At 47.3% G+C, this 287,115-nt stretch overlaps 5 protein-coding genes across 7 annotated transcripts in view; 3 read left to right on the plus strand and 2 right to left on the minus strand.

The window, feature by feature from the left end:
* Positions 1-21,405: 21,405 nt before the first annotated feature.
* Scn8a (sodium voltage-gated channel alpha subunit 8) lies at positions 21,406-195,522 on the plus strand. Of its 2 annotated transcripts, none has more exons than XM_057791984.1 (27): positions 21,406-21,478; positions 84,373-84,702; positions 102,545-102,662; positions 104,285-104,375; positions 104,889-105,017; positions 106,942-107,033; positions 114,927-115,148; positions 116,434-116,497; positions 118,348-118,489; positions 119,566-119,772; positions 120,918-121,211; positions 131,111-131,467; positions 143,016-143,148; positions 148,614-148,852; positions 153,109-153,282; positions 155,114-155,470; positions 156,631-157,101; positions 157,711-157,828; positions 158,197-158,351; positions 165,042-165,215; positions 171,493-171,615; positions 176,641-176,925; positions 178,667-178,720; positions 179,140-179,277; positions 180,062-180,166; positions 181,765-182,035; positions 189,406-195,522. In XM_057791984.1, exons 2-27 carry the CDS (start codon positions 84,427-84,429, stop codon positions 190,551-190,553), a joined length of 5,937 nt encoding a protein of 1,978 aa, XP_057647967.1. In that variant the 5' UTR covers positions 21,406-21,478; positions 84,373-84,426; the 3' UTR covers positions 190,554-195,522. The 2 variants fall into 2 exon arrangements, with proteins under 2 accessions (XP_057647967.1, XP_057647966.1); XM_057791983.1 differs by lacking the exon at positions 21,406-21,478 and adding an exon at positions 21,664-21,799.
* A 435-nt stretch (positions 195,523-195,957) lies between these two features.
* Positions 195,958-196,830, minus strand: Tmdd1 (transmembrane and death domain 1). Its single transcript, XM_057791325.1, has one exon. It carries the CDS (start codon positions 196,828-196,830, stop codon positions 195,958-195,960), a length of 873 nt encoding a protein of 290 aa, XP_057647308.1.
* Positions 196,831-199,540: 2,710 nt separating this feature from the next.
* Positions 199,541-226,331, minus strand: Fignl2 (fidgetin like 2). Its single transcript, XM_057792727.1, has 2 exons — positions 226,176-226,331; positions 199,541-203,216 (listed from the first exon to the last, which is right to left on the minus strand). Exon 2 carries the CDS (start codon positions 203,203-203,205, stop codon positions 201,256-201,258), a length of 1,950 nt encoding a protein of 649 aa, XP_057648710.1. The 5' UTR covers positions 203,206-203,216; positions 226,176-226,331; the 3' UTR covers positions 199,541-201,255.
* Positions 226,332-265,700: 39,369 nt separating this feature from the next.
* On the plus strand, positions 265,701-267,980 carry Ankrd33 (ankyrin repeat domain 33). Its single transcript, XM_057791326.1, has 4 exons — positions 265,701-265,865; positions 266,104-266,233; positions 266,406-266,546; positions 267,292-267,980. The coding sequence occupies exons 1-4, from the start codon at positions 265,701-265,703 to the stop codon at positions 267,978-267,980; spliced, it is 1,125 nt and encodes a 374-aa protein (XP_057647309.1).
* Positions 267,981-280,110: 12,130 nt separating this feature from the next.
* Positions 280,111-287,115, plus strand: part of Acvrl1 (activin A receptor like type 1) — a 15,707-nt gene continuing 8,702 nt past the window's right edge. The window contains exons 1-4 of one of the 2 annotated variants that reach the window (XM_057791824.1): positions 280,111-280,172; positions 285,832-285,930; positions 286,686-286,937; positions 287,067-287,115. The exon at positions 287,067-287,115 is cut by the window's right edge and continues 160 nt beyond it. In XM_057791824.1, coding sequence (XP_057647807.1) covers positions 285,867-285,930; positions 286,686-286,937; positions 287,067-287,115 — 365 coding nt within the window. In that variant the 5' untranslated portion in view covers positions 280,111-280,172; positions 285,832-285,866. Of the gene's footprint in view, positions 280,173-280,521; positions 280,652-285,831; positions 285,931-286,685; positions 286,938-287,066 lie in introns of those variants that run through there. The other variant, XM_057791823.1, reaches the window with a different exon arrangement.

Genomic DNA, 287,115 nt, shown 5'->3' on the forward strand with positions numbered 1-287,115 from the left:
ATCTGCTCTCCAGCCTTGCTTCTCCCTTCTGCCAGGCTCAGGTTCACCATCTTCCACAGGTGACGTTGCTCTCTGTCCCAGCTTTGGATGGAGGACCAGGTCCTGACTGTTGTCAGAAATGATCACAATCCCCAGCTTGACTCTTTAAAGAGAAGGGTGACCACTTCCACCCCCACTTCATCCCACTACATACTGTAGTGGTATATTATTTGTATTTTGATAAATAAATCTTGCCTGAAGACCAGAGGCAAAGCTAAAGCCACTAGAGGTCAGGCAATAGTGACACACACCTTTAATCCCAGGATTTGGGAGACAGAGGCAGATGAATCTCTGTGAGTTCAAAGCCACCCTGGGCTACACAAGATCAAAGCAGAAACAAATCCAGGTGGTGGAGGCTCACACCTTTAATCCCAGTCCTAGGGAGTCACGCCTTTAATCCCAGCACTAGAGGGAATATAAAATGGGAGGAGAGAAAGACTTAGTCTGCTTAGTTTACGGTCACCCAGCCTTGGTAGAGGTAAGAGTTAGTGGCTGGCTGTTTTGTTTTTCTGAACTTCAGGTTGAACCCCAATTTCTGTCTCTGGGTTTTTATTAATTGTACTATAACATACAAAAGAGATGTTAGCATAGCATCTTGTGACATGAAAATCAAGAGACACCTGGGGAGACAGCAGCAAGACGGAGGAAGACTGCCCATCCCTGATGTCCCCACAACCACCACCAGCAGCCCTACCTCATCGATGCCAAGATTGAAGACTGAAGCTCTTTCCTGGGGGCCACTGTGACGGTGAGGAATACGGGGCCCATTCTCAAAACAACGAATGGCCTGCTGGTGCTGAGAAGCAGGAATGGGGGCCCACTTACTGTACAGGAGGCAGGGCAGGGGGCCTTTGAGAGAGAATGCATAAGGCCAGATAAACATCTTCTCTAGTTTTACCCACTGAGGAAGTGGAGGTCAGAATGAGACAATCCCAGTCTGTAAGAGAAGGGTGAAGGACTTTGAGAAGGGCATCATTACCCCTTTCAAGCCATCAGTTCACTGCATGCGTGGATCAAGCTCCGTTTGTTTGTTAAATGTAGAATTGGAAGCCTCAGGAATGGCCCTGTGCCTTTGAAAACTGCAGTGCGCTGTTGGTGCGGTCTAGGGGAGAGCCCTCAACTGGGAAAGACCCCGAGTTCCATCCCAGCACTGAAAACAAAACAACAGAACAGTGAAGTGGCTTTACTAAATTTTTTTTTTTGCATATTCTCCTATGGCCTCTTAGAAGATCTAGTATTCTTTCACACACATTTCGATTTTTCTTTTAAAGATGTGTTATTGGCACAGGCACGTGCATTTGCACGTACGTGTGTGTGTGTGTGTGTGTGTGTGTGAGAGAGAGAGAGAGAGAGAGAGAGAGAGAGAGAGAGAGAGAGAGAGAGAGAAATGTGTGGTTCACACTGTACTTTCAGAGGTCAGAGAACACCTTTGTGGAGTAGCTCCCTCTGCTTTTATTTGGGATCCAGGGGCAGAGCCCAAGCTGCCAGAGCGTGGGAAGCATTCACGCACCATCTTGCTGGCCTGTGCATGAAATTCACCTGGAACTGACTTCTGTGTGTGAATGTGGTAAGGACAAAGATTTTTAAAAGTTCTTTCCCTCAACCCAGCACTCGGGAGGCAGAGGCAGGTGGATCTCTGTGAGTTCCAGGCCTGCCTGGTCTAGAAGAGCTACTTCCGGTACTGGGTTCAAAGCAACACAGAGGAACCCTATCTTGGAAAACCGAAAAAAAAAAAATTCTTTCCCTCTTGTTCACCTGTGGCGCCTTTGCTATATATCAAAGGCCCGTGGCAGTGGGGACGGAATTTGAAACGGTCTCAGTGGCGCACGAAAGCCTAATACATGCCAGTCAGAAATGCATTCACACTGGCCCCAAGGACATGCTAGAGCGAATATTGCAGCAGTGTTAAAACAGCTCCAAATGGGGGTGCCTAGCAGGGACAGATGAGACACGGGAAGCGAGGTTTGTTAGCTACAGCTTGATCAAGATTACCACCCCAAGACTCGGTCACCAGCTAGGAGCTACCACAGTGGGCCTAGGAGGGCTCACTCAGTGTAACAATGGTGGGAATTGTGGAAGCCCCTCTTCCTTCAGCACGCAGTCTTGGGGTGAGTTTTCTTATCATGCGCTCAGCTGTGATGTACTGTAATGTCATAGGCCCAAAGGGACAGGGTCAATTGTTTATAGACTGATGCCTCTAAAACCGTAAGCCAAAACAAACCTTTCTTCTTTATTATAGGTGATAATCTCAGATAGTTTGTTACAGTTACAAGACTGATGCAATCAAATAATACAGAACAATGAAAACAAGTTAGATTAAAACACACAGAATAACTTTTATAAATTTCACAGTATTTTGAACAAAAGAAGCCAAAGTTTAAAAAACCCATTTCATTTGTATGTAGTTTTAAAATGGGCAAGACTAATCTGTAGAGTGAGAAGTTAGGGAGCAAAGTAGAGTTGGTGGCTAAGAAGGGCCCACACAGGCTTCTAAGATAACATTTTTTTTTTATGTGATGAATTTCACTCCATGGCAATTCATTAAAAATACATTTACAATATTTGCATTTTCTCAGGTACAGGATTTCCATCAGCCTCAAAGTTATTTGTAAAAGTTTAGGTGAGGCATGGTATATCGTATGCCTGTACCCGCAGTGCTTGGGAGGCTGAGGCAGGAGAACCAAGAGTTTGAAGCCAGGGGCATTCTGTCTCAAACAACACCAAATACGATCTTACATTGTATTCTTTTCCACTTGTTTGTTTTTGAGACAGGCTCCCCCTATTTAGCCCAGTCTGTCCTTGTATTTGCCATGTTATCCAGGCTGGTCTTGAACTCTTCTGTGTGATGCTCACAGCCTCTTCTGTGTTGGGATTATAGACGTGAACTACCACACTTAGCTATATGTTTTTGTTTTCTTTTTTAATGATTTATTTCTTTTTATTTTATGTGCCTTGGTGTTTGCCTGCATATATGTCTCTGTGAGGGTGCTGGATCCCCTGGAGGTAGAATTATAGGTAGTTGCAAGCTGCCATGTGGGTGCTGGGAATTGAACTCAGGTCCTCTTGAAGAGCAGCCAGTGCTCTTAACTGCTGAGTCATCTCTCCAGCCCCACTATGTTGTATTATTAATGACATAAATACACAGGCATGATGGAGTTAGAAGCATGTCTGCAAGCTTCAGTTTCAAAGTTACTATTGGCTTTCTCAAGTGAAAAGTATCAAGTACCAAAACATACAAGGCATTTGATATGCTGCAAACAGTGCATGGTGTTTGATGGGAAGCATTTGGGTAGAAGAGGAAAATAAAACTAGCTATCGGGCTGGCATCTTAGAATCGATGAATCAGTGTATTGAAGGGAAAAGCAAAATCAGAAAATTACTATTTATGGAGATAGAGGAATCTTATATATGTGTAGAACTAGGGATTAAAATAGGTGGTGATGTATTCATCCCAGACCTAGAGGAGAACTGAGGAACGGGTCAAATGAAGCGAACTGACTGTGCTTGTTGGTGGTTGATGTTGGCTAAAGTGATACGAAGAAATGGGGTTCACTCCCTCCCACTGAGTGAAGTGGTCCTTTGCACGTTTCCCAGAGATCCAGGTGTTAGTTTTATTGCAGACTTCTTCCTGAGGACCACTTTAACACGTGCTTATTATCCATTTTGTTGGTATAAATCTGTGAGGATCTGCAAGATGCCTCAGTTTAGGAGCCCTTACTGTCAAGCCTGAGTTCCATCCCCACAGTCCACATGGTAGAGGGAGAGAATCAACTCCCACAAGTTGTTCTCAGACTTCCACATGCATGCAATGTTTCACGTGTGCATGCACGTGCATGTGCACACACACACAAACCCACGCACAATACATTCATGTAATTAAAATTTGAAAATATATGAATGGGGTGGGCTTTGGAGATACAGCTGTCTTCGAGTCATTTCTATTTCTGTAAGTGACCCCTCACCCATGTTCCCGTAAGTGACCCCTCCTCACCCGTGTTCTCATAAGTGACCCCTCACCTGTGTTCCTGTAAGCAACCCCAGGAAAACTCACTGGTCATCCAGTTAGACTTTGGTGGTAGCCACACTTGAGTCTGTCATCAGCTCCCTATCTGGGTGAGTAGCTATTTGCTCCGATCTCCCCTGGAACAGTGCTATACAACACACGTGCAACAGATGATTTACACATAGTATAATATTCTGGCATAAGTGAGTTGTCAGTTGATTATTGCAACACATTTTTGTTTGTTTGTTTTGTTTTTCAAGACAGGGTTTTTCTTTAGCTTTGGAAACTGTCCTGGAACTAGCTCTTATAGACCAGGCTGGCCTTGAACTCACAGAGATCAACCTGCCTCTGCCTCCTTAGTGCTGGGATTAAAGGCGTGCGCCACCACCGCCTGATAGCAACACTTTTTAAAAATTTTTTCTGAGCTCTTTGCCCTTCACCAATCCACGCTGCAAAGGACAAGTTAGTACACTTCTTGACATGAAGATTGACTGATACTTTATTTACTCTCATGAAGAAGAGCAGTGTGGAAAACGAAGACAGTGGAGCAATATTATTTCCTCGGTGCTGGGGGTGATGCTTTTGTACACTGTTAAGATTTGTCACTTGTATTAATTTAATAAAACACTGATTGACCAGTGGCCAGGTAGGACGTATAGGTGGAGCAACCAGACTAGGAGAATTCTGGGAAGAGGAAAGGCAGAGATGCAGTCACCAGGCAGACTCAGAGGAAGCAAAATGAGAATGCCTTACTGAGAAAAGGTACCAGCCACGTGGCTAAACATAGGCAAGAACTATGGGTGATTTAAGTCATAAGAGCTAGTTAGTAATATCTGCGGGACTGGGTGGGACAGAAACGTCCATTTACAAAGGACATCCAAACTATTGGCAAGAATCTCCACATAAAGCCTGAGAATTCTAGACAGACAAGAACAGAGTCAAGCACAGCTTCTCAGTAGCCATCTTTTCTCCAGTAGGCTCTGTTTATGGCTTCTTTAAAAGAGGCTTCCTGACTCAGCCTTAGTGGCAAAAACCTTGCAGCTCTTTTTAAGAGGCCCTGCCATTAAACACTTAAATGGTGTTTATGAGCAGCCAGCATCAGGCTTCTTGGTGGAGGCATGGACCTAGAGTTGTGGCAATAAATGTGGCTCCTGCCAGTACCTCCTCCATGAAGCTAGACTCTTAAAAAGTTAAGGAATGGGGTGGAGTCAGTCACCAAAGCCGCGGCTTTAATCCAAGCCATATCACCGAGCAGATTAAAGACTCATGTGGTTAGGAAAAGATAGAGATATATAGTAAAAACAGATTCAGATGAAAAAGACCTTTAATTGTTTATAGTGTGTTTAAAAATATATGTAGGCTTGGGAAAGAAAAGAAAAAGAATAGAGACAGCCCTTTAAAAAAAAAGTTATTGGGTGTGGTGGCACACACCTTTAATTCCAGTACTTGGGAGGAAAAGGCAGGTGGATCTCTGTGAGTTCAAGGCCAACCTGGTCTATAAAGTGAGTTCCAGGACAGTCAAAGATATACAGAGAAACCCTATCTCCAAAAGCCAAAAATTAAAAAATAAAATAAAAGAAATAGAGTTTTAAAAAGATGGGAAATATAGAAGACTCTGGATACTGAACATTATTGTGTTGTCTTTGAATAGTTTCACTGCTGAGGAAGGAGCAACAGCTGCTGAAAGATATTTGATTATAAATGCTGCTGAATTAATCCAACCTACATATTTTGAAAATGCCTTGACTTCAAAATTTAGGTCAAAAGATATATTACTTTGGAGAAGAGGTTTTGCTTTTGTTTCCATAGGAAATGAGAGACTGTGGATTCATTCTGGGTTAAGAAAAATAAAGTTTGATCAAGGAAGACCCCCTGAAAAATCTCCAATAGGAGCAAATGGACCAGATGATCCAACATTTCAGAGCACCTCTGTTGGAGTTTCTTCTGAGTTCTGCATCCAGAACAGCTTCAAGACTGCTGGCTGAGATGATCCAGCCTCACAGAATACTCCAGTTAGGATTTGACCATTATCCTAAATTTTCTTTGGGTCCCCATAAGATTATATCCCCTCCAATCAGCAGGAAGTAGCCTAGAAAACTACACCCACATTTTCCCAAAAATGGATTATGGATGTTTGTTTGTGTTCATTGTGTTGGTTATAAGTTGTTATGGAAAATGGTCAGGAAAAAAGCTAAACAAAGGAGATTAGATTCAGGGTCTTGTTTTGAAGAGGAAAAAGGGGAAATGCTGTGGGATAATGCTTTTTTTACCCTGTAAAGATTTGTCACTTGTATTGGGTTAGTAAAATGCTGATTGGTCAGTATCCATGCAGGAAGTATAGGTGGAGCAACAAAGGAGAATTGTTAAATCACAAGGCACAACGGCTTTTGTAGAAACCTTTTGGATAAAACCTCAGAGATGGTTAAGATATTTTTTTGCCTGTAATTTTATTTGTGTTATTTATAGGTCTTATTTAAAAGACCTAGTCTTTATCATTATGAAACTTTTAGTATGAACATGAACAATAATAAATTCTAAAAGCTGGGGATATTAAATTTTTTCTCAGTATGTGTCAGGCCTTGGGTTTAGTTCTCAGGCAACACATACACATGCTCATATACACATACATGAACACAAATATACACGTGTACATGCATATACCCATATGTACAAACATGGAAACATACATATGTCCATATATGCACATATACACATATGAAGATACATACAAGCATTAACACATATGAATGCACCCATATATACAAACATAACACACACCCATGCATTCACACATGTATGCACACATTTATATGCACATATTCACATACATGTACATATCCACATGCATGCACACACACACAAGCAGATGAACACACATACATACATGCACACAGTGTTGTAATCACTGGAAACTTGACTTTGAAAATAACATGTATGGAAACCATTGTGGCAGAGAAGGAAAAGGTAGCTGTTGCAGGAGACATGTGCTTATTATAGCACACAGGAAGTAGTTTCTCAGAGGAGGATGTCTTCCAGCTGTCTTCACATCTTCTAGCCAATGGAATGCAGGCATCATTGATGAGGACCCTCCCATTTGCTGGCTATGTGTCAGTCAACGCCCAGCACGCTCCGGAATGGCGCTGTGGAACAGGGCCACTTTGCGCACTTCACCCAGTCACCACGCGTTTAAAATGATGTCATAGGTTTCTGTTGCTGTGATAAAAGGATTTATTTGGCCCACACTTCCTGTTCATAGTCAGTCATGAAGGGAAGTCAGCCCAGGAACCTGGAGGAAGTAGCTGAAGCAGGAGCCACGGAGGACCTAGCTTGCTCTCCATGGCTTGATCAACTTGCTTTTAATACAACCTGGGACCAGGCTGGGCTCTTCCATATCAATCATTAATTAAGAAAATGCCGCACAGACTTGCCTACCAGCAATATGGTGGAGGCATTCTCTCAACTGAAGTTTCCTCTTCCTAGATGAAGCTAGCTTGTGTCAAGTTGACCAGAAACTAAGCAACACACACGAGAAGCGGGATCCTGTGTTGGGCCGCAGGGATGACGGGGTTTCTCTGTTACTACAGTTGGTATTGCTTTCATTATACATCTCTGGAGCATATACTTTTCCTTTTAGAGTAAAATTTTAGGTGACTCTTTTAGACTCTTAATAATTTATCTCACTTGATAAGCATTTTTTTATAGTGTCTGGAATTCTTGCCAAAACAGTTCTACAAATTCATTTTTCCCATTTGTACCTAGCACCATGGTAGGTTCATCCTACATACAAAGCTCCGCTGAGAGCAGCTGTGACGCCTTTCTCTAAATGATCCCAAACCTCCATTTCAATGCAGGAACTGTATATTTTTTAGACCCTTTAGCTTCTGTCAGTAGCATTAGCTGCCGCTGGCTTTCCTCTCCCCTCTTTTGCCAGTTTTATTTCTTCCTGGATGCACATTTAGTGCACGAAGCAGACAGAACAGCGTGGTCAGGGAAGGTGTCACTGAAGAGACACACTAGTGATAAAATCTGAAGAGTGTGCGGGCCACCCTGTGGAGGTAGCTCTGGGAGGAAGTATCCTGAGGCACAAAAGCCAAGAGGGTGGATCGTGTTGTCTGTGTGAGGAACAGCCGGTGGGCATGCACAGGGAGAAAAATTACCACCAATCAATCATGCTGGCCTCTCAGTCTCAGCACAGCCGTTGACTTTCTATGTCAAAAGAGGATTTAAGTAGAATAGCTTTGTCCGACCTCTATTGTAGAGGATCTCTGTGTGTATCCAGTGGAGAGAAGACTGAAGGGCCCAGGCAAAGACTTCAACCAAGTAGCCTTTGAGACAAGTCAGGTGAAAAATGCTGGCCACTTGTGGGAGGAGAGCTGGGGAGGGTTGGAAGCCTGGATTTGCTGAGAGACGCCGTGAGAGGGCTGAGAGCAGTCATCCACAATCATAGCTCCAGGGTTTCTCTCGGAGACATTTTCCACAAATGGGCAAAGTTTTTATTATTTGATAAGCTTCATTATCCATAGAATGCTGACAACAGAGATACAGGTGCCCCTGGGGTGCAGGTGCTAGGCCAGCATGTCTGCACCCCTCTACCCCATCTGAGAAAGCCAGATATTTTGAGGGACACTGAACCTCTGCTCATCTCTTTGAAGCATAAACCTGAGTTTTCCAGATGGTCCTGGGCGTCCAATGGGAAAAGGTCTGGACAGGAGACACAACGTGGGGAGATATTCCCAAACCTCAGTTTCCTGAACCCTTAATGTCTTGGCGACTTTTGAATGGTATCCCTGGGAACCATCTCATTATTGGCTAATTCAGCCCAACAGCTCAATACGCAGCTATGTCTCCACAGCTAAGTTGCTTTTTTAATTTGAAATCAAGCAGGAACTTTACTGATAAATCAGCGATAGTTTACGTGAGCAGGCGGACACTGATCATCACAGAGGTTCCCTGTCTGACATTAGGGCCAGATCAGATCCATCAGGACTTCCTCTTCTGTGGATTGCCACATAGTCTTTCTTTGTGGAGACTGCTGAAAATCCGGCGTATAGACTTGATAGCATGTGAAAGAAAGTTTGTCATGCGATGCTGAGATTGTGGACACCTTCAAGCTAAAGGTTGCACAGTATATGACAGACAGCGAATGTTGGCATTTCTCTCAAAAAGCCAAACTATCTTCCAAAGCCCCTGGCAATTTCATGACCTGGGATGCATAGTTAGGGAGCTAAAGGCTTTGGACATTTGAAGGAACTAGAAGCAATCCAGGGCTAGGAAATCACATTCTGTACTGTGGCCAGTGAACGGAAAGATGGATATCAGGCAGGGGCACTGGTGATGGTTTGTTGGTCACACTTTCTCTAGGCTGATGGAACAGTGGGCACACATAGTCTCAGCCTTCGGAACTGCATGTGATGGGTGCATAATAACAATAGGCAGACAGACAGACAAACAGGCATGTGTATCCACATGCACACATGAACAGCTGTAACACATCGTGAGGACTTCATCCCAGGGTCCTTCATGGTGGAAGGGCAGAACTGACTTCTGCTAGCTGTCCTCTGACCACCATATGCACAAAATAAATAAAATGTTTGAAATTTTAACTATATATTACTGATTTTTGACTTGGGAGGAAGTTAGAGAAGGTTTATAAAACATGGGATGGACGTTAGACCTCGAGCTGCAACGGGCAGTTGACCAGGCCAGGCATGACGCAATGGAGAGTCTGAGGCAAAAGGACTGCAAGTTTGAGGCCAGCCTGGGTTACATAGCAAAAGAAAAAAATCAAGGCAAGAAAGGGTGAATTGTGTAAGCAACTGTGCAGACGTGACACCGCATAGCATGTCAGGAGTAACACGGGACCGTGTGCCTGGGGCATGGATTAAAGGCACAGGTGAAGAGTGGAAAGGTAGTCGGTGTGGGGAGTGGTGCTCAGTGCTAACTTAGCTACTTTCTGTTGCGGTGACAATGTGCCATGGCCAGGAGGGACGTACAGCTCCAGGAGAGTCCATACTGGTGGGGAAGGCATGGCAGCAGGTGACCACAGCAGGATGCTGGGAGATCACATCACCAACTGCAAACACAAAGCACAAAAAGAGAAGGGTGAAAACCAGACCTAGAAGTGGCATGAGGCTCAGTGACACACTTCCTCCAGCAAGGCTCCACTTCCTGAAGACCCTCTCCAGATAGAGCCATCATCTGGGAGCTGAGTGTTCAAATACATGAGCTCATTCAAACTACCAGTGGATAAAGCACCTTGTGTGAGTCTCAGGACAAGAGTTTGGACCTGTAGAACCCACATAAAAGCCAGGTGGGTGTGTGGCAGCCTGCCTATAATTCCAGCAAGTGGGGAAGGGGGTAAGAGGAGCAGAGATAGGGAACTCTTGTGGCAAGCTGGATAGCCAGACAGCCAGAATAGTGTCCTCTGGGTTCCTCAGAAGACCCTGACTTAATGTATAAGGTGGAGAGTCATCTAGGAAGATGCTTGAGGCCAACCTCCACATGAACACACACATACGTGCATGCTGACTCACTTACATGTGCCCATGCATATACACAAAGGGGAGGGAAGTGACTCAGGGCCTAACTATGAATAGATTGGAATGAAGTAGTATGGAGTTTAAATTTTATTATGTCAACTCCAGAGAGCTGTTACAGATTTCTATGGCGACTGATTCGATCAATATCAGAAAGACAGATATGGTAGCATGGAGACAGGCAGGAACGGGGAGCAGTTAGTGGTACAGGGACTAAAGGGGTGGCCATATGAGTCAGCTATCGCTGCATTATGCTGTGTAACAATGTGTTTTTCACTCTAGGTTTTTCCTCAGTAATGAACCTACAGGATGGCCTAGGTTTTTCCTCAAACAGGTTGGCCGAGGAGACTGGATCCAGGCTGGTTCTAGGCAGCTCCCCGTCTTTTCCATGACCTCCACAGAGTACTGTCCAGGACTAATCAGGGCACGTTGCTCTCAGAGTTGACCCCTGTGCCGGAGACTTAGCCCAGCGGTGTGAAGGCACATGTAAGGCCTTTGCTGTTACCACCTCTGCTGATGCTCAGTGAGCTAAGTCACATAAGGCTCCTCGGCAGATGAATGTGTTCCTCCCTCTCTAGGACCCTGCGGAGGGAGAGAAAGGATTACTCCGCTAAAAGTTCTCTTGTCACCGTAGCAGTCTAGCAGTCGCAAGAGCTAATTAGCAAGAGCTAATTAGGGCACTGGCAGTGGAAATCGGGGCATAAGGAATTAAGGAACTTTGATATTAAGGGTCTTGAAGTGAGGTCTCTCTTGGCCGTATGAATAATATGCTAGAACCTGTTAGGTGTTTAGGAGGGGATAAAGAGCATACTAAGTGTTTTTGTACACAGACCAATGTGATCTTGTCAAACCTCCTGGAGACAAGAACAAACATTTTCTCCACTTCAGAGACAAGGAAACCAAAGCTTCGTGGTTATATAACTGAGCAAGATTCAAAGGCTGTGGTGAATCTGTTGTGCCTGTCTCTATGGCCCACATATGGGATCACAGCAAACATTTTCTCTCCACCATGCCCATTGTAGAGCGAAGCCTGCGGAAAATCCTCCACAGAACCGTCGGTGGGGTCTGGATGCTGAGTTTCAGGCAGATGCAAGTTAGTTGAGAACTTAAAAGAATTTTAGAAATGTGTGTGTGTGCGTGTGTGTATGCACATGTGTGTTGGTGTGTGCACGTGTGTGTCTAGCACATGCACAGTGGGCATGTGGAGATTAGAGGGTAATTTGTGGGAGTTGACTCATTCCTTCCACCATGTAGGTCTGGGGGATTGACTCAGGGGGTCAGGCTTGGCAGCAGGTGCCTTTACCTGCTTAGTCATCTTGGCAGCCTGGGAAAGTTTTCTTTCTTTCTTTCTTTCTTTCTTTCTTTCTTTCTTTCTTTCTTTCTTTCTTTCTTTCTTTCTTCCTTCCTTCCTTCCTTCCTTCCTTCCTTTTTTTTTTTGTTTTTTTTTTGTTTTTTTTGTTTTTCGAGACAGGGTTTCTCTGTGGCTTTGGAGCCTGTCCTGGAACTAGCTCTTGTAGACCAGGCTGGTCTCGAACTCACAGAGATCCGCCTACCTCTGCCTCCCAAGTGCTGGGATTAAAGGCGTGCGCCACCACTGCCTGGCTCCTTTCTTTCTTTCTTTCTTTCTTTCTTTCTTTCTTTCTTTCTTTCTTTCTTTCTTTCCCAAAGCAACAACCAAAAGTAGGATAAACCAAGGAAAAGCCTTGCAGATAACATAGGAAGCATAGCGTTGTAGGAATTCACACGGGTTGCAGCGGAAAGGAAGGCTAGACAGAGCAGTATCATTCCCATTGCCAGTGTTCTGCAAAACCTGCCTTTGCAGGAGGAGATTAGGGGTAATCTCAGAGATAAAATCTTCAGACTGGAGTCTGCTGGCATCACAGAGAGCTGGGGTATTAAAATCTATCTCTGTGGCAGAGAACAGTAAATTTAGAGGAAGCAATAGTGTCTGGAATGAGGAAAGAAGGTTAACTAAATTATTATTGAGTAGAATGGAAAAAAGCGAGTCAGAACAGCCCAAGAAGGAAATCACTTCTGCTGATGGATTTTCAGGACACATTGGGTGACCTCTAAGGGCGGCTGTGAGGACAGGGACAGAAATGGAGACTCAGAGGTGTTTTGTGGTGGAAGGTTCCTAGTCCCATCACACACCTAGGGCATTTGGATGCACCACGAGTTGCTAACCTATAGTTCAAGGATATGCTCCACAATCCATGCAAAACTGTATGTTTGTGAGTGTGTCTGTGTACATATACACACAGCTATGCACACATGGCATGGGTCATTATTTTCTGGAACAAAAGAGGAGTCTCTGGTTTTCATCAGATTTTTCTAAACTTATCTTCTGAACAGCTGATCTTACAGCTTTTTCTTGGGCAAACATTCCAGATACCTTCCCTTGTGGGGGGCGGTGGTAGCTTGTTTCGGACGCTCCCACCCCTGCTCCTGCTCACGCCCACTGGAACAGGATTGGCTAAGTTTCACTCCTTCATCTTCCTAAAAAGAACTCATTCTCATCCAGCGTGGCCCTTCAGATGGACTTGGTTGATCATGGAGATCCTCCACGGTCCCGATGTCTTGAAGGTCATCCCCCGAGTCAGCAAATAGTCTTTTATTTAGAAAAGTCTGTAAGTCTGTAAGTCTGGTAACCCGGAACCACAGGGTAGAGTTTCCATATGTGTTAAAATACTGGAGAAGGGATTTAGCATGCTGTCTCTGCTCACTGTTTGGGAGTGGCCACAGAGTGGGTAAGGAGGATATGCAAGTTTTAACAATTATATGGTTTATTTAGCCAAAGGTTTAGTGCAAAATTGTACGTGGCTCACTTTAAGTCATAGTAGGACGAGCCTTTTGGGGTGGAAAGAAGCTGAATGTCCCTACTCAATGGTCATTATTGGAGCTCAATGCATGTTTTCCATATCCTGACCACTACAGTTTGTTCTGCTGCTCACTGCCATGTCTATAATGTGTCTGCCACCATTTACTTTTAATGACAACTTGCTGTCTACACTGTTGTTTTCCAGTTTGGGATTGTGAGCTTTGTTTATGGTATTTACTTGACAGGCTCAGAACTGCTCCAAATGGAATTATTTATGAAGAGTTTATCGTGGGACTTAAGCTTTCAAACTGACTGTATTTTCTCTGACTGCTTTATGCATGGACTCTCATAACCACACCACATAAAACCTTTTGCTTCACGTTAGCCATTACTCTTCTTCCCTCTCTTCTGTTCACAGTCACCAGGGTTTAGTTACCCTGTTGGAGTGTCTTCACCACTGTCTGCTTATGCAAGAGAAGAGCTGTCCATTCACTCATCCATCTGCTCATCCACCCATGCATCCACCCATCCACTCATCTATCCACCCATCCACCCACCCATCCATCCACTCATCTATCCACTCATCCATCTATCTGTCCATCCATCCACCCACTCACCCACTCATCCACCCATCCATCTGCCCATCCACCCACCCACTCATCCATCCATTCATCCATCCATCCACTCATCCACCCACCCACCCATCCATCCATCTGTCTACCCACCTACACATCCATTCATCCACCTGCCCACTCATCCATCCATCCACTCATCCATCCGTCCATCTGTCTGCCCATCCATTCACCTACCCATCCATCCGTCTACCCACCTACACATCCATTCATCCACTCGCCCACTCATCCATCCATCCACTCATCCATCCATTCATCCATTCATCCATCCATCCATCCATCCATCCATCCACGCATCCATCCATCCATCCATCCACCTACCCATCCATCCACCCGTCTACCCACCTACACATCCATTCATCCACTCGCCCACTCATTCATCCATCCATCCATCCATCCACTCGTCCATCCATCCATCCATCCATCCATCCATCCATCCATCCATCCATCCACTCATCCATCCACTCATCCATTCATCCATCCATCCATCCATCCACTCATCCATCCATCCATCCATCCATCCATCCACTCATCCATCCATCCATCCATCCACTCATCCATCCATCCACTCATCCATCCGTCCATCTGTCTGCCCATCCATCCACCTACCCATCCAGTGATTAGACACTGAAAGCCATCTGCACATGAAACGCACCAAAGCCAAAGAGTCATTTTAATTTAGTGACCAAATTACTGCAAACCTTTAAGTTTAGAGTTAATAAGCCAACAACATAGATAAAAGAAATAATAAAATGTATTCCAGTTAATTGAAATAATGCAGATTAAAAGAGAAAAAGCAGGATAGTTGGTAACAAACAGAAAACAGCTCAATTTTAGATTTAACCCCAATCATATTAATAATTAAATATAACTTGCTTACCTATCCACTTGAAAACATCAGTAATGAAGCGTGACTTGTCTACTCATCCATTTGAAAACTAGAAATTATTAGATTGTGAATTATGTTGGATCTGGGTAATTGACATATATATTCCTCATTTTTGTGGCAAGAATATTTAGGTAAAAGCTAACAGTCTTCAAGTATATAATGTGTTGCTATTAAGCTACAGTTGCTGTAATGTATAAGATATCGTGAGGTGATTCTTTCTAATACGCTGTATCCTTCAACTAACAAATCCCTTCTTCCCTTACCAAGTGTCTAATGAGCCCCATTCTCTCTTTGCGTGCCTGATCTCAATTTACCAGATACAACACGTACGTGAGATCCAACAGCATTTGTCTTTCTGGGCTTGGTTTATCTGACTTTCAGGTTAATCCTGTGTCATAACTGAAAGGATCCCCTTTGGGTAGCATTCCACCATGTGGCTACATGACATTCCCTTTATCCAGTCCTCCACTGATGGGCATTTGGACTGGTTGCATAGCTAGGCTGTTATGAACAATGATGCTCAGAATGTAAGCTTGCAGGTATCTAATTGGCATACTCTTTTGTGTCCATTGGTTATATTTTATTTATTCATTCATTATTTATTGTGGGAGGCCAGCACTTGTATTGGTATTAGAGATCAGGGGAAAACTTGTAGGAGTAATTGCTTTTCTTTTGTATAGGTCCTGGGAATTGAACTCTAATTGTGCCTTCCCCACTCAGACACCTCAGTCTCCTTTCACTGATCATATACTTAGAACTGTTTTTGCAGAATCATATGGTAGCTCTATTCAGATTTTGGATTTCTGAGCGACTTTCATACTATTTTCCATCAAGACTGTATAAGTTTACATTCTGAGCAATAGTAAGTCAGGGTCTACTCTTCTGTACATGATTGCCAATACCTATTTTTTTTTTTTTCGAGACAGGGTTTCTTCGTAGCTTTTGGTTCCTGTCCTGGAACTAGCTCTTGTAGACCAGGCTGGCCTCGAACTCAAAGAGATCTGCCTGTCTCTGCCTCCTGAGTGCTGGGATTAAAGGCGTGTGCCACCACCGCCCGGCTGTCAATACCTATTTTTAAAATATTTTTTTAAATCATTCTAATAGGTGTGAGATGACAGGTCATCATGGTTTAATTTGCATTTCTTTGACCATTGATGGTGAATATTTTTTCATATCTCTCTTGGCCTCTGTCCATATTCTTTTGGAAAGTGTTCATTCAGGGCCAGGTGTGGTGGTGGTGCACACCTCAAATCCCAGTACTCGGGAGACAGAGGCAGGTAGATCTGAGTTTGAAGCCAACCTGGGCCTCAAGTTTCAGGACAGCCAGGACCACACAGAGGAACTGTGTCTCAAAAAAACTAAACCAAACCAAATCAAACCAAAACAAAGAACAACTCCTCCCAAAACCAAACAACAATAAACAAAACAAAACAAAACCCAACAAGATAAGTTTATTCAGGCCCTCTGTTTGCCCAGTGATCAGGTCAGTTGGTTTCTTGCTGTAGAGGGCTTTGAGTGCCTTCTACACTTTAGATGCTGGCCACTTACTGGATGAATCTTTTTGCAAATATTTTCTCCCATTCTATTTGTTTTCTCTTTATTCTGTTGATTAGTACAAAGTACAAAGTCCATTTTAAATACAGAGGCATGAAAAGGCTAAGTCAATAGGACAATATTGAGTCATACAGTGGTGGCGCACACCTTTAATACCAGTCCTCGGGAGGCAGAGATGGGCAGATCTCTGTGAGTTCAAAGCCAGCCTGGTCTACAGAGTGAGTTCCAGGACAGCCAATGCCACACAGAGAAAACCCTGTCTCAAAAGAAAAAAAAGAAGAAAAAGAAGAATATAGAAAAACGATGCCATAACCACACCAGATATTTCAATATACATTTCTCAATAAATAATTATGCTGGCGAAGGGACCCAGCAAGGACACAGAATACCAGAGTGGCATTACCCATTGCTTTGCCCTGAGTTATGTTCATAGAGTGAGTATCCACAGCAGTAGAGGACACACTCTGCTAAGAACTCACAGCACATTTGCTTAGATGGATTATTTCTCAAAAATTGTAAAGCTTTGAAGCCATACAAATCATGTTCACAGAGAACAGTGCAATGGAATTAGCGACAGACAATAGATAGTTATGCGAGAAGTCCCTGAATATTTGAAAACTAGATGACACATTTCTAAATAGCGTAAGAGTGAAATGAAATTATAAAGTAATTTAAATGGAATTTAAATGAAAATCTAACATATCAAAATTTACGGCTAAGGCAGATACATGAGGAGAAAACTATAGCAGTAAAAACCTAACTTAGAAAAGAATGACTGAGCTGGCGGTGGCGGTGCACACCTTTAATCCCAGTCCTTGGGAGGCAAAGATGGGCAGATCTTTGTGAGTTTGAGGCCAGCCTGTTCTACAGAGCAAGTTCCAGGATAGGCTCCAAAGCTGCAAAGAGATCCTGTCTCGAAAAACAAACAAGCAAAAAAGAAAAGGACAGAGAGAGAGAGAGAGAGAGAGAGAGAGAGAGAGAGAGAAGAATGGACTGAGATCAATGACCTCAAAAAATGGGGGGAAGTGGAGGTTGAGCAAATAAATTCTAAATAAGCAAAAGAAGCAAAGTCAGAGTGGGAGTCAATGCAGACTGTAAAAGGCCCTTAGTCAGGGTTCTATTGCTGTGATGGAGCACCATGACCAAAGAGCAAGTGGGGGAGGAAAGGGTCTATTTGGCTTACACTTCCAGATCATAGTCCCTCACTGGAGGAAGTCAGGACAGGAACTCACACAGGGCAGGAACCTGGAGGCAGGAGCTGAAACAGAGGCCATGGAAGGGTGGCTTGCGTCCCACAGCTGTTTAGCCTGCTTTCTTATAAAAGCAACCCAGGGATATCCTCACTCACATGGGTTGAGCCCCGTCTCATTGATCACTAATTGAGAAAGTGCCTTACAGCTGGATCTCATGGAGGTATTTCCTCAGCTGAGGCTCCTTCCTCTCTGATGACTCTAGCTTGTGTCAAGTTGTTGACACACAAAACCAGCCAGTACATCTCGAAAGAAAAGTCAACAAATACAGGAAAGTGTTTATGAGAGAGAGAGAGAGAGAGAGAGAGAGAGAGAGAGAGAGAGAGAGAGAGAGAAAGAAAGAAAAAGAGAGAGAGAGAGAGAGAGAGAGAGAGAGGAATGACCAATAACCACCAGGAATGAGAGATAATATCACTGCAAATTCTACAGACAGTAAAAGAATAACACAAAATGATATGAACAATTTTATGCTCATAAATTTAACAATTTAGATAAAATAGATAAATACCTACACCATGACCAAGGCAACTTACAGAAGAGTTTATTGTGACTTAGCATTTTAGAGGGTTAGTTTAGTTCCTGACCATCATGGCAGGGAGCATGGCAGCAAGCAGCAGATGGCAGGCAGGCAGGCAGGCATAGCGCTGCAGCAGTAGCTGAGAGCTTACCTTGTCTGCCAGGAGAAAAAGCTAACTGGGAGGGCTTTTAAACCCCAAAGTCCACCCCAGTGACACTCCTTCTCTAACAATCCTTGCCAAACAGCTACATCAGCTGGGGACCAAATATTTAAACATCTGAGCCCATTTTCATTCAAACCATCACAAACCCATACATGTTAAATATATAATAAAAACACTTTGTTTAAAAAGCAGAAACAACACTGTGTTCATTTGTAAATGACACATGCTTTGGGGCTTTTCCTGGGGAGTCTATTTTTATTTATCCCAGACAGAGAGCTGATTTCTCCCAATAGGTGAACCAGAAAGCTTAATGGGAGTTACTTACAGGAGCTTGGGCAACTTTCAGGCAGTTAAACTACTGAAGAAAAGTTGTGTACCTGTCCCAGTAACCTACCTCACCTCAGCAACCCACTTCACCCCACCCCTGCAACTCATCCCACCTCAGCAATCCATTCCATCAACCCACCCCACCTCAGTAATCAACCCCACCCCAGCAACCCACCCCATCTCAGCAACCCACCTTACCCCACCCCTGCAACCCCTCCCACCTCAGCAACCTTTCCACCAACCCACCCCACCTCACCCCTGCAACCCACTCCACCTCAGCAACCCACCTCACCCCACCCCACCAACTCACCCTACCTCAGAACCCACCCCACCTCAGCAACCCACCTCACCCCACCCCACCAATTCACCCTACCTCAGAACCCACCCCACCTCAGCAATCCACCCAACCCCAGCAACCTAACCCACCCCATCCCAACAGTTGTTAACCGTGTATACGCTCAGGGCGGGAGGGGCTCCTGTACCTCTTGAGCCCTCTGCCCCTTCTGGAAGGTTGGAGGTGCTAATGGATCCAATCTTGTAGTGTTTCCTGTGGAGAATCTGATATCAGGTTAGCAATCTTGTAAAATACAGAAGAATGAACTGTTCTTCTATATATTTCCAAGGAATAATGAGAAACTGAAATTAAAAATTGTTAAGTGTCACTGCACACACGTAAATACAAGATATTTAGGAAGGAATCCTAGAAAGGCGAGTAAGACTTGTGTCCTGAAAAAAGTCACAGGACACCGGAGCTCTCAGAAGCCCACAATAATGCTGAAATGGAAAAGTTGGTTCTTCTGTCATGCAAGTTTCTACAAAGTTGAGTGCTATAAATTAGTGCAATTTTGATCAAAATTCCACACTGCTTGCTTATGAAAGACATACTGTGCTTATGAAATCCAGAGCCTCATCATGCTCTATGTATGCTACGCCCCTGCACATGTATGCTACACCCTACACAAGATCTTCAGCCTGGAAAAAGGTATGGAAACAATATTTGCCAATCATGTACCTGTTAGAAGATTTGTATCCGTAATATACAAAGAGCTCTCAAAATTCAATAGGAAAACATCCTCTAAAGCATGAAAGACTTGAGTAGACGACTTCAACTGGGAGAATTTGCTGAGCCAAGACATTTAGCAGTTTGGTCATTCGTGAAATAGAAGCTGACACCACAGTGGGTTAATCAATCCATCACACTATTACAAAGCTAAAAGACTGGTCACGCCAGATGCTGATGACAATATGGTGCGCTGATGCCCTACTGGGCTGCTGGCTGGAAAGTAAAATGGCATACACACTTTGAAAAGCAGTTCAGAACTTCCTTTTCTTTATTTATTATTTTAGTTTTGAAAGGCATAGCCTCCTGTAGCTGGAAATTCATTATCCAGGTGAGAATGACCTTGAACAGTCTATGTGGCAGGTATTGGGGATTCTACCCAGGGCTTTGTGCCTGTCGGGCAAGCACGCTGCCAACCGAGCACACCTGCAGCCCTGGACTCTCCTTAACTTGTCAAGTACAACCCAGGAGAATTCAGTCAGTTCATTCCTAGGCATTTATTTATACCCAGAGAAATAAGGCTTTGCTTCCACAAAAAGATGCACAGTATTCATAGCAGCTTAATTTGTAGCAGGCAAAAATCTAGCACTACCCTAAATGTCACCAATAAGTGCATTAAAATTGTGGTATGTCCTTCCATAATGATTACTGCCCAGTGTTAAGAAGAAATGAACACTTCACAGGCAACAACAAATTAACCTCAAAATTATCATGCTGAGGGAGAAAGTACACCCCCAAAAGTTCATACTATATGATCCCATTAGTTCTGGAAAATGCAAACGAATGTTCAGTGATAGATCAGTGGTTGCTTCGGTGTGTGGTGGGTAGTGCGGGGGAGAGATTGCAAAGAAACATCAGGAAGCCTTGGGTGTGACCATGACCTTATTAAGGAGCTCCTGCACGCATACACACGTCAAAACTCATATTCTAAACATGCAACTTATTGTGTGCCAAATATAATCTCAAGAAAGCTACTGTAAAATGCATGCACTGGGCACATTATGTGACAGTCTGTTCTGGGCTGCGTTAGAAGTGTAAATGCTTTCTTTCCCCCTTTAGTCTCTACAATAAAGCTATCAGTTTGATGCTGTGATGGATTGCTCCCTCCTAGTGACAGAACACCGAGGTTTGGACAGGTTGTCACCTGCCACTGCTTAGTTAAGAGGTGCTATTCCGTCTCCATTGTATTTGCATTAGAGACACATCGCTGGGAGTTCTCGTCTTCACAGTGTAGATCCTTAGATATGTGGCGGAAGCAGTTCAGAGGCTCATGCCAACTTCACAGAGCGACCCACGGAGTTTGGAGAGGGTAAGGTGACCTCTAAGCTTTCAAACCCGAGGGCTGTCAGGGAGCAGCGTCTCTGCCACTCAGAACAGGGCCCTCTGTAACACCGGCTGTCTTTTGCTTGCAGTGTTAACAACTATCAGTTGACCAAAGATCAAGTCGTTCAGTCAGAAACTTCAGCTGTTGTGGCACGATGACATCCAGGAGCAAGGAGAGACTTGTCATTGACCAGGGCCGCAGAGCACCCGTTGGGGGCGTCGCGGGGGCGGGCCCGGGGACGCTGGCAGGCGCTCGGGCGCGGCGCCCCCTGCCGGCTGGGCTCTGGCGCGCATGCCGTCCGGAGCGCGGGGACGCAGGCCGGCGAGCCGGTAGCGAGAGGGCAGGCGGGCAGGCGCGCCCGGCAGGGTAAGTGGCCGCGGGTCGGGCGGGCGGGCGGGAGGGCGCGGGGCGCGGGCGGGCGGGCGCGGGGGCCGCGGGCGGGGGGCGCGCGCAGAGGGTCGCGCGGGGGCCCGGCGGCGGGGGCGCGCGGCGGCGGGGGCGCGCGCGGCGCGAGTCATCAATTATGCAAGGGCTCGCGCGGCGCGGGGGGCGGGCGCGGGGAGCGCTCCAAGATGGCGCCCACCGCAGTCCCGCCCGCCGCAGCCTCGGCGCCTCTGCAGTCCGGCCGCGCCTCCCGGGCCCCGCGCTAGGGCCGCCGCCGCCTCGCCCGCAGCCGCCGCCGCCGCCGTAAGTCGCCCCGGAGCCCCTGGCCCGGCGCCGCTCCTCGGCCTGGGCTCCCCTCTCGCCCCGGGACCCTGGAGCGGGCTCGCCCCTCTCAGCCCGGGGCTTTGCCGCAGAGCGCGCGGCGCGGTTCGCGGGCCACGGGGCTCACGGGGGCTCGCGTGGCCGTGGAGCGGGGTTTTGCCCTTCGTGTTTTGGACGGGTGTTTTAGAAGTCTACGGTGTTTGGCGGGGTTCCCGAGGAGCATGGGGGACCACCAGCTCCCACCCTTGGACACCCTAACCTCCAGGGCTCCGGGTCGCGCCGGGGAGGCGGGCTTACCACGGGCCCCCTCAACGCTGCAGCCGGCACCCAGCCCCCATTGCCAAGCGAACCGGGGGTCTCGGGCTGCTCTGCAGTCCCTCAGCTCTGCCCCCTCCCCCAGTCCTGACTGAATCCTCCCTCGTTCGGTTCCACATTGCTACCAACTGCAGAAGCCGGGGGACTCCGGGGTTCGTGGGGCAGTCAGGACACCTTCTGTCCTTTACTCCTTTACTCGGCTGTGTCAGTGACCCTCTCATCAGGGTGCTCAGGGGCTGTGTGGGAGCCCCCCGCGACCTTCCTTGGCAGGCTAGGATTCCTGCATCAGAGTACATCACTTTCAGAATATCCCCTTCCCCCACCCCCACCCCTACGCCACCCTTTGCAGAGCTTGTTCCTCTCCTTGCTCCCTTCCCTCCCCCACCTTACCACGGGCAGCAGCACCCCGGGCGTCTCGTTAGCGTTGGGATACAGAACTGTTTGCCCAGCTCCACAGCTTGGACCCTTCCTCTCTACTTCACTCTTGGTACCCTGGGGACCGCAAACCCTCTGCATTTCTCCCGAGAGCTCCGCTCCCTGCTCTCCATTGCCGGCAGCAACCACCGGTGGAGACTTGGCAGTTAACTTTCCGGGCGGTACTGGGGGCTGTCAGACCCCTTCAGCGTCCTTAGTTTCGAGTTCGGATGGCGTGGGAATCATTTTTCAGCCTGATAAATAGGAATTCTCCAAACTGTGCATTCCTTCCAGCTACTCCACCCTATGCCCTCTCCCTCACTCACACTGCAGTTTTTTAAGCACGGGGGAATACATTTTATAACTGGAGGTTCCAAGATTCGCATCGGTGTTCATAATCAATGTCATCTGATGGGGTGGAGGGGCATACAAGAAACTTTGCATTGCATCTGGCCAAACTCAGGGGCAGGGAGAAATAATCACGCTGTAAGCTCTGCCACACAGGGGGAACTGCTTTTAATGCACAGTGGGCACCCAGAAGGGCAGCAATCAGAAGCAGGAAGTGTCGGTAAGGGCCTTTAGGGCAAAGGGGGAGTGCTTTTCCTAACTGTTTTCTCGAGTTTAAACCTAGAGATTCTTTGGAGAGGGGTATGTGTGCCACGACTGGGGGATCTTTTAGCTTCCCAAGCAGATTTCGGGTGTGGTAGATTTTTCACCGTCTCACAGGCTCTCTTCCCTTTTCTCCGTGTGCATTAGGAGATATGGGGGAGGGAGCCTTTTTTTTCTTTCCTCAAAAAAATTGTTTTTTGATGTGTAATGCAAATGGCTGGACGGCATTACTACCAAGTACCAGGATGGCAGGACTGGGGATTCAGACTTAAAATGCTGACAGCTTTTAGCATATTGTCAGTAACCTAGCTCTTGAAATAATGCAGCATTTTCCTTTGGAACTCATGACCCATCAGGCCTTCGGTTCTCCCTGAAAGAGGATTTGATTGCTGTGTGTGGGGGTAGCGACGGTTTGGTGTTCTGTGAGCATTCTGTCTGTCCTAGAAATGGAAGCTCTTTGGAGAGGGCTGCAAGCGTGTTCTGTGTTCTTAGAACATCTGATGTGTGTGGATGTGATGTCTCTTACTGGGTTGTGGTGGGTTTTGTAAAGCAATTCGTGATGATGCAGGCCACTTAGTTACTGGTTTGTTGGGGTCAGTTTGGGAGGCTGACTTTATATGCTTTTGGTTTTCATCTGAGGTTTTGTCAACTTTCATACAAAAAATTGGAATATTTTCTTTTAAATTAAAAAAGGATAATAGCTTGGGATATACTAGAGGGGACCTGCTGTGGTGCTGAACGGACAGCTCCCAGGCCTGTGTGGCTGGAGTCGCAGACTGGAAGGGACTGGGTTTGATGTAAGAGCAGCAGGCTTTCCTGTGGCTGTGATCTGCCTGGGCATGCGCAGCTGGGTTGTACTTGAGGTTGAAGGTCTAGTTATCACATTTTTCTTACTCCCATATAAGTACTCATTTTGGTTTGCCCCTCAAGGAGGCAATGCTTTATAGACTGCAACAGAGCCATAGGTACATTCTGCTGACTGTATGATTTCAGCACATTTTTTTTTGTCATTTTAAATAGTAAGAAACTGTTAATATTGCAGTAATTTGGTCTTCGCCAGAAGTAATTAGATAACGTACCAAGTTAAGCTGAATGTGAAGGGCATCTTTGCTAGGGTTGGTCTGAACAGTGAGCTGGGAGGGGGACTCAGCAGGCTAGCTTGTGATCCATTGTGTCACTAGGGTATGCTAGTCAAAAAAGTGTTTAAAAATCATAGCGTAAGAATGGTGGGCATGGAATCCAGTATGTTCAGCCTTCTGTCTCACCCGGGAACCCTTCTTATAAAAGAAAGCTATGCTTTGAATATTTTGACTACTCACTACCAACATGGATGAAACTAGTTCATCCACTGTGGTTAAAATGCTTTAATCTCTCTTGGAAGTTAGCATGTGTAACATTGAAGGACATATATTGGAACTATGTAAGAGGCAAATGTCTTTCACGTGCTCGCTACCAAGAAAACAGACAACATTTTGTAGAGAACTGATAAGATGCTCCATGTATTTGGAAAGAATGCAAAGAAACATGGCTGCCTAAAGTAAGAAGAGGGTTCCGTGAATGGAAAGAAAGCTGTCGTTCATGTGCTGGGTTATGTAACAAGTTCTGGGCAGCACTTGCTTTACTTAATGATTGTTTAACCCCGGAAGGCTGTCCTGAGATGGGCAGAAAATCCATCCTGTAAAGAAAGTGTTAACAGCCCATTCAGTGTGGAGGCAGTTACCACGGTTATAACAATATCACACACTGGCTGCAGAAACAGCTGGAAGAAAGTCCTCCTGACTTTTATCTGCTCAGCAAAAGTACTGACCATGTTTGAGTGCACTTTTTCAATTTCAAGGTGCACTTGCAGAAGTTACGCGAGTCATGCTTGCTTTCAAACTGTCTTCCAGGTCCTTAAACTCATACTCTATCAGACTCAGGGACTCAGACATTAAGTTGTATTTCTGTTTACTTTCCCCCTTAATCCTTTAAAACAATTTTCAGAAAACGGTCTTTAATGTGGGCAAATTCACTCACAAAGTAAACCCTTCTTTTAAAGTCTCTTGGCTAAAATGTAGCAAGTTAACTAGACAAATAAAGACAATGTTTCTGAATCAGTGGCTTGATGACTTAGTGTCACCCAGTGAGTCTCAGATGTAAGGCACTGTGTTGGACATGGATACAGTTGCTAAATGGCACCAACTCAGAAATGATGCCATACTCAAAAACTGTGCCTGTGAAGAGCAAAAAGGAGGAAACAGGATGCAGGCCTGTGGGCTTATTGGTTGGGGAAATGTTGTGTGTTAGGTTGAGCTCAGTGATTTTTTTTTTAAAACCTAAAAAAACCCTTGTAAAAAGGTAGAAAATAAATATAGGAAAAGAAAGGAAAAGGGGGTAGGCCTCTGAAATTTTTTCTGTCTCTTTGTGAAGTTACAGAAACACAGCTAGGATTAAATGGTATGCCATGGATTGAGGAAAAATGACCCATTCATTTGCCATAGTTACTTTTCTTTTCCCGTGTGTGTGTGTGTGTGTGTGTATGTGTGTGTGTGTGCGTGCGCGCACGCTTTTGAGACAGGGTTTCTCTGTAGCTTTGGAGCCTGTCCTAGAACTCGCTCTGTAGACCAGGCTGGCCTTGAACTCACAGATATCCACCTGCCTCTGCCTCCCGAGTGCTGGGATTTAAGGCTTGCGCCACCACCACCTGGCTATAGTTACTTTTCTTACATAGGGAAGAAAAGACAAGAGGTCTTTGGGCCATGGAGTCAGACAAAACTAAGTTCAAATCCTGACTTGGCTAATTACTTGCCCTTTAACCTTGGGCAAACTATCTAATTTCTCTGGGTTTCAATTGCCCTTATCTATAAAAATAGGAATAATAATGTCTATATTGCAATGTTTGTGGGGATTGAATAAAATCTGTTTCCGAGGTTTAGCAGGCTAGATGGTATTTACATGTGTGTCTGATTTAGTTGTATGTACTGTATTAAGTTTCAGTGGTCAGAAAAGCAGACAGCTCCTGAATTTAATCTGGTTTAGGAGGTGGGGCTTGTAAGTGGCTTAACCTGAATGGACAGTCTTGGTCTCAAAGGAGGAAAAACAAACCACACCACGATTGCATTGCCAAAGTAACGCTTCTCCTGTTCCCTCCTGAACTAAGGTATGGTGGCTCCTGTCCACAAAGGAGTGTTTTAGCTACAGATCTAAAGACGAACTAGGCCTAGAAGTTGAGGCACCGTTGTTCTCATATAAGCTAGGTCTTATCAATGTGGTAGAGTTTGAAAGAGGTTCTATCTTTATTTTAGTTTTCTTTGTATGTGAGATTGGAATGGCTGTGTCTGAATGGCTATCATCTTAGGACTCACAGGTGACCTCCCACTTTTGGTCACTATTACCAAAATTCAAAGTATCCTTCTTTCTGGTGGTTTTTAGAGCTAGGTAAGGCAGGCTATTGTTTTGTTGCAGTTCAGGAGGCAGTGTGCCCAGAAGGAATGAGGACCACGTAAGAGGTCTTTTTTTCCCCGTGAAATGGTGTTACATTCTGATGTTCATAGAACCAAGTAAAATGAACAGTTTTAGTTTATTTTAAGAAATTATCATTATCCTAGGTAGCTAAACATATCTTAGTGAGTGGGCACAGTGAAAGATTCTGAGATAGGCAGAAGGAAGGCAGAAGGACCTCTGAAGGAGCATTTTGGAAGAGGAAGAATGAGGAAAAATGACCTGAAGTGTCAAGAAGTGGTTGAAGTAGCATGCCTCTTCGTTCTGTACTTGCCCTACCCTTCTGTGGTGACCCGGAAATGCGCTCACACTGCCAACCTGTATAAGAACGAGGACAGTAGGGAAGTTTGACTCCTGGAGTGTCTTTGCCCATGTAAGGTTGAAGCTGGTGCAGGATTTAGAGGGCAGAGCACACTGGGGACTGGTGCTGGAAGGGTGAGATCTAGAGCATGGGCAGTTCTTGGAAGCCTTTAGGCTAGGAGGGCACAGGAGGAAGGGGATAATGGCCAAGATTTTACTCGGGCATAGAGATGTATTACACAGAGAGAAAACTGCTGAGGGGCTAAGACAGTGGTTCTCAAACTGTGCATCTCAACCCTTTGGGGGTTGTACATCAGATATCCTGTTTGTTATATTTACAGTAGGATTCATAACAGTGGCAAAATTACAGTTATGAAGTAGCAATGAAATAATTTAATGGTTGGGGGTCACCACAAAATGAGGAACTGTATTAAAGGGTCATAGCGTTAGGAAAGTTGAGAACCCCTGGTCTAAGAGATACTCTTAGTTTGAGACTGAAGCTCTGCTGGGCCTGGCAGTTGATTTGGGGTCATGTGTGTGTGTGCATGCGTGCATGTACGTGTGACTGACATGTTATGTGGAGAGGTTTGGAGCATCTTTATAGCCTTATAGTGGTAAGGAGAGGCTTCCTGTGTCACTGGGGCTTGTCCAGGCGTTTAGGAATAGAGAACATGGAATCCCACAAACGTCCTGTTAACCGGCTCCTTCCTTGCCCTCTTGGTCGGTGCTGTTCAGATACTGTTAAAGGCTCTGAAGTCCCAGGCATTGCAGACAGACAGAAAAGTTCTGAATTACAGTTACTTGTTTTCCTCCGTGTTGATTCTTAACTGATTATTAGCATTTCCATCAGAGTGAACTTGGGGAGTAAGGAAGAGATCAAGACTGCTCCATCCGTAATAAACGGTCCCTTTCATGTATTATTTCTCCGTTTCAATTGTAAAGACAGTGAAGTACTGGCCTCCAGAAGCTTAGAGTCCATGCAAACGGGTGTGAAATCGCAGTTGTCGTCTTCTGTGGAGCAGCGGCCCCTTGAGTGAATGCGGCTGTCTGCTGAATGGCTAGCTCATTCTTCAGTTCTTTAATTAAGGATAATGTTGTGAGCTCTGCTGCCACAGCCACTACTGTCTTTTTGCCTTGGCAATAAGCTGAATTAAAACGATTTTAAATGAAAACAAATTAATACATTTTTATTGAACTGCAGAGGAATATTAAGCAGGTTGGATGTGAGCCTGGCAGAACTTTCTCAGAGATCAGAGCACCTCATTGGCTACAGAATTCTCGACTGGATTTCCTAAGACTTGGTGTAGAGGTGTGAACCATTGTTTTTTTTGGGAAAATACCTCGAGTATAATAGGCATGCTTTAAAGATTGGTGTTGGGCTGGGGAGGAAAGTGTTGGGATTATTCCTTAAAGGGTGGGGAGGTACAGCGGACAAGGCGGTAGTGCGAGAAAGTTCACACCTGTGACAAGGGGTGTACTCTCCTGAAGACTCCGTGGGTCCTGATCCGGACACAGCACAGAGCCTGAGGAAGGTGGGATTCTCCTTAGTTTTGTTTACGTTTGATCTTAACTTTATGGCACATGTTTTCTTTACCTGATTTCCGCGTTAGGAAAACTGGAGAGCATTTTCTTGCTTTATGGAAGACAGGACAACTTTTTAAATTTATTTTATTTTTATTTTTTTCTCTGTGTAACAGCTCTGGCTGTCCTGGAACTTCCTCTCTAGACCAGGCTGGCCTCAAACCCAGCCGTTCACTGCTTCTGCCTCTGAAGAGGTGGGATTAAAGGCGTGCACCGCCACTCCCTGCTGGGGTAGGGTAGCATTGTAACCCCTCATTTTCAGTCAATATTCCAACAACTTTCCCACAAAGACATTCTTGGTGTTCTCTCTTCCATTCTACTTTAAACACCCACCTTTTGGATTTCCTTATTTGAATAGTTGCTAGAGGCAGAGGGTTCAAAAATAAAAAAGTTGAGTTGTCTTTTACTGTCTGTCTTCTAGCCATCCAGTATGCGTTCTGTAAGTACAGCCATGAGTACTAGTTGTACACATACACACAGTAGCCCCTTCTGTCCCCCCAACTATTTCTATCATCTTTTAGAAAGGCTGTTTTTTTTTTTAAATTGTTTTTTGTTTGTATGGGAGTTCTGTGTGCGTGTATTCTGTACCATGGACTTGCATGGTGCCTATGGAGGCATTGGATCCCCTGCTACTAGAATTACAGACTATTGTGAGCAGCCATGTGGGTGCTGGAAATTGAACCTGGGTCTACTGGAAGAACAGCCAGGCTGTTCTTAATGGCTGAGCCATCTCTCTAGCTCACTTAGAAGGATTTTAAATAATTTGACAATTTGATCATTTATTCTAGACTATCTTAGATCAATCCTTTCTTTATGATATACATATTTCTTCTATATTTTCCTTTTATTGATGAAATTTATATTCTACTGTTTTGGGTTATTTAATGTAAAAAGTTAGTGTTTCCATTAGAGACTTCTTTAAAAAAGTGAGTGTAGAGGAAGTCGTGGTGTTGAAAAGTCATGAAATGACTAAGGGAGGAGAGTGTAACAGGTGCTGAGAAATGCATGAACAATCTCTCACATTCTAGAATCTTCTCTGGTTAAATAAGGAGCAAACAAAATATTAAATAAGAATAGGTTTGCATTGGAAAGGGTTTAATTGCCAGCTGAGTGGTGTGGTTGGCAATTAGATAATAAGTTGAACTCCGCCCTGCCCTGCCCCGACACAGTCTCAGTCTGAAGCCACTGTTTTAAAACTCACCATCTAGTCCAAGCTCACCTGAAGCTCGTGGCAGTCCTTCTGCCTCATTGTTATGAGGGCCACCAGGCCTGTCTAGAAAGTTAAATTTTCAGAAAACTTGAAGGCGGTTTGATGAGAAGCAGCTGTTGGAAGATGTGTGCTCTGGGCTTGCTGTGGTGCACCTGAGAAGGTGAGGCTGTAGAGTGTTTGGGGAGCTGCGCGTAGTCCAGGTGGCCTGGTAGAACCCCCAGCTGCAATTAAGCCTGCAAAAATAGTAATGAGTTGGGCAACATGAGCACAGGCGATTTAGAGGAGTACCAAGTGACTCACGACAAAAGCCATGGCGCCATGTAGCAGTGTTTACAGGATGGCAAGAGCAAGATGTGAGCAGCCAAGTGGTTGACAGTTTGAGTTGGCCTCATTGTATATTGGTGAAAGGGCAGACTCGTAATTATGTGAGCAGGACAGACAGGAAAGAAAGTAAACAAAACTTTGAATATGTGTGCTACATGGATTTTTTTATATTTATTTATTATGTATACAATATTCTGTTTGTGTGTATGCCTGAAGGCCAGAAGAGGGCACCAGACCCCATTACAGATGGTTGTGAGCCACCATGTGGTTGCTGGGAATTGAACTCAGGACCTTTGGAAGAGCAGGCAGTGCTCTTAACCTCTGAGCCGTCTCTCTGACCCCCCCATGGATGTTTTTGTATAGGAATTGTTTTCTGATTTTTAAATTGCTTTTCTAAAGGGGTTTCTCCCCGTGAGCTTCTGAGGGTTTTTGTTTTGTTTTCTTTTGTTCTTTTTGTTTGTTTGTTTTCTCTTGGGAAAAACCTGTCTCTGAACTTGTTTAATTCTTGGACTCTCCCTGGTGAAGACCGTCTGATCTTTTCTGGCAGGGCTCTGCTTTATGTCAGAGTTCCTCTCCATTTTTCAATTATTGTTTTAGTTAAAATTTTCAAGTTGCACTTTATTTCGTGTTTGTATTTGTACGTGTGGGAGTGCATGTGCCACGGTGCCCTTGTGACAGCCCGAGGACACTTGAGGGCATGGTTCTCTCCTTCCACCGTGTGGGGTCTAGTCTCCAGACCTAGTGGCCTTCACCACTGCTCCATCTCCTCAGCTCCCCCTTTATATCCTCTCCCCTCTCTTTAGTTATGATTGTTGCGTACCTATAACTTGTTGAGTCCTTTTCATGTTCCCCTATGTTTTTTTGGTCTGAGTGCTTGGTATTGGATAACCAGTTAGGGGCCAATCATTGATGGTTCTTCTCCCAGCAGTCATTAGTTGTCTGCAGCTCCTCATCTGAGAGTGGGGCCCCCATCTACACTGGCATGTCCACTGGTGGTGTCAATTGTTCAGGTTTGTTTAGGCAGCCGTGTGTTCAGATTTCAGCTTCTGTCTCTGGCTCATATGATCTTTCTGCCCCCTGTTCTGTTCAAATACTTTTAACCTATTTTTGTTGTTGTTTGGAGGATAAGGACTAAGAGTCATGCACATTTCCTTAGGCTGGCGACTGATGGAGAGCTTTGTCTTTGCTGAAACGGTGGATTTCTTTCTTTCTTTCTTTTTTTTTTTTTTATTGTTTCCTTCTATTCCAGATAGAAGTGAATAAAGGCCACTGGAAGTTTTTTTTGTAGGTTAGAACGAGGGAAGAGGCAGAGATCTTCTTCATGCTGGTTCTTTCCATTCACGTGTTGAGTCTCGAGCTGTGGATGTCAGGAGTCAGACCTGGACTCGAGTGTAATTAGCAGCACAGGCACTGGGGAACTCGGCCTTGCTCTTGCCTCTCCTCGGTGATCTTCAAATAAGAAAAGGAAAAAGGAAAGAGTATTTGGAATATCAGAATGTGTATACCAAAATAATAAAATACATTTAGAGAAAAAGCACACCAAAAATTTGCTTCATTAAAAAATAATCTCATTTGTTAAAGTTTCTTTCTTTTTGGACACTTGAATTGTTTGAATCACTTGAGCCCCTGCAGATTCCTTTACATCTACCTTTTTGTGCTCAGACAGTTGACAGTGGCCCCCGAGGCTTGCTGTGAAGCCGGGAGGACAAGCCAGGTTCATGAGCATGATGTAGAGGGATTTAGCGCTCTGGGTAGCGGTGCACAGCATCCTTGCAGCTCTTCCATAAGGAGTGACTGTGCTTACGTGGTGTGCTTCCGCCTGCCTCCTAGTTAGGATGCGCAGCCTACGACAGCTAAACAGTAGCACCCTGTGAAGATGCTCTGGAACGCATTGCACAGGGCAGGTCTGCCTGCGGGGAGGAGAGGGCAATCTGTTGGGTAAATCTGTGTGTTCTGGTGCAAGGAATGAATATTGAGCTGGAGGTGTCTTCCAGACCTCTTGTTTGGGGGAAGAGGGTTGTGACGTGCACTGTTTCTTGTAATGACAGCGCAGTGTAGCTTTCACTTACCTACTGGAAGATTCCCTAATCAGTGACCAAAGAGTATGATTTAAAACTTTTTTTTTTTTTTTTTTTTTTTTTTGTAGATCCTTAGCATCAAAAAGTCTTCTAAAGCTTTACAGGGCAAAGCAAAGCCCTTTTTGTTCCTGCATGCTGAATAGATACTAAAGCCTTGCTGTTGGTCAGCCTCAGTGGTCCCTGTACCCATCTTAACCAGGGTTTACTTAGTCTGACTCTTGAAGGCTGATGTGCTTTGTATTGCTGGTAAGTGGTGAGTTACCTTCATCCTTGTAGCATCCAGGGCTTGCATGTACGGTTTATCTCCCTTTCATTGGCAGCCTGCTTCCTGGTGTCTGGTTAAGGTGTGAGTCGGAAAAGCCCAGAGTGGTGCAGGAAGACCTGTGTGGGGATTTGTAAGACCAGTTCATTCATCCCTTGGTTGTGACCTGTTCCAAAAGTTTCATCAACGAAGTAAACTCCTCGTGACACAGGGAAGTATCTGTGTCACTTTCCAGCCGGACTCAAGTCCAACAGCAGCTCCAGTAGGTGCTTCTGTTGAGGAGTGTGGTATCGTAGGGCCTTCCCTGAGTGTTTGGAATTCTTTTATAGACTCTGGTGTATAATTATGAAAACCAATGGTGAATCTGTGGAATCCAAGGCATGATGGATGGTAGTCTAAATTTTGGGCAAGAAAATAATGTTTTTATGACAAAAATTGAGGGATTAGATCCTTGCACTGTAGTTCAGTCTTCAGGCCAACAGTGTACCCAGGACAACAGGAACTCTTTACAGTCCATGATCCTTCCTGTTAGGGTTTTGTCCCCAGAGAAAGTGGTTACCTTCTCAGGAATGGATTCAGTGTGACTTGTGTTTGGGAAGCCTCTGACTTAGACACAGTGAATTCGTAGTTTTCACTTATGCCACATGGCTTTGGTTTTCAACAGCAGCAACGAGAAGGACATTGTTTCTGAGTTGATAAATGTATTGATTTATGTAAGTGCAACTACAGTCAGGACAGAGTGTTGGAGGAAGGCCACTCGTTCATTTCCTGGCCTCCCAGCAGCTCGGGCCCAAAATGATCACACAGAAACTATAATATTTAAATCACTGCTTGGCCCATTAGCTCCAGCTTCTTACCGGCTAACTCTCCTATGTTAATCTAACCCATTTCTAGTCATCTGTGCATTCCCGAGGTCGTGGCCTGCCAGCAAAGTGTCAGGGCGTCTGTCTCCAGTGGCAGCTCCCTGGCTTCTCTCTGACTCCGCCTCTTTTCTCCCAGCATTCAGCCTAGCTTTCCCCACTGGCGGTAATCATAGCACACAGAGAGGATCCCACATCAGCAGAGAAGGGCTCTGCTACCCTCAGAAGCCCCTCTTGTCGTCCTTTGGCAGTGTCCCCAGTCCATAACTTTTGCAAGCCCTGCTTGGTTCCCCATTCCTATAAGCCTGCCTTTCTCAAATGCGGTAGAGGTAGACTCGTACCATTGCATCTAACTTCTTGAGCCTGGTCTCTTGTTCAGTTTAATGTCTTGGTTATTTTTGTTGTACCAATCAGGTCTTTATTATTGGTGAATAGTATCTTACTGTATATAATTGAATTGTTTGCTCCATTGTATCTAACATTGTCTTTAACAGTTTGCTTATTCATCCATGGAAGGACATTTGGAATGTAGGATGTTTCCGGCTGTTGTGAATAATGGCTGCTGTACAGGTCTTTGTATAAGCCTAAATTCATATGACTCAGAGGTAGATCCTAAGACTAGGACTGCTGACTTGGGTGTGGTGGCACACTCCTTTATCCCAGACTCGGGAGGCAGAGGCAGGCAATCTCTGAGTTAGAGCATAGCCTGGTCTACAGAGCCAGTTCCTTGACAGTCAGGGCTACACAGAGAAACCCTGTCTTGAAAAGCATACAGTGGTACTGCTGGGAACTATAGTAAGTGTATGTGTGTCTTTTGGGCTATATAGTGTATATAGGGTGTGCGTGTGTGTGCACACACCAGTTTGTGCACATGTGAAGGCCAGGGATCAACATCAAGTGTCCTCTATCACGCTCCACCTTATTTCCTGAGATGGCCCCCCTCACTGGACCTGGAGCTCATGACTAACTAGACTGGCTGATCAGCCAGCTCCTGTTTCTGCCGGCAGTGCTGGGCTCGCAGGTGCATGCTGCTGTGCCCAGCTTTTTATGTGGATGCTGCAGGTCTGTCTCATGCTTGCATAGCAAGTACCTTAAGCCACCAAGACATTAAGGATAAAGCTAGTAAGCTGCCTTCCAGTGTGTACAGCGTTGTGTGTTCACAAGAGCTCTGTATCCACGTTGGTCACATTGTCAGGCTTGGTTTGGTCGTTGTTCTCGGTCTGTGCCCCTCCCCTGCCATCTTAATAACGAGTAAGTGGCATTTCATTGTGGTTTCAGTTTGCAGTTCTCTAGTGGCTAATGCTATTAAATATCTTTTTACATGCTCGTTTGCTGTCTGTATATATGTGTTGAAGTGTCTCTTCTGATATTTTGCTCATTAAAAATATATTGGATTTCCTATTGTGAGTTTTATTTTTATGGCTTAAAAAAAGTCTTTCCTTAGCTTGATCATTTGGACCTATTTTCTCCTAGTGCCAGCATTTCTTTTTCTTCTCTTTTATAATGACAAATTTAAAATTTTTTGATTAAGTACAGCTTGCCCATTTTTCTCTTTTATAGATTGTGTCTTTAATGACATTTGTAAGCCCTTTTTGTCTACCCCATGGTGGTCGTCTTACAGTGTTACACCTAGACCTGCACCATGTAGGTTTTCTTTGCTGTATTGTTCTCAGAGTTGCTCACCAGAGTGGGGGTGATTACCCTTTCTCTATGGAGTTGGTTCTGCACCTTTTTCAAGTCAGCTGGCTCTGTGTGGTTTTTCTGGGCTGTTCTGTCCTGTTGTTGTTGTTGTGTGTGTGTGTCTTCACATGCTGCTCTTGGTAACCATACTTTACAGTAAGACTTTAAGTCAGGTTGTACAAATTTTCCAGCTCTGTTCTAATATTAAAATTGTTGTGGAAATCAGAATTAGTTTGTATATATCTGCAAAAAGTCCTACAGGAATTTTGATCTGAACTGTATTAAATCTATAGATCAGTTTGAGAATTGATTTGTTAAACGTATCCAGCTTTCTCATCAATTTGTGTGACATATTTCTTCATTTATTTGGGTACCATTTGACATTAGAATTTTGTTGGCTTAAATTTTTTTCTTATTATGTTTTATTTATTGGCATGTTTGTGCACATGTATGCATGTGTGAATGTGTGCATGCGTGTGCGTGCACACCATGGTGCATTTGTGGAAGACACAGACAACTTGTGGAAATCAGTTCTCTCCCTCTCTAATGTGGGGCTCAGGTCTTTAGATTTGGTTGTAGTTGCTTTTACTTATTGAGCCATCTCACCGGCTCTCATTTTGTGGTTTAAGCATGTAGATTGTGCACATTTTTAAGTTTATTTTTTAACTAATATAAATGTTTTTATTTTAGGTTTCAGTTTCCAATTCATTTCTTGAATGTGGAAACAATGGATTTTTTTTAAAAGGAGAACTTGTGCCTTACAGCTTACAAACTCGTTGATTCTAGAAACTGCTGTATGAGTTTCTTGATAATCGAATAGTCTGTGAGAAGTGACAGTTTAATTTCTTCCATTTGGATTTATATATCTTTTTTTCTCTTTTGTTGCAAGCATCTTGTAAGATGGGGATGCAGGCCTTCTTTCTGCTCTTAGGAAAAAAAAGTGCCCAGTTTTTTACCATTACGCTAGCTCCTATAGATGCACTGATGAGGTCAACTTCCATGTCTTGATCATGTGTCAAGAGTAGACATTCAGTTCTGTCAAGTGTTTTTAACTTCCATGTCTTGATCATCTGTCAAGTGTTTTCTTTTCACACAACCGTGTGTTTCTTTTCTTTGCTAATACATGATCTGCACTGCTTTTCAGACATTGAAGTCTTTGTATTCCTGGATGAATGGCACTTGTTTGCAGAGTGCTAATCTCATTTTGTTGTACCAATTTGTTAAGATTTTGTTGAGCAGTGTGTGGTAGCACATTCCTTTAATCTCAGCACTTGGGAGGCAGAGGCAGGCAGATCTCTGTGAGTCTGAGGCCAGACTAGTCTATATATTAAGTTCCAGAATGGTCAGGACTACACAGAGAAGCCTTGTCTCAACAACTAAAAATAAAATAAAGTATTTTGTTGAGTTTTGCATCTACTTGAGAAAATTAGTCTGTACTTTTTATGTTTTTTTTCTCTTTGAATTATCTTTGTCAAGTTCTGGTGCTGAAAATATTAGCCTTTGGAAATACTCCATCAGATTCCTTCACTGACTATTGGGTAGAGGGCAAGAAGATGACTCAGCAGGGGCAGGACATGCCAAATAAACCCGAGGACTGAGTTCAGATGCCAGCCCTAGTGTGGACTCTGCCCTGCGTGACTGTAGCTGTAGAAGGCAGGTGTGACTCTGTGTACTGCGTGACTGTAGCTGCAGAAGGCCAGTGTGACTCTGTGCACTGTGTGACTGTAGCTGTAGAAGGCAGGTGTGACTCTGTGCACTGTGTGACTGTAGCTGCAGAAGCCAGGTGTGACTCTGTGCACTGTGTGACTGTAGCTGCAGAAGCCAAGTGTGACTCTGCACTGTGTGACTGTAACTGCAGAAGCCAGGTGTGACTCGTGCACTGTGTGACTGTAACTGCACTGGCTTGTAGCTGCAGAGGTGGCTCTGTAGGTAACAGTGCTTGCTATGTTACCTGAGTTCAAATCCCCAGCCCCCATGTAAAACCTGAACTGGGGAATGTACACCTGTAACCCCAGCATTGTGAAGGGTGGAGGCTGCAGCTTGCTGGCAATAGCCTAGCTCCAGATTCAGTCAGAGACTCTAGCTTAAGGGGATAGGGCAGAAGGTGATAGAGCAGTACATGTGATTTCCTCTTCTGCCCTTCAATGCACATATGTGTCTGTGCATACATGTATGGGTCTACCACACACATATTCACACACACAAAATGAAAAAAACTTTAAAAATATTAAAAACTTGGTAGATTGTGTTAGAGGAAGACATCCAGTATAGAGTACCATCCCATCCGAGGTCCATGTACATGCATGCACACAAATGCACATAGACATGTGTTTAAGTCCCCCATCTCACACATACTAATAAGTCAGAAAAAGAAAAATGTAGTTGGTAGATTTTTTTTCCAGTAAAACCATCTGTTTTAGTCACTGTTATATTGCTGTGAAGAGACATCATGACCACGATAACTCTTATGAAAGAAAGCATCTATTTGGGGCTTGCTTGCAGTTTCCGAGATTTTTAGTCCATTATCATTGCTTCAGGGAGCATGGTGGCATGCAGGCAAGCGCTGGCTGGAGTAGAGCTATGTCCTGATCCATAGGCAGAGAGAGACACTTTGGCTAGGCATGGACTTTTGAAACCTCAGTTTCACCACCACCCCTAGTGTCACACTTCTTTCAACATGGCCACACCTCCTAATCCTTCTAATCCTTTCAAATAGTGCCACTCCTGGTGGTAAATCATTCAAATATATGAGCCTAAGGAGGACCATTCTCTTCCAAACTACCACACTATCTGAGCTTCAGGCTTTTTTTTTTAATGAAGGTTTTCAATTACAAATTAGATTTAAATAACAATATAAGATACTTAGGTCTTTGGAGTGGATATTTTGTTGCTTTCAAGGAAGTGGTTCACTTAATCTAAGTTGACCAGTTTACATGTATACACTTTGTTGTTGATAGTTATGAGGTCTATAGTGATGTCTCTTTAATAGAAATTTCTCATATTTCTAATATGTAAATTTGTTCTTTCTCAACTGGAAGAAACTTATATTGTTGATTTGGATCTGTCCATCCTCTTTCCATTTCTCCTTCCACCTCTCTCCTTCTTCTCTTTCCTCTCCTTCCTCTCCCTCTCCTTCTTTTGTGAATTTTTGTTTTCCTTGAGACTTTCTCTGTGACCTTAAATTTAGGTGTGTGGTTTGGAATTTGGGTTATTTTCCAGTCTTTCTTCCTTCCTTCCCATCCTTCCCCTTTCTTTTTCTTTTCCTTTCCCTTTCTTTCTTTCTTTCTTTCTTTCTTTCTTTCTTTCTTTCTTTCTTTCTTTCTTTCTTTCTTTCTTTCTGAGACAGGATCTCTCTATAAAGCTCTGGCTGGCTGGCTGGCCTCAAACTCACAGATCCACCAACCTCTGCCTCCCAGAGTGTACCACCATTGTACGGTCTAATTTTATTCCATCATACATTTTATATGAATTCAGTGCTTTATAATAAGTATTGTGTTTTGAGCCAAAATAAGGCCTGTTTTCTTGACTGTCCCATATGTACTTGGAAAGAATATGTGTTCTGTTGTCAGGAGATTTATCTGTGGATATTAGTTATACCCAATTGGTTGATGGCATTTTTCAATTTCTTTGTATCCTTGGTTATTTTCTGTCTGCTTATTTTTAAAGATGTTTTGTTTTTTAAAGATTTATTGTGTATATGATGTTCTGCAGAAGAAGACACCAGATCTCATTTATAGATGGTTGTGAGTCACAATGTGTTTACTAGGAATTGAACACAGGACCTCTGGAAGAACAGCCAGTGCTATTAACCTCTGAGCCATCTCTCCAAACCCCTGTCTGCTTATTTTAATGATTGTGGAGAAAGGAAAATTAAAATCTTTAACTATAATCACACGTTTGTGTACTATTTTCCTCAATTTTATCAGTTTGTTATATTAAGGCTCTTTTGATATATATATATATGTATATATATACACATATATACATACATTTTAGATTTTTTTTGTCTTTTTATGGATTGACCCTTTGTTCTTATAATGTCTCTTTGTAGCCCTGATAATTTTCCTTGCTTTGAAATCTGTAATCTGATACTATTATATAGGTGCTACAGCTTTCTGATGATTCATACTTTCATAATATTTATTTTATCCCCTTTTTACTAAAAATGCCTTTTTATTTTAAAGTAATTTCACACTTTAGTTAGTTCCTCGAGGGTCTTTACCTTGTGTCTATGTCTTACATATTTCTGTTGAAAAGCCCATAATGTTGGACTTTATACTTTGAGTCCTCATTCATATTTTTAAGAACTTAAGTAAAATAGACTCTATTCACACAGACAGCTTTCATTTCTAGATTCCTATCCTGAAGTTCTGTTTCCTTGTCATTTCATTTTCTTTTCACATGAAGTATTTTTTCTTTTTAAAGCCAAAATGTGGATGAGGAAAAGCAAAGCAGTGTCATTTGAAACCACTGATAAAGAGCTTAATTATATGATAGTATGTGAAACAACTGCATTTAATTTTTAATATATGAAATTTTCTTTATTCTTGAGGATATCATACATATATGCAGTGAAACATGATTATGTCCACCCCTTGTTTTCCCCCTCCAACCCTTCCCAAATCTTCCCCATTATGGCCCCCTCCAAATTGTGTGTGTGTGTCCTGTTTCTCTGTCTTTTCCTCTCTGATAACCTGTGTGTGTGTGTGTGTGTGTGTGTGGCCATCCACTGGAACACGGAGAATCTACTAGTGACCATACATTTAAAAAGTAATAATTCCCCTCCCCCACAGCAGCTATCAGGGGCCAGTAGCTCGTCAGTAAGGGATGGAGTCTGTTGGGACTTTGGCTGGGTTAATCTATAACAGATCTTACACAGGTGCTTCAGGTGTGGTGAGTGCCAGAGGTAGTTAACAGCACTCCTTCATGGTCTTGGCATCGGTTCCTGCCTCTGGGTACCTGCTTTGAGTTTTTGCACTTATTTCCCTGGACAATGACTACAGTCTATAGGATGAAATAAAACTACTCTCTCCAAAGTTGCTTTTGATCACTGTTTTATCATAGCAATAGAAGCTATCACCAAGACAGAAATTGGTAGCAGGTCACGGGTTTTTGCTGTGACAGACCTGACCATGTATTTTTGGCAGGAATGTGGTAGTATTTGAACTTTGGGCTGGAGAAGCCACTGAGTGCTCTGACCCAATTGGACTGTCTTGTGGGAGAATGGAAGATAAGAATGTTAAGAGTAGTGCAGACAGTGGGGCTTGTGGTTCCCAAGGGAAGCGAACACTCTACCGGGACTATTTATGTGATATACTGAACTAAACCACTGAAGTGAACCCTTTGCTTTTCTGGACAGTTGATACTAGTCCGCAGGGGCTAAAGATTCCGCTCTGATTAAAAGATCAGCATCGCTGAGGCAGTCTTCTAGAAAGCGCTTTCTCAGAGCTGCAATCCAGAGGGAGTCAGCCAATTCTGGACCTTGTGCTGGCTGCCATATTTGATAATGTGTCAAAGTCTCCCTTGTGGGGTTCTGAAGACATGGCAGGGTCATGGGGAGCAGGTAAGGTTTGGCACTGTGAGAGGCCATTGGTAAATGTGCAGCCTCAATTGCATTGAAGCCCCAGGACTGAAGAGGTCATGGGGAAAAGCTGAGGCTTGGCACTATGTGGCAGGGTCAGACTCCCTGAGTGAGCCGGGGATATGTAACATGAAGGGGCCTGCTTGTTGGGGTTTATGTCCTGCCCAGTTCCCCACAGCTGGCAAGCCCCAAAGAAAATCACACAGAGATCTCCATAAGTTATAAAACTGATTGGCCCATTAGCTCAGGCTACTTATTGGCTCTTGTAGCTTATATTAACCCATTACTCTTATCTATGTTAGTCACATGGCTCGGTACCTTTTTTGGTGGTACAGATCACAACCTGCTTCTTTGGTGGTCTGCACAGGACTGGTGAGAAATAGGCTTCCTCCTTCCCAGCATTCTCCTGTTCTACTTCCTGTCTGGTTTACTCACCTATACTTCCTGCCTGGCCAATCAGCGTTTATTTAAAACGTGATTGACAGAATGCAGACAATTCTCCTGCACCACTTCCCCCTCTCTTTTTTTTTTTTTTTAAACAAAGGAAAATATCCATAGTCCATTTTTTGGGAATGTGGGCGTAGTATTCCAGGCTACTTCCGGCTGGTTGGGGGCGCCAATAATCTTATAGGGACCTAAAGAAAATTTAGAATTATGATCAAGTCCTGACTGTAGTATCCTGTGAATCTTGATCATCTCAAGCAGCATCTTGAATCTGTTCTGGATGTAGAACTCTGACATCTGGGCCATCTGTTCCTACTGGAGATTTCTCAGGTAGTCTTCCTTGATCAAACCTGATTTTTCTTAATTCAGAATGAATCCACAGCTTCTCATTTCCTATGGAAACAAAAACAAAATCTCTTCTCCAAAGTAATATACCTTTTGGCTTCAATTTTGAAGTCAAGGTATTTTCAAAATACCTATCTTGGATTAGTTCAGCAGCATTTATAAACAAAAGTCTTTTAGCAGCTGTTGCTCCTTCCTCAGCATTCAAACAATTCAAAGAGAGCATAATAGCATACAGTATCAAGATTCTCTGTATATTTTTCATCTTTATGCGGCTTTACTTTAACCTCTATTTCTTTTATTTTTACTTTTACTGTTTGAGACAGGTTCTCTGCAAATCCTTGGCTGTCTTGGAATTCCCTCTGTAGACCAGGCTGTCCTTGAATTTACAGAGATCCTCTGTCTCTGCCTCCCAAGTGCTGGGATTAAAGCTGTGTGCTACCACACCTTGAAGTCACAGAGGTCTGTCTACCTCTGTCTCCCAGGCATTGGGATTAAAGGTGTGTGCTACCACACCTTGAAGTCACAGAGGTCAGTCTACCTCTGCCTCCCAAGTGTTGGGATTAAAGGTGTGTACCACCACACCCAACTACTCTCTTCTTTCTTTCTTTCTTTCTTTCTTTCTTTCTTTCTTTCCTTTTCTTTTTTTTTTTTTTTGTTTGTTTGTTTAGGACTTCAACCTCTTTTAAGCCTGCATATATTTTTAACACACTGTAAACCATTTAGAGGTTTTCTTCGGCTTTGAATCTTTCTTTTACTGTATATCTCTCTTTTTGTGACCACATGAGTCTTTAATTTACCAAGCAATATGGGTAGGATTAAAGCTGTGGCTTTGACAGCTATATCCAGCCCATTCCTTAGCTTTCTGTGATTCCAGCCTTGTGGTGGAGGTCCCAGCTGTAGCCATGTTTATCGCCACCACTCTATGGCGTTTCAAGGTCCCTGCCAGCAAGCAAGCTGCAGCATTCTGCTCACAGACCTCATTCAAATGTTCCGTAGTCAGACTGCCTGCCTGAAGGAGTCAGAGTTCGCCCTGGCAGGACAGACCAGAAAGCCAGCATTTTAAAACAGTGCAGCTTTTTTCCTGCTACGGCTGAAAACTGAAAAGCATGCGGTCAGCTTTACATCAACGCCATTTAAGTGTTTCGTGGCAGGACCTCTTAAAGAGCTGCAGGGTTTTGCAGCTAAAGCTGTCAGGAAGCTTCTCTTAGATGAGAGTGCTTGCTTGCCTGTAGCAAACAGAGCAGACCCGAGAAATTGCTGCTACCAAGAAAACATGCTTTACTCTATTCTTTCTCAAGCTTTCTCAGGGCTTTCAGTGGATGCAGTTATCCACGTTGGGCACCATTCTGTAACATGAGGGCCAGCTTGTTGCGGTTTCTGTCCCACCCGGTCTCCCAGACGTTTAGTCCCAGAGAAAATCACACAGAGTCTGCATTACTTATAACCTGATTGGCCCATTAGCTCAGGCTTCTTATTAGCTCTTGTAGCTTATATTAACCCATTGTTCTTATCTATGGTAGCCACAGGGATAGGCTACCAGGGAAGGTGCAGCTCAGCTTCCCTGCAGACCAGAGCATTTGGGAGATACCAGGACCATGGGATGATCACTAAGGACAATGGCAGCTGTGTTGTAGTGGGGCTGGCTTGGGCCTGTGGGTCACTGTGGCATGCCCCTTGGAACCCAGGCAGTCTTGACCCTGAACTCCACAGTGTGACTTGAGTGTGACTGTGCCCTGGTTCTTCCCTCTTTTGTAAGGAAGCATGTAGCTTGTTTATGATTTTATGGGAGCTACAGTTAACTCTGGAGCTTTAGAGAGAATTTGAACTTTGAAAGAGATTGTGACTGTTTTAAAGAAACTGAACCTTCTTATTTATTTATTTTGTTTTTTTCGAGACAGTGCCCCTCTGTGTAGCCCTGGTTTTCTTGCAACTCACTCTATAGACCAGGCACTTCAACCATTTGTCCCAGGTTATGCCAGTTTTATGGCTTATGCTGCGCTGCTTGGCAGTCAGAGGACTACTTGCAGGAGTTGGTCTCTCCTTCTGCCTTGTGTGCTACAGGGGTCTCTCAGATCAGCAGGATTGGCAACAAGCACCTTTATCCACTAAGCTTTCTCACTGACACCTTAGCCTTTTAAAAATGGTTTTTAAAAATTATCTGTTATTCTTTGACAATCTCATACATGTATTTTGGTAATTTTAATCCCCATTACCTCCCTTGTCCGCTCACACTCCTGTGTGAATCCCCTCCTATTTTGATGTCTCTTCTTGTTTTGTTTTTATGTGACCGACTGATTTGATTAGGGTTGCTTGTATGGGCATGGATGGGGGTTACTTATTGGAGCACAGACAAGTTACCAGCGTTGTTACCACTGAGGAAAGTCTCCATCCCATCCCCAACAATCATTAACATCCAGTCTCTCCTCAGGGAGGGTGGGGCTGCCCGAACCCCATTTGTGCAGGTATCCACAGCTGCTGTGTCGTGGCTGCATGGAACCTAGCAGGCAGTATTTGTTGAATATTTCATTGGGCAGCTAGTCAAGTTAGACTTCAGCGTCCCTTTTGCATCCATGGGCTAGAGTTGGCCTTGCTTAGTTTTTAAGACCTTAATACCTGTCAGTGCCAGATTGGCTAGCAGTGCACTCGGAGCTCAGCTGGCAAACCTCTGACATACTCTTTGGGGGAGGCTGAATGGGATACAGCTGCAGTACCAGAGTTGACAGTTTTGCTGAGTTCCTTCCTTTCCGTGTCCAGTGGTTTCCCCTTGCAGCTCCTTTGCCTGGAAATCCTGGGATTTTGTCCTCCAGTTCTGTCTTTCTTTTCCTGAGGCCATACATGAACCACATGACAAGAGGATGGGAGAGAAAGTACAGGGCTCTCCCTGTGCCATGGGGATGTAGTTCTCCTGTCAGAGAATCCAAGAAAGAAAGTACGGGGTCTCCCTGTGCCATGGGGATGTAGTTCTCCTGTCAGAGAATCCGTTCTGGCCTGACTGTGTTGTGGCAGGAAGAAGTGCCTAGTGGGATGTCCCCCCACCACCATGTATGGGCACTCTTTCCTGCTGCTTGAATCACAAATGAAGGTCTGTGAGCGGAACTTTCTGTCTGCATCTGGTGTGTAGTTTATCTTTGGGTTGACTTTTGAGTCCAGCCTAGGAGATACTAGCAATGCAAAACAAGCCAAGGAACAATAACAAAAAACCCCAAAGTAACAGACAAGAAATCTACATCTTAGCAATGCTTTGAGATATTGATTCTCTTTCTAAACTACTTACTTTCAGTCACTTTTCAGTCTCAGGTCATCCTCTGTCCTGGTTGTACTTGGATTCTCAATGGTATCTAGAACCAGACACTGACTCTTTATTGAATATGCTGTCACAAGAACTAGGCTGCCAGTGAGAAGGGCAGTGGCTTTGAGGCTGCTTAACCCTGAGAGACTAAAGGACTGGACAGCTGGCCCTGCAGTCCCTGGTGGAGGACACATCTCGATAATCACCCAAAATCCTTTGTGTTTGTTTTGGAGCTAGGGTCTTTATATGTAGTCCTGGCCGTCCTGGAGCTTGCTCTGTAGACCAGCCTGGTCTCTGAAAGAGATCCACCCGCCTCTGCCTCCTGATTGCTGAGTTGAAAGGCGTGCGCCACCATGCCCACCTTCACTACTTTTTAGCTTTTTGGTGTAGATTTAAAGTTCTTAGAATAGATAAACCTGCACTTGGTACTGAATTAGAAGGATAAACATGGTTTCAGTCCCTCTCCTTTAGGCAGCTGCTTTCTAGCTCTTCCTGTGTTTATAGAGTTTCTCTACATCACATGAAGAAGGTAGGGGGTGAGGGTATCAAGCATAGGACAGCAGGAAAGGTGATGTCTCTGACTCTGCCTTACTTACAAGCCTGGGAGTCTTTCCAAATTGGTGTCTGTGGAAGCTCTCATTGCTGTAGCAGCTTGCCTGTTGGTGACCATGCATTCCATCAGTATATGTGTTTACTTAGTAAATACTTATTCTAAATATCATCTTTCATTATTATGGGACATTGTGTAGACTATCCTTGTACATGTAGTTTGCATATGTGATGCTGTACGTGTGGATATGTGTGTATGTGAGATATGTGTATATGTGGATATAAGGTCATTAGACTAAAGATGTATGTCCTTTTAAATTTACCCATGTTAATATATTTCATCTGATTTCAAATAATGTATCATTTTAAGCCTTGGTAGAGTAAGGACTTTTAGAATGGGTACTAAAAACCTTTTTATAATCTTCAGGCTCCTAACTCTGGTTCTAGCAAATCTTTTACCAGGAGTGTTTGGAAAATGAAACATGGATTAATGAATTTCCCCTCTCTTCTGGGAAGAGACATGCCAGCAGCTGTGAAGGAAACACAGCACAGTCACCACCGAGAGCAGACAGGAGAGAAGGCTGTGGGGAACCACCGAGAGCAGACAGACAGGATTGAACAGTTAGTGCCTAATCCTCAGACACTGGCTCTGACTCATTCTTCTCAGGAACTGTCTGTCATATGCTCTTGTTTCTACAGCCATGTCTGTCTCTGTCATTTACTATACTGACCATAGAATAAGAAGTCCTGAAAAGTAAAGATCCCCTTTCCCAACCCCTCACTTTCCTGATGTAACGGTTTTGTCCAAGAAGCTGCCTTGAAGAAGCGTGATACAGAGACCAGAGCGGCACCATTCAGGACATTGCTGCTTATGGTGCTATTAGGACTCAGGTCTTGCTTGAAAAATCTGAAATACAAATTTTCCTGATAAGAACCCTCTGACACTATTCATAGTACCCCCTCCCCCTCAAGCCTGATGTGAACCCTCTGACACTATCCATGGGACCCCTCACAAGCCTGATGAGAACCCTCTGACACTATCCATGGGACTCCCCCCCCCCAAACCTAATGAGAACCCTCTGACACTATTCATGGCACACCCCCTCCCCCCCCACACACACAAGCCAACAGCGAATACTTATAGCCTTGTTCAAAGTCAGTGCTATATTCTTTCAAGTGCTCCATACTTGGGTATACTTTTAAATAAAACTGGTTTATTGGCTCTTAAATTTTTCATCTTGTTTTAATATTTTGTTTATAGGTGCCTTTATACCATTTGAAAAATTTTGATGATCATTTATTTTGTGGAAAAAATATAAAAAATACAAAAGGAAGGAAGCCTGATGCCCTGGAGGACTGTGCACAAAGTAATTGTACAAAACATACTTGGACTTCCTTCCTTAAATCTGCTCCTTGGACCTGTTCCATGTCAGTCCATAAGATCAGGTGCCACCATGGTGCAGATGGAGAAGGAAAAATGGGACAATTCATAAAACAGTGCGGGCTTACCAAAGGGACCAGTGTCTTTGGTCTACCCCTTGGACAGTAGCTGTCTAGAGAAACTCTGTAGTGCAAACACATTTGAATGCTCGAGGCTGTATTCATCCTTTATCCATTTCCTGTCTTCAGTGGGTAATTTGTAAAGGAAAAGGTTTTATTGTTCACAGTGGAGTATGGTGCTGGTTTCTGTTTGGTTCTGGTGAGTACCTCATGGCAAGCACATGGAGAAGACAGCACATGGCATGGTAAGAAGGCAGGAAGACTGAGTGCCAGGCTTCCTCTTTTTCTTTTCTAAAATTTTTTATTTAGTCTTTTCTCATAAAATGAATCTTGACCTCAGCTTCCCCTCCCTTGACTCTTCCCGTCCCCCCCCCTTCCCTCTCCTCCAGATTTACTCCTCCAGCCCCCTGTTTTCTCCTAGAAAAGAGTAGTCCTCTTAGGGACATCAACAGAACAAGATACGATAAGACCAGGCACAAACCCTCACATCCGAGCTGGGCAGGGCAGGCTCCGTGGTTGTGGCTTCAGTCTCTGTGAGCCCCAGTGAGCCCTGCTTTTTAATTCTGCCAGCTGTACTCTTCCCTGTTCTCTAATGGTCTACTTTCCTAGGTGCTCACTCACTCCAAGAGACTGGCATTAAAGTCTTTTAGATGGAGTGCCTCTACTGATCTGATTGCCTGCGGGAGGCTCCACTTCTTAGTGATAACACCACAGTGGCTACCATGTTGATGACCAAGCTTCTTCTTATTCTTTTTTTAAAATTTTTATTGATTCTTTATGGATTTTCATGTCCCAATCCCTGTCCCCTCGCATCTGCCCTCTGAGCTTGCATCCTCCCTGCAAAACTAAACCAAATATAAAACAAAACGGAAAACCAACCAAACAAACAAACAAAGGAAAAATCTTGTTGTGGAAGCTGTAGTGTAGCCTGTTCATACACAGTTCACCCTCTAGTCCGTTCATCTTTACTTGAAGTGTTCATTACCATGAGGCATTGGTCTGGCTCGAGGCCTCTGGTTTTTGCTACATCACTGATAATGGTCTCTCACTAGAGCTCCTCTTGGATATTCTGTTGTTGTCCTGTGTCATGGAGATCCTGCTGTCTTGGATCTGTAGATCCAGACCCTTCACACGCTCCAACACTTCATAGATTCAGTGGATGTTGGGGTGGGCCCACTCATAGCCCCTGTTCTGGGCCTGGGTAGCATTTGAGTTGGTGACCAAGCTTCTAACACACAGATGTATGCGGCCACACTCAAACTAGACCTCAGCCATAACAGGTGCTCCAGTTTTTACTGTTGAACCTCACAAAGTCAGTAGCCTTCTTTGCTTAGCATATGAAAAGGGTGAGCAGGCAGGGCCAGCACAACTTTAAACTTACTGTGTTGCTTTGAGTCTAGAAATTGAATGTTATTTCTTGAATTTGGATTTAACTGTCAGAATTTATGTTTAGTATATATCTTTTCCAGTGGATAGCCAGTGATTTCTAGAATTTTAAACCATTATCTAAACAAATAATGTGGATTTTCATTTAGCATATAAAGGACACTGTACTAGTAACCCCCCTTAAATAATGCACTATCAAAAGGCTTGTAGTGGAGGTTAGAGAGATGGCTCAGAGGCTGAGAGCACTGGCTGCTCTTGCAGAGGACCTGGGTTCAGTACCCAGCACCCACATGGCGGCTCACAGCCTCCTGGAACACACATGTGCTCACCTGGGTTCAGGACCCAGCACCCACATGGCAGCTCACAGCCTGCTGTAACACGCATGTGCTCACCTGGGTTCAGTACCCAGCACCTCACGGTGACTCACAGCCTCCTGTAACACGCATGTGCTCACCTGGGCTCAGTACCCAGCACCTCATGGTGGCTCACAGCCTCCTGCAACATGCATGTGCTCACGTGATTTCCCTCTAATTTTAGCTTAGCAGTAGGGTTGGGTGCCTAGTGTTACCCACTCTGGGACATTTTTGTTATACTATCTGTCTGTGTACAGTAGTGATTCCAAGAACACTTTAGTCTGGATATAGGAGGTTGAGGCAGTCCAGATTCTTGGTCCTGTGTCAGAAGCAGAAAGAAGAAGGGAGGGTCAGATACTCCTGGTACAGACCTCTGTCAGGTAAGGTCACCTAGCAGAAAGGCAACAGGTTCAAGGGAGGCCAGAGGCTCTGTTACACAGGTAGAAAGGCCAGAAGACCCTGGGGTCCTCATCTGGAGATGTGGGGGCGTTGTTCCATCTGGAAAAGAAGCAGCTGACATTGAGTATACTCTGGAAAACAGTTCTCTTCCACAGTAGAAATGTTACAATGAATTCAGATCATGAAAAGAAGTCAACCGTTCTCTTCCATGATAGAGGCACCATTTTGTAGATTCAGATCACATGACCAGTGTCAGGTGGACCTTATATATTGTTTCTGAAAAGATGTGTCTAATAGCAGGGTTCTGAAGGTTGTCACAAATGAATTTGCAAATGCAGTTTATTTGGGTTACGTTTTCTTGCTGACTCAGCAGCTTTTTCCAGACTTGAGGATGAAACCCAGGGCTTTGCACATCTTCCTCAAGATGATCCACACTGTTGACACTCTTGGGCTTTTTTTTTTTAATCTTCTTTCTTTCCTTTTTTATTTTATTTTATTTATTTATTTAGAGACAGAGTTTCTGTGTAGCTTTGGAGCCTGTCCTGAAACTCCCTCTGTAGACCAGACTGGCCTTGAATTCACAGAGATTTGCCTGTCTCTGCCTCCTGAATGCTGAGATTAAAGGTGTGCGCCACCACCACTACCACCCCGCCCCGTTACTGTTGGACTTTTATTGCCACGCTCCTCAAGAGCTGTGTCATGTGGATCCACACTGTTGGGCTTCATGCCAGCTTTTTAATTTGAAATAATTATAGGCTTATAGACAAGTTACAAAGATAATCAAGATTTTTCAGAGAACAACATGCATACATTCCTGCTAACCAAATTCTGTCTCTTAGGTTTGCCAGTTCTCACACTGCTGTCCCATTTCTTCCCAGGATTTACTCATGTGCTACATTCAGACTGCCATTTCCTTAGTCTCTCTTCCTGTGATGGTTTCTCAGCGGCTTGTGGGGTGCTCATTAATGAATTTTTCTTGTGTTTAGACTGTAGTCGGGGGCATGGAGAAGAAAACCTCGGAGGCGAAGTACACACCAGGCGCAATGTAATATGGTAACAGCGCTTAGGAGGTGATGCTTGATGCTCCCTCTGTCATGACCCAAGGCGGTTGCCAGTTTCTCCACTGTGAAGTCATTGCTTTTCCTCTTCCCATGCTGTGTTCTTTGGAAATGAGTCACTAAATCTAGTTTATCCTTGGGATTAGTCTCCTCTTCCCCCATTCATGTTGTTTCGAACTCTTCTGGAGACGGAGACTTCTCCTACTTGTGTGTTATGAAATCATTGGCTTCAGTGAGCACAGTGTGTGTTTATATCGTACTTTGGATCACAACACTACACTGTTACTATTGTGTTGCCCACACTACTCTGCTTTGGCTGCCTCACCAAGACTTTCTGTGTCCTGTTGACATGCCTTGTTTTTTCACTGCTTGGACACCTCCTCACTCTCCAGAGCTGGAGAGCTTTCCAGGCTTGCCCTAGACCAGCTCTTAGAGGCCTGGTTCATTTTGCTGGACAAATTAAGATCTGAATATTGGATTGAATGTTGCTAATCAACCTCAGTGGATAGAGGAAGGAAGATACTTGCCAGGTTTAATATCCCTTGGAAATGCCTGGGGCCAGGTGTTATAAATTTTGAATATTAATTTGGAATATTTGCATATGATTAATAATGTATGTCTTAATTACTTGTCTGTTGCTGTGAAGAGGCACCATGGTCAAGTCAGGTGAAAGAGTAGAAAGAGTATATTGGGGCTTACAGCTCCAGAGGATTAGAGCTCCTGACCGTGGTTGCAAGGAGCCTGGCCACAGGCAGGAAGGCATGACTCTGGAGCAGTCACTGAGAGCTCACATCTTTTGTCACAGCCACGAGACAGAGAGAGTTAACTAGGAATGACACAAGTCTTCTGAAATCTCAAAGCCCACTCCAGTGGTACAGCTCCTCTAACAAGGCCGTACTCCTAACCCTTCCCAAATCGTTTCATCAGCCTCTGGGGGCCATTCTTATTCAAATCAGCACAATATATCTTGGAGATGGAATCTAAGTCTAAACCCAAAATTGCATGTGTTTTATGTACACATTTTACATGTAGCCTGAAAACAATTTTGAACCAGGTTTTTAGTGCACTTATGTCTTGACTATGGCAGGTCTCATGTTGGATTTCCCATGTATAATATCATGTTGACACTTGTAAAGTTTCAGATTTTGGAGCATTTTAGATTTTCAGATCAGAGACACAGCTGTGTGTGTTAATCCTGGAATACTTATTTATAGTTCTCTCTACCTCTTTTGAGATATATTGAGCTATGCATGGGTTTATGATATAAATCCACTCCATGTTACAGACTTCACACTGTCCTTCCCTCTTTGCTTGTTTGACAGTGAGAAACCTGCTCCTTCCCTTCCACTATGGGCAGTGGAACTTTATTTGGTATTCACATACATATATGTATAAAGCTGGTTCTAGACCCCTGTGAGCAACAAGTTTACCAGCCACAGTGCAGCCTGTATGAAGTCTAAGCCTCTAATTGTGGGGTAGAGCAGCGTCGCCCAGTGTTACTTAGTAATCTTCAATTCCTCTCTCCCTGTTACTAAAGTTAGATCATACATTTATAAAGCCGCATCTCACTATGTTACCCAGCCTGGTCTTTGCTACAGATATGTCCACTGTGCCTGGCTAATATGTTAGATCACTTTTTTACATTTTTATTTCCAGACAGCATCTCACTGTATTACCCAGCCTGGTCTTGTGCTACAGCTGTGCCCACCGTGCCTGGCTAATATATTAGATTACCTTTTTTACATTTTTATGGGTTTTTTGAGAATTTAATACAATGCAATTTGATTATAGTCACACTGCCAACCAGTCTTCCCAGCCACACCACCTTCTCTACCTGTGCTTCTACCTCCCCTCCCTCCTCCTCATTCTTCTTTTTTAAAAAACTGATCAAGTCCGGTTTGTTCTGCCCACTCACCAGAACCTAATCCATCCAACAGGAGTCACATCCTTAAAGCACATTGACTCTCCCTCTCCCAGAACCAGTTGCCAATAGCTCCTCGGCTAGGAGTGGGACTGCATGCCTACCTCCCCGCTTGGTGCAGGCCTTGCAAATGTTGTCACACCACTGTGAATATCTATGTGTAGCTGCCCTGCTGTGTCTGGAAAGCACTATTTCCTCACAGGCATCTAGCACCCCGATTCTTAAAATCTTTCCCCCCTTCTTTCACAGTGATTGGGAAAGGTGGTGTGACTAGATGTCCCGTTTAGAGCTGAGCAGTTCCCAGTCTCTCATTCTCTACACCTTGGCCAGTGTAGGTCTTGGCTTTAATCACCATCTACTGCAAAAAGAAGCTTCTCTGATGAGGGTTGAGAGATGAAATAATCTGTGGTATAATGAGTCATCAGTACTTAATGTTATGTCCATTTAACAGACTAATAGTGGTAGGTTCTCCTGTGGTCTGTCTAGCCACAGGTTCTTTCTTGGTCCCAATAAAAGGAGTAGGCATGGGTTTCATCTCATGAAGTGGGCCTTAAATCCAATCAGAAAGTAGTTGGTTACTCTGAGGACGTTTGTGCCACATTGCACCAGTAGGCATGTCTTACCAAAGCAGGTCATTTTTATAGCTCACAAGATAACAGCTGGATGAGACTGACCATGACTTTTCTCCTCTAGTGCGTGTGTGACACCTTCCAACACTATGAAGCCAGCAAATAGGGGTGATGCTTCCATGTCCACTACCACCTTGATTTCTCCATATTCTGTAACTCAAGTGTATGGTGTCTTTATCAATAGGATCTTACTATCACATTCTTGAGATCAACCAAGAGCATTGCCAATAGCCTATAATGTTTGGGGTTTATGGTCAAGAATCCAAACGTAGTCACCCATTCCTGGCACTGGGTTCTATTAGACTCTTTTGTCACATTCTATCCTCAGATGCCCCGACATTCTGGTGAACTTTTACAAAACTTGTATGTGTGTAAGGTTCACTCTTTGTGAACTACAGTTTTCTGGGTTTTGCTATATCTCTCTAGTAATATATATCCCACCACCCTAAAGTTTTTCCTGTGTATCCCTTTGTAGCCAACCATTTCCCACCAAAAATCCTGGTAACCACTTACTTGCTTTTTTGTTTTGGTTTCTGTTTTTTTTGAGACAGAGTTTCTCTATGTAGCCCAGGCTGTCCTGAAACTGGCTCTGTAGACCAGGCTGGCCTTGAACTCACAGAGATTTGCCTGCTTCTGTCTCCCAAGAACTGGGATTAAAGGTGTGCGCCACAGCTGCTCAGCCTCCCCCCCCCCCACCTGATTTTTACATGCTTATATCTTTTCCAGAATGTTACACGAATGGAGTTCCACAATGTGTGTTCTTCCATCTAGCATTATAAAGCTCAGACATGTCGTGTAAGCAGGCTTCAGCAGCATGTACCTATAATCCCAGTGCTAGGGCAGCGGAGACGGATGGGTCTTGGAGCTTTCTAGCCAGCCAGTTTAGCCCAGTCAGTGACTGTTAGGTTCAGTGGGAAACCTGTCTTAAAAATAAGGTGGAGAGGGGTTGAGGGAGACACCCAAATTGATTTTTTTGCCTCTACACACATTTACACTTACACACATGTGCATGCATATTCCTTCATGTGCCTTATGTGTACACTCTCACAGACACAAGACTCATTCATATTTTTGAAGGAATCAATATCTTATTCCTTTTAGTTGTTAAATAATATTCCTTTCTAGGAGTATACCAGAGTTTATTTATTCATTCACCCATTGAAAGACATCTTGCTTTCAGTTTTGAATACTTCTAAGTTAAATCTTTATAAGCATGTGTACAGTTTTCTATATGAACATAGTTTTCCACTTGATTGGTTAAATATGTAGTGAAAACTGTGATTGCTGCGTCATATTGCAAGTTTCTTTTTAGTTTGATGGAAACTACCAAGCTATGGAGCCTTAGAGTTTTTAATGGTTGAGTCTTGTCTATCTGGCTTAATCTAGAATCACTCACCCGGAAGAATGTCATATTGGGGGATTGATTTTCTTGATTAGAGGGAAGACCTGCCCACTGAGGCAGCACCATCCCTGGGCAGAGATCCAAATGGTGTAAGAGTGGAGAAAGCCAGCTGAGCACTGTCAGGTGTGCGCGCGTTGGTTCATTGCCTTTACTCTGGACTGTGGCTGGCGTGTGAGCAGCTATGATTTCCAGGCCATGATGGAGTCTGACCTGGCTGTGACTGAAGAAGCCCCTTCTCCTTTAAATTCCTTTATCAGAGTACTTTTTCACAAGAGCAGGAAAATTGATTAAAATGTCAAATTTTAAAGGCAGAATAGCTAATTAGTTGATCAGAGTATAAAATGTCAACCAATGTTTACTTGCCTGTGTAAAATTTGACTTTTGAAGTGATTGCTCTGTGTGTGGCATTAAGTTTGGCCAGTAGTGTATCCAAAGAGAAAGAAGGCCCTGGGTAAGTTTTCAAAGGGCTTTGCCATGGCTTTCTAAGGGTGGCATGAGACAGCACTGAGGGTTAAGCTGGGTTGTATTCTGGCTCTTGGGTAACAAAGTGATCTGTTTTGGGGCCTAATTTACAAAGGTGTCTGACTGACAGCATAGCACGGTCAGATTTCCCAGTTTCTCCGGGCCACATAGGGATACCCCATGTTGTCAGAGGAAGGAGATTGGAAGGGAAAGCATGGTCTCTTTGGACAAGGTAAGGCAGCCCTGGGAAACAGCATGGGATTGGTTAGTTTGGAGGATTTCCGTGGGCTCTGGGGCACAGGGTTTGTCCCTACTGATCTGGTATGCTCAGTACTGACTGGATCTCAAGTAGGTGCACTATTGGACATTGCACTGACCTTGTCATCGGTGATGCCCAATGGATACATACAGAATCCAAGAAAGCACAGGATGCCAGCATAATCTTCCTTCACCCCGTGAAGCGTTCTCATCTACTAGCTGAATAATTCAGTGTGCTATTGACTGAGTACGTGAAAACAACGATCCAAAGATACAGGAAGAGAGGACTTTGCCCTCAAGGGGCTCATGATATTCAGGAAAAACGGATTCACTCCTCCACTGAGCAAACATTTATTAAACATCTGCCATATTTTAGGCACTTGCCAATCTCTGAAGATACATTTTAGTCACCCAGATGAGAAGTTCATAACTGAATAGAGTTAAATCTCTCTCCGCTTCGTTTTCCTCTCTTCTGCACTCCTCTCCCATCTTGCCACATGCTCTCTTTGCTTTGGGTTCAAGGGAGTTAGAGTCAAGGCTTTCCACGTTCATGAAAAACCTGAATGAGGGCATCTGCAGATTTTCTCTGAAGGATCTTTGACAAATATTTTTAAAAACGCAGAAAACCTTCCATCAGTTAGTTGATGAGGTTTTCACTGTTGCTTCTCACAGCGTTGCCAGGAGTGGCTGAGAAGTGGGGAGATGGGAAGAGGCTGTTGTTGCAGGGAGAGGCTGCTTGTTACCTCCTACACCAGGCTCTGAGGACAGCTGTTGGTGGGTTAGGTTTGCTGTTAACATGCACCTTCACTGGACGTCCTCCCTTCTTCCAAAGTCCCAGTTTTCTCATTTAGAGAACTGACCTTGTGATTGATTTGTTCAATCTACCGTCATTGTTTTTTTACAGCTTATAGTGCGACACCTGTGCCCGATCACTTCCTACTAGGCCCATCTTACAAAAGTCTTGCTTCTTCTTAACAAGCTTCTTACAGTAGACTTTTGGGGGTACACTCAAATCCAGGCTGCAGCAGTGGGCTTTCACCTCTTTATGCCAACTTAGTTAAACATTAATCACCACTACTCCATATCCAGCATTAGTCAGTGAGCCAGACAACAAGTAGGCTTGTTCCCTGCCCTTGAATTTCAGGCCTGAACTACATGAACATAGACACATGTGTAGCCTTGTCTGAACGAGCAGTTAGAATGCATGGCTGTGATAGGTGTCTTCTGAACACTCAACTCTGAGGTGTGGGAGAGGTATTTTGCAGGGTACTCTTTGACCTCAAAATTAGCATTAGCAACGATTGCTTCAAGCTTACAGAGGCAAATCCTGAATGACATTGAGGGGTTTGTATTGTTTTCTGTTTTGTTTTCTTTGCTTGGTGGCAGGAGAAATGGGCTGCCTCAGCAGGTGCCATGGTCTGCCTGTCATAGCTGCTATGGCAATTTATACAGGGATACATGCTGAATCTCCTGTCCTGAAGATCTGAAGTCTCAAATGCCCCCAAAGTGTTAACATGGAACTCAAAAATTTGTCTATCCCAGAATATTTTTTTTAATTTTTTTTAATATTTATTTATTTATTATGTATACAATATTTTGTCTGTGTGTATGTCTACAGGTCAGAAGAAGGCACCAGACCTCATTACAGATGGTTTTGAGCCACCATGTGGTTGCCGGGAATTGAACTCAGGACTTTTGGAAGAGCAGGCAATGCTCTTAACCACTGAGCCATATCTCCAGCCCCCCCAGAATATTTTGTATTGCAAGTTTTTGGATCAAGGGTGCTTGAACAATAGAGCCCGGTGAAAGCACCCAAAGCCTGAAAACCCCCTGGAGTCTGGACTGCTTTGGCTCCAAGTGTTCCAGATGTGGGATACTCACCGGTACATCAGATGAGGGATACTCACTGGTACATCAGATGAGGGGTACTCACCGGTACATCAGATGAGGGATACTCGGTACATCAGGCGTCGGGTGAGAGGTGGACATGGAAGAGATTTTATTCTCTGCACTATTGACATTTTTAACATGGTGATTTGGTGATGGGGACATGCTGTGCATTTTAATATATTTAGCACCCTCTTTTGCCTCTTGATACTAGTGACTCTCCTCTGCTGCCCCATTCCACAGCATCTCCAGATGGCACTGATAAGCTTGAGAGACTAGACTCACTGGATTTAGGAACCTTACAACTGTGGAAATGTACTTTTGTTTTGATGGAGGTGCACCGTGTGGCATAGATTTTATTAACATATGACAATAGATCGCAGGACCTGGGTAATTGGTGGGATGGTTTTCTGTTAAATTCCAATTTAGGGACTTTTGGGGACTCTCAAGATTTTCAGAATCTTTTGAGTAATATTGGTAAACATGAAAAATGTAGGCTGTTCCTTGTGACCTTGACCTAGGAGAGGCCAACAGTGCAGCAAGGGACTCAGACAAGCTCAGAAGAGTGACATTTCACTGCAGGTGAGGAGCAGGCGATAGTCTGGTCAGGCTGCGACCAGGGCAGACCCTCTGTTCTGTTCCCTCAGAGCCGCCCTTGTGCTTCTGAGGATGCTGTAACTTCATCATGGTTTGCATTCTGCCGCCTTTGTTTCCAAGGTGCAATTGGCTAAGTCTCTTCACTATGCATGTTTTGTTTGTTTTAATTTTTAAATGATTCCAGGGCTAGGGGATGTCTCAGTCGGCAAAGTCCCGGTGGACCAGAGTCCACCCCCGGAACCTCTGAAAAAAAGCTGGGTGTGGTGTGTATGCTTGTGATCCTGGTGCCAGGGGATTGTTTCCCCATAGCCCTGGCTGTTCTAGAACTCATCTGTCGATCAGGCATCTGCCTCTGCCTCCTGCTATTAAAGTTGTGCACCACCATGCTCTCCAGCCAGCCTGTGAAAGATCCTGTCTGAAAAGTCAGAGGAAATAGCCTTGTGGAACAGCGCCTGAAGTTATCGTCTGCCCTCCACACTCACACAGATGCACCCACACACATGTGCACTTGCACATGCACGAAATTTCATTAAACTATAACATGGGTTGACTGTTTCACTTAAAGTATATTTATCACCAGCATTCATCTCCGAAACAGTTTCTTCTTCCTCATCTGAAACCCTGTATCCATTGGCCACTCCCCATTGTCTCCCCACCCCCTCCACTGGCCACTCCCCATTGTCTCCCCACCCCCTCCACTGGCCACTCCCCATTGTCTTCCCACCCCCTCCATTGGCCACTCCCCATTGTCTCCCCACCCCTCCTCCACCATCCTATTTGTGTCTTCATAAAAACGACTTTTCTAGGAACCTCATATAAGAGGAATTATAAAGCATTATGTTTTTAGGGTTCATCCATGTTGTTAATGTGTCAGGCTATTCTTTCTGTTTTAAGCATATGCCATGTTATTTGTCCCTAGACACTTTGAGATGCTTCTACTTTGTGTGATTGTCGGTGACATTGCTATAGTTTTTGGATAGTTGGGTTCTGCTTATGTTTTTTAAGACAGCTCTCACTTCGTAGCTTGGGCTGGGTTCAGACTCTCGGAAGCCCAGGCTTGCTACCTCAGCCTCCTAGTAGTAGGTGGATACGACTAAACCTAGCAATGGGTGTTCATGGTTTCTGTCTCCATACCAACTTTCTGATGGTGCCGGAGACCGAATCCAAATGCACAGAACTTGTACATTTGTTTCATTTGAAGTGAAATGAGAAAAATAAGGCTTCTTCCATTTGGGTTCCGGCGGTGCTTGCTGAGTGCCAGGCACCGGCTTGTGCTAAGCGTTTCTCTTGCCTTTCCTTCTGTTACATCCCTCTCTTGATGGCTAATCAAAACCAAGCGATGACTAAAGGATTTTTTTTTTAATTTCTACCAGTTCAAGTCCATTCCCAGGACTGACATTTTCTGTTCAATGTTCTTGACACTGTGTGTTATTTCCACAGCTAGAAAATCTCTAGAAACTCGAGTTTATTCTCTCAGCCCTGCCTTGTTACTGGTCTCTGAAATGCCCTTCGCTAAGGCTCACTGTCAACACTTTTCTCTATGATCATTTGTTCTAAAATTCTGCTAACGGCAGCTTGTTCCACACAGACTCCTGAGGTCCGCCAACCAAGATCTTGTGATTCATCTGTCATTCAAAAGACTACTGGTAGCCTGAGGGCAAGATTTAGATACACTTGGTGAATTTCATTGCTTTGTTCCTTTGACTATGCTTAAACACCCAGTCTTCCTCCCTCTGTGGAAAGGCATATTTTTGGTCAGCCCCTTTCTCTTTGTGCTATGCCATCTGTCACAGGGGTCATTGCTTAGAGGCTGGCTTCTTCCCTGCTGGGAGCAGGTGGTCACGGCCAGTGGCTATTGACAGACCTGGAGTGGGGGAGCTTCCGTATGCCCCCCATGCTGGATGTGCAGTTGTTACCCTTCAGACAGAGAAAAGAAAGCCTTTCTTGGAAAAAAGAGAAGATGCAGAGGTGATCTTGAATTGTTGGTGTTTCAGCTACTTGACTGTCTGTCTGTCACTCCATTAGATCCAGACCCTCTGACTGCTAATTGAAAGAGCCCACAGAACACAAAGACAGTGGTGACTTTGGCTGTTATGGATAACATAATACCACAGAGGGCACTTGGCTTTGCTGGAAGGAAAGAAAATGTTCCGAAAGCCTTGGATGATCTTGCTGGAAGGACCCTGGTTTCAAAGTCTTCTTTAAATTTTGTGTTTTCCAGCTAGTCAAGGTTCTGGCCTTGACTCAGCCCAGTGCTGAGTCACTGAGCCAGCTTCATTCATCGATCATGTGCTTGCACACAGCTTGGTGGCAAGGGGGAGAGAATTACTATTTTCAAATGTTCCTTCCTGAGGTAGCATGGTCCAGAAGTGAGCTGAGAGACAGGATGCTGGAGTTCTATTCTGGGCCCAGCTATGCACCTTCAGCAAGATACAGCCCCGCCTCCCACCATGTTTAATATGGAAGGATGGGAACCTAAGTAAACCAGCAGGACAGAAAAGAACAGAAGAGGTTTTAAAATGTTTTTCTTGGACAGATTCTGAGGAATAGGCTCCCAAACTCCTGTCTCCCTGGTTGGTGGTGTTTGTTGCCACTGATTGCTCAAGAAACTTGCTGCAGTGAAATAGGAAGACCCTGTGTACGGACGGATTCAGTGAAATAGGAAGACCCTGTGTACGGACGGATTCAGTGAAATAGGAAGACCCTGTGTACGGACGGATTCAGTGAAATAGGAAGACCCTGTGTACGGACGGATTCAGTGAAATAGGAAGACCCTGTGTACGGACGGATTCAGTGAAATAGGAAGACCCTGTGTACGGACGGATTCAGTGAAATAGGAAGACCCTGTGTACGGACGGATTCAGTGAAATAGGAAGACCCTGTGTACGGACGGATTCAGTGAAATAGGAAGACCCTGTGTACAGACGGATTCAGCAACCTCAAACCTTGTTCTTTTCCAACCACTAATGCTATCCCATAGTCGTCACTGTGTGTGTTCTTATGTTTTCAAAAGAGCACCAATGGGGACCTGAGTAAATAAGGGTGCTTGCTGCTAAGCTTGATGACCTGAGTTCCTCTCCTCCGGAATCTGCATGGTGGAAGACAGGTTCCCACAGTTGTTCTCTGACCTCCGCTCCTGTATCATGACATGTGCTTGGGCATGCACACACACACTCACACTGTCAGAGCAGTGACTCACAGGGTACGTTAGTAGAGGATATACTGTCTAGGTTACTGAGACCAGCCTGACCCAGAGCCAGGTTTCTGGTTTCTTTGGGCCTCCCTAGCTGTCTAGTAGTGTTTACATGCTCTGCCTTCCCTTGCTGGTCTGACTCATATGTCTAACCTCAGCACTAGACATAATTGTACCTTCCACCACTCCTATTCCTGACAGAGGGGAACTCATGGCTGCTGAGGCTGTGGAGTCCCTCGGTTCATGACACTTCTTTCCCTGACACCTGAATCTCAGTACGGCACTAAGAACTTGCTTACAGAGTTCTTTCATTTTTGTTATAAAATATTTTAAGCATGGAGATAAGTATAGAAAGTAATTTATGTGCTCATCATTTTGAGAAATTAGTAATTATAGGTACAGTTAGCACACACACACACCCCCAAGCACCATGTCTGCTCAAACAAATTTTTTTTTTTTTAAATTTGATTCCTTGTAGCAAGTGTACCTTCCATGTCTTATACATATTGTCTGGTTTCCTCAAGTGTTTTAACAGCTACCCTTCCTGCCCCTAGTTTGTTTCACTTCCCTGCAGTCCCTGTCTATTTGGTTACTTTACAAACAATGTGGTGTAGTAATATTTTTATTTATGTTTTAATAAATAAAGCTTGCCTAAAAATCAGAAGGGCAAAACTAAGCCACTAGCGGTCAGGCAGTGGTGGCACACACCTTCAATCCAAGAATTTTGGAGACAGAGGCAGATGGATCTCTGTGAGTCCAAGGCCACCCTGGCTATACAAGATCAATGCAGAACAAATCCAGGTGGTGGTGCCTACACCTTTAATCCAAGTACTAGGGAGTCATATACCTTTAATCCCAGCACTAGAGGGAATATAAAATGGGAGGAGAGAGAGGCTCAGGCTGCTTAGTCTGTGGTGGCCCAGTCTTGGTAGAAGTAAGACTTCTCTAGTGTTTTGGCTGCTTTGCTTTTCGGGTTTTTGAGTTGAACCCCAATGTCTGTCTCTGGGTTTATTGTTCGTGCTACAGTGTTGTAATGTATGTGGTACTTTGTAAGGCCTGTGTTATGCACTGAGTCTATCCTCTACACAAACAGCTCGCATCAGGTCTCCAGGCTATGGGGGATTGCAGGAAGTGATGCTCTGAGTCTTAGCACTTTCTTAGCCTGCTGCATGCCTACTTGTGCTGTGTGTGTATGTGTGTGTGTGTGTGTTATACACATACAGTTACACATGGAGTGATCAGAAATGCTGAACTTTGAAGGAGACCAAGAAGAGCCATCTCTATCTACTTGGATTTCCTCCCATCATCTTATTTTCTTTTAAGATTAAAAACTAAAATTGTGCCTGTGAACTTCATGCATGGATAGAAGTCAGAAGAGGGTGTCAGATCCCCTGGCACTGGAGGCACAGATGTGTGAGCCACCATGTGGGTGCTGGGAACAGAACCTTGTTCCTCTGTAAGAGCAACAAGTGCTTTTAGTCCTGGAGTCTTCTTGAGCCTTCTTCCTTCATTTTCAAGGTTCTGTGTTATTGACTGACCTAGTCTATGTCACTTGTGGTTTTATATTAGAATTACCCTTTTAAAAAAAATTCTAAAAAAAAATATAATAAAAAATTCTTTCCTGTCTGTTCACAGTTCAAAATTTAAATTCTTATTATTCTTAAATTGTCATCAGCCATTTGGCTAAAAGAGTTTACTTTCACCAATATGCTTTGCAAAACTCTCACTAGTGATTCTTTCTTAGCTTAAAATATGTCTTTTTCTCCTGCCTCTTCTACTGTATGTGGTCTGAAGAAGGTCCGTAAGCTGTTTTAGTACCTCTTCATGTTCTGTAATACATCAGTCCCAGTACAGTCAGAGGTACTGTTTATCATGTTATAGAAGAACCTCTTTGATTCTTCTTTGTGTGTAAGTGTGTTTATGTGTGTTTTGTGTGTATGTGTGTGTGCGTGTGTAGGAGGACGAGTCCAAAGATGTCTGTTGTTTCTTACCATCCACCTTAAGTTGTTTTGTTTTGAGACAGGGTCTCTTATTGGTCTGGAACTTACTAACTAGGGTAGACTAGCTGCCAGTGAGACTTAGGGATTTGCCCTGGCATCATCAACACTTACAACTATGCCTGGAGTTTTTGTTACTTATTGCTGCTATTTGTTTTAGTACGGGTTCTGGGGACTCTCAGGAGCTCGTCTTCTCGTGCTTGCAAGGCAGGCACTTTATGAACTAAGTTATCAGCCCAGCCAGCCCTTGCTGTTTCCTCACTTGGGCCGAGGAAGACATTATTCAGGACTGCGCAGTGGCAGCTTGTAGCTGGGCAAGGAGGTTGGGGTCAGTTACAAACACAGTCTAGGCGAGAGGAGTGGCATGGGGACCAGTGGGTAGAGAAGTACTAGGAGGTGCAGCCAGAGCAGTGGAGATGCTTGCTAAGGGGACCAGTGGGTAGAGAAGTACTAGGAGGTGCAGCCGGAGCAGTGGAGATGCTTGCTAAGGGGACCAGTGGGTAGAGAAGTACTAGGAGGTGCAGCCGGAGCAGTGGAGATGCTTGCTAAGCGACCTGACAGGATTCCAGTTGAAACCAGCCATGGTGACATAACCTGGCAGATGGTAGAGCTTGAGGAGCCTGGTCACATCAAGGATGATCAAGATGAAGACGGGGAAGTTGTCTGAGCAGCTTATCTTGCTGAAACTGGTTATACAGGGAAATGCAAAAATGAATTTAGCAGAAAATCTGAAGTTTAAAGTTTGGTTGGGCCAAGAATTTTTGTTGGCATGCTTGTACAAGATCTAAGAGGAGGGCTGGAGAGATGGCTCAGCAGTTAAGAGTGCAGGCAGCTCTTTCAGAGGACCTGAGTTCAATTCCCAGCAACCACTTGGTGGCTCACAACCATCTGTAATGAGATCTGGTGCCCTCTTTTGGCCTGCAGGTGTACATGCCAATAGAACACTCATACATAAAATACATTAATAAGTCTTTAAGAAAAAGATCTAAGAGGAACTTTTTTAGAGTCAAAAGTAGAATGTGAATATATTATTAGCTGGATGTAATGAGTCACACATATAATTCCAAAGAAATATAATTCCGAGAAATTGAGGCTTGCAGAAGGACAGGAAATTTAAGAGCAGCCTGAACTACATAAGGAGACCTTGTCTCAAAGCAAAACTGAAAACCAAAGCCACACCAAACCAGACAACAGGAGAGAATAACACATATAAAACCCCAGAGATGCTAATTATATTTTAGGAATAAGAACTTCTGGATATCCACACAAGAGAAATTTCCTTGAGTGGGCGCAAGACAGTCTAGACAGTATTTGTGGTCAGCTGGGCCGTGGTGGCACACGCCTTTAATCCCAGCCCTCAAAAGACAGAGGCAGGTGGGTCTCTATGAGTTCAAGACCAGCGTGGTCTACATAGGGAATTCCAGGACAGGCTCCAAAGTTATATGGAGAAACCCCATCTCGAAAAACAAACAAAACTATTTGTGATCACATTGTTGATGACAGCGCACAGCTCTTGGAACAGAAGTTTACCAGGAGGGTTGATAAATTATGGTGCCGCTACTGTGCAAGAGCACATCAGTTTGATGTAAATGTGTCAAGAATTAAATGTCAACCAGGATGTGGAACAGGAAAGTGCAAACTTTAGACAGGCAGTGGTGGTGGCGCACGTCTTTAATCTCAGCACTCAGGAGGCAGAGGTGGGCTGTCTCTGAGTTTGAGGCCAGCCTGGCCTACAGAGTGAGTTCCAGGACAGCCAGGGCCACACTGAGAAACACTGTCTCAAAAAACAAAAAGGTACAAACTTGAGAATATGATCAGTAATATATATCTGTCTATACAGACCCAGCTCAGGGTAGTGACCCCTGCCCGTAGCCCCAACTTCTTCAGAGACTGAGGAGGACTGGATTGGGGTGGCCTGGTAAGAGCAAAAACATGCAGAACAATTCTCACACTGCATTTGGATTCACCGTTTCTATGGTGATAATTGAAAACTAAGAGAATGAGAAGCACAGGATTTGGAAGGTGGGGATGGGCTCCCATGGAGGAGGCAGGGCGCAGGGCTGCAATTGGAGCCGGGACTTTCTGCCACTGCTTGTGCTTTCTTGGCTCTTGAACTGTTTTATAAAACAAATTAGCTGCAAGAAAATACTCAAAATACGTGTGGAAGGGAATCCTGTTTTTGTTGTTGTTTGTGGTCGTGGGGAGAGAACTCACAGCTGTGCAGTGTACCAGGCGTGTCCTCTACCACAGATTATATCACCTATAATCACATTTTTTAAGCTAGTGGCAAATAGAGAACATGGAATAAGTTAACAGTTCTGTAACTTATTAGGCTCATAAGTGATTTTTAAAATTTTATAGTCTAATGAGATATGTTATGTCAGGAAACATGGCAATGTCTTTTTAAGATCCAGAAAACACCAAATTAGATAGGTTTTTCCTCCAGCCTGGAGATAAGAAATAATCCTCATTTAGCAATAATTTTCCAATTTTAATAAGCACTTTATAGTCATATTGCATTGATTGTCTTTAAAAGCTAAAATTTTAATTTTAACTAACTAAAAAAATAGCAAGACTTAGAGGGGAAATTGCTGGAATTTCTAAACATAAAAAGTATTGTTTGGGATTATATTAAAAATCATGTTAAGACTGATAACTTCTAAGACTCACAGCACTAGCTGCTCCCGAGTTCAGACGCTCACAGTGCTTAGAGCTGCTCTCTTCCTGAGCTCCCCTTCCGACCCCTGCCCTAAGACCAATGTCTGATCTGCACTGCTGCTGTCTGCATTGCTGCTAATCCATCTGCCTCCCCTAGAATTTGAGCTCCACATGGGCAGGGTACAGGTGTTTTATACTACCCTCCACGGCTCCTCTTATTTACCATATGTTTGTCATGTAGATGGAAATGATTCTCGGATGAATGAATACCTGAATGAATGAAGAAGTCACAGCTTAAGGGGACATTCTGGAAACTGAGTCATTTGATGGGAATGTTAAAGTAGGTTTTCTACTCATTCATACAATAAAGGTAATTAAGTTGAGTAATAAGATGTGAGTAATTCTCTTTGGAAGTCTTAGATGAGGGAGTGAAACACTGAGCTCTAACTGCCAGCGCCTTGCTAGAAACAGTATGAGAGAGTGAGGAGATGGGAAGGCACTAGGGATCGAGGGGAGAGTGATTTTGACATTGGTTCTCCTTCATTTATCTGATTTTAAGTGTTGTTTTAAAAACCTTACCTTAAATGATGCAATTCACTTTTTCCCTTCCCTTCCTCTTTCTTCTTTTCCTCCCTCCTTCCTTCCCTTACCCCCCCCCATCCCTCCCACTTTCCTCTCCTTCTCTCCTCCCGTCCTTCTCTTTTTTGTCCTTGGGGATTGCACCCAGACCTTCTTGCATCCTAAACTTTTCAATATGCAAGCCACTGAGCGACATTCCTAGCTGCCCCCCCCCCACAAGAGAGGGAGGAAGGGAGAGAGAGAGAGAGAGAGAGAGAGAGAGAGAGAGAGAGAGCGCACACACACATGTGGGAGGTATGTGTATGCAGACCTAGGGTCAATGTCAGATGTCCTCCTCAGTTGCTCTCTGCCTTACGTTTTGAGTTAAGGTCTCTTACTAAATCTGGAGCTCACGGATTGGCCAACAAACCCTGGGTACCCCCTCCTGTTCTCACCTCCCTGGCTCAGGGACAAGTCCGCACTGTTGTTTCTGGGTTTTACATCAAGTCATCTCCCTAGCGCTGGCTTCTTTGGACTCAGAAGGCTCTGGTCTCTAATTACTGACTCCTTTTCTCTAGGTAAACTCCCTGGATATTGTTTAATAGTCCAGTTTTTGTAGAATGCCTCATACTATACTGTTGTTTATGGTGGGATAAGTTAGCCTGCTGGGCTCAGCTCAGTTGTTACCGTCTATAGCCCTCTGGATGAAGGATGGCAGCTCCAGTTTGTACGCCATACTCCCAAGTCTGCTTTCATCCTAGGGACGTTAGACTGTGGTCGTGTGCAAAGCCGAGGGACAGAAGTGCCTGCCTACTGAGCCCTTATTATGTTGGAAGTGGAAGATCTCAAAATTGTGGATGTGTCATTTACGAGACAACAGAGTCATTTTGCTGCCTTATAAGACCATTGTCTTAATAGCTGGATACTGTTCTTCACTTCCTATCACAAGTGATTGTCTGTGGTCCACTAGGGTCTGTGAGTGCAAAGCCCTGTAGAAGGCAAGACATGGGCGCAGGCATTGGTGAGCTCACTGTGCCTCGAGCTGAGGGGCAGGTCTGAACACGTAGACATAGAGTCACATTTCAGAAGTCATGTGAAATTTTTTTTTTATTTATTTATTTTTTTTTTTGGTTTTTCGAGACAGGGTTTCTCTGTGGCTTTGGAGCCTGTCCTGGAACTAGCTCTGTAGACCAGGCTGGTCTCGAACTCACAGAGATCCACCTGCCTCTGCCTCCCAAGTGCTGGGATTAAAGGCGTGCGCCACTATCGCCCAGCAGTCATGTGAAATATTAAAGTAGGAGGAAACTTGTTATTGACTGGGGAGAATGGAAACAGTTACCCCAAGCGAAGATAGGCAAAGTATTGTAGGATAAAGGATTGGCAGTGCTGGAGTGCAGGAGTGGGGTAGGGGGGTGGGAGAGAGCAGGGGTGAGGAGGGCAGGGATAGGAGAGACTTTGTGAAGCACAAGATGGAAGCAGAGACTGCTGATCAAAGACTGAAAAGGCCCTGAGTTCTCATTTACTCAACAAGCAATGAGAGTCTGGAGGATTCAGCAGCAGGGAACAGTGGCAGCAAACTTCACTTTGATAGCTGTTTCCATTGTGTCCTCCAGTAATGGCTGATGTGCTGCCCCTGAGGTTTGCAGGGTTGACAGCTCTGAGGATTAGTCAATGTCATCAGTCACCTGTAATGTGGTCACAAGTTAAGGCACACAGCTTCTGCTTTTCTCAGTGATCACCTTCCAGTCTCTCCCTGGCTTTGCTTGCCTGTGCCAGCTGCATTTCCTCTTTCTCCTTCCTGGTCACTTTATCATTAGCACCTTGGTTTAGTTCTCCACCATCTCTTCTTGTCTGTGTCACTACCATCTGGTCTCCCCCCTTAGAAAACAAACAGGGAGCCCTGCCCTACCCCCGACTTTGTCTCTGGCTGCTTGATGCAAGGCAAGTCAGTCCACATCTTAAACCCAGGTATGTTCTGTGAAGTTGGATCTAGCGTTATTTGCTCCTTTAAACTTCTAAATGAGGATGAGATGAGGTAAAGGATAAGAAAGAGCTCTGTAAATGTTAAAGCGCTGTGCAAATATGAGGTTGCATTAATTTGTAGCCCCAGCCGCTGTTCGCAGTTTGTCACTCTGTTAGCTCAATTCTAAGATACCAGCTAGACCAAAATCTTACTCAGAAAAATTCTACCCTGGTTTTATTTTTAATTTATTTATGGTGGTGATGATGTATATTACATGGGGGTGGGCACACATGTGGAGGTCAGAGAACAACTTTGTGGACTTGATTTTCTTCTTCCTTTACATGGGTTGTGGGGATCGAACTCAGGTTTGTGTGGCAAGCGCCTTAACTTGCTTGCTGATCCATCTTTGCCAGACCTATCCTGGTTTGCTTGCTGCCGTAACTCTGGAAATGAATGGCCAGGCTCTTGCGTCTTTTTTTTTTTTTTTTTTTTTGTATTTCTAGACAGGGTTTCTCTGAAGCTTTGGAGCCTGTCCTGGAACTAGCTCTTGTGTATTTTTCTAATTATATTTGTCCGACACTTTGCACAGCTCCTGACGGGCGCTCTGTCATCTGTTCATGATAACCATGAGGAGGAGGACCATTTTCTTACCTGTGGTTAAGTCTTTCTTATCATTGTTATCTTTCCTTGTTAGTTTCCTTGAGTACCACAGCAACTACTTGGGTGACCCTTGCAAGTTTCCCCTGTTCAACCTCAGAAGGATTGGCATGGCTTCAGACCTTGGGCAGAGGGACATCCTTCAGTCGCCTACTTGTGGGTCCATGTGCAATCTGGAGATTGTTTGGCAAGTGTCCAAACTGAAGTGACCTTACAGGGTCTGAGTCTGGACCTCCTGCCTGCCACACTGAAGGCCTGGTGGCCTGTAGATTTGTATTTGAAACTAAGTGCTGCTTAATGCCCTGTGGTTTGGACCCAGGCTCTTTTTGTGCCAAAGAAACAATGCGTGTGTGACTTGAGTAGCAAAACGGTGTTATCTATTCTCCTGTGGTTATAAAAGTCTTGGCCCTGCATCTAGAGCTCCTCTGGAGTACAAGCTCCTGACTTTGGCCTTTTCTAGATCCTCCATGGAACGGGAAAGGCCTATGGGCTTTCAGAGAGGCTGTTTCTACTGGAACCAGTGTGTGTGTGTGTGTGTGTGTGCATGCGTGGGTGTGCATGGGGTCACAGTGTTTCTTTTCTTTAAATACAGTGAAACTGCCAGTACCTAGTGTACTATGTTGTGAGAATTTCTGGTGGTGGTTCCAAAGTGCCTGACACCTTTGTAGATACCAACTGGCTTTGCAGACTGTACTGAGTGACATCGATGCTCCTGCATGTCCATCTCAAGAGAACCTTAACAGCAGTCAGCCATGTGAACATTTCCCATTGAATTCTGGATGGACAGGCTGAACATTTGAACCATTTTGTTAATTAGTGTTGCTGTATGAAAGATTTCCACGGTAGCCCACAATGGAATATAATACTTATTTATTAGGGGGTAAACTCACAGAATTTAGTAGTGATCCATAGTCCTCTGCATGCACAGGGAACTGGAACCGAAACGATCAGCCAAGGGGCCAGCTCACGCTTTTTGTCTGCGTATATAGTACATGAGACCATGCCCGAATTGGGCCAGTATCTTAAAGGCTATTGGCTGAAGGAATTCCCACAACACCTCCCCCTTTTGTCTAAATAAGAGAGTTTTAAACCTAATACAAAAATGTATACAATAAGAATAAATATCAAGTATTAAAATTAGAATTACAACCAGCATGAACAACATCAAGCAAGAAACATGCTAAATGTTTCAATAGTTATCCTATCCTAAGGAGTCCAAGTCTTATATTAGAAATGACTTGGCTAAGTCATGAGAGGAAACTAACTATGACTATATAATCTTCGACCCCATTGAAGACCTAAGAAGGGAAATAATATTACTTGAGTAAACAGGAAGTGCAATCAAGCAATTTCCAAAATGTGCAATAAATGACAGAGACAACCGGCTACCTGGGCAATCACCCAAAGTCTCATTTGCAACATTGGAGCAGCCAACTTTGGCTAAGGCCTAGAGTAACTGAGAAACCATTTTCAGAGTCAAGAAAAATTTTAAAACCATCTTACCCTGTTTGTCAGAGCTTGGCAGTCTTTTTTCTTGTATTCTACTTGTCCAGCTCAGACACTATGTATTTTGTCAGTGGTTGAGGCATGGGAAGTTCCTTGCCCAATGGCCAGTTTTGTCAAGAAGAAAACAAGCTCCAAGTCTTTGGTGCCCAACATTTTCTCAGGAATAGGTCGGTGCTGCCAGGAGCAATCGTGTCTCATGTCAACAGAACCCTAACTTATTTAAATGCCATATTCTACAGTTTTTTGAAGTGGTTGAAGGTTACTTATCTATGTGGAATACAATTTCTATGTATCTAAAGAACCTGATTAGTTTAACTATAAGTATGACAAACATAGATGACTATTGGCCTATAATTCTTAATGCCTATATAGCTTAAAGACTTTATATTGAAATAAAGTAATCTTTAAATAACTGTGCAGCACATGAGGACAATGACCTAAAAATATAAACAATGTATAGCACAATGGGATGAATATATTCTAAAGTTGTATCAATATACATAATGTCTTAAACAGAGGTAGAAACATGCATGCATACAAATAACTTTGCATAGGTACATAAGTATTGTAAACAGAAATAGGAGAATATTCAATATAACAAATATAATTTGAATTTTTATCAATATACAGTAATCTATACCAATGTAAGTTGTCTATAAATAATGACTCACAAGTATTCTCACTATTACTCAGTATTATTATTAGTGTGAATAAGCTCACACTAATCTACCTATTGTCCCATCCAATCCCCCACTTCTTTTTTTTTTTTTAAAGAGAGATCCCTGAACCCATTTAATTTCTACCCCAATCCTATACCATTTATAACCAATCCCTAATCCTGGTACTTTAAAGACGGTCTTCAGGGTATTCCAAGAGGCATGACATAGATATCAGACTTAGGCCTTGCTTCAGGCAGAGAGAAATACTCTTGTCTGTTTTCTGTTTTCTTATTTTGTGTAAGGAGACCACTGACTGAGAACCACAGTTCCACTTTTTACCCATCTAGTGCAGAAGTCTCCATAGCATGACCAACAGGTCATGATTTAGAAAATGTGCCTGATGTCTGCATCTGAATTCTGTTTTTCAGTGTTGGTCATGATACACACTAAACCAGCTAGTTAAAGGTATGAATTCTCAGACTTGTCTTTGATAAGGACCAGCTTGATAGTACCAGACCAATGCTGTATCCTCCATGTGTGCATATTCAGGCTTTTATTCAACTCATGATTCTTTTATAGTAGGTTTTGAGTCAAGACATTGCTTATTCTTACTTAGGCTGCTGTGTGTTTTAGAGTTGGTAATCACACAGCAGCTAATTGTGTTGATGTGTCAGTACTAGACAACTACTTAGTGTCCTTGACTCAGAAAGGGAATTTGAAGGAGTGCTAATGGTAGGTAGCATAGTAGAGGGTTAGGAGCACAGATTCTGGAATCAGACATGTAGGCTGACATATCATTGTGTGATCTTGAACAAATTATTGAGCCTCTTTGGAGTTCAGTTTTCTCATCAGGAATATGGGTTATTGGTAACGTCTACCTTAGTGGGTGTTGGAAGGATGGAAAGAATTGGACAGCGAGACTGGCTCTGTGGATAAGAGCACTTGGGCCAGGGTGGGTGGGCACACCTTTAATTCCAGCACTGAGAAGGCAGAGGGACATGAATCATGTTTGAGGACATTAGGACAGCCTGGTGTACAGAGTAAGTTCCAGGACAGCCAGAGCTATGGAGAAAGAGACTCTGTCTCAACAAAAACAAAACAAACAAATGAGTGCTTGCTGCAAAAGCTTGAGTACCTGAGGTCAGATCCCAGCACCCATACAAGAAGTCAGGTGTGTTACAACTCCTAACCCTAGCTCTGTGGGCTCAGATGCAGGAGGATCCCAGGGACTCCTTGCTCAACAGCCTAGCCCCAGGTTCAGTGAGAGACCCTGTCTTGTGGGGGTAAGACAGAAAAAGAAGGGGAAAGTCCTACACAGGAGGAGGCGGCTCCGTTTTATGGTCGGTGGTTCTCTACTTTATTTTGCTTCTACTCCAGCTTGCACCTTAGACTAGTGACAGTTATTGTGTGCAGTTCTTTCTTAGGAGTGTTGAGACCCTTCCCCATTTTGGTCCTGTCCTCTCATCCTGTGTAAATGGCAGCAGAGGGAACTGTACCAGGTTACTGTAGGCTTTCCATTGACTACTGCCGTGGGTATACCTGAGTGCCCATGGTGTATAGAAAGCTGCAGTTTATCCTTTCTAACAAGATGGATGCCTCTTGAACCAGAGTGAGGACCTCTTGTGTTATGTGCCCTTTCATAACCACCTGTGGCCACCGTGGGGCTAGGACAGATCACTGTGATGGACTGTGGAGGGAGGAAGTAGTTGAACACACCAAAACAACGATAATCTTAGTTATCATAGTTAACTAGGGGAAGCCACACACGTCATAATTCCCACTCTTTTCCTTTGCAGCTGGTCAGCTTGAGTCCTCTGAATGTGTATTTGGGTTAGAGATCCACTCTTCTCACCGGAGTCCAAAGGGTCAAGGTTTGCTTCTGCTGTAAAAAGACTTAGACGGCAAAAAGAGGACAGAGCTCCGCGCAGCGTGAGCATGCAGAGGTACTACCTGCAGTCATGCTCTTAGCACCACGGTGCCGCCAGCCTCACTTCTGTCGTGTCACTTAAGCTGTGCACATGCACACAGGCTTAGAGGCCAAGGGTCATCATTGGGGCTTTTCTCAATGTTTTCTACCTTTTAAATTTCAAATTCTAAAAAATTACTTTGTGGGTGTGTATGTGTGTATGTTCGTGTGTTGCAGCATGTGTGTGAAGGTCAAAGGACAACTTGGAGGGAATCCTCTCTAGCCTTCCAACGTGTGAGTCCCTGTTAATTGAACTCAGGTGGTTAGGCTTGGTTGCAGGTGCCCTTGCTCACTGAGCTATGTCTCTGGCCCCACCTTAATTTCTGAGACAGGTTCTCTCACTGAACCTGGAGCTCACTCATTGGTTAGACTGGTTGCCAAGTGACTTCCCAGCCCTGGGACCTTAGTCATGGCTACTGTGCTCAGGAGTAGGGTAATGAATCCTTTCAAGAATCTTGACATTTTTAGGTCCCAGCGTCTAAGTACTAAAGGTACTTATGTTGGATGCGTAGGTGCTTTCGAAGTGTCTCCTGAAGTTACAGGTCATGGGTGTGCATTCACATCTGTATTAGGATTCTTTCAAAGAACTCCATGAACAGAAACTCCTAGGCTTCTCGGAAGCTGTGTATTTTAAGTTACCCCAGAGTAACTATCCTTTTAAGGCTCAAACAGACCAGCTGTTGGGAATCAGGGGCAACTTGATGAGCTCTGGGAAACATGGTAGGTGTGAGGCTGAGGAGCACTGACTCTGGTAGTGGTCTTGTAGGTGGGAAGCCAGTGCACACAGTGCTTCTGGTGAAGATGGGCCTCAAGCCTGGGAAGAGGAGCTTCACCTTGCCGTTATTAACAGACGGTTAAGATTATAATTTCTTAATGTTTAAAATGATTAAAATTAAGTTCCAACAAAATTGTTTCGTTTCAATTCTAGAATTGTTAAAGAGCTCCTAAAATGGAATCTGTAGGACAGAGAAAATTGGCACGCGCACATCTTGCTGTCACTGAAAGGAGGAGGAGCCTGGGGAGCGGGATTTCTGTCTCCTGTACTAGGAGCCACCCACCTTCCTCCTCGCACAGTGCTGCTCCTCCAGCTGATTCTGTGAGCTTACAGCAGATGCCCAGAGCTGGCCCACAGGTCCGACTCCGGCTTTAGGTCTGCGGCAGCCACTTACCTTCTTTGGTTCTATTACACCTCTCTTGAGCTTCAGAACCACGTAGTCTGCTGTCTGTCTAGTATCCCCATTTGGATGCACCAAAATGCCTTAGACTAGGTCTCTTCTAAGTGAAGTCATCTTCATTCCAGAACTATATGTCGCATTATATTCAATGTGTCACCAAGTTTCACTACCTCCGCCCATTTTCCCGTGACTGAAAATGGGCCTTTGTTCCTGGTTTTCCTGCCTCCATACCTTCAGTCAACTGTCCTGCTCAACATGTCATCTGCCTGCTGCCTGGTCCAGGCTCTCACCATCCACAAGCTTCTGCCTGGCTTACCTCCGACCTTGTTCCTCCTCCTCTCAGGTATTATTACTGGAAACTAAGACACTGTATGACCAAAGCCTCTTAAACTATAGGCCACAACCTCACTTGTAGGTGAATGTGGAGGCTGTGAAAGGCATTTGTCCTTATACCCACAGGTAACTGTACTTCTCACCCCCATCAAAGAAACGTCTCTTTGCAGCAGATGGAGACTAGTACAGAAAACCACATCAGTCAAAAGGCAGAGTTGTGGAGCTGAGTTTCAATTGACATACAGCAGCGCTCCTATACCTAAGGCTCAGGGATGCAGAAGAGGGGTATAAGACGTGTAAGTAGGAGCCAGAGGATCATGCAGTTTACTGTGTGATTTTGTCTCCTGGAATGTCAGGAGCTGCACCCATCGGTCTCACGGGCATGGCTACCTAAACATGAGTTTAACAAGGACAGCTATACACTGCTGAAGTGAATGGGGAGAGCTCATGAGGCCTCAACCTTGCACAATGAAGTACAGGAGCATTGAGAAATAGTCTTCCCCAGGGCAGGGCACCCCAGTTGACCTTCCAGTACCAAATGCTCAGCCCTGAAAACATACATGCAAGTAACACTATACAGACTGAGCAGGTTAGAGTGGGGATCTCTCTCTCTCTCTCTCTCTCTCTCTCTGTGCGTGCATGCATATAACAGCAACTAATAAAAAGGAGGCCATGAATTTGAATGAGCAGGGAGGGTGAATGGGAGGTTTGGAGGGAAGGGAAAATGATGCAATGAAAGGTTTCTGAACTCACAGCGATCAAAATCTAGTTCAAAACAAAACCTAAAGAGTCCAAAGTGTTTCCGGCAGCACTCACCTGTGTTGCATGGCATGATGTCACTGCAGCCTTAGTTCTGAGCGCCACACTTCACTGCATGCACCGTCATGCTATGCAGCACCAATGGAGGGCTCCTGAAATGCCTACACTCAGATTCAAGACCGTGTTAGAAGCTGCAGGGTTTCTGTGTGTGCGGCTCTCTGCTCTCACAGAAAATAGTTCTAATAGTTTCCTCTGGCTTTCTCCAGCCGTAGCAAGACAGTGTCCCGTTAGATTGTATTGTGTTAGGCAAGCACCTCTTTCTTGGTAATATATAAACTGGCTTTCATCATCAATAAACAGTAGATATATGCACACCACTGTATCATTTCTTTACGATTTAATAACGAAAGTTTAATTGATTGATATGCCTATTTTATCTACCTGTACCTGGGGTCCCATAAAAAATTTCTTAAGAAAAAACCTCATGAGTAGAGAAAGTTTAAAAACTTTCTGAAAGTTTTTAAGGTCATCATTCCCTTCTTAAAGCCTTCAGTACCTGCTTGCTTTCGGGATAAAATAGGATTGGCTTCTTGTGCTTGAAGGACTCTGCCTTCCTGGACTGTCAGGGGCTTCACTAACTGGGGCTCCAACTCTACACTGCAGTGTAGTGTCGCAGTACCCTGTGGCTTGACCCCCCTGCTCTGCACTCTGCAGAGCTCTGCCTGTCCTCTTGCTGTGTCCCATGCCAGCAGCCTGTCCTTCAACTTCAGCAGATGCTGCCTTTTCCAGGAAGCTTCCCCTGATCCCTCCCTAGGTGTTCTGCTTCTGCGCATCAGTAAGCCTGTTTTACTCATTTCAGGGTTTAGTAAGCTGTGATTTGCTATTTATCCATCTTTTATCACAGATTATCAGGTCTCTTAGGGCAGTAGTGAACAATCTTGTTCATCAGAGTGTAGTTAGACTTTTATAGTATTTACTCTTTGTTTCTTCACTTGTGAAGCACACGTTAGCATTTCTCTTATTTTTAAGGTTGCAGAGTATTTCATTGTATGTACACCACATTTTATCTAATTCATGGTCGTTTGGGCTACTTGGCAATTGTGAATAATGAACACTGCTGGGAACATCTTTTCAAGTTACTACTCAGTTCTTTTGGGCATATGCTAAACAGTGGAATTGGTAGTCTATAGTAATGTAAGGTAACATGGGAATTCTGGTCTTAACTTGGGGGAACCTGCCATGCTCTACTGTAACCGCAGTCCAGCTTTATGTTCCAGTCATGGTTGTGCCAGATTTTAAGTTTATTTCTTTTGTGTATGTGGGAGGGGGAGAACAAATGTTTTATGGATGATGTGTGTGTATGTATGTATGTATGTATGTATGTACAGAGCAAGCATAGGTGTGCCACGGCATGGGTGTGGGTGTCAGATGGCCGCTATGGGGAGTCAGTTCTTTTCTGCTAGCTTATGGGTTTGTGGATCAGAGTCAGGTGGTGAGATGTAGATGGACTTTTATGTCCTGTCAGCCAGTTCCCAAATAACCACACAGAGAGTCGTTATTAATTATAAATGCTCGGCCAATAGCTCAGGCATGTTACTAGCTAACTCTTGCATTTTAAATTAACCAATATTTCTTATCTGCACTCTGTCACATGCCTCGGTACCTTTTCTTAGCACAGCAGGTTCATCACCTGCTTCCTCTGCATCTCTTCATGACTCCTGAGACCCCTCTTTTTCCTTTTTCTTCAGACCCCTCTTCTTCTTCAAGCTCTTTTTATCTGCAAGTCCTGCCTAACCTCTACCCCTCCAGCTATTGGCCAGTCAGCGTCTTTATTCAACCAATTACGCAGTGACATTTATTCACATAGTATAAAGAAATATTCCACAGTGAAGCCTGTGTCTCCTTTCTCAGTAGTCTTTTTCTAGTTTCTTGATACCCTCACGAACCCATAGCTCTTTGGCTCCCCGTTGCTTGCTGTATTGCTGTGTTAGCCATCCTGCCAGTCATCTCCTTCGGGTGTGTGTTTGTAAACATGTCCTGCTCTGCAAATTGCCCTCTTTGCATTCTTTTGATACTTTAATGTAAAGCACAAGAATTATTAATCTAATTAGTTATATTTTGCATGCATCTCCATGTGGCATGCATTTGTGTGTGAATGCCTGTTCACATGTGTATGGGCATATGTGTGTGCAGGTACACATGTAATATATGGATATGAAGGCCTGAGGCTGATGGCTAAGTCTCTCTATTACTCCTCACCTTACTCATGGAGATGGGATCTCTTGCTGACACAGAGTTCCTTATGGCTAGTCTACCCACTTGGCTTGCTCTGGGGAGCCTTTATCTCTGCTTTCCTAACACTGGACTTAAAAGGCAGATGTCCATGCCCGCCTGGCATTTGTGTGAGTGTTGGAAATCTGAACTCTGGTCCTTTGGACCTCACATCTCACAAATAACCCCCTGGCCATGTTTTCTACCATTTCATAGTTTTATTTTGTTTATTTAGACGTTTATTCAATTTTGAGTTAATATTGCATGTGTTAGAAAGTAAAGCCTTACTTCATCTTTTGCCTTTGTCTGTGTGTGGCATGCATTCATGTGTGTTTCCTACTTTGTACTGATAAAGCTGTTCTTGTTCCATTGAATGTCTTGGCATCCTTTACTGCATATATGAGCCTTTCCTTCTAGATTCTACCCATTGAACTATATGGTTGCTCTTAGGTCAATACCAAACTTTTGATGACTCCACATTTGTAATTAATTTAAATACCAGGAATGTGAGTCATCAAACTATGTTCTCGTTCTGGTCTGAGACAAGTTTGGTTTTATTTCTGTTTTGCAATGCCGGGGACTTAACCACTGTTCTCACATGTGTAGGGTTATGTTCTGCAGAGCCACACAGGTCAGATGTGTTGTGTGTTCCTGTACTACATGCAACCTCTGTTGCTGTTTGGTTTTTATTTTTGAAACAAGATCTTGCTATGCAACCTAGATTAACCTTGAACTCACTGTGTAGCTTAGGCTAGTCTTATTTAAAAAATATTTTTATTAATTCTTTGAGAAGTTCATGCATGTATACAATGTATTTTGATCCTATTTTTCCCTTTCTTCCCTAACTCCTCCCACATTTCCCCCACCTCCTAACCCTTCCAACTTTGTGTTCAGGCTGGTCTTGATCTCCATCCTCCTGCCTCAGCCTCTGAGTGTTGATGTTAGGGTATGCCAGACTGCATCTGGCTCCCTGGTAAGCTTGGTGCTGTTCCCAGCTTCTTTCTTACAAGTCTCTGCTCAGAGCCCCTGCAACAGCTGCTCCCTAGCCAGCTTCCTTCCAGTTCACCCTGTTCTAACCTCTCTTCAGCCATTTTCTTTGTCTTTTACCCTTGGCACCACTCCCAACTCCACGGATTTCTGTCAGATTTCAGAGAGCATTTTAAGACCTTAGTTCTCTTGAATGAGCAAGAGAAGAGAGCCCTAACCATCTATTGCCCCCAAGTTACTGAGTCTAGTTCAGTCTTTTGAAATTCTCAGAACCGAGAACCACTGTCATTGTTCCTTCATTATTTGAGCAGGTGGGGACATGGCAGGAAGACAGCTGAGCAGGAGGAGCAGGGGCAGTGACAGAGAGAAGTGGTTCTATGGACATTACAGTCCAGCTGATCTTGGAGCAGCATGCTCAGACACAGTGAGGTCTGAAGATGGCTTTGACCCTCCCCAAACAGGATCAACACCTGAGCCTCAGCATGCTAGGCAAGTGGTCTGAGCTGGCGGTCTCTGACTCCTGCTGCTGACCTGATAGTAACAGTTGGTCAGCATTTACTGTTACATGTGATATGTGTGGTGATGGTGCACACGGATGGAGAGACCACTGTCTGCTAGGTATGCAATTTATCGTAAAGAGGGAAAAGCACTTTCCTTTCCCAGAGGCAGTTAGTGGTACACCAGGACTTAACTACCATGACAACAGGAATGACTGGGGAATGACAACACTTGTACAGAAAGTTATGCGCTTGTGATTCAATACTGGATCTGTACATTTAGCAAGATTTGTGAGGCTGCAAGGAACAACCGTGTATGTTCTGTCTTTATAGGTTTTGGTAAATTTAAAGTTTTGATATGGAAGTGGATATATTTCATGGTAGCAAATGACAGATCCTTTATACACATGACTTTCAATGCATTCACAACTTGCCTAACTTTTCTTTGATATAAAAAGTTCTGCCTACTGGGTTTATCTGTAACTTTTTTCAAGTTGTCAAAAGAGTTTTTTAAAGCTGCATGTAAGTGGGTTTGTACAGTTCAAACTCCCAGTGTTTAAGGGTCAACTTATTTTAGAGACTGCTTGCTCTCCAGTGTGCTAACTGGCGGTTAGACAGTTCAGGCTCTCATTTGATTTTCAGATCAGGAATGTTGCATTGCATGACCTCTGACACTCTAAACCCCGGAAGTCTGTTTACTTTTTACTCTGAAGAAGGAGGGGTTTATTTGATGACTAGAACTTAGGTCCAAGAAGAAAAACAGACTTCAAGGTTAGATTTAGAAAGTGCATATAGTAGTCAATAATATGTGTATAGGAGTCACAATATAGTGTATATAGTCAATAATATGTGTGTATAGGAGTCACTATAGTGTATATAGTCAATAATATGTGTCTATAGGAATCACAATATAGTGTATATAGTCAATAATATGTGTCTATAGGAGTCACAATATAGTGTATATAGTCAATAATATGTGTGTATAGGAGTCACTATAGTGTATATAGTCAATAATATGTGTCTATAGGAATCACAATATAGTGTATATAGTCAATAATATGTGTCTATAGGAATCACAATATAGTGTATATAGTCAATAATATGTGTCTATAGGAGTCACAATATAGTGTATATAGTCAATAATATGTGTGTATAGGAGTCACAATATAGTGTATATAGTCAATAATATATGTATATAGGAGTCACAATATAGTGTATATAGTCAATAATATGTGTGTATAGGAGTCACAATATAGTGTATATAGTCAATAATATGTGTATATAGGAGTCACAATATAGTGTATATAGTCAATAATATGTGTATATAGGAGTCACAATATAGTGTATATAGTCAATAATATGTGTGTATAGGAGTCACAATATAGTGTATATAGTCAATAATATATGTATATAGGAGTCACAATATAGTGTATATAGTCAATATTATGTATATGTAGGAGTCACGATATAGTGTATATAGTCAATAATATGTATATGTAGGTGTCATGATATAGTGTATATAGCAGTCAATAATACATGATATAGGAGTCAATAAAAGTGACAATAACCAGACATTGATTTAGTGATGCTGGGTCAGCTGATTATTGACACTAGGGGAAAAAAAAGAATCTTTTCTCCACACTGTATGCAACATCCAGTTCCCAGTGATTTGCAGGTTTGAATGAGAAGGGTAGAACAATAAAACTCCTAAAAGAAAACCTAAGAGAATACCTGTATGACCATAGGCAAACACCTGTATGACCATGGGTGGATGGAAACATAGGAGAACACCTGTATGACCATGGGTGGATTGGAAACATAGAACACCTATATGACCATGGGTGGATGGAAAACATAAGAGAACACCTATATGACCATGAGTGGATTGGAAACATAGCAGAACACCTGTATGACCATGAGTGGATTGGAAACATAGGAGAACACCTGTATGACCATGGGTGGATGGAAACATAGGAGAACACCTGTATGGCCATGGGTGGATGGAAACATAGGAGAACACCTGTATGACCATGGGTGGATTGGAAACATAGGAGAACACCTGTATGACCATGGGTGGATGGAAAACACTTTCTACTCACAGCAGCCATGAGGTAGCATGAGCTCAAGGGCTCATCAGTGGGTTAGTAAGCACACAGCTTGCTATGTAGCTGTATAGCGAAATCACATGCACACACACACGCACATGCTCATGTTCGCACACACACACTCAGATACACACACCCAATGAAGTGCTGATACATACTGCTGTGTGACTTTACCTTGAAACTTCTATACTAAGTGAATGAGGGAGGTCAAACCCAAATGGCTGCATACTGTTTGGTTCCATCTTATAGGAAATGCCAGAAAAGATACATTGGTAGGAATGGAATGCACTTTTGGTATCGGGGAATTGGGGTGGGGTTGGAGAGAAACTAAGCTGGGTGAGGGGTAGGGCAGCGCTGAATTTGCCACAATGGAAAGACTTGGTGTGCAGTAGTGGAGGCTGCAAATACGTTGTTTGCAGGGGAGTTGTTTGCTTTTAAATAGTCTATTTCAAGTTACCTAAATTTTACTTCAGTGAATAAATCTTAAAACTGTGAGGTGCCACTGATCAAGAAGACTGTTGTTCTGAGTGTTGGCAGAAATGTGGGGCCGCTAGAACCCTCACCCTGTGATGCTTTATACATGGTCTCCAACTCAGCACTGTTTCTTAGCTAAATGCTGCAAAGAATCACATTGTATTTGACTACTGAAAGATGGGGGTAAAGGGTAAAGGGGGTAGCTTCTTTCCACAGAAGCTTCCCGTAACCCAAAGCCGTCAGAGCAGGGTGAATAAATTGTGGCGTAGTCACAGATGGAATACTACACAGCAATAAAATGAATACCACAGTAAGGTAAATTTTACAGAATTAGGGTTGGGATGAAGCCAAACCTCATAGGGTGAAAAGGGAAAAGTGTACTTGTATGAAATCTAAGAAGCAGCAGAACTAATCCATGGGGGTGATTACTGATGAAGGAACACAGAGAGCAGACTGGCGTCACAGATGGAACAACATATGGACGGATTGAACTGGGCACTGTGGAGTCATACACCTTACTCTGTTACGTTTACTTTTACAAAGAAACATCACCAAAGTAGAAAGCAAGCAGTAGTCACCAGAGCAGATGTCTGGAAGGCAGGAGAAGGGGCTGTCTGAGAAACAGGAAGTTGTCAGGGGCCCAGAGTGGTGGTGACATGTGAGAAGACTACCTCTGTGGGGCCTGAGTGGGTGATGCTTGCCAGTGGAAGCTGTTCAGGAAGGGACGGTCAGGCTGTGGTGCTGGTCACGGCAAGTGTGGGACTGTTCTGGGCATAGTGAGGACGAGGTACGAAGTTGGAGTCACTTGAGTACGAAGGGGTTGAGGGAAAGAGGGTAACAGATTTCAGAAGACAGCCATAGAGAAGAAAGTATGTGCGAAGGACCACTGCCGTGGCATAGTGAGTGTCACCAAGGCAGGGGTAGGTAAAACAATCAGAGGATTCAGAAACACAGAGAAGAGCTAGGAAGGAAAGGGGAAGGCTGAAAATGTGCTGGGGAGCAGGGCTAACTGGGGGCGGGCCGTGACCCTGGAGATTGTGGGCGGAAGACAGCAAGGCAGCATCCTAGCCTGGGCTGGGTGATGAGCTGAGCGGATTGAGGCGAGTGTGGAAGGCGGAGCCTGCAGTTCCAGACACTCAGTCTTACTGCAGGTTCTAGGCATGACCTGTCTACTCTGTGAGTGGCCATAGGTGTTTGGAGTCCTGACTCGCTCTCTAGCAGCATGGCTTTGGGATGCTATTGTAGTTCTCTAAGCCTCTGTTTCTTTGTCATTAAATGATGATGGTCCTTGTATTCTGGAGGTGCCACTGATACTTGAAAGGCAGCTGAGAGGTGAGCAAAGCTCCCAAAGGAGGTGCTGTGGAGGCTGAAGGTGGGTGCACACAGGCTAGAGTCTTGAGGTTGGGGCAGGAGGAAGGGAATTTACTGGACTTGTTCAGGGTATAGAAGGAACTAGGGAAAAAGAAGTAGGCTGGGGGAAAACTGTAATTGAAGTCTCAGATCATAAAATCATATTATCTTTGTGTGATTTGCTTAATGAGCCAGGCTGTTCCTGCTGGGACTAGTGGTGGGGAGGACAGAATGTGATGGCTAACTAAAAAATTGATTTACTTATTTATTTATTTATTTTGTAGTAAAGAAATAAGAGTTGGGATATCAGCGTCTGGTTGAGGTCTTCATTTTTTTTTTGCATTTATTTATTTAGAGAAGCTTACATGATGTGTATAAAAGGCAACTTGTGAGAGTTGGTTTTCTCCTTCTGTCATGTTGATCTCAGGGATAGAACTAGAACTCTAGTCTTGAGACTTGGCAGCAAGTACCCTTACTTGCTGAGCCTGTGACCTGGGCAAGTTGTCCAGTCTCTTAGGACTCTACATTTCTGGAATCATCTACACAATAGATGGAGGAGTCCTACCATGTCTTGTATCTCTAAAGTCCTATACTTACCAGAATGATTCCTCTGACCCCTCCCCTTGCCTGAACCTGTGAGTTTGGGTGCAGTGTGGGAAGCTACCTGGTCTGTGTGGGGCCACCATACAGTTCTGGCTGCAGAACCCTGTGCTGTAAGCAGAGCCTGGTCACAGACACTTAGCTCCATGCTGTGGCACAGCGGTCACCAGGAAAACAGTCTGTGCAGGTGGATTTGTGAATGGAGCCCTTGGGGACCATGCTCCACATCAGTGAGACTTTACACCCATTGGCTTGAGCAGGCCCAGCTTACATATAGTCGTGAAGTGGACCCTTAGGACTAAGTAGGAGTAGAAGCAGCAGTGTTTCGTCTTTCAAAACTACTTCCTAGGTACTTGGGTTACACTAAATAAATAATCTTAAAAGGTGCGTGGAGTGTGAGAGACAGAGCCTTAAGAAGTCTATTTCCTGGGCCGCCCTATGCTACCAAAACAGAAAGAAGGAAGTGCACTTTGCACACCAGGTGAACTGCCAATGGTGTCCGTCCATTCTTGCCAAGAGCTGAGCCATTGCTCCCGGCTTCCTGATTCCTGTTCCCAGGCTCGGGTTAGAAGTATACAGGAGTGAAATGGCTTTTCACGTACTGGCTGAGAAGTCCCTGATGCCTGTGTGACCTTGCTGCAGTTACTCTTTCTAGACGGAATGTTCTCTGCTCTGTCCTTGCCTTCTGAGTCTTTCAAGGTTCCAGCCTCCCGGGCCTGCAGTACTACATGGCTGGCACATGGGGAACCTGGGTTCATTCCCTCAGCCTTTCTCATTGCTAAGTAGGGGGTTTTGGGAGTGATGGCAGCCCCTTCCACTGAAAAACATCTTCTGTTTGTCCCTGGCAGGTGCTTGATCATACAAAAAGATACTACTGGCCTTTTATACTGGGAAGATTTTGACAACTCAGTACATTGCAGCCTTGAGATGGAAGGATGGATGCAAACGGGAGCTTTTATCAGTATTTTGTGTTCGCAGAAGTTTGAAAGAGTTAGTTTTGTTTTCAGAAAGTACAGTCTTTGAGAGCTTGTTTCGAGGTTCTAGCAGGGGAGTGCAGCTACTCGTGTCCCTTGACCGGTCCTCCTCTATTCGGGAAAGGTCATCCTCTGGCAGGGACACACATGGAGCGGTGAGGGAGGAAGGGGACACCCGCCTAGCCAGCCAGATCAGCCAAATCAACCCTGGCGATCAATGGGGTGACAGATGTCACGGCCAGGTCGCCCTCACATCTCAGAAAGTACAGTTTTTGAAAAGAGGGATAGTTTATCCTTTTCTTGCCCTTAAAGGAAAATGGTCTCATTTGGAGCCCAGATCCAGAGGGAGGAAGGTGACTTGAGCGTGCAGATGCGGGCCCTAGGGAGCGTCATCTGTTCCTCTTTAGCCAGAGCAGGGTGCCTGGGGCTGTGCAGCACATCTCTCTTATGTGTGTGGTTCTGAACAGTGAGATGGATTTAGTAAATAAAATATGTGCTAGCAGTTCAAAAGACCCCCTCTTTCAATCTCCCTAGCTGATCGCTCCCCCAAGCCATTCTCACCATAGATTTTTTTAGATAAAAAAGAGCCACATCATGGTGGAAACTGTTGCAAAGGTTTGGCGTGGAGGTGAGAGTGCTGCTTCCGTCTGGCCTCTCTCAGAGCAGGGGTTGACTCATCTGCTGTGTTGCTGTCTTCCAGAGCTGGCCTGTCCTGGACTCAGCATAACTAACGAAGCTGCTGCAGGATGAGAAGATGGCAGCGCGGCTGCTCGCACCACCAGGCCCTGACAGTTTCAAGCCTTTCACCCCCGAGTCGCTGGCAAACATCGAGAGGCGCATTGCTGAAAGCAAGCTCAAGAAGCCCCCAAAGGCGGATGGCAGTCATCGGGAAGATGACGAAGATAGCAAGCCCAAGCCCAACAGCGACTTGGAAGCAGGGAAGAGTTTGCCTTTCATCTATGGGGACATCCCCCAAGGCCTGGTTGCGGTTCCCCTGGAGGACTTTGACCCATACTATTTGACGCAGAAAGTGAGTTGGAGGAGGCCCAGCTGCAGAGGCCCCTTCCCTGCAGGCGTGGGAGAGGGGAAAAGGAACCCTGTCTTTGCCAGAGTGGGGAGACATGGCTAGCCTTTGCTTCTGCCTGGGATCGGCTTTCCCATTTTGTTGTTGCTGGGGGCCACTTTTGGGTCTTCCCATGGGTCAGCTCTGTTAATAAGACTTCTAGTTTTGCTTCTAGGCCAGATTAGGAAAAATTTAAAATTAAAAAAAAATACGAGGGCTGGGGTGTAGCTCCCTGGCAGAGCACTTTCTAGATGTGGGGAGCCCCTGGTACTTCCCTGGAAGGGAAGAAGAAAGAAGTGAGGAGGGAAGTGTGAACGCAGATGAATCTCCCTGACCCACACATTTGAGAGTCTGTTTTAGTATAGTAGATATTTCTCACACAGTGGTAGCAGGCTGTCGCTGTAGTGGGGATCACAGCTGTGCTCTCTGTGCACCCTCCTTTGTGACACTGGATCATGGCCGTTATGGGACAAAGAGTGAAGCACACTTTGGTCTTGTCATAATGTTGTCAGGGTGACAGAGAACACAGGCAAAAGGCCAAGGGTTCAAACATCTTAGACTTGTTACAATTATTGTATGAAAAAAAGACAAGAGGAGAATCAGGCCTCCTGGTTTGATTCACCACTGGCCATGTAATTAACTGCTAGATTCTGAGGCCTGACCTCCATTGTAGGAGACCCACCTAATTCAACAGATGTCATTTAAATAGGTGTCATTGGGTTTTCCAAATAATGGGTAGGGTGATGGTTTTGTGGAGTTGTGTAGATGTGAATAGAAAAATCAGGTACACTATTTTTGTTAACACAACTGCCCTTTTAAACTGCTAACTAACTGTTTTTAGTATGTTTTAAAAGAAATGTTAACTTCCTTGTCTTGTTAATGGGACACAGTTAAGAGATTTATCCTTACTAGGAGGGCTCAACACCTGTGGGGGGGGTGGGGATCCCACATGGTGGGAGGAGAGAATGGATTCCTATGAGTTGTCCTCTGGTCACCTGAGTGCCCTGGTGTGCATACCCTCTCAACAGTGAACACACACACACACACACACACACACACACACTGCATAACTATGTAAGTTTTAAAAGGCATCCTTAACTCGGGATGGATGGCAAAAGCAGTCAAGAAAGCATAGCCAGGCACATCTGCTCTAGCTCACAGCAGCTGCAGTGGGGAGGGGTAGGACCAGTGGTCCTAGGTCTTCCAGGTCTGAAGAATAAAGCCTGAGGTGACACAGGGGCCAGTAGACTGGAGAGAGACCTTGACTCCACCACGTCTCACACATTCATTCTTTATAGTCTCCTTTGCTAGTATAAATATTGTCCAAACTACTACAAATAATCAGAAGGGAAAAATAAATAAAAACAAACTTTACAAAATAATTTGTGATTCTTAGCAAGTCCCTTTATTTCTCAGGGCCTAAATTATTTATTTTTCCATCTTATATGCAAATTCAATTTTATTTTCTTACCTGTGATTTCGTTTTCCGTTGTATACCTTTTCCCTAGGCCCTGCCCTACTGGCATTCTCTTTCTGTGTCCAGTGCCTGGGTCACGGCTAGGACTCTACAGAGAGTAAATCTGTTGTTGCCAGTGGAGCTCCATAGCACTGGCTTGTTGGGACAGAAAGTGTGACTTCAGGGGCTGGGGTTATGGCTTGTCACACACATGTGAGACCCTGAGTTCAGATCCCTCACACCCACGCACAGAGCCTGAAGCCCGGCAGTGAAGCATGTCCCTGGAGATGAAGAGGTGTGTAGACCCTGAAGCTCACTAGGCAGGCTGCCCAGCCAAGCTGATGAGCCCCAGGTTCAGTAAGAGATTTTTGTCTCAAAAATAAGGTGGAGGGCAATTAAGGAAGACACTTGCCATCGACCTCTGGCCACCAAAGGCCTACATACATACAACCAGCATACATGAAACAAGTATACACACATACACTGCACACAAAATAGAGGAAAGTTTACCTTCAACCTTTGACCTGTCATAAGAGCAAATATTTCCAGAGAAGAATGATTTTTAATTATATTTTTAGTGATCTTCAAAGTTTTTTAAATGTTACCATTAAGAAAAGTCTATAAAACATATATAGCCATTATAGCCATTGGCTAATGGCTACTATAAAGCAAACAAATTATGTCAAGAAAGCATTGCTAGCAGTTCAGACATGTTTGTTGTACATTAATCTTTTTTACTTACCTACCTATTATCTATCTATCTATCTATCTATCTATCTATCTATCTATCTATCTATCTATCACCTACCTACCTATCTACTTCAGACAGGATCTTATGTAGCCCAATCTGGCCTTGAATTCAACATGTAACCATATGAATTCCTAACTCTCCTGCTTCCACCTCCTGAGTTCTGGGTTTATAGGCTACACCAGCACACATATGTTAGAAGGTGTTGACGCCTGAACCCAGGGCTCTGAGCATGGTAGGCACATACCCTCTAACTTGGCTGTACCCATAGCCATTGCCCTTCTAAATGAAGAGTTTTCCATTTGATTAAAAATAACATGTTCTCTCAGCTTACTTGTGAGTTCTTGTTACATTACTGTTTTTGGTCCTGCTTCCTAACCAAGGCCTTGCATGGGTTAAGTCAGCTTCTCCTACAGGCAGCACTCTGGGAATTAACCCACAAATCAAAAACTCATAGGGGAGGAAGTGATGTAAAATGTTCCTTTCTGTTTGTTTTTCAGGAACTGTCGTAAATAATTCCTAGAAGATAAGCTCTCCTTCCTCTGGTAAAGGAGTGTTTCATCCTCAAGCCCCGGTTTCTAGTTGTCCCATCATTGAAGGGACCACAGGGACCTTGTTTCTCCTTTCCTTTCCTCTTTCTTTCATGGGTCACAGAAAACGGGTTCTCTTTTTTAAAACTTGTGGTTTCATCCATTGTATATGGCTTGTGCTCCAGGAAACTCAGGACCCTGGAAGCTGTGCGCCACACTGTGCAGGCACCGTTCCGTAGGGTGCCTCCTGCCCTCGCTCTCTGACCTTATTTTTCAGCTATTTCGTATGAATAAGTACATTTAAGGAGCAAATACATATCTTGATTAATCTCACTTTAAAAAATAGGTCATATATTTATTTACTGACCAAAAGTTGAGTGGTATTTGGTAAAATGTCTGCCTTATGCCCATCCTTCTCTTGCACTGCGTGGCCCCCTGCAGTGTTAATAGTTGCTGGGCTCCTTCTGTGGTTTCTCTATACCTGTGCGAGCCACAGCAGGTGCGTGTGTGCAAGCCACAGCAGGTGTGTGTGAAGAACCCGACCTCAGATATTAGTCCTGGCCTCTGTCACCTCTCTTCTCTTTTTGTTTCTTGTTATTGTGGTTGATGTTTAGTTTTTCTGAGGCAGGGCTCAGGCTAGCACTACAGCCGTGTGCTACCCTGTATTATGCTGTGGGGTCTTGAGTTTTCTCAGTGCCAATTCCCACTTTGCTTCCCTTCCTCCAGTTTTTTCTTTTAGAGCATCAAATCAATGGCTTTTCCTTCATTGCTTACAGTGTCTATCTTCACTACAGAAAATACTGTCTGCTGCATAACAGTAATTTGTTGAGTTTTAAGTGACCGTGGGTTGAGTTGAAGGCCCATCTACCTGAGTCCCACCCCTTCTCACTTCCTAGGCCTGATGATTGACATGGCCTGTATGTCTAATATATGACCTATTATAAGGAAACCCTAGAAACAAAAGTTCACCTTGCAGGATCGATGTGTCTTTAAGTGCCATGGTGCATTCCTGTTGAACTGAAAGGTCACTTTTCTCAAAGTTCATCTCATTTCAATATCTGATTTTCTACAAAGTCAGTACACTTAAAGTCACAGGAAATTAAAATGTGGAGGCCTTTGGCATCATTTAATTCAGCGTCCTTACATTATTGATTTTAAGTTATTGATACTTTGTCAAAAGCTGGAACCAGGCTTGTAAGATGACTCAGTGGGTTAGGGCACTTACCAAAGAACTGCCTCTCATGGGTTAGTCTCTGATTTCCACGTGTGAGGCACACACCCGTGCACACACACAAATATGTAGATGATTCCCCTGTGGCATGTTCACCCTCTTGGGATGAGTGAGATGTAGTGCTGAGAGCCTGAACTTGTCAGCACCTGCAGAACTGCTCACCTGACATGAGCTCTGGAGGTATTTAGTTGGCCTCTCCACCTTCTGCTACTTTTGAAGGAAGAGTGTCTCCCTCCCACCACAACCCACCCCTGCCTGCCAGGGTGGCACAGTGGAGAGAGCGTCTAACTGGGAAGCAAAACCTAGGTTTCATTCCAGTTTTGTCTTTGATTTGCCCTTGGCCAAATAAAATGCCATGGTTTCTTCATTCACACATGGTGCAGGAGAGCAGGCATACATCTGCATCTTTGTACTGTGTGTCACCATGGCTGCTTGTAGCCTGTGCTCTCAGTGTGGAAAGTGCTCTCTGCTCACTCAGGACCCCCACTCTGCTCCGTGTCTCCTCCTCTTGGAATGTACTCTTCCTTTAACGTCAGCTCTGGGAGTTCTCCCTGCTCAGCCACGCCCAGCCATAACACCAAAACCGAAACCTCTCCCTTCTGGATTCCTGTAATACAGCTTGTCTTCAGCCCACCGTGGTGTCATTTGGTGCAGGTGGGGAGGGTACCTCTGTGCCCAGTCTTTACGGTTTTCTGCTTACCTAACAATAGAGCCAGCAGTCCTGACATCTCATCCCTTCTCCTGTCCCATGCATGCACACGTATTTCACTGTTGCTGGCAGACACTCATTTCCAAATCTGTTTGAATATGATGGCAGGGATGCAGAGCCATGCTGTTAAGGGAATATTTGTGTCCATCAGATGTGTTCCATTGCACAGCCAGCATAGACACTTAAAATTAAAGCTATAGATTTAAAATCTTCGGATTATTTTGTTATTAAGTTTTTTTTTCACCCAATGGTATAGGGAAGTCAAGTGATATTTCAGTTTTTTATTCACCAGATCAGCCTAGAACAGTGCTTGTGAGTCAGTGAGGGTGGGACAATGCTTGTGAGGGCGGGGACAGTGCTTGTGAGGATGGGACAGTGCTTGTGAGGATGGGACAGTGCTTGTGAGGGCGGGGACAGTGCTTGTGAGGGTGGGACAGTGCTTGTGAGGACAGGGACAGTGCTTGTGAGGGTGGGACAGTGCTTGTGAGGGTGGGGACAGTGCTTGTGAGGGTGGGACAGTGCTTGTGAGGGCGGGGACAGTGCTTGTGAGGGCGGGGACAGTGCTTGTGAGGATGGGACAGTGCTTGTGAGGGCGGGGACAGTGCTTGTGAGGATGGGACAGTGCTTGTGAGGCAGTGAGGGCAGGAGTCTTGTTTCTGACCCTGTCCCCACCTAATTCCAGGCCACCTTAGGCATGTCACTTACCCATGCAGGGCCTTTGGTTTCTCTAGTCTAGAAACTGATGGGTACACTAAGAACTACTATCCCATATATTTTTCAGTGTCTGTAGAGACCGTCGCTTGACTGCCCTGTCTCAAGCAGTGGATTCCACTAGCCCTGTTTTGCCAGGCCCCTACTCTCTAGTAAGCGTTCAGTCAGCAGTGATGAGCGAATGAATGACTCTCGGGAGATAATGCACCGGAAACATCATGTGCTTTAAACTGAGTGGTGACAATAGGACTTTTAAATGAAACGTTTTCTTAGCTTCCAGAGTGAGCTAAACTTTTTGGATAGGAAAAACTAGTCAGCATCACATTTCTTCCTTTCCCTTCAAAAGTGGTTCTGTTCAGAAGCTTAGGAGTAGATCAAACATTAGATTTCTTGATGGCTTAGAGATCTTGGTAGAGGCTGGCTCGCTGCGGAGTGCCCACCAGGCTCTCCACACCACTGACAGAGCCTTGGAATTAGAAAGGGCCTTGTAAAAGGATATTAGTAATTCCCACTACATAAGCTTTAGTATCTTGTTGACAAACCTCCAGTCTTGCCCACCCCTGATGAAGTATTTTTCTCTTTGTGTTGTTAGCCGTCCTCTATGAAGTGACTGATGCGGAGTACATGCCAGTGTGGTCAGACTCACATAAAATGTGCTCATTTAATTCAGAAAATGCATTCAGTTCAGCTGTGGGGAACAAAGATTGAATAAAGTCCTTCTTTTACCCCGAGCAGCTTACAGTGTAGGAACACAGTACTAGCATATAGTACAGTGTCTCTTTGGGTTAGGGGTCTCAATAAGTCCATAGCAAGAGTAGAATTTGAATTAGGCTTTGTAGCCTAGAACTCTGAAGGATACAGAACACAATGGCAATAAAGGCGCAGTATGGAAGGAAGGCCAATCTGTCTAACATGCATGGGAATAGGGGGTGCCTGAGGTACATTGGGAAGAAGACTGAGCGGAAAGATTGGGCCCAGAGCTTGGACGGCTGAGGCTGTGAGGCCCTCTAGTTTGTCTTTTCTTGGTAAACAGTGGAGACCCACTGATGGCCTTAGATGGGAGTCAGGTGTGCTGACAGCAAACAAGGTGGCCATGATACACATGTGTACCAAGGGAAGGAGCTGGCCAGAGGGACGTCTGACTTACAGTGGTGGAAATGGGAACTTGAGGGAACTGATGAGTTCAGGAGTTAACCCAGAGTTTACCAGGCATCTGTTTCTACACGGAGCCCCCGTCTGTCTTAGCATCAGTCTGTCCCCTCCAGAGGAAAGTTTCACTTCCCCAGTGCTTTGAAAGTACTCAGTTGTACACAGGGCCCACTGCTATGTGAATCCTAAGATTGGTTCACCTCAGCCTTGCTGTCCACTGGACCCTTTTAACAGCTAGTTTACCCTGGCTGAAAGGTATAAAGATGTTCACTATAATAAAAGTTGACCTTTGATTTATGTAATGATAATTGCCGTTTAAATGATGGCAGTATCTTGGTGATCGTGCTGATTGTTTTTTATGGAATAGTTAACTTCATTTTAGCCCTGTCCCAGTCAGGAGAGCGAGGCTGACATCTCTACACAGAGGCTTCTCTCACTTACTGTGTCTGAAGTCACACAGAAGCTGTAAGGAGTTCTTTACATACAACCTGTTTGGCAAGAGCCATTTTTGTTGACTGCCGTTCTACTATAGGGTTTCTGATTCAAGTTCTGAAGACCTATAGTCTATACGCTCTGCTGAGGCCGCAAACTTTGGTCTGTCAGATAATGTTTCAGCAAAAAATTCTTCTGGTTCTTGAGGATGGCTGTCCATCTGCTCTTCAAAACTAGGCCCTGTGCAGCCTTTGCCTCGCCTTGCTGCTGCCTCTGGACTGTCCTGCTCTTAGCTATGACAGTCATAGACAGAAGTTAGCTCTTCTTTCTCTGTGTCATTTGCCCCATCAATGATCGTGGGCAATGCTCTTCCATCTCATGAGCCCCATCTCCCCCCGCTGATCTAGCCATTCCTCATGCCATCAAGAGTTATAGTGGAGCCTTGACTCCATCCATCCTGCAGCCTCACCTTTCTCCTGGCATCCTGAGATCTCCCAAGGGTGGGTGGTGTTTTTTAAGGTCTTTTCTTAGCTGGGTTAACACTGGTGATCAATTACTTCTTTCCCCTGAATTCTCTTCTATCTCAGGTTCTTTCTCCTTCCTTCCACCCTATTCTTCCCCAAAGCTCTGGCCTTGGTCCCTGTTTTCACTTGACAGTCACACTAGGTGACCTCACCCTGTCTCAGAACCAGGCCACTCATTTTGCACCTTCAGCCTGGGTTGCTTCTGTACAACTCAGCATTATCCCAGCCAACCCTGTGGATTCCCCACAGGTGACCCAGCATGCTCACAATGGGGTTGTTCCCCCTCAAGCCTCTCACTTTTATCTCTGATAGCACCACCAATATTCCAGATATCCAAGTTCCCATGATATCTGAGGATTGCCAATATTAAAGAAATGCTGGTATTATGACACGTTTTTCCTTTGTTATTGTTTTATGTGAACAAGCATTTTACCTGCATGTATGTCTGTGTACCATGTGTATGTTTGATGCCTGTAAAGGCCAGAAGAGGAATTCAGACAGTCGTGAGTGTCGCATGGGTGCTGGGAGCTGAATCTAGGCCTTCGGGAAGCAAGTCCTCTAAACCATCATGCTGTCACTCCAGCCCCGTGCATGTTTTCAAAGTTAGGAAAGAGAATCTAGCTTTAAAACATTAGCCTTCTTATTCTAGTAACTCACTCTCTCACTCAGCCAGCATGTGGAAGAGCCAGGGTTCCATTCTGCAGTCTGGGAACTTGCTGTGCACAGCAGAGAGCACCATACTCTGCACCCTATCAGGTGTGTGCTGCAGAAAGAGGTCTTGTTGGGGTTTCTTTTATCATTTGCAGATTTGCTGTCATTTCACTTTAGAAATTTAATGTATTGGCATTTTTTTAGTCGTTTTTTTATGCCATATCTTCACCATGATATTCAAGGCATTGAAAACATAAAAAGACTTTCAAAATCTAAAGTTAATGGATTTTTAAAGGTGGGTGAGCCAAGGGTCAGAAAGGTTCCAATATCACTGAGCATCTAACAAAAGGCTGGATATAGCTATTGGTTATTTGATTTCCATTGTGTAATTTCTTCGTGTCTAGGAGATTCAGTCATAACATTCAATAAACATGTATAGCCTGTCAACCTTTCATATTATGTCCTCTGCTTGCTGAGCTGAGACAGGCATGGTAGGTGGAAGATAGGCCCCGCCCGGTGGGATGTGCATCTCGTGTTGCTGGTGCCTGAATTATAATGACAGTTTTCTAAGCTCCTGCTCTAACAGGAGTGAAGGGCATATTGTGAGGATGCGCTGAAGAGAGAGCAATTTTGTCTCAGATGGTTGGACAGGGCTGCCTTCAGAAAGGAAGTGTTATGGGAACTAGATCTCTAAGTATAAAATGGTTTTTAGTAAGTCACCTGGAAGAGGAGAGGAGAGAGTAGTCAGATATCAGGGGCTGTATACTGAGGCTGAGAGATGGAACAGAAAGGCTGAGTTGTTTAAAATAGTGGATTTAGTTGTGACTACAGCATAGAATGTGTTCTGAGGAGTCTTCTCCCTTGTCAGAGTTCCCCAGGTTGGGAATACCTTCTGGCACCATTTGAGCCAGTGCAGCCTTTCAGAGGCTTCTGGGGTTTCTGTACTCCAGGTCTAGCAGTACACAGTACTCTAATGACCGGAACCCAGGTATAGATTCTTGGTGCCATGGATGGTGAAAAGCACTCACAGCAGCAGGGTGTCTTGTGAGTGCTGATCCTGTGCCAGCCTGAAGTAAGTATCCAGGATCCTGAGAGCCAACCAGCAGCAGTGCTGGCCTGGAATCCAGGTCTTGGGAGTCACAGGCTCAGTCATTCTCCTCTGTTGCTTTAGGAGAGGAAGGTGAGAGCCTTTCTAGATTGTGGTTATTCTTTACAGAACATGCTTCATTTTGCTGTGTTCTTCAACATCTGCAATCCTTATACCTTAAGAGGAGAAACTTCCATTGCAGGAGGTCAGGAAGTGTGGCCAGGGAGAAGGCCCTGGGGAGCAGTGTTATGCTGGCTTAGCCATGCAGCAGGTACACGGTGCTGCTCTTCTGTCAGGTGGCTCTCTGTGACAGGAAGAGTGACAGTGGATAGCCACAGGCAGATGTGGTATTCACATTGAGTTCCCCCGGCCAACCCCTGAGAACCATAAGCACCTGTGCTCTCAGGTATGCGCGGCTTTTGTGAGCAGTAAGGGGATTAATTAGATAAGAGTCCTTCACTGGAATAAGGGATAGATCAGATGACCCATCATGGCAAGAAGAGCCCTGCTTGGAACCAGCAAATCTGGGTCCTAGAAACTCTCCTCGATTCCTGCCCCCTCACTCTGTGACCGTAGTTTAGGCAGATCATCTGGAATTGGTGTCACCAAGTTTGTTTGTTTTGTTTATGAAACAGGGTCTCTCTGTGACTTCCGACTGCCCTGAAGCTGTGGTGTAGACCAGGCTCAGCTCACCACCTCCTTTTGATTTGGTCCAGAGTCCCAGACCATGGAATGGAGTCCCCTATATTCATGAAACCTTGGTACAAAATCCTTATAAGCATACCCAACAATGCGTTTCTATGGTGATTCTAAGTTCAGTCAAGTTGACAGAGAAGATTAACCATCACAATGTCATCTGCTGTTAACTTAATACTTGGACATATAAGCTTAATCGAAATAATAACATTATATCCCTCTCTGAGGTCTCATTTTCATCTCATAATGTACGATGTATTTATTCCCTCTCTGTATGTCTCCATAGGCTTTAACAGTCTCAACACTGTTCAAAGGTCCAAAGTCTCAGCTGAGACTCAAGACAAGCTCTTAACTGTGAGCTTCTACTAAGTGAAACAGATTATCCAATGACAGAGAGTTTGGAATGGAAGGATGGCTGCATAACAGAAAGACTGGACCAAAGCTCAGCAAGCCACCAAACCTGCAGTTCCCTGTTCAGCATCACCTGGGCTCCAATGGCATCAGGCCTGTCCTTTGTTGTGCCCATAACACACATAGCTTAGGGGGAGGGGTGCCCAAATCCACTCTATTGCGGCAGCTGTCCTAAGTAGATTTGCCACATTTTGAGGTCTTCCTTGCAATTTAGGCTTTACCTTCTCAACTTCATGCAGTGATGTCTCAGGGTCTCCTGGCAGGAAGTCCAGCCCTACCATACTTTGCCTGGCCTCAGTGATGCCCCTCATGCCTACAAAACCAGTACCATCTGGACAGTAGCACCAGGTTCTATGGTTGACTTGCAATGTAGCCTTATAAATTGCAGTTGCTATGTACCCTGGTGGGTACAGCTGCCTTTGCCTACCTTCAAGGCTGACCATGGGCAGGCATTTCTCCAGGTGGCTGTTCTCAAACTGGGAAACTCCTTGGTGGTGTTGAGAATTGAGGCTTCCATCCTCATCTAGAATAGGCCTTCTGTCCTCAGTTAAATATTTCTGGGAAAACCTCTGCAGACACACCAGAGGTGTATTTCCACGGTGATTCTAAACCCAGTCAAGTTGATAGCAATGGCTGCCACATCAGGGCTGAGAGAATATGGGACATATAACAGATTTAGCAGGTAAGAGCGTATGGCTGTAGAAACTAGTCCAAAGCCAGGCTGTTCTGGCCTCAGACCCAGGTTCTAGAGACAGCCACCATTTGTGCAGCTGCAGCTAAAGGATCTGTTTCCAGCTACCTTCTTATAGGTTAGATAGGGGGCCTAGAGCCCGGAGGCTATTAGATGCTTGCTGGTTACCTGTGTAATGGCAGCCTGCTCAGGAGGCAGAGAATGTGACCACGCAGGGAGTCACTCTCCTGAGCCGTGTGTCACATGGCTGACCTGGGACTACTGAATGACCAGTTCCTTAAGACATTTTCTGTTCTGTGTTGTTCTCTACTTATCCATATAGCATCTTTTTTATTATTTCTTTTGTTGTTTTCATTTATACTTTTTAGATGGTTTAGAAACTGTTCTAGTTTGGAGTGTAGGGCTGAGAACATGCTAATAAGTGGACCATACTGCATTGCTGTGAAGCTGTGTCTGTTGTATTGTGTTTCTACTATGCTGTCATTTGTTTGGTATGCTTATGAATGTGCTTGTACCTGGTTGTGCAAAATGACTCTTTCCCTAATTGTAGGCCCCAAACAAAAGACCTTGCACCCTGAGTTAGCAGCGGCCATACTCCTAACTCACGTGCTCCAAACCCCACATTGCTAATTAGAAATGAAAAGCCTGTGCTTTTTAGAAGGCTGATTTTATGCCAACGTGACACATTTATTAATACTCCATGCCATAATTTGTTAAGAACTGTTCCACTGCTCTTAATGGGCTTTGTGCTCAGATGCACTCGCTGGCTGTTGTTAGAAACGGATATTTCCCCTTGGGCAGTAAACCACAGTCCAATTTCAATTTCCTTTTAACTCATTTACTTCACAAAGATCTAATTTAAGACAGATTGAGTAAAATAGCCTGGACTTTATGGGCACCAAGTGATCATTGCTTAAAAGTATTCTCATCCAAGATTAGCACTCGCTCCTTCCCCAGGTGGGTTTTGAAGGGTCGGTTTGAAGCCGTCTTGAACAAGGTATACATCGCATTTTCTGGATCTTACCATTGAGCAGTGAAAATGTTAAAATAAAGAACCATGTCAATGCTTTAGATTTTCAGTTATGGGACTGGCTGCAGTGGTGCAGGCCTTTAATCCCAGCACTCTGGAGGCAGAGGTAGGTGGATCTCTGAGTTCAAAGTCAGCCTGGTCCACAGAGTGAGTTCAAGGACAGCCAAGGCTACATAGTCAGACCCTGCCTCGGAAAACAAAAACAAATTCAACTATATTTTTATCACAGGATTTTCCGTCACACCTGTTCATGTTACTCATTGTCTTGGCATTGTGACAAATGCCTGAGGATAGCAACTTCAAGGAAGAAAGACGCATTTTGACTTCTGATTTCCGTGGGTCCAGTTCATGGTCAGCTCGCTCCATCTTTCAAGCCTGTGATGAAACAGTGTCCTGACAGAAGGGCATGAGAGAAGAAAGCTGTTTGCTTCATGGCACCAGGGCACCAGCAGCAGGGAGGGAGGGGCCAGGAACAAAATACACGCAGCCAGAGCGGTCCCTCTCATTCCGCCCATTCTAACCCTACCTTGCTTCCCAGTCTCCACCACCTCCCAGTAATGCTGCAGGATTATAGCTGTGACAATGGATTCATCCAGGCACTAGATTAGAGCCCTTATGATCCAGCCTCATCCTAAAAGCCACACCTCTGATCACTGCTGGCACTAGGACCAAGCCTTTAGTCTATAAGAAGTGTCTCATATCCAGACCATAATGCTATCCCGTATCCCTCCCATACCCAGTGTTCTCTGATGAGCAGATGTAAAAGTAGAGGAGACAACACAATGCACGAAGGCAGGGTGTGTAGGGCTCTGCCCCCAGGAGGCTGCCCCTGCCCCTGCCCCTGCCCCTCGCTGCTGTGGTTTCCATGCAGTGTCACGCAGCCTCATCCCTGGTCCTGATAGACTAACATGAGAGGGCAGAAAAAGTCCCAAGAGTTCTTCCAGATGGAATGTGGGAGAATAGATGGTAGGTTTTCTCTTCAGAAGTGTGGCTGGCTGCTTTTTGCACGTCATAGGAGTGTCTTGTGAAATGTCTAAACTATCGCATCATAGATAATAAGGCTGGAAAGGTTGTTGCCACATCCAACCAGCAGGCTTCTCCCATTTTCTAAATGCTCTTCATCTGACCACACAGCTAGGGATGGAAGTTGGAGACAGCCCCAAGTGTTTCAGGACAAGCGCCGAGGGATGATCTGCTTGCTCCCTGGTGGGACAGTCTCTGAACTCTTGCACAGACTCATTTAGCCACTGCTGGAGCTGGGAGTTAGCAATGTCTGTTTTTAAAAAGTTCTCAATGACACCAGTGCAGCCAATCCAGTCTTCAGGGCCAGATCAGTGCCGCCATCCAGCTTGTGTGGCCCGCTAGCTAAGTACAGTTTGCCTATTCCCAAGTAGCTGGATTGTGAAAACTATGAGTTTTGTGTGACCATGAAGTTCTGCAGGATACAGCCATTCCTGTGTGTTTAGATGTTGCCAGTGGCAGTCACCATTGTGACAGAGAGGGCAGTCCACAGTACTTAGCACCTATGTGAGCACTGCTCATTTCCTGTAACATGGGGGCCTGCTCATTGGGGTTTCCGTCCTGCCCAGTTCCCACAGCCAGTAAGCCCCCAAAGAAAATCACACAGTGGTCTCCATAAGATTATAAACTGATTGGCCCATTAGCTCAGGCTTTGTATTAGCTATTATAGCTTATATTAACCCATTATTCTTATCTCTGTTAGCCACATGGCTCAGTAGCTTTTTCAGCAGGGCAAGTCACATCCTGCTTCTTCAGTGGTCTGGGCAGGACTGGGGAGGAATGGGCTTCTTCCTTCCCAGCACTCTCCTGTTCTCATTGCTCCACTTTTACTTCCTGTCTGGTTGTCCCACCTATACTTCCTGCCTGGCCAATCAGCGTTTATTTAAAACATGATTGACAGAATACAGACAATTCTCCCGCACCAGTTTCCTGTGTGTGCACTTACAGAGAAAGCCTGCCAGCACCACTCATTTCCTGTGTCTCACACTTACGAGTCCTGCAAGCACCAGTGTGCACTCGGAAATTCCTAAGCTTTGAGTTATGTTGGTCCAGATGCCCTCTTGCTTTATCCAGAAGGCATGCTTAAGAAACACTACATGCAAATTATCAGTAAATCTCGTTATTTTAATGATAAAGCAAATTATAGAGCAACTCACTACTGAAAGTGTCGAGGATGTGCACTTGTTTCAGGAGTTGGGTGTAAAAACTCTTTCCAAGTAGAGAAAAGACTTTTATACCTGGTAGGGTTTGAGGGTTTAGAATGGTAATGTTAAACTATCTTATTCTGTGTGCAATATTGTCTCTACATTATGAGAGTTATACTTCATGAATGAACTGTAACTGGTAAAGTCTCTATTTGCAAACCATTTATTTTTTAGGTTCCATAAAAGCACCTGGTTTTCCTCAGGCTCCTCAGTTTTCTGATTCATTACCAGAACTCTGGCTAGCTTTTTATTAACAAACAGATAGCATTTATTGAGCCCCTTCTGTGTACAATAGGAAGCACCTCCCATGTGACCAACCCGAGAGACAAGGACATGAAGAGTAAAGAGAGTAGGGTTTTCTTTTTTTCTAAAGTCTTGTTGGTTGTCAGTTAAGGTGGGCAGGCAATTTAGTACAGGCTTTAAGTGAGTGGGGGCAAGAATGAGCTTTAGGCCTGGCGCATGGACCAGTCGTTTTTTTCTCCCCACTATTCTTAGCTACTTTATATGGTATACCCAGGAGCTCAAATTTCCCGTTTACCAGAGAATCCATCCCCCATGTCAACTTCATTCTGTCATGTAGTCATGAAATTACCACCCCATCTGGCACAGTAGAGGCTGTAAAAAGGCCCTGAGCTTGGCATAATGTACTGCTCATTGCCATGTGACCTTTATGGGTGGTGTCCCTCTCCTGAGCTTTTGTAAGATGCATACAGGTTAAGAATTCCTTCTTTACCAATACTTTATGGGAATATTAGGAGGCTGGATGAGGAGGTTATTTGAAAAGCCTGGCATTTCATAGAGAGTTGCTATAGAAACACAGAGGGGTTACAAGTACTTCAGAAAGAGAGATTGTTGTGGCCCATTTATTTCTTTGGGAAGCCAAGAAATGGAAGAACCAAATCTCTGCCCTTGACCTGTTTTAAGCTAACCCCAGATATTCCAGTTCTGCTTGCTTTAGGATTGGGCTTTTTCTGGGGATCACAACAGAACCTTTGTGTCCTGCGTAGGGAGAGGGCCAGTGCAGTGCTGCATCAGATATGGGGTGGGGCACGTTGGCTCTTCTAAACCAACAGAGCTGCTCGCCAAAGTTGCTTTGCAGGTGGAGAGGCTGTGGTGCTCTGGCAGATGAAGAGAATATAAAATAAAGGCAAAAAAAGGAACTTAAAATGTAACCTGCCAGGGGCTGGAGAGATGGCTCAGCGGTTAAGAGTATTCATTGCCTGCTCTTCCAAAGGTCCTGAGTTCAATTCCCAGCAACCACATGGTGGCTCACAACCATCTATAATGAGGTCTGGCTCTTCTGGCCTGCAGGCATACGTGTAGGCAGAATATTGTATATATAATAAATAAAAAAATAATATAAAAGATGTAACCTGCCAACACCTGCTCATTGGGAGTGTGTGGACTGAGCGCTGTATTGGAACCACACAAGAAGCATGAGCTTGGTCCCTGCCTCCAAGAGGTTCAAACTGGGCTTTGAGAAGAGCAAGTAGAGGAAGGGGGTAGGAGAGAAAGACAGGCAGATGCTGACTGAGGGTCCCAAATGGTACACATTAGATTAAACTCCTGTCAGTGGCTTTGTCATGAGAGGACATTAGATTTTATTGGAGCATTTTCTGTCTCTACTGAGGTCAGTGTGTGTGTCCCCTTGCATTAACAGACCATGTCACAATACTTGGTTTTTTGTTTTTTTGTTTTGTTTTTTTTTTTTTTTTTTTTTTGGTTAAGCTGTCTTTGTACTTCTCGGCTGCATCTCATGTGGTCAGATACTCAGTCCTTCACGGGATGATAGGTTTGGTGGCTAGTATTTTTGCTGAGGCCTTTTGTGTCCATTTTATAAATCCTGTGATCTATAGTATTCTCTTCCTGTCATTACCCAGTTCTGTATAAAGTAACCTTACAGAATGAGTTGGGAATTATTCCCCTCTCTTCTGTTTTTTTGGAAGAGTTTGTGCTAATTCTTTAGACATTTGGTAGAATTCATTAGTGAAGCCATCTGGTCCCTGGGCTTTTCTTTGTGGGGTTCATTTTTAATGCTTGGTGCAGAAGAGTATTTATAGTGCAGTCTCGCTGGAGGGAAAGACTGTTTAAGGATAGATCTGTATGCTAATACTTATAAAGAAAAATTCTGCAAGGATATTTTAAAAACTGGCACTAAAAATTACCATTGGGGTCATAGAATGGAACTTAATCTTACATTTTTTTTATGTATTTTTTTTTGTTTGTTTTTGTCTTTTGGGTTTTGTTTGGTTGGTTTAGTTTGAGACAAGGTTTCTCTGAGAAATAGTCCTGGCTGTCCTAGAACTCACTCTGTAGACCAGGCTGGTCTCCAACTCACTGCTATCTGCCTGCCAGGTGCTGGGATTAAAGGTGTGTACCACCACCACCTGGCGTATCTTATGTTTTTAAAATCTAGGTATCTATCATTCTAAATAAAGACAATTTTTTAAAAAAGCGACATAAAAGTGACTTACATTTGGCTCTTTGCTGTGTGTCTCCAGCTCCACAGACGGCTGTCCTCTATGGACATAGAACTGCTTGTCAGCACCCTGAAGACAGTACAGTTGTGCACAGTCATGCCTGCTCTGCCGTTCCCTTTTCTGGCTACCCTCACCTTCTTCATCTCCTCAGTCAGTTTCTTTCCGTCCCTGTTTTCCTCTCTGAGCACATCCTGGCTCCCACAGACAGTCTGAGGGGAGCTCCTTTGTCCTGCTCTCACATTTTTGTTTTGAACATTGCACCTAGCCGCCATCATGATCACAAGTTCACATGTGCCCCTCCATAAAGCATAGTTCTGGTCAGTTTTGTGCCCTCTCCCACCCACCAGCTTAGCCCCGGGTGGCTGGGCAATGTGAACCCAAGTTAAGTGTTGCTATAGCCTGTTCTGAGGCATGGGCTAGTTTGACTCGATAGGAGGATTCATGCTGGGAAATACAAGTGAATGATTTTGGCAAGGCTAATGTCAGAAGCTCCTAGAAGCCAGACCGAGAAGACCTGGTGAGAAAACACTGGATGAAGTTCTCACCGTCCTTGTTTCCTTCAGTTTCGCCCAGGTTTCCTAACAGGATGGCTCTGACCATTTCCTTTACAGCCGTCTCCCTAACAGTCCTACCTTCTGTGTGTCAGGCTCGGCAGAGTTGACTTCTTGTGTTTCATGCTGATTGTCTTCCTGGTTGGAATTTGAGCTCCTCAGACAGGACTGTCTTGTTCACCAGTGGCTCTTAAACACCTCCAACATTGCCTGACACATGGTCGGTCGGTGCTGAGTTGTAATTCCTGGAGAAAGTCAGCCCTCAGTGAGTGAATATACTGTCTGGAGCTGGCACAGAAAGGTCAGAATTCTCCAACTGTAAACCTGCTAGTATTGTGGCCTCTATGTGTGACCTGGCCTGAGGGCTGGGTGCTGGCGTGGGGGGAGGGGCAGAAGCTATTTTACTGCTCTGAGAGAATTTATTTCTTACCTAGAAAAATGTTTTGTTGATGACTAATACTCATATTGTAATGACTTCTCCTTTTCTTTCTCCACAGACCTTTGTAGTATTAAACAGAGGGAAAACTCTCTTCAGATTTAGTGCCACGCCTGCCTTGTACATTTTAAGCCCTTTTAACCTGATAAGAAGAATAGCTATTAAAATTTTGATACATTCATATCCTTTTCTGCACCAGGAGTGAGTGCTGTGGGCCTTGGACATCTTCCAGGGTGTGACGACCGACTGTATTGTGTACTGCTCTACCAGCATTGCGGCTGACTGCTGCCACCGTAGCCCAAGGGTTAGGAATAAAGTCCTGCTGGATCCCCAGCTGAGCTTCTACAGATTCATTTTTTTAAAGATATTACTGGAGTCTAGAATTTTTTTACTGTCACTATGGGGGCTAATTAAAATGTTAACCTTATACTGAAGTTTTGGCTTTTTAGTAATTTTATTCCATGATAATTCAGCTTGTTAATGTGTTAATATCTGATACAAGGATGTTTTTGAAAACTACATCTTGAATTACAATAGCTGAATGAATGCCATAGAATTTCTTTTTTCTTCTTGAGCAAGGAGCTTACAAAGTATCTGGTATTTCTCAGATGAAATCAACTCCTTGGCACAGAGGTTTAGATACAGACTGGATAAGCAGGAATTTTTTCTGGGATTTGCCTTCCCCTTAAGTGGGAAAGTGACAGCCTTTATATCCTATTAATATAGAACATATGACACATGACAAATGAGCTGGTGGGTTTAGCGTCTTGGCACAGTGACTAAACTTGAGCGTGATTGGCACTTCACTGAACAGCACTTAGTGCCGTGCATCCAAGAGTACTGCATCACGGTGCAACTCAGTGGTTCAGGTCAGTGAGCTACTACTGCGTGGAACTTGGTTCTGGAATATATGGTACCACAGTTGTGAGGTTGTAAGGTTACAAGAAATAGATAATTTACAATTAGACGGTGTCCCTTTCAGAACCAGAGATGGGATGTGTCTTCCTCTCCTGACCCTAAAGGATATGTTATTTTCCCCACCCCAAGGATACTCTAGCTATAGAGAAGAAAAACAGTCAAGCTAGAAGAAGCATTGTTTTTTAAGTTCCACTGGTAAGATAAAGATGGGAATAACATTAATAAGAGGGAGTGAGCTCACAGTGAATGAGCTCTGGCCTGATGCAGTCTGAGTAATTCCTCGCAGTAGATAAGAGCAGGAAGGGCTGAGAAAGATTCTGGATAGCAAGGGTGCCTTCACAATGATCAAACTGACTCACCCTGTTACCTGAGTCTCAGGACTACTGGGCTGCAGGTGCCCTAGGAGTCTCTACCTAACAATGCCACACTGGTTTTCAGGCAAGACACATTCAGTGCACAGTTGACTGGTCTGTTGCTCAGAAGATATCCAGCCCCTGGGAAGAGCCCAGAGGAAAGAACCATCAACTGCCTCTAGATCTTCAAATGACTAGTTATTCAGGATCACTAGCAGTACATGAATCTTGGGGGAAAGTATAGATTTACTTTCTCTGATGTCCTTGGGGTCTTTGGTGACTTCTGGGTCCTGTTCACAAAGGGTTAAGTATTTAGGGCATTGCTCCATAGTTGGCATGGGAAGTAGCAAGTTTATCCAAAAGCGGTGGGGCAGTGGCAGTCTTCTAGGGAGGGAAAGGGCTGTCTAGCCCACCTACCAGTCAGTCTTTTCCTCTCCTGTGTCTGTCCCCCTCAGCCTGTCGATTCAGATCTCATGAGACGTGGAATGAATGGGCCAGGCGGATTTGGTAGAGCCCTTAACTCTTCTCTACAGTCTTCAGCATGATCATCATGTGCACTATCCTGACCAACTGTGTGTTCATGACCTTTAGTAACCCACCTGAGTGGTCCAAGAATGTGGAGTAAGTGCTCCTTCCTTTGTTCGCTTGTTTGGCTTAAAGACTGCAAGGTATTAGGGGTGGGGCCACTTAAGATGATGTAAAATTCAGGAAATAGCCTTAGAATGAATTCTAGGTAAGCCAGACAGCTCTGGGAGGGATTGACCTTCCTCACTAGCAGGGGCTTTTGCCATCCTGTGCCCTCCTTCCTCTGGGGGGTCTCCTTGCCTGTCCCAGAGTGACCCTGCTCTGGGTGGAGCACCAGTCAGGCCCTAGTATAGCATCCCAGTTGCTTGAGGGCATGTCGGCAGCTTCCGTCAGGTGCTCTTTTCTCCCTGGCACTGTCTGTGTGGTGAAGCTACACCTCAGGCAAGTGTTACCTGAAAAGGTTTATCAAAAGTTTCTGCTTGGAATAACCTCAGCTGTCCGCACCCTTACAGGTACACATTCACAGGGATTTACACATTCGAGTCACTAGTGAAAATCATCGCAAGAGGTTTGTGCTGGGAATAACGTCAGCTGTCTGCACCCTTACAGGTACACATTCACAGGGATCTACACATTCGAGTCACTAGTGAAAATCATCGCAAGAGGTTTCTGCATAGACGGCTTCACCTTCTTACGAGACCCCTGGAACTGGTTAGACTTCAGTGTCATCATGATGGCGTAAGTTCCGTGCTTATCTTACTCTTTTCTGAATATGACTACATATGCGTGTGGGCGTGCGTGTGCATGTGTGGGTGTGTACCTGGATGCTTGCATGATGCTACAAGTGAATGTGAGTTTGTGTGCTTAGCAGAATGGAGAATCTTCTTTATTTTTTGAGAGAGAGTCTCACGTAGCACAGGTTATCCCTGAATTTACCATATAGCTGAGGCTGCCTCCAACTCCTGATCCCCCTACCTCTTCTCCCAATGCTGAGATTGCAAGCTCGTACATGACACCTGGCTGCAGAATGGGAAGTCTTGGGTAAATGCATCTTGCCCATGGGTTTTTGAGTATGGCTCTTGCTTGCCAGCTCCTCTCAGTTCTCAGACAGCAGTGCGTTCATGTGGGTAAAGGGAGGCCTCAGAGCTGGGAGGCCAGTAGGCAGTGATTCCCTGCCTTCATAGTTTATCTCCTCTTTGACACTGACCAAGGTCCTCACGCCCATCTCTAGAGGGCCTCTGTGAAGGCACAAACTATTTTGGGTATAAGCTTTTGACTGAAAACTCACTTAAGGTCTTTGATTCAAATCAAGAGCTGAAGTATCTGGGCTGGCGCATCCAGGAAAGTTTCTAAGCAGCGGCGCCAACTCTTGCCAGAGACGCCGTGGTTTTCCACGATGTGCTCACTGCGCCCGGCAGTCTGGTTTGCCAGAGATGCCGTGGTCTGCTTACACAGTGTGCTTTAGCTAGGAAAAGTTTCTGTTTGAGAAACTTAGCTGGGGATCGAACAACTAGATGGCTCTAGTATTTTTATTTCCGTGTTAAGGAAGTGTGCCATGGGCGAGGGGATCTTTGGAGTGGGACATGGGCTGTGTGTGGAAAGATGTGAGAAAGGAGGAAAACACTTGCATGTGTGTGGGCCTGAACATCAGGAGGAGACGCAGTTCCACCGCGAGGTGTGCCTGAGGTGTGTGCACCAAGTGCCTGAAACTGGAGCTGACTTTCACTTCTGTGAAGACAATCTCTACTCTCTAGACTTATAAAGCATACATTGGTGTGCTTTCAAAATCTGTGTCCTTGCCAGACACAGACCTGGTGATAAAATGGGCTTATACCTCAGTTTTTGCTCTGATCTCATGATCTAGATTTTTTTTTTTTTTGAGCTTTGCTTTTAAGTGTCATAGGCTAAAACCTCACCTGTAGACATAGTTGCAAAACATATACAACCCAATCCTGGAGAAGTCATAGATGCTGCCGTGGAGGCACTTGCCCATTGTCAACCGGGCAGTCACTCTAATGTGAATTTGTTTTTGTGAGGCTCCTGCTACAAAAAGTTGTCTCTGTTTCTTAGGAAATTATTCACAGAACTGGGTACATAAGTCTTTGCTACCTCATGGCCTTTCCTGCTTGCTAAGAAGTAAATGGGCTGACCGTAACGTCACTCTGAAATCCACACATCACACACTGTCCAAGAGCCTGAATCTCAGAATGCCCTAATCTGTCAATTCTCTAGAATATACTTTTGAATTCTTTTTGCCCCTTTTTTAAAAGATGTGTTCCTCACATGTTTATATTAAAAAAATTTTTTCAGGGAAACAAAATAAAACCATAACTTGTACATAAGACCCTCACTTGCCCCGTTCTCAAACCCTCCCCGAGTGGTTCCGTTACAAGTCACCTTTGGTTTGATTCTGCAGGTATATAACCGAGTTTATAAACCTAGGCAGTGTTTCAGCTCTGCGCACTTTCAGGGTACTGAGGGCTTTGAAAACTATTTCGGTAATCCCAGGTAAGATGGCCCGGGGTTGGTGTCAGGTGTTGGGTTAGGGCCCTGATGTGACGTATTGTACTTTTTGTTTTGTTGTGGTTTTGTTTATTTCCTTTGGTGTTTGTGTTGTGTCTGTGTTTGTCACTGTGTCTGTGTGTGACCTCCCTTACTACAGATATGTGACAGAGTTTGTGGACCTGGGCAATGTCTCAGCGCTGAGAACATTCAGAGTTCTCCGAGCTTTGAAAACTATCTCTGTCATTCCAGGTGAGCAAATGCGTGCACAAGATTGGTTTTGCCGCACCCCTAGTTTCTTCCACTCATTTTGTCCGCCACATTTGAGACTGGTATTGGTGCTTTTGATATGACCTTGCACTCTGCATGCCTTCCCTGAGCAGTGTCCTCTGGAGTGGCCCTCTGGCCCTTAGGCTTCTCTGACCATGCTTGCCAGGCATGCCGTGCTCATTCCATCCATGCTTCTGGAAAAAGCCACGCTTACAAACCCTTTCAACCATCCCAAGGAGGGCTGTAATGGAGCGAGCTGTGGCTTTGTGTAGGAATCATTTAAATCATGACCTCATAAAATTACTGTGACTTTATATCCACACTCATCCCATTGCTTGTGATCCCAGAGTTTCTGTAGCATGGTTTGCCAATCGCATGCTATTCAAAGACATGTACTTTTACTGCTACCGTACATATGCAACTGTTTAATCAACCTAACCAGTTAACTCGTCACTTCAGACTAGTTAAGGTTTAAAAGTCTTGGAGTTAGTGAGCCAAATGTTAATAGTCACTGTCGCTCATACTCCACGACTGTCCTCGTCAGTAGAGTGAGACCCAGCAGCTGTCTGCTGTGAATAGATCAGGGGTCACTCTCAAATGTAAACTGCAGCGAAAGCATGTACAGGTGCCACTGTAAAGTCAAAGGTACAATGTCAGCAAAAGCCAAGACACTTGAGGGACAAAAGGAAGCGAGAGAGTGACATGAGGAGCAGTTGAAGGGCAGTCTCTCGAAAATACTCGCCATTTGTCGTCCCTGCCTGGCTGCGCTAGCCCAGTGCTTCTAAATCTCTTGAAGGTTTGCGATCCCTTTAAGACTCAGACACCCTCACATCCCACATTCATCCGTGCACCTCAGGTTAAGATTCCATAATTTAAAATATTACAGCTGGACAACAGCCTTTCTAAGAACCAGTCTTGAAATCTAGAAGGGAAGATGTATGAAGGTTAAGACTAGTTAACCCGGCTGAGGTGAGACGTGTTGCTCTTTGGACTTTAGCTGTGGTCGGAGGTACTAAGGAACACTCCGTGTACTGACCTGTGGTCCGTCCCCTGTGGCTGATGTCAGAAATAGTTCTTTGCCCTCTATTTGACGTCACGTCAGTGACCCAGGGAGGAAAGCACAAAGGTAGAATTGTGAGAGTGTAGGTTGGGGTGTGGTTTGCCAGGAACCTCAGGGCGCTGAGCCCTTAGGCAGGCTTGTTCTCTGGTGGCTGGAATGCCATATCTCTTCTTTCATTTCCCTTCGGTCTCTTTTCTCCTCTGGCCCCTGTAAACACGATCCCATGTTTCCTGTTCATCTCCCCCAGCACACTGCAAGGCATCTGTCTCTATGTTCCTGTGATCTCAAACAGTGGAAAGCTGTGTTCTGCTTACTAACTGGGGCGGCAGATGCTGTCTCTCTCTAGCCTGGCTCAGCACTGCTGTTCTTGTCTCTTCTATAGGCTAACTTTGGAGCAGGGCATCTCTGCAGAGGAATTCTTATCAGGTTACTTATTCTCTCTACTCGTGTGTGTGTGTGTCTATAACACAGTGCCTGGTCCACAGCAGTGCTGCATAAACAAGCACTTACCACGAAAAACAGAGCAGAAAGTTTCTGTCAGGATTTAGACATTACCTCAGCAGTCTGAAGGAGATTCTCTGATTCCGATTTCTGTAAGTGCCGCAGTCGAGCTGGCTCTGGGGCGGTAACTGGGATGGAAACTGACTTTAAGGGTACAGCTAGCGACAGATCATTGTCAGCGAGTTCTAACTTGTGTGACTGCGTTCCGACCCTTTGCTTTCTTACTGTTGAATGTGAGTCAGAGAAACCAGTGGTTGGCCTATGCAGAGTTCTGAGCTTGTCTGTCATTCGCTGGAGGGCCATTGTCCTATTCCTACCTGCAAGTTATCCATGTTTCCTGCCAAGGTGGGGTTACCGTGTGTGTGTCATTGGGTCTCAGGTTGTAGAACTGGGACACAGTAGCCCTCAGTCAAAGTTAAAACCATGTATGCAACTTAAGGATTTTGCTGTCCACCTTCTCCCATCTCAGTTTGGATCTTGGACTTCCCCCAAAGCAGTCCAAATTACAGAAAGAAAGCATGGATGCAGCATCTGCTCTCTGTCACTGTGACAGAATATCTGATGACAGCAACTTAAAGAAGGAAGGGTCGTTTGTCTCACTGTGTAGAGGAGAACAGTCCATCATGGCGGGGACGGCGTGGCAACAGGAACATGAAGCCACTGGGCATACCAGGTACAGAGCCACGCTGAGGGTAGGGCTTTTCCCGCCTCGGGGAAAGCTGCTTGGACACCCTCACAGACACACTTAGAAAAGACCAAGCGCACATTCTGAGCATTCTTACTTGGTGGGTCAAGACCCAGATACAGCCTACTCGTGGCTTCTTTTTGTTTCAAAGGCTTTCTCTTTGGAGAAACAGTGCACAAACATTCTGTGCTGAAAGAGTCACTGTCTTTGGGCCAGAATTGGTGATGTTCAACTTGACATTGAGCTATTCTGTCGGGGAGTTCATCTCTTAAATTTTTGTTTGCACTTTTCATTCATGGGGAGCCTCAGCAGAAGGGGAACATCTGAAGGACTCCATCAGAGGGGACACAGGCTGTAGGACAAACGCCTCAGTCCAGAGCTCACCTCAGGAGTTCTCCTGTGTCTCCTGGAGAGGACGGCAGCCTGAGCAGAGCTGGAGCTGGGAGGCCTGTAGCTGCAGGCTCCTTTTCATTCCGTCACCCGCATCCAGTCCATCCTGTCCGCTCCAGAGCTGGGACTCTGCATTACTTTTCTCCTGGGTATTCCATTTCTCTGTTTTCATTCTTACCCGTTGAGATCAGGTAGGAAACAGAAAGTGAGTGTGGCTTTTCCTTCCTGCCCAGTTTTCACAAAGTGTTTTCTTTAAATGTATACATTGTGAGTGTGGCTGTTTTCCTGCTTAGCAACGGGATAGAAAAAGATACTTTATAAGACTATAATATTCACTGAAGGTTTCTTTCTTTCTATTTATTTATTATGTGGTCTTTTTTTTTCCCCTGACAGGGTTTCTCTGTGTAGCCCTGACATTGTGGAACCCACTCTATAGACCAGGCTGGCCTCAGATTGAAAGCTCAGCCTCCCTGCCGAGTGCTGGATTTAAAGGCATGCACCTCCATGCCCATGATCGTTTCCTTTTAAATACTAAAGTTTTACATCTTGTTGCTTTTGTGCTTCTCTTCCTTCTACATTGCATATTAAGGAAAAATACCCAAAATGTAGTGTGGTCCTAAGTGGAAAAGGACTAAGAGAGCAAGCATTTGCAGGAGACAAAGTGAACAAGGTCTGCTTTGCCCTTGGGACCAGCCAGCCTGACAGAACTGGGTGCTCTCCGACTACTGCTGAGAGCGAGTCCAATACTAATCTTGTGGGAAATTAGCTCAAACTCTTACATTTCTCAACCTGTGCAACAAGCAGGGGAATATGAATTAACTTTATTTATAATTGACCCCAGCATGCACGGCTGACACATCGTCTCTGGACTCGGCACAGTAGCTGGCTTTGTTCCCTATTCAGGAGATTTGGGGTTGGTGACAGGAGGGTTAAAGGTGCCTTTGGATGTAGAGTGGGGTAGAAGCCTGCAGCACCAGCTTCTCCTGCTTCTCAAAGTCACTAAAATCTCCAGTAACCTCTTGGGTAGCTTGGTCCCACTGTCTTTTCACGGTCTGTAGTGAATGTCTGAACTTCTGTTCCGATGAGCACTCATGCTCGCCTCTCTAGGAGTTCTCCCTGTCCAATTTGCCCCCACGTGGCTTCTCTTACGCACTCTGTTGTGTAGGAGTCCTTTGCAGGAGCATTCTGCTCTGTTTTGGGTAATTGGTTTTCGGCGAGTGTCTTGCTGGTTCTGGCGTGTGGTGGTGTGAGCCAATAGAAGCAAGACAGCTGCACTTCTCAGCCAGAACAGTGCCACCAGGAGTCTCTCCTGACCAGCACTGGTGGTAATTGGTGTGGTGCCCTGAGCAGCCACTTCAGGCGACCTTAGCAGGAATGTAGGAGATGCGTTAGGCACACAGCTGCAGATTACCACTGACGTCTCTGGGAATGTGGCTGTGTTCTTATCGGCCTATGGGAAGAAGAGGTGGTGGTGGCTGCTTCCAGGGCTGCTCTGCAACCTGTATCCTTCTGCACGCCTCATGCCACACCGCATGCGGGTCTCAGAGAGTGCTTTGTAGACAGCTGCTCTTAATGCGGTTTAGTGATGCTCCTGCCTAACTAGCTTTATCTCTGAGCCTCTGTGATGCGGGCAACCAGAATGCTATTTCCAACTAAGTTTCCATTTCTCACTTCTTACACTAAACAAACTCACCAGCAAGATGATCTAAGCTCAGACGTCAGGATGACTGAGGAAAGGGTTTTTAGCTGTGTGGAATTATGTTTCCAGATTTCTTTAGCTGAGACATCTGGCTGACAGAGAAGGGACAGTAAGCCACCTGCCTGTGACAGGCCTAGGACGGGAGCCCTACTGGAAAGCCACAGGCTGTACTTATGCTGACCTAGGAGACGCTAGAGACCCCCGAGTTCCTTATCTCCACCCCTCTCTCCACATGTCTGTTTCTTTTCTTTTTTCAAATACAAATTCCTTTGCTTTGTCAGGTACATCTTAAAATGACACAGTGTGGCTCCTGCCTAGCGCTCAGCTTTATGTGTTAATACTTCTGCCACATGGTCAGATAACTGTTTATGTGCTGCTCCAGATCCTCATAGGAAAGGGTCTGGATTTAGGTCAGATGTCCACACTGATATCCGTAAGTACCAAGAGAGAGTCACCTTGTACAAACAAAGCTGCTAACAGCACACCCTCAGGGACAGGGACAGTTAGAGCTTGTGGCCTAGAATTTTTTGTTATACAGAGTTGGAACACCCAAAGATTTCCCACTCTGGAAAATCAGGTCAGACTCATGGTGAAATTATATGATTTATTGATTGATTCATTTGATTTATAATAAGTCCTTTCTGTATGTTTTGTAATTTTAAGTTCTTCTTGCTATTGTAAGTAGCAACATTCTTTTTGATTCAGTTAAAATAGCAATGCCGAGGGCATTAGATAATCATCCGGTATACGATAGATGTTTTTCCGTGCCTTTAAAAGAGGTAGCTGTGTAAGTTCTTTATTAAAAAGTCTAGGTGAAGAGACAGTCATTCTTCAGTAATCCACCCAGTTGTTCTATCTGACTCACTCTTCAATCACTTAAATGGCTGAACTTGAATTATTGGCCCAGTGTAGACCTACCCCACCCAACCCAGGCAAAATATAATGAGGAATTTCCGTTTTCAGAAGTGGTATAGAACTCAGTTGCATAATTCTGGGACGCTACGTGACGTGCCTAGCTGTGAGAGCACAGGCCGTGGGCATTAAAGGTCATTGGCATCTCATTTCTTGACTCTCTGCCCTATCTTTAAAGGCTCGGAGAAAAGATTCATCAGCTTCTCTCCTTAACTGCCACTGCCGTGCGCATCCCATGGGAGAGAACTGAGGTCTTAAGTTTGTTAGAATAGTGACTAACTGGACTCCTCGGTGCCTGGGCTGCTCCCTGGCTATAGCCCTGTGAGATGAAGAGTCTGAGTAGAAACCGTGTCTCTGTAACCCAGGCAAGCTCTCTTCCCTTTGGTTCTGTAGCCTCCAGGGAAGGCTGTACTGTAAGAAGACCCAGGTCTCTGCACACTTTCCTTTTTAGATACCTTTCTGGTTATCTGTAGGAAGAGAAAAAATTCTCTATTATTTACTCTTTCAATAAAAATTTATTAAACTTCCTGTTTTGTGCCAGATCCTGGACTAGGCACAACATCCATCGCTACTATTGGACTCAAGAAGAAAATTCTGCTCAGCTTAACGCTAAGCATTTTGGGTAGTCACTTACAAAATACAGGGTCCAAAAAGCATGTCCAAACACCCATTAGATCACCATCAGATGGGTTAGCCCTGAGCAGGGACATCAGCCCAACCAAGTCCCTTTGAGGGGGCACTAGATATAAAGTAATGACCCACGACACAGCTGTGTCATAGCCGGCGTTAGATACTTTTATATTTATTTTACTTAAATGTCTTGACAATCCAATGAAATTGGTATTGCAGATTTTTATAGATGAATGAATTAAGGCTCAGACAATAATAATTAGCCTCATTCACAATGCACCAGCTGCTCTGTTAAGTAGGAAACATGCTCAGTCCTCATAGTGGTCTGGTGATCAGCCGCGACTGTCTCTTTATTTACGCATTTATTTCTGGTGGTGTCTGGGGGGTGGAGACCAGGGCCTTCCCTGTGCTGGGCAAATGCTCTGGCATCTCACAGGGCCTTGTTTTTATTATCCTTTTTTTTTGTTTGTTTGTTTTTTTTGTTTTTTTTTTTGTTTTTTTCGAGACAGGGTTTCTCTGTAGCTTTGGAGCCTGTCCTGGAACTCCCTTTGTAGACCAGGCTGGCCTCGAACTCACAGAGATCCGCCTGCCTCTGCCTCCCGAGTGCTGGGATTAAAGGCGTGCGCCACCAACGCCCGGCTCTTATTATCCTTTTAAAGGTGAAAATGCTGAGATCCCAGAGGGTTGGTTGTAGTGCCCAGATGATCTGTGTAAGTAGCACACTTTCTTAGGATTAGTGATGAGCCACCACCCAGCCTGGGCCAGCAATGCTCGCTCACATCAGCTGTCCCTGGAATGTCAGCCTTGTATTCTTGCCATCAGAAATTGATCAAGGTTGAGCTCCTTCCTGAGGCCTATGTGTCAAGGCTCAGAGTCTCCTCTTGCTCATCTTGAATACTGCAAAAGTGTTCGTGTTTTGTAGGCCATGTCCTATGATAGCCTGCTGTTGAGCATGCTGAGGATTGTCATACATAGACTCTTTTGGCTCAAGCACCATAAACCTATAATTATATTTTTATGTGTCTCCCATCATTAATATCTTCTTATGCAGCGTGGAAGTGACCATCTTCAGGTTTAAATTGAAACCATTGTCTCACATTTTAAACCTCAAATTGGGACTGTTATAACATAATTCCTTCAGAGGCATGTGCCTGCCATGCACAAAACTGAATTCAATTTCCAACACCAACCACAAAAATAAAATAAAATAAAACCTTACATTAAAATGAGTTACAAGTGTTTTCTTTTTAATATAAGACACAAAAAAGGTTACTGTAGCAAGCAGAACACGCACTTTTAAATGGAAAGGCAAACTGTATTGATAGCACTTATCTTTGCAATACATCAGCATTTCTAGGGTTCTTCAGAAACGATATTGTGCCTTCTTGCTTCTTACTGGCTTATAAACTATTCAGTGGTTTCCTTTCTGACTTGGAAGCCTCCTTAATCCCTGGTCCTTTTTAATTTGTTTACTCAACAAATCTTTATTGTGAGTTAGATGCTACAGATACGACTGTGGACAAGACAGACAGAAAATGGTTATAACCATGACAGATGCTTCAGGGAGGACTAGAAGGCTCTGCTAAGGCGGCAGCAATGGTAGGAGAGGGAGGCGAGTTGGGAAGGCAGGGAGGGATCCTGTGCAGTGCTTTCACTGAGACCAGAAGGGGAAGGAGGAGTTGGTGGGGAGGGCAAGAGAGGGATGGAGCATTTGGAAGGAGGGATTGGTATGTGTGAAGGCCTTGGGAAGGAAAGTACATCCAGGGAGGAAAGACCCACGTGCTAATAGAAGCAGCTTCTTTTCTAAAAGGATTATTAACTTAGAATTGGATACTTCTAGAAACTGACAATTCCACCTACTTATTCTGTGTGCAAAGATGCAGTGGCCGTATTTCAAGAGGGATTCTATGGGAGACTTGGAGGTAGGACTAAATGGGGGGCTAGGGAAAGTAGGAAGGACTCTGAGTTGACTCTGTTTTGGGGGCTCTGTCTCTTTAGGCCTGAAGACAATTGTAGGCGCCCTCATTCAGTCTGTGAAGAAGCTGTCTGATGTGATGATCTTGACCGTGTTCTGCTTGAGTGTTTTCGCCCTGATTGGCCTGCAGCTGTTCATGGGGAATCTTCGAAACAAGTGTGTGGTGTGGCCCATAAACTTTAACGAGAGCTATCTTGAAAATGGCACCAGAGGCTTTGACTGGGAAGAATACATCAACAATAAAAGTAGGTGTCACCTCCACTGCAAGAGGAAAACTTGACCCAAGGTTACTTATCAAGGGCCACTGCTGAGCGACACAAAGTGGTCTGCCCGACTCAGCCTGGGATGCCATTCCCATCTCCAAGGCAGGACTGTGCAGAAGCTTTTTATCTTTATTTTATATTTCATTTTATTTTTAATCAGAGTTCTACTGTGTAGTACTGGCTGTCCTGGAACTCGCTCTGTAGACCAGGCTGGGGTGATCCAGACAGAGATCCGCCTGCCTCATTGTGCACCTCTACGTCTGACTAAGCCTCAGCTGTTGAAAACCACGTGAACAGTTAAAATGTCTTCAAGTGCACTCTAAACTTCTGTTTTCAAAGTCATACCTAGAAGTTCAGCATGCTGCTTTCCACTGCTGTTTACCTGAGAGAGTTAAGCGTTCTGTCTAGACTGTGTTTAGGAACCAAAGCTCTTGAATGCTCGTAAGAGCTTGACAATAGATCTCGTCTAGGGAGTCGGGTGATCTCTAAGACACCATTTGATCTTAACTACAGTTAAGGAGTTTTTATAACTTCATTTGAGAAATCAAAGCACTGGGATCGTACATTAAGGAGAATTTGATATAACAATGCTTCTATTAACAACAACAAAACAAAACATCACTAGTCACTGAAGAGACTCAAGAAAGTATTACAAAGACGACCTCAGGGACAGAGCCTTCTCATTTTAAGTAGGACATGGCAATAATGTCTAGTGCAGGGTTTTAGGACATCTTGATGAAAATATTACAAGGGTTAAAAGGTCAAATTGTATAAAGGAATGAAGATCTCAGAAACTTTCTCAACCTGTGGGTCATGACCCATTTGCAGGGTCATATAGCAGATATTCTACATAGCAGATATTTACATTATAATTCATAACAGTAGCAAAACTACAGTTACGAATTAACAATGAAATAATTTTATGGTTGGGGTCACCACAGCATGAACTATATGCATGGGTTGCAGCACTAGGAAGGTTGAGAACTACTGACTTAGACACTTTAATCCAATTAGCAGAACCTGGCACGCAGAGATGAAATTACTGGTGACTACAGCTTCACCTCAAGGGCTTTCGGGTAGCTCTTAGCTTTAGACACACAGGAGATCATTAATGGTAGGAATTCTCATCAGCTTTTTGCTGTTGAGAAAGATTTATATGAGCTAAAATCAATAGCTGCTCCTGCTGGCAAGCTAGGGACCGTGCAACCTTATTCTCTCATTCGCTGAAATCTGCCTATTCATTTCCTGCCTCTTCCAACTCTTCTAGCAAACTTTTACACGGTTCCTGGCATGCTGGAACCCTTGCTCTGTGGGAACAGTTCCGATGCTGGGTAAGTAGCTCACCCAATGTTATTCTTCCCTAATGTGCATTGGATCTAAGTGAGCAAGGCTCTCACTTTCTTTGTGCACACTTACTGGGTCCTGACACATGGGTCTGACCTGTTGGATGACTTGATTTTCTTTCTGTTTCGTATTTGACAATCCAGGGTTTGACGTTTCCCTAGAAGGTGGCTGCACGAGTAATCTCAAACTAAAATCAATGCTGTGAGAAGAAGGGAAACTGTGGCACCCAGTAGCTTACCTGCCTCCCAAGGGCCCTCTCATCCTCAGTTAGCACAGTTACTGCAATTTGGAACAAGGACATTGTCTCAGAGAGAGTTCAATATCCAAGGACAAACCAAAGAGCACTAGGCCTAACACTATGGGGAAGGGATAGCATAGAGATACCAGTTTAGAATTAGCTTCTATTTGAGTTGTTTTGAGCTCTAAGAGTGTTGCCAAGCCATCTAGCTAGTCTTGGTTTTCTCCTTCATGGCATAGTTCTAATAAGCTATTGTTATTATAATACTATCAATGCAGCTATTCTGTAAATACATGTAGGGTGGTGATGGTTTACCATATAGTATTACACACACACACACATTATAATAATATCAATTCTATAAGCACATGTAGGGTGGTGATGATTTACCATATAATATTACACACACATGTTATAATACCATCAATACGGCTATTCTGTAAACACATGTAGGGTGGTGATGGTTCACTCACTACATTGGTCCCCTAGGATCTGCTGTTTTAGTATGACCCTGACAATCAGAAATTGTTTTATATTAAAGTAGATAACTATAAATTACATTAAAAGAGGCATCAAATGTGTCCAAAGGCAGGAGAAATCATATAATTGACATCATATAATTGAAATCGCTGTAACTTAGGTCAGCACACCAAGTGTTAAAAGAACAGACAACCAAAAACTTAACTTCCAAGTATTTGTCAATGACAATAGCAGCTAATTTGAATTACTAATTAATCAATTAATAATTTGATTGAAATTATACATTAATATGGATCTGTGATATCATAAGGCAGTGATTCTTATACTTGGCACACATCCAGCCATCTGGCCTATCTCTAAAGTGTATATCCATGGGTTCCACCCACTGAGCTCCCAACACATAGGTGTGCACAGATCTCAGCATCTCATCCTTGAAGACCGCCAGGTCACTCGGATTCTAGACCTTCCCCAGACATTACCTAGCTGTTATTTTCTTCCCCTTCTTCTTCTTCATCCTCTTCCTCCTTCTTCCCCCGCCCCCGGTCTGTCTCTGTCTCTCTGTCTCTGTCTCTCTCTTTCTCCTCTCTCTCTCTGTGCTTATCTTTCTTCCAGCTTATTGTCCAGGCTGTAGAGGTGGCTATTATTTCCAAGGTCATGACTTGGGAGGATTATTTTGAAAAGTTCTAAACTTCCTTTCTCTCTCATTCTGTGTGTGTGCATGTGCACGTGTGTATGTGAAGCACAATTAATAAAAATTCAGAGAGAGAAATTGGGATTCAACCAGAAGATCCGAAAAACAAAACAGCCAACCACTGACTATTACCTCAATCTCAGTCCAAAATGACGATCCTGCCTCCAGGAATCTCAGAATGAGATTGTGTTTGAGAACTGTCTCTCTAGGGCTGGAATTAAAGGCGTGCACCATTACCACTTGGTTTGTATGGCAAACTAGTGTGGCTACTGGGATTAAAGGTGTATGTTACCATTACCTGGTCTGTGTGTGTGTGGTGTGTGTGTGTGTGTGTGTGTGTGTGTGTGTGTGTGTTGCCAGGAATAAAACTGAGGGACTTGAGGTTACTAGCTGTGTCTCCGTCCCAGTGTGTCCCTTTCTTTCTTCAGGCAATGCCCAGAGGGATACCAGTGTATGAAAGCAGGAAGGAACCCCAACTATGGCTACACAAGCTTCGACACTTTCAGCTGGGCCTTCTTGGCATTATTTCGCCTTATGACCCAGGACTACTGGGAGAACTTGTATCAGTTGGTAAGCAACGCCTCTTTTTCTGTAGTGATGTTGTCCACATGAGGATCTGATGAGCTGGGGACTTCTGTGTGACAGGCCTACAGTGAAGAGATAAGATGGGATCTGAGAATGGTATTTCTCACACAGCAGGGTGGGTGAATTTACCCAGCTCTCAGCCCTGACAGCTTCAGGCTGGCCTGAAGGTTTGCAGCCTGCTCCCCCACACTTTGCTCTCTGTCTTCCGGGGTTTCAGTGGTGGAGCACCTAAGAAATAGCAAGCGCTCGTTTGTGCAGGGCTCCTTCCAGTGTTAACATGATAGGTTTCTATCCCTGGGACTTGGAGCTGTAATTTGGACTTTTTCCGGTGTGGTATGAGTGAGAATAAGGCTGGTCGCCATCTTTTGGGCCACACTGATGACTTTAGGTGTCTTGTGATTTCTCAAGTCATAATGAGGAAATTTGTGTTGCTGATGATCCCATGACAATCCATTGTTTTCTCTATGGTATTCGATGATGCTGGTTAGTTAGAGAATAAAAAATAAATCTCTCCTTGCTAAAAGGAACCTCTAAAACAGGCTTCTAGTTCCGATCCCCAGGTCAGTTCTTACCATTGGACCTAATAGATACTAAATTCCGTTAAATCGTTGCTAACCAAAAGAATAAAGATAAGCCAGGTCTGTGGTATGGGTCAGTAGTCCTGGCTTTTGGGAGACAAAGGCAAAAGGATCGCAGCATTTGAAGCCAGTCTGATTTACATAGCAAGTTCTGTACCAACCAGGGCTACATTGTGAGACCTTATCTAAAATAGACAGGTAGGCAGGCAGGCAGGCAAACAGACAGACAGACAGACAGACATATAGAATTTTTCCTATGAAAGCAGGAGATATTTTCTCCACAGTGGAAGTGAGGGTTAAACATTAGGAAGGCATTTGACTGCTGGGATGTGGGATTGGTGTAAAGTACCACACAAGCACCGGACAAGGAAGCTCTGACTTACTTGGTCGGCAGTGGTACTGCTGAGGAGCTGGGCTCACGCTGTTGTCTTCATCCTGCTTCCTTCAATGGAAATAGCTGAGAAGATGGCCTTTGTCTTTCAGACCTTACGAGCGGCTGGGAAAACATACATGATTTTCTTTGTCTTGGTCATCTTTGTGGGTTCTTTCTACTTGGTGAACTTAATCTTGGCTGTGGTGGCCATGGCTTACGAAGAGCAGAACCAGGCAACGTTGGAAGAGGCCGAGCAAAAAGAAGCTGAGTTCAAAGCAATGCTGGAGCAGCTCAAGAAGCAGCAGGAAGAAGCCCAGGTGGGTGGCTTTGCATCTTCTTCCAGATGTCGGTGCTGCTGCTCCTGCTGATCTCCACTGCAATGCTCTTTTATTGATTACCATAGCTCTGCGTCCAGCTGCTGTGATGACTAGGAAGTTATCTACTTATTAACTTCTGATGAGTAGTTAATGCCGTGCTTTGATAAGCCTCGTCTGGTTTGTCTGTTGACCTGGTGCTGGGGATTGCACATGGAACTTTGGGTATCCTAAGCACAGGTGCTCTACAACAGGACTGCACCCCCAAACACAGAAAAACATAGTGAACCCACTATGGATTCACTATGGCCATAGAGTATTATTTCTCATTTAAAAGAAAATATGGGGAGAGAATTCTGTCAAGTGCGTGCTTTCCACACAAGCATGAGGACCTGAGTTTATCCCCCAGAACACACAGAAAAAGCCAAACATGATGGCTCACACCTGTAATCCCAGCCCTGAAGAGGCAAAGACAGGTGGATCCCAGGGATTCCTGGCAAAGCCACCCTAACCTGTTTGGTCAGTTCCAGGCTAGTAAGAGACCCTATCTCAAAAAACAGGTTGGATGGGATCCTAGGTTCACCTCTGTCTCAACTACTCACTCTTGTCCATAAGAGCATGCGCATGCAGGCACACACACCATATATGTACATATAAAAATAAATACTTTTTAAAAACTTAAAATGAAGATATAGGCATAAAACAAAATTTAGAAACACTTGTGATTCTATTACTCTTACCATTTATTATTCTCATATATATCGTACTCATATGTAGACATATATATGTATTTTAATATGTAATATGATTTCTAAGCATTCATTTCCGTTGTTGCTCACTAAGGAATCCTTTGTATGAAGATCCCTATGTGTGGAATCCTCAGAGTAAATCCCCAGCATGCTTGCTATGAGTGCAGGTCACTCAGGCATGTGTACCAGGATGCAAGCTCACCCAGAAGGTGGGAGCAGCCAGTGCTGACCACAGCCCCCTCCTCAGGGCAGGCTCCTGTTCCTGTCTGTCTGTGGCTGACCTGGGTGGCCCCAGATAATGCTTGTGACAAGGTCTATCGCTGTGGCTCCTTCCTAGGCTGCTGCAATGGCCACTTCAGCAGGCACTGTCTCAGGTCTATCGCTGTGGCTCTTTCCTAGGCTGCTGCGATGGCCACTTCAGCAGGCACTGTCTCAGAAGATGCTATTGAAGAAGAAGGTGAAGATGGGGTTGGCTCTCCCCGGAGCTCATCTGAACTTTCTAAACTCAGCTCAAAGAGTGCCAAGGAGCGGAGGAACAGACGGAAGAAGAGGAAGCAGAAGGAGCTCTCTGAGGGGGAAGAGAAAGGAGACCCTGAGAAGGTGTTTAAGTCAGAGTCGGAAGATGGTATGAGAAGGAAGGGCTTCAGGCTGCCAGACAACAGGATAGGGAGGAAGTTTTCCATCATGAATCAGGTAAACTCTTTGCGTTGTCGCAAGCCTAAAGAACCCTGCTTTCTTCATCCCACTTGGCCCTGCAGCTCCCAGACTCATCCCTGCACTGGCCTTTCTCCCCAGATGGAGGCCTCCCCAGACACTCTTCCTTAATCCTGATCTTCCGTTGTGAGCAACAGCTCCAGGGCCTACGATCACAGGGCCTTGCTTCACGTTAGTAATTACATCACACTGGCGATTACATCACACACTGCCAATTACAACACACTGGCTATCACATCACACTGCCGATTACATCACACCAGTGATTACAACACACCGGCAATTATATCACACTGGCAATCACATCACACTGGTGATTTACAACACACTGATGATTACATCACACTGGCGATCACATCACACTGGTGATTTACAACACACTGATGATTACATCACACTGGCAGTCACATCACACTGGTGATTTACAACACACTGATGATTACATCACACTGGCGATCACATCACACTGGTGATTTACAACACACTGATGATTACATCACACTGGCGATCACATCACACTGGCAATTACATCACACTGTCAAGCCTTGAGGTCAAACAGCAGGAGGGGCTTTTCTCCTATATGTGGTGGAACTGCTCTAATTGTATGTGATTGTTGCAAATAATAGCTATTGTGAAAGTCCTTTTTGAGCGTGGCAATTTCTAACAATTAATTTTTGTGGCCATACAGTGTTATAAATTACCCTGTAATGTATTAAAAACCTCCAGTTTTATCCAGCTTTGATAAATGTGGAAATTAAGACCAGGTGGAGAAACTGTCAATTGCTTATCATTTTATTATTGTAAATATCAGCATATAATGAACTACTTTGGGTTTTAAAAATATTTGGTGACCATTTAATTCCCATTTCAAGAAAATGCTGCAGACTTGTTAGCTGTGGATAGAGCACAGTCGCAGGGGAGGGAGCAGTGTATTTGGTCAAACGACAATCCATGGAAGTCTAGGATCAGGACTTATTTATTCACAGACAAAATGGAAATAACACAGACACAAATACAGAATGAAGTGGCGCCGCTGCCTCTTCATCCACCAGGGAAGGATAGGGAAAGCTCAGGACCAGGCCATTGAGCTATGGCATCAGGAAGCCTACCACATCCCAGAGAGAGAGCATCTCCCTCGCTTCTCAGAGGGTCGCGTATCCTCAGAGAAGACTGCCCATTGAGCCAGCCTATTCCGTTCCATTGGTCATTAGACTGAATGGCCAAATTCACAAAACATTTCTCCTTTTTTGTCTAATTAAGAAGATTTTAATTCTAACATAAAACTATAGACAAAAAAAAACTATAGACAATAAGAAAAATTATCAAGTATTGCTCAGAGAAAGGAAACAACATAAACAAAAATGAAACTACAACCAACAAGAACATCCAGCAAGTACACATTCCAGATGTCCAGACCGTAGGTGACTGGCAAATTACAGCAATTGTTCCAATAGTTGTCTTTCCTGAAGAGTCTCCGTCTTGTATCTAGTATGCCCTTAGATAAGACTGGAGAGGGTTGTAACTGTGACAGGTTTCCTGAGAAGGAAAGTAATATTAACTGAGTAAACAGGAAGTGCAAGCAAGCAACTTCCAAAAAATGTAAGATGATAGAAACAGCTGGCTGCCTAGACAGTTACCCAAGGTTTCTCTGTAATATTGGGGCATCCAACTTTGACTATAGCCCTATAATATCTGGCAGAACACTTTTAGAAGTAGGATCTTATACTGTCAACAGATCACTTTCTAAAATATAATTCTCATTGTTCATGTAGCAAGAATTTATGGGGTAGCTACCGAGACTCAAGGGTCGTCCTAGGTCCTAGATATTAAGAGATGGTTAAACCTCATCCCTGCCCTCGGGCTCTTACTATGTAGTATGCCATCCAGATGTAATGTCTGTGTGTGTGTGTGTTACATATATTTTTTAAAGATTTATTATGTATACAACATTCTGCCTCCATGTATGCCTGCATTCCAGAAGAGGGCACCAGATCTCATTACAGATGGTTGTGAACCACCATGTGGGTGCTGGGAATTGAACTCAGGACCTCTGGAAGAGCAGCCAGTGTTCTTAACCACCAAGCCATCTCTTCAGCCCCATATATTTTTTCATAAATGAAGCATATTAGGGTTGTTTTGGAGGCGTGTGCCAGAACTTTCTGGGAAAGATAAGTTCTGAATGAGTCTTAAAGGATAGACAGAAATTAGTCCCAGATAACAAATGTGCGTGCTGATGAGGCAGAAGCAATAGAAAAGGATGCTCCAGGTTTGAAAGAAAAGTATATTATGGCTTAGACATCCCAAGTTTGAGTTACTTGAGTATAATCAAGTGCTGAGGTCTTTCAGACATCAGAGTAAATGAGAGTGACAGTTCTAGAAGGATGTACTGACCTGAGCATAGACACTAAAACCATGAAACCTATGACACCACTCAGGAAGAACAAATAAGGTAAAGAACACAGGCTACAGACATGACCGTTATGGTTTATGGATGCTAAAAGAACAGTGGTTTGGTAGGCTATATGAGTAGAAGGGTTGGAGAATACAGGACAGTAGTCAATGGACTGAAATTGAACAGAGGTGCCTAGTGAAATTTGAATTGAAACTATTCCTTCAACCTGGCAGCAGAAGAGTCATTGAGGACTTAAGTGACACAATATAATACAGAGTGAAGATGGGTGCCGTATTAAGTGGAGACAACCAATACTGATTTAAAGAGTATGTTTGAAAGCTTGATAACCATATCACATGCTGGTAATTCCAAGACTCAGATGGCTTAGGCAAAAGAATGCCAAGGCCAAGGCCAACATGGGCTACATAGCAAGACTCTGTCTCAAGAAAACAACACACAGCTCTGTGTAGTGGCACACGCCTTTAATCCCAGCACTGAGGAGGCAGAAGCTGGTAGTCTCTGAATTCAAGGCCAGCCTGGTCTACAGAGTGAGTTCCTGGACAGCTAGAGCTACAGAGAAACCCTGTCTTGAAAGAAGGAAAACAACACATGTAGCTGCCAAGATGGGTCAGCTGCTCTTCCGGTAGACCCAGGTTTGATTCCCGGCAAACCTTCTTCTGGCTTCCACCAGCACCAGCCATGCATATAGTACACAAGCATACACACAGGCAAAACATACACATAAAATAAAATTTCAAAATAAATAAACACAAAAAAGAGTATGGATGAAAATAAGGATCTTTTATAATGGGGAACAAAAGCTGGCAAAGTCAGGTTAGAGAGTGAACTACAAAAGAATAGAAATGGGTGACAGGCTTGATGATGGGAAATAGATGTAGTTGTTAGCTGGAAAAGGACACCATATCCCTTCTTCCTTGAAACCTCAGGAAAATAGGCAAGGGCACAGCAGATGTTTGTAGACATAGATGCTCCCTGACCATCATATTTTTTCCATATCATAGAAAATGTAGAATCTTACCAAAGGAAATAAGAGCTTGAGTTGAGTATTAAAGAAAATATTGACAATTCAGAATTATTTAATTGGGAAGAATGACCTTCCCTAATGAGAGTAATTCTGTTTGCTAACTAAGTCCTGGCTATTTACCGTAGGGTTTGCAGCATCACATATACCAATATGAATGCAATCCATCCTCCCGTCTCTAGTCATTGGGTGTCATCAGGCATCCAGTCCTTAATCCAGAACGAACCACCAGATATTTCTCATATGTGACATTTGTTTTCTACCTTGTGTGGAAATGCCCTAAGAGTTTTCCTATCTGTAAATGTCCATATCACAGTTGTTCTTTTTTTTAATATTTTTTATGTTTTATTTAGCATTATTTTATGTGCATTGGTGTGAAGGTGTCAGATCCTCTGCAACTGGATCTTCAGACAGTTGTGAGCTGCCATGTGGGTGCTGGGAATTGAACCCGGGTCCTCTGGAAGAGCAGTTAGTGCTCTTAACCACTGAGCCATCCCTCCAGCCCCTCACAGTTGTTCTTCACATCTTTCTGTGAACAATTATCCTAACCCCCAAAGCAATGTAACTGGTAGTTTCTCTCCCACCCTCCAGTTCTTGAATAAATAAACATTCAAGCTTATATTAAATATAAAAGTTGACCAATGGCTCAGGCTTATTATTAGCTAGCTCTTACTTTTAAATTAACCCATTCCCATTATTTAATATTTTACCACGAATCTCATGACTTGTTACCTCACATCTTGCTTCTCCTATGGCTGCTGGTATCCCCTCAACTTCACCTTCTTTCACTCTGTATTCAGTTTGACTTTCCCACCTAGCTATATTCTGCCCTCCCATAGCCAAAGCAGCTTTATTCATCAACTAATAAAAGCAACACATATTCACAGCGTACAGAAGGGCATCCCACATCAACAGTAGTCTTCTATTCCATCTTTCCATCATGTCTTTGTTGCTTTTCACTGTGTGTATATCCTATCTACTTGTTTATTTGTGTTCACATCCTCTCTTCTACTGAAGTCTAAAGTCGGCTTTTATACCCGTGGCTATCATTCAGATATGGTGGCCAAATGAATGCAGGGCATGCAGAAACCTGACTTCATTCCCTCTAGAACATGGTCATCATGGTCCATAGAAGTCACCTCAGTGTCGCCTTCATCACCTTCCTCCCGCTCCTGCTCTTTTGGGGACTGTGATTACTGCTTTGTTGTAGCTCTGTCCTTGTCTGGAGCACAGTGATGGCTCCAGAATGAATACCTTGCTGCTCCTCAGCTTGGCTACTCAATACTCTCTGATTAATCTATAGGCTTTAGCAGAATCACATTGATTGCTCCTTCTCTTAGAAAATAAAACTGGGTTCTGAGATGTCCTGCTTTGCATGGAAGTGTTCACTTCCTCTAATTTCTCCATTTGAAAAAAATTGAGGATGACTCGTGGCCGTGGCTGACTGCCAAGACTGGCTTAGACTTAGATGCCCCACATGGCAGCAGCATTCTTTGTCCTGGGACTTGCCTGCAGTTTCTCTGATTGTATTTGGAAGGACTGAAGGAAATGAAACCTAGAGAGACTTGCTAATGTATCCAGGCTATGAACTAATAGGCACTAGGGCCTCCATTTGGACTCAGTTCCCTTCTCCTCTAGAATTTCTTCCCCGGCCATTCTTTCTCACTGATACGCAGACATAGTACTATCACCACATGGTTCTGAGCTGGTTGGAGGGAGGATGCTGAATAGTTCTGAGGATGACTGGAAGTCCCTGGATCCCGTGTAAGGAATCCCTGTGCTGTTGGGAAGGAAACGTGAGAGATGAAAGAGATTTAAAACCACCTGTCTATGTGTCATACATAGTTCAAACAGCCGGTGATTGCAGCCTGTGGACAAATACAGACTTGTGTGTGGAAAACCTAAGTCCATCCCTTAAGTCCAGAACACCTGAGAGCTATTTTCCCAAGAAAAATCTATACATGTCATGTTTCCTAGTAGCCTGGTTTGACTGTCAGAGAAGAGCTGAGATACTTAGTTGTTTGGTAAGAAGAATTTTAAAAATAAGAAGTAAGACCTGCTCATTTCATAAATCTGATTTGATCCCAGGAGTTAATAGAGCCACGGCTTTGAGACACAATAGGCATTTTATTAAATAAAATTAAAGTTTATTGTCAAATAAAATATCTTTCTTTAGGTAGCAATTAACTCACAAGGAAGTGTCAATGAAACACGACCCATTCAGGAGGGACAGGGACCCTTACATGTGAGCATGTCCAGTTTGCGGTGTATAATCAGAGCACGAGCCTTGGAATGTAGCTACTATATACAAAACAGTCCAAGGGATATACAGAGATAAGGGAAAAAGGCATGTGCCCATAAGGAGCTTGTAGGTGATTTCCAGGGAGATTTAACAATAATGAAAAGCTGCTGCTGAGGACTTGACGGAAGGTGCAGTAGGCTGAACATTGGGGAGGAAGAGTGTGAGAGCCACTGAAGGGCACAGTCCTGGAGGGGGCAGCTGCCTGTGCACATTTGAGGAAACAGTGAAGTTAAGTAAAGCGCACTCAATCGTGTCCTAGGATACAGGTTATCAAAGATGACTGTGGGAGATAGCAGAGATGCTCCTGTTCTGTTTGTCCATCTGTCTTTTTAGTGAGGTCTCAGATTTCTGAGCTACTGCATAGTTTATTGAGTTTCTCTTATATCCACCTTCATAGTTGCTTTTGAGTGTGCCCTTTATGTGTAACTTAACCAATCCAAAACTACTGTCCCTAGCTACTTCCTTTGTTTATAAGCTAATATTTCCCTGCTCCAAACCATTCTAGGGCTGAGTACCCAATAGTTAAGTACCTCCTCTACAGCCCACATAGACCCCAAATTATTTCAGACTTTCCAGCCTTGTGCTTTCTCAAACCTGCCTCTGGTACTGTGAAGCGCTGTCTCAGTGTGGTCCTTCATGGAGCAGCTGTGGGGACAGAGGCGTAAAGTCTTCTGGCTATGGTCCTGCTTCTTTGTCGTTTGTTGTTATTGTTGAGATAGGAATTTGGTGTTATAGCCTAACCTGATCACAAACTTGTGTGATCCTCCTGCCTCAACCTCCTGAGTTCTGGGATGACAGCATGCCCAGCTTTTGTCTTTATTTCTTAAGACAACATCTTCCAGCCAGTCATTTTTACTAAACTTCTTCTATTTTTCCCAATTGTTCATGAATTGTACTATTGTAAAATGTAACAATGAATTCCTAGAAAAATTATTGTACTCTCTGATGTTCTGACAACGTTAATTGTCATAAAATTTCCTAGTGTTCATTTGTCTTACTGTAAGCCAGTAAGTTTTGTGCTAGCATTGATCTGTGAATGCTGCCCTCCCTGCATACATTGAGTAGAGCAGGTTCAGGGAAAGAAGCAGTAACCCAGTGAGGGTGCCCAAGTCAGATGAGAGTGGAGTAGAGAGGCCCTGTTCTGCTGCTGGCACCAGTTGGGAGAAGGACGTGTAGGAACTGGCTGTGTGTGTACCCGTGTGATATCAGCTCTCATTTACAAACATGATGCAGCCAGCATTCTGGACTCTAACCAGAGCGACGTCCCCTCTCAGTGCCAGGGTGTGGCGGAACAGTGAGGAGGACGTTGAGAGTGACGCAAACTCAGCTTCTTCCCACAAGGCCAGTGTGTGCTGCGGGAGTCTCCACAGTGGCATCACCATCACAGATGCGGAGGGGACCTATGATTCTAATTTATTTTCTTTTTAATTTTTTTTCTTTGTGGTGCTGCGGTAGAACCCAGACCCTTGTGAAACCTGGGCAAGATTGTCAGTGGACTGCACCCCTAGCCCTGACCGTGAGTGTCTTCATGTGACCTCCAGTGGTAAAACTCAGACGTGTTTCAGAAGTTTGTGGGTTACTTAGAGCCAAATCAGGAAAATCACACAAGCAAAAGACACAGGTTTGAGAGTGAAGGGCACTGAATTACAATTCTTCAGAGAGAAGTAACCCATCTAGGGACAGGGGCTTTGTACAATACAGAAAGAGACAGGAGCCTGAAACACTTCGCGCATAGAACCAGAAATGGAATTGTCGACAGCACAGAGACAAGGACCGAATTCTGAGCACAGCTGCCCTTCTGGGATTATCACAGAATACACTGGAGAAGCTCTCCTTTAACGTTCGCTGTGTGTGTGTGCTCAGTGTGTACCTTAGCAGATAATTAGGCCTAAGCTCCAGGGCAAAAACTCCTGTTGCAGTTTTGAATTGTGAAAGTTCCCTCAAAGACTAACTTGATAAAACCAGTACTGGGAGCAGCGAGGGCTGTCTCAGGCCAGTCGTGGAACAAGCTGCTCTCTCCTACAGAACTGGTTTTCTTTTCTTTCTTTTCTTTTTTTAAGAAGGCATCAGATCAGATCTCATTATAGATGGTTGTGAGCTAGCATGTGGTTGCTGGGAATTGAACTCAGGACCTCTGGAAGAGTAACCAGTGCTCTCAACCTCTGAGCCATCTCTCCAGCCCCCCAGAACTGGTTTTCCCAGTGGACTTTCATCTCCCTTGGAGCACTTGAATATTTTACAGTCAATCAGTTTTCAAGAACCGGATCCCCTAACCTTTAACCTATATAGAGTTGTGCCTAAGATCAAGCCCTGTTACCCAAAAACCACCCCCTGTGTCTGTGCGTGGGGGGGGATGGGGGTGTTCCCCCCCCCCTTCTCTTTTCAGGAGCTCCCTTTTTTCACTCCCCAGGTGGCCTGTATGGCTCATTTCCTTAAGGATGTCAGATAAAAGGACAACTGAAAGTGTCACACCTACACAGTGTTCTCTAACACAGGGGCCCAACTCCTCTATGAAACTTTCTGAATCCCTCTCTTCCTTACATGTGTCTCTTAAGAGTGAAATAATTACGAAGGTTCTGGCATGTCAGGACTGGGTTACTGTAAGGGGGAAACATATTTTTAAAAAAATGAGACCATGCTTTTTCAAATGAAAACAAGACTAATTTGACCACTTTCTTTGGCCTTGAGAACACTTTGTCAGTTAGATGGAGTTGCAGACTCCCGTAAACTAAGGAGGCCCGTCCGAGTCTGCAGCCTGAAGACTGATACAGTGTATTTAAAGCAGGGACTATGATAGAGCCATTTTATTTTAAAATGCCTACCTTGATGAAAATAAAGCATAGTTTTGAGTGTTCCCTTTTCTGTTGTGTTAGCTGCCTTGAAGGGAGAAAGTAGCACGGTGTCCCGAGAATTGGAAGACCACCCTACTTGAGGTCCTCAGAAGTCCAGCAGACGGGGCCGGGGCAGCTTTTACCAGCTAGTGCGTCTCAGCAGGATGGAAAGAGGAGTGAATTTGTTGGCTGACAGCTCCTCTAATAAATACATCTGACTGGTGGTTTGCCATGTGGTTTTTGGTTTATAACTTGGAAGGAGTTCAAAGAATTGAATGACATTATAACACAATTCTTTCCAAGATTATATTTGCATGAATAAAGCTTCCCAACACTTAAAATGAATTATTAGGAATGGGCGTGGGTGAGCCGTGTCTCCCTCTACTCATAAGTAATCCTGTCACCAGTGAGGCACAATTAAGAAATAGCCATCTCATCAAGAGGTGCACTTTAATAACTGCGTCTAAGTTACTTGCTTGTCACATGTATACTGTGTGTGTGATGTGATCAATTACATTCATAAAAATTATAATGAAAACTGAATGAGATCATTTGAAAAATGTTTTAGGGACTCATGGTCACAGAAGAAAGTTTTAAATTTTAAGGTTGCCTATTTATATTTTTCTTGATGCAGAGTAGTATTCCATGGTAATCAATAAAACACATTTAAGCATAAAAATTTACTTTCATAAAATTTTGGAGGGAAGGTGCAATGGAAACAGGTGTTGAAGGTGGAAAATGAAACCTTGGTAGAGTGCTCCTGGAAAATGAGAGTGCTGGGGGTTATGTAATTTACAGCCAACCAAATTAGGAGATAAATTATTCACACCACTTAAAATTCTGATTTTAAAAGCTGTTGGCTTTAAAGTGGAGGAGGGATAATCACATGGCAGCTCACTAACTAACCAGTGGCATTTGGTAGTAGTATCAGAGCCCCAGACGGGCACCTGTGGAGAGAGGGACAATTGTTGCTAGTGGGCTTTGGGGTCCAGCTTGGGCGATGTTTAAAAGCACTTTCTGTGAGAGCCGGTAGTAAGCACAAAAATAAATAAATAAATAAATAAATAAATAAATAAATAAATAAATAAATAAAACCCAAAAACTGATTTGCGTGCAGGGTCCATAAGGCGAGGAGACAGGCGATTCCAGGTGTATGGGCAGCGGGATGTGATTAAGAGTATGTGATGAGCAGTAACAGACCTTGGATGTCCTTTTGAAATCTCTGGTGTGTGGCAGGGGTGCATCAGGCTGCTGGTTGGTTGGTCTCTCACACACCCCTCTTTCTCTCTCTCTCTCCCTTGTCCTCTGCAGTCGCTGCTGAGCATCCCAGGCTCACCCTTCCTCTCCCGCCACAACAGCAAAAGCAGCATCTTCAGCTTCCGGGGCCCCGGGAGGTTCCGAGACCCTGGCTCAGAGAACGAGTTCGCAGACGATGAGCACAGCACGGTGGAGGAGAGCGAGGGCCGGCGCGACTCGCTCTTCATCCCGATCCGGGCCCGCGAGCGCCGCAGCAGCTACAGCGGCTACAGCGGCTACAGCCAGTGCAGCCGTTCCTCACGCATCTTCCCCAGCCTGCGGCGCAGCGTGAAGCGCAACAGCACCGTGGACTGCAATGGCGTGGTGTCGCTCATCGGGCCAGGCTCCCACATCGGGCGGCTCCTGCCTGAGGTGAAAATAGATAAGGCAGCTACAGACAGTGTAAGGAAGTACACAGTGGACCAGGCTAGGCATGGCGGTCTCGGCTCCTGCACCCCCTCCTGCCCGTCCTGCCGGCCGGCCTCATAGGCTGCCTTCCATTCTGGTTAACGCAGCTGCCTTTCCTGTCTTTCCAACTGTCCCTACTCCCTTTCCCCCTTTCTGCCTCTTAATCTTCCCTTAATCCTCTCCTTTACACTTGGCTTGTCTCCTCCTGCCCTGCCTTCCTTGTTGCTGGGCTCCTTTTATTTTGCCTCTTAATCTTTCCCTCCACCTGGGCAAATCAGTCTGCCCTCTGCCCCTCCCGTACACACCTGCTTTGACTGACTGCAGGATGGAATGAAACTGACCAGTTGCCACTGCCAGTGACCTAATCTGAGCCGGTTTGAAATTACTGCTTCTCTTCCGTTGTCTTTTTTTCCTACTAGGAAAACAGCTTGGAATTTAAAGACCTTAATGTTTCTATTTTTTAAAATATTATTTTTGAATAATTTTCTGCCCTTCTACAAGGATGAGATGTGATTTTTTCCAAAGAGGAGTGTTTATGCATTATGCCAGGGTAGAGGTTATACCAGACAAGCAATGCCAGTAGTTGAGACCGAGAGAGAACTGGACCCTGAGTCTCAGAAAGGCTTGGCATGGGAAGAAATGAGGAGGGGGAGTGGGAGGTCGAGTGAGGAGCGCATGGTTCATGGGGGAGGAAGGACATGGAAGCAGAAGATAAATTTAAATGGGGTCAGTTGTCGGGCTCTGAAGGAGCAACAGATGACAGCTTCAGGGAATCGATTGTTTAAGGCCTCAGTAATGGTCCCCTCTTTGGGAAAAGCCATGTCTTAGCATTTCTTTAAATTCTAAGCTCTTTTTTTTTTTTAAGGTTTTAAGTTATTATACCTCAGTAATCCTAACCATTTCCATCTCCAACTCTTCAAAGGTCTTCAGTGCCTCTGCAGCGGGTGTGAGCCCCTGAGGCAGCATGTTGGCCCCGTGTTGTAACCACTCAGTATCTCTAACAGCATGAAGACAGCCAGCCCTTTAATTAGCACGATGCATGTGGGGAAGAAAGTGGATAATCGTGGGGGAGATAAGATAGTTCTGAGCCATCTGTATTACAGCTGCATAGGGCAGTTGTTAGCCAAACAATCCAAAAGATAGGGCTAGCACAGTAGCTTTATGGAAGACGTGGCGTTTGGCGTGCCACCAGCCCTAGGTTCCCTCTCCAGCACCACACACTGGGTAGACAGAAATGGAAGAAAACAACAATTCAGAGGTCAGTTTGAATGTGTTTGAGGTTGCTGCCTATCTCTCTGCCCGTTTATTTAAAAGGAAAATGCCTTGTCCCTTAGCTACTTAGCTTCTTTTTTTTTTTTTTTTTCTTTCTTTTTTCTTTTTTTGGATTTTCCAGACAGGGTTTCTCTGTAGCTTTTGGTTCCTGTCCTGGAACTAGCTCTTGTAGACCAGGCTGGCCTCAAACTCACAGAGATCCACCTGCCTCTGCCTCCCGAGTGCTGGGATTAAAGGCGTGCACCACCACCGCCTGGTGCTACTTAGCTTCCTACAAGCTACAAATGTCCCCTTCCTTTCTGTGTCTGGCAGGACAGTTGAATTTGTTGCTGGGATCTGACCAGGGTCTTCTACATGCAAGGCCAAAACTCTCCCACGGAGCTACACCTCTAGACCAGTCTATAAATTATTTCTAGAAGTGTTACACTCTGAAAACCCAGTCCTTTTCTTCCGGTTGGTTTCAACATCATCTCTGTTCACTGGCTTGGGTATTGCCCTTCTGGTGACTTGATTGTTTAAAGTTACAATGAGAACTAATGATAAACAATAACTCAAGTCCTGCAGCCCAGAGAGCTGGCCAAAATAAACAAAGATATCACCATTATATTACCTTTTTACTTGATTTTCACTGATTCTGTATCTAGGGCAAATTTTGGGCTTGATACCTGATTAGTTACATTCTCTGGGGAAATGAAACAGAATTGACACCAGTAGAAAGTCAGGGTAGGTCATGTGGTAGTGCAGTTGGGGCAGCTCCAAAATTCAAATTTTCAAATTGAATTTTGTTGTACTGGAAGGTTTATGGTTTATAAGTCAAATAATAAAGTCGATGTTTTCCCCAAAGAAAAGGGATGAGATGTCCAGGAAGTGTCTTCAACTTCAGCTTAAGGTATGGTCAGTCTTGACAGTTGGCTTGGCTTGGGTTTGGTTAGGTTTGGTTGTGTTTGGTTAGGTTGGGTTAGGTTAGGTTTGCTTAGGTTTGGTTTGGCTTGGTTTGGTTAGGTTAGGTTTTGTTGAGTTTGGTTAGGTTTAGTTTTTGTTGGGTTAGGTTTGGTTTGGTTGAGTTTGGTTAGGTTTGGTTGGGTTGGGTTAGGTTTGGTTTGATTGGGGTTGGCTTGAGTTGGGTTTTGTTAGGTTTGGTTAGGTTGGGTTGGATTGTGTTGAGTTTGGTTGGGTTGGGTTGGGTTTGGTTAGGTTTGGTTGGGTTGAGTTGGGTTTGGTTAGGTTTGGTTTAGTTAGCTTTGATTAGGTTGGGTTAAGTTTGGGTTGTGTTGAGTTTGGTTGGGTTGGGTTGAGTTGAGTTCGGTTAGGTTGGGTTGGGTTAAGTTGGGTTTGGCTAGGTTTAGTTTGGTGAGTGGCTTCTTTTGTACTGTGTGGACGAAATGTTTTTGAGGTTCAGTTGAGCAGATAGCTGTGGAGTATGGCTTCTGTTCCTCCCTGCACTGTGGCCTACAGAGTTCTTCCTGGGGCCTTCAGAGGATCCTAGTGTCCAGTACCAAGTAGGCACTTAGGAGAGTCTTTAAAGTGGCTCTAAGGATGATGGTGACAGAATGAAGAGTCCCAAGGCCAGGAGACCAGAGCTCCACCATGACAGGAAGAGGCAGTAGGCAAGAGCATATCTATAAGCGGAGACTGCATCTTGTTTCCCAGCTGCCCAGACTTGAATAATCACACAAACTATATTCATTACAACACTGCTTGGCCAGTGACTTAGATGTATTCCTAGCTAGCTCTTACATTTTAAATTAACCCATTTCTATTAATCTGTGTATCACCACGAGGCTGTGGCCTACCAATAAGTTTCCAGTGTCTGTCTCCTTTGGCAGCTACATGGCATCTCCCTGACTCTGCCTACTCTTTCTCTATATCTCTGTTTGGACTTCCCGCCTGGCTTTATTCTGCCCTGCCATAAGCCAAAGCAACTTCTTTATTATTCAGTGGTAATAAAACATATTCACAGCATACAGAAGGGAATCCCACATCACACGTCATCCTCAGGGTCTTCATAAACTAGGAGCACCCTTTTATTAGAAGCCATAATGTCTCGTTTAGGGCTGGTTGTTATTGGTGTGGGAAAATGTGTTCGTTGCATTTACAGCCCATGAAGAACCAAACAAAGTAGGATGCATCTGTTATGTGGCTTGAGATCTGATCCACATAAAGACAGACATAGAGGGGAAAAGACAACTGATGGAAGACTATGGAAGTTGCCTTTGGGACGAGAAGTTGTTATTTATTTTTCCCTTCCTTGTGATTTTCTTATTTATGTATCTATCAGCTATCCATGTTGTTTGTGGTATTAGGTGTCTAACCCAAGACCTTGCACATTCTGAGCAACTGTTCTGTGACTGAGCTATGTTTCTAACTCTTGGGTTTTGTTTATTTAGTTACCTGTTTTGAGACAAGGTTCACTGTGTAGTTCAGATTGGCCTTGATCACTATATGTAAGCCAGGCTGGCAAGGAACTCAAGATCCTCCAGCCTCACCCTCCCAAGTACTGAACGTATAGATGTGCCACCACATCTAACTATCACATAATTTTTGTGACCACACTATAAAGTGGTGATATTTGTCCTCAGCGAGAGAGTTGGTAACTTGTATATGTGGAAGTGAAACCAAGGTCTCCTAAAGCCCAAGAGATATTCTGACAGCTAAACTATAGCTTCTTTACAAATTTAGGGAAATAGCCATTTTTCTTAAAAGGACATATTAATACTTTTATGTTAGACATTATAATTTTTGTTATGAAATTTAAAGTATTAATTACTAACTGGTAGCCTATACCAGAAACTAGTCACCGTCTCTTTGGGCTGAGATACAGTAACCCCACTATCAGACATGTTGGAGTGTGCCCATAACTAAGAATTAACTTGTCTTCACACATGCTCATGTTTCATTGGCTGGTAGAGGAGCCACTGATGCTGTAGCGCCAGTGTCCACGCTTAGGTTACACCACATGTGTATTTTTGTTCTTTGAGTTCAGTTAAGAAATGCAATATGGGCCAGGCAGTGGTGGCACATGCCTTTAATCCTAGCACTCGGGAGGCAGGGACAGGCGGATCTCTGTGAGTTCGAGGCCAGCTTGGTCTACAAGAGCGAGTTCCAGGAAAGACTCCAAAGCTACAGAGAAACCCTGTCTCTACAAAAAGAAAAAGAAAATAAAAGAAATGCAATACACTGCTTAAAACAACGGAAGAAGGGGAGCTGGAGAGATGGCTCAGAGGTTAAGAGCGCCAGTTGCTCTTCCATAGGACCCTAGCTTGATCTCCAGCACCCACAGGGCAGCTCTCAACTGTCTGTAACTCCAGTTCCTGGGAATCTGATACCTTCTTCTGGATCCTGCAGGCATTGCATGCATGTGCTCCACAGACATGCATGCAGGGAACACCCGTTCACATGAAATAAATAACAGTTTAAAAAATTACTTCAGGCATTCTATCATTAGCATCTCATAAAAACATTCACATCTTCATTAATTGTGTGGTTGGGATTGAATGATGGTTTTCCTTTTCATGGTTCAGGAATTGTTGCGCTTGGTTTGTGCTGAAGCATGGGAGGAGGAGACTTTCTGTGTCTTTCTCTCTGAACTGGGAGAGTGAGAATCTTTGCTCTTTCTCATAAAGAAAACAGGTGCCACCAGCGCCCAGAAATCCCACTGAACTTGAAAACCTGTTGAGGCAGATTGCAAATGTCCAAGCTTTGTCTCCTCCCCGAGAGAGGGGTACCACTGATGTCTTCATTGTCATGAAGGTCAGATGTGCTGACCTTGATGTTGAGGTGCTCACAGTCTTATCTCCCATGTGTTCTTCGTGCTCCATTCCCTCTCTTGGCCCTAGGGATAGAAGAACCGACTTGCCTGACTTAGGAGGATGGTCTCCTTCTAAGACTTTACAGCCTCTTTGAGGAAAAGGAGTTATTGTAGATTGTTCCAAAGCAGAATCCCGTGAGAATGTAGAAATGTTTAAATGGGATGTTGGGTTGATGGTTGCAAAGGCTCTCAGGACACGTTTCAAACACTATACAGTTTAGTTCGAAGAAAGTACCTGGCAGATAAAGTTCAGTTGTGTATTTCTTGTGGGAGCAATTTAGAATCGGAATGAAGTTGGAGCTTCCTTGGGCAAATCTGGAGAATTGTGGTCAGAACCAGCCCCCTGCAGAAGCATTAGTGTCTTTGTGGGAAGGACTCAGTTCAGGAGGCTGTACATCAGTAGCCAAGCACCCTGATAGACCCTGCATTTGGGTTAGAAGAGATGGAACTAACTTATCCTGAGTTTAGGTGATCCACTCCCCCCACCATTTCATTTTTTAGCATCTGAGTAATATTCTAGTGTGTTGGTGTTCCACATTTTCTTTATCCACTTATCTGCTAATAGACATCTAGTCTGCTTCCAGTGTCTGACTGTTAAGAATAGAGCAGCAGTGAGCAGTGCCACACAGGTGTCTCTGTGGTGGGATGTTGTGGTGATTTGAATGTAATTGAACCACATGATCTCACAGGAAGGTATGGACTTGGAGTAGATGTGCCCTTGTTGGAGGAAGTGTGGCTCTGTGGGGCCGTGCTTTGAGGTCTCTTGATCAAGCTTCCCACAGTGTGTCTGTCAGTCAACTTCTGCTGCCTTCTAGTCAAGATGCAACCAGCACCACGTCTGCTTGCACACTGCCATGCTCCCTGTCATGATGATAATGGACTGAATCTCTGAAACTGGAAACGAGCCATCCCCATTAAATGTTTTCTTTATAAGAGTTACCATGGTCACAGTGTCTCTTCACAGCAATAAAAGCCCTACCTAAGACAGATGCAGAGGCTTTTAGGTATATGCCTGAATGGAGTAACTGGGTCTTGAAGTGGATCTAGTCCCAGCTTTCTGAGGATCCACCACACTGCTTTCTGTACAGCTGAACAAGTTTGCAGTCCCCCGAGCCATGCATGAGTGTTCCCTTACTCCACATCCTCACAAGCATGAGCTGTGTTATTTATTGATCTCAGCCACTCTGACTGGTATAAGATGAAATCTGAAAGTGGTTTTGATTTGCATTTTCCTGATGACTAAGGATGTCGGACATTTCTTCCAGTGTTTCTTCTTTTGAGAACACCGTTTAGCTCTGCCCCCTATTTTTAACTGGGTTGTTTTCTTGATATCCAGTTTTTCTTAGTTCTTTAGTTGGTTAAATCAAAAGCAAAGAACAATGGAACTTTTCCTATTCTGCAGCCTGCCACTTTTTCAGAATGATGGTGTCCTCTGCCATGCAGAAGCTTTTCAGTTCATGAGATTCTGTTTATTATTTGTTGTTCTTAGTGCCTGTGCTATCAGTGTTCAGAAAGCCTTTCCTGCGCAGCGAGTTCAAGACTGTTCACTACTTTCTCTGCTGTCAGATTCAGTGTATCTGGCCGTAGACTGAGGTCTCTGGTCTTCTCTTGTCTTATTCCTCTAGTTAAGACTTCAAGTTCTGTAATCGAATAGGTATGGGGAGAGTGAGCACCTTGTCTTGCTTCTATTTTAGTGGAAATACTTTGAGGTTTTCTCCATTTAGGTTGATATCAACTGTGGGCTTGCTGTAAATTAACTTTATTGTGTTGAAGTATGTCCCCTGTATCTCTGATCTCTCCAGAACTTTTTATCATGAATGAGTGCTAGATTTTGTCAAAGGCCTTTTCTACATCTAATGAGATGAGCATGTGGTTTTTGTCTTTCAGTCTGTTTATGTGGTAGATTACATTTATCAATTTATTTATGTTGAACCATCCTGCATTTGGGGATAAAGCCTACTTGGTCATGGTAAATGATCTCTTTGATATATTCTTGTGTTTGGTTTCCAAGTATTTTATTGAGAATTTTTGTATCTATGTTCATAAGGGAAATTGGCCTGTAATTCCCTTTCTAAGTTAGGTCTTTATGTGTTTTAGGTATCAGGATAACTATGGCCTTGTAAAAAAGAACTGGGCAGTGTTCCTTCTGTTTCTCTTTTGTGGAATAATTTGAGCAGTGTTGGCATTAACGCTTCTTTGAAAGTCTGGTTGAATTCTGTGCTAAAATCATTTGGCCCTGGGCTTTTATCTATTTGGGAGACTTTTAATGACTACTTCTATTTCACTGGGGTTGTATGTCTCTTTAAATTTCTTCTCTGATTTTGATTCAACTTTAGTAGGTGGTATATATCAAGAAAATTATCCATTTCTTTCAGATTTTCTAATTTGGTAGAGTATAGTTTTTTAAAGTTTGTTCTCATGATTCTCTGGATTTCCCCTTTTTGTCTGACCTTCTTCCATCTTTCAGTTAATTTCACTAAGAGTTTGTCAACTTAAAGAACCAATTTTTTGTTTCATTGATTTTTGTCTGTTTGTTCTTATTGATTTCATCACTGAGTTTATGTCTTGCTATCTACCCCTTTTGGGCATTATTTCTTTGGTTTGTTCTAGAGTATTCAGGTGTACTGTTAAGTTACTAATACAAGATCTCTCCAATTTTTTATGTCGATACAGCTCTGTGAACTTGTGTCTTAGACTGCCTTTCTCACATCACATAGGTTTGGGCATGCTGTGTATTCATTTCCATTCAATTCTAAAAGTGTTTAATTCTTCCTTAATTTCTGCCTTGGCCCATTTTTCATCCAGTAGAGAGTTGTTCAATTTCCAGTGAGTTTATAAACTAACTTTCTGTTGTTTCTTTTGTTGTTGGTATCCAGCTTTAATCCATGGTGGTCTGGTAGGTAGGATGCAGGGGGTTCTTTCATTTTTCTTGTATCTGTTGAGACGACTTGCTTTATGTTCAAGTATGTGGTCAGTTTTGAATAAAGCTCTATAAGGTTCTGAGAAGATTTATTCTTCTGCATTCGAGTGACTTGTTCTGTAACTACCTACTAAGACCATTTGACTTATAACATTGTTTAGCTGTAGCATTTTGTTTGGGTGACCTGTTTATTGGCGAGGTGGGGTATTGAAGTCACACACTATCAGTGTGGGGTGGGTCAATATGTAATTTAAGCTGTAGTAGTATTTCATTGTTGTTTGTTTATTTTATGAACTTGGGTGTTCTTGTGTTTGGTGTCTAAATGTTCAGACTTGCAATACCCTCTTGGTAGATTTTTTTTCCTCTGATGAGCACATAGTCTCCTTCCTTATCTCTTTAGATTAGTTTTGGTTTGAAGTCTATTCTGTCAGATACTAAATTGGCCACACTGGCTTGATTCTTCTGTCCATTTGCTTGGGATATCTTTTTCTATCCTTGTAAGGTGAGCCTGTCCTTGATGTTGAGGTGTGTTTCCTGGGTGCAGCGGAAAGATGGAGCCTGTTTTCACATCCATTCTGCACCTTTTTATTGGGGAATTGATGTTAAAGGTTATCAGAAAACAGTTTGGTTAACTGTTGTGGTTGGGGGTTCCCCTCCACTCTTTTGACTTGCTGGTCAGAGATTATTTATTCCTTATGTTTTGTTGAGGGTGGTCAACATTTTCAGGTTGAAGTTTTTCTTCTGGGGCCTTCTGTGGACTACATACTGCTTAAATTTGGATTTATTGTACAATGTCTTTCTTTGCCCATCTATTATGATTAGAAGTCTCTCAAACAGTTAAACCCAGTTGCTAGGTTACCCTCTCTCTGACCTCCTTACATTTGCCATAAGAAGACAGAAATAATAGTTATTCTGCCTTAATAAGTTTGAAAATCAACTTTTTTGTGGTTTATGTGGAGATTTTTTTTAAACAACAGCTAGGATTGTGAGTAAAGAAGCCATAGCCTGAGTCCAGTCCCCAGCACTGCAGAGGCAAGAATGTGGGCCTCCTAGGAAGGACTCCTACATGATGACCTAGTAAGCTCACTTGATCTTGTAGATCCTTCTTTCACTAATTTTGGTTTTTAAGGTTATTATATTCTGAAGAATTTATATCTTATTTTATACAGATGCAGGAAAAAGATAGTAAGATATCAGAGTCATTATATGTAGTTTCCCATTCCTTAGTCGTCATCCTTTGGAGGGGAACATTCTGGAAATCCTCTGCCATTATACACTGTACATTGATTGAAGGTTGACTTAGTACAATCCAGAGTCAACCCAATGGCAGAAGTGTCTAATACATAGAGCCTTTGTGTGTTTGTTTTTACATGATTATCACTTTTACAGTGTAGTAGATTAATCTGATTTATTAAATGTTCTATCAGAATGGAAACTAGCAAAAAGTGGCTTCTCAGAGAAATGTCTATCTGAGATAGCAGTTAAGTTGTTCTTACATATACAGATGTCTTTATAGTACTACAGTTAGGAATCCCAAGGAAAGCAGTTCTTTCTCATCACCATTTCTTCTTTACTTCTGCTACATAAACACCCGCGTGAACCAAATGTGTTGGTCAGTAGGACAGTGTGAGTAAACACTTTGATGAGATAAATTTTGTCCTTCAGATCTAAATATAAGGACAGAGGGGTTTTGAGTTGCTCCTCAGAAGTGTTTTATTTCCAAGACAACCAAGATCATTTTGGAGCTGATGTGGCATGCTTCTCTCGTCTCATACAAACATGTCTTTTCCTGTGGTGGAGATGGTGACTTTCTACCCAAACCACCATGGAAGGAGCAGGAAAGTGGCATAATACAGGGGACAGCATGGTTACTAAAGAGGTGGTTTTTAAACCATCTGTGAAGACTGATCTGATGCCGAATAGTCACAAAGAGCATAGTCCAAGGGCAGTAAGGAACAGAGACCCACCTGCCTCTGCCACCCAAGTAGTGGGATTAAAAACATGCACCACCACACCAGCATAAAAGTGAGATTTTTTTTTTAATTTCCCATTTTTAAATGTCTGGAGAAGCATATGGTGCAATATACTTAAGATCAGTCTCATCACACTTTCTTCTGTAGCTTGGAGCCAGGCTGATGTATAGTCACCATTTGGAAGGGGCAGGGAGTGACACTCCTCCAGGCAGAAGCAGCATCTGAGGATCTCAGCCTCCAGAGTTCTGGGTGGGGTGAATTTTACTTTGTCAAGATGACAACTCCAGCTGAATGCTATGGCTGTGAGAGGAGGACGGGAAACAGTCTTTCTGGTTGTCAGGCCCAGGCTGTAGTCTGCCTGCTTTATGCTTACCCAGAGAAGGTACTCAGGGCCTAGCCAGATTCTTGGTTCATTGAAGATTTGACTAAATTCAAATGACTTGGTCCCATCTACAGAACTTAATAGGATCCATGGCCAATTTATTACATTCTCTTTCTTAAAGTGAGTAGGATTATATGGCCAAGTTTTTTATTTCCTTTTGTTTTAAATGTCTTAGGGAGCAGGACCTAAATCCTATCAGAAAGTGGTTGGCTACTCTCAGGATATCTTGCCAGACCAGTTTTACTGCAGTTCTCAGGGCCAGACCGAATCCCAACCAGGGAGGAGGGTGTGAAGTCACCCTGGCTGAGGAGCTGTTGGCAAGTGTAACTGCTGGAGAGGAAGGAGGGCACGAAGTCGGGTGGGTAGGGAAGGGGGCGAGTGGACCTGGGGATGTTGGCAAAGGGGGTCTGTTGACTGTGGTTTCTGTCCTGCCCGGTTCCCACAGTCGTTAAGTCCCAAAGAACTCACACAGAAGTCTACATTAATCATAAACTGATTGGGCTATTAGCTCAGACTTCTTATTAACTCTTGTAACTTACATTAGCCTATTATTCTTATCTGTGTTAGCCACATGGCTCAGTACCTTTTTAAGCATAGTCACATCTTGCTTCTTCTGTGTCTGGACAGGACTGCAGAGGGAGCTTCCCTCTCCCCAAAATTCTCTTGTTCTCATTGACCCGCCTCTGCTTCCTGTCTGGTTGTCCCGCCTCTACTTCCTGCCTGGCTACTGGCCAATAAGTGTTTATTTAAAACATAATTGACAGAGCCGGGCGGTGGTGGCACACGCCTTTAATCCCAGCACTTGGGAGGCAGAGGCAGGCGGATCTCTGTGAGTTCGAGACCAGCCTGGTCTACAAGAGCTAGTTCCAGGACAGGCTCCAAAACCACAGAGAAACTCTGTCTTGAAAAACCAAAAAAAAAAAAAAAAAAACATAATTGACAGAATATAGACAGTTGTCCTGCACCAGAGTCCACATAATCAAAACACATAGGGAATTCTCAAAGAACTAATAAAAAGTTTTAAAGACTCTATGAAAGCAGTGCAGATCTTAAGGCCTTGCTCACACTCTGGACTGATGATCTAGTGGGGCCCAAGCCTGTGTTTACCAAATTTTACTCACCCTATTTGCTTTATGGTATTTATTTATTTTTTTCAGGCAACAACTGAGGTGGAAATCAAGAAGAAAGGCCCTGGGTCTCTCTTAGTCTCCATGGACCAGCTTACCTCCTATGGACGGAAGGACAGAATCAATAGCATAATGAGTGTCGTCACAAATACGCTAGTGGAAGGTCGGTGCCCTGTGTTGCTTAGCAGAGCAACTGATCTGTGAGTGTGTAATGTGTGTGGGAATAAGACCCTGCCCCTGGATCTGCGTTTAAAACTCTGTGAGCCTTTGGAATAGATCTTATCAAATATAGAAACCAGGGTCACAAACTGTCTTCCCAAAGCTATATTTAGAGAATCAAGACTTCCTGCCAGCATCCTACATTGATAGGCAGGGAGGACTTCAGATAAGGGCTGCAGGATCTCACAGGCTCCAGTGAAACCATCGTGGGTAGACACTGTGAGACTTCACGGCATGTGAGTAGGGGTCCCTTCCTGACCTCACCTCACAACCATGTTTTCTGAAGGAGCATGTTCCTGATTCTGCCACTCTCCAGACACCCCACATATCCACAAAAAATGTGATGTGTCACTAGATAAGCCCAAACCAGACTTAGTGCCGCAGGGACAGAGCGGCCACTTTCAAATTCTGACCCATCTGCAGTGGTGTTGGTGTGCTGACTTCTTCAGGCTACATGTTTCTCCCTGACACGGCTTGGCATGCCATGGAACTGCTGAGAATTTTCCTTCAGGCCATGTTACCTCTGGCAGCTACCACCCTCTGCACAGTCCTGGTGTAGATCCCAGGCCCCTCGTGGAGGTAAACTCTGGTGCTGGTTTAGCTTCACATAACTGTTCCAGAGTACACACAGCTCTGCCTCAGCACTAACCATGTCCCTGAGGTGGTGGCCCTTAGGAGTATCCTGCTAAGGATGCATTATTTTTTGAGTTGTTTAAGCACACTGTGTGTGTGTGTGTGTGTGTGTGTGTGTGTGTGTGTGTTGGGGTGCTACAGAAAGAGAATGCCTAAGAAGCCCCGGAGGAGTATTGGTACCCCAGATAAAGAACGAGATACACCATAACTGGGCTTAAGAGCGTGCCAGTTCATGTGTCTAATTTTTAAAAATTGAGCGACTTCCTTCAGCCTGAACAACCACTGTGCATTCTAGTTTTCTGTTCCTGTCGTGGTCAGTATGTGGTAGAGTAAGTGTCTTCAGGCTTGTGTCTTGATGTTTCAGGGAAATTACTGCAGACCGTAAGAATTCCAAGTTGAGAAACACTAGCTTGAAAATTTGGCTAATTTTATTATTCACTTAGAGACTAAAACAGGATCTTTCCAAGTGTATAAGAACAAGAACAACTCTAGCAGATACATTCGTTATTGGCAGGGACATCGGAACAAGAGAACTATCTATCCAGAGCAGCAATTACCGATTACTCATTACAGTGACCTGGCCCAGGGTGACATACTGGGCTTCACTGTGCGTGGAGTTGCTTCTGGAGCCGTAGCTGAATATAAGCCATAGGGCATTTGCACTTTATAAACTGACCTTGTCTCTCTCCATTCTGCTCTACACATTCCTACTTCCCACTAGCCACACATTTTATTAAAAAAAAAAAAAAAAGATGGAAGCATCACTCAGGGGATGGAGGTGGCTGTAGTTGTGGTTGTAACCATTCTGGTACCTCTGGTAGGTCCAACTGTTCCCATAGGTGTCGTACCATCCTACCCCCAGATACCCCTCCTGTCCTACCTTGTCTTGACTTCTTTGATTGAGACTGATGAGCTGGAACTGCATGGCTAGAGGAGACTGAGACATTAACAAAGACCCACTGGTTTTAACCAGTGACCTGGCTCTATTTGCTGCTCCATTAAAAGCATTAACTGAGTAATTATTCCTGCTTACAGACTTATAATTGGGAATCTCTGATATTATCTTAATCCAAATATTTAAGTAATTACTTTTGAACCAATGAAACAGACTCTTGCCTATCTAAAGACTATCATGGAGAATTCTAGAACCCTGTGCTTGAGAAAAAAACTCCCTCTGCCCTCTCTCACTATTCTACTGCAAACTCACTCAGCAGAGCCGTGTTTCAGGGCTGGTCAGATGTAGGCAGGCTAATGCAGTCTCACTTTTCCTCAGCAGTAGAGCTAAGGGAGGAGAGATGTTGGGGAAGGGGAGAGGAGTGTTAGTGATGGTGCGTGGAGCAGTGCTGACTCCCTGGAGCTGGCCACAGGCGTCACTGCCCTTCAGCTGTCCAGCCAGCCAGCGCTCTTAGTGTCTGCTATCACCTCCTCTGCTCAGCAAAAAGTGTGGAGGTGGTGGGGACTCTTTCCCACTGGGAGTTGTTGAGTCGAGGAGACTCTTGCCGTAAGCCTGGTCCTCACGCCTCATCTTGGTGAACTTAGAGGTGCACTATAAAAACAGATCTAGAATTCCTAGGACTGAGACATGTGGGTAACCCCTCTAGAATACCCAGAAACAATGTAGGAGAAACCCCACAAACCTTCAAACATGTCACTCCTTTATCTGAGCTCATTCCCCCAACAAGCACTTCGCCTTGGAGGCTTGTGGGGCCTGATCAGTAACAGCAAAGTCCCCATGAAAACACCAGGTACAGTGTGTATATGCCGTTCCTGTCACTTGGGAAGCTGAGGCTGGAAGATCCAGTGAGCCTATGAGGTGGCATAATGAGACCTTGATTCATTCGTGAATAAATAAATGAATAAACAAATATTTAATGACAATGACAAAAGCTAAAAGGAAACTAACGAGCCTCTGCCTTGAGCCAAGGCTTCTCTGCCTCCCACACTCATTGTACTCTCGCCCCAGCTCTGCGGATCTTCTGGGGGGCCGGGAGGGTGGAGAACCCCCTTGATCTCTGCTAAGACTTGGAGCCTAGTGCAATATAAAGTGTGGCAATTGTGTCATCTCTCAAATGTGAGCAGTCAGGGCTTCCTCTTCCACCACAGAGCCACCGAGCTGCAGACATTTGGAGAAGAGAGGAGATAAAAAAGGAACAGAACCAAACTTCCAAATATGTACCACAAAAATTTATGGAAATAAGAGAACCTTTTCATTTTCTTTTTTGGGGAAGAAAACTAAATTTACCTTGGGAAAGGAGGGAGTTCTGTGAGAGAGAAGCTGAAGCAAATTCTCCTCACAGACTTCTTTTCCCACGCAAACTCCCACGTGGCTCTCACTGAGGCCCTTCAATCCGAAAACCAAGGCAACCATTTTCTTAGCAACGAGGGAGCCAGTCAGATACCCATCCTAGGTAGCTAAGATACAGCCACCGTCCTGGACCACAGCCCGTGGCTAGGGAATGACGGGAGGAGTGGGAGGCAGCAGCCATCTTCCTGGGAAACACTGGAAAGTTATTTATTTATTTGATTGTTGGTGGGTTTTGTTTTTAAAATTGGGGACTTACCATGCAGCGCTAGTTAGCCTAGTCCTTGTTACTTAGCCCAGGCTGGCTGGAATTTGCAGCAGTCTTTCTCCATTAGTCTGCGGAGTGCTGGGCTTACAGGGTGCCCAGCTCTGGGGGAGTTGTATTTTCATGTCATCAGTGTAACTGGGCTTGGGGCCTGCAAACCTACATCCTTAGTCTTAAGATGTCCGTCTGGCTGGTTTTAAGTTAGGCTTCTTAAAGAGCATCTTCACTGGCTGAGGAACTTGGGTTTTGTGATCCCAGCTCTTCCGTTTCCTGAGATTTGAGGAGAGTTTTGTCACCTGAACCTTGTACCTGGGTTGGTGTGGCTGCAGGATAAGTAGCTCCCTGCCTTAGCTACCCAATCATTCTTTTTAATTTTGGCTTCCTAAACAGTCTGAGAGGCCATGTCGTCAGTGTCTTTTCAGTGCCAAGAGTCTCCCAGGTCTGGGGAACCTCCGGAAGGAGGGCATCCATGTGTCTGTGTCTGGGGAGGTCACCTGGGAAGGAGGGCATCTCTTGGGCTGGCCTCAAGCTCCTGCTCTCACTTCAGCCAGAGTAATTCTTGGCTCACCTCCATTGTGTATGGGCCACATGAAGTGTTTGAAAACCTAGATTCTTCTTTTAGAGAGAGGGCATAAGACAAAGTAAGGGTAAGAGAAAGAAAGACAGTACAAGGGGATAGAGAGAACTGCGGGACAAGAAAGCAAGCGTGAGCACAGGAAAGGGCAGGAGAGAGGCAGAGGGGACATGAGGGGCGCATCATGTGTGGCTACCTAAGCTGTGAGCTGCACCCTCACTGAAAGTGGGGGCATTGGCCTGTACTCTGAAAACATAGTACATACATGTATGGCGGGCAGCCAGCAATGCCTTTTCTGCTGATAGAGACAGCATTTCTACCAGATACACTATCCATGGTGCTCACCATCAGCTAGGGTGTTCTGAGACACTTGGTAGATATTTTAGCTTGCTTAATCCTTTGCGTGTGTGCGTGTGCATCTGTATGTGTTAGTATTAGGTGTGTACAGGTGCACATTTGTGCCTATGTGCATGGATACCAGCGGTCAGAAGGCTACGCTGGCACCAGTGAGCTCCAGGGATCTGCCCATCTCTGTCATGGGGTCACACACATGCACTGGAGTTACGCACATGCACTGGAGTTACACACTTGCACTGGGGTTACACACATGTTCTGGGATTACACATGTGCACTGGGGTTACACACGTGCACTGCTACGCTCAGCCCTTACTTGAGTGCTAGGGATCTGAGCCCCGGTTCTCATGCTTGTACAGTAAGCATTTTACTGACTGAGTCATCTCTCCCAGCTTGTTTTTTACCAAAATAAATGAATTAATTAATTAATTAAAATGGCTTAACTTTTTCATGGTCCCATAATTGTTGGTAAGTGTCTTGCCTAGTATTTGGACCCAGGCATTCCTGGCCTCAGTGTTTATACTTCTGATGGCTGCTCTGACAAAAACAGAATGACACGCTGTAGAACACAGACCTTTGTGTATCCCAGGATTCCCTTTGTGCCAGGCTCTACACTTACTGCCTTACAGGCAGCATCTCTAACCCTTAACTGCATGGATGTACCCTGTCTGACGAGTTTGGCAGCTCACTTCCAGCTCGGACCTGTAACGTCGCTGCTGAGTCCTAGAGGTCCCATCTCTAGATCATCCAGCTCGAGCGCACTGAACTAACTGAAGTGGGAGGTTAGACCCAGGCCACCAGGATCTGTCCTGCACCCAGTATCAAGCTGTGTGTAGAACTAGATCATTGCTGATAGGGAAGGGACTTGCCCCTCTCCCTGACTGTGAAGGAAGCCTGAGGATCAGCAGCAGGCACCCTCTAGTCACACCACCAACGTGACAACCACCTAAGTAGAGGAAGATACGGTGTGTCCTGTTTTCTCTCTGTGCCGGTGGTTCTCAACCTTCCCAATGATGCAAACCTTTAATACAGTTCCTTATGTTGTGCTGGCCCCCAGCTGTAAAATTATTTCCGCTGCTACTTGATAACTAGTTTTGCTACTGTTTGAATTGTAATGTAAATATCTGTGTTTTCTGATGGTCTTAAGTGACCCCTGTGAAAGAGTCATCCAACACTCCCCCATAGGTTGAGAACCACTACTCTCCGTGTGTGTGTGTGTGTGTGTGTGTGTGTGTGTGTGTGTGCATACTGAGTGCTCTCTTTCTTCTTTGCTTACTCCAGAGCTGGAAGAGTCTCAGAGGAAATGCCCACCATGCTGGTATAAGTTTGCCAACACTTTCCTCATCTGGGAGTGTCACCCCTACTGGATAAAACTGAAAGAGATTGTGAACTTGATCGTCATGGACCCCTTTGTAGACTTAGCCATCACCATCTGCATTGTTCTGAATACACTGTTTATGGCAATGGAACATCATCCCATGACACCACAATTCGAGCACGTCTTGGCCGTAGGAAATCTGGTAAGACGGAGCAGGGTCTCCTGATGCAATGACTTGAGCAAGGTTTGGCCGTGGGCCTTCTTTTTCTGACTTGGGAAGCTGGGATTCAGTTAACAAGAAAGTGATGGTTAGCTGGAGATGAGCGCGTCTGTGTGGTGCCAACGGCTGGTGCAGCGCCCCTTGCTGTGTCCCATGCAGAGCTTTGAGGCCATTGCTTAGAACTGTTGGCAGGAAACCAACAAAAGCAGCGGGCTGGCTTAGCAGCCTGAGCCAAGCATTTCTGGATTTTTTTTTTCTTGTCCCTTTCTTGTTCTGTTTCTCATGTTGATCCCTGCATTGCTTAAAAAAAATCCACTTCCTCTTGTGGCTTAGGTAACAGTAACCTAAAATGGGGGGTTGTTGTGCATAGAGCATCCTACACTGCTTGCACTGTGGGATCTTACCTCAAAACTTTCAATTCCAAACTGCCTCCTCTCCAATCCAACTTGTGGGCCATCATCCAGTTTCTGCTGTTAACTTACCTCTGCCACATGTCTTATAATGTTAAGTCATAGATTTATTTAGTTATATTATTTAGAAGGTAAAAATACGAAGCTTTCTAGTTCCAGGACAGGCTCCAAAAACCACAGAGAAACCCTGTCTCAAAAAACCAAAAAAAAAAAAAAAAAAAAAAAAAAAACGAAGCTTTAAAACAAGAAATTAACATTTGAGATTATCTGTTTTCCTAGTAAAAGTGAAAATTGTTGCGTTCTAGTAGTAAAGAGTTGAAAGTAGTCCTCCCGCTCAACTGCGCCCTGCCCTTCCTTAGGAGTACATCATGGGTGGGTCCCCATCCAGCTCCGTGGCTAACTTCATTCAGCGTGGGGACTGCCCAGTGTTCCCTGCACTCATGTTCTCCTCTTGTACAAACTCACATACACAATCCCACACACGTGGGATTTCCACCTTCAACCCTCACACACTGTTATTTTAATACCATGTTTAGTTCCCATCCTGAAAACACACTTTTGCCCAGATCAGGCCTCATCTTTCCTCCTCCTCCTCCTCCTCTTCCTCCTCCTCGTCCTCCTCTTCCTCCTTCTCCTCGTCCTCCTCTTCCTCCTCCTCTTTCTCTTCCTCCTCTTTCTCCTCCTCCTTCTCCTCCTCCTTCTCTTCCTCTTTTTCCTTCTCTTCCTCTTCCTTCTCTTTCTCTTCCTCCTCCTCCTCTTTCTCTTCTTCCTTCTCCTCCTTCCCTTCCTCCTCTTTCTCCTTTTTTTCCTTTTCTGCTTCTTCCTTTTTTTTAAACTTTTACTCTTCACAGATTACAGGCCAGTTTTCTAGAACTCCCTCAGTCCGTGTCTGATGCTTATGTGGCCCCACAGGGCAGTATAATTTGGTGCAGTATCAGTAGTGGGCTGTGTGGTGCTCATTGCCACCACCAAGCACAGCTTCCATTTGTCTCCATTTCCATTCCATCCTCCTTCAGTCACTTGGCTTCTCTCTGTGCAGTCATTCCTTTCCATTTGTAATTAATAAACACTTGTGAGGGAAACACTGTTAAATTATCTAAATTTCCTGTTCACTTGACTTTTGACCCATCCCTCTATATATCAGGATGAACTCCTGCTTCTCACTTTTATCCCCTGGATTACAGTGCATTACCGTCATTGACTTTGATGTTTACCCCATCCCTGATTGGCTATTAGGAAGCCCTTCAATGTGGTTTCTGTGTCCTTTTGATATATTCTAGTTTCTTCCATGCTTTCTGGTACTCCCCAAAATAATCCAGGTTAATTTTGCATTTTTTTCTGTTCCAGGATAGAATAGGACATTCTTAAGAAGCCCTGATTGTTTCAGTGACTATAGTGTTGTGAAGCCAAGACTGGCCACTGAGTGTGCTTATTAGAGCAACAAGCAACCTGCTCGGTAGAAGCCAAGCCATTTAGAACAAACTCATTCTACACAGCGACAACCACAGAGGGCTCTGTCATTTCCAGACTAGTCCAACACCATAGCATTCTTTCTGTTCCTTGCTTCTTACCTTCGAAACTCCTGACTCTGAGAATCCGCTTACCAGTCCCCGCCATAGACTTATGTAATCTCAAAGCCATTGTTGCCTGCCAGGATGTAGACACCCAGGTTTAGTTCCAGTAGCCTCTGCTGGGTGCCCTCAGCACACACAGGTGGTACCTTCACCCCTTTAGTATCCGGACCACTGTCTCCATATGAAAGTCCTTCATGCTTCCAAGACTCTGGCCACTTGCACAGGGCACCACACACACCTTTATTTTGTATGCCCTACTTGACTCTTGAAGAACCATGCGAGGCTTTCTGGACATACTTCTTACCCCTGCACAGGTTGTCTTTAGAATGGAAGCTTTCTTCATCCTGCCTGGACTGACTATTCGTAACACTCCCATGTGCTCACTTCTACCTGGCTCCGATCACATCCTTGCCTCCTGTTCTCTCAGCTTGGGCCACATCTCTTTGAGGGCCCTGTTCTTCCCACACTGGCCTTTGCTGCAGAGAGCTCTCCTCTTCATGTGTCCTCCTCACCAAGATGCTCTCGTCACCCTACCTAAGTTCTGACTCTGCCAGCCCCGCTTCACTGTTGGACCTCGGTGCCAGTGTAGCGTAGCACGTAGCCATCCAGGCAGTTCTCAGCCTACCTCTTGTAGCCCTCACGGGACTGGTCCTCCTTAGTGGAAGGAAGCCGCTCCCTGACTGATAGCCAGTGCTGTTCATCTAATGGTTGTCTCATTCCTTCTGACTTCTGGTCCTGGGAAGCCCTCCGCAGAGGTCCCTGCTGCCCTGCTTTACCTCAACAGCTGACTCCAGGCCCCTTCCTGTGGATTACTATGGTGTCAAGCCTATTGTTGCTTAAAAAGTTCTCTGGAAAAATGTGATAGTAAGAGTCACATATGTGGGCAGTCCGTCCTAAGGTATTATTCTTGTTATAGGCCTCTGTCCCATAATTTGACATTCTTCCAGCAGGTTACTTTCCTAAGGCCTGTGGGGTAGGGACAGTCCCAGGAAATATAGTGTTCCCTTGGGCACAGGAACCTGGAGAGAAAGGTGTAGTTCTTGCATACAATATGCTGCAAATGAATCGGATGTCATACTGAAAAGGTGAGAAGGAGGCACCAAAGTCTCCAACAGCGAGGAAACTCCCTGGGGAATGTTCCATCCAGTAGAACAGGAGCAAGCAATCAAATGAACCGGGAAGATGGTGCAGCCGCAGAACAGAGTCACAACAGTTGCGAAAATTAGGTATTGTAACACATGTACATTAAAATTAGGTTTTGTAACACATGTACATTAAAATTAGGTATTGTAACAAACACATGCATGTGCATTAAAATTAGGTATTGTAACACATGTGCGTTAAAAACTCAGAAAGAGAAAATGTAAAATGGTGAGTTATGAGTAGGGAGACTATGGACTCTTTCTGGTTCTATACACTTTGGACAACATCCGATTGCTTTAATGACTTAAACTGCAGCCTATGACTAGGTTTGGTAAGTTACAATAGCAAATAAAAAATGATAGGGTATATTATGAACCTAAACACTAAAAGGTTTTTTTTTTTACAAGTGTTAGTTACTTTCTTTTTTTTTTTAAAAAAAAAAAAAAAAAGGATTTATTCCAGAAGAGGACACCAGATCTCATTACAGATGGTTGTGAGCCACCATATGGTTGCTGGGAATTGAACTCAGGACCTTTGGAAGAGCAGCCAGTGCTCTTAACCGCTGAGCCATCTCTCCAGCCCCATGTTACTCTCTTTTATTGCTAACTAGCTGTGTGTGTTTGCAGTCACAGCTGTCATTTCAGTCCATGTGCACATTGGCCAGTGCTCAGGTCAGGCCAGTTTACAGGTTTGCCACCTCTAACATTTATCTTTCTTTGTAACGACTTTCAGAGTCCTCTCTAGCTACTTTGAAATGGAGATGCATCACTGCTAATTGTAATTACTCCCCCAGAAAATTAAAGCACAAAATGCCTGCTAGTCTTTAAAAAGGGGCGGCCTTGTACCCTCTTCATACTGCTTAGGTTATTTCTTAACCACATGCTACACAGTATGAACTGAGTGTTTCTGGAGGCCGAGATGGAAACAGTGGGACTGAAAACATCATTCATTCAAACAAAAAGGAGACTTTCCTGTGTCATTGTGGGGTGTTCATGGCCTACGCAGGTGTTGATGTCCAGCAGCGTAGAGGCCAAGGCTGGCTTTTGAGACTTGGGTGTGTCGTATTGGAAGAGATGATGAAGGTTTGCTGTTTTTGTGCTCCTTCCTCCAGGTGTTCACTGGGATCTTCACGGCAGAGATGTTCCTGAAGCTCATAGCCATGGATCCCTACTACTATTTCCAAGAAGGCTGGAACATCTTTGACGGATTTATTGTGTCCCTCAGTTTGATGGAGCTGGGTCTCGCGGATGTGGAGGGGCTGTCAGTGCTGCGCTCCTTCCGATTGGTATTCCAGATTCCTCCAGTTCCTCTGCATGTTTCCTGCCATACAGCTAACTACTAGAAAGCACTCTAGCTAGCACAGGTCATCCCTAACACGTGCTCTGCCCCAGTGCAGCCGACCACTACATTCCTGAAAACTTTTCTGCTAACTACAGTATGGTGTGGAAAATAGGTTTTGGAATCAAAAAGCTAAAGAAATTAAGTTTTAGGGGTTCCTAAGGAAATAATGGTTAGTTCAGCAGGGAAGGGAGTCCTGGGGCCTTCTGAGATCATTTGGTTGGCTACTGCACTGTTTCTCTGTGTCTCCCCAAAGTAGAGAGAATTTATGTGTTCAAAGATTTTTTTTTTCATTTCTTCTGTATGGTAACACCTTCCAGAAATTGAAAAGAAAATAGTGTTTTATTAAATTATACTGAAATTAGTGGTTGAACTTAATTTTCCATTGCTATTAGTGATTAATGTCATTTTTATGAACATATTTGTATAAGGAAATGTTTAAATTGCTAAGTGATTCTGAAGAAGTTAATGAGATCTGCAGAACAGCTGCAGACAAGGTGTGAGTGACACCTGGAGAAGATGAGTGGCCTTGCAGTTTCTTACTTGGCTCACTTTTGCCCCTCTGTGCTGGAGTAGAGCTCATAGGATGGAGACTGCACCCGTGGTACCTCGCTGAAACGGCTGGCAGGATCCAGCCCATAGTTTGTTTGTTTGAGATTTGTTTATTTTTACTTTATGCATGTGGGTATTTTACCTGCATGTTTGTGCACCACATGCAGTGCCTGAAGAGACCAGAAGAGGGCACTAGATCCCTTTGGACTGGAGCTACAGGTGGTTGTGAGCCACCACATGGGTGCTGGGAATTGAACTTGGTTCCTCGGGGAAAACAATCTCTCAACCCCTAAGCTATCTCTCCAGTGCCCTATAGTAGACTTAAAAACCAAACCTTATCTCAATTACAAGAGAAAGGATGGAGTGATAGAAAAACCTGAAGACTAATATTTTGAATAAATTAGAAGCCAAGCAGGAAACAATACGAGTGGTCCAGAATGGCACACGGGTGAATCTCAAGCCTTCAGAGAAGGCCCACATTTCCAGTTGGCACAAATTACTGCTATTGACATCTGCCAAAATGTCTATGTATTGTAACAAGTGACATCTAATGCTGATATTATTATTATTATTATTCCCTTGGCCAACACACCATGGCTTCATGCATCGTAATTCTTAGTCTGTTTGCCAGGACCTTGTAATTATTACAGAGCATAAACACGTATGATAGATAGACACCAAAACTTACGTTTTCTGAATTAGTGACAGTGGCTGCCCCTTCCACAGATGTTGGCCATGTTTGCTCTACCACTACTTGGGAGTTGTCATTTTTCCACCAGTTATTCTGAATGTCTCACATTCTTGTATCAGCCATTGGCCAGCTGTTGGCAAGCTGAAGGAATCCTTAGAATTTTCTAATGCTTGCTTTTTAGGGTAACAGAGGTACTATTTTACTGTCCTTACAGTCCCCTACAGATTATATACTTCTTGTTGGTTTCTCGCTCTGAGAATTCAGAAAGGACTCTGACTCAGAACAACATAAAGACCCAGAGGCAGGTCCTTGGGTCCTAGCTTTAAACTTTTCATTTAATTTCTGAAATTTATCCAACTTTCTTTTATCCATACCTCAATTTAATCTCTTTTGATCTGAGACATGATTAGAAAGTTCTGAGAATTTCCTAAGGGTGACAAATTTAAGCCAACCTTCTTAATTTCACGTTTTATTTCAGCAATGTTGTGAGACAGTGGTTTACCATTTCATTTTTGTTTGTTTGTTTTCTCCTTAGCTCCGAGTCTTCAAATTGGCCAAGTCCTGGCCCACCCTGAACATGTTGATCAAGATCATTGGGAACTCCGTTGGTGCCCTGGGCAACCTGACCTTGGTGCTAGCCATCATTGTGTTCATCTTCGCTGTGGTGGGGATGCAGCTCTTTGGGAAGAGCTACAAGGAGTGCGTGTGCAAGATCAACCAGGACTGCGAACTGCCACGCTGGCACATGAATGACTTCTTCCACTCCTTCCTCATCGTCTTTCGCGTGCTGTGCGGGGAGTGGATCGAGACCATGTGGGATTGCATGGAGGTGGCCGGCCAGGCCATGTGCCTCATTGTCTTTATGATGGTCATGGTCATCGGCAACTTGGTGGTTAGTACCAGTTTGGACCTGTTGTTGCTCACCTCGGGCTGCTTGGCTTCTTTACCATCTTCCTCCTCTGTTGAACTCTTTCTTGGCCAGGTCTGCTTTAACGTACAAATGAAGAAATGACTATTACTGGAGTGCCCACTGAGTCATGGCACAAACGTAATCATGACTGAAAAGGGAAAACAGAGTAAGGTCAAGAGACCCCCACACCTTCCTCCAAGGTCACATAGCTGATAGACTTGAGGATTTTTTATCTTATCTGTTTGTCCTTTTTCTAGAAACATCAGCACGTGTTTCCTTTGGCACTGTTGAAACCTCAGGCCACATACTCTGCTGTGGGCCTGTTGCACTGTCCCAGCCTCCACCATCCCCAGCCTCTACCCATGCCAGGAGCATCTCCCAATTTCAATGACAAAAATATGTCCACAGACATTGCCCCATGTTCACTGGATGACTGCACAGCCCACTGCAGCTGGCAAAGCAGCTCACCCAGTCCCCATATGCTCAGACAGTGCGGCTCTTTTCCCTTCTCTGCCGCAAGAAGCTGGTCTGCAGCGGGCACATTCCTTGGCAGCAGCCCTGGCTCTCCCATAATAAAGTCATTACAGTGTTTCTGTGATCCATGACATTCTCTACCAACCCTGCCCCCTAAATCCTGGTCCTCTAGCGCCTGTCTCTGGGAATTTGTTTTTTTACTGATTCCTAGACCTGCAGCTTTCGTCACAGTTTCTCTGGACTCCATCTCTGCATTTCTGTAGTTTATTCGGTGTTGCTGGAAGTGTGACCTAAAAGCTACCTGCGTCATAATCATTACGGGTTTATTCATTTAAAGGCCAAAATGGCATAATGTGTTTGGTGCGTGTGTGCACAAATATAAAAGCATAAAAGAGCTGAGGGAGGTGCAAAAACTCCTTATATTAAAACCAAAAGAAATCCTTGTCTGGTGATGTAAACATTTAAAATACCATGTGGAGGAGCTGGACACAGCATACTAGGAGAGCATTCATCCACAGCACAAATCAATAAACAAAATGAGCTATGATAGGAGCCAAACAGAATACAACAGAAACTCTGCTCAATGTGGCGTTGTTGGCTTCTGCTGTAGCCCTGAGTAGATAACTTCTAATCCCACCATTACTCCTTTTCCTGCTGCCCCGTTGTAGGTGCTGAACCTATTTCTGGCCTTGCTTCTGAGCTCCTTCAGTGCAGACAACCTAGCAGCCACAGATGACGACGGGGAGATGAACAATCTGCAGATCTCTGTCATCCGAATCAAGAAGGGGGTGGCTTGGACCAAAGTAAAGGTGCACGCCTTCATGCAGGCACACTTTAAGCAGCGGGAGGCGGACGAGGTAAAACCTCTAGATGAACTGTACGAAAAGAAGGCCAATTGCATCGCCAACCACACTGGTGTGGACATCCACCGGAATGGCGACTTCCAGAAGAATGGCAACGGTACAACCAGCGGCATCGGCAGCAGCGTGGAGAAGTACATCATCGACGAGGACCATATGTCCTTCATCAACAACCCAAACTTGACCGTCCGGGTGCCCATTGCTGTGGGCGAGTCTGACTTTGAGAACCTCAACACCGAGGACGTTAGCAGCGAGTCAGACCCTGAAGGCAGCAAAGATGTAAGGTCCCAACTGAGAACACCACCCCTATTGTGTGTGAGGACTACAAGGGCATCAGCTCCAAAGACTGGCTCAGCCTTGGGCCTAATGGAGAGATTCTGCAATATGCACTTTACTTTGGGAGCGAGCGCAGCCCCCAGAGCCACGGCCTCTGGGCTAAGCCTGAGTTCGTTGCATGACTTCTGGAGTCCCTGGGTCTGAGGCCAGAGTAAACCCTTTTAGTTTGTCTCTCCTCTTTGTCCACTTGACCTGTAGCCCAGAGACCCACAGACGGCCCTGTGACTAGTGCCTGTCTGCCCGTGACCCCAGCAGAGGTGGCGCAGGTCAGGAGCATGTGTCCGTGACCCCGCAGAGGTGGCGCAGGTCAGGGACATGTGTCCGTGACCCCAGCAGAGGTGGCGCAGGTCAGGGGCATGTGTCCGTGACCCCGCAGAGGTGGCGCAGGTCAGGGGCATGTGTCCGTGACCCCACAGAGGTGGCGCAGGTCAGGGGCATGTGTCCGTGACCCCGCAGAGGTGACGTAGGTCAGAGGCATGTGTCCGTGACCCCAGCAGAGGTGGGTTTGTGCCCCTGTGCAGCTTCTTGACCGTGCTCTTCTTTTGTGACTAGAAACTGGATGACACCAGCTCCTCTGAGGGAAGCACCATCGATATCAAGCCCGAGGTGGAAGAAGTCCCTGTGGAGCAGCCTGAGGAATACTTGGATCCGGACGCCTGCTTCACAGAGGGTGAAAAGGGGGCGGGAAAGGGCTGGCATGAAGCCTGCAGGTCATTCAGTTACCTCAGTGCAGGGGTTGTGGGTGCGCGAGCTGGCCACCATTTTGTTCGGGAATTTTGTATTGTTTCCCTTACTCAGTTCTGACACACAAGTTCCTAGTGTCTAGTTTGTCTTGCCTGTCTTCTCTTGACACCAGCCCCCGGGCTGCCACTAGAACTGTCTTCGCTGCAGTGTGCCTCCTCCTGACACCCTCGCAGGGCTCTGGCCCTATCACTTTGGAGATAGCCTTAGCTGCTGTCCCACTGCTGTGTGCTGGAGGCTGGAAAGGGACAGGCGGCACAAGCATCCCGTTTGACCTGACTCTTCCATTGGCGCCAGGTTGTGTCCAGCGGTTCAAGTGCTGCCAGGTCAACATTGAGGAAGGGCTAGGCAAGTCCTGGTGGATCCTTCGGAAGACCTGCTTCCTCATTGTAGAGCACAATTGGTTTGAGACCTTCATCATCTTCATGATCTTGCTCAGCAGTGGTGCCCTGGTGAGATTCAGGGGACTGACTAGGGACTAATGGGGGAAGGGCACAAAGATAGCAGAAAGAGGGTTGGCGTGGTTCTGCCCATTGGCTGGGGTCCTGGAGTCTTTTTTATTTTTAAGATTTATTTATGTATAAGTACTCTATCTGCATGTACACCTTTATGCCAGAAGAGGGCATCAGATCCCACTATAGATGGTTGTGAGCCACCATGTGATTGCTAGGAATTGAACTCAGGACCTATGGAAGAGCAAGCAGCCAGTGCTCTTCAGTGCTGAGCCATCCTAAGAAAAGTCTATTAAGGAGGCTTTAGGGTTAAAGCCTGAGGCCCAAAAGATGGCAGGCCTGCCAGATGGGAGCCAGGCTGTCCCACCTGCCCTGGGTCACCTGTCACACAGAGACTCACACTGTGCTTCCTGGGGTGCTTTGGAGGTTCCTGGGTGAGAATAGCATGGCCTCTGCCAGACTACACTGGGAGAATGGGGATGGTCTGCGTCATTCTCCGCACAGAATAGTGTACTCTCTTTACTCTCTGCCATTAGCAATGTTTACCCTTCACAGAGGACAAGAGAGTGCACATTGGCTCCATGCGAGACCCTGTGCCATTAACAGATGCGTGCCTGGTAGCCCACGCCTTTAACCCAGCACCCAGGAAACAGAGACAAGCGAATCTCCATGACTTCAGGGCAAGCCTGGTCTACCGAGTGACTTCCAGCCTCCTCGGGGCTTCACAGAGAGACCTGCCAAGAGAATGAGCTCTCAGCGGGTCCCGGACACTGGAAAGGGGTGGTGTGGGCAGAACTGCACGATTGTTCTAATTTTCTCTCTGCTGCTGCTTGTTCCATTCGTCTACCCTGATTCCCTCCTCCTTTTTCCCTGTTGCTCTCCTTCTATATTTCTTATTTTTCTCTTATCCCTTTCATTTCTCCTAAGACAAAAATTTCTACACAAGAAAGATTACCTTACAGCCACAAGTTACATATTTTCCAAAAACAAATTAAAATCTTTACACAGGAAGAAATCACATTATAATCACATGTTTTTCTTAGACGCCCATCAGTAGTTAAACATTTTTTCTTTGTATTAATTTTCCCACTATAACATCTTCACCCCAAAGCAATGATTGTTTTCTGATTGATTAACAAAGCCTTAAGCGAGCCAAGTCCATCCCAGCCAGTTCCTTTGTGCCCGTAGGCAGGCAGTTGCAGTGCAGCAGGTCCCTAGCCTGCTTCTTCTCTACAGAAAGTCTAGACAAGTAGTCACTTAAACAGCTATTTTTCTTTACACACAGTAGGGTCATTTAATTTCCTTTCACGATTTTGTTTTTTCAAGCTGCATACCAAAACCTGCAATTAATTCTGTAAGCTGCATGACCAAGGAACTCAGACCTAAGCTTGGGTGTGGGGACGTAATTGCTGTCTTTGATCATCAGCCTGTTCTCCCTCAGGGAGAATTTCTGGCTTTTATGCATGAAACTTCCTTGTTCTTATTTCCCATCTTATGCAAATCTCACATCTAACAAAGGAGAAGGTAACTTTTAGCCTATTTTGCTTCTGCTTCTGCTGCTGCTTCTTCTTCTTCTTCTTCTTCTTCTTCTTCTTCTTCTTCTTCTTCTTCTTCTTCTTCTTCTTCTCCTTCTCCTTCTCCTTCTCCTTCTCCTTCTCCTTCTCCTTCTCCTTCTCCTTCTCCTTCTCCTTCTCCTTCTCCTTCTTCTTCTCTCTTTTTGGAACAATTGACAGAATAACCCAAACCATTTCCCTAATCATTTTCACTAATTGTCTTAGCCACCGATATCTTTTAGGCTAACTCAGAAAGTTCAGTTACATCATTGATGTAACTAATCTCATTTCTTTTATAAACAAAATCATCTGCAAGTAAATTGCTCAGTGAGGAGTGGGGTTTTCTCAAAAAACAATCACACTGTACTAGGTACAGTAGGATCCTTTCACAGAGTAACCTCATCCAAATACAACAGGAACGAGGCAGCAGCAAGCAGAAGGAAGCACAGCAGAAGCAAGGGACATCCTGGGAACAATCCTGGGCTTTGCCTCTGCAGGATCCCATCATAGCTTTGCTGTCTGCTGGGCTGTGTTCCATCAGCCCCATTGCGGGCTACAGCCCCTCTGACATGGCCACCTGCAGAGACTCCGTCTCAAAGAAAGAAAAAGGAGAGAGGGATAGGGAGGAAAGAAGAAAGACAGACAGACTGAAAGGAAACCATAGCTACAGCATCCAAGCTACACTGAACCTCAGAGGGAGGCCACCAGTGACAGGAGACCACTCATGGTCTTGCCTTACAGAATAGATTCCTAAACGAGTGCTCTGCCTTAAGGGGAAGCTGTTCCTGTTTTTCACTGAGAATTCATTTGTGTCAAGACCATGAGAAGAGCCGGGCGGTGGTGGCACACGCCTTTAATCCCAGCATTTGGGAGGCAGAGGCAGGTGGATCTCTGTGAGTTTGAGACCAGCCTGGTCTACAAGAGCTAGTTCCAGGACAGGCTCCAAAACCACAGAGAAACCCTGTCTCGAAAAACCAAAAAAAAAAAAAAAAAAAGGATCTCGGGTTCCATGACTTCCGTCTTTCCTGCCCATTCATGAAATGCGGTGGCACACCTGTTGTTTGTGTGCCTCCTTTTCCCCTTGTGTAGAGAACCCATACCAGAACCCTGTACATGTGAGTTAGGCACACTACCGATGAGCTACATTTCTAGCCCTCCTTCTCAGAAGATGGGTCTAGAGGGCCTGATTCTCCTTTTGGAGCTGTCCAAAGCAGGTGCTTCTTGTTGCATCCCAGGGGACTTTTCTCATGCACAGTGCTTCCCTCACTCCAGGCGTTTCCTCCTGCGTTAGGGACTCTTCATGTCACTGTGGCAACACTTGACAGCAAAGTCCACTCTGGATCTTCTTCAGGGTTAGTTGGTGACCATTTGGCTCTTTGTTTCTGAGACTGTGGAGGCAGAATTAACCATGGCAACAGGAACATGTGAAGGGGACATGGTTCGCCCCATGGTGGTCAGGAGGCAGGGAGAGGGGTCGGGACCAAATAACATCCCTGTCTTAGTTATTCTGTTGCTGTGAAGAGACACTAAGACCACAGAAACTCTTATAAAGAAAATATTTGACTGGGGTTCAAAGTCTCTTCTGAGATTCATGCAATCTCTGAACTGTAATCTTCTTTAAATTCCAAATCTAAAAGCAGATTAATATACTTCCAACATATAATGGCATAGGATACACATTACCATTCCAAAACATAGGGAAGGGAGCAGAGTGAGAAAATACCGGACCAAAACAAGACTCAAAACCATCTGGGCAGACTCCAAACTCTACATCTCAATGTCTAATGTCAAAGTGCTCATCAGATCTCCAATTCCATTCAGCTTAGTTGACTGTAACACACTTCTCTCCTGAGCTGGCTCTGCTCCCTGTTAGCAGCTCTCCCCTGCAGGTGTCCCACAGCTGCCATCTCTAGCATCATGGGTTCACCAAGGCAATCCAGGCTTCAACTTCAGTTTCACACAGTGGTCTCTACTATGCCTCCATTCGGTGTGATCTCAGCAGCTTTCTTTAGGCTCAGAGGCAAATTCCAAGACCCATCTCTTCTATCCTTAACTCTAAATCCAGAACCATGTGACCAAAACTGCCAAGTTTTGCTGCTTACTTGTACTAAAACATGGCCCCCTTGTTCAGTTATATCTTCACCAGCTTTCTGTCCTTCCCTGCCTAAGCTTGACTGTCCTGAAACTTGTTCTGTAGGCCAGGCTCTCCTCAATCTCAGAGATCGCCAGGCTCTGCCTTCCCAGTGCTGGGATTAAAGGTGTGCCCCACCACACCTGACTCTAAGCTTTGAGTTATTTTTCACAAATTGGAAGTTTAGGTGGGTGGGATCTTGCCCTGAGATCTCCACCCCTATACTCCATCTCTTAATCTGCTTATCTCCTTCAACACAGGGCTTTACTCCATCCCACTCCTACTGCTCGTTTTCTCAAAATTTATATTTTGTAATTTAACCAGCTTGTTCCTTTTCATCTTAATCTTTATAAGCATGAACATTAGGAACCACACAAAAGAGTCTATACTAGGTTGTTTTGAAATTTCTTCTGCCAATGGAATTAATCCAAAACTCTTCACTTTAGCTTCAGGCAGACTCTTGGACAAGGGCAAAAAGCAGCTACTTTCTTCACCAAAATATCACAAGACCAGTCTCTAGGCTACACACTAACATTCTTCTCCTCTGAAACCTCTTGACCCCACAGTTCACCAAATCACACTCAGCACCACTGTCTTCCATGCTCCTATCAGGATGGCCCGTTAAACAGTGCTTAAAGCATTCTGCTGCTTTTATAGCCCAAGCAAAAACATGGTAGACCTAGCACAGTAATACCCAACTCCTGGTAGCAACTTCTGTCTTAGTTAGGGTTTGTATTGCTGTAAAGAGATACCATGATCATGGCAACTCTTATAAAGCAAACAGTTCATCAGAATGGTTCACTTACAGTTTCAGAGGTTTGGTCCATTATCATCATGACAGGATCATGGTGGCATGCAGGCAGACGTGGTGCTGTAGCTGTAGCTGAGAATCCTACGTCTTGCAGGCAACAAGAAGTCAACTGACTCACTGGGTGGTATCCTGAGCATAGGAAAATCAAAGCTTGCCCCCATGACACACTTCCTCTAACAAAGCCACACCCACTCCAACAAAGCCACACTTTCTAACAGTGCCACTCCCTGTGGGATTATGGGGTCAACTGCAGTCAAACTACCACAGTCCGCAAGCTCCCAAAAAGCTGCTTTATCTAATTAAGGAGGAAGCTCTACAACCTCACAGTAATCCTTTCAGATTTTGAACCCATCAGTGGATTAAAGCCTCCTTTTGGCATCCCCAAGAACTGCTTACTCTCACTGACACAGCTAGAGGTGGGCTTCACTGCTCTGCAGTCACAATTAGCCATCACACCAGCTCTCCACACCACAGCCATATAGTCCGCCATGTGCTCCGTGGAAAGAAAGTAGCAGTGTGGATTTCTGCATCAAAGACTGGCCCACCCTGTGTCCCTTCCCCCATATCTGTGACACCAAGGAACTAAAGGAGAAAAGATCTTGTCAAGTCTGATAAACTGTGGGTCATGTTTCAAGTAACTGAAACACTCACAGCCCTCTGGTGAGTGTGAAATGGCTCTGCTACTGTGGAAAACAGTTGCCAGTTCCTCAAAAATGTCAAGATGTTACCAGCAAATTCTACTCCTGATCTTATGGCCAAGCAGTGGTGATGCAAATCTCAGCACTAGGGAGGCAGAGGCAGATGAATCTCTGAGCTCGAGGCCAGCCTGGTCTACATGGTGATTTCCAGGATGGGCTCCAAAGCTACACAGAGGAAAACCAGGGAAAAGAAAGAAAGAAAGAAAGAAAGAAAGAAAGAAAGAAAGAAAGAAAGAAAGAAAGAAAGAGGAAAAGAGAGAAGAAGAAGAAGAAGAAGAAGAAGAAGAAGAAGAAGAAGAAGAAGAAGAAGAAGAAGAAGAAGAAGAAGAAGAAGAAGAAGAAATGGAAACACACTGTCACATAAAACACAAATACTCCAGGCAGAAGGCAGAATTATTTATACTGGCTTAAAAATATGAACAGCCCAGGTATCCGCCAACTAACGATGAGTAAACAAAATGTGGTCTGTCCACACCGTGGAGTCATGCTCTCCATAAAGACTGAATATGTGCTATAGTGTGGGGTGATTGAGATTTTGTGCTTAGTTAAGAACCCAGACATAGAAGTTGAAGAGATGGCTCAGCTGTTAAGAGTGCATACCACGGGGGCTGGAGAGATGGCTCAGCGGTTAAGAGCATTGCCTGCTCTTCCAAAGGTCCTGAGTTCAATTCCCAGCAACCACATGGTGGCTCACAACCATCTGTAATGAGGTCTGGTGCCCTCTTCTGCCTTCAGGCATACACACAGAAAGAATATTGTATACATAATAAATAAATAAATATTTAATTAAAAAAAAGAGTGCATATCGCTTTTTCAGAGGACCTGAGTTCAATTCCTAGCACCTACATCAGACAGTTCACAACTGCCTGTAACTCTAGTAGCAGCATCTCTAGCCTCCACAGGCACCTGCACTCATGCACGCATACCCATAGACATGTGATCAAAAAGAAAATAATTTTTTTAAAAGAAGCAGCCAGGCCAGGCAGTGGTGGCTCACGCCTTTAATCCCAGTACTTGGGAGGCAGAAGCAGGTGGATCTCTGTGAGTTCGAGGCCAGCCTGGTCTGCAAGAGGTAGTTCCAGGACACCTAAGGCTACACAGAGAAACCCTGTCTCAAATAAAGAAGAAGCCAGGCACAAAGAACATGTATAGGATGTATATGAAATGTCCAGGAAGGACAGATTAGTATGCCTAGAACCAAGAGGCTGTAGGGAGGAGGATGACAGGGAGAAGATGTGTAAGTGGATAGTAAAAATGTTATGAAGTGCTGTGGTGGTGGTTTATCCTAAAATCCATTTAAAGAGCTGGATTCTATGGGATGTGAATTACCTGTCTATAAAACACTAGCCTGGGAGCTCAGTGGTAGCCACGGGGTCCAGGCCCAGCATCACTAACCAGTAAATAAGCAAAGTGGGAACCTGATGTGGGCAGCTGCTGTGTGACGAGCTGCCGCAATGGCGCACGCCTGCGGCTAGGCAGCTGTCGCCTGTCTTCCAGGCCTTCGAGGACATCTACATTGAGCAGAGGAAGACCATCCGCACCATCCTGGAGTATGCAGACAAGGTCTTTACCTACATCTTCATCCTGGAGATGCTACTCAAATGGACAGCCTATGGCTTCGTCAAGTTCTTCACCAATGCCTGGTGCTGGCTGGACTTCCTCATCGTGGCTGTAGGTGTCCTGTTTTCCATTTCTTGCCCTTTCTAGCTTGAGCTGGGACTACCTGGGCTAGGTTAGCAATTAGCACATAGCTATGGGTTTGAGGAAAACCTTATTTGAGAGTGGGACCTCTGTAGACCCTGCAATGTCCCAGAGGGCTGTCCTGTTCTTCACACTGCTGGGCCTGCCTTGTTTAGATTTAAAAAGTCCTCTGTCTTTAACCTGGACACCAGAAGTTTCCTGCTCCCAGTCAGTGGAATATCCCTTTCTGCTACTATGAGATGTGATGCTGAGATGAAAGATGAGGAGGGGTGTGGGGATGAGGAGGGGTGTGGGGATGAGGAGGGGTGTGGGGATGAGGAGGGGTGTGGGGATGAGGAGGGGTGTGGGGATGAGGAGGGGTGTGGGGATGAGGAGGGGTGTGGGGATGAGGAGGGGTGTGGGGATGAGGAGGGATGCAGGAATGGGGCACGGTCTGTTACTCATGTCCATGGATATTTCCCAGATGTGCTGATCAAGTCACTTTTCCTGGGAAGAAGGCCTGTGGTGTTGCCATTTCTGCTGTGGTCACCAAATGAGAACTTTTCCCCTCCAGGCTCTCTGGCCCTGTCCTTCATGACCGTGAGCTGCCATGTTGTGTTTTCAGGTTGGAGGCAGTGGCATCGTTGACTGCTTCTCATGCCGCCAGCACTCGCTCCTCTACCTCACTAACAACGACTGCTTTCCTCTTTACGTGTAACTAAGACTTCTCTCTTGCAGCGTTTAAAGAAGGGGTGTGTGAGAAGTGCGGGGCCAGGGCTGTGGATAATGTACCTGGGATCTGAGAAGGGCGCAGAGGTGGACGGTCTGAAGGCTGGAGACTGGGCGGGCATGTTTAGAAGAGGCTTTGTGGACCCTGTGGCAAGCTGCCTGTGGAATTCCAGTGGGACCTAGGGCAGATCAGTTGGGAAATCTTTCTCAGTCATGTAACAGGAGTCCAGGATTGCCCCAGCAATGACTTCCACCTCATAAACACATTCCCTTCCCACATTGATGACTGCTTTGAGGGTGGTCATTGTGTCCATCCTCTGCTTTAAGAAGCTGGTGTAGGGTTCTCTAGAGGAACAGGACTCGACAGAATGAATCCCTACAGAAAGGGGATTTATACAATGACTTACAGACTACGTTCCAGCTAATCCAAAACTGGCTGTCTGTGGTCCAAGAATCCATCATTGTTCGTCCATGAGGCTGGAGTCTCGTTGTCAGCATATCCCAGAATCTCAAAGAAGTAGGCGCCAATGCCAGGGAAGGAAAGGACTTGCTAGCAAGCAGGCCAGGAGCTAAGCTTCCTTCTCCCATGTCCTTATCTAGGCTTCCAGCAGGAAATGTGACCCAGATTAGAGGTGAATCTTCCTGTCTAAAGGTCTGGATTAGAAGTGGATCTTCCTGGGGCTGGAGAAATGGCTCAGTGGTTAAGAGCATTGCCTGCTCTTCCAAAGGTCCTGAGTTCAATTCCCAGCAACCACATGGTGGCTCACAACCGTCTGTAATGAGATCTGGTGCCCTCTTCTGGCCTGCAGGTGTACAAGCAGACAGAATATTGTATACATAAATAAATAAATAAATAAATAAATATTTAAAAAAAAAAAAGAAGTGGATCTTCCTACTCCAAATTAAGCATGAATCCCTCACAAGTGTGCCCTCTAAGTTGGGGTTTTAATTACCTCCAGATGTCCTCATGTTGACAGCCAAGAACAGCCAGCACACTAGTCTTTGGGAAGATATGTAAATGAGGGGAAGAGGCCAGCTCACAACCTTTAAGTGAGCCAAATACGCATGGCCCCCTTAAAGTTGATAGAAGTGCACACCTAAGCAGCTTGGATCCCAGCTTACGGGGACAAATGTAGGATGGTACCTGGGGCTAGATGGGCTCTCTTCCTAGTGACGGGGAAGTGCACAGTAACCCCCCAGGGCACCTTGACTCAGATGCCCACAGAGCCCTTCAATGACTCACTGAGGACTCAGGCGGATAGGTCCACTGCCATGCTCTAGCTGCCCGAGCATTGTGCCGTGAAATAAAGTTTCCATTTTCTTCCGTACTCTAACTTAAACCAGATTCAAGGATGACACAGCACACACCCCTGTATCCTGCTCTGTTGCTAACAACGTCCACCTGCAGGTCACCGCTTATCTAGCAAGTGTTTGCTTTATATACTGGGCAGGAAGAAGGTGAAGCAATAGAATAGGCATTGCTAATTGGCTATAATCTGTCATTTCCTCTAGCTTTGGCAATTGTTGTGGGGCCTCACATTAACTCTGAAGTCTGTCCCGATACCAGTTGTTGGTAATCAACATAAATTGAATACTATATTCTGTATTGAATTGCCTTAGTTCATAAAGAGTCCCAGAAGGACAAGTGGACAAAGCCCCAGCCCTGGGAGTTTGTACCAGCTTCCCCAGGAACTCTAACTTGGCTTTAGGTCAAGGTAACCCAGACTGTGAGAACAGCGCTCCTACAAGACCTCTTTCCTCTGTCTGTTAATCCCTGTGTACATGTTTATTGAATATCCATGTTGTGCAAAGCCTGCTCAGTGTTGTAGAGTGTATAAAGAATATCAACCATAGTTTTTCTCTTGGAGCTAAGAAAGTGACACACAGAGAGTCATACCCTGCTGTATAGGGATAACCTACTCAGTGATGATGGATTTAGAAATTCCACTTCTACATTGTGGATGGATAATCCCAGCACTCGAGAGGCGGAGGCAAGCAGTTCTCTGTGAGTTTGACGGCAGCCTGGTCTACAGAGCAAGTTCCAGGACGACCAGAGCTGTCCTGGACAGTGAAATCCTATGTCAGGGGGAAAAATGTGGATAGAAAATAAGGCATTGATTAGCACCCAGATAACTAGACCTGCCACGAGTGTTTGCTGTCTACTGGAGGAGTGTGTCTCATTTTGCGGACACTGACAAGCTTGTAGGTATCTGCAGCACCCCATCTCACCCGTGATGACTTCATGTCTGAATCACTCACCTCCATGCCTGTTACCCTTACAGATACTCATTTTTCCTTGCTGTCTCTTAAAGCTGCTATGAACCCTGCTTTTATAGACCCACAAGGAAAGTCCAGACATCTTAGATCAGTTCTCTTTATTCGTAAGCCATGTGGATTCCCAAACAGTCACGGTTTATTTTTCTCAGGTCTTTGTCTACATTGGCTTTTATTTCCTGTAAAATAATTGTATCATCTTTCTCCAGGGAACATTCCCCCATTACTTTCAGGGTTAGTGAGCACATCCATTCCAGAACGGGAACCTCAGGCTGACCTTGGCTCTTTGGAGATGTCATCCAGTATTCGCTTGCTTCTGTACCTGCAATAGCCTCAACTTTGTCTCTTTAATGCCTTTTCTTTGTTTTTTTTCCTCTCTCTCTTCCTTTTTTAGGTTTGATTACTTTGTACATTTGAACAAATGTTCTGATTATGTCCTGTAGGAGTTTAACGTGGAGACCCAGGAGACTGAGAAACAGTCCAGAGGGGACTTTGCTGGCCTTGCTGAGCAGCTGAGCAGATCCCCTCTCAGTGGCGACTTTAGGACCAGCCTCTTAATTGGCCTCTGTACCTCCTCCTACCTTCCTCCCACTGCAGTGTTATTAGTAAAGCTGCTGCTCTTCAGTCCTGGGGTCCTCCTGCTTGACGCAGGGTCTCTAGACACTCAAAGTTTAGGTTCTTGCAATCTATACCCCCCAAAGCTTCACAAAGTGAAGCCGCTCCAGAGGACTTTTGAACTGAGCTCCCTAGTTGAATGGGGTAGCTTACCTTCAGATGTCCCCTGAAGACCAGCTAACAGTTGGGCAGTTCTAGGTTCCCTGGGGTTAAGAGTTGACTTGCAATTTGGAGAGGTGAGGTGGCTCAGCAATTAAAAGTGCTTACTGCTCTGTCAGAGGATTGGAGTTCGATTTTCATCGCCCATTTGACTCCAGTTCCAGGGGAATGACAAAGCCCCTCCAGCCGCACATGTGTGCACGCACATACAGGCAAACACATACTTAAAAATAAATGAATCTTTTTGTAAAGTAAAGACATAGTTGGCTTTCCTGACTATAGTAGTCAAGAGACAGCTCTATATAAATTTTTATTAATCGTTATAAATAAAAGGAAAGTGATAGGTTGGCTGCTGTGTGCTAGATAATGGTTTCTGAGACCCTGGACTTGGGTAAAGATTAACCTCGCACCACCATCACGGAGCATGGAGACCTTAGGAGAGCTGCGCTTCCTTCGTGATTGGCTTTGAACACTACCTAGGGCTCCGCAGAAGGCACCAAAGCTGAGAGGCTATGAGTATGTGCTTGCGGGCTTGCCTATGTTAGAATTGAATCCTTTAAGCCTACTTCCTGTCCTTTCATTGACCTTCTGCTTCTATCCTTATTAATCCTAGTTATGAATTATAAATGTCTTCTTTAAAAAGAAATAAAACTTGTAGCCAGTCTTGGTGGCCTTTAATCCCAACACACAAGAGGCAGAGGCAAGCAGATCTTTGTGAATTCATGGGTCAGCCTGGTCTCTAGAGTGGGTTTCACGACAGCAAGGGCCACATAGAGAAACCCTATTTCAAAAATAAAATAAAATAAAGATTTTTTTTAATGTTTATGGATGTAGCTCAGTAATAAAACACTTGCCTAGCATACACAAGGCCTGGGTTTAATCTCATGCAGAAAGTGTGTGTGTGCACATGCGCGCGCACGCGCACACACACACAGATGCATGCAGTGGAGACAGAATTAAAACAATCTAAGAAAGATCAAAAACAGCAGACGAAACTAAGTTGTAGATTTTTTTTTCTCTTATCTCAATGGCTTTGGCTTTGAAACATCAATTCAAGCAGACTTAGAACCCCCACTTCCCAGTAGAGGGAATATTTTAGTCCATCCCAAAATCATGTTCTAATACAATAGAATATGGTGTGAGAAAAAAGCTGCTGTGAGAAGCCCTAAGCAGACCTTCTCAGATAGGACTGGGTAAAGTATGTCCAGGGCCCTGAGGAGCCCTGTCTTGCTCAGGTCTAGCCCAGGCAGCTCTAGGTGTGGCTAGTACCCGGTATTGAGGGTTATCCTGATAGTAGGAGCAAGGGGAATTTGCTCTTGGGGAACAGGGAGGTTTGACCTGAGTTTCGGCGTGCAGTCCTCACTCCAGAACATCAGCAGTTCAGCTCTGGGTGGTTCAGAAATACTGATCTGTTGAAATACTGCCATGTCACTGCGTGCTGGAGCTAGGTCTCCGCAGCCTGCCCAGGTAGACCGAGCACTGGCTTGGGTCAGCAGTCTGGGTCTCGTCCTGGCCTCCGAGCTACCACTGGTGGGGATTCCTGTCTACACGTGGGATGACCCTCTCCCCTCTGGTGGGGATTTCTGTCTACACATGGGATGACCCTCTCCCCAGTCTCTTCTAGTTACTGTGTTAAGGAGCAGAGTAACCGAAGACTGTCCTCAAACTGGCAGAGGCCAGTGCATTTGGAGCTATTTTGGAAGGAAAGAAGGGAAATGACAAAGAGGATGGATTTGGTTCCTGTGGCCACAAAAATCCTATGGCCACAAAGCATCCTATGGCCATGAAGGGTGATAGTTGGGCTTAAAAGATGGAGGCTACAGCAAGAGTAAGAGGGAATTGGGTAAGTAGTTCTCAGAGGGTCAGAGTCCCACCGAGGAGGCTGTTGGGGAAGACAGTCACCTGTGGTACTTACTGACAATGTTTTCTTTGTTAATGTACTGACTTGTCCAATTCTCAAATGGTTTCTTGTCAACCAGGATAAGAGAGTTTGTCCTTGTCGGAAATCCTAGGTGGCTGAGCTGAGGAGGGGCAGCTGGTGTGGAGTGTGTGTATTTATCTGTATTCTTTTCCATAGGTACCATTAAGTATGTCTGGCTTAATTTAATGGGAACTTCTGGGAGCCGCAGACTGTAAAGGGCGAGGGTAAGGTTCTTGTCATCTCCTCAGGCTCCTCTCCTTCTAATGGGACCTCCTCCTCTCCCTCCCCGCAGCCTCTTCCCTTTCCAACTTGCCTGTGTGTCCTGCGCCTGCCCTTTATTCTCTCTTCCCTCTGTGTTTTTCTTCTGCCTCTTTCAACCACCTTTCCTTCCAGGTCGTTTGAGTCAAGTTGAAGTAGGCTGAAGTAGGCAGCCGGTGTCACCCATTTCCTCTGCTGGGGCCCCCCGTCTGTTAAATCAGTGTTAGGGGTTTTATTCTAACACACTGGAACCTCTCTTTTCTTTTCTTTTCTTTCTTTTTTTTTCTTTTTTTCTCTTCTGTCTCCGTGTAGGTCTCTTTAGTCAGCCTTATAGCTAATGCCCTGGGCTACTCGGAACTAGGTGCCATAAAGTCCCTTAGGACCCTAAGAGCATTGAGACCCCTAAGAGCCTTATCACGATTTGAAGGGATGAGGGTAAGCTATTAAGAGCAGCCGATCCTTCTGCATGCCAATGGAAACTGTTAAAGCATGCTAGAACTGATCACATGGTGGGACTATCATCCCAGCGCGGGCTCTGTGATGCAGCTGCTGATTTGGTCCTCCACTCTCTTCCTTGCAGCCGCCCCCTGTGCAGGGGAGCTGCATTAAGCTGCCTCATCACACTCATGTTGGCCCCGCCCCCAACAACGTGCCGCTGTAGAACCTGTTAACACTGGCTCCCTTCCTTTGGCCTGGCTTACCTGTAGCACTTGGGGCGGCTTTCTGGGCTGTTGAAGTTATAGGGAGAATCACCAGGTGCAAAGAAGGGGAATTACAACCCAGAAACCCACTGAAAAGCATAGGTTGAAGGCAGGCAGAAGGCTGGGTAGGGGCAGCAGCCAGATGGGGTCTGTGGCCTTGAGGTCACTAAGAAAGCAGCCAAGAAGGGACTTGAAGACAGGGTGGCAGGCTTGGAACTGGGGGCAGAGCAGAATTTGGCATGACCCTGGGAGAAGAGATGCTTTTCTTTCCATTCTGATTCCTCTTATTGCACCTTGTTGTTCTCAGCCCAGTCCCATAAGGACTGGAGCCTGTCTGTAGCGAAGCTTTTCCCCTCCCCCAACCCTCCGCCCATGCTCTGTGGTCCCTGTCCTCACTCCATCAGAACAGCAGACAGTGCTAGGTGATTGCATAGCAGCTGGTTCTGAAATTTCTTGAGACCCCCTTCCTACTTGGACAATATACTACGCAAGTCCAGACAACACAGAGGTTGTCACCTGCCATATTAGAAACAGGGCTTTCTCTTTTGATGTTTTTTCTTGACTCTTTTGGTTTTAATAATTGTTAGTGTGTACAGATGTATGTACACACCCTAAAAAATTGTTTTCCAGACAATCACATGGGCAGCCCGTTTGGTGGTGATTGTTGCCCTGTGCTAGTCAGAGGGGCTGGTTATACTTATGGGGCCCAAGAAAGCACACTTAATTTTAGACATTGAATCCATGCAGGAGAGCAAACCAGAGGATGTCTTTAAATGTACACATGTCAGAACGTAGGCATGAAAACGGAACAGTTGCAATGGTCCACTTGAAGTAGATTGACTGGCAAAGCTGGAGACCAGGACAGTGCAGCTGTGCCCATTCGTCGTCTGTGAGCCTGGTCACTAGTCCACAGAACTAAAGGTGACAGACACTCTTTGGGGACTTAGGAATTTTATTATTTTAGCATATGAAACGAATGCTGTCTGCAATGAACTCCCATTTACTCTAAGCACGGTCACAGATGGGCTTACTAATGTGAGCTGTCGGTAGCCCTCTCGAGCCTTCTGCAGGAAGGACACTTCCAGGGCAGTCAATTGTTCTACTTAGAAAGGAACTCTAAGTCTTCTCCCACGAGTAAGAGGTTCCAGCGTGTGGGTAAGACAGGTACTGTTCCTACCAGTGTGTGCTGCTTCAGAGTCGATGGTTGAAACGGCCATGGTGTGAGGGGAGCAAAATGCTTGTCTGCTTCCCTATCTGCACACGATTTTCATAAGCGATAATAAGCTTTAGTAATCTTAGAGTTAATAATCCACCTTGGTGGCAGAAACCCTCTGGACTGGATGCATCTCTGAACATTCCATCAAAGGCATTGATTACTAAACCTGAACCTAGTCCCTAACAGGGATCCTGGACCTCCTAAAGGAGGTCTCCACTCCCTACAGACAGCTCCCAGCACGGCCATCTAGCACTAGGAGCTCCCTCCATTTGGTTGCTTGTTTCTGTCGCTGTGTCAAAAGCAGTCGTCATGGACCAGCTGGAGGCGTTTGCCCAGAGGAAGTGGTTTAAGTTCCAGATACAGGAATCCTTCTGGTGACCCCCCCTTTCCCACTCAACTCCTTTCCTCCCTTCCCGCTCCTCTCATTTGCCATTCCCCCAAAACTTGGACTTGCTGACTGTCAAGTAGATTAGAAGCCCAAAGTCCAGAATAGGTGATCATCTCAAAAGGGAGGTTCAGTTTTTTTTAATTACCTTGCTGTTTTTTTGGTTGAGGTAATGTAGGCGAGAACAGATGTGAGCCCAAAGCTGCAAGATGCAGCAGTAGTGCTCAGTGCGGGGAAGGGAGGTCAGTCCCTGTCCGCCAAAAGTGCTAGCTGGCTGCTTGGGCGAGTGGAAAGGGCTCAGAGATCCATTCCTGCCCTGAAGCCTTCAGCCCTTGTGGGGCAGAGTACCTACAGGAAGATGCGAGGCTACGTTTATAGCAAGCTACCCAGTAGTACCCGTGTTTACTCAAGTATGATTTTTTTCCGTGGGGTGTGTGTTTCATTCAGTAGCTTGGCTTCTTCAAAATGCCAGCATTTGCAGGATGCCATCTAAAACTCTGAGCTAAGAAACCTGACACACTGACCATCACCCATGCAGACGGGCTCAACTGTCACTGTGCTGCTCTGGTGCTAGCTCAGCCTTTCCCTTGAAAGGGGATGTCCTCCCAGCCTACCCTGGGGTACTCACTTCAGTCTCCTCTCCTTCCTCAAACCAAAGACCAGAATTTGCAACAGTCCTGCTATTGGCAAAGGAACACTTGATGTCGCTCCTTGCTTTTCTCTCCTCCATAGTAACCCTTCAGCCCTTGCTGTTAGCGCCGAGGGTGTTTGCTGCTGTGAGACGTGCATGCATATCTGTGGCCACTGCATAGTTGTTGTTAAAGCCATGTTCCCTCTGCCAGACGTGAAAACTAGCTCACTGTAGCCAGAGTAGTGTCCTAGGCAGTCTGGGGATGGCAAAACGTAAGAACTAACATCCACTGGATTTTTCTCATCAGTTAAGTTGTATTTGTATCCATTGCTAAGTATAAGCTGCCTTTGAAAAATCAACCCTCCCACAGGTTTCTAGAACCTGCCCTTGAGTTCTGTGTCTAAGCTGTGGAAATCTAGCTTTTTCCAATAATAGATTTCATCATAATTGGAGCAGTGTAATACCCAGCGAGCAGAGGGGGTGATGTGGTGCATTGAGAACATTGTCGTTAGCAGGGTGCTTGTCATGAGAGAGGGGGAGAAAACACTCTAACTGGCCCTCCAGAGCAGTCAGTTCTGCCTCGTAGCGCACAGCTTGGTGAAGTGTCCACAGCAAACAGCGGTGAGTGAATTCCACCAAATCTGTTCAGTATTTTATTTGTAAAACTAAAGTAAGAAGTTCTCTAGTAGTTGTGAATAACAAAACTGCACTGCAGAGGCCGAGACTCAGCTTAGAGGAGACGCTCTTGTCCAGCACAGACGGCAAAGTCCGTTTTACAGATACCTTTTATTATATAGGACTTTTGTATCCTGTGAGCCATAAGGCTCAGATTAGCATCAGACATGAGAAAATACAGGTTCAAAGAAGTCGCCTCAGCTTAGCTAGCTCCCCCTTGCTGTCAGTATCTTGCATCTATAACTTCCTGGAACATGTAGACACCTCGTAGGCCAGGATAGACTGAGTTTGACGAGCTCAGCAGCACCCTTACTGTGGGAAGAATTACAGAGCAGGCAACAGGCTGACTTACCTCCAGGTCTCCACCCCTGGGTGCTGCTCTGCCCCACTCCATGGTGTCCCCGAGCTCTGTCGTGACGGGCCACCACACGAGTTTGCGAAGCTTCCTGCAGTCTGCTCTTATTGTTGGAGAAGCCACTATTCCATTCGTGGGTCGTCCCCTTTGCCTGTTCTCTTCCACACTTCATTGCTTTGTGGTGTTCCCACCACAGGGTGAACACTGTGGAGTGAGGAGGTAAAAGTCAAATCTATCCGCACCTTTGGTAAATGCACAAAGTAGCATGGAGAATCTCCAGAGTTCAGAAATCCTGGGTGCCCTTGCTTGAAGGAATAGGTGTTTGTAGAGCTGACCATCTGGTCTACAAGAGGTTCGTGGTCTAAGAATTAAGAAGCAACTGCCTCTCAGTCTAAAGATCTTCACATATGAATTGGAGAGTGACAAACTGGGCGATCTAAACGGAAGAGAAAATACAGCTGTTTTCAGTAGAGGGCAGAACAGGTGTTTCCTGGCCGTGTCTTCCAGTGAGTACAGTCTGGAGTAGAAACATGCAGCTGTTGGGACAGCCTTTCCGGGCTCAGCGGCTCTGCTCCAGTGTCGCTGTGTGAGCTCTGAGCACTGGTTAAACTGTGGGGAGGGGAGAACCTGCTGGCTGCCTCCAGCACAAAACCCGGGAAACTTCCGCTCCTGAAGGCTTTTTGTTTTTTGGTTTTTTTATTTGATTCCTGGGCTTTATTTACTAATTTTTTTTTTAAAACAGTACACCAGTCTTTAGTTCCAAGAGCAGTGATCTAACCCAAACCCTCCAGAAAGCTTTAAGCCATTTTGATTTCTAAAACTGAAGAATGGAGTTGAGGCCTGGACCAAGCAGAGGCATGAGAAGTCAACATATCAGAAGGCAGAACCATAAAGAACCTTCAGTGAAACTCATATCTGCTCCTATTTTATCTTAAACCGTTTGGTAGAGGGAATATAGCTTTTCCTTTCTTCCTTGAGCCTGCAAAATGTGCATGCTCAGCTCTTGCCTGAAAAGAGATAACTGCCTTGCATAGGTGTAAGACTTTCTGTACTGTGCTAACCCAGAGGGCAGCTGATTCTGAACAATTGTGCCTTGGTTTTCAGAGGGGGAGTGTATGTTGAAAAGCTTCTAGTGAGCTTGCAATTGCTCAGAGTTCCCTGGGCAGGGGTGTTTTGTCAATTGAAAATGAGGGAGACTGGACTAAGAAATTGTTTTTCTTGTCCCAGGTTGGTGCTTAGAAAAACATTAGAGTCAACTTGGGCAGGGGAATTTGTATAAACTGAAATTAACACGACTTATTAAAATTCACCCAAATGTAGTACAGAGACTTACATATTTGGGGTCCTGCTTGTGGACCTGTCTAGTTATGCCAGCTGCAAAGACAACACGGTGCTTTCATGGCAGAAAAGCCACAGAAATATCATTCCCCTCCTGGAAACCAAAAGAATGTTCCTCTTCACTTGGTGCCCGCACTCAGCAGCCCCCTTCCAATGCAGGTGGTGGTGAATGCCTTGGTGGGCGCCATCCCCTCCATCATGAATGTGCTGCTGGTGTGTCTCATCTTCTGGCTGATTTTCAGCATCATGGGAGTCAACCTGTTTGCGGGAAAGTACCACTACTGCTTCAACGAGACCTCAGAAATCCGCTTTGAAATTGACATCGTCAACAATAAAACGGACTGTGAGAAGCTCATGGAGGGCAACAACACAGAGATCAGGTGGAAGAACGTGAAGATCAACTTTGACAACGTGGGGGCCGGGTACCTGGCCCTCCTTCAGGTGGTGAGTGTTACTGCGGAGGACCAGGGCAAGAGAGCCCTGCTCAGAGTCAGGATCACTCTCCTCCCCCCCCCCCGGAGGGGGTCTTGAGAACAGGTCACTCCCCTGTCACTTAGAAGAATCTGCTCAGCAGCAAATAGAATTGCTGCAGTGAAAAAAGGGTGCTAGCACAGGTCTCAACCTGAGGGTCGTGACCCCTTGTGGTTGCATATCAGATATCATTTACATTACACTTCACGACAATAGTAAAATTACAGTTGTGTTGGGGGTCACCACAACACAAGGACTGTGTTTAAGAGTCACAGCTTTAGGAAGGTTGAGAACCACTGTGCTAAGGGGACCGTCTTCTCTCCACCAGGCAGTGTGCAGCTGTAGTGGGAGAAGACGGATCCAAAGGCCAGTTTGTAGAGTAGGAGCCCCTTGTGCTAAGGGCAGGGAAGACTGCCTGCCGCCACCCCTGCAGCTCAGCCTCAGATGTGGGGCTGGGTGTGTCAGGGAAGAGGCTCATTTTAGATGCCAAGCTGCTTTTGCCTAAGCTTGTTCTGCCAGCTCTAGCCTTCTTGTCCCCTCGCCTATGCTTGGAGCATTTGTTGGCTGAGACCTCAGGCTGGTATGGAGCAGACACACTAACGTTTATTGGATATATAACTTGAGGCAGAGTGCCTGACTTCTCTGACACTTTGATGAAGGTAGATGATAATACCTTGCCTGGTTGTTAAGAGAATTTGTGCTTTAAAAAAAACCTCTCAGCACAATGCCTAGCACACAGTTAATTAAGGTGTTGTTATTTTGTGGTTTTGTTCCTGTTATTACCATGCCCTACATCATTCAGTTGTTGTGAGTATTAATTGTAAGAGTGCAGAAGAAGCTCCCAGCCTAACCTAACCGTGGTGAGCAGTTAGGTGCAGTAGAGGGGCAGCTAATGGACACACACACACTCCTGTCCCACGATGGTACCTTTGTTGTCCTGTCACAGGTTAAGAAGTTGGGGCTCCTTGGGGCTTAATGGAAGGGTAGATAGAGCCCTTGCCTAACATAGGTTCAGTCCCACAGCACCACAAAATAATTAGCTAATGAATTAAAAGAAGAAATGGGTTGAGCTCATGACTGGAATCTGAACAGCCCCAGAGAACCAGTGTGCTGCCTTCAGCTAGCTCAAGTGCTGGTTCTCCACATGTGCCTGATCATCCAGCAAGGGAAGCGGGCAAAGCCTGGAACCCAGTGAGCATAGCAGACCTGGAGACTGTTGAGCCGATTGTGCCAGCTCCGACAGGCTGAATGAGGACTGAGAAGACTGCAAGGAGGAAGCCATTCCCAGGCTGCGTGGCGTGTTAGTAAGGATGACTCCCACGCCTACAGAGTTATCTGTTTAATGCAGCTGTGAGTGCCTAGGAACCCTTTGTTAGAGTGACTTCTTGGTGGACGTCCAAATGCCCAGTGGACTGCAAAGTTCACACACACACAGTCTCCCTGTTGCCACCATGGGCTGTGCGCTCAGACCCTACAGGCAAGAGTTAGTGCAACCATTACTGTCTGTTCCTTCGCCAGGCTTTGGTGATATTTTCAGCCACTGTCAGAGACTCCTTGGAGTCTTTTTTGATAAAGTGACTCCTATGTTCATAATGCTATACCCACCCAACCTATTCTGTATTCTTGCCGAACCTAAGCCTGGCCTTTAGGACCCTGCCTTGACTCCCAACCATTCTCTAACTGGCACAGTCTAATGACTGACTCTGTTTCCCAGGCAACCTTCAAAGGCTGGATGGACATCATGTACGCAGCTGTAGATTCCCGAAAGGTAAGGACACACGTGGTAAAATGTGACTGGCTTAAATGATAGAAAGCAACTCTACGGTAGATCCCTCAAGGGCAGAGGGGGCAGAAGAGTGAAGGACCCCAGGTGTCCTTCTGGACACCAACTGCTTGTCACGCTGACTCTGCCTGGCTATACCCTTGACCTTGGTGGCAGTGACTATGCTCAGTCCTGCCCCCTAGTGAAAGTGTAGAAGACAGCCCTCCTTTCCCCCCTCTTCCCTGTTCCTTATCCCCAAAGTGACAGTGCCCTTGAACGACAAGTGTGGACCAGGGGAGTGCAGAGAACCTGAGGCCTTCACCACCTGCTTGTCAGCCACGCGAAGGGAGAGGGCTGGTAGCTTTGGCATGCTGGAGTCAGCCGGGAGCTGACTTAACGCCTCTCTCCTGCCCTCCCTCTGACAGCCGGACGAACAGCCTAAGTACGAGGACAATATCTACATGTACATCTACTTCGTCATCTTCATCATCTTCGGCTCCTTCTTCACCCTCAACCTGTTCATTGGTGTCATCATCGATAACTTCAATCAACAGAAGAAAAAGATAGGTGTCCTCCCCACATTGCAGTGCTTGCTCTGGCCTTGTCTCTAAAACTCAAATCGTCATGGTAGGGCTGGCCCCGTGTCCAGACAGCAGCCCCAGCCAACAACCCCTTTTGCTTGGGACTGAACTTGTCCGTGTGTGCTTTACCAAACATTTCCTGCAGTCTCACATTCCTGAGGCCACTCCTGTCGGGGCTTTCCCAGGGTGAGGGGAGAAACAGCAGAGATTGCCATGCAGAGAAACAGAACTCGTCAGTGATCCCTGGCACCCATAGCATAGTGGGATTCCAAGACTGTCCCCGGTGGGCTCATTCCCTCGCCTGTCAAACTGGATGACAGACTTTCTCTTGTTTATAAGTTCAGTTTGTTTGTCCAGTGAGTCAAAAAAAAACCCACAAGTTACAAATTTTGAATTTCATAAAATGTGAGTTTGCCATTTGTGGCATTCAAAAATCTTTCTTTAAAATATTTGGGAGGGGAGTGCTGGGCACAGTGATGGCAAAAGCAGACAAGTAGGTCTCTCTTCATAGTCCCAGGCCATCCAGGATTACATAGTGAAACTCTCTTAAAACAAACAAACAAACCAAAAAACTATATTTTTTCCCCCTGGATGTGACTATCTTCTGGTCTTTTGCTCTCTACTTCCTGCCTGTGGTCAGACAGTCCTGTCTCACTGTGTGGCCTGGCAGATCCCAGACCCCCACGCTGACCTCAGAGGGAGAGGCTCTCTGTTGTCAGCCGGTCCAGCAGAGCAGTTGTAATTGTCCTCTTTCTCCATCCTTTACTTTGGAGGCCAGGACATCTTCATGACAGAGGAGCAGAAGAAGTACTACAACGCCATGAAGAAGCTGGGCTCCAAGAAGCCCCAGAAGCCCATCCCCCGCCCCTTGGTAGGTGCACTGGGCAGGTGGGGCTAGTTTCTTACTCCTTGGAGACCCACCACCCAGCTCCCAAATAAACACTCGGATACTTATTCTTACTTATGAATGCCTGGCCTTCGCTTGGCTTCTTTCTAGCCAGTTTTTCTAACTTAAATTATCCCATTTCTCTTTAACTACATTTTGCCTCTTGGCTTTTACCTTTCTTTATTCTTATCTCTTTCTTTCCTCCTTACTCTGTGGCTGGCAATGTGGCAGGGTGGCTGGCCCCTGGCACCCTCCTCTCCTCCTTTTCCCGTTCCGTGCTCTCTTCCTTAGATTTCTCCTCCTGTTTATTCTCTCTGCCTTACAGCCCTGCCTATTTCTTTCTCTTGCCTAGCTATTGACCATTCAAGTTTTTATTAGATAAACCAGGTGTATTAGACAGGCAAAGTAACACAACTTCACAGACTTAAACAAATGCAACATAAAAGAATGCAACACTTCTTTGCATCATTAAACAAATGTTTCACAGCATAAACAAATGTAACGCAGCTTAAACTAATGTTCCACAACAGGCAGGCTAACTGCTTGGGAGGAACACACTAGGGTCACTGTGGAGGAGGGAGAGAGAAGTGACTGCCTGGTGGTGCCTGCTGATCCCCTGCTCAGGGGCCCCATCCACAGCTCAGAGAGACATCACTGACTAGGGACTAGGAGTGATGCGGTTAGTGCCTGACCGGTGCTGAGCCCACCTATGAGAGAGCACACTGCCAAAATGAGCAAAGGGAACTGAATGAAAGCAACCCCTCCCCTACCTGTGCAAGATAGGATCTGGTACCCAGGCATGGTGGCACCAAGTCAAGAATGTCACAAAGTGGGGGCTGGAGAGATGGCTCAGCGGTTAAGAGCATTGCCTGCTCTTCCAAAGGTCCTGAGTTCAATTCCTGGCAACCACATGGTGGCTCACAACCATCTGTAATGGGGTCTGGTGCCCTCTTCTGGCCTGCAGGCATACAGACAGAATATTGTATACATAACAAATAAATAAATATTAAAATAAAAAAGAATGTCGCAAAGCTAGAGGCCAGCCTGAGCTACATAGTAAGATTATCTTTTAAATAATAATGTTCTCGGCTGCTGTACCCTTAAACATCATGGCAGGAAGGGTGTGACGGCAGGCAGTTTACATCCCATAACCAGGAAGCAGAGAAAGGATGTAGTAGGAGCTGGCTCCTCTTGATGCCATCTGGACTCCAGCCAGTGGGCTGGTGCTGCCCATACAGGAGTTCCTGCTCCCTTAACTAACCCTCATGTACACCTAGAGGTATGCCTTACTCATCTCCTGGGTGTTCTTCAGTCCAATCGGCCAGAAATGAAAATGCAGAGAACAAGAGAGGCTGTTTCCCAAGCTCCACTCCACTCCCTGAATTTGGAAGCCAAGCTTTTCTACCACATTAAAATATAAAAACCATGGCACCTGAAGAGGTGGCTCAGCTAAGAACATGTACTGCTCTTGCAGAGGACCCAGGGACACCACTGAGAAGGTGACCAGGAGCACATGATGAGCAGGGCAGTGGCTCTATGGCTCTAAAGGCTTTCGTGAACGCTTTCCTATCTTTCTTTTGCAGAACAAAATCCAAGGGATTGTCTTTGATTTTGTCACTCAACAAGCCTTTGACATCGTGATCATGATGCTCATCTGCCTTAACATGGTGACGATGATGGTGGAGACAGACACTCAGAGCAAGCAGATGGAGAACATTCTCTACTGGATCAATCTGGTCTTCGTCATCTTCTTCACCTGTGAGTGTGTGCTCAAAATGTTTGCCTTGAGGCACTACTACTTCACCATCGGCTGGAACATCTTTGACTTCGTGGTGGTCATCCTATCCATTGTGGGTGAGTGGACCCCGGCTGCGAGGGTGAGATTCCTGAGCACAGTGAGTCAGGGTGGGCAGCCTACCCTGCCTGTGTGTCCTCAGCCTTCTCACAGACCTGCCTGCCAGGCCATGTGGGGAGTGTGTTTCACTGAGCGCTCCCAGCCCTGAGGCAGGAGATCAACTTGCTTTGCTTTCAAGAGATTCAAATTCTACCAAGAAAGGCAAAAGAAACTTGTTTTTTAAATGTGGCATTGGCCTGGGGAGATGGCTTAGCTGGTAAAATGATTTGCTGTATGTCTTCATTAGGGTTTCTGCTGCTGTGATAAACACCGTGACCCAAAGTAACTCACGGTTCCATACAACAGTTCACCTTCAAAAGCAGTGAGGACAGGAACTCAAGCAGGGCAGGAGCCTGGAGGCAGGAGCGATGCAGAGACCATGGAGGGGAGCTGCTTATTGGCTTGCTTCTCTTGGCTTGCTCAGACTCCTTTCTTATAGAACCCAGGACCACCAGCCCAGCAATGGCCCACCTACAATGGGCTGGGCCCTCCTCCGTCCATCACTAGTTAAGAAAATGCCCTACAGGCTTGTCTACAGCCTCATCCTGCAGGTTGTATTCTCAGCTGAGGCTCCCTCCTCTCTGATGACTCTAGTTTGTGTCAAGTTGACATAAAACTAGCTAGTCCACTGGACAAGCATGAGGACCTGATTTTGATCCCCAGAACCCAGGTTCTGGGGATGGTGTACATACATACTTACAATCCGTTCACTGGGGAGAGAGGGATAGGCAAATTCTCTGGACTCACTGGCTGGCCAGTGTCGCCCACTTGGTGTGTTGTAAGCAACCCTGTCTCAAAAAACAAGGTAGATAAATGCCCCTCGACCCAAGAATAGATAAGGAAAATGTGGTACATTTACACAATGGAGTACTACAAAGCAGAAAAAAAATAATAACATCTTGAATTTCGCAGGAAAATGGATGAAGCTAGAAAGCATTATTTTGAGTGAGGTCACCCAGACACAGAAAGACAGTTATTACATGTACTCACTCATAAAGCAAAGAAAACCAGCCTACAAACCACAATCCCAGAGAACTTAGACAACAATGCGGACACTAAGAGAGACTTACATAGATCTAATCTACATGGGAAGTAGAAAAAGACAAGATCTCCTGAGTAAATTGGGAGTATGGGGACCTTGGGGGAGGGTTGAAGGGGGAGGGGAAAGGCAGGAAGGGGAGCAGAGAAAAATGTAGAGCTCAATAAAAATGAATAAAAAAAGAAAAAAAAACAAGGTAGAAAAAACTGATAAATGATACCCAAGATTGGCCTCTTGGCCTACACACACACACGGCAATAGTGAAGTATGAGGTGATAAAAGCATGGCTAGAGATGGCTAATTGAATGTCCTAAGCACATTCTGGGGGCAGTGGTCACAGAGGCACTGCTGTAGCCAGCAGTGCCAGCTACTGAGACGACACTGTAGGTAAGTGTAGCTGGAAAGTCCCCAGGTTGTCTCACCGGGACCTCTCAGCCTCACCAGAACCAGGCTGTCTGGCTCGCTCTCCTGGGAGGCAGGAGAAGCAGCACTCAAGCTGGTCCCAAAGTTCATGTTTCCTTCAACCTCAAAACACAGCAAGGTTGAAGTTCTGATGGGTGAAGAGAGAAGTATGAGCCTACTGGCTGTCATCAGGACATACCGCCTTCTTAAAAGGCACCCCAAGTGCTGTGTCCATGCCTTGGTTCCAGGTAAGAATGCTCAGAACCTTGCGTGGGAGGCAGCCCCGGAGCAGACAAGGCAGATGATGGCCTCCTCTCAGCAGCAGACAAGGCAGTGCCTCCTCCTAGCCCATGCTCCCTATAACTTTGTTAAACAATGAGTCTTAGCACATTTTCCCCAAAAAAAGAATCCCCAAGCTAAGTATTGTGGTGACAGAGCACAAAGACTTCCCTTTCATGGTCACCGTGTATGTTTACCTTCTGATAGAAACCTCTGGTGGGTCTGGTGGGAAAGAAAAAGTTCTGGTTCCCATACTGTCTGCTTTTTCGTTTCTTTTTTTTTTTTTAAATATTTATTTATTTATTATGCATACAATATTCTGTCTGTGAGTATGTCTGCAGGCCAGAAGAGGGCACCGGACCTCATTATAGATGGTTGTGAGCCACCATGTGGTTGCTGGGAGTTGAACTCAGGACCTTTGGAAGAGCAGGCAATGCTCTTAATCACTGAGCCATCTCTCCAGCCCCTCATTTCTTTTTTTTTTTTTTTTTAAGACTTACTTATGCCGGGCGGTGGTGGCGCACGCCTTTAATCCCAGCACTTGGGAGGCAGAGGCAGGCGGATCTCTGTGAGTTCGAGACCAGCCTGGTCTACAAGAGCTAGTTCCAGGACAGGCTCCAAAACCACAGAGAAACCCTGTCTCGAAAAACCAAAAAAAAAAAAAAAAAAAAAGACTTACTTATGTCAGGGTGTGGTGGTGCACACCCATTAACCTGATTCTCTGGAGGCAGAAGCAGGCAGATCTCTGTCATTTCAAGGTCAGCCTGGTCTACGTGGCAAGTTCCAGGATAGCCAGGGATATATAATGAGACCCTGTCCTAAACAAACAAAAAAAGACTTACTTATGTTTATGAGTGTTTTGCCTGCATATGTATTTGTGCACCACATGTGTGCCTGGTGCTTGTGGAGGTCAGAAGAGGGTGCTGGATCCCCTGGAACTGGCATTACACGTGGTTGTGAAACACCTAGTTGGTGCTGGGTACCAAATCCAGGTTCTCTGCAAGAGCAGCAAGCACACGTAAACGCTGAGCCTCTCTGCAGCCCCATACTGCCCACTTAGACTGCAGCGCCCTGCGCGAGTAATAAAGGCAGTTCACGTCTTGATGGGACATGCTGTGAGCCATGAGGTTCCCAAGACATGTGGCTGGTGAGTGAGCACTCACATATTAGGAAAGGCCAGCCTCAGCCTAAGTCCGTGTTCCTAGCTTCCCTGACCCTTACCGACTGGACATGAAACGTCACTAAATGAGCTAGAAAGTCCAGATAGTCCTGCCCCATATTGTGTCGCCCTCTAAAACAGTGAAATAGTGGGGCTTTTGATATGGAAGTTTTATCAACTGCTAATTTATTCAGGAAGGAAAAGCATGGAAATTCTCTTCTTAAAGTAAAAGGAAAGCCAGCGAGATAGCTACGTGGGTGAGGGTACTGACTGCCAAGCCTGGTGACCCGAGCTTCCTCCCCAGGACCACTTGGTAGAAGGAGAGTCCTTTGACCTTCACATAAGTGTCATGGCATGCACATACACATACACTCAAAAACAATAAAAATACTAAAAATATTTTTTTAAGTAAATTGACTTGTGAAGTACCCAGAGCGCCCTTCTCATAGTTCGCTGGGGACGGACACTCACCCTCAAGCCTTTGCTCAGGTGTGGTGGCCCTCTGAAAGCTGCCTGCCCTGTAAATACATACATTGTAGCCTTACCTGTTTCTCTTACATAACTGAGGAGCAAAAAGGAGGGAAGGAGGAGTCTGAGACCACAGAGCCAGCACCAGGTGATCAATCCTGACATCACAGCCTCTGAGAAGGAGCACGCCTGCCCCATCCAGGCACACCTTCTTTCCCTTCCTGCAGGGAGAGATTCTTTTTTTTTTTTCCAGGATATTATTTAGGTATATTTTTTCCTTTGAGGGTTTTTTTTATTTCTTTTTCTTTATTTCTTTATTTATTTCTTAAAGATTTCTGCCTCTTCCCCGCCACCTCCTCCCATTTCCCTCCCCCTCCCCCAATCAAGTCTTCCTCCCTCATCAACCCAAAGAGCATCAGGGTTCCCTGCCCTGTGGGAGGTCCAAGGACCACCCACCTCCATCCAGGTCTAGTAAGGTGAGCATCCAAACTACCTGGGCTCCCACAAAACCAGTACGTTGTTGTAATATGAGTGGCGGGGCTGCGTCCCCGGCACCCGGCCGCCCGCATGGCTTATGCCCCAAAATAATTACACAGAAACTGTATTCTTTTAAACACTGCCTGGCCCATTAGTTCCGGCCTCTTATTGGCTAGCTCTTACATATTGATCTAACCCATTTCTAATATTCTGTGTAGTACCACGAGCTGGCTTACCAGGGAGGATCTTAACCTCCGTCTGTCTGGAGTGGGAGAATCATGGCGACTCCACTGACTAGGCTTCTTTCTCCCAGCATTCTGTTCTGTCTACTCCGCCTACCTAATTTTCTGTCCTATTAAAGGGGCCAAGGCAGTTTCTTTATTACTTAACCAATGAAACAACAGATAGAAAGATGACCCACCTCCATCAGTACGTGCAGTAGGATCAAAAACCCATTGCCATTGTTCTTGAGTTCTCAGTTGTCCTCATTGTCCACTATGTTCAGCGAGTCCGGTTTTGTCCCATGCTTTTTCAGACCCCGGCCAGCTGGCCTTGGTGAGTTCCCGATAGAACATCCCCATTGTCTCAGTGTGTGGGTGCACCCCTCGCGGTCCTGAGTTCCTTGCTCGTGCTCTCTCTCCTTCTGCTCCTCCTTTGGATCGTGAGACTTCAGTCCCGTGCTCCAATGTTGGTCTCTGTCTCTGTCTTCTTTCATCGCCTGATGAAGGTTAATATTCAGGAGGATGCTTATATGTTTTTCTTTGGGTTCACCTTCTTATTTAGCTTCTCTAGGATCACGAATTATAGTCTCAATGTCCTTTATTTATGGCTAGAAACCAAATATGAGTGAGTACATCCCATGTTCCTCTTTTTGGGTCTGGCTTAACTCACTCAGGATAGTGTTTTCAATTTCCGTTCATTTGTATGCAAAATTCAAGAAGTCATTGTTTTTTACTGCTGAGTAGTACTCTAATATTGTATATATTCCATACTTTCTTCATCCATTCTTCCATTGAAGGGCATCTCGGTTGTTTCCAGGTTCTGGCTATTACAAACAATGCTGCTATGAACATACTTGAGCATATACTTTTGTTGTATGATAGGGCATCTCTTGGGTATATTCCCAAGAGTGGTATTGCTGGGTCCAGGGGTAGGTTGATCCCGACTTTCCTGAGAAACCGCCACACTGCTTTCCAAAGTGGTTGCACAAGTTTGCATTCCCACCAGCAATGGATGAGTGTACCCCTTTCTCCACAACCTCTCCAGCAGAGGCTATCATTGGTGTTTTTTATTTTAGTCATTCTGACAGGTGTAAGATGGTATCTTAATGTTGTCTTGATTTGCATTTCCCTGATCACTAAGGAAGTTGAGCATGATCTTAAGTGTCTTTTGGTCATTTGAACTTCTTCTGTTGAGAATTCTCTGTTCAACTCAGTGCCCCATTTTATAATTGGATTGATTAAGATTTTACGGTCTAGTTTCTTAAGTTCTTTATATATTTTGGAGATCAGACCTTTGTCAGTTGCGGGGTTGGTGAAGATCTTCTCCCAGTCAGTGGGTTGCCTTTCTGTCTTAGTGACAGTGTCCTTTGCTTTACAGAAGCTTCTCAGTCTCAGGAGGTCCCATTTATTCAATGTTGCCCTTAATGTCTGTGCTGCTGGGGTTATACGTAGGAAGTGTTCTCCTGTGCCCATGTGTTGTAGAGTACTTCCCACTTTCTCTTCTATCAGATTCAGTGTGTTTGGACTGATATTGAGGTCTTTAATCCATTTGGACTTGAGTTTTGTGCATGGTGATGGATATGGATCTATTTTCATTCTTCTACAGATTGACATCCAGTTTTGCCAGCACAATTTATTGAAGATGCTCTCTTTTTTCCATTGTATACTTTTAGCTCCTTTATTGAAAATCAGGTGTTCGTAGGTTTGTGGGCTAAAGTCAGGGTCTTCTATTCGATTCCATTGGTCGACTTCTCTGTTTTTATGCCAATGCCAAGCTGTTTTCAATACTGTAGCTCTGTAATAGAGTTTGAAGTCAGGGATGGTAATGCCTCCAGACGATCCTTTATTGTATAAGATTGTTTTGGCTCTCCTGGCAGGGCGAGATTCTTTCTGGCTGTTTTTTTCTTTTTCTTTTTAATTTTTACTTTATGTGTTTTGTCTGCATGTATACATGCGCACCACGTTTGACTAGTATCCCCGGAGGCTGGGGGCTGGGAATTGGACTGTGGCCTTCTGGAAGAGCAGTGGGTACTCTTAACCCATGAACCATCTCTCTCAGCCCCAATTTTTATTTTATTATTTTGTGGTGGGTATTTTGTGTGTATGTATGGGTGTGCACCACATGCATGCAAAACCCTGGAGGCCAGAATATAATATTGGATATCCTGGAACTAAACTTATAGATGGTTGTAAGCCACCATATGGGTGCTGGAAATTGAACCTGTATCTTCTGCATGAACAACAAGGGCTCTTAACCACTGCACCACATCTTCAGTCTCTTTTTCCTGGCTTAAAACCTTCAAGTGAGAGCTTCTTGAGTTTCTTCGGCTGGTCACAATACTTAGAGATCTCACAGCTGGTTAGAAGCTGGTGTGCGTGGATGCTCATCTTGTCTCCTGAGCACAGAGAGTGCCTGTAGCTAGCAGCCCCGCTTCCTCCAGCTCTCGCCGCTGGCCCTTCCACCTCCTCCTCCTGTTGCTCTTCAGTTTGAAAACGTGATCTGCTTGAGACAGGTCCACACAGGCGTGCAGTCAACTCCTGCTGGCAGTTTCCCTGCTTCGAAACGGATTTCTGTTTATATCTTTCAGCTCAGAATCTCAGAGCACCAAGTAGAAGGCCAGTGTGGACGGCTCCTTAATCTCTGAGGCTAGCTCGCTTGTGAGGAGATGGGGGATGAGAAACAAACCAAGAATAAGATACACTGAAGATGTGTAACATTGGCAGAATAATCAGGACATGAAAATCAAAGGGAAGTCTGTTGTTCCCTGTTTGTAGTTTAGAACCTGATGGCCCTGTGGAGAGCATGTGAAAAGCTGTGTGGACACACTGAATAAACAACCCTCCCATAGGAAAACAAAGACCCACTTTGTTACTTGCGAGAAGGGATAATGGGAAGTCACTTTTTTCTGAAGAACCAGTCTTACAGACAAAAAAAAATAAAATCTTGAATACATAAATTGAAAGAGAGTCCTGTATCCTTTCCTAAACATAGAGGACACTTTGTTATTTATGAATTCACACATAGTAAATTGTTAAAACTCCAGAGCCATTGAGGCGGCTAGGTGCTTCAGGGTTAAGTGCTGCTGCTGTTAAATTTACTAACTGCGCACACATTCTCTGCTTTTCTGTGTGTTTAGAATGTGCAGTTATCTTAATATGAGGGCTCAGCTCGAGTAAAAGGCACTCCTTCTACATGCCCTTTGAACTTTTGCGCTTCTAATACCAGGTAAGAGGAGGGAAGGGTGATTCTGACCGCAGTAATCATGCCCTCTGTTCCTCCTTTAGGAATGTTCCTGGCTGATATCATTGAGAAATACTTTGTTTCCCCAACCCTGTTCCGAGTCATCCGATTGGCCCGCATTGGGCGCATCTTGCGTCTGATCAAAGGTGCCAAAGGGATTCGTACCCTGCTCTTTGCCTTAATGATGTCATTGCCTGCCCTGTTCAACATTGGCCTTCTGCTCTTCCTCGTTATGTTCATTTTCTCCATCTTTGGGATGTCCAATTTCGCATATGTGAAACACGAGGCTGGCATCGATGACATGTTCAACTTCGAGACATTCGGCAACAGCATGATCTGCCTGTTTCAGATCACAACCTCGGCCGGTTGGGACGGCCTGCTGCTGCCAATCCTAAACCGCCCCCCTGACTGCAGCCTAGACAAGGAACACCCAGGAAGTGGCTTCAAAGGGGACTGCGGGAACCCCTCAGTGGGCATCTTCTTCTTTGTCAGCTACATCATCATCTCCTTCCTGATCGTGGTGAACATGTACATTGCCATCATCTTGGAGAACTTCAGTGTGGCCACAGAAGAGAGTGCCGATCCGCTGAGTGAGGATGACTTTGAGACTTTCTATGAGATCTGGGAGAAGTTTGACCCTGATGCCACCCAGTTCATCGAGTACTGTAAACTGGCAGACTTTGCAGATGCCCTGGAGCATCCTCTCCGAGTGCCCAAGCCCAACACCATCGAGCTCATCGCCATGGACCTGCCCATGGTAAGCGGGGATCGCATCCACTGTTTGGACATCCTTTTCGCCTTCACCAAGAGAGTCCTGGGAGACAGCGGGGAGCTGGACATCCTGCGGCAGCAGATGGAGGAGCGGTTTGTGGCATCCAATCCTTCCAAAGTGTCCTATGAGCCTATCACAACCACTCTGCGGCGCAAGCAGGAAGAGGTGTCCGCGGTGGTCCTGCAGCGTGCCTACAGGGGACATTTGGCTAGGCGGGGCTTCATCTGCAGAAAGATTACCTCCAGTAAGCTGGAGAACGGAGGCACACACCGGGAGAAAAAGGAAAGCACCCCGTCCACGGCCTCGCTCCCCTCTTATGACAGTGTAACAAAACCTGACAAGGAGAAGCAGCAGCGGGCAGAGGAAGGAAGAAGGGAAAGAGCCAAGAGGCAAAAAGAGGTCAGAGAGTCCAAGTGTTAGAGGATAACGGGAAGGGAGCTTACACTGGCCTAACCCAGGCAAGTGACAGCTTGTTTGTGAACTTCCTGATCTCACGGATACAGAGCAGCTGTGGAGACCTGTGCCGGAAGACCTAGACCAAACAGTCTGCTTACGTGGGACCCTGCTCCCTGGACTCAAGATTTTCTATTGCTTGGACAGGTGGTTACTGCATGTTCCACACTCAGTCAATGCAACTTAGGACTACACTAACAGGATACAAAACAGAGGCGGCTGCCGGGACCAGCAGATTGCCGGGCAGCCAAATGGATTTTATTTTTTCATTTGTTAATTCTCAGAAGCAGAAAGCATCATTTTAAAAGTTTGTTCATGCAAACAAATTTTGCATTCTTACATTAGTTAAGCTAAGCAGCAAAAAGAAACACACACACACACACATTCAGCCAATGTCACTAATTGTCTATTTCTTTGACATAAACAGCATCTTCTCCACATGGGCGTCACGTGGTTTGGAGATGGGTGGGGGAAACAATCAGGGTTTTTCAGGCTGAGGAGGACTTGCTCAGGCCAATTCCAAACATTGTGCTCGTTCAATGCGTAGAAATGATTTGCATGATGGCATGCCGTGATCAGAAGTCATGCATGAGATCCATACACACCCCTGCATTGGCTCGGCCTTTGGACAGGACCCAGCCCTGCACCGTTCACTGTATTTGGGGAAATGGTAAGAGTTCCATACCGGCTGCAAGTCTTTCTGAGTTCTTAGAAGTCTTTCATACCTCTGGGTAGGGAAACATAACTAACCAATTGACCACCACCACCAGAACCAATCCAACCCAACAAGCAGATGGATCCGTTGTGTGTACATGTTTAACAGACATCTCAACATACAGCCATTGTTGCACATTTTGCAAGGTAAACTATCTAATGCTGCTCTGTCCAGAACATGGGGAGACTCTGGCCCCAAATGGCTTGTACTATTAATGTCACTGTAAAACCAAATCCTAGGGCTAAAAAAAAAAAAAAAAAAAAAAAAAAATAGAAAAAGAGTTCATTTGTATCTTGCAATATTATAATGATTGTTTAGCCTTCATCCTGGGGAACTGACACTTGGGGAGAGGTAAAAGTGCTATTCATAGTAGCATGTTATCTCTAGGAGGCCTTTGGGGGATCATGGGGTGCTCACGTCATTCGGTGTCATGTCTGTCTACATTATGGCTTTTCTCAGGCTCAGGTAGATGTGGGAAGGGGTTCAGGAACTCTAGACCTGCAGAGGGATTACCACATGTTCCCATCTGCTGGTTCTTCCTGCCTCCATCACATTCCTTCAGCCAGTGGGACTTCCCTTCTTCCCAGCTGTCCAGGGCTGGGTAAAGGCAGCAGCGTTGCTTGGGGTATGGCTATGAGCTCTTCCATTTTTGATCTTTAGAATAATAGCAGGACCTGAGGTAGAGATGGAGCCAGCTCTGGGCTGAGCCCACTTAGTCTTGTTACTGCGCTGGCTTTTGTGAGAAAGAGACTCCGTAGTAATTCTTCCAGGTGTTGCGGCTTCCCTGGCATTTCCTTTCTGTCCACCTTGCTGTCTGCTTAGTGGCCTGCCCACTGTCATCGGGAGATGGCTTCTGAGGAAGCACCACATCTTCCATCCCATCTCCTGCTTTGCGGAAGGCAGCTGTTAGTCCAGGGGCATCTCACCTGACCACAGGGGTCCAAAGCCAGGATGCCACACTTGAGCGTCAGAAAGTCTCTCCGAACCAAGTGCACGCCATCCTTCCTGAGCATAGGGTATAAGGAAGTAAGCAGTGCACACTAGACACTCTAGACCAATCTGCCTCGCAGTAGCAGCACTTTGGATGTAATCTCACAGTCCACTCGACTAGTTCCCATAGAACAAACCACAGGCAGTCAGTGAGCAGAGCTTTCTCTCTTGTTGGACCGGTAGACACTGTCCAGCTGTCCTGAGCGTGCTGAGAGCAGCCTGGCAGTGTATCCGTGCCGCTGCCGCTAGGGCGAATCTAGAGAGCCACGTACAGGTGACGTCGTACACAGCACAAAACAGAAGCTGACGTGTGGTTATTCTTTTTAAGAGAATTATAAATACTGTAATATATAATTTTATTTTATTGGCATGCCTTTTGTAAATACAAATTACTAACTTATTAAATAGGAAATGGCTTCTGGCTTATGCCATTGTCATGTTTATTTTTATTTTTATACTTTCTTTCTTCTTAGAACTAGATGCTGTCAGCCAATGTACACCCCAACCAGACAGACAGACAAAAAATTTTTTATTGCTAATGGTCTTTTCCAAAACAACAAAAATATATTTTTGTTCCAATGTGCAATAAATTCTAACCACTTCTATGCAAGATTTGGCTAAACTTAATCATTGTTCTTAGATCTTGAGATGGGCAATAGCTATTTGATCCTGCTAGGAACACCAAGCGCCATGCTAGTACTGTCGATAAGCTGCTAGAGCCTAGATATGACCGTCCTCCCCTGCTCCTGACCCCTCAGAGAGCTAGCAAGAGCTTCAGGGAAGAAGCCACTCCCACCCACTGATTAGCCCTCACCTGCTGCCCCCCCTCCCCTTCCCTCCCTGGCTCTCTGTCCAACCCGCTCCACACTTCTGACTTCTGTTCCGTAGGCCACCATCACCAGCAGTTCTCACCGCAGTCAACAGGCATTGAACCTAAAGAATGGCTATGGCAGTTTTTGGTTGGTCTCTTTTTTGTTTCGTGTCCTCACAGAGTGAGCAAGTGGCAACGCTTTGCCAAATATCCATGAAGCCCATCAATCAAAGAGCAGCAGCAGCAGCAGCCAGTACCACTGCACATATATATATAGATATATAAATATAATATAAATATTTATTTTTTTGTAGCCGGGTCCTTGGTGCAGTATTTATATTCCACAATCTCCTTTAAAAATAAAAAAGGACAAAAAGCAAAAAGTCATGTGATGCTGTTCATTTAAACGCAGAGCCAAAGCCCGTGAGCAGCAGCCACCATGACTGCTGGCTGTGTGAAACACTCCCCCTCTTCCTTAACTTCCTGTGGCTTAGGGTGAGGAGACTGGGACTCAGCAGAGGCTGAGAGCAGGGAACCTTCCCGAGTCCACATGGCCTGCTCTCACCCTCTGGACGCGAGGCCCTTGGGCATCTGAAGCTGTGGGCAGAGAGAAACAAGCTCTCGAGCAGGGCCCCTGGAGCTACAGTGCCCAGAGGGCTTCTTTCACGTTATCTCCACAGCCCTTGTCGCCTGTCAGAGACCAATAGAGTGTTGTTAGTGAATCCATGGAGGCCAACGCTGAGCTAAATGAGACATGATTTTAAAAAGTCAATTACTATACACCAAAAGGAAACAATAAAAGTGATCCTTCTCACCACACAAGGGGAGCCTGTCTCCACGGCTGCTGTTCAACTTGCCCATTTTTGAGTTCTGGAAGGGTCTAGGAACTGGGGACCCTGGAGCATTTAGAGAAAGAAGAGCCAGCACCTCCCGATGCCCTAAGTAGAGACTGCGCAGAAAAGCCAGGTCCTGATCCCCAGGTCCCTGCTGCCGACTGCATGTGGCACTCCTTAGGCTGAACCCTCCCTCAGCTGTATCACCCAGCAGACCCCAGAGATGACCTCAGTCAACCCAGCTGGACTGGCCTTACTTCTGCCTTGTTCACCGAGATGATCTAAGGAAAAACTAGCCCCACCCCCCAAAACTAGCCCCACCCCCAAGCTAGTGCAAGCGCGCTGCCCAGGGGCTCCTACTCCAAGAGCTAGTGCTGGGCCCGCCTCCATCCGCTCCCGCAATCAGACCAGCAGACTGGGCTGACCCCTCGGGGACACCCTCTCCAGGCCGTGTCTTCTGGTCTAGGAACACTCAGGAGGATCTTGAAGTGCCCACTCTAGTCCACTCTAGACGCTGAGTGGAGAGAGATGGCTGGTAGGTCAATCCCCATCTTTGTCCCTCTATGGAGGGTAAGGACTTGGTGACTTGAGTCCTGGGCATCTTCTGTAACGATGCCTCTTTCTTTTCTCAGATGTTGCCCAAAGTTTTGCAAAAAGCTTCGTTCATTTTTCAGGTACTCCCCACCCCCTAGAGAATCAGCTGCCACCAGTCAATCGGGGAGGGGGGGCTTCGGGAGAAGAGGAATCTGGGTGTGAGGCCAAAGCTTGCACCAGGCTAGTGCTGCTTGGATCCGCCTCTCAAGGCTTCCTCCATTAAAACACTCCTGAGGCGCCCCTGCCCTTGCCCCCACTGCTGTTTGCTGTATATAGAGGCTAAGTGGGGCGAAGTGGGCAGGTGTGCACATGTGGTGTGTGTGTGTGTGTGTGTGTGTGTATGTGTGTGTGTGCGCGCGCGTGTGCGTGTGAAGAATGTACATAGGTAAAGGGGAGCGTGGTCCAGTGGTTCCAGAAGAGGGACAGAACTGTGTTCCATCCCTAACTTGACCACTGGCTCGCTGTGTGGCCTTGGGCAAGTCACTTAACCTCTCTGTGCCTCAGTTTCCCCATCTGTAAAATGGGGGTAATAATACTGACCTACCTCACAGGGGTGTTGTGAGGCTTTAACTAGATGTTTTGTAAAGCGTTCTGAGCTACAGAGACCAAGGCGCCAGGGAAGGGCAAAGCATATTTGGACTTGAGGAAGATGAACTAGTCCCATAAACGCTGCTATTCTGAGAGCCATTTTAAACTGCACTGCTCCACTCCCCCGCTTCTCATCACCAGGACAGCAGGTCGAGAAATGTCTTTCCTTGCACTTGCTTCTGGGGTTTGTGATTCTTCTTTCTTTCCCTTGCTGTATCTCCCACCGTACCCCCTCAACTCTTTCCTTGTTCTGTTTATGCGGAAATGGCAGAAATGCTTGAGAAATGAGAATGTGTAAGTGGATGGGAAGTTTATAGTCTGAATTTTCAATTTTACTTTGTACTGTACATCTTTTTACTTTAGAATTTGCAATAAAGGGTTACGTCAATCTTGTTTTCAACTCTCCTCTTGGACTGGCCTGTCCTTCTGTCGTGGCTTTTGCCCCAAGCCCCTTCCCCTGGGCCTGCCTGGCTACAGATTCTCCAATCTTGGCTCATCCCTTGGTGGTGTGGGAAAGTGCCAGGGTTGTTCCCACTGTGTCCTCAGGAGGCCTTGCCCAAAGGATTGAGTGCTGCATGCTCCAGGCAGCTCCGAGGTCAAGAGTGCGGCTGCTGCCCTTAAGGAATGAATGGTGAGCAGCTTCCCGGCGTGGAATGGATACAAGAGTATATCCAACAAGAGTATATCCAAAAGCGTGGCTCGGCCGGCGGACGCTGGCCAACGCTGGGGACCCCTGGGGATGCCTGGACCCGGCGCCAACCATTTCCATCCAACCAGTCACAGACTGCGCCCTCTACCGCCTTTGGAAACTTTATAGTGATGGGGCGCTCTGTTCGCTGTTCACAGCAGCGGGCCGTGGGGGGACGGTTCCTGGGGCGCCCAGGTTCGGGGCAGGAGTGGCTCTGCATCCCAGCGGCATGGCGCTGGGGACGGCATGGGCCCAGAGGAAGCGCGCGGGGCGGGATCGCCGTCGCCGCCTGTGATCCACAGCGTGAGCACGGTTATCAGCGCCCCAGTGCCCAGCGCTCCCACGAAGCCGACGAGGAGGCCGAGCACCAGCGGCCCGATCCAGGCTGCTGGGCTTCGCGTGTACGGAGGCTGCGGCAGGCGCTCCACGATCAGCTCTAAATCGTCCCAGGAGGGCGCCGGGACCCCGGAGCGGCGGGCGCGCGGGGCCGGGGCCGGGGCCGGGGCGGGGGCTACGGGCGGCTGCACGTAGTTCGCGCCTGACCTGCGCAGCTGCAATGTCGCCTGCTGATGGAGGTTTTTGGCCAGCTCCCGCGCCACATCGGGGCGGCCGCTGCGCCGTAGCGCCCGGGCGACGCGGTCCCACGACAGAACCGGGGCTTCGGCGGCCAACCAGGACGCCAGCGCCTGGCGGCAACCGTCGGACACCTCCCTGGCCCCGGCTGGCACGCCCTCCTGTCCCTCCGACGGCTGCGTGGCTGCCGCCCGCCGCCGTTGCCCCACGATATCCTGCGCTCCGGGAGAAGGGGTGGACGGCTCGGGCCGCGCCAGCCAGTCCTCAGATAGCCGGGCCAACTCGGCGTCCACGTCGGGCTCGGGCGCCTCGAGGAGCGATCGGAAGTGGCCGCACTCCTCCGGGGTCAGCAGCTCCGACAGGCGGACTGCTGCGTGAGGGCCCATGGCGTCCAGCGCGCCCACGGGGGCCAGCGCCCGGTTGCAGAGCGCCAGAACCAGCGCCCACGCCATGGCAGGGCCTGAGGGAGGGGCTCCGAATGCCGTAAGGCCAGGCATTGTGGCGAGGGACATTCGTGGAACACGGAACACTGCTGCTAGAGAGGAGTTAGCTACCGCGAGCTCGCGCGGAGGTGGGGGGGGGGGGTGCGTACAGATCTGAATGCCCAGAGTCTAGGGGAAGGTCTTCAGCAGCCCCCGCTGAAGGCGGGTATTGGGTGGCAGTCCAGGCCTTATATTCAAACGCCTAATCTAAACCCACCTCCCATTTCCCATCTTCTCATTCATTGACTGTCCTTTGACTTCTATCAGAAGCTCTGGATGCTGCTCTCCATTCAAGGCCCAGATTCTCTCAGCATGCTCTCGCGTCTGCTAGTCTAAACCCTCATCTTCTCAGAATAGGGCAAACCCCCGGTTCTTCTATCCCGACACACTGGACCCTCACTTACCTAACACATCTTTTCCCAAGATGGCTTGAATATAACCTCCAGTCTGGCAGTTTGGCCTCCATGGTGGACCCTGCTATCCCATGCCTTCAGGAAGCCACACACACCGCTCACACACATCATAGCCCCTCTAAGAAACCCGCACCCACCATCATGCCCAGCACTGCAGCTACACCTTTGCACTGCCTCATCCAGGAGACCAAGTGTCCAGCAGAGGTCTGTTGACCCAGCGGGAATTCTTGTGAACCAGTCCCCTATCCACCCACATACGGAGGCTACTTCAGGGTAGCTTAGGGGCCTGCCTGACTCCCACCACTTCAGGTCCCCCTACTGCTGCCCCCATTTCATGCTCTTGTAACAAACATGCACGATGTCAACAATGCTCTCTCCAGCCTCCATATTTTGCTGACCTTTACCTCTCCCACCTGTGAAGGTTCCTGACTTGCCACTCGGGGGTACTTTGTGTGTGTGTGTGTGTGTGATGTGGAGCACCTGTGTGTATACTGGTATAGGCCTGAGTCTGATAGGCTCCACCATTCTCTGCCTTATTCACCAAGTCAGCGTCTCGCAGTTGAACCCAGAGTTCACATCTTACTGAGGGAGCCCCTACTTTTGCCTTCCAAAGGCTGTAATTACAGGTGCGCTGCCATGGCAACCCAGGGCTACAGGCTCCAGACTTGGTCTCCACACCTGCATGGCAGCACCCTGCCAACGGAGCCATCTCCCCAGCCCTCTTGGGCATTTTTTTTTTTTTCAAGATAGGGTTTCTCTGTGTAGCCCTGGAACTCTGTAGACCGGGCTGGTCTTGAACTCACAGAGATCCGCGTGCACCACCAATGCCTGGTTCCTCTTGGGCATTCTTGAGAGAAACCCTGTGTGTTCTTCATTGGCATACTCTTCTAGAAATACCAGGGTCTACTCAATAGAAGTCCCCAGTGATTGCATCAAAGTCAAACAGTTGTGCCAGCTGTGAGGAGACCCTTACGATCCACCCAGCCCTTATATATTTATATGGTCTGTTTGGAGGACTGTCCTACCATGGGTTCTGGGTGGGGGGGTCCTTGGCAGTTTGGGACGATTGTTTTAGTCAGCATCCCCACATTTTGTCATACAATAGGTACATGATAAACTGCAGATCATATCTGGACCTCCAAGGACTCTGAATCCTGGAAATACCCAATTTGTTTCTCTGGAGGTTGCTCCTGGCTTTGCCTCCTGTGAGCCTATAGTGAGCCCTAAAAGGGAGCCCAGCATGCTGTTCCCCTTGGCTTGTGGCCGTCAAAGCCCTGAGATAGTAGTGGGCCCCAGGCTCTCCAGAGCTCCACAGTATCCCTAATTTCTCCATCTCTCGGGGTATCATGAGCTGTTGAAGATCGTCGGGACTGAAAGACAGTGAGGAAATGGACATGGGCTTATGGGGTCTGAAGCACCGAGCTCCAGGTGTCTCCGCACCTGGCCTTCTCCCCGCGGAAGACAAGCATGACTCTCAGTTGCTCACGCAGGGCTGCTGTCATGCTCGAGGCCCCCTTCCTCTTCACACCCCCTTTTGTTCAAGCATTCATTCAACAAACACGCCCACGCGTCACTGCTTCTCACATCAACATCCAGAGCCAGATGGAAGGCTCTGTGTGTGACCTCCGGTCAGCAAATGACAGCCACGGGCATGGGGTCAACAGCAAAGTAAGGGACAGAAACAACCTGAGTAGCCAACGCTCCCCACATCCCACTACCCCCAAGAAATCCTCCGAATACCACACATCATACTTTAATACTGTGTAATTTTTTCTTTTAAAATACAGTCTCTTCTGAGGTAGACAGACCACAACTGCAGAGCATTATCAGACAGGAGATAAATATGTCCATGTACAACACACAGCAAAATGAGGTAGAAATGGTTACAGCAGAAGGAGAGGATCCCAACCCAATAGTAGCAGAGGGAGTGGGCAGTCTACGTGCCCACCCCTGCAGGGCACGCTGTCCCCACCCCCGCACTCCACCCCTGGATTCTTTGGTATGCCCCCAACATCGCTAGGGCTGGACCCACCCTGCCATCCTGCCCCATGCTCACGAGGTAGGTGCTGCAGCCGGGGGCTGATTCTTGTGCAAAGCTTCCAAACCTGGAAACAGAAAGAGCCCAGCAAAGGAAGTGTAGGGACCCTGGGGATTGGTCCATGAACCCCCTAGAGGTGCTGCTGCTTGAAGGGACAGCTGGGTTCCCAACTTCACTTCCCTGCTCCTCTACCCCCCACCCCACCCCCAGACCTGAGAGAACTCCCTTATCCCCTGTTCCTACCAAGGATCTTTTGGCAGCAGTGCCTCTGGCTCCAGAGAGAGGCTCGGAGGAAACAAGGACGAAGGGAACACAGCAGCTCTCCCGTTCACACTCAAGGCTAGTGCTTGCCCTCAGTACCTGGCCCCTGCCACGTCTCCCATGCCATCCTCAGCACCCAGGAAGTGAGGAGGAACTAGGAACTGTAGGGACAAGCAGGGGGCTAGGGTGGGACAAAGATGGGGAATGTTCCTTCTTTGCACCAAAGACTGTGAAATGGTCTGAGGGGCTGAACAGCTGAAGTCCCACTGAGGGAGCAAGCAGGAGGAAGAGGGTTTGAAGAGAAGGGCTCTAATAGATTCCTCCTTCATGTCATCCTCTCCAGGCCCCACAGCCTGGGAGAGCAAGGAAATACATTCCCCACAGAACTGTCTCCAGAGCCATGCTCTCCCTCCTGACAGCTCCCAGAGAAACAGGAGGCCTGGCTTCTAGTAGTCAATATTGTGCCAGCCAGACTTCTGGCTAGACCATCTTCATTCTGGGGGGATCCTCTTAGCCTGGTATAGGGAGCCTCTGACTAAGCAGGTGTCTAGTGAGGTAACCTGAGAACATTCCACTGGGTCACCTGAGGCAGGACATGAGCGAGAGTACCCCAACCCTCTTTAAGTTTCCCAGAGAACCTGAAGCCGAGGACTGCTGCCCACAGGAGACTGGCCAGAAGGAAGCAGCAAGTCTCCCTGGCCCCCTGGAGGGCCCTGCTCCCGCTCATCTCTCCCTTGCAAGCTGGGCCTGGGGAGGAAGCCTTTAGTTACATTCTGCTTCTGCCCCAACAATAGCAGTTTGGGACTCATGTCTGGTCTTCCTCATCAGCCCCAGTCTCTCTGGTCTGGGAGAATCTGCTCCCCTGGGGTGGGGCCTAGGGGTAACAGGAGAGCAGAAGTCTAACATTCTTTCTAAGGTCAGTTTCTTCCTGAGTTGTCAAAATAAAACGAAAAACAGCAAATCCTACACATCTTACAAAAATAAGAGGCCTAAAATATTAAGCAACCTAAATTTCTGGGACTTCCCCTCAAAAATGAACAACAACAACAAAAAACCCTTCTTTGGGTGTTTTTTCCCTTGTTCCCACCCCTAAGACCAAAGATTTCTAGTGGATAATATACTGAGGGGTTGTGGGGCTCCCTACCCTCCCCCCTTCTCAACCTCTTAGCCAAAAGAACTTCTGCCAAGACCCTGCAGAGTGAATGAGGAGCAGTGAGGAGGGAGGAGACACAGAGGAGCCACACAGAAAAGCTCAGAGAGTGGGACGTGAGGAGGGGACCAGAGGAAGGAGCCAAAAAGGTACAGGGATAGTATGGGGAGGGGTCAATGACAAAGCCTCGAGGAGAAACTAAGCCTAAATAGAAAAGGTAGGATGGGAAAAGAAGGGTGGCGCTCAGAGTACAAGGAGACAAAAGGATTACGGAGAGAGGACGGGAGCTCCCTAGGCCCTGGTGCCAGCTCATGTCGGGTGTGCCCGGCGGTTATGGCGAACTTCCCGTCCACAATAAATAGGAGAAACCTGAGTATACTGGTGCATATGGCATCGATCTGCCTGACAGAAGCATTTTCCTTCCCATGCAAACAAACTCACCAGCAGAGCCCTCCCCTCTTTCACCCCACATTCATCACTCCTTTGGCCATGGACAATCCCCTCTGGCGAAGGTGGCCTCTCCCCGGCCATCCTCAGTGTCCGGAGCCATACATTTTGTCCCACTCCACTAGAGAGTCCAGCTCCTTGGGGGAAGCCCGAGGGCCCACCTTGGCTAGAGCAGCCTCTAAGTCTTTGTAGGAAAGGGGCCTCTGCAGTCCAGAGAGGCCCACCTCGGCCGCTGCCTGCTGGCACAGCTGCCCCAGCTCGCCGCCTGAGAAGCCCTGGGTGCCCTGCACCAGGACGGCCAGCTCCCGCTCGCTCAGCGCACAGCCCTGCTGAGCCAGCGCCCTCTGCAGGATCTGCCCGCGCGCGGCACCGTCGGGCAGCGCCACGTACAAGCGCAGCGCGAAACGCCGGCGAGTCGCCTCGTCCAGGGCCGCCGGCCGCGAGGTGGTACCCACCACCAGCACGCCATCGTGGCGCGCGCCGCAGCCGCCGTCCAGGCAGGCCAGCAGAGGCGCCCGCAGCGAGGCCCCGTCGTCCCGCGCCGGCAGCAGCGCGTCCAGCTCGCTGATGAGCAGCACCGCGGGCGGGCGGCAGCGCGCAGCCGCAAAGGCCGCCTGCAGGAGGCGCGCGCCCTCGACGGCGCCCGAGGCGGCCAGGCCGGCCCCGCGCAGGCGCAGCAGCGTGGCGCCCAGCTGGGTGGCGAGGCAGCGACCCAGCAGCGCTTTGCCGGAGCCGCGGGGCCCGAAGAGCAGCACGGTCCGCGGCGGGCGCGCGCTGCCGGGACAGGCGGGCGGCCTCAGCAGGGGCCACAGCAGCTCCTCCTCCAGCGCCGCCTTGAGAGCGCCCTGGCCCGCCACGTCTGCCCATTGCACCGGGGGCCCGCAGTCTACCATCTTGCTGGTCACCAGCTCCAGGGTCCCCGGGTCCACACCCTTGGGAGGCTCCCCGGACGGCGCTGTGAATCCTCCGCGGGTGGCCGGGACCCGCTCGGGGGGAAACTTGTCAAAGGGCTCGAGGTGCGGGCCGTAGGCGGGGGACCCCAGGACCTTGAGAGCGCCGCCGCCGCCGTACTTGCCGGTCCCCTCCTCCGTAGCTGCGGCTGGCTTGGCGCGGAACCCGTTGCCCCGACACTCGGCGTCGTCCGCGGCGGGGTAGGTGGCGCCGTCGGCCGCGGGGGCCTTGGCAGGCTCGTAAGCGTACTTGCGGTAGCGAGCCTCCGCGCCCTCGTCGACGGCCTTGCGCTTCAGCGACACGCCCTCGACGGCGGCGGCGGTAGAGAAGCCGTAGGGCGCGGGCCGAGGCGGCGCGGGGGCGGGCAGGGGCGTGGGCGCCGCCAGGCCGGACGGCAGGTAGGGCGCGGGGGGCGCGGCGGGCGGCGGGAGCGCCCCGAAGCCGGGCTGCGCAGCATAGCCGGCCGCCGGATAGTTGTAGAGCGGCGCCGAGGGCCCGTAGCCGGGCGGCGGTGCTGGCTGCAGAAGCGCGGCCGGGGGCGGCGGGGCCAGCGCGGCGCTCGTCTGCGCGCAGTAGCCGGGCGCCAGGTAACCGCCCCCGTAGCTCGTCGCGTACTCGGTGGCCCCCGACGGGGCCCCGCACGCATTGCCGGTATACAATGGCTCAGCCAGGTTCCCCGCTACCACCGGGGAGCCCCCGAGGCCCGCGGACCCACCCCCTCCGGCCGGCTTGGCTCCAGGGAGGCCTTCGTGGAGCGAGCCCAACGGGTAAGGTGGCTCCGGCCCGGGCCAGGGCTCCGGGTCCCCTTTGGCGCCGTTGAGGAAGGCGGTGTCACTGTAGCTGGCCAGGCCCGGGCGCTCGTAGGGCGAGTCCAGGACTCCGGAGTACTTCTCAGCGTAGCGCTTGAGGAGGTTGGAGGCAGTGAGGGCGGAGATGTCATCGTGTGCCCAAGCGTAGTGGCAGCGCTGGCGACCCCCTGGAGGCATCTCCAACTTGTGGGCCGGCGATGGGGTAGTGGAGGAGACGTCCAGGTGCTGCTCTGGCCACTGGTTGAGGGGCTGGGCGTGTTCTGGTGTCCAGTGCATCTTCGTCAGAACTGCAGGCAAGAAGAGCAGTGACTGGTCAGCTCCTGCAGTGGCTCTGGGGACCCATTGACAGGCTCTCCCTCCCAACCTTCTGGACCTTTTTGTTTGTTTGTTTGTTTGTTTGTTTGTTTGAAACAGTTTCCTTGGCACCAAGAGGAACCCAGAAGTGCCATGGTTAGCCCTAACTGCACACGTGGGACAACATCAGTCTTCCCCACAGCAGCTGTGCCTCCTAGGGAACAAAGCTCATTACTGGGACCCAGCAGAGGAAAGGACCAGACTGGAAGAGCTAAACCACGAGACTCGGGAGTGACCAATACTTGTCGTTCACCCACTATGTGTGGGCCACGGCAGGGGTGTCAGAGTTTGTAAGGATTAGTGAGGCAGGTCCAGAGCTCCTGGCAAGGAGGTCCAACAAGTTGGCATTCCAAGATTCTCTGTTCACCTTGGCCTTCACTGAGACCCAAAGTCCACTTTGGGCCTGAGGTCAGAAGTGCCCTGGAGTGTGATCCTGCCCATCCACCCTGTAAACCACAGTGGCTAACCCAACAACACTTATTTCCTTGCTATTTGATTTCTTTGGGCCTCTGCCTAAAGAAACTAGAACCCTGCCAACTAGAACATGCCTATTCACCTTACAAACATTGTGTGGAACGAGCAGATAATTTGCTGAAGTGCATGGGGTAATATGGAGCATGCAGGTGACTTTCAGCGGCATCCCAGGGCTAGCTAAGTGCCTGCCTACCATGCTCAGGGACCTGGGATCAGCACTGGAGGGGCTTAAAAAGTGAACGTTAATTTGTTCTCAGTGTCCCAGTCATCAAATAAAGAGGGAGGTACGATCACACTCAATTTGCAAATTACCAGTTCTCAAAAGGAACAAAAGTTTCTGGTATGGGGGGCCACGGAGCAGGTCTATGAGCTGTCACAGTGTCTCTGTGCCATCAACAGCAAAAACAGTCCAAGGCCGTTCCCTAAACTGTCCTCTGACACCCATCAAGGCATGAATCCTGAAGTAGTAAGAGATTCAGAGCCTGAGAAACAGTTTTGTCTTGCCACACGGTTCCCATAAGCCAGCATAGCCCAACAATAAAACTTCAAAGACTAAATGAAGTGAGTCCGTGGCATCCCCAGATAGCCCAAGCTTTTGATGGAGTTATAAAATAGCAGGTTCTTCCTTAGGCAAACTTTGTATTGGTGCTCGTGTGTGTGTGTGTGTGTGTGTGTGTGAGAGAGAGAGAGAGAGAGCATGCACACATTGCTGCACAGGGGACTGAACCCAAGGCTCCTGCAGGCCAGGTAAGCACTATGGAGCATTACTTCTAACTTCTCCGCAAAAACTGTATTGAGCAAATAAGGATGGCTAAGATGGCTCAGCCAGCTGGAGAGAAGTCAAGTAAATACCATCCTTTGTGAAGTAATAGAGGGGCTTGCCTGGGGCCCTGGAGCTCAGGAGGACATGCCTCTCCTGGCTGAGGACTCACCGAAGAGCTAGTGTCTCTGTGGTATCTTGAACAGTCACAGGGAGCAGTGCATCCCAGATGACAGAAACAGTATACTCAGAACGCCGGGGCTAGCCGGACACAGTTCTGCAATTATGCACACCTGCATTCTTTGCACTCAGAAGGAGCCTTGGAGTTTAATACCAACTTTAGCAGTGCAAAGCAAAACAAACCACAGCCGGCCTCCTTGGCGCACTGTACTGCCACCTGCTGGAGACATATCACAACTTACAGAGCTGTATCAGGCTCTTGTACTGTATACCTACAAAACTGAGCCTATAGAGAGGACCGAGAAATGCAGTTTCTAGAGTCGTGACGGTGTGTGTGTGCGGGAGGCTGAAAGCAGTGTTTCCTCTGGTAGTGCACAGCCACCATACTGGCAGCGGCTGGTTATTCTTGGAAAATGAAATGGGCCCCATTTTCACTTTTATCTACATCTCTATCAATCAGTAGCCAAAGACCTGCTGGTCCACCTAGAAAAAGCATGAGCTATGCACTAGTACCTGAAAGGAGGGTTATAGTTCTGGAAGATACCAGCATCTGGAAGGAAGAACAAACATAGAGGTGGGGGATCTGTGTTCCGAGTCCCAGCCCCTGCTAAGGGTTTTCAAAGATGAGAACCATTACCTGGTGACAGAGGGGCAGTTTCCTGGGACACCAACTCACAACTTATCCACTTCCTATCACCTGTGCCCTGGCTCCCAGATTATCAATACAGAGAACACTTGAGGACTGTGTCTCCCTTGAGCGCAGTGACCCTACAGGGGAGGAAGGGCACAATAGGTCTGGACCTGGACTTGTCCCCGTGAGCTTCCTTCTCCCTTGCCAGGCAATCTTGACTGAGACCTCACCAGGTACCACTGGGAGTCACTCATCGGACACTCTGACCTGCCCTCCCAGCCTGACTCCCGCTCTCTTCTGCAGAAATCAGCCCTCTGTGGTAGAGACCGATGCCTGGCATCACCCCGTACTTCTTAATCACTGGCCTGTCTCCTCGGATACTTCAGATCTTTTTTTTTCCGTTTTAGCCAGGAAAAAGAAAAATGAAGCCACTGCCCCCGTTTTCCCCCTTGCCTGCAGCTGTATACACCTTGTAAGCCAAAGGTCTGGTGGTCTACCCACCTCCGTGTTGTGCACAAGCTCCTCCCATTGGGAACGTAACTCTCTTCACAAATCCAAAATGATCTCCCTTGGCCCTGGGTCCCCACTAACTGCCAGCCTTGCTCTGTCCCCTTATTTTGGGGACTGCTGCCTACGTGTGGTGAACGTGATCCTGCCACATGTCCTCTAGGCTAGCAGGTAGGCAAGGAGCCACGTCTCTGGCAACTTGGGCTTTGCTGAATACTGGAACATTGCACTTCCCTCGAGCCTGGAGATGGACAGGATCTGGTCTGGGTCTGAATTTAGTCTGAGGCCTGGGCCCAAATGAAAAAGGGAGGGAGGCCAGGCTCGAGGATCTGCTTTCAGGTTGAAAGTGGTAGCAAAAAGGATCCCGGAGACACAGCAGACTGCAGGAGTACACAGCTTTAGTACAGCAAGAGTGTCTGGGCTGTACACAGGAGTAGTTCTAGGAGCTCCCTCCCAGACCGAGCCACACCAGCCTTCGTATGGATAGCGATCACTAACTCCCTGCTCCCTACCAACCCTTAACACCCCTACACAGCCAACCTCCCCCCTTCCAACTCACTCTATCCTATCTATAGTCCCAGGGTCGGCAGAGCCAGGGATGAGGAACACCAGGACTTTGGCAAGAGCAGAGCCCTGAATCAGGGAGACCTGTTTCAGAGTCACAACTAGACACTTACAGGGGATCCTGAGCAGACGACCCAACCTTATGGAACCTCATTTTCTCCAGATTAAAGGGCATAATACATAACAGGTAGAGGATGGAGGATTTACAATGACGTTGAAAGGCAGTACAAACTACAGGCCCCAAGTAGTACCCCTCTCCGGCTTAGTGGTGACCTGGGGGCTGGGGCAAGGAGCTGACTGGAAGACTCCTGCCAGCAGGACAGGACAGGATGGTCCTCCCGCCACTTTATAGACCCCACTCTGTGCTTCCCCCATGCTGGTGCTCCAACCTACATGAGACAGAGATGCAGGGAGAGCCCTGCCTCTCTCCAAGATACACAACAGATAGGAGTCAAACTCTGGCCCTCGACATCTCCCTGCAGTGCCCACCTTCAAGCCCTTCAATCCTTTGTATCTTCCTGTACACATAGCTGTCTTCCAGAACTGTGGATTTGGTCTTCATACTTCATGGGGATTTGTATTCTCTGGCCAAGCAGCCCAGAGAAAGCTGTCCCTTTCCCTGTGGATACGCAGTCACACACAACAGCGTGTGGACCAGAGCTGGCAAACAGTCCTTAGTTTGGGTTTTGTGGCTTGCCCTAGTGGTAGCTGGGACTCTGAACTACACACACACACACACACACACACACACACACAGCCCCACTTCTCATTGGAGGAAGCCTGGAATTGCAAAGATTGATTCAGCCTTCACAACCAGCCTTAGTGCTGCACTGCCTCCTTGCCTAAGAGTGCCCTGTGCTTTGACAGCGTAACCAGCAGACCCCACGCTGTCACTGTGTGGCCACCAGCCAGACGCCCCACCTTGCTATTCTTTACACTCTGTCAGTAACTATCGGTTCCACGGGAGAAGCCCAGACATTTCACTACAATCCTAAGGTTCTCAGAAATTAGGCTGCATGGTCAGTCAGATGGGCACGGACAGCACTCACACAGTGTCAACGCCTCTCTCCGTTCCCAGAGCCCCTTAAGACCTCAGAAATTCTGATTCCAGATTCCATTACCCATGGGGGGGGGGGCATAGTAGAGAAGGGACATCTGGCCCCCACTCAGCTGTAGTGGAGGAGGGCTCATGCTCCCTTCTGGGCAAGCCTCCTCCAGCTCCATTATCTCAGCCTGGGACAAAAGGACCAAGTGGAGAATCTCATTGTGGGGCCTCCGTATGGAGATCTCATTAATCTATTCACACAGGCTCCCACAGGCCTTTTGTCATAGGCTTTTTGTCTACTGCTTACAACTCAGGTCCCAGGGGTCCACAGTCCCTGGCAGAGCCTGAACGGGCCTCACTGCTCTGGACCCTCTCCCTCATGCCAACCCCCAGCCACTGGAAACGGAAAGAGAGACAGAGACATGGGGACCTGGAGGACTGGGCACTTGCTCCGTCCTTGCAGTTACCACATAGAAACCTCTCTCTCATGCTCCAAGCCAGAGAATAGACCCCAGGACAGAGAGATCCTCCTGCTTAGGGGATGCTCGGAGGCCTGCCACAGAACCTGGTATGGCTGGGGCTCAGTGCATGTCTAGGAATTAGCAGAAGTTGCCAGGAAAGCGACCATGGTCCATATTTACTAAGCATACTATCTTGTGACTTTCAGAGTGTCGCCAACCGTGTGACAGCTGATAGACAGGCAGAACTGGGTCAAACTGTGACCCAAGTTTACAGCTTTGAGAAGCTGAGTGTGGTCAGGAAGAAAGGGAGGAAGCCACAAAGGAGGAAGAAGGGATGGGGAGGGATGACAAAAAAAAAAAAACAGCATTTGAGTTAGGAGGGCGGGGCAAGGGCTGTGTCCAGCCCAATGACTGCGGTGAACACAGCACTGTGTACTTAAAACTGCTGCAAACTAAGTGTTCTCGCAACAAATAACCATGTGGAGCAATGTGCAGAACTGTGTGACTTAGCCTTATAACAGTATATTCATCGAAAACATTCAAGTTTTTGTTGTCAATTAAAAATTAGGTTAAAAGCTGGGCGGTGGTGGCACACACCTTTAACTTCAGCACTCGGGAGACAGAGGCAGGTGGATCTCTGTGAGTTAGAGGCCAGCCTGGCCTACAAGAGCTAGTTCCAAGACAGGCTCCAAAGCTATAGAGAAACCCTGTCTCAAAAAAAAATTTTTTTTTTTAAATTGTGTGTGTTTCTTTGTGGTGCTATGTGCACGTGAATGCAAGTACCAGTAGATGCCAGAAGAGGGCGTAATATCCCCTGGCGCCAGACTTATAAACCACCCAACATGGGTACTAGGAACCTATTGTAGTTATCTTAACCAGGCAAAGATGTATTCATTACATTTGTTTATGCTACAGAATATTGCCTTAACTGTGTAAAGGTGTGTTCTTATATTTGTTTCACTTTGCCTGCCTAAGGCACTTGACTGATCTAATAAAGAGCTGAACAGCTAATGGGTAGGCAGAGAAAGGATAGGTGGGGGCTGACGGGAGAAGAAGGAGAAGACACCTGGGACAAGAAGCCAGGCAACTATTGCCAGACAGACAGACAATATAAACAGTGAAAGTAAGCGCTGGGCGGTGGTGGCGCACGCCTTTAATCCCAGCACTTGGGAGGCAGAGGCAGGCGGATCTCTGTGAGTTCGAGACCAGCCTGGTCTACAGAGCTAGTTCCAGGACAGGCTCCAAAACCACAGAGAAACCCTGTCTCGAAAAACAAAAAAAAACAAAAAAAAATAAAAAAAAAAACAAACAAAACAAAACAAAAAAACAGTGAAAGTAAGGTATGCAGAGGTAAGAAAGGTAATAAGCCGAAAGGCAAAAGGTAGATGAAAGAAGAGAAACAGGTTAATTTCAGTTAAAAGAGCTAGCCAGAAAAGAGGTAAGCTAAAGCCAAGCATTCAAAACTAGCGTCATGATTTGGGAGCTGGTTGGTGACCCAAAAGAAAAAGCCTTGTACAGGAACCAATCTTAGGCCCTCTGTAACAGTAATATATGTTCTTAACCACTGAGCCATCTCTTCAGCCCTGCCAGGTTGGTTTTCTGTTTGTTTGAATAGCAAAGAAAGGGATGGGGCGGGGAAAGAAGAAAAGATTTATTCTGGAAGCTCAGAGACAGCCAAGGCTATATCTGGGGCTGTGGACATCACCCAAAATGGGTCTGCAAAGACTGGAGCCTTGGCACAGACTCCAGGCCCAAGATAAGAAAAAAGGGGGGGCTGGAGAGATGGCTCAGCGGTTAAGAGCACTGCCTGCTCTTCCAAAGGTCCTGAGTTCAATTCCCAGCAACCACATGGTGGCTCACAACCATCTGTAATGAGGACTGGCGCCCTCTTCTGGCCTTCAGGCATACACACAACAGAATATTGTATACATAATAAATAAATAAATATTTAAAAAAAAAAAGAAAGAAAAAGAAAAAAAGGAAGAAGTGTGCTGAGCCGCACAGTGTCCAGTCCTCTCATTTAGTCCCCTCCACCTACGGAAGCAGTCATTTGCAGAGGCTAGAGCAATACCACTGAGGTGTGGCCCACCCTAGAAGGGGACGTCTCTTCCTTTGGAACCACCGTGTTCCCTCTGCGCCTACCGTGGCAAGGTTGGTTTGCCAGCTGAGGAGCAGTGTTCTGTGGGAGCAGGGGAGCAGGGACCGCCCTCCCCAGCTGTTCCTAGCTATTCTCCTGGCTCAGAGCCACAGTAAAGATCATGGCACTGCAGCGGGTACAAGAAACAAGCACAGGGCTGGCTGACATGAATGAAGGAGAGAGGAGTGTGCAGTCGCAAAGCTCTGTTCTGGACAGATTCTCTGTTTGCCTCTATCCGTGTTGCTTATCCTCTGGTAATTGTCTGTGAAGAGCAAAGGCCTCTCTGCTAAAGGGCACCAGCCTAATAAGACAATGCAAGCCACCGTTCCTCCCCCGATATCTAGAAAAATCAGCCCAGCTCACTCAGAACATCAGGCAGGCTTTTGGCTCACGACACCTGCCATGTCCTGTCTCTTATTAAGTCTTCTAGGCCTATCAGGATCCACGGTGAGCCCTGTGTCTTCCCAGGCCCCCCACTGCTAACCCCTTACCTCCTTGGGGAGGCTGGATAAAGTCTTCATGGACACAAGAACCCAGGGCCAACGGGCAGATAAGTGGTGTGTGGCTTCCTCTTGGGCCCTGATCCTCCTCTTAACACCCGGTGGCATTGCCCCGGTTTCCCTCCTCTCCTGCAGAACTATTTCCTCCTCTCCACTGTGTCCTCATCAGCCCACAATAGGCTGTGATTTTTCCCAGTGGAATAAGCTCTGATTTCCCTGTGCCTGCTTTTTAAGACTTTTCCAGAACCAACTGCTTAAAAGTTGCCCAGATTAGAATTTCTGATGCCTCTCCTCCCGTTTCATCTTCAAACTGGTCCAGCTCTGTGTTCAGGCCCAGCACGCTACTCAATGGTGTCCTCGTCCGTCTCTGCTGACCTAGACGCCAGGCCAGAGGCTCTCTAGCTGCCCTCCGGGCCACACGCCAGCCTCCACACAATCACAGGCCTGGGCTCTGACTTCTCTCTTCATGCAGGTCTTTGGATGATTACAGCCAGGCTCAAAAACTTGACCATCACGTGTGTGTAGATGCTACCTAGGCAGGGTCTTGCCACCTTGGTTTCCTAACTGTGCTCCACCATGGCTGACACATGTGGCCTCCAGTCCAGCTGCCACCATGAACACGGCTCAAACTCAAATCTGAGCATGGTAGCATACGCCTGTGTAATGTCAGCACTTGGAACCTGGAGGCAGGAGCTTCAGGAGTTCCTCACCAAAATCACGAGTTTGAAGCCATCCTGCATGAAACTTTGCCTCAAAACTCCAGGACAAAAACAAAAACATGTCTCCAGATCAAACTCTGGCTACCACCCCATCCCACACACTCTGAGCTCGCTTCAGCTCGCTCAGGCAGATGCCACCCGTCATCATCCACTCCTTCGCAATGCACCAGCTGGCTCTGGCTTCAGGATGTGTGCAGATGACAGCCCTTTCCAGCACCCCCCAAGACATCTCCCCCTCAGCCCCGAGACCACACTGCGCCTACTCTGTGCTCCTCTAGCCATCGAGAGGCTCGGAAACGAGTCTGCTTGTGTCATTCTTCCAGAAAAGCTTTTTGTCTTCTTTGATTTGTGTGTGCGCAAGAGGTGAGCACGCATGTATGGTTGTGTGTGTGGAGGCCAGAGGCTGATGTTGAGTGTCTATCTCAATTGCTCTCCACCTTACTTTTTGAGACAGCATCTCTTGATGAACCTAAAGATGGTTGATTTGGCTAGGCTAGCTGGCCAATGAGCTTCCAGCATCCATCCGCCTCCGCCTCCCTGGGCTGGGATTCCTCTCTGCACTAATGCATTTGGCTCTTTTGTGGGTAACAGAACGCAAGTCCTCACAATTGCATGGCTGAGCCATCACCCCAGTCCTTTTACCCCTAAGTTTGATTTTTTTTTTTTTTCGGTTTTTTGAGACAGGGTTTCTCTGTGGTTTTGGAGCCTGTCCTGGAACTAGCTCTGTAGACCAGGCTGGTCTCGAACTCACAGAGATCCGCCTGCCTCTGCCTCCCAAGTGCTGGGATTAAAGGCGTGCGCCACCACCGCCCGGCTACCCCTAAGTTTGGATGGCTCCCCCTCCTCGCCTGTCTTCACCCTCACCTGCTGATCCTCCCACCCTAAGGTACTCATTCTCCCACAGTGGTGTTGGGAGCACCCTCACGGCTCAGCTGTCACCTCACTTCACATACTGTCCCCTCATCCTGATATTCTTGCCAGCGCTCGTCCTATATGAGCTATCTGTTGCTTTCCTCTGAGGAATCACTAAAAAGCCCCATGAGAACAGGGAGTTTTTGTTCTTCACTGTTCTTTCCCGAGCAGCTAAGACAGTGCCTGGCACACAGCAAGTTCTTGATAGGTTTTAGGATGGATGGATGGATGGATGGATGGATGGGTGGGTGGGTGGATGGGTGGATGGGTGGATGCGGGGGGTGGATGGATGGGTGGGTGGGTGGGTGGATGGATGGATGGATAGATAGATAGATGGATTGGGTGGGTAGGGGTGGTGGATGGTCAGGCGAAGACTGGAGCCCAATGGCATCCATTCATCCCAGGTCCCCAGGACCCACCAACCTCTTTTCTCTTGTCTCTCTTCTGTTCCCCTCCCACAGACTTCCAAGGGAAGACAAAGGGGGCAATGGAATTCCCATCAAAGGCCATGGACACATGGTAAAGAGATCAGGGCCCTTGGGACCCTGCTTCCTGGAGGTAGTGAGGCCTCCCCGCCAGCCTGGCTCCTCTTTGGGGTGGGGGTGTGGGGGGTACTGCCCCTGGTCTCCTCATATGTCAAATGCCAAACAGCAGGAGGTCAGCCTGAGCAACACTGGCCAAGTGGCCCCCATCTGGGCCATGTGTGCACACATACGAACTGGGGGGGAGGGGGCAGCAAAGAATCCCTGTCTGTGTCCTCGGTCAGGGCCACAGCCAAGCTGTGACCATCTGTTGTCCTGTTAAGAGGCCAGGTCAGGGACTTGCACCCTTGAGGAGTAAGCCTCCCACTTTTCCTGGGCTGGTAGGATTTGCAGAACTTTTAGTTATCATCGGCCCTTCCTTCTCAGTGCCCACCAACAGTCCCTGCTCTTCCATCGTATGGAGGATGGGGACAGGACTCTCCCAAGGTTGTAACCGTTGTTAAGAGCAGTGGGACTCGGCCCATGCTTCCATCCCTGCTCCCTGCTCCAGCCTTGGTCCTGGTGGCCTTGCTCTGGATCAGCGTCACTGAGTCTCCAGGACTAGGCTCCAAGGCCCAGCCTCCTGCCCATGCCCTGACTGCCCACTCCGTCCAGTCTAATTTCACCCTACCCCTTCCTCCAGGAAGCCTGGTCAGGCTGGCAACCCACTGAAGTCCCTCCAGCCTCCCACATCTATAGGTATATAGCCAACCCTTTCCTGCTCTGGCTGTTTGATCCAAGCAGGGTCTCTAGTCACAGAGAACACATACAGCATACCCACGTGGTGCCCCAGGAGTACTATGTGACAGGAAGGGTCCTGCCTCGCTCCCCAGCCAGAACGAGGCAGGGATGCCATCTGTTCCCAAGCACTTCATTTAGTGCCCACCGCTTCTAATCCCACACTATCCAAAAAGCAGCCACCAGCCACAGGGAACTGTTTATATGTAAATCCATTAAAACGTAATAAAGTTACAGTGTGTTCCCCAGCAGCACTGGCTACATTCCAAGCACTCGACAGTCATGTATGATATCAGCTCCATACAGGACACCACCAACGAAAGTTCTGGACCAGACTGCTCTGTTCTGTAGCCTGAGCTTTGTGGGACCATTGTAGCAGGCAGCTCCTCTGGCCTCAGGTGGCCTTCCTCAGGACACAGGCTGTCCCTTCAGCCTCCCTGGTGATTTTGCAATCACTCTGGACCGCAGCTTCCCTGAGATGGCCTCAACCCCACGGGGGCAGCCCCTCCCCCCAGCCTGTCTGGTCTGCCCAAGAAGAGGAGGGGCAGACCTAAGAGCAGGACACAAGGTAGGACAGGGCAGTTTGTCATCTGGTCCTTAGACTGGCTGTGCTTCCCACCCCCACTGGCTCCTAAGCACCCCTCCCCCACCCTGCTCACCATCCTCATCCTCATCCAAGCCCAAGGACAGATGGGGGCCGGCAGAGGGGGAGAAATGTGACCACAGTGAAAGCACTGCCAAATGACAACAGAGTCTGGGGGGTCACAGCTGTGTCCCCTAATGCCTGGACAGTCCATGCCCGGCCTCGCTGCCCGGCCATGCTTGGGCTGATGTTAATCTCCACCAGGGAGTGAGGGAGTGGGGAGAAGCAATGGAGACTCTTAGGGGAAGATAATCTTAGCTGGATTATTCCAACAGATGCAACCCAGTCCCGCCCTTCACATGGACACACACACACACACACACACACACACACACACACACACTCACTCACTAGCCTCCACCAGGTGGAGCTGTAAAGTGAGCTCCCTCATCATCTGAACCAGGTAAGGGCAGAACTTGTTCTGAGCTTAATCCTTGTTCCAGGCTAGCTGAATACCCTTTGTCTCTATTCAGTGGTCTGAGCAGGGTGGACATTCCCCAACCCCCTCACTTACACACACACACACACACACACACACACACACAGCTGCTTCTACAAACCCCCTCTCAAGGTCTTTGACCAATCACAGCTCTGACAAGTAAGTCCCACTGTCCAACAGTCCCCAGGGAGTGTATTAGCACATTTGAACCGCTCTGGCCTCCACTGACAAAGCCTGGGGCCTCGGGAAGAGCCACAGCAGGAGGGCGGGGCCTTTGGGGAACTCCCAGGAAGAGGCTCCACATTCTGGGGCTCAGAGGAATTTGGGGGCCTGGGCTCCAGCAGTGAATAAGCAATCCATAAAATCCCAATTTGCACACTCACTGATCAAACAGTCTGTCTACAACCCTGGGAGGCCAGGGTGACCCCCAGACCCCTTCCCCACACTCTGAAGAGCCTGAAGCTGGAGGTCAGGGAGTCTCCCAGACCCCCTCCCCACACTCTGAGGAGCCTGAAGCTGGAGGCCAGGGTGACCCCCAGACCCCCTCCCCACACTCTGAGGAGCCTGAAGCTGGACAGCACACAAAGCTGACAATGTCGATCCAACTCATTCCTCCCCAGGAACTCAGGGACCCGCCAGTGCCTTCTGTGACCTGGCTGCCTTTGGGGATAACTCTTCCAGGCTCCACAACCTGTGTCCACCTCAGTAGATCAGGGCTCTACTCTCTGGGGCTGCCCTGAGGCTGTCAGGCCTTACTTAGTCACTTTTCCAGCTCAAAAGCCCTCTCCCTCCCGCCCCCCTTTTCCAGCTGCTCCCCAACCCAGCTTTCCTAACTCCAGGTACTTACTGTCCCTGCTGAGGAATGCCCTAAGCCCTACCCTCCCACCACTCCATCTTGCTGCTAGGACAGGGCTGTCAGGGTTGTATCCTTCTATGAACCGTCTCCCTGTGGACGCCAAGGAGAAGGAACCAGACTAGATAGGACCCCTGTGTTTTGAGTAACATCATCCTGGTTAACCAGCATTCTCTCTTACACAAAGCCTTACCATTTCAGACTCTGGGTGATGAGTCAGGGGCCTTAGAGGGGTCACCAGAGCCGACCTGTGTTTGCCTCTTGCCTGGTAGGGATGGGCTAGAAGAATGGGCACACATGTTCCCTGGCTCAGGAGAAGTGAGTCCTGGGCTGGGAACAGTTTGGAGGGCAGGACAGCCCATCCTACCACACTACCCTTGAGCTACACTTGCAGTCAGCCAGGAATTATCCCTGGTCCCCGAGGAAGGCAAAGAAAGGAGCTAATACAAACCAGTGTGCTTTCCAATGACTAAAAAGACCCCCCAACACACACACACACACCACACATCCTCATCAAATCTGAAGGACAGTGGGAGCCAGCAGAGGTCATTGCACACCTCTGGGAGCCACCATAGAGGGGGACTGCGGTATAAACCTACAGCAGGACACCCTCCTCCCCTTTTCCCTCCTCATCACCCGCTGTTCTCAGAGTCCCCGCACAGCACAGTTTAGACCCACCATGGTCCTGGGGAAGGCAGGTATTAAACAACCAACAGAAGAGCGACCAGGGCTAGGGGTTTCTAAGGCCATTCTAGGAGGCCCAGAGGATGATTGTGGGGGAGGGGTCACCGCCCGTCGTCCTTCCCACGGTTTATCTGTTGCAGAGGGTGAGCACAAGCCTATGGGATGAATGGCACGTGTCTGGATCTCTGACCTCTCCTCCAGTGTGAACTGGCAGAGAGGGCAGGGCGCCTGTGGGCCCCAAACACTTTCAAGGCATGCTGGTGGGAACTGGGATTGAGCAGGCAGCAATCAGGGCAGGGCAGGTTCGAACCAGCTCCTCAGAGGCCTGGAAGAGCCCTGGAGAGGAACTGCTTTCCCAGCAGAAAAGAACAAAAACAAACAAACAGAACCCTAACAGGTCTGAAGGGTGACTACTGAGAAAAGCACAACTTAAGAACCGCCTGCTGGGCCCTGGGAGCACAGCCTGCAGCCCTGAGCACACAGGCTCCCCAGGCTGTCCGAGCCAGCCCTGCCCCTCTAGCCTGTGTCCTAGGACATCTTCCACCAGCCTCTCCTCTGTCTGTTAGAAGCCCCAGGACTCATGACCCCCTTTCTGTCACTGTGGAGCTGCCTAGGCAAGATGGCCTCCTGAGAGTCCACTGACCAGATCTAACCATCCTGACCTTCCCTTTTCACCATCCCTGGGACCTGAGGAGTCAAGAATCAGATGAGAATCTATAGGGCCTGCCTGGATGTCCAGAGACCTTGGACTCCATATGACCCGGACACATTTCACTTTCTCCCTCCAGAGTACGTCTGTGCACCTAAGGCCGTCACTACTCAGAAGCCACAGCCTATGTCATGAATCACCTGGTTCCACCGACGGTCTCTGAGATGGCCCTCCACAGTTGGCCCCACGTTTGAACCCTCTGCCTCCACTCTCCGGCCCTTCTTCTGTCTAACTACGGGGGGGCGCCTCCCCCTCAAAGCCAGTTCTAACAAGGAATAGACAGGATCCCGTCAAGTGGCCCTGGCTGGGAGATCGCTGTCCTACCCAGCCTCAGCCTTCTCTCTGTCATCTCTCCAGTCCCAGCCGTCCGTTCTCTGAGCTACCCGTGCTCACTCTGACATGCTTTGTCTGGGCCTTCTGCCTCAGCACCTTCCCGTGGTCCACACTGGAGGACGCCATGCCTGGACCCTGCTTCACTGGCCACCGTTTTGATGCTTACTGACAGCAGTCATCAGTCCCTGCTCAACACGCCTGTGTGAATCCCCTAAGGCAAGCTGCCTGGCAGAGCACCCCACGCTGCTGTCCCCCACACTCACCCTTATCCTTCCCCTCCATCACCACCTCCCCAGACACAAATGGGATCTCGAACCAAAGCCTTCCAGCAAGGGGTATATCCATAATGCTCCCCAATAATTTTAGAACAGCGGCCTCAATCACCCAGCAAAAGCATTCCAGAAAAAGCCCACAATCCACACTGAACCACACCTACAGCCTCTGTAACAACCTTCTGGAGATAGTTTGGTTTCTCCTGGTTGAACCCTGTGCTGTCCCACCTCAAATCAGCTGCCCTTTAGGGCTCAGCCCCTCTCCCTTTCTGCAGGTGGCACCGGGCTGTGGGGATGAGGCACCTGTGGGGCTGACACAGGTGCTGGAAGAGGAGGCTGTCACCTGCTGCTTTGCCAAGCTGGGGTCACTGCTCTCGAGCAGAGTCTGCCTCTTGTGAGCCTGCACCTACGGTTCACCTGCCTTCAGGACTTAGTGCCGGATGGGCAGGGGGCAGGAGACCGGAGCTGTCGGGGATCTTGGCCAGATTTAAGCCAGCGGCCCTTTTCGCAGCTGGCAAGCCTGTGAACTGTTCTCAAAAATACTTTTTATTGTATAAATAAAACTGTAAGAAGGGAAAGAGGAGAATTGGAAAACTGACCTATTTATGAACTTCCTAGAGGTCCTGAGACACAAGCCTTGGGGCAGAAGCCCAGTGTCTCCTCCAAGGCTCCATGTTGCCCTAGAATCTAGTTGCCTTGGGTTGGTGTGAGGGTGTGCGGCCTCCAAAAGGTTTAAAGTCTGGTTGACCCTTTCTCCCTGGTCTCAAATGTGTCCCATTCCTGTGCATGGTGGTGGATGAGAGACATGCCCCACAGTGCCTGCCTCACCAAAGATGAGGAAACAGGCCCAGGCAGCCCACCTCCAAATCCCCAGGCGAACAGCCCTCCCAGCCTCTCCCCAGCCCTGGGGTGCTGGGCTGAGTCACTCAGCTATGCAGCCTGGCCGGTCCACCTGTCCTCAAGGGGGGGTTCCCACAGCTGCAGGGCCACAGGGACAAAGAGAACAGGAAAACCTGGGGGCGGATGCTAAGCAAAGGCTGAATAGCCACGGATTCCCCTCTGCTTGCCCCGGTGGGGTTCTCAACATATTACCCACTTCATACACGCCCGATATTTAATATTCACAACAGTCCACGAGAGGCACTCCCATGTGACGGAGAAGGAAAACGAGGCACTGTTCCCTTGTCTAAGTCACCAGGCAAGAACAGGGGGCCCAAGGGATGCCATTTGATTTAACAGTTAAGAAGAGTATCAATTGATTCCGCCTCCTATTGGCCTCCCTCACCATTAGCAAGTCTCCCTAGAGCCTCTCCCCATATTGCAAAGTCTCAGCTCAGCACCCTCTAGAGCTGTCCTTGTGCCCAGGTCTGAGGAGCCCCGGCGGCAGTGTTAACTCCATGGCGGCAGCCAGACTCACTGTCAGGCTCAGAGGAAAGGCACCACCGTTCCCCACTCTTTGGGAAAACGGCAAAGGTTCATGGAAGGTGAAGCTGAAAGTTCCAGAACCCCTGGAAATGCTGTGCCCCCACCAACAGGGACACAGGACATCAATGCTCCTCTGGGGTACCCCCTGCAGTTCCCACATGGGTGGGTCCCAAGCTGAATCCCTAGATTCCCTCGCCCCCAGTAACCCACTGACAAAGTTCCATCTTTCTTGATGAAGGGGCTGAAGGTCTAAATCTCAGGCCCGAAGAGAGTGTGGCAACAGAGAAACAAGACAGAAGGGTGCCGTCCCCAAAGGACATGGCCACTGAAAAGGACGCCCCTAGAGCAAGGGCCTGGTGCTTTCTGTCTGGGCTCCTTGCTAAAACTCAGGCTGAAGCCAGGTGTGACATCCAAAGTCACTTGGGAAACTAAGGTAGCATTGCTAGAAACTTGAGTCCAGTCAGTGCTAAACAGTGAGCCAGCACAGGCCAGGCTTGGTTACACAGTGAAACCCGGTCTCAATAAATTAATTAATTAATTAATTAACAGAAAGCAGGAGACGGAGACAAAGACAAAGAATCAGACCGAGACCCCATCCTTTAAAGAGGTGGCTGGACCATGAAGGTTCTGCTCTAATGAATGGATTCGTGTCCGGCCAGGACATGAGTCAGCAGTAGAGTGCCCACCGGTCATGCATAAGGTCCCAGTTCACTCTCCAGCGCTATTTCCCACAAAAGGAGCAGGGTCTGAGCATGGTGGTTCACACCTTTAATTCTAGCATTCATAAGGCAGAGGTAGGAAGATCTCTGTGAGTTCAAGGCTAGCCTGGGCTGCACTGTGAGAACGGGCCAGTTCTGTCTCCGCCTAGTGCTCATGTGCCCTCCCACCAGCTCATGACCAGTACAAACGCCCTTGCCAGAGACCAGCCCTATGCCCTTGAACTTCTCAACCACAGGAAGCTCAAATACATTTCTACCAAATCCCCTAACTTCTGGTCATTACGAGGAGCAAAACCATCTTTGAGCCACTGTCTCTACAGAGTGAGGTGGGAGAGGCAGGTTCTTCTCCTGGTGGCCAGAGTCAGAGCGCACACCGTACCCAGCGAACGCCAACCTGCAGACCGGTGGGGACGGAACCATGGAGTGCAAGGGGTTGGGGTGGGAGGTGTTCTGTGACCACTGGGTTTTTGGGGGGTTCCCCCTATGACCTCAGGGACTAAACACCACCTCAGACTCTTAAGCATCCAAGGGTCAAGAAGAACTCAACACTTCAGGAAGACGAGCCTGAAGAGTGACCCTTGTCCCAGTTGCCTGCTGATTCCCACTGACACAGTCTCCCAGGACAAGCCCCTTCACAAGAGTCCTGCTCAGATAGCTGGCCTCCCTCACAGCCTCTCCTCAACCACCCTGCACAGCTCTGTGTGGCCACACCTCAGAGGTCCCCTTCCACTCAGGCAGTGTTGGGACCAAAGCCTGTCCTTTTGCCTCTTTGCTTGTCTTGAGCATCTTTTTTTTTTTTTTTTTTTTTTTTTTTTTTGGTTTTTCGAGACAGGGTTTCTCTGTGGCTTTGGAGCCTGTCCTGGAACTAGCTCTGTAGACCAGGCTGGTCTCGAACTCACAGAGATCCGCCTGCCTCTGCCTCCCGAGTGCTGGGATTAAAGGCATGCGCCACCATTGCCCGGCTTGAGCATCTTTTAAGTTCCTTGAAGATGATACCACATTAAAAGAAAAAATAATTATTGGATGGATGAATGGCTACCCGATACCAAGGCTCCATGACCACTATTCACGTTAGATGCCTGTGGCAAGCAGCACTGGGCTGACACTCCCCCAACACACACACACTGTGAGGCTTTGTTAAGACAGCCTCACTAGCGAGATGGTTCAGTGGGCAAGAGTGTTTGCTGCCCCGCCTGATCATCTGAGTTTGATCCTGGAACCTGCACGGGGCGGGAAAAGAACCAACTTCCCCAAGCTGTCTCCGGACTTTCACACATTTGCAGAGGCACATGCACACAATCAACAAATAAATAAATGTAAAAAAAGTCTTGAGAGAGACTGACTCTAACTCCAGGCATGAAGCCCAGTTTGTAGGGGAGAAATGTCAGGGACAGTAGCTGGCATTCTTTGAAGCCATGGATGAGAACACCTAGGACACTGCAGTGCGGGGTCACCACAGAAGGCAGGGATCCATCCAGGGGCCAAAAGTGAAATGTAGTTTCTTCCTTGTGTCAATGACTAATCTTGTCACTAGTCTAAGGGTGCCAGACACTGAATGAGGTAAAAGAAGGCAGGCTTCTGTCAGTCCATTTCCTGCGGGAGCCATGCTGGCTCCCTGCCTGCCTATTTCCTGAGCCATGTTCTCTATCCTGATGCTGCCTCTGGAGTTTCAGAGGTGGTGCAGGCAAGTCTTGTGGGGCCAGAACATCGGTCAGCATCTTCTTCCTCCTGCCCTGGGAGGTGGTTCTTGGAGTGCCTGGGCTCCGAGGCACTGAGAGATTAGTGCATAGACAAAGAGGCAAACCGAAACCAGCGCCCGCATCTCCATCGTGGGGCTCTTGTCCCCAGCTCACAAATAACCTGAGAGTACGACACAGACCACAGCAGATGTCACTTGCCCAGGGTTACACAGGCAGAGTCCCTACAACCCGAGGCTTGCCCTTAGAGTAGGGTCCGGGACTAACAACACAAACTAAGGTCGGGCTGTGAGGACAGACTTCCGCTCCAGCATGTGCGAGGCCCACGTCCAAGCTACAGTACTGCAATGAATACATTAATAAAAATGAAATAGGGGTGAACTTGGGCCCAACTTTTCATTAGGAACTCCTGCCCACCTACAGTTAACAGCTGGAGTCTAAAGCTGCCACAGTTCGGAACTGGAGGGCAGCAAGGTGCCAAACCGCACCAGTCAGCAGAACATCGCCTTCACTGTAACCACAGCCCTCATGGACTGGGTCATTCATGACTAGAGCTCTGTCCCCTTGTTCTGGCCTCATTCACTTCTTACTGCGCTGCTTGTTCAAGCACAGATGCCATTCTCGGCTCACGACCCAAGACCCAAGGGAAACCGAATGCTTCCCAAGTGCTACCGGAGTTTGCTGCCCGCTTTCTCTCTGCCTCTTCTTCCTGAAGACAAGCGGACCCTTAAGCAATAAAAATCTCCCATTAGCTTCTTCCCAAGCCACACAGTACGAGATGGGGAGCAATGTGACCCCTCAAACCTGAAAACTGTCCCGGCAATCCCCATGCCTGCCCTGTGGCTCACACAGTCCCCTGCCAGTAACAAACCCAGCAAGGATGTCAGAAGACCTAGGCTGCAGGCCAGACCCTGGCCTCAGAGCCCCAGAGGGGTTGGACTGGAGAAGCCTCAGGATCCAAGAGCTCTTAAAGGGGAAGATCTTTTTTTTTTTTTAAAGATTTTTATTTATTATGTATATAGGTTTCTTCCTTCATGTATCCTGCAGTACAGAAGAGGACACCAGATCTAATTACAGATGGTTGTGAGCCACCATGTGGTTGCTGGGAATTGAACTCAGGACCTCTGGAAGAGCAGCCAGTGCTCTATTCCTCTGAGCCATCTCTCCAGCCACCAAGGGGAAGATCTTAAAGGGGAAGATGAAGTATGATAATGTCAGGTAATGACAATGCATTTTCCTGAGGACACCTTCACTATCCTCCCTGAGGACTCTGTAAACAAAGAGTAGAGACCCACAGTTTGCTGGCTCTGCCCCCTCCACCAGTGGCCAAGAATCCAACCCAGGACCTGTAGAGTCTAACCAGCATCTACTCCTGAGCTATCTCCAGTCCGGGGACCCCCCAGAAGCGGTCATCCTGAAGGCCCGGCTCCTCTAGCTAGACTCTGTGGGTGCATGTTTTTAAGCATAAGCCCTACTCGCCCACTGCCCCTCTGCAGCTCAGCGGTGGCCCCAGGAAACACCATTAGATTTCTTGTTGTTTGGTTTGTTGTCTTTTGGGGGTGGGTGGTATCATCAAACACTGTACCACTGAGCTACATCCTGGCCCATTTTTGGCAGTGGTGATGCTGGGTTTTGAGACAAGGTCTCACTCTGTGACCCACAATGATATGTAACTATGTAACCCAGGCTACTTTTGAACTCATGGTAATCGTCTCAGCCTCGTTAGTGCCGGGGTTAGATTGTGAACCCTCATGTCTATCGCTGCTCTGGTCCTATTTCTTGATTCTTTGCAGGGAAAGCCCTAAAATTTGGTGTCACACAGCTCTTAAGACCTCTAACTCCCAGGAGACAGCAGGGTAAACTAGGACTAGGATTTCAGGTGAATACGGCTCACCCCTGCCTCTGATTTCCATCCCCTGGCAGGCAAGAGTGCTCAAGGCAACAGACAAAAGGTATGCCGGGCCTTGGTCCTTGGTCACCTTCCAGGATGCAGCCCTGGGACTCTCCTGAGCCAGGTTCCTGCGTGGAGCCTGGTTTCCATTAAGTAAGGTGATGAAGTCATTGAGTGTCAAGGCGAGAAGAGGCAAAATTCAGCTAGAGGGGTCAGGGAGGGAAAGGGCAGCCAGCCAACCTGTACCCTGATCTCTTCCAAGACCAGTGATGGGGGAAGGGAGGGAAGGACTCCTCAGGACGCAGGGTAGCAGCAGTAGGGACCAGTGGTGAGGAGTGGGGGAGTCCGGCCAGATAATAAGCAATTGTTAATGTGCCCCATACGGATCTGACTGGTCTCTCTGTTTAACAGGGTGATAGTGACAGGGAAGGAATGCTGGTCTATGGGGAAGGGAAGGGGCAAAGTCCTCCCGGGACTTGGGGGGTGAGAAGGGTCATCAAGGAGGAGGAGGGGGATAGGAGAGGAAGAAAGGAGAAGCAAAGCCACCCAGGGGTTCCCACCACCCAGGAGGAATGACAAGAGTCCAGGATCTGCAGACCACCTGGTTAAATTCGTCACAAAACTCCTTTTCCTCACCCACACAGACATCCAAAAGGTCAAAAAAAAAAAAAAAAAGTCCACTGTGGGGCAGGGGCCATAGTGCGTTTGCTGCCTCCTGGAGCAATGACTAGTTGGGATCCATCCACAATGGAAGGAAGGCACAGGTGCAGGGCAAGGAGGCTGTGGAGGGAGGGACAAGTGACAAGAGCTGGGGACTCTAGGGAGGCTACACTGGGGGGGGGGGTATGTGGCATCCTAGCTGGGCCTTGAAGAATGAGGAGGTTGTGGTAAGACCGGGACAATGGAGAAGGCATTTGGCTGAAGGAACAGCAGGAGCAGAGGCAGAGAGGCGTGAAATTGCGTGGAGAGCCTGAGATTCAGCAATAAAGCTGCAGACAGGCAGGGGAGGGGAGAGGCTCCTGATCCATAAAAAGCTGTGGCCATGGATGACCAGGAGGGAGGCAGGAATGGACGCTGGAACACCACACCGGTGCCTGGGTTCCTCTCTCTTCCCTCCCTTTTCCTGCCTTGATCTGGGTTGTGTACTGGAGTTGTCTAACTAGGTGATCTTTAATCTGGCTACTCTCTTCACCAGAGCCAAAGACTATGCAGGACCTTGGAGGCCCATCGCATCATCCCTGTGTCACTCGGGCCCCTCCCTCTCCTCCTCCTCGGGAGACTGAGAAGTCCTGAGGACTGCACCTTCCAGGAACAACTCCAATCCTGCATTACAATTTCCGTTGACTCAAAAGGGGCTTCCCCCAGAAGACAGTACAGCAAGGGCGTGTGGGTCGCTTCTGGCTGCTGCGGGCACCAATGGAATCAAGGGCAATGAGGATCGCTTCTGGCTGCTGCGCAGACCAATGGAATCAAGTGGAAATAAATGAAATGGTGTTAAATATGGGTAAGGGGGATTTACGAGGCCTGTCACACAGTCCTCCAGGGCCGTCCAAGTAAGATCCTCCCCTTTCTTCGGGCGACTGGAGAAAGTACCGCCCCGCCCCCTGCCCGCAGCTCGGGGCGCCGAAGACCTGCTATCATCATGGGGCGCTGCAGCTCGACAACCCCTTGCTGGGCATTACGGCTGTCCCTGGGGGCAAAGGGCTAAAGTCCATTAGAGAACGCCGTTCAAACCCGACCTAGAGGTTCTGGGGTACCCGAGGTTCCTAAAGGATGCTCAGGGGTTTCGGATGTGACACTGGGAGGGTTCGCAACTCCCGCATGCAGTCAGGGGTCTCCAGGACCACTCCAAATACAGAGTGACTCTCTGACGAAGGTGTCAAACCCCAGGACACAGAGAAGTCCCCAGACTGTAAACCCAGAACTGGGAGGGATGGGAGCAGACCCCCCACTCCTGGCTGCGGGACTGAGCCTCTACTGCCATGAGGACAACACAAACATTCTTCGGTCCTCTATTCTCCTCCAAATTAGGTATCCATGGAGACTGGGCCGGCAGCCTGACAGCCCCATGGCCTAATCCTGATTTAGTGACCATCCCTTTAACAGCCCACCCACCCGCCCACCCACCCCTGCACTCCGGGCCGCCGCGGGGCGCAGGCTCCAGGCTGCTCTCGCTCTCCCCGGCGCAGAACGCTCCACAGGCCAGCAGGAACCACTGGACCAGAAAGGTCCGGGAGGGAGCCAATATCTATTAAGGTCTTACTGTGTGCCCTCCCAACAATCTACGGGGGTGTGGAATTGGGAATCTCTGCATAGACCAGAAGAGGGCTCTAGGAGTGGGGAAGTTTAAGGGGTTCTAGCTAGAACTGGGAACTCGGGGGGGCTCAGGGTAACCAATGGCCCACGGGTGAAAGTAAGTGCAGCTTCGTGCAACACCCCAACTTTGAGCTGGGACTGCAGTCCCGGACTGAACAGAAACGAAAGGCGAAAGGCGAGTGCGTTAAGGGCGCAGGGATAGAAATGGCCTCAGTCTCCTGTCACTGCCCCGTCACGATGCTGGGGAATCTCCAGGCCAGTAACCCAGCCCCCACCCCCTCCCGCACACACAGGGGCCGCTGGACAAAGACCTGACGGAGTGGGAGGGGCCTGCGGGCCGGCCCTCGGGCTCCAGCCGCCCGATCCTTCTGGGACCCGAACCCGCAAATCCTGGCTCCGTCTCCCCGAGCCCACAGACTCCCCAGTGCCCGCCGCTCGCTACCACCACCACCACGCTCCAGACCGGGAGGCGAAGCGGGTGCCCGTCGGCGGCCGAACGGCGATCCCATCCCTGGTCGCCCCCTTCCTCCCGGAAAATGACCCTGGGCTCCCACGCACCCGCTTAAGTCTCTCCCGGCCTTGCCCTCCGACCTCCGCCTAGTTAGACCCCCTGCCCCTCGGCCCCCCGCCCTTCCCGGGCCTCGCACGGCCCCGCGCCCGCGGACAAAGCTCCGGACATCGGACCGCACAGTCGCCACCCCCTGACCCCCGGCCGGCCCGCGCGCTCCCGCGCCTGCCCCCGCCCGGGCCTGCGACGCGTACCTCGGCATCCCGGCCGGGTCCTAGGTGAGTGTGCGAGGCCTGGGGGGGCGTCCGGCCCAAGGACCGGGGCGGGAGCGCGGGTCGGGGGCGACGGGCCAGGGCTGGGGGTCAGCGGCGCTCACCATCCTGGGGCCGCTGCTGCTGCGGCTGCTGCGGCCGCCGCGGCCGGGAGCGGGACTGGACAGTGGGGGTGGCCGGACAAGGGGCGGCCCAGGCTCCCCCCGCAGGCAGGACCCCCACCCCTCCTCCCCTCTCCCGCCCCCAGTGCCCTCCCTCCGGGCCCGCGCCCCGCCCCTCCCAGAGCCCCGCCCCCGCCCCAGCTCGCCCGGCCCCTCAGCGCGTCCCCGCCGCCCCGCCTCCCCCTCCCCCGGCTTGAAAATAAATTAGCCACCGGGGGGGGGGGGGGGGGGAGGAAAGAGCAAATGACCCTCGGTGTGAGAGTGTCCTTGCGCCACTCTCAGGCCGCTCGCCCGCTCCCGCCTCCCCTGCCGTCGGAGCGGGAAGTTGCGCTGGGGGTGGAGGCCCGGTCCGGAGGCGGGGAGGCCGGGGAGGCCGGACGGGCGCGGAGACCCGGGTAGAGCTCCAGGCTGCCGTGAGTGGCCGCTGGCTGTGAGCCGCTTCCTGGGTCGAAGGGCAAAGGGGAAGGCGGCTGACCGGGCCCGCCCCGTCCGCTGGCTGGCCAAGACCACCTTTTCCAGGACGCCTGTGGACTCTCGCCTGCGTCCCTGGCCCGGGTGTGCAGAGCACCTACAGCTTGCAGGATGCCCAGAGCAGGACGGACAGCCAGGCGAGGGCACTGTCTCTGCACAGGTGCCGCCGAACGAGTGGGGTGGGAAGTGTACAGAAGACCGAGCCCTGGATTGAAGAGCGGATGGACTTAGGGGCGGGACTTATAGTAAGCTCTGGAGAGCTTCCCCCAAGGAGACGACGGTCACCCTGGGCCCACCGGCGCGGACTGAAGGAGCCCCAGCCACCACTGGTGACCGGTGGCATTTGCACTGCAACATATGCACTGGGTAACGTCATTGTGCCAAGCACTGGCACTCCCAGTCTAGAGTAGGCACAGTTTTAGGTAGGCATCTCAAAGCTTCCGTGATGATAAAGGCCAAGATTTCCTCGGCCCTAGGGGGCCATGATCACAGGCGCTGCACTTATGGCGGAGGCCCTAGAGGAGCCCAGGGTATCCAGAGGTTCTGTAGCAATCGTTTTCCGCCTGTGGGTAGCGCTTCAGGGCTCTGCCGCTCTTCTGAGGCTTCCTTTTCCTTCCGGGTGGCTGGTCAGTGTGAGCATTGGTAGGACAGGATTCACCCTGAAAAGGCTTCCTCCTTCCTCTGGCCTCTGTGTCGCTGTCGCGGAACTGCGAACACCAGTGACCATGCCTCCGGACACTCTGGCATCCTACAGATCCAGGCAGCTCCATAATTGCCTGGGAAAGGGAAGGCATGGGTCTCCAATCATCCATTTTTTTATACCCAAATATGTAAATAAGACCAACATCCAACAAAGTTCTGAAACTCATCAAGACCAGGGACTTTTCCAGCCCCAGAATTTTCCAGTTTGTAGCCCACCTTCCCATTCTTACCCCATACCCTCACCCACACACCGACACAAAGCAGGGATGCACCAAGACTCAAGAGTGCTGGGCCAGGTCCCTAGCATCATGATGATCAAGGGTGCAAACCGCCCCTGTCACCAAGTCAGCAGGGCAGGAACTGACTAACAAGGAGCTCCTTGATGGCAGTCTCTTTCCTGTTGGAACCTCTGAGGCTTTGAGGGGAGGGGCTCAGCAAAGCCTGACCTAGCCCACCAAACTCCGGTTCTCCTTCCTCCCAGTGCTTGAGGTCCAGAGGCTGATTTAAGAGGCCAATGTCCACAGGAGCAGAGCTGCCTCAGCCATCTGGAACTGTGCCAGGATGCCAAGCCCAGCTGGCCGTGATGATGGGTATCCCCGGGACCATACTGCACCAGGTTCCTAGACGAGATGGTGACAGGAGGGGGCTTCCTCTGAGGCACCACCTGGAAGGAATGTTCAGGTCTGCCTAAAGACACAGGTCTCCCAGTCCAGTGCAGGGCTGATCACTCAGCATGCTGCAGAAGCCTTCGAGGCCCCACAGTAAGACCAGATCTTACAGTACCAGGCAGTTCTTACTCTCAGGTGGCCGTGGGTCACAGTAAGAACTCTAGTTAGCAGGTGGGGGGAGCCTGGTCGCTTGCCTCCTTCACCTACATCCTGTCCCAGAGCCCAGGCAATGAAGTATCACTTTCCTTCCCCGAGCTCATTAAGGTCTGTTAATACATCACCCCAAAGCTGACACCCACTCAGTCCTGGCAAATGGCCTTTCATCTTATCTCTATTCTTGGCCTTTCTGGGGGGCTAATCTCTGAGGGCTCCTGCTTGACCCCTCTCCTAGCTGTTCTCAGGCAACGGATCTGTGCCCTGCAGGCCCCCTGCTGAGGTCACTGAGAGCCTCCCAGGGCAGGTCAAGTGCCCACAATGGATTGGATAATAATAGTGGTAATGATGGCAAATGCATAGCTCTTCCGGGCCTGCCATCCTCTTGCGATCATTTGAGTTCTGTTACTTCCAAGGTGGAGTACCCACTGCTACCCATCCCAGGAGCAGGGGCTGTGTCTGTTGTGTGGCTGGATGACAGCAGCTTCGTGTGTGTGTGTGTGTGCACGTGTAGGGGAGTGAGTGGGTGCCATCTTGGCCTAGAGATGGGCATCAAGGGCTTTTCGAAAACAATGAAGAATGCTATACACCCACTTGGAAGGGATTTAGTGGGAGGGAGGAGGGCTAGGGCCTAGAGCCAGGCCTAGAGAAGGCAGGAGCAGGTGGAGCAAGGAAGAAAAGAAAAAGGCCTCAGGGACGGATGGGTGGAGGGAGGAAGCAGAAAGAAATGGAAGAGAGGAAGAGGAAAGGGAGGGTGCTCTCTCTGTGGTCCTCTGCTAGCCCCTCAGGAGTCACTATGGGCAGGAAAGGAAGGAAGCATGTCCTGGCTGAGGGGACAGGGAGTGTGCCCAGAGAACACCATACCCCACTGGTTGCTGCCCGAACTTGCCTCTGGTTGGGCTCTGGCCGCTCTGTCCACAGATAGAAGTGCCAGCCTTTTGGCATTTGGGGGTTTGGACATCAAGGCCCAGCTGCCAAAGTCTCCCCCATTGCCAAAGCCCTCCCACCCATGCCCCACCCCACTGCTGTTTTTAAACGTACACCGTACACCGGCTTTGTCGTCCAGTCCTCCCCTGCCCCTGTCCCTTCACCCCTGGATGGGTTCTAGGCCAGCACCCCCACAGCCAGCCCGAGAGTCTCTAGGCACCTCTGTGGGAGTTAGAAACTGCACTCTTCCCTTTCAGATTCACTTATATGTCAGGCTCTCCCAGACACCCCCCCTTCACCTCCTCGTGCCTCTCTCGGGGGCGGGGGACCCTAGCACTCATAAGCCTCAGTTTACTCTAGATACTGCTGTAGTTACGTAAGCAGAGGCTACCCCCGCATCTGACACAACAGCACCTTGAATTGATCCCCCTCTAGTCCCACAAAATTCAGTGACACCCGTGCTATTTGAACACTTGTGAATCTTTAGAATCCTCTTTTTCTACTCCCATTCAACCGTCAGGACCGACTCAGTTAGCTTTCCTCTGTGAAACCCTGCTGAATCAGTAAATCCATCTCGGCACACTTTAAGGTCTCTCCACCACTGGGTTCTAGGGATTGAGTCCAGACCTCTGCTTCCTGGAGCTTGCTTGCTCCGAGGAGCCGCAAGACCCTCCCCTGCAGGGCCCGTCCCCTCTTCACACATCAGCCTCTGGAAATCCACAGGAAGTCTCTCCTCTCTTTCAAAGTTTACAAACGGAGGACAGGGTGGGGGATTGGAAAACCAGTTTGCATAGAAGTTCCCCTCCCCTGCTCTGCCCTCTGGGGCTGGGCCTGATCGGAAAGTCCCAGGACATCTGGTTGTACTTAAGACGTCTAGTAACGTAGTGGGGCGGCTCCTCCTGCTTAGCCTCCTCCCTGCTAACCCAGCCCTCTACTCCCTCCTCCAGCCTCAGGGGAGGGGCTTAGCAAAGCCCTAGGAGTTGGACCTAACCCTACCCAAGCTGTGGTGCCTCCGTGGTGCTGCTCCCTGGACTCCAACAGAACTACCTCCAGGTCCTACATGCAGAGCCTCTTGGACCAGCTCCAGCCCCTTGCACACTTGGGACAGTACAAATCCAGGAAGACAGCTGGGCCTGAAGAAACTTTAGCTGTCAGTTATTTTCCAAAAGCCTTTGAAAAATATTGAAGGATAACAAAGAAGAACCCATTGGGTGGAATATGTCTGTAATCCCAGCTACTCCAGAGGCAGGAGGACTGCTTGAGCCCCAGATAGCAGCTTGAGCATCATGGTGACACCCTGTCACAAAGAAAAATGAAAGAGATGGTCTTGGGAAAACAAAGAACAGAGTGGACCAGATGGGCCTCGAAAGACCCCAGATCCTCTTAGATGGAACCTACTAATGCCCACGTGTGCCTGCTTCTGAGATGGCACCTACAGAGACTGAGACTCGGAGGAGCCCACTGCTTCCAGAGAAGCTCGGGGGCAGCAGTACAAGGAGCCAGATAAGTCTGTACACACCTGAACCCCAACACTGCAGAGGCAGAGGCAGGAGAACCCTGCAAGCTCAGGCCCAGCCTGATCTACACAGATAGCCAGTCTATGCGGAAAGACATCTCAAGGAAGCAGAGGAGCTACAGCAGCTGTGAGGTGAGGCGTAGAACTCGGAGTACAGTGGGGCTCCAGCCCCCCTCACCTGGGAAGGGGTGCTCAGGTATTATGATGTGCGGAAGCACTTTGGAAATTACTGAGTGGCCACTATTGTCAGGCTCAGAAGCTGCCTGCCTGCTGCTCTTTAGCTCAGGTTGGTTAGAACTCACTCTGCAGTCCAGGCTGGCCTTAAACTCAGAACAATCTGCTGCCTCGGCCTCATGAATCCTGGGATTATAGTTATACTCAGCAAGCCTGAAGTTCAGTTTGTGTGTATGTGTGTATACATATACATGTGTGTGCAGGACCCATACATGCATGTGCACATGGAAATTGGAGGTTGATGTCGACTGTCTGTTTTTGTTGTTTTGTTTGTTGGGGGGGCGGTCTTATTATGTAGCTTGAGCTAGCCTAGAGCTCACTATTTAGACCAGGCTAGCCTGGAACTCACAGAATCCTCTTCCTTCTGCTTCCTCAGTGCTAGGATTAAAAGTGTGTCATCACACCTGGCTTCCACCTTCTATTTTGAGGAGTGCCTCACAGACCTTGGAGATCACTAATTGGCTGGCTGGCATGCTCCAGGAACCACCCTGTTTCTGCTTCCCAGCACATGGATGACGAGGTCTGGCTTCTGACGTGGGTGCCGGGATCGAGATTCACAGCCTGGCATTTGCACAGCAGCAGCTTTGCCGAATGAGCCATCTCCCCCGTCCCTGAAAGTGCATCTCTGTGCCCTCAGGAGAAACACCTGTGAGGGACGCTGGCCTAGACAGGGCAGCCTACAGCCAGGGTACACACACACGTGTGTGTAAGTGCACACATATACACAAAAAGTTCTCATAAGAGTCAGGAGATATTAATAAACACAAAACAAATTAAAAATTAAGAATCAAACACCTTTAATCCCACTACCCAAAGGCAAACAATGGCAAGTTTTGTAGCTGCAAACGTGTGTGCATGTGTGTGTGCATGTGTGTGTGCATGCCTGTGCACACACACGTGTAGAGAGATTGATTGTTCACTTCTGCAACCGTTTTTCTCAGTGACATATTTTGTTTTTTTAAAATATTTATTTATTTATTATGTATACAATATTCTGTCTGTGTGTATGTCTGCAGGCCAGAAGAGGGCACCGGACCTCATTACAGATGGTTGTGAGCCACCATGTGGTTGCTGGGAATTGAACTCAGGACCTTTGGAATAGCAGGCATTGCTCTTAACCACTCAGCCATCTCTCCAGCCCCCTCAGTGACATATTTTGAACACCTTCTCGTGTACCGCGTTTATGCCAGACCACCATCGAGGGCAGTGTAGCAGGAGATACACGCCTGCAAAGGTGAGCAGCTTGGCTTGGCTGCCCAGAATTTTCCTCAAAAACAAAAGTTTTTCATGACATTCTTAAGCTTTTAAAACATTTATTATGGGCGCGTGTCACAGAGTTCATGAGTAAGTCAGAGGACCCTTCCAGGAACAGAACTCAGGTCAGGCTTGGCAGCAAGTGCATTTACCTGCCAAGCCATCTCACTGGCCCAGAAGCAAAATCTTTTTTTTTAATTAATTTTTTTAAAAAGAAAAAAAAAACCTATCTTTTTTGATTTTACATACCAATCCCAGTTCCCACTCCTTCCCCTCCTCCCCTTCCCTACACCTAGCCCCTCTCCACCAGGTCAGTCCCCCCATCCACTCCTCAGAGAGGGTAAGACACATTGCTTTGGGGAAGGTCCAAGGCCCTCCCTACTATATGTAGGCTGAGCAAGGTATCCATCCAAAAAGAATAGGTTCCAAAAAAACCAGTTCATGCAATAGGGATAAATCCTGGTGCCACTGCCAGTGGCCCCTCAGTCTTCCCCAGTCATACAGTCACCCACATTCAGAGGGACTATTTGGACCTATGCTGTTTCTTTCCCTGTCCAGCTGGAGTTGGTGAGCTCCCGTTAACTCAGGTTAACTGTTTCAGTGGATGTACCCATCATACTCTTGACCTCTTTGCTCATATTCTCACTCCTACCACTCTTCAACTGGACTTTGGGAGCTCAGTCCAGAGCTCCGATGTGGGTCTCTGCCTCTGTTTCCATCAATTGCTGATGGTTGTATGGTGATATTTAAGATAGTCATCAATCTGACTACAGGGCAAGTAAAGATCGGGCACCCTTTCCTCTATTGCTTAGGGTCTTAGCTGGGGTCATACTGTGGATTCCTGGGAATTTCTCTAGAGCCAGGTTTCTTGCTAGTCCCTTAATGGTTCCCTCAATCAACATATCTCTTTCCTTGCTCTCATCTCTATCCTTCCTCCATCTCGACTATCCCGTTCCCTCAAGTTCTCCTCCCCACGCCCCTCATCTTCCCCTTCCGCCCTCCCTACTTCCCCCATCCCCATGCTCCCAATTTTGTCAGGCGATCTTTTCTGTTTCCCCTTTCCAGGTGGATCTATGTATGTTTTTCTTAGGTTTCGCCTTGTTACTTAGCGGAAGAAAAGTCTTGATGCGCAAAATTTTGTGGTTCACCTTTGGGGGAGGCTAGAATACCTCTTAGCTTGAGCCACCCAGCCCGGCCTCTGCCCGATGCCCTGCCATCTACTTCAGGCAGCCAAGAGACCCAGCAATGGTGGCCCTTTGGCCAGCGGCACCTATAGACAAGGGCAGAGGCTCTGGGGACGCTGAGCATGAAGGTGCTAGTTTCAGGAACACACCTCATTGAACCCTGGATCGGGTTGCAGCAATTCTCAAAACAGGAAGTGAGGGTGCACAGCTCTGGGAGTGGGCGGTGGCTGCGCGGTCCTCACCACGCGTTACCCGGGCAGCCCCACCTCTTCAGAAGGCCACTGCAAACTGACTGCCTGGACAAGTGAGAGATTGCTACCACGACCCGCCCCTGGATTTGGAATCGGACCAATCGCCCAAGCACTGGTCTGCCTTGACCTGTGAACTTAATACCCAGTGCCTTGACAGACACTCTGTCCCTCTGCCTTCTCATTGGTTGGCTGAAGGTTGTGCCTCCTGATTCACACTTGACTCCACCCCACTTCTCCTGCTCAGTTACTAAGAGGAATTTGGTGGCCACGGGGAAAAGTCCGCTCTGCAGGTGTCCGTATTCCCTTCTATTCCCAGGAAAGCTTTAGTGACTCTGCAAACCCGGAAAGGTCTGGGGGCAAATAAAAGCTGAAATAAAAAAATTGTCAGACCTCATGTCTTATTTGTGTTTGAGAAATGCAGGCGTTTCCAAGCCAGCCAGCAGGCTCTTAAGAGGGCTGGAAATATTAGCCTAGTGATAGGGCCCCTTAGCATGAGAGAATCCTCAAACGCAGTTCCCAGGACCTGTGTCCCCACTCACCCGCACCCACACACACAAAATGAATAAGAAATGATACTCAACAGTGGCCAATGTGGGTCTCTAAATACTTCTGAGCGGTTTGCCACCAACCCTCATCTGAGCTGCTCACCCAGCCACCTCACACACTGCCCCTTCACTGCGGTTCCTATATGGCCCTGGCTTAAAACCCTTTCCAAGTCCCAGCAAGCTCCCCTCAGTGGCCTGCCCAATAAAACAAACGCGCTACAGCAAGCAATTCATCCCATTAGGTGCCGCCGCTGTTAAAAAGCACGACTACTTTATGTCTGTTGGAAAGAACAAAACAAACTGAGTAGGATCCCAAACCACTTATTGAAAAGACTTTTAAAAATAAATGTACCCCCAACTCCACCCCAGGGCCCTGACAGTGAGCTATATCTTCAGGCCCAGCACCCTTCAGCCCCGTCCATAAATGTTTTTTAAAAAAATTTATTTGTAACTGAATGGGTATATGTTCATGTTAGAGCATGTGTGTGGAGGTCAGAGGGTAAATTTTGAGAGTCCATTCTTGCCTTCTGCCAAGTGAGCCCTGGAATCCAATCCAGTCATCGGAGTTGGCAGCCATCAATTACCTTTAACCACTGAGCCAGCTCAGTCGCTTTTTTTTCTTTTCCTTTTTTTTTTTTTCTGTGTATGGGTGTTTTGCCCTATTGTATGTCTGTGTATCACATGCATACAGGTCCTGGGGAGGCCAGAGACAGCATCTAATCCCTTGGCATCAGAATTACAGACAATTGTGAGCTACCATGTAGGTGCTGGGAATTAAACCTGGGCCCACATAACTGAACCCTCTCTCCAGCTTCAACCTCCTTTTTGTTTTGTTTTCTAGGTTTTTTTGTTTATTTGTTTGTTTTTGTTTTGTTTTTTGAGACAGAGTCTCACTGCTCTGACTTCCATGCCCAGCTCTCAAAACAAGAAGTAAGGAAAATAAAAAGTGTTCTCACCTTGCGAGCTCGGTTCCAGGGACCATTTTCAAACCCTGCACTACCAACATCTGCTTTTGAAACAGATCCCACTCGGAGCCATCAGGACTGATGAACAGGTGATGGGACATCTCTGAAGCACACTGTACAGTATTCTTCTCCATTGCTGGATAAAAAGTTGTCCTAGCCTGGCGGTGGTGGCACACGCCTTTAATCCCAGCACTCGGGAGGCAGAGGCAGGCAGATCTCTGGGAGTTCGAGGCCAGCCTGGTCTATAAGAGCTAGTTCCAGGACAGGCACCAAAGCTACAGAGAAACCCTGTCTCAAAAAAAAAAAAAAAAAAAAAAAAAAAAGTTGTCCTAAACCAGGCGGCACTCAGGAGGCAGAGCAGGTGGACCTCTATAAGTTCAAGGCCAGCCTGGTCTACAGCGCGAGTTCCAGGACAACCAGGGCTGTTAGAGAAACCCAGTCTTGGAAAAAAAATTTGTCCCAAATTGCTGGATGTTAGTGGCACACAACTTTAATCCCAGCACTAAGGAGGCAGAGGCAGGAGGGTCTGAGTTTAAAGCCAGACTGGTCTACATAGTGAGTTTCAGGACAGCCAGGGCTATGCAGAGAACTCCTGTCTGAAAACAGACAAACAAATAAAGCAAAACAAAAACTACAAAAAAGCCGGGCGGTGGTGGCACACGCCTTTAATCCCAGCACTCGGGAGGCAGAGGCAGGCGAATCTCTGTGAGTTCGAGACCAGCCTGGTCTACAGAGTGAGTCTCAGGACAGCCAGGGCTACACAGAGAGGTTTAACTGTCCTTGTCCTTTTGTAATGCCAGGAAGGGGCCGGCTAATGGGGCATCTGGGGACAGATTAAAATGCCACGGAATCAGGCATATGTTGATTTTAAAGGTGCTTAAAGGGAACTAGGTGTGGTAGAGCCCATACACCAAGATCCCAGCACTCAGAGGGCTGCTGCAGGAGGATTGCCACAAGTTTGCTGATAGGCCAGGCTACAAGAGAGTTCCAAGCTAGCCTTGGCTATCTTAGAACAAATAAAGGACAAAAAATGTGATCAGATGTACAGTTTAGAGTTGCTGAAACAGTATGTCACAGAAGTCTTGAAGGACAGTGGCTCCAGGGTGACACCTTCCACATCTTTCTGTTGGAGAATATTATTTTTAGGCATGTGATTTTGTATACGCTGCATTTGTTTAACTCTGTGAAGCTGTGCTACTGTGCCTGCCTAGAACGCCTGATGGTCTAATAAAGAGCTGAACGGACAAATAGCAAGACGGGAGCAAGGATAGGCGGGGCTGGTGGGCAGAGAGGATAAACAGAAGGAGAAACAAGAAAGAAGAGGAACAAGAGAACAAGGAGAGGCCATCGGGGCAGTCACCCAATTACACAGCAATCCACGGAGAAAGAAGTAAAGAAAGATATACAGAAATAGAGGAAGAGAAAAGCCCAGAGGCAAAAGGTAGTAGGGATAATTTAAGAAAGGCTGGTAAGAAACAAGCCAAGCTAAGGCCAGGCATTCATAACTAAGAATAAGCCTCCATGTGTGATTTATTTGGGATCTGGGTGGTGGGTCCCCAAAAAACCCCAAAGAGTTAAACACCACACAACATCTTTCCTGTGTGTCTGAATGGCCCCCTAAAGGTCACTTTTTACCAGTGTGACAAAAATCTCAGAGACAAATGACTTACAGGGGAAAAAAAAGATTTATTTGTGTTCCTAATTTCAGCCTGTGTCTGTGGTAACTGGGCTCAATCGTTTCTACGTGAGTCACAGTGAGGAAGAAGCAAGGGCTGGAGCAACACTGCTCACCTCACAGTGAACAGGAAGTAAAAGAGTCAGGAGGAGGCCGGGAACTGAATGAGCCCTTCCAAGACATACCCCAGTGACCTACTTACTTCCTAAAACCTCGTCAACTATGGTTAGTGTTGTCGTGACTCCGTCACCTCTCAGTACTGCTAGCAGCTAGGACCAGGCCTTCCACACAGGGGCCTTTGTGGGGTACACTCCATATTCAAACTTTATCAGTCACAAAGTGGCTGGTGCAATTCTGATCCTGCTGTGTGTACCCCACAATTCTTTCCAGATACTCTCTTCTAAGATACACAGCGCAGTGGGGCAGTGGTGGCGCATGCCTTTAATCCCAGCACTCAGAAGGCAGAGGTGTTGAAGGAGCTGGGGGCTGGCGTTCCTGCCACCGAGCTCCCGGCTGCCTGGCTAGCTCATGCCCCAAAATAACAACACACAAACTGTATTCTTTTAAACACTGCCTGGCCCACTATATCTAGCCTTTTCTAGGCTAATTCTCACGTATTAATTTACCCCATTTCTAATAATCTGCATAGCACCACTAGGTGCGCTTACCGGGAAAGATTCAACATGTCTGACCTGGCGACTGGCTGCATCGCATCTGGCTCTGAGAGGAGCTGCCCTGCATCTAAGCTCACTTCCTCTTCCTCCCAGCATTCTGTTCTGTTTACTCCACCCACCTAAAGGCTGGCCAATCAAATGGGCCAAGGCAGTTTCTTTATTAGCCAATGACCTTCCTCCATCACAGAGGTAGGCGGATCTCTGTGAGTTTGAGGGCAGCCTGGTCTACAAGAGCTAGTTCCAGGACAGGTTTCAAAGCTATAGAGAAACCCTGTCTCAAAAAACCAAAATAACAAAACAAAACAGAAGATGCCCAGTGCTTCCCTCTCATGTCCATGTCAGGCTCATTCAGATGCACTGGCTAAATTCAGGGTGATTTAGATTCTTTCTTACATAAGAGAAAGAGGTGAGAAACATTGGTGTGCAAACCCCACCAGAACCCAGGTGCCATCTCATGATTTTACTCAAATTTATCTCACATTCCACAGCAGCTGATGGAGCTCCAGAGCCATGTTATAACCCAAAGTGTCCACTCTCCTGACAGCTTCTGCTAGCCTACGGACTACACTCACACCCTCATTCTTTCCCGGTATTGAGTGTGCACGCTTCTGTGTGTGCTAGGGTGGTGTTCACGCCTGTGGAGTCAGAGGACATCAGCAGTCAGTTTTCCCTTCCACCGTGAGGATGCCGGAACCTGAACTCAGGTAGTGTGCCCTTACATCCTGAGCCACCTTAACAGCACAGATTTTGATTCTTTTTTTTTTTTTTTTTTTTTGGTTTTTCGAGACAGGGTTTCTCTGTGGTTTTGGAGCCTGTCCTGGAACTAGCTCTTGTAGACCAGGCTGGTCTCGAACTCACAGAGATCCGCCTGCCTCTGCCTCCCGAGTGCTGGGATTAAAGGCGTGCGCCACCACCGCCCGGCTCAGATTTTGATTCTTTAAGGCATAGAGGAGAATGATGTTAGATGTTCACCTGTCCTTCTCTGTCCTTGGCTGGAGGACTAGGTTGGCCATCACTGAGAGAGGAAGATGTGTGGCTATTGCCTCTGGAATAAAAACAGACTTCATTCCAGGGGGTTGGTCCATAACAAAAAGTCACAGAGCAGTTGCCTTGGATACACCTCTTTTCCTGATCTGCTCCAAGCCTTAGACACCACGCTCTTCAGTGGAATCTGGGTCCCCACCCCATCTCCAATGAACGTTAACCTCTCTGGGGTGTCTCCCTGAGATCCAGTCTCTCTGCCAGCATCTGGCCCATAGAGGGATACGAGGCATGATCTGGGCCTAGGAGACACATAGGGATGTTCTTCTGAGATCTTTTAGGAAGAGTCTGAGAGGCCAGAAAAGAATCTTTTCCTGTCCTCTGAAAATTGCTGTCTGAAACTGCAGCATCTCCCGTGTAACTTTCAGAGAGGCCAGAGACACAAACAGAATCCATCATGAAAAGGATCGTAGAGAATACGGTGGAATGTTCCTGGAATGGAACCCTACTTGGACCAAAATGGATTCTACAAACCGAATGAGCCCCAAACCAGTGTCTGATCCCAGAGGACAGGCACGAAAGATGACATCCAATACTGCCCCATCACAGAAAATCCCCCTAGGAGGAGAGAGACAAGGCCAGCACACCTGTGCTGAGAGCAAGGGAGTCCTCACGCACTGTGGATGCAGGGGACTTTCTGTCCATTCTGCTACTTGGTGGTAATGGTTGGCTTGCCAGGTACAAATTTTTCAAAATGTGTCTGTTTCTCAGTCTGTGCACTGTACATCACATAAATTATTTTTATAAAGCCAGTGACCAGGGCAGGAGAGAGAGAGCTCAGTCAGGGAAGGGCTTGCCTCGTAAGCTTAAGAACCCGTGTTAACTACCAGAACACATCCAAAAACTCAAAAAAACGGTGACATACTTGTTACCTCAATGCTGTGAAGGTGGAGACAGGCACATCCTTGGGGGCTCAATGGCCAGAAGCCTGGCCTACTTGTTTAGTTCTAGACCAGGAGACACCCTGTCGCAAAAGAATGGCAGATAGCACCTGAGAAACAACCCAAGGTTGTCCCCTGTCCTACACACACACACACACACAAACAGACACACACACTTATATACACACAACAAAAAAATAGCACAAAATAAAGTCAATGATGGGAAGAGGGAGGGGAGAAGGTGACTAGGCACGTTCATGGTAACACCTCTAAGCCCTTTCCCCGGGACGTCTTGTTTAGTGACTGATACACTACATAGCCATTTTTAAGAAGCAAAGTCTTGACTGGTGTGGTAGCTCAAGGCTTTAGGGCTAGCATGAAAATGTCTTGAGAGGCAGGTGAATCTCTGAGTTCTAGGAAAGTCTAGGAAAGTGAAACCCTGTCAGGGCGGGCAGGATGCGATCCTGGGACTGAAGTTTTGCAGATTCCTTTAGGCCTTCAGAGGAGGCCAGACCTTGTCAAAAGTGAAGTCTGCACACTAGAATTAAGGGTGACTCTTGTATCCCGGGTCTCCATGACCAGGAGTTATCTGAAAAAACATCTCTGAGGGCTAGCGACATTTTAAAACGGACCGGAATCCACTCTCCTGGTCAGGAGGATTGCAAGGCCCTGGTCACACCAGTCTCACCCTGCAGGAGAAGGAGGGACAGGCTGCGATCTGATTCCTCTGCAGGCAAGGGCAGGAGCTCTCCCTGCAGAGCAGAGGGTAGAACCCCATAGGGCCTCCCCAGCCTGTGGCACTATAGACCTCTCCAGCCTGAGCCATACAGGGCTCCCCAGCTCTGGTAGCTTTGCAGAGAATCTACCCCCAACATCTGGGTACCAAGACAGAGATGGCATGGTTGATAGCAAGCCAGGCCCTGAGGGTTTCTATAGAGAGGAGGCCCTGTATCTCCCTCCCATGGGGCCACATCTAACCCCCTAATCTGTAAGGCTGCAGTTCCTTCTCTTTCCTTTTATTGTTATTATTATTTGAGTTTTTTTGTTTGTTTTTTCAAGACAGTTTCTCTGTAGCTTTGGAGTCTGTCCTGGAACTCTCTCTGTAGACCAGGCTGGTCTCGAACTCACAGAGATCCGCCTGCCTCTGCCTCCCGAGTGCTGGGATTAAAAAGCGTGCGCCACCACTCCTATTATTCTGTTTTTGAGACAGAGTTTCTTTGTGTAGCCTGGCTTTCCTGGAACTTACTCTGTAGAACAGTCTGGCCTCCATCTCAGAAATCTGCCTGCTTCCTGAATGCTGGGATCAAAGGTATGCGCCACCATGCCCAGCATCCTTCCTTTTCTTTTCTTTTTTTCTTTTTCTTTCTTTCCTTTGTTTTCTTTTCTTTCTTTTGGAGAGGTTTCAAGTAGTCCAGGCTAGCCTTCGACTCTTTGTAGCTGAGGTTAACCTAGAACTCCCGATTCCTTTCTCTGTCTCTGCGTATGGAGTGCTGAAATTACAAGGGGATACTACCTTGCCCATTTTGTATCGTAGCGTATCGTATTGTATTTATACAGGGTATTTCTATATATCTCTAGCTATCCTGGAACTATGTAGACCAGGCTGGCTTCAAGTTCACAGAGATCAGCCTGCCTCTGCCACTCCAGGTGCTGAATTGTACAAACAGCTTAGGGAGTTTTGTTGTGATTTTGGTAATGGGAGTTTCCTACATGAGATTTTTTTTCTATTAACACACACTTTATTTTGTGTGACTGGTGTTTTGTTGCCCCCAGCCCTCCCGTCTGAGGCAGTATCATGCACCATGCCCCGGTTTACTGTTGTGTTCTGAATTATCGCCTTCAAACCGCTTGTCAGGGACCTGTTGGGTTTTCATTGTTACCAGTGGCAGGTTTATAGTTAAAACTGTTATTATTAGAAACTCAAAAAATATTTTTTATTCTTTATTTATATGTACTTGTATATATGGGCATATGAGTGGAGAGGACAGAGGAAAGTCAGATCCCCTGGTGCTGAAGTTACAGGCAGCTCTGAGCAGCCAGATGTGGGTGCTGGGAATATGAACTCAGGTCCTCTGCAAGATACGTGCTCTTGGGCTGGAGAGATGGCTCAGTGGTTAAGAGCACCGTCTGCTCTTCCAGAGGTCCTGAGTTCAATTCCCAGCAACCACATGGTGGCTCCAAACCATCTGTAATGAGATCTGGCGCCCTCCTCTGGCATGTGGGTATACATGGGGGCAGAAAGTTGCATACATAATAAATAAATAAATCTTTAAAAAAAAAAAAGATACGTGCTCTTAACCGCTGAGCCATCATCACTCCAACCCCAAACAGCATCCATAGAAACATCTATAAGCTCCTCTGCAACTAGGATCCCAAGCATCCTGATGAATAGAATTCTCTAACAGAAACAGAGACTATGCAGCCAAAGATAGGGCGCAGCTCCAGCCTGGGCACTGGTGGCTTCAGGAAGGGAGACAGCCCCTGAAGAGCTCTGCTTCATGCCCCTGCCTACTACCATGCCAAGGTCACCTGGGGTGTCTGCTCACTCCTCTCTCCTTCCTGTCCCCTCCCCATTGTCTGTGACATGGAGACCCCAGGGACCAGGACCTATCTCAGGCCCTGGAGAGGTTCAGCTGATAGAAAAGAAATGGGCACTCTGGGCGTGGTGCCTTTCACTTCCTGAGGGTCCCTGGAACTCCAGTGTCACATCGCCCGGCCTGGGTAAGATTAGCCTGAACTTAGAGCATACGGAGTAAGGCGAGGTACGAGCTCTGGAGACTTAAGGAGTGGAGTGGGGGTCTGTACAGATGGAGGACACCGAGAACCCAGACCTGTGTGGAAACAGTAATGATATCGCCCTGCGGGCTTCCAGCACAGGTTCTGAACAATACCTCTGCTCATCACCAGCCAAATGCTCCCGAAGGGGAGAGTAGACATGACGAAGAGGAGCCAGTTGACTGTGAGGACCTGTGTGCTGTGTGAGGTGGAAGACAGGGCCGGGGACTCTTGCTCTCCAGCTGTGGGATCTCGAGTGCATCAACTCTTCTCCGGTCTCAGTGTCCTCATTTGAGAAATGGACACTTCCTAGAATTTAGTTTTGTTAAGCAGCCCAAGCTTAACAAAATTACCTCAAGATTGTAATCTTCCTGTCTCCACTTCCTGGATACTAGAATTACAAGTGTTCACCACAGTTGGAAAATGGGAATTCTGAGAAATCTTACCAGGTTAGGTCTCTCTGAGGAGGTACCCAACTTTTTGATGTTGTAAGGTGATGGTATCCTCTACAAATGTGTTGGGCTGCATAGTCCCAGTTATCTTGGGACACAAGCAGCCAGCGGGACACAGGTTGGACATGCTTGATGCTCTTGAGTGCCTAGCAAACAGGTAACATTTTCCTCATCCTTGCCGAGCTGCTCAGGAGTGCCAACCACACTTGGCACGGAAGGCATTCCCAGCTTACTTTGCTGTATCCTGTTTGTGGCAGTATACTGGCTGCGGAGGATTTCCTGTCCCTGTCCTTTGACGTGTCCCTCCCTTCCTTCCAGTCCCTACTCTGCCCTTCTTCCAGGAAGACCCTCCTGACTAAGGTCTCCCATTCCCTGCCAAGCTCCCCCGCCTCTCAATCCAAGAGTCCACGGCAGTCGGATCCCATGCTCTCCAACCCAGATCAGATGAGGCTGCACCCTAAGGCCCCGGGCCTCAGAAGGGAAGGCTACCCACTGACCATATGCCCACTGAACAAGAGCTTTATGGGGGCTGGGGGGGGGTAAGGAGGAAGCCACCTGCCAGAGTGGCAGCAGACAGGCCAGCTAAATCTTTGACCTATGATTTAAGAGGTCGGGCATAGTTCAATAGAGCACTCCAGGCTGAATCCCAGCTTGTTCACACAGGTCAGGAGGATAAGGGATAGAGGAGGAGGTACAAAACGGGAGGAGAGCCTTCGGAGCATTGTCGAGCACCCTGAAAACCCACACTCCCATCCCCCACCAGTGAAGAAGCTGAGGGTGGGCGGGGCAGAAAGAGAAGCCCGTGCCTGGAGAGGAACGAGGGTTCAATGCGGCGCCTTTTACGAGCAGAGCCCTTTCCTTTGTTGAGGCCGGGAGTTTCAGCCCTGCCAGGTCCCGGCTGTCCCTAGATCAGCATCGCTTCTTTTATTTTTTTCTACTACCTAGTTCCCAGTAGGGTAGAGGGGAGACCCCTGGAACCACGGGATGGTCGGATGGAGTCCCATGTGTAAAACAGAGTGGTTTCTCCGGGGCGGCCCTTGTCAGAGCAGGGAACGACCCAGACTAGGTCTAGCTCCAGCCATCCTCCACCTCCCCCACGGGCTGCCAGTGAGGTCTACCCTCGGGAGATGCTATGCAGATGAGACGCAAAGCAGGCCGTGATGGCTGTGGGGATTGGCTGGCACCGAAGACCTTGTGGCCCAATCCTGGGCTGCTGAGCTCCCCCAGCCCAGGCCTTGTCGGGCCGATAAATCAGCTCAGTCATCGTTAATGGCTCCTGACTAATTGCCTGGACTTGGGCTCCAGGGCTCGGGTCGCCTACATTAAAATTCAATCAGGCCCAGCACTAGCTATTAAATATTCATTGGGAGAGCTTCCCGAAACCAGGCTGGGGGGTGGGGGAAGATGGGTTCGGTTAGAGGGACTACCTGGGGCTGTAGTCCGCTTCTAGGCCTGCTGCTCCCACGGCTGCTTTACTCTCCTACAAATTGCTGCCTGGCGTCCACTCTGTTCCAGCCGGCAGATTTCTGTCCAAGTCTCTGAGCCCTCTCTAAGGACTTTGAGACCCAGCCGCCTGACAAGAGTGTAGAGATAGACAGGCCAAGGCTACCCCAGCACCCGCTCTGTGATCTGAGCGTGCTTGGTCACCTTGCCTCAGGGACCCTCTGCAAACAACGACAAATCCTGGGATCTTAGTTTCCACCAGTTCCATCCAGAGTGGACTAACTCTAGGTACGGAGGCTTGTCCACGGGCAGGAGAGATAGCTGGGTGATTTAAGAGTAAGTATTGACTGCTCTTGCAGAGGACCTGAATTTGAGATCGCTTCCAAACACCCAAGTGGGTTGGGTCTCAGAACTACCTATAACTCCAGTTCCAGGGGAGGGATGATCTCTTGTGACCCGCAGGCACGCGCATGCGCACACTCAAACACAGGACGGCGGGGTTGGGGGTTATTAAAAGTAAAATAAATCTTTAAAAACAAAAAACTGGAGGCTTGTCCAGCCTGGAGCCATGGTGAACAATAGCTGGATCGCAGTGCTCCAGGCTCACCCAGGCTTGGAAACCTTGTCTCAAAACCAGCAGACAAAACCCCAGAACTCTTCGTCCTGAGCACTCACCAGACACTGGCCCAGCAGGGATGCTAGGCAGGGCAAACCTGTGAGTCGGTGGTGAAAGTAAGGAGGTGGGTCCATCCCTTTACCCAGGAATGCAGTCCACTGTCACCTCATGCTGGGGAGGACGCCTAGGAGCTCTCAAGCACGGTACCAAGGGTGAGGGGGGACGCTGGAAAGCAAAGAACGCTCCGGTGCACATCCACACCATGGTCACAGAGCTATACAGAGGGCTCAGCAGAAGCAATGGCAGCAGAGGCCGAAGCTTCTGGATCTAACCAGGGCTGCTCGGGACCTGGTGTTTCCTAGCCCTCTGTAGTTTACTGAGACTCCCATCCTTCGTCTGGTCCAAGAGGTTTGGTGTTAAGAGGGTGGGTGGCCAGCACCGGAATGTATTCATTCTTTTGTTTTCTCAGGATTCTTCCGAAGCAAACCACCTGGTCACAGGCTCTTCCCCTCCATTTTAGCTTCTCTCTCTCTGTTCCTGGTGTTTGAGGTGGGGCAACACAGAGTTCATGTGTGTCCCTCCCCGCTTCCATCCAGGTCCTGTAGGGAAGAAATGGAGGCCACTGGCCTCTCTGTAAGGGCAGAGTCACTCAGGGTTCCAAGGTGTGAGGTTTAAGGAAAATAATTCTTTTTGCTTTTTCTGTTTTTTTGTTTACTTGAGACAGGGTTTCTCTGTAGCTTTGGAGCCTGTACTGGAACTAGCTCTGTAGCTCAGGCTGCCCTCAAATTCACAGCGATCCTCCTGCCTCCACTCCCCAAGTACTGGGATTAAAGGCATATGCCATCACCTCCTGGCTAGGGACATAGTTCCTGAAGAACACAGGACACTTTTTTTTTAAAGAAATAGAGTCTCACTATGTGACTCTAGCTGGACTAGATGAGCTTGTCTTTGTCTTCTATTATTTCTAAGGTCATTCGATATTGGCCCAGCAGGAAACCTAACATTTTTATCAGAGAAGCCTACTCCCCAAGGCTTCAGTGCTCTGCTAGCAGGAAATAGAACCCAAGACACATCCCCTGTCCCGGAAGCAGGCAGGCCCCAGGGCTGGGTGCAGGACACAGTGTCTGGCAGCCATTAGGAAAGGGGCTGGAGCTGGGAGGCCTCAGACCTCAGCAGGTCAGGAGTGACCTCAACCAAGTGTCCAATTCCAAAGCCAAACCTCACAGGCAATCCAGGATTCCGAGCTCACCCCGCGTGTGGTTCCCATTAGAGCTGGTTGGGGTCTTCCTGAAGGCCAGGCCAGATTTCTGAGCCCTTCCCCCAGCACCACCCTTCCCTTGTCAGGCTCTCTGGAATGTCTTACCAGCTTCATGATGTGGCCTGCCTGCACACGATCTTGGGATTTTCAGGGCATCTTGAGATAGGCATCCACTCACTAGATAGCTGTGAAGGGAGGGGTGTGTGTTTGTGTGTGTGTGTGTGTGTGTGTGTGTTCAATCCCTTTAAGGGGTCAAAGGGATAGCAGTCTTTAAACCTATAGCCTTCCAAGGAGGGCTAATCTCCAAAGACCCCTAGCCTGTGCCTGGGGAGTCCTCTGTCCCCTCAGGTCAGCTGCTTTCATTCCCTCTGCAGCCCCTGCAGCCTAGATAATTGCAATTGCCCCTATGACCTTTGGCTGCCAGGCTGTTGCTCCACACTGCTCTGAATGCACCCCCTTACAGCACACGCTTGCTACTCAGACCATCCCTCCTCCAACCCATACCCACGCAGTGGCTCTCCCAGGTCTCTGCATCCGTGGGCACAACCTGGGCTCTGGACATGTTTGTGCGATGGCATTTTTAATCTTTCTGTGTTGGAAACTCTTTTATTTTTTATTTTATTTTGTTTTGTTTTGTTTTTTCGAGACAGCGTTTTCCTGTAGCTTTGGTGCCTGTCCCGGAACTAGCTCTTGTAGACCAGGCTGGCCTCGAACTCCCAGAGATCCGCCTGCCTCTGCCTCCCAAGTGCTGGGATTAAAGGCGTGCGCCACCACCACCCGGCGGAAACTTTTAAAAAGCATTGTCAGCAGTGAAAGAACATGCATGAGTCGATTCTCAGGTCATCATGGTGGGGAGACCTGCTGATGCAGTGTCACCAAGCAGTGGCTGGATGGTTTTCAAAAATGGCATTACGTGCTGCAGGATTCAACAAACTGGGCTCAGTGCGAGGTGATACACTGTATGTCAGTGCGAGGTGATACACTGTACGTCAGTGCGAGGTGATACACTGTACGTCAGTGCGAGGTGATACACTGTAGTCAGTGCGAGGTGATACACTGTAGTCAGTGCGGGGTGATACACTGTATGGGACTAAAGGTGAGGAGAAAGCCAGAAAACGCTTCCTGCAGATTTTATAAAGACAGAATATTTGGAAATAAGAGAGCCCTGGACCTGAGCATCTGGCATCAGATCTTGTCTAAGGAGCAGAGGACAAAATATGAGGAGGACAAATTCTACTTTGAACCCTGAGAGCGGTTATTGGGGAAGGAAAGGAGAGAGAAGAAGGGGCGAAGGGAGATCTTGTGGTTGAGATCTGTGGATGTGCCTGGTCTCAGCATATTTTTATAAAGTTGTTTCAACCTGAATCACAATTTAAGAATTATTGCTCTGCAGATGCCTCATTTTAAATAAATGTCTATTGTAACCATAAAAACAAAATAAAACAAGAGTCAACAGACACAAATGAACTTTCTTTTAAATCCTGAGGAGTTTGATGGTGCACACCTACAACCCTGGTACGAGGAGCAGAAGTTCAAGGTCATCCTCTGCTAAATAGTGAATTCAAGACGTCATGTGTTTCACGAGACCTTAGTTAAAAGAGATGGTGTGGGGAGGAGGAGGAAAATGAGCCTGGCAACCCCATGTTTGCTCATGCCAGCAATGGACTGAAGCTGCCTAACCACAGTGAACTCTCTAGGGCTTATGTGTGCATGCGCAGTAGTCCCCACCAGGCCCTATTTCCTTCTATGGCTAAAGCTCAAGAGATTAGACTGGGCATGGTGGTGCACACCTGGAGGCAGAGGAAGGCAGATTTCCAGGTTCGAAGCCAGCCTGGTCTACAGAAGGAGTTCCAGGACAGCTAGGGCTACAGAGAGAAGCCCAGTATCAAAAGACGAGGGGGGGGGTCTAAACAGTGAAAAATATATTTAATTTTGTTTTGTTTTTCAAGACAGATTTTATTATGTATCCCTGGCTGTCCTGGGAACTCTCTCCGTAATCAGGTTGTCCTGAAACTCAGAAATCCACCTGCCTCTGCCTCCTTAGTGCCAGAATGAAAGGCATGCGCCACCACTGCCCAGCTTAAAAAAAATTTAAAGGGAGATGGGCACTGGAGACCAAGCCTAGGGACCTCCTGCTCATTCTGGGCAAGTGTTCCACCTTCTAGTACATCCCAGGCCCTGAACTGTCTTCTAGCCACTGATCTTTTGATCTTACTTCCTGGTCATTGAAGTTCCTACCAGTCTCTTTCTGAAAAGATACTTCATGGTGCTATAGCAAACTCAGGTCCAACAGGCTTGGCCTGAGAAGCATGCCAGTCCAACCTCCCATCAGATCTAGCTGGTTCTTACCCTTCAACACGCGCCCACGCCCACCAGGGAGTGGGTGCTGTCCTAGCACTCTTAGTCTTGGGGGCACGGTTCCTTCTACCCTTGAGAAGTTATCTTCAGACTGACCAGTGGTCCCTCTGGTTTCAAAAACCTTCCCAAAGCACCCTCCTCTGTAGAAAGACAATGTCTAGAACCAAGAGCACCTGCCAGGCGTCCCAGCGCAGAAACCCTGGCTTGTGAGAGCAGGAAGGACAGAGGACACTCTGCAAACCCAGGGCCTGCATCTTCAGGGGGAAGCAAATCTTCATCTCTGTGTGACCGTGTGACTGGAGTGACTCCAGGGAGCAAGGGCTGGGGGCGAAACCCAGTGCTGATCCAGCACCTACACAAGAGGGCTATAAAAATCTGCGTTGTTGTTGTTGTTTGAGACGGGCTCTTGGTATATAGCGCAGACTGGCCATCCTGCCATCACCCGGCTAGTGCTGGGATCACATGCCTGAGCCCGCTACACTCCAATGGCAAAAAATCTTTCAGTGGGATAAAGGGGCCAGAATAAGAGAGACCCTGCTGTCTCCAGGATGATTCTCAAACACCAACAATCAGCTCTGTCCAGACCCCACCTTCACAGCTGGAGCAGCTGCTGAAGAGACAAGCCAGATCCCCAGCTCAGGCCCTCCTCCTCAAGGCTTCCAGTGTCACTGCACTGCCTCAGTGGGACACTTTTGTTTGTTTTTTTGAGACAGGGTCACGCCCAGGAGCCTGAGTTAACCTAGTACTTTGCTAAGTGCTGGATCACAGGTGAACACCTCATGCCTGGCTCTCTGCTGACTCAAGCCCCCTACTCCGGCCTTCCCAAGGCCCCAGACCAGAAGAAATAACTACTCTCCTCCGGCAAGTTTTCCGTCACTTCACTGACTCCAGAATCAGTCTTCAGAACACATCCAAGAAGCAGGTCCTAGGTGTCCCAACTCTGATCCCAGGTGCCCAAAAGTCAGTCTACTGGTCCTAAGAGCCAAGTTGTGCCTCCTCCTACCCACTCAAGTCTGAGCCTTGGCTTCTCCACTCCAATCCTCACCACACCGCTTGCCTCTCATTTCAAGGCCAGTTGGCTAGGGACCTGAGAAGGGACAGTCCCATGCCTGCTCCAGATTTGATTCTGCGAGGCAGAGCCTGAGAGACAAGGTGCGCGCGCGCCCGCAGGAGGTGAGAGGGGGACCGGTCTCCCACCAAGCAGCGGAAGAAAACTGGCTAGCCCAGGCGGGGCAGTGGGGGGAAGGGAGGCAAGGAGAGCAGATGGCAGCAATTACCACTTGGACCCTCCCCCGCCCGCAGCCCGAGGCTAGAAGATGGCCTTAGCTGGCTCCTGGCTCCCAGAACCTGAGGGGCGGGAACCACTAGGGGCACCGACGTTCCAGCTCTGGGACAAGGACATGAGTGCCAGGTTGGGACAACTCTTTCTCCGGGGACAGGCCCGGGAGCTCCCCTTTGGAAAGGGCACACACCCCTCCCCCAGAGCTCCAACTAGCGCAGCGCCTGCAGTTCCTCAAAAGTCTGAAGATTTATTTGTAGGTTGGGGAGCTCAGGTTGTGACCTAATCAAAGACCCAGAGGGTGAATGGTGTCCCCTACTAAAGCCTCCGGACTTGGCAGGTGCTGAATCGTCCTGCAGAACGGCAAAGGGCACCTTTCTCACAAAGGCAACCAACAGTAAACCAGCCTGGACTGCCCCTGATTGAGGGCTGCAGCTTTAGATAGGTCAGAGTAAATGGCTAGGGTTGGACCCCTGGTAGGGGCACAGCCGAGGAGAGTGGGAGGACGTGGCGCTCAGGACAGACAAGGCTGAACAAGTTGGCTTCTTGGTCCTTACTAAATTCTCTCCCTTCTTGGCCTGAATCCTGTACCTGCAGTCTCTAAAATGTAGATTAGTGCCTCCATCTATCCCTCCCTCTCTCTCTCTCCCTTTCTCTCTCTGTCTCTCTCTCTGTGTCTCTCTGTGTCTGTCTCTCTGTGTCTGTCTGTCTCTCTCTGTCTCTCTCTGTCTCTCTCTCTCTCTCTCTCTCTCTCTCTCTCTCTCACACACACACACACACACACACACATGTGCTTCCTTGGGCAACTGCAAAAGCTCTCCCAGTTCAACAGGATCAATCACATAGCAACAAACAGATCTGTAAAAATTAATCCAGGATGCAGGCGCTTTGCTTCCTTTTCTCTGGCTGAAATCACCATGCTCCCTCAGAAGAAGCCTCAGCACCCACACACCATCCCTCCCCTCTGCATCCTCCTTCACTATCTTCTCCTTGAACTTGCAGACTTGTCCCTACCTCTGGCCTTGACATTGCTGACCCTGGCCCCTTCCACTGGTCCCCTCTACCCTGGTCCCCACCACGAAGGCAGTCCCTCCCACTCTATCCTTACAGCTGGCAATTACCCTCACATATCTCCTCCACAGGACCCACCGCACACTGTAGCTATATTCCTTGTAGCCTCCCCGCTCCACAGCATCAGGTCCATGAGCTCCGAGAGCTCACGACCTCGTCTGGTTCATTCTCTGCTAGAGCAATAGAGTGAACCTTGGAGGTACTCACACTCCACATATACTCCATTTGGTCACTTCCGAAAGGGCTTCCCCCTGGCAGAACCAGGACAAGCGCCTGTATGCACCATGGTCACCAAGACACCTTACTCGCGTGGGCAGCTTGTGGCCTGGCATGACCATCTGAGTTGTCTGTTCTAATTAAGAGCTTACTTTGCACTGGCTTTTATTCTAAGCATCTTTGATTGCTGAGCTAATGAAGTTCTGAAACCGCCCCCATAAAGTAGACACTAATGTAGCATCAGCTTGCAGACACACACGCCATGCACACCCAGACCCTCGTGAGCACTAGAGCACCTGTTTACTCAGCAAATGCAAGCGTGTTGCAATCGCTATCATATAATAGGTATGGGGTGGCTACTAACGGGTGAGCCCGGGGCAGTCAAGACTACTGCAGGGAGATAGACAGAAGGGACTATAACAGGACCCAGGGAAGAGGAAGAAGAGTGAGGTTGGTTCAGAGTTAGTCAGGTCAAGAGTAAAGAGCAGGACAGGTACTCGGGGTTTTCAACCTTCTTCATGCCGGAACCCTTTAATACAGTTCCTCATGCTGTGGTGACCTCCAACTATAAAATTATTTTTGTTGCTACTTTTTAACTGTAATTTTGCTACTGTTGTGAATCCTAGTGTAAATACCTGTCTTCTGATGGTCTTAGACTACTGTGAGAGCGCTGTTGACTTCCCAAGGGGTTGAAACACACATGTTGAGAACTGCTGTTCTAGAGGAACAGATTTACACACACACACACACACACACACACACACCTATACAAAGAAACCCTACACAAAGAATTACAGACAACCAAGGAATGCTGAGAGCAGGAGTCTTCCCCAGGGAAGGACACTCCAGTTGGTCATCCAGTACCAAATGCTCAGCCTTGAAGACATACACATGCTTGTAATGCTATATGGACCACATGGGCTGCGTCTAAATATTTGGAAACACGCACGTACAGAGGTATATGGAAGGACACTAAAAAGAGGCCATAAAGGAAAAGGTACATGAGAAGGGTGGAGGAAGGAAAGAAAAGAGAAAAAATGTATAATTACACTATAATCTAAAAAAAAACAAAACAAAAGGGCTGGAGAGATGGCTCAGCGGTTAAGAACACTGCCTGCTGTTCCAGAGGTCCTGAGTTCAATTCCCAGCAACCACATGGTGGCTCACAACCATCTGTAGTAAGATCTGGTGCCCTCTTCTGAATAAATAAAGATTTATAAAAAAAAAAAAAAAAAAAAAAAAACCAAAAAAAAAAGAAGAAGAAGAAGAAGAAAATAGCCAGGTGGCACAACAGTGCACGCTTTTAATCCCAGCACTCGGTAGGCAGAGGCAGGCGGATCTCTGTCAGTTCAAGGCCAGATTGGTCTACAAGAGCTAGTTCCAGGACAGGCTCCAAAACCACAGAGAAGCCCTATCTTGGGGGAAAAAAAATAAAGAAAGAAAATTATATTTAGAAAAAGAAAGACTGGGCATGGTGATTTTTGATCCAAATTTGGAAGCAGAAGCAAGCAGGTCTCTATGAGTTCGAGGCCAACCTGGTCTACATTGCTAGTTCCATGCCAGCTACGGAGAAACCCTGTCTCAAAAGACTAAAATAGTGGCTCAGCAGTGGAGAGCACTGACTGCTTTTCCAGAGGACCGGGGTTCAATTCCCAGCACCCACATGGCAGCTCACAACTGTCTGTAACTCCAGTACCAGGGGCTCTGGCATGCTCACATAGACATACATGCAGGCAAAACACCAATGTACATAAAATACTAATTTTTTAAAAAGACCAAAATATTAGCAACAACAACAAAAGAGTAAAGAGCAGGAGCTCGCTTAGTGTTTGCCTTACCTGAGGTTGATTCCAAAATCCATGTGAAATAAGCAGGTGTGGCTGTCAAGAGGGCTCAGTGGTAAAGGCACTTTCCACCGAGCCCGGTGACCTGTGGAGCCCGGTGACCTGCCTTTGATCCGAGGCCCACATGAAGGGCAGAACCAACTCCAGCAGTTTCCTGACTCTACATGAACACCATGGTTTCTTTGTGTCCTCAGTCCCCAAAATAAATAAAAACAAGAAAAAAATAGAAACAAATGACAACAGGAGGGGAAAACAAACAGAACCAAAATCCACGCGTGGTGGTGTGTGTCTGTCCTTCCTGGCCGCGGGGGAAGAGAATGGCCAGTGTGAACGCAGACTCAGTTTCAGGGTTTTATTCCTTTCTTTCTTGGTATTTTCAGTGTGTGTGCGTGTGTGTGCGTGCGTGCGTGCGTGTGTGTGTGTGTGTGTGTGTGCAAAGGCTGGAAGCTGATGGCAGGCTCTATCCTCCCTCTCACTACCCCTGGCCACTTTATTTATGTATGTATGTATGTATGTATGTATGTATGTATGTATGTATGTGAACACAGCATTTCTCACTGATCCCAGAGCTCACTGACTGGCTGGCCTATGACCTCTAGGGAATCTGCCTGTCTCCATCCCTGCCCTGCCCAGGGCCAGGATTACAGTGCTGCAGAACCAACCACCCCTGCTTCTTTCTTCACATCTTTGTTTCTTTATTGTGTGTGTTCCGGGTGTGTGTGGAGGCTGGATGTTCTCTCCTTCCATCTCTATGTGGATTCTGGGATGGTACTCAGGTCTCCAGACTTGTGCAAGCACCTTTACCCACAGAGTGGCGGCTTGAGGTCGCGCTACAAGCTCACCCCTCACACCTTTATGGCAGACGCTTTATCTCCCCAGCCCTGTACCTCAGTTTCTTGATCTGTCAGAGCTGGTGCTGAGACCTGGCCCACGTTTCTGAGGAGGTTCTTGTGAGGTGGCCGAGGGCAAGTTCATGAAAGGCCTGCCTGCCCCTTTCCATCTTTGCTGGCCTTGGTCGGGTAGGAGGCACTGAAGTGACTCGCTCCCCTCCCCCACGGCCCTGTCCCCAGAATTTATAGATTCTTTATTGTCTTGCACAAAGGCCTTCTTGGGGAGGGGGTGTAGCGGGAGAGGGGGCTGGGGAACCAAGAAGTCAGAGGCTAATTAAAAGACAGCCACACCGCAGCCCCTGTAGAACAGACTGAGGCTGACTGGCCATGACTCCCAGCCGGCCCAGTGGCCTGGTTTTTGTGACTTCCTGCTGGCGTCAGCATCCAACTGTAGCTCTGCAGCCTTCCTGAGGCCAGGTGAGTCACCTCCCATCCTGCCCCCATTCTGGCCGACCTGTGGTCCTCGGTAAGTTCAGCTCACCTGTGACAGCCCTACACAGGAAAATTAACCCTGAGTGGGAGGGTCCCCAAGACTCGGGCCCTAGGAGAGGGTGGAGGCTGAAGAGACCTGGCAGATGGTGTGCCGTGTTAACAGATGACGCTCTGGACTCCTGGTCCCCATCCTTCCCCACGGAAGGGGGTGGCCTTCACAGCGAACTCAAGTGGAGAAGTGCTGAGGAGAGGGAAAGAGAAGCCACGGGACATGGAGAACTGGCATGAGGAAGGTGACTTACGTGCCATAGCTGTTCCTCACCCACCAGACGACGTCAGCCGACACAGGCTGTGTCCTCACCTGTCAAATGGGTCCATGAAAGGGTTACCTGTCTCTATCACTATTTTCTGAAGACAAGTGAATCTTTGTGTCTGTCAAATGGGCATTAAACAGGGCCTGGTGGCACATGCCGAAGTCCCAAGATTCAGGAGGCGAGGACAGAGACCTTGTGAGCTCCACTGCAGCTACATAGTAAGACCCTGTCTTAAAAAGAAAAGAATACGGAGCGTGTGGGAGGGTGGGCCAAAACTAAGTATATAAGGAAACCTGTTCTTCCGTAAGCTAACTAAAAATAAAATTAGGAGATGGAGGAAGAGCCCCTCTGGTAAACTGCTTACTCCCCAAGAGTGAGGCGGTAACTCCAGCAATCTCCAGAACCTGGGAGGAAAAGCTGGGGGGCAGGTGAGTTTGTAGTCCCAGAGCTGGGAAGAGAAATGGTGCTAGGGCTCATAGCCAGCTTCCTGCTTGGTGGCGAGCTCCAGGCCAGAGAGACAGACACTGTCTCAATAAATAAGGTGGACACCACCCAAGGAACAATACTTGAGACAGACTGACTTCTGGTCTCCACATATGTTTACATGCACACACCTTTAACCTGAGCACTCAGGAGACAGAGGGAGGCAGATCTCTGTGAGTTCGAGGCCAGTCTGGTCTACAGAGCGAGTTCCAGGATAGCCAGGGCTTCACAGAGAAACTGTCTAAAAAAGCCAAAAGGAAAAAAAAAAGTGTGAATTTCTGAAAATATGAAGGCTACTCGAGATATATTTTTTTTGTTTTTTTTTTAAATATCTATTTATTTATTTATTATGTATACAATATTCTGTCTGTGTGTATACCTGCAGGCCAGCAGAGGGCACCAGACCCCATTACAGATGGTTGTAAGCCACCATATGGTTGCTGGGAATTGAACTCAGGACCTTTGGAAGAGCAGGCAATGCTCTTAACCTCTGAGCCATCTCTCCAGCCCCCTCGAGATATATTAATAAAATTATTTTACATTATTTTTATAAAAAATAAAAGGACTTTTTGGGTTGATTTTTAATTTTTATCTTACTTTAATTGATTTATTTTTATTTTATGAATATGGTGTTTTACCTGCATGTATGTCTACGTATCACATGTGTGCCTGGTACCTACAGAGTCCAGAAGAGGCATCAGATTCCCTGGAACTGGAGTTATAAACGGTTGTGAGCAGCTTTGTGGGTGCTGGGAATCAAACCCAGGTCCTCTGGAAGAACAACCAGTGCTCTAACCACTGAGCCATCTCTCCAGTACCAAGAATAGAAATTCCATAGCAACCTGCTTTTCAATGTTTTTGGGTTTTTTTTAATTTTTACTCTTAGTCTTTTGGGGGCCACCACCCAGCTCCCACGCAGGAGCTTATTCTCTCTTACGAATGCCCGGCCTTTGTCTGGCTTGTTTCTAGCCAGCTTTTCTTAACTAATTGTCCCATCTACCTCTGAGCTTCGAGTGTTCTCTATTTCTGTATACCTTTCTTCACTTCTTTCCTACTCCTCGGCTTACTGCGTAGCTGCATGACTGGTCTCCGTATTCTGTGTGCAGTCAACATTTTCTACAGACTACAGATGTCACAGAAGACTATCTTCTGCTCTGACTGCTTAAGGGGAAGAGCTGAGGTATCTGGCACTCAGGCTGAAGACCAAGCCGCTCAACCTAAGTGAGGCTGATGGCCTGTGAAGGGGCTTTCATAGGATTTCTTGGCTGCCCGCCTAGTGGGCAATGAGATCTTTTGCTTCCTAAGATGCCCGGTACCCAAGCCCGGAAGACACTGCCCGTGAGATCTTTTGCTTCCTAAGATGTCCGGTAACCGAGCCCGGAAGACACTGCCCATGAATGCCACCGCTTGAGCTTGAGCCAAGCTGAGGGTTATGAGCCTGGATAGCATCTGGGAGACCCCTGCCCCTGATTCATGAGGAGTGCAGAAACAGGTGTGAGGCAGTGGTAAGGCCCCCCCCCCTCCGAACTTCACCCATGACCCTTGTTCCTGCCCCCACCCCAGGGCCATCGTCCATGGAGGGTGGGCTGATCAGAGTCAGCCCTAAATCAATCCCAGACTTCCCTGCCAGCTCTGAATTATGGCCTGTCGGCATTGTGATGTAGATCATGGTCGGGGAGTAAGGGCATGACCTGTGACAGATCACACTGGACCCCCAGAAGGGGCCAGAGTTGGGGTCAGAGGCCTTCTCCTCCACTCTCTGCCCCACCCTTCTGGGTTCCATCCCTTGCCTAATATTTAAATTGTGCGAGGTCATTTTTGTACTGACCTGTGGCCTCAGCAGAATCTGCCATCAAGTCTATCTGTAGGCTGCTTCTGGAAAAGCCCTTGGAAGAGAGAAAACGAATACGGTAAACACAAATTGGGTCGCCTGATGGGACCCGTGTTCCAGACTACACTCAACTGCTTTCTCAGTGCCTCTTACCCTTTTGACTGAATCCCACAGGCAGACACTTGAGAGCACCCCAGGCCAGAGGAAGGAAGGGTGCAGACACAAAAGCATCGAGCCTGCTCCAGAGGGCATCCTGAGGCTTCAGACAGAGTCAGAATGGCTAGAGGGCTGGAAAGAGCCAGTGAGGTGAGAGATCAAAGAAATGGGGATAACTAGAACGAGATAGATAGCATTGCATTCTCTCTCCCTCCCTCCCTCCCTCCCTCCCTCCCTCCCTCCCTCCCTCCCTCCCTCCCTCCCTCCCTCCCTCCCTCTCTCTCTCTCTCCCTCTTTCTCTCTCTCTCTCTCTCTCTCTCTCCCTCCCTCCCTCTCTCTCTCTCTCTCTCCCTCCCCCCCCCCCTCTCTCTCTCTTTCTCTCTCCCTCTTCCCTCTCTCTCTCCCCGGGCTGGGAATCAAACTCAGGCTGTTACACACACTGAGCAAGTGCTGTGCCATAGAGATACCCTCCCAGCCTGGCTTTGAAAGTGGGGAAGACAGTGTCAGAGAGAGAGAGTTTAGCAGTGAAGAGCACTTGCTGCTCTTTCAAAGAAACCAAGTTCCAGCCAGGCAGTAGTAGCAGATGCTTTTCATCCCAGCACTCGGGAGGCACAGGCAGGTGGAGTTCAAGGCCATGTTCAAGGTCTTCAGAGCGAGTTCCAGGACTGGCTCCAAAACTACAGAGAGAAATCCTATGTCGAAAAAACCAACACTGTGCCTCTGTGGGTATCCACACATATGTGTGGAATATGTGCACACACACACATTTATAAAAAAGAGACAGGGTTTGGGGGCTGGAGAGATTGCCCAGTGGTTAGGGGCACTTGGTGCTCTTGGGGAGAATCAGGGTTTGGTTCCTAGCACCCACACAGTGGCTCACAGCTTTCCAGTTTCATAGCATCTGATGCCCTCTTCTGACTTCCATGGACACCAGGCAGACATGAAGCACACACACATATATATGCATATATGCAGGTAGAACACTCGTGCACATAAAATAAAATCGATAAATCTAAAAGGCGTTTCAAACTAAAGTCAGAGAGAGAAAGAGAGAGGAAGACAATGGCAAAGAAAAAGAGGAGGGAGGGAGAAAAAAGGAGGAGGATGAGGAGAAGAAGGTGAAGAAGAAGAAAAAGGAGGAGGAGGGTGGAGGAGGAAGAGAAGAAGGAGGAGGAGGTGGAGGAGGAGGAGAAAGAGTCTCATCCTGTAACCTAGGCAGTCTTTGAATTCACAGCAAAGCTCCTCCTTCAGCCTTCTGAGTGCTGGGATCACAGACATGACCTGCTCTCAGCCTTTAAATGTGATTTTTTTCTCCCCAAATATGACATTAGCAAAAATGAAGCTGAAGTAAACCTGGCTGGGAAAGTAAAGTGAACTCCCAATGGAAAGGATGGCTTGTATCACTCATTGACTCTTTGCGGGGTGGGGAGTGGCAGAGAGGGTGAGACCAGTTTCTCTGTGTGGCTTTCATAGCTGTCCTGGAACTCCCTCTATAGATCAGGCTGGCCTCGATCTCACAGAGATCCACCTGCCTCTGCCTCCTGAGTGCTAGGGCTTTGGTGTGTGCCACCACCGCCCGGCCACTCATTTACTTCCGATCCTCCAGGCCACCATACAGAAACTCTTTAATAACTGGTTGAGGTGGACATACATCCCCTGGAGTGTTATCATTTACCCAGTGACCAGCACCCCTCCCCTACCATCTCTGTCAATGGAATCAGCGCAGGCAAGGTCAGGAACCCATCCTGGGAGCTGGAGGCACGTGGGGCTGGCCAGTATGCTGCTTTCCTGAGGAAGGAAACCTGGACTGGACACAGCTGACAGAAAGAGATGAATCCTCACCAACCTCTGGGTATACAGCCAGGCTGCTTAAATCCGATCCTTGGAAATAACTCACCTGATCTTTGCTCTTTAGGGCAAAAATGGACCGCCATCTCCATCCTCCGTGCTAACTTCAGGGCCCCCTGCGACACACCTGGAACCTGTGGCCTGTGAAGCGCCGAGGCAATGACAAGTCCTGCTCGTTGCTGCCCCCTGGTGGCTCAACATGGCCTTACTGAAACAGGATGCTTACTGGAGGCAGAGTTTGGGAGTATGCTCTGGACCACTGAAAAGAATTAAAAAGCAAATGTCTTTTCACCAGCTTTGTGTCTCTGGAGCATCTCAGCACAGGCTGAACTTCCTTGTCCTTCAGCGGCCACTTGCATGCACTCATTCATCTTCGGGTCTAGGAGAAATGGGCAAGGCGTTGCTGTCTGCTGGATTGCCGGATGGTTAACACTGTTGAACACAGAGGGCAGGCATCCAATGTGAGAAAAAGCTAAGACACAAGTAGTGATAGCTAGCTGAAGAGAGAAGAGCAAAGAGTTGTGGCTTGCTTTCCCTATCTTTCTGCCTTCCTTCCTTCCTTCCTTCCTTCCTTCCTTCCTTCCTTCCTTTTCCTTGTTGCAGTTGTTTTTTTGAGACAGGGTTTCTCTATGTAGCCCTGGCTGTCCTGGAATTCGCTCTGTAGACCAGGCTGGCCTTGAACTCACAGAGATCCACCTGCTGTGCCCCTAGCAGCTTTGTTGTGGTTTTCAATGAGCGGGCAGGCAGCGCAGCTCAGCTGGATCGAGTGTGTTCAGTATGCATGAGGATTTGGGTTTAACCTCCAACACCAGAACTGGGGAATCATAAACAAACAAAATCAAATGAATGAACTAGAGAGCACAAATGGAGAAATGAGGAACTCCGTGTGCCCAAGAGTCTGGTGAGCAGGGGCAAGAAGGTGTAAGAGAACTGTGAGTCTTTCTCTTTTTAACCACTAGCTACCAACACAACATTACTCAAATTCAAAGCACACTGTTCTGGGACTGGACTCCCAACCCATATACTTCTGCTCACATATGCAAGGGCAGTTGTGGACAAGGTTTCTCAAAGCAAGATTCCTGGGTAAATGTGTATGTGCTCTTTTTCTTCCTCTTTTTGTTTTAAGATCTGGGTTTTTTTTAATTTATTTTTATTTATGTGTATGTGTCCCACAGAGACTGGAAGAGGGACCAGATGCCCTGGAGCTGGAATTATAGACAGTTGTAAGTTGTCCCATGGATGCTGGGATTTGAACCTGGGTCCTCTGAAAGAGCAGCCAGTGCTCTCAACCACTGAGCCATCTCTTCAGCCCCTTTCCTTCTTTTTTGTAGCACTGAAATCAAACCCAGGTCCTCAAACATGGCAGGCAGGCAGGTACTCTATCGCTGAGCTATGTATACTCCTAGCCCCGTTTTTCAGGATTTCAGTAGGATGCCCAGACTGGCCTTGAACTCATTCTGTTGCCCAGGCAGACCTTGGCTTTGGATCCTGCTACCTCAACTTTCCAGCAAGCCCAGCCACAGTTATTTTGATAGATGCTGTCAGCTGCTGTCCAAAATTCCCTCACCAAATTCCTCCTATGGTGTGAATACTTAATGTTATTAATATTTAATTTTTGCTAAGCTGATGATCTAAAACTAATGTATCATTATTGTTCTATTTTATGGTTTTGGGGGGGTTATTTTTTGGGACAGGGTTTCTCTGCGTAGCTCTGGCTGTCCTGGAACTCACTCTGAAGACCAAGCTGGCTTTGAACTCAGGGATTCACCTGCCTCTGCTGTTCTGACAGGGGTGAGGTATCGTTTCAGCTCGCATTTCCCCGACGGCTGATGGTGTCAGAACATTTTCCCGCATGTTGTGGTTATTCTTTTGAGAACTGCCTGTTCAATTCACTTGTCTACTTACTTACTGATTGGTTGACTTGGGTTTCGTGTTTAATTTGTTGAGTTCTTTATAGATTCTGTGTATTAATCTCTCATAAATGTGCGGCAGGCAAAGGTCCTCCCACTCTCTAGATGTCTCCACTCTGCTGCTTCCTTCGCTGTTTCCTGCAATCCAATCTGTTCGTCAATCTTACAGTCACTTTCTGAGCTGTCAGATCCTTCGCAGAAAGCCCTTGCCCATGACTGTATCTAGAAGCGGTTGGGTTTTGTTTTGATTTTTGATTTTTTATATACTTATTTATTATGTATACAGTGTTCTACTTGCATGAAGTGTATGCCAAAAGAGTGAGAACACATTACAGATGGTTGTGAGCCCCCATGTGGTTGCTGGGAGTTGAATTCAGGACCTCTGGAAGAGCAGCCAGTCCTATTAACCTCTGAGACAGCTCTCCAGCCCCTGTTTTTTTGATCTTTTGTTTTGAGACAGTCACACTATGTAGCCCTGGTTGGCTTGTAACTCCCTATATAAACCAGGCTGGTCTCAAACTCACAAAGATTGCCTACCTCTGCCTTCTGCCACCGGATTAAAGGTGTGTGCCAACACGCCTGGCAGGGACTTTTGTTATTCAGTTCCAAGCACCCATGTCACCATGCCAGGCAGCTTACAACTGTTTGTAACTCCAGGCCTGGGCCCCTGACACAGCTTCTGATCTGTGGGCACTGTACTCACACACATAAACACACACACACACACATACACACACACACCACATACATATCCATACATAAACACACAAACATACACACACACCACACACACACATATCCATACATAAACACACACATACACACACACACCACACACACACTACACACACATACCACACACACACTACACACACATACCACATACACATACCACACACACCACACACACATATCCATACATAAACACACACACATACCACACACACACCACACACGCATATCCATACATAAACACACACACATATCCATACATAAACACATACATACCACACACACACACCCATACGTAAATACATACCACACACACCACACACACACATATCCATACATACACACATATACCACACACACATATCCATACATACACACACATACCACTCACACACACACATATCCATCCATACACACACACACACACCACACACACACAAATTTTGAAACTTCGGAGGCCACAGACTGTTTTGGTGTCCTCCAGGCCACTGTTTTTGTATAGGGCCGTGCCATTCTGTCGTTATGGTTCTTTGGTGTAGTTAGAAACGAGACATGGTGACCCCTTCAACATAACCGCTTTGGCCTAGAATAGCTTTGTCACCCCTAAATTTAATTACGCTATCCAAGGCCCTAGCTCCAAATACGCTCATTCTGGGGGTTAGCTCACCACATTTCAACTGGGGATAGGACACCAATCAGACTACAGATATTTTTCTCAGTATATAGGCATGAGTTCAGAATAAAGACTAAGCATGAAATAAAACTGAGGGATTAAGAAAAAGAATGAAGATCTTTGTAAAAGTCAAGTTTTCCTTGAAAAAGATACTAAAAGAGTATAAGGAGAATTTCTGAAGAATTTGACCATATCAAAACTCAGGCTTTCTTTGAATAGAGGCCACTATTGGATTATAGTATGGTAGTCATATCTATAAGGTTTATTATCTGGAAGAATTTCCAAAGAATCGGGGGGGGGGGGAACTACCCTCCATCCCTACCCCTCATTTCTGCACCGTGTTGGCAAAGGCCACAAGCAGGCAAATCCCAGGGGTGGTAACAAGAGCGATTACCAGACATGAGGAGACAGGCTCACCTTAGTGACAACGAGAAGTTCCACGTCAAACTCTCTGCCCGGTTCTGCGCCTTGATAATGTGAAGCGAACGTTGGACTCATTGGCCTGGGCAGGGAGGAAAATCACTGCAGGTGGGAACCTTGCAGAACTGAACAGGATGCCAAGATCTGGTCCATGAGCAGGTGTGTGTCCCGAGACCAGCAGGTCCAAAGCTAGGTGACTCCAAGGCTGTTCTCTGGAGCATTTTCTGCCCGCAGCCCAGGGCTAATACTGTCAACTTCACAGGCTCTGGGGTCACCAGGAGACAAGCCTGAGAACATGCTGGGAAGGACTGTCTGAGGTAACTTAGTCAGGGGGAGATCCGTCTTTGCTAAGGGCAGCGTCATTCCACGTGCTGAGGTCCTGGACCAAATAGGGAGGAGACAAGGTGGGCATGCGCACTCACGTTCTTGGCTTCCTGCTGTGGACTCAGTGTGACCAGCCGCTCTCCCTCCGGCCTCCACGACTGCTCTGCTGTGGCGGATTGTGCCCTAGAACTGTGAACCAAAGGGAACCTTCCTTAAGGTGCACCCGACCTCGGGAAGAATGGGAAGGGAAAGGTAAATGTGGTGGGTGCACTCAGGTGTGAGTACCCGCGGGATTCCGTGCATCAGGAAGACCCCGGGAGAGAGTGATGGCAGGATGCAGATGCCCCTGACATCTTGTATGAAAACTGCAGAGTTCCCGTCCATCGAACGTCTGCTGCAGTTCACCGGCCAAGCCTCCATCATGCAATCAGACCCAGCTCAAAGGAAGCTACGGATAGGGGCTGTGTCAGAGATGTCTGGCTATAGACTCAGACGTCTGCTAAGTACTGTATAGAATTCCACATTCACTAAAGTTTACTTCAATGGTTTGGAGCGGAGCAGCCATCTTGTGACTAAGAGGAAAAGTAGGAGAATCCCAGACAAGGCCCTGGCCCCATCAAATCTCATAACCAATACCAACAGTTTGCGACTCCTGACTTTTTTTTTTTTCTGTGAAAAATGAAACTGTTTGCGAAGCCACATGTATCCATTAGAGTGCAGCCATAGACAACAAAAACACAACTGGTTAGCTCAGACAGAAAGTGCTGGAAAAGTAGGCTGCAAGTCTTGCCGTCACATGACCTCTGCCTGCGATTGTGAAATCCACTGTCAGCGCTACAGGAAGCTGATGAATCAGGAAGCTGCAGCAGAGCCGGCCCGTGCTGCCGTGGTCTGTCTCAGGAAGCGCGTGTCCCCTCTGCATAGCTCTCCTCCGGTTCACCTGCATAGAGCAGAGCGTCCAGATCCACAGCTCTGGGCCTCTGGGAAGTGCTGACACCTAGCTTTCCTGCTTCACAATCTGGGAATGAACCCCCTAATCTCCAGGTCAGCCTCACCTCCACACCCCTTCAAACTCCTAATCACATGTGACATCACTAGGACAGGGTCTTAAATCACAGGGCGGTGTGGGAAAAAAACAAAAAACAAGAAGTGCTGTAGCATAATCAGAAACCTGTTCAAGTTGCCAGCCAGTGTGGCGCACGCCTTTAATCCCAGCACTCAGGAGGCAGAGGCAGGCGGATCTCTGTGAGTTCGAGACCAGCCTGGTCTACAGAGTGAGTTCCAGGGCAGCCAGGGCTACATAGTGAGACTCTGTTTCAAAAAAGAGAGAAAAGAAAAACAAACAAAAACAAATACACAAACCAGGTGTGGTGTTGTGCACCAGTGATCCCAACACTTGAGAGGCAGAGGCAGGTGGATCTGAATTCGAGGCCAGCCTGAGATACTTTCTCAAACCAAACGAAAGATAAGATACTTTCTCAAAACGACCAAAAGACCAATAAAACAAATACAAGAGACCAAACAATACCAAAACAAAAACAAATCTCATTTTAATGAAATGTACATGTTCTATGATTATTATATTAATACCAACAGGTGAAGCAAGGAGGAGAAAGCTTCAGGAACCAAGGGAGAGGAAAACAATATGAAGCCAGAAAGACAAGTCCCCCGGCGCATGCAGTCTCCAAGTCATTTAGCTCATCAATTCCAAAGAGGGCAGTTACTGTAATATATCATTTAAATATGTCATATTTCACTTACCACTTCAAATCTAATCCATTAAAATTAATACATCAAATTTCTTTAGCCATAATTTGTAATTTCTTTTTTTAATTCATTTTTATTTTAATATTTATGTTTATAGGTGTTTTGGTAGTGTATGTCTGTCACCATGTGAGTGCAGTTACCTACAGAAACCAGAAGAGGGCGTGGCATTGGATTACCTGACCCTGGAGTTACAGCTGTGAGCTGTTCAGTGGGTGCTGGGAGCTGAACCACAGCCTCCTGGAAGAGCAGCCAGTGCTCTTAACTTCTGAGCCACCTCTCCAGCCTCTTGACAACTCTGTGCTTTGATTTCCTTGGGCAAACCCTGGAGCCCAGCTCCCCATTCATAGCTTATCTAATGCTCATTCCTCCTCCCATTTCACATCTGTGTCCATTTCCCCAAATCTGCTCCCCCGAGATGGAGGGGCTCTCAGGCTCGGGAGCTGGGTGTAAGACCCTCATGATGCTCCTCTCGCAAAACCGCTTAGAAGAGCAGCTGACTTCCTGTGATGAGGGTGAGAACGATGGGCCCAGGTGGGTCCACACTCCGCTGTGGCCTAGAGAAGCCGCCACCAGGCAGGTCTCGTGGGATCTTAGGGCTGGATAGGGCAACAGCAGACAGGACGGCCACCCTTCCAGGCCCCCAATCCCTTCCTAACCCGCTTGACCCAGCTCAGCCCCAAGTGTTTATGGCAGCTTTCCGCAGGGACAGCCATCTGCCACCCGCCTGCTTCCTGGTGACAGACAGTCCTCAGCTACTCCGCAGAAGGGCTGATGTGTTTTTGGAGGTGCAGGGTACGCTGAGCCACAGGTCCACTTGCCAGGATGGTCTTTTGGAGACCCTAGAACCCCCAGGTAAGGTTGGGGGAGGGGAAAATGAGAGCCCCTGTCATGAACGTCCTTGGGAACCTAACCCACAGTAAGATGCCTGTCTTGTGTCCAGGCAGGGCAAGATACCCATCAGGGTGAAGGCTTTCCCTGGGGAGATTGGTGCAGCTCCAGGGACATCTGCCCAGGATCTTGGGAGAAACTGTTCCTCAACATCCTGTCACAGCTGCCAGCTGACTGCCCCAGACTGGAAGCAGAGGAGCCGTCATTGATTCAGAAGGGTTGGACATGTCTGAGGCACCATCCTGTTCCAGCAATGAGACTCCTACCCCTGTTTGTGATCTGAAGACCCTGTATTGGGCCTGTGTCCACAATGACCCCGCTGAGCTTCAAGCAAGGCTGGATGTCGGGGTCTGCCCAGAGGAGGTTTCCCAGACGGACAGCAATGGGAGGGTGAGATGCCCAGGGATTAGCAGGGCAGCTGGGGACAGCTCAGCTTCCACCCCCATCCCGGCAGATGGGGTCTGGCTCCCCAGAGAGCTCCAGAGGCTGCTCCCACTCTTTAGATGGGTTAGACCTGTCTTCACAGGGGTTGGGACAGGCTCTGGGAAGGTGCAGATTTAGAGGGCAAGGGTGGGGATCTTAAGGAGAACTTAGTGGAAAGTGGGGGTCCAAATTGCTCTGTCCCCAGACAGGCCTCATGGTGGCATGCTACCATGGCTTTGGCACCATTGTGGCTCTGCTCAGCTGCTGTCCTTTCCTGGATGTGAACCAACAGGACAAAGATGGAAACACAGCCCTCATGTTGGCTGCTCAAGCAGGTGCAAGACACACACCCCACCCCAACCAGCACCCCCTCTCTCACCCTCCCACTCCATCTCACCCCTGATCTCAGCCCTCAGGGCCACAACCCCAAACCTTACACAAGGGTCTCTCTGGCCAGGCGTCATTGTCCCCTTACCTAGGGGTCAGTTCTGCGGTCCTGTCTCTCAGGTCATATGCCTCTGGTGACTCTCCTACTCAACTACTTCGCTGGCCTGGACCTGGAGCGCAGAGACCAGCGGGGGCTCACAGCTCTGATGAAGGCTGCCATTCGAGACCGCTCCGAATGTGTGGTTGCCCTCCTGATGGCCGGTGTGTGGCTGTACGCCCTCCGCTACCACCCCACTAGATACCATTTGGTTGCAGAGGAGGGGATGGAATACGGATCGAGGCCAACTTAATAGAGGGGGGTGTTATCACCCCCTAGCTCTGTTTATGGAGGTCCCAGCAAAGAGTGCGACATCAGATGGGCAAAAGTTAGGGGTGAGGTGGCACTTTAAACCAGAATCTTGAGTTCTAGTCCCAGGTTTGCCATTGCCTGAGACCCAGATGGAGGAACACAGCCACAGCACGGTGAAGGCTGCCACATCTGGCGGTAGTGAGGGGGAGCCGACTCCAGCTCCTAGGCGTGCTTGGTTGTGGCTGGAGCCTTTGATGGAGAACCAGCCTGTCTGTGGAGTTATGGGCCCTCATTATTCCCCCCACCCCCACCCCGAGGTGGCTGTCAGCACCCTCTGCTGGTCTCTCTAAGGGATCCCTGCCCTTCCCAACCCCAGTGGGTTTAGCAGGGAAGGAAGGGCACCCTATGTCTTTCTCAGCCTGTGCCCCACGCTTCTCAGAGAGCCCTATGAGCCTCTCGGAGACACCATGGGCTCTCCTCAAGTGCCCTTTCCCCGACCTCCTGACTTTGATAGCTTCCTGTCTTTTACACAGAACCTGGGCTTCCAGACTGGGAGGTGTTTTAAATCTAGCCTGAACCAGCCTTGCTACTGAAGAATGTACCCATGTACAAACCACAGCTCCCTAACTCATCCCTGTCACACGGGTTCGCTTGCAGGTGCTGACCTGAACTCCGTGGATCTGGTCCGTGGCAAGACAGCCTTGGAGTGGGCCGTTCTGACTGACAGCTTCAACACAGTGCAGAGGATCCGGCAGCTGCTTAGGCGGCCCCAGGCAGAACAGCTCAGTCTGCAGTACCAGCCAGAGTGGCCAGCCTTGGCCCAGCTTGTGGCCCAGGCCCAGGCTGCCCCATCCCTCCTAGAGAGGCTGCAGGCTACATTGAGTCTCTCTTTTGCTGAGTGTCCACAGGAAGGGGGGGTTCTGGACCACTTTGTGACGGTCACCACCAGCTTGGCCAGTCCCTTCCTCACCACGGCCTGCCTCCCACTGTGCCCTGACCACCCACCCAGGCTAGGCACTCGAGGCAAGTCAGTGCCCGAGCTGTTGGGTACTGTCCCTGCCCCTCCCCCAGAACCCCATCCTCCTCAGGTTGTCCCTGTTCCCCAGGTCTGTGTCCCCTACCAGAGCCCTCCAAGTATGTTCTCCCAGTGGCTCCAGTCCAGGGACAGCACTGGTACAAGGTCACAAGTCCCCAAGATCCTCCTCTCCAAGGCACCCTCTCCCGCTAGGCAGTATGAGTTGATACTCAGGCCTGCAGGGCCGCAAAGTCTGGCTCTTCCCCTATGGAGATACCAGGAGAGGAAGAAGCAGGAGGAAGGAGCAAAGAACCATGGGGTGGCGGGCTAAGCTAAGCTAGAGGCAAGTAAGACACATCCTTGTCTGGGGTCTCTTCTGCTTCCCAGCTGCCTCTTTCCTCAGGAACCTGCTCCCCCGGAATGTCCAGGCTGTCAACAGCAGTGTCTACAGGAGGGGACGGGAGCACCCAGAGTCTGCAGGAGGGAAGGGGAGCACCCGAAGTCCGCCAGCAGGGAACTGGCTACAGTGGTTGCCGGGTGATAGCCTTATGCTGTATTTTGTGCAGTGTGTCTTAAAGCAGGAGAGCGCCAGCTGTTCTCACAAGAAATCTGGCTTCCAGTTGTATCAAGGAAATAACCAAGGGAGAAAAGCAGACATGACACGGCCTTAGTCAAGGAGAAAATTTCCCTCCAGGTAGTCATGTTTGTATCATCTTTATCCTCAACTTTGTGAGATTTATAGTCATCCAAAAGACGTGCCTAACTGAACCCGAGGACTGTCCAACCGACTGGGGCCGCACACTGAATGAAAAGACAGACACCAGCATAGGCTTCCCCTGTTACCTGACTGTCTCAAGCCACTGGGCCTTCCCCTCGTGGAGTGAACAAGAGAAGTAATTAATGCAAGATTACCGCAGACGGATCACGAGGAGCAAAAGCTATTTAACCACTCAGTAAGTGGAGACAGAATGGACCAGAGAAAGAAATGGAAGGGGCCAGGAGCACGGGAAGGAGATGGCAAAGTTAGAAGGAAATAAGTTCCTGACTGGCAGTAAAACCTGAACTGGTTTCTACTTTTTTACCAAATAAAAATAATTGGGGGGGGGGCTGTAGAGATGGCACAACAATAAGAGCACTGACTGCTCTTGCACAGGACCCAAGTTTGGTCCCCAGCACCATGTTATAGGGGATCTGATGCCCTGTTTGATTTTCTTGGGCACCAGGCACTCACTTGGTGCACAGAGCTATGTGCAGACAAAATACCTATACACATAAAGTTGAATTTAAAGATGTGATATATTAATAATAAAAATAATAATGATAATAATTTGCTGTTTGTCAATCTTGAGCATCCCGACCCCTTAAACAGCCCTTAAAGAGCAGAAAACAATGTGCTTGCTGAACATAGGACAAAGATCTGTAGTTCCAGCTACTCGGGAGGCTGAGACAGGAGCACCATTTGGGCCTGTGAGTTTGAGACCTGTCTGAGCAGCACACAGACCCTGTCTAAAGAAAGAGGGAGGGAGAAAGGAAGGGAGGGAGGGAGGCAGAGAGGGAGGGAGGGAGGAAGAGAGGGAGGGAGGGAGGGAGGGAGGGAGGGAGGGATAGAAAAAAACAGCTGTCAAGAGAAATCACCTCCCCCAGGTGACACTGTAGGTGGGATTATTAGCCAATGACCTGAAAGGGACACTTGGTAACTTTGTGGGGCTTTGTCTGCAAGTTTGAGGTTTTTTCCCCCAACACATTTACTGCAGAAATGCACTCGTATGCTCCTAATAACTACAGCAGCTGGACACATAGTGCCTACTGTACACACACATGCAGAATATAGGGCCTACTGTATACACACATGTGAACATATAGTGCCTACTGTACACACACATGCAGAATATAGTGCCTACTGTACACACACATGCAGAATATATTGCCTACTGTACACACACATGCGGACACATAGTGCCTACTGTATGTGCACACACATGCAGACATATAGTGCCTACTGTACACACACATGTGAACACATAGTGCCTACTGTATACACACATGCATACACAAGGTGCCTACTGTGTACACACATGCATATGCAAGGTGCCTACTGTATACATGCGTACATTTGACCCTCTCGATCCTGCACACTCCAGCTTTAAGGACACCCTGGCGCAGGACTTCCTGGGTTCCACAGCAGAGTGCTAGCCCAAACTGTCCCTTCTGGAGCATCCCAACAAGGAAGCAAGTGTTTTCTAGAAAAGGGCTTACATGCTAGCCAGGAGTGACCTGGCAACGTTTTCATTATTTAAAAAAATCTTTTGATTAAGACAAGCAACAAAAACTCTGCATTGTGGCTGAACATGGTGGCACATGACTATTGCCAGCAGAGGCAGCACATCTGGGAGTATGAGGCCAGCCTGGTCTACATAATGAATTCCAGGTCACATGGCTACATAGAGAAACCTGCCTCTTCCTCCCCTCCCTTCTCCTCCCCTTTCTTCTTTCCTCTGCTCTCCTCCTCCTCCTTTTCCTCCCCTCTCTTCTCCCTCCTCCTTTCCTCCCCTCCCCTCTCCTGTTCTTTTCTCTCCTCTCTTCCCCTCTCCTCCCCTCTCCTCTCTTTCCCCTTCTCTCCTCTCCTCCCCTTTCCTCTCCTTTCCTCTTATCTCCTCTTCCTCTTTCCCACCTCCAATCTTGCTCCATAGCCCAAGGCTGATGTTTTTCTTAGGTCTAGCCTGGGGCTCTGGGTTTAAGGTTTTCAGGAGAAAATGAGAGAAACGTAGAGAGGTCAAGTTCTTTTCTTTTTCTTTTCTTTTCTTTTTTTTTTTTGGTTTTTCGAGACAGGGTTTCTCTGTGGTTTTGGAGCCTGTCCTGGAACTAGCTCTTGTAGACCAGGCTGGACTTGAACTCACAGAGATCCACCTGCCTCTGCCTCCCAAGTGCTGGGATTAAAGGCGTGCGTCACCACCGCCCGGCCAGAGAGGTCAAGTTCTTATTAGGTGGCACTGGGGTACTTCCTGTGAGCTAATTTTGATCAGTGTCCTGTGAACTTAACTTTCCTCACTTCCAGGCATGCTCTGAAGAGAGCCCACTCTCAGCAGGCAGGAGTCACATCCCAGCTCCTGGGAGGACCAGTGTCAATCTTAGCACCAATTCTTTGGTTTATGCACAGAGAATTTTGACATTTTAATCATTAATTTTATCTTTTGATTACAAAAATTATTCTGTTCTTTGAATAGGAACACACTCACACATGCACACATGCGCACACAAACACACACATACACAACTAGTAAAGACAAGTCAGTCTCTCCCAGAGGGCTCTGAAGGCAGCTGCAGAGGGCTGCAGGCTAACGCTGCTGTTCCACACCTGGATGATCCCGAATGAAGCACTTGTTTCTCTTGCTTCTGGACTCACACTGTGGGATGGAGAGCCACTGGGTGATGTGGAAAAAGGGTTCTGCAAATGGTGAAGTGCAGTCAGGAGGGCAGGTCTTAAGGAGGGGTATTAAAGAATTGAACTTGACTGAGCTGCTTCTGGACATCCAGGGTGAGGATACTCCTTTTCCTCCCCAGCCAGTACTGAAATCACAGCACATAAGGCAGCCTTGGCACTGAGCAGCAGAGAAACTATGTCTAAAGCCTAGAAAGGCAATGGAGACAAAATGCTGTGGCCCGAGAGTTGACTTGGGACCCTAGGCAAGTTATTTGACCCTCCTGAACCACACAGCTCTCATATGTAGACAGAAACAAGAATAACAAGCTTGGAAGCTTGACACGTGGCCCGGGAGTTAAGAGCACTCGATGTTTTTCTAGAGGACCCAAGTTCAATTCCCAGCACCCACATGACAGCTCACAACTGCCTGTACTAGTCCCAAGGAATTTGATGCCCTCTCCTGGCCTCTTTGGGCACCAGGCACACAAGTGGTGCAGATATACATGCAGACCAAACAGCAATGTACGAGAGAGGGGGGTGGTGGCACAGGCTTTTGTTAGGAACGAATAGGAAGAGGGCAGGTAGCTCCACACCTGGCCATTCTTGACCATTGCCACCTTCCCTCCTTGCACCTGGAGGGAGGAGACTCCAGCTGTGACAGCTAAGCCACTGACCCAGGGTCACCAGCTGACCAGTGGCGAATGCAGCACAAAGCTCAATGCTGTGTGACATCAAAAACTTCTGTCACACTGCAGAAAGTCACTCTGCCCACAGCAGGGCTTCCGCTTATTTGTGAGCCCGCTCCTCCCACCTGCTCAGGGGTCATCCTAGTCTAGGCTCCTGTCTGCCCTATCGGAACTGGATCTGGACAGTGCATTCTGCAGAGGAGCCTTCCCCTTCTCCCAGTGGCCTCTGCAACCTCTGACTGTCTCCAGAGCCACTGGGCCCTAGGCCCTCCACCAAAAAGTTCAACTCGGCAAAGACTTACCAGTCCCTTGAGAGCTGCTGACTCCAGCCGGCCTGGATTCCTCCATGCTGCGTGGAAAGAGGCCAGGCTTCTCCGAGCTTCCTGCAGTTGCCTTCCCTCCAAGGCCCAGGTGGTCTGTCTCATCCCAGCTCTGACCTTCCACACTTCCTCCATGTCTGCAGAAGTCATGCGCGGCTTCTTGTCATGCCAAAAGTTAGCTACATTGAGACCTTTGAGGTTGGTAGACCCAAGCTGCCTCTCCCAGACTCTCTCTCCCATTTGTAACATGAATCACTCACTCCCCAGGATATGAGGCACGGGTGTGACTGGCAGGTAAGCAGCCGTCCTCTGCTGAGAGGGACAGCAGATATGCCACAGCTTCCCTGTGGCTCTAGTGCAGTATTCTCATGGCCCCTGAAATGTAAAAACAGTCCAGAAACCTCCTCGGACCAGTTCTGCCGCAGCTGCACATCCCTGCCCGAGGCGCCTGCCTCTCACCGGGGCGCCACAGTTCTAGTGGCTGCTCAGGTTGTTCTCAGGAGCGCAAGCTATCCATTCCTGCCCTGGTCAGGAGGCTAGAGGCAGGATTGCAGGGTTGGATAGCCTAGTAAATTCTGAGGGTACCAGCCAGGCTAGGGGGACTCCCATGGACCCTCCTGTCACTCCTGTTGGGGTAAGGACATGTTTGTCCCTGCTCAGCCCCTGCTGCTACTCAGCTTAGTAAAAAGAATGGTGCATTTGAGCCCAGATGCATAGACAAACTTAATCATTTGCCTTCCCCTCTCAGGAAGCACGGGTTCTAGGAAGGCCTGTGTTCCCATGTGTCCCCAGATGCCAACACACATCTCATGAGGCACCTGCTGGGTCAGCAGAAGTTAGAGGAGTACATAAATGGTGGGGGAGGGGAGTCTGTGGCTCCCTACCAGGGAACTAGGACAGGATAGTGACCTCCCTCCCCAGAGCAATGGCTAAAAACACTCATGAGTCACCACCATCCAAGGAATATTCAGCTAAACCCTAAACCTTGTACCCTGAACCCTGGCCCTCCTTTTCTCTCCAGCTCCCCAATTTATTTCTTGTCCATCCTTTTAGGCCTGTCATCGGTAAGTCTTCACCTGCTCAAGAAGCCCGTTTGGCGGGGCACATGCAGTGGTTGGAACCCCCTGGCCTCTGCCTTTGTTCTTTGAAGCCAGGACTTTGCATTGTGAAGAAAGATTCTGGGTCTGAAAGGAGGACATGAAACTTGGCCTCTCTCTGAAGCCCTTGGCTCTACCCACACCTACTTCTAGAAATTTTGGCCATACTTACACAGCAATGCCCCATGTAGACTTAAACATGACATCGACACACAGGATCCCAGGTGAACACGGACAGGCCACACACACAAGCACAAAGCACACGTGCACACCCTTGGCCACACAGGCACACAGACACAGATGCGGAAAGCGGCACTTGCTGCTTCTGAGGTTCTGGACCCCCCCGACCTGTGTCTCCAGCACCACACACCACTCTCTTCACTGTCTGTGTGGTCGGGGATTGGTGTGATCTTGAGAAACAGGAGTCGGGAGGCTCAGAAGCCTGAGGCTTGTCCTCAAGTTTTCCCTTCAGCCCCAGGTGATGCCTTTGACTGCTCAGAGCTGAGGTTCTGCTGAGGAGAGGAGAGAGGTGGACAGACATGGACTCAACTCTGAAGCCCGTTTATTCCAGACCTGCACTGGGAATCAAAGGACAGAGGCCTATGGGTTTGGGGGTCCTGAAGACAAGAGTTTTCCTGAGGGCCCTCAGTCCTGGGAAGGGCAGAGCCTGGGCAAGGATGCTGGGGGGGGCAGGATTTATGGCATTTCCCCTCCAGCTGGAAACAAAGGCAGATTCCTGCGTCCTGCGTGAGCAATCCGGTCCCACCCTCCCGAGTGGCTGGAGCTGAAGGAAATACCGCTGGCCTCCGGCCTCTCCCGGTCACTTGGCTCCTCTTTCAAACAGTCTCCTTCCTAGCTTGGGCTGTTACCTACTCTCAAATCTCAGAGATACTCTCAGCCCCATGAGCAATGGCCACCTGAAGCCCTCAGTCTCTTCTAGGAAGCAAGATTCCCTTCACACCGCACCCTTACGGGTTAGCTTGACTCTCCCTCTCCCAAATTCAGACCCAGTTTTTCTTTAGAGAAAATGTGCTCAGTGAGACCCTGGAGACATGTGCTATGGGGGGGGGGTATTAGGAGCAATCTGCCCTCCATCTCATGGTAAGATGGTTCAGCCCAGTGAGCACATCTTCCTTCGACAGTGTGAGGACCTGAGTTCAGAGCCCAGCATTCATGTGAAAAGCCAGGCATAGTGTTTAGTGCCTATAACCTCAGCCCCAGACACAGGCATGACCCTGAGGCTGCTGGCCAGCCAGCTTAGCCACTTTGTGAGCTCCAGGTTCAGTGAGAGACCCTGCCTCAAAACAAGCAAGCAAACAAATAAAAAATAATAATGTGGAGATGTGATTGAGGAATAGATCTGATACCAACTTTTGACTAGTATATGATAGGCCCATATATGCACACATAAAGACACACATGAACATGTTTATACACAGTGCACATGTACACACACATGAATATGCAAGCACATGCAAAAACATGCACACGTGAACATACATACATGAACACAGACACACATGAATGTGTGCACGCAAACATATACACACATGAACATGAACACACACATTTACACACACGTGAGTGTGTGCACATGCCTAATAATCAAAAATGAGAAAGAAACATATTCAGTGTCCCAAATCCTAAAGTTTCCCTAAGTTTCCCTAACCTAAGGCCTAAAGCTGTACTGTGTAGAAACACACTTCATGCCCCTATTCTCATTATCACCATGGTTCTGGGGGTCGGCCCAGGGCCTCACGCATAAGGCAGGTCCCCTACCACTGAGCTATATCCTTGGGTCCTTAAAAAGATTTTTCTGTTCATTTATCTTTAGATTTTTTATTGCATTTTTATTTATTCTGTGCACATGTTCATTGTCTGGGCATGAATATGGCGGTCAGAGGACCAGCTGCTGGAGCTGGTTCTCCCCTTCCACTGTGTGGATCCCACCAGTTATCATTGTGGGTTCCAGGGATCGAACTCAGGTCATCAGGCTTGGTGGTAGAATCATCTTGGTGATTCTACTTGCTTGCTTTTTTGAAACAGAATCTTAAGTAGCCCAGGCTGGCCTCAAACCTGCTATCTAACCAAGGATAACCTTGAACTTCTTATCCTCCTGCCTCCACCTCCCAAGTGCTGGTATTACAAGCATGTGCCACCATACTAGGTTATTTTTAAATTTTTAAGAGAGAGTTTTGGATTCAAGAGATGACTCATCGACTAAAGAAAGATGTCTGCCTCTGAACCTGCTGACCTGAGTCTAGTCCCCGAGACCTGCATGGCAGAATGAGAGACCCAACTCCTACAGGTTGCCCTCTCAGCTCACACGCACACCATGGTGTGCCCTCCTCTCAGGCACGCGCACACACATGCACACACATACACACACGCAATAAATACAATTAAAATAATATCTGAGACAGGGTCTTACTAAGTTATGCAGGCTGGCTCAACTTACTCAGTAATTCAGGCAAGTCTTGGAATATATGATCTTCCTACTTCAGGCTCCAGAGTAGTTGGGATTGCAGGCCTGTGACATCATTTCCAGCTTTTCACTATAAATTCTTATGGTGGTTTGGATGAGAATGATTCCCACAGGCTCATATGTCTGAATGTCTGGTCCCCAGTTGGTGGAACTGTTTGGGAAGGATTGGTAGGTGTGGCCTTGGAGGAGGTGTGTCACTGGGGGTGGGCTTTGAGGTTTCAAAGGTCTACACCATTCCCAGTTAGCTCTCTCTGCCTTATTCTCGGGTGTCAATATGTAAACTGTAGTCACTACTGCAGGGCCATGCCAGCCTGCTCACTGCCATGCTCCTTGCCACAAAGGTCATGAACTCACGCTCTGAAACTATAAGTGAGCCCCCAATTAACTCTTTCTATGGTGTCTCTTCACAGCAATAGAAAAGTAGTTAAGAACCCTTGTGCAGAATTTTTCCTTGTCTTCTATACTGACTTGGTGAGGACACAGGGGCCACTCTAGCTAGCTCAGGCATGCCTGGGATCTGCTCACTCCCTTAGTGGCTTCCCCTCCCCCAAACAAACCAAACGTGGATGTGTAGCTTACATGTGCTGGAGGTCTTTCCCACACTCTTCTCTGCTAGTCTGTGAATGTGGCGGAGAAGGAATTGCCAACCCCTTCGTACAGAGAAAGAAATGGAGGACCGCATTCAGGTGTCCCAGCTTCACTTCCTGTCCCCTCTCTCAGTGGTCAGGTCAGCTGGTAAGAGTTCAGGGCTCTGGCCGGGCGGTGGTGGCACACGCCTTTAATCCCAGCACTCGGGAGGCAGAGGCAGGTGGATCTCTGTGAGTTCGAGACCAGCCTGGTCTACAAGAGCTAGTTCCAGGACAGGAACCAAAACCACAGAGAAACCCTGTCTCGAAAAACCAAAAAAAAAAAAAAAAAAAAAAAAGAGTTCAGCGCTCTGGGAGTGGGGAGCAATAGCCCAGAGCAGGCAAGGTTAGATCACCTTGCCAAGAGATGCCAAGCTTTATGCCTGCCCACCCCTATGATACCACATAGGCACATTCTGACCCTGCACTGTCCTGTCCTGCCTTGCCATCCCCTGCTCAAGGGTTACCTTGAGATGAGTGGCCTTGAAGATTCAGGGTGAATGGGAAATGGACAGCCACTTCAAGGAGGTCTGGAAGAGGATGATGCCTTCACGGTCCTACATCTAGGAATCCGGTAGCATCTGCCAGCCTCTTCCTGAGGAGCAGGGTGCATTCTGACTTCCCCAATCTCCCAAACCTAGGTGTAGCCAAACTACATCTTGATCTAGGCTGGGGTGACAGAGTCTGGAAGTGATAAGAATGTCACATAAGCCGGGAGGAGACTTTAGAATTCTCTAGCCTATATCTTTCATTGTGCAAAGAAGGAAATTGAGGAGAGAGAGAGAGAGAGAGAGGGAGAGATTGATTCAGGCCTGGAATCCAGCCCTATGACCCACAGTTACTGATCTTTTCAAGATGCCGTAGTGTGTTCTGCCCGGAGCTAAGGATTCCTATCCCTTCAAGACTCCTTTCGGGCCACCACATTAAAATCTCACCTGTGTTCAGTAGACAGATAACTGAAATCTGCGTCACATTTTCCCTAAAGGAGACCCACAGTTCTCCCTTGTCATCTACCTTGTCTTTCTAGTTGGAAAAAAGTGGCTGTTTAATCCTCCCCGCCATGTGTCGGTGTATGTGTGTGTGTGTTCTGTGTGTGTGTATGTGTGTGCCTGTATGTGTGTCTGTGTGTGCATTGTATGTATGTCTCTGTGTGTGTTCTGTGTGTGTGTATGTGTGTGCCTATATGTGTGTATGTGTGTGCATTGTGTGTGTGTCTCTGTGTGTGTTCTGTGTGTATGTATGTGTGTCTGTGTGTATTGTGTCTCTGTGTGTTCTGTGTGTATGTGTTTACCTGTGTGTGAGTCTATGTGTGTAAGTGTGTATCTGTGTGTGTGTGTCTGTGTGTGTTCTATGTGTGTGTTACTCAGGGCCTTGCACATGCTGGGGAAGTGCCCCGTTACCCAACTACACCTCTTCTATTCCATAATTTAAGAGCAGCAAAACCCAGCTCATTCCCTGCTTCTTTCCTCCTTTGCTTTGTTCCCCACCTACCCTGGTGCAGAAATGGGCACATGCTCTGTAGGGCCTGGTGCAAAGCAGAAATTATGCGTCCTTCACCGTTAAGAACACATGAAGAATTTCAAGATGGCAGCAGAAGAGCTGCGACCCCGAGTGTCTGTGCATGCCTGGCCTTGGTCTCTTTGAAGAGGGCAAGCTCCTGGCATCCTAGCTCTGGGGAGCTGGCAACAGCAAGAGCTCACGTTCAAGGCAAACCTAAGATTTTAGTAATCTTTCTCAAAAACAAACAAACTAAAAAACCCCACAATTAGGAACCTACTGCACAGTTTGGTAGTGGTGGCACACGCCTTTAATCCCAGAAACTTGGGAGGCAGAGGCAGGTGGATCTCAGTGAGTTCAAGGCCAGCCTGGTCTAGCTCCAAAGCTACAGAGAAACCTTGTCTCGAAAAACATGAAACAAACAAACAAAAAAAGAAAAGAAAAAGAAAGAAAGAAAGGATGGAAGGGAGGGAGGGAGGGAGGGAGGGAGGGAGGGAAGGAGGGAGGGAGGGAGAAAAAAGAACTTAATGCACACAGCCGACCCTAAAAGGCCAGAGTTCCTTGTCCTCTTCCACAGCAACTCCATTGTCACCTGCCACCAGAAAGGACCTCCTTGAAGTTCTTTGCACCTCTGAGGATCTGCAGACCTCTGCTTCAGGCGCTGCTGGGAAGTCCTTCTGTGCATCACAATCTGAATCAGAATCCTTTGGGTCTGTTTCATCTCGTTCTGTCCTTGCTGAATGTGGGGAACAGCTGGGCTCTATGAGCAATGAATTCTTGTAGACTTGGACAGAGCCTGTAATTCCTTTTCTATGTCCTCATTGGCCTGAGGCCCTAGTGCTTTCTCTAACTCTGTGTCCCTCCTCTGACAGCAAACCCCTAGGTTCCCTGTGCATTGTGGGAGGCGTGGGTTCACCAGAGCTGCTAAGGCACCAGCCAGTGTCCTGGAGAGGAGGAGGAGATGCCACCCCTAACCAAACCTTCCCTCCCACCTCCTAAACCTGCGTCTCTCCATTCCACTTCCCAGGCCTGGCCACAGAACCCTCCCACCCCACTGACACTCAGCAGTCACTGTGGAGCTCTTGACCTTACCCATGACCTCCTAGCTCCGCCTTCCCAAGCAGGCGGCCTTAGACTTGGGCTACAGAGGTCCCATGGGTCCTGTCCCAGAGCCCTCACTCCCACTCCTTAAGACAGAGAGAGACACACAAGCTGGAGAGTGAGAGAGGGCGGCCCAAAGCCCTAGCAGGCAGGAGGAAGAGTGGGTGTGAAGACTGCGGTATAGCCAGGCTCCCAGTTCTACAGCTAATAGAGAGTAACAAAGTGGCCTCTTGGATCTGGAAACAGAAACTGTAACCATAGTGCTCCTTCTGACTGCACGGCAGTCAGTCCTGAGGCTGAAACTCTGGAGACTGTAACCATAGTGCTCCTTCTGACTGCATGGCAGTCAGTCCTGAGGCTGAAACAATCTGGAAACAGAGACTGTAACCATAGTGCTCCTTCTGGCTGCAGGGCAGTCCGTCCTGAGGCTGAAACTCGCTTTGCTGGGACTCTGGAAATTCAGGAGGCTCACAACTCAAGAAACTGCCGCGGTGTATGGGGGTGAGGGTTCAGCAAAGAAAGAGAAGTCAGTCAGTCTGAGCCCCTGGCCATTGTCTCCCCCAGCCTCTGTTCCTGCCAGAGGCTCAGACTAAGGAACCGAGATAGGCACCATCTTTTTCTGTTTGTAAGATAGTGTACCATGTTCATTAACACATGGGGCTGAAGCCCTGGAGGTGTTCCTAGGGTCTCAGCAACTAGCCTGGATTCTCTGTTGGTGGATGTACTTCAGAGTCGGGGTGGACGCTCACAAGGCTAAGAATAAAGCTCAGGTCCTGCCAAGGAAGGCCTAGACTTCCCCACAGTCCCAGCCTGTACAGCCGGGTTAGAAAGAAGACTGTGTTATCACCACCGCCAAGTCCTTCTGTCCCGCTCCCCAGCTGCACGCCCCAGCCTCAGGAGGCTCCATGTCCTAAATTCTAAAGTCCATCTGGTGGGACCCCCACCCCCGCATCTCGTGGTTGCGTTCCTACCCCAAATGGACAGAAAGTCCAAAGCAGCCTCCCTCAGTTCTGGCCTCCACTGATGGAGAGGGCAACTGCCAAGCCCTTAGGGGCTCAGATGAGACTAAGACTATCTGGACCAATCTGGACCTCTTTAGCTCTCAGCTGAACATTGGACAGGACTGCAGAAGAGGGAAGGGAATGAAAGTATTAAGGGTGAAGGGGCAGGAGCTTGTAGGCAGAAAGATTTAGGCCTCCTGGAGAATCCCAAAGGGCGGAGCCAACTGACCAAATCCTCCCAGTCCAAACTCAGCTCTCACTGCGCTGTTCCCCGAACACCTGGAGTAAGGTAGGTAAGGGCATGTCCCTCCCCAGGTGCCCACTCTGCTCCCTCTGGAGCCGGAATCCAGGTTTCTGCCTCTCCGTGAGCGCTTCCCTCATCCATTCTAGGGGCCCAGGCTGATGCCTTGGCTACCGGCTGGGTCCCCGCGGGCCTGCCCAGGACCCACGGGACCCCAAGGCCCGAGTTCGGGGGAGGGGGACTGGGGCGGCCGCACTGAGGTCTGCAGCCCTCTGGAGCGCCAGGCCCTGCGGCCGGGAGGCGTGCTGGGCAATAGGAAACGGGTTATTAGGAGGGAGTGGTGGAGCCGGGCCAGGCAGGAAGAAGCTAGAATAAGAAACATTTTTGCTCCAGCCCCTTCCCAGTCCCGGGAGGCCGCCGCGCTACTGCGCGGACCGAGCCTTTTCCCGGCTCCAGACCGGCTCTGGACGTGAGATCCCAGCCGCTTCTGGGGAGGAGAGGCGGGGGTCCTGCCGCCCCTTCCAAAGGTGAGTCAAGGTCGCGTGGGCCGAGCAGGGTGACCCATCCCTGGTCTCAGCGGACTTTTCCTTCGCGCAGATCTCAGCGACCTCTCAGAGATCTCTGAGATTCGTGAGAGGAGGGCTCAGTTTTAGCTGAATAAGAGAGCCAGCAGTCCTTGGGTTGTGAACACATACCTGCCTGTTACCCCACCTGAGAATGGGAGGGAGCTGGACAAATTCGGATGGGAAATCAAAAACTTTTACTCTTGCTAACTGTCCTGAGGCCTTTAGCTTCCCTTACCCAGTTCCAATGCATTCACTTAACTCTCTCTTCTATGCTTATCTGAGAAAATAAAATGGGACCAAGGATTCTTCCCCTCTGGGAGCTCCCTCCAGCCCCTCCAGGGTGCTGGGTTGACCTAGGGGTGACTTCCCCATGCCGTTGAAACTCCTCACGGAGCCCACGTTTTCCAGACCAGCTCTTGCTTCAGGAACTTGTCATTACACGGCCGTGTCCCAAATCTCACCTTTAACCCTAGATGGTCATAAAATTCCCCTGCCGTGGGTGTCCTTTACATCCAGGCCAAAGGGAATCCTAGACTTTCCCCAGGCTGGGATCCTAGACTGTCAGCCCGTTCTGGAGAGGTCTGCTCGGGCTGGCGGCTTTCTTAGGCACACTCCTCTGTTTATGAGCAGCCTCAGTGAGAGTCAGGGTCTGTCCTCTCTTACCCCTCACTACTGTTTGTTCCCCTGTCTTCTCAATTATCCTTCTTTGTAGCATGTAGTATTCTATGTAGCATGGGAGATTGTTGTGCCCAGCTTGTAGAAGAGAAGCCTACTTCAGGCTTTGGTCAATGAGACCAGGGGACATCATGGCTGGCTTGTTCTTTCTGAGACAGAACTGGCCTCAGATTCTCAATCCTCCTGCCTCAGGAGGCCCTTGAGCGCTGGTCTGTGCTACCACACCTGACGATGGTTGAGCTTTCAGTAACACCAAGTGCATCTTTTACACCTGCCAACTTACTGCCAAGTTACACTTCTGCATTTGCCCGGGAATGGCACACGATCTTGCGCCAACCCCATAGCTAAAGGTAGTGGAGGCTTGGTCAGCCAGAGTCGACCCCTGTACTCCACAGGAGGCTCCTCTATCTGTGGTCTCCCTGCTGGGGATTTCAGTCACTGACAGTCAGCTGTGGAGTGAAAATAGTCACAGGAGCTTCCAGAAAGAAGGGTTTTTAAGGTTTAAATCCACACTGCCTCCAGAGTGTAGTGAGATCTCATTATCATCCCCATCTCATCGGTCATATGAATCATCTCTTTGTCTATGACTTCATGCTGTGTATGTTACCTGCCTGTTAGTCACCTAGTAGCTGTCAGCGTTATCAGGCTGACTGTGTATCGCTGTGCTTATGATCAAGTAACCTTTATTTCACTTAACAGCCCAAAGCGCAAGTGCAGCGGTGCTGACAGCTCAGATACACAAGGAGAAGCTAAAGGTGCTTCCTTTAAGTTCAAGGACAAAGTATTTTCTTATTAATATTAATGTCATCTGTGCCCAACATACAAGTTAAACTTTAGTATAGGTTTGTTATGAGTAGAGAGGAACAGGACGTGCAGTTTGGCCCTGTCAGTGTGGTTTGGGGACTCCTTACCTCAGATAAGGGGGGACCATTGCACTGTACCACTTTGCAGATGCCTAAGACTCTAAAACCCAGGCTTGCACTGCTATAGCCCACCACCATTGTGTTGATAGACCATGCAGGCAAATGCTGAAGGCAGCCATCCAAACGGCTGGGGCAGTGAGGCCCAGTGAGTGCTGAGTGCGGAAGATAGTTGAGCTTCTCCCAGCACTTTTCTGCCTTGGGACAGTCAGTGTGGGAGAGTCCTGCTGCTGGTGGAAGCAGGAGAAAAGATTGACAGCCACCATCCAGGCACACACCTGAGGCTCAAACACTGGGAAATCTGGCAAAGAACAGAGTTTCTGGGCCACGACGACAACACTATGCAATGAAAGCCGAGGAGAGCAGCAGTCAGGGACACCAGGGGGGCAGATTGCTAATGTCTGCTGAGACCAGAGACACCTTGTCCTGGGCTCACCTAGCTCCAGACAAATAGGAAGAGCAATGATTGAGGAAGGACTTGCTGTCCATCTATCATGTTTACCCGGTCATGTTCAGCACCCACTTCCTGTAGGAGTGTTGTGAGGCTCCGCAGAGACAAGCCGTAGAGCTCAGTGCCCGCAGAGTAAGGACAAGAGTGCTTTGCCTGCTATGATTTCCCTGCCTTAAGTTAATGTCTGAAAGTCGTCTAATACTTGTGATTTCAGGCCAACAGCAACAATGTTTCTGTCCACATGTCTTTCATGCAATTTTGCTAAGGAGTAAAAGAGAACCCTAAGATCTAGATTATGCCCCGGCCCCATTCTTAACCCGAGATGGGACTTGATCCATGCCATCACATTCCCAGGGCTGGACCAGGAGTGGCTTCCACATGGCTGCCCACCTTCCCCTAAGCTGCTGATGTTCAGAGCACGTTCTTTTCTCCCACACCCATGCTTACCCTCATGCAGCAGCGTCTCCAAGTCCCTGGTCTTGTGTTGCTCGCTGATGGGGAGGCACCTAGAAGGAGCTAAGGGTCCCGTCCCTCTGTGGCCCATGTCCACCCAGCCAGCAATGTGGAAAGAATGGAAACAAAGGAGATAGGTTTGGCTCTGTGCCAGACACCGTTCTCTAAACCTGGTGCATCTGATCCCAGATGGATCCGAATTCCCTGGGGAACTGTTTACAAATGCATGCTTTTATTTATTTATTTATCCCCTTCTTTCTTGATTTTTGGAGTCATGGTCTTGTTATGTAACCGAGGCTGACCCCAACATCTTAACTGTTCATTTGGCATCCCCCATTCTCCTGTCGCAGCCTTCAGAGTGTTGGATCACAGGCACCTTATCACTGTACCCTGCTCAAAGAACATTTCTGGCTGGTCTCAGACAGACTGAATGGGTGACACATCAAAGGAACTACTTAGTTAACCCACTGCATAAAGTTCTGAGATGCAGTAGAGCGGCAAGGGGTACATGGGGGCAGTTAGGGAGGCAGAAGTTTGGTAGCATGTCCCAGGATGTCTTGTTGCTAGCGGTTCCCATCTCATGGTCTCTCCTTAGCTACTTTCTGGGCAGGTGAAGTCTGCCACCAATGACTTCATGCCCATGGCCTCAGGACACGCCCTCTGCATTTATCCTCAGGACCCCTACAGAGTGCTTATCAGAATCCTAACTGACTTCTAGCAGGGGCAATAGGAAGGAGGTCAGGCCGAGGCTGGGACACAGCTGCAACAGCCCAGGTCTCTATTTCCTCCCCTAGACCGGGCCTCTGGAGCAGAGGAAACCCAGGCAGGAAGGCCAGGGCTGCCACTAGCCAGAAAGACCCACCAAGCCCCTCAGCCTGACCCTAGACATCCTGCTCCCAAAGCCTCAGCATCTTGGGTCTTCGTTTGGTACCAAGATTAGAACACGAGCCTCTGTGGTCTATGTGACTGTATGTCCAGACCTTCTCCTGTCATATCACAGGACAAGTTATGTCCAGCCCTTCTCATGACACATCACAGGACACGTATGTCCAGCCCTTCTCATGTCTTATCGTAAGTCATTCCATGTGTTAGTTCCCTAGCTGGAGATTCAGCCTTTACGTCTGCCGTTCAGACAGTCTGTGTTTTGACTTCTGCCCTTTTTGCGCAGCCTCAGCACCTACCCTCTGGTCCGGAGGCTTGGTGAAGGGAAAGCTGGTACAGCCCCTAAAGTCCTAGTTGATTTGGGTCCTGAGTTTCATTCATGCACCAGAATCCCCTTCTCCCCAGTGCTCATCCAACTTCTGAAGAGTCAAACATCAGGCAACTTCGCAAGGCCCAAATGTGTTTCACTTCCCATTACCACTGACTCTTCCCACACCCTTTCCCAGGACAAAAGAGGGGGGGCAGATGGCTCTGAGGGGGAACAGACTCTTTCCACCTAGACATAGACAGGCTGTGCATGGCTGCTACAAGCCTGGGGATGCAGGCAGGGGCTGACACCACTGGCTCAGGACACAGAGAAGGAAGAGTGGTGGAGAGGTTCTAGACTAGTGCTCCACTCTTGCTACTGCAAGACAATTCTTTTTTTTTTTTTTTTTTTTTTTTTTGGTTTTTCGAGACAGGGTTTCTCTGTGGTTTTGGAGCCTGTCCTGGAACTAGCTCTTGTAGACCAGGCTGGTCTCGAACTCACAGAGATCCGCCTGCCTCTGCCTCCCGAGTGTTGGGATTAAAGGCGTGCGCCACCACCGCCCGGCTTGCAAGACAATTCTAATGGAGTCTGGCCAGTCTCCTCCCCTGGCCTGACTCTCTCCTCTAAAACCAGAGCTGGGAGGGGAGCGGGACAAAGAGATGGCTAAGGAGGTGATGATGCTTGCCACGTAAACTTGGTGACAAAACCCATGTAAAGGTAAGAGGAGAGAACCAACTCCACAGAATTGCCCTCTGATCTCCACACTTGTGCATTGGCACAGGGGCCCTTAAACACAGACACAATAATAATGAATGAAATTTTTAAAAAATCATAAAACTGGAGCTGGGGTTGGTGGTTTGTAAGGTCCCAGCTCCAGGTGCCCCCTTTAGACCCTGTTCTACTTCGAGCCTGCCTTGGGCTCCCTGCTGTGCGTGACTCCAGCCTGTCCTATCCAGACTTCAATCTAAACAATCTTGATTCCTGTTGCCGGCCTGGCGGGACCCTGAATGGCAGGAAGTGAAGACAGGAGCCTGTTTATGTTTGAAGCAGCCAGGCATGGGGGTGGGGGGCACTGGGAAAGGGTGGGCAGGGGTGGAGACTGGAGGGGTTGGCAAGTGGCAGAGGACAGAGGGGAGCTAGGAAAGACGTGTTCTTCCACTATAGCAGTGACCGTCTGTGCTGCCCACCCCAGTCTGCTCCTGTCGGAACCCAGCAGTGGGGCACAGAGCCGGGATGCCCTCTGGCTCACATCATTTAAACTCGCTCTCCACCCTCACCCCCAACAGATGGTTTCCATGGGGAAGTGAAGCAGGACTTCCCTTGCAGGCCCCGCCCTAAAGTCAGCCGTAGGAGTGGGGAGGTGGCTTCCCTGCCTCCCCCCCCAGAAATACTCCCAGTGGTTTCCTCCTGGTAGGAGGGGACCTTGGTCACCCACAGCTGTCACATTTTGCAGATCTCACCGCATCTCTGCTCCTATCTCCAAGGACCATGACCTCAGAGATCCCCAGAAAGGGCCTTCTGATGCTGCTGGTGGCCTTGGGCCTAACCAAGGGTGAGTATGGGAGGGGCAGTGTGCGAAACAGGGGCCTGAATGGAGGAAGGCCATCTGGGCTCAGCTCAGCTTTGGCTGGGGCTGGATCCGAGAAGCTGAGAACAGGAGCCTAGCAAGAGGGTAGAGAGTGACTCCTATGGACTAGTCCCCAGGAGCCTAGCAGGAGGGCAGAGGGTAACTCCTATAGACTAGTCCCCAGGAGCCTAGCAGGAGGGCAGAGGGTGACTCCTATAGACTAGTCCCCAGGAGCCTAGCAGGAGGGCAGAGGGTGACTCCTATAGACTAGTCCCCAGGAGCCTAAGAGGGTAGAGGGTGACTCCTGTAGACTAGTCCCCCAGGATCCTAGCAGGAGGGTAGAGGGTGACTCCTATGGACTAGTCCCCCAGGAGCCTAAGAGGGTAGAGGGTAGGCTCCTATGGAATAGTTCACCAGCTCCAATCTCCTCTTTATCTTGACTTGTAGGCTGAAGTTCCTTGCTGGGTAGAACCTACATCTTGGGTGGAGGCAATAGGGGTGTGAACAGGGAGAGTCTGGGACCAGAGCAGGACCTGTAGTAGGGAGAAGAACTCCCAGCACAGGCAGTAGACCAAAGCTGCCTTCTCACAGTCTCCACTGCCTGTGTGGCTGGGGGTAAGTCTCCTAGAGAAGGACAGCAAGTGGGTGGCATTAAAGACCAAGTCCTGAGGGTTTGCCTGTGAGATCAGAAGGGACAGGACGGTAGGAGGAAGTGCCTGGATTTCTCTTGTGTCTTCCAGGAGGTGTGGTAAAGGCCTCCAGGGATCGGCTGGTGAACTGCACTTGTGAGAGCCCACACTGCAAGAAACCAACCTGTCAGGGGGCATGGTGCACAGTGGTGCTGGTTCGCGAACAGGGAGGGCACCCCCAGGTCTCTCGGGGCTGCGGGAACATGAACCAGGAACTCTGTTTGGGACGCCCCACAGAGTCTTTCAATCACCACTGCTGCTATCGATCCTTCTGCAACCACAATGTGACCTTGGTGCTGGAGGGTACGTCCAGAGGCTCTTCCGCTCTTCCGCATCTGAGAGGGTGTGGGGAGGTGGGATGCTGGGATCTAACAGTCAGGGCCAAGAGAGCTGGCCTGGTGGAGCTGGGACTCAATATCCCTCTCTCCCCAGCCACCCCAACTCCTTCGGAGGGGTCAACAAATACCTACCTGCCTCTGAT

This window comes from Chionomys nivalis, chromosome 17, assembly GCF_950005125.1.
Source record: "Chionomys nivalis chromosome 17, mChiNiv1.1, whole genome shotgun sequence".
NCBI classification, from domain to species: domain Eukaryota; kingdom Metazoa; phylum Chordata; class Mammalia; order Rodentia; family Cricetidae; genus Chionomys; species Chionomys nivalis.

Excerpts from the sequence above, each read along its gene's own strand:
- Scn8a (XM_057791984.1), top strand. The coding sequence starts at position 84,427 with ATGGCAGCGCGGCTGCTCGCACCACCAGGCCCTGACAGTTTCAAGCCT. Across the intron at positions 119,773-120,917 it reads AGCAGCAGGAAGAAGCCCAG|GCTGCTGCGATGGCCACTTC; the intron begins GTGGGTGGCTTT and ends GCTCTTTCCTAG. Across the intron at positions 179,278-180,061 it reads TCAATCAACAGAAGAAAAAG|TTTGGAGGCCAGGACATCTT; the intron begins ATAGGTGTCCTC and ends TCCATCCTTTAC.
- Tmdd1 (XM_057791325.1), bottom strand. The coding sequence starts at position 196,830 with ATGGCGTGGGCGCTGGTTCTGGCGCTCTGCAACCGGGCGCTGGCCCCC.
- Fignl2 (XM_057792727.1), bottom strand. The coding sequence starts at position 203,205 with ATGCACTGGACACCAGAACACGCCCAGCCCCTCAACCAGTGGCCAGAG.
- Ankrd33 (XM_057791326.1), top strand. The coding sequence starts at position 265,701 with ATGTCTGAGGCACCATCCTGTTCCAGCAATGAGACTCCTACCCCTGTT. Across the intron at positions 265,866-266,103 it reads AGACGGACAGCAATGGGAGG|ACAGGCCTCATGGTGGCATG; the intron begins GTGAGATGCCCA and ends CTCTGTCCCCAG. Across the intron at positions 266,547-267,291 it reads GGTTGCCCTCCTGATGGCCG|GTGCTGACCTGAACTCCGTG; the intron begins GTGTGTGGCTGT and ends GTTCGCTTGCAG.